The sequence below is a fragment of the Phocoena phocoena genome, chromosome 3 (assembly GCF_963924675.1).
Source record: "Phocoena phocoena chromosome 3, mPhoPho1.1, whole genome shotgun sequence".
In the NCBI taxonomy this organism is placed as follows: Eukaryota; Metazoa; Chordata; class Mammalia; order Artiodactyla; family Phocoenidae; genus Phocoena; species Phocoena phocoena.
This window is the reverse complement of record NC_089221.1, coordinates 160,791,856-161,066,811: the sequence shown is the minus strand read 5'-3', so window position 1 is coordinate 161,066,811 and position 274,956 is coordinate 160,791,856. Positions and strand designations below refer to the sequence as shown.

At 53.9% G+C, this 274,956-nt stretch overlaps 16 protein-coding genes and 1 pseudogene across 24 annotated transcripts; 9 read left to right on the top strand and 8 right to left on the bottom strand.

The window, feature by feature from the left end:
• Positions 1–2,972: 2,972 nt before the first annotated feature.
• Positions 2,973–4,761, top strand: BST2 (bone marrow stromal cell antigen 2). The gene is made up of 4 exons (XM_065873784.1): positions 2,973–3,266; positions 4,001–4,055; positions 4,334–4,394; positions 4,662–4,761. The coding sequence occupies exons 1-4, from the start codon at positions 3,000–3,002 to the stop codon at positions 4,759–4,761; spliced, it is 483 nt and encodes a 160-aa protein (XP_065729856.1). The 5' UTR covers positions 2,973–2,999.
• Positions 4,762–8,680: 3,919 nt separating this feature from the next.
• CCDC194 (coiled-coil domain containing 194) lies at positions 8,681–12,048 on the top strand. The gene is made up of 4 exons (XM_065875085.1): positions 8,681–9,004; positions 10,777–10,873; positions 11,263–11,395; positions 11,898–12,048. Exons 1-4 carry the CDS (start codon positions 8,681–8,683, stop codon positions 12,046–12,048), a joined length of 705 nt encoding a protein of 234 aa, XP_065731157.1.
• Positions 12,049–19,553: 7,505 nt separating this feature from the next.
• On the top strand, positions 19,554–30,200 carry PLVAP (plasmalemma vesicle associated protein). Its single transcript, XM_065873783.1, has 6 exons — positions 19,554–19,922; positions 25,781–25,877; positions 25,996–26,708; positions 28,674–28,731; positions 28,867–28,948; positions 30,047–30,200. Exons 1-6 carry the CDS (start codon positions 19,554–19,556, stop codon positions 30,198–30,200), a joined length of 1,473 nt encoding a protein of 490 aa, XP_065729855.1.
• Positions 30,201–38,342: 8,142 nt separating this feature from the next.
• On the bottom strand, positions 38,343–41,953 carry GTPBP3 (GTP binding protein 3, mitochondrial). Of its 3 annotated transcripts, none has more exons than XM_065874070.1 (9): positions 41,867–41,953; positions 41,271–41,524; positions 41,075–41,161; positions 40,782–40,984; positions 40,538–40,610; positions 40,299–40,442; positions 39,722–39,887; positions 39,211–39,489; positions 38,343–39,037 (listed from the first exon to the last, which is right to left on the bottom strand). In XM_065874070.1, the coding sequence occupies exons 1-9, from the start codon at positions 41,917–41,919 to the stop codon at positions 38,812–38,814; spliced, it is 1,485 nt and encodes a 494-aa protein (XP_065730142.1). In that variant the 5' UTR covers positions 41,920–41,953; the 3' UTR covers positions 38,343–38,811. The 3 variants fall into 3 exon arrangements, with proteins under 3 accessions (XP_065730142.1, XP_065730143.1, XP_065730144.1); XM_065874071.1 differs by having other exon boundaries at positions 38,812–39,037; positions 41,271–41,518; positions 41,867–41,919; XM_065874072.1 differs by having other exon boundaries at positions 38,812–39,037; positions 39,211–39,426; positions 41,271–41,518; positions 41,867–41,919.
• Positions 41,954–43,704: 1,751 nt separating this feature from the next.
• ANO8 (anoctamin 8) lies at positions 43,705–53,328 on the top strand. Its single transcript, XM_065875314.1, has 18 exons — positions 43,705–43,810; positions 44,579–44,689; positions 44,816–44,948; positions 45,131–45,269; positions 45,350–45,446; positions 46,446–46,562; positions 46,646–46,773; positions 46,871–47,032; positions 47,367–47,519; positions 47,634–47,760; positions 47,887–47,942; positions 48,046–48,120; positions 48,853–49,665; positions 49,912–50,103; positions 50,205–50,336; positions 50,418–50,528; positions 51,415–52,090; positions 52,925–53,328. The coding sequence occupies exons 1-18, from the start codon at positions 43,705–43,707 to the stop codon at positions 53,326–53,328; spliced, it is 3,732 nt and encodes a 1,243-aa protein (XP_065731386.1).
• Positions 53,329–55,595: 2,267 nt separating this feature from the next.
• DDA1 (DET1 and DDB1 associated 1) lies at positions 55,596–63,271 on the bottom strand. Its single transcript, XM_065875124.1, has 5 exons — positions 63,166–63,271; positions 58,488–58,568; positions 58,211–58,262; positions 57,278–57,339; positions 55,596–56,292 (listed from the first exon to the last, which is right to left on the bottom strand). The coding sequence occupies exons 1-5, from the start codon at positions 63,166–63,168 to the stop codon at positions 56,182–56,184; spliced, it is 309 nt and encodes a 102-aa protein (XP_065731196.1). The 5' UTR covers positions 63,169–63,271; the 3' UTR covers positions 55,596–56,181.
• Positions 63,272–64,898: 1,627 nt separating this feature from the next.
• Positions 64,899–65,407, bottom strand: MRPL34 (mitochondrial ribosomal protein L34). The gene is made up of 2 exons (XM_065875471.1): positions 65,334–65,407; positions 64,899–65,112 (listed from the first exon to the last, which is right to left on the bottom strand). Exons 1-2 carry the CDS (start codon positions 65,405–65,407, stop codon positions 64,899–64,901), a joined length of 288 nt encoding a protein of 95 aa, XP_065731543.1.
• Positions 65,408–67,234: 1,827 nt separating this feature from the next.
• On the top strand, positions 67,235–73,858 carry ABHD8 (abhydrolase domain containing 8). Its single transcript, XM_065873988.1, has 5 exons — positions 67,235–67,429; positions 68,620–69,367; positions 71,148–71,318; positions 71,453–71,669; positions 73,154–73,858. Exons 2-5 carry the CDS (start codon positions 68,628–68,630, stop codon positions 73,322–73,324), a joined length of 1,299 nt encoding a protein of 432 aa, XP_065730060.1. The 5' UTR covers positions 67,235–67,429; positions 68,620–68,627; the 3' UTR covers positions 73,325–73,858.
• Positions 73,859–76,464: 2,606 nt separating this feature from the next.
• ANKLE1 (ankyrin repeat and LEM domain containing 1) lies at positions 76,465–79,989 on the bottom strand. Its single transcript, XM_065873782.1, has 9 exons — positions 79,928–79,989; positions 79,698–79,850; positions 79,140–79,245; positions 78,875–79,026; positions 77,895–78,598; positions 77,586–77,763; positions 77,140–77,299; positions 76,902–77,031; positions 76,465–76,637 (listed from the first exon to the last, which is right to left on the bottom strand). Exons 1-9 carry the CDS (start codon positions 79,987–79,989, stop codon positions 76,465–76,467), a joined length of 1,818 nt encoding a protein of 605 aa, XP_065729854.1.
• A 1,207-nt stretch (positions 79,990–81,196) lies between these two features.
• On the bottom strand, positions 81,197–89,319 carry BABAM1 (BRISC and BRCA1 A complex member 1). 3 transcript variants are annotated; one of them, XM_065874237.1, is made up of 9 exons: positions 89,221–89,319; positions 87,981–88,319; positions 86,681–86,739; positions 85,966–86,086; positions 85,806–85,884; positions 85,050–85,074; positions 82,957–83,086; positions 82,675–82,761; positions 81,197–81,700 (listed from the first exon to the last, which is right to left on the bottom strand). In XM_065874237.1, the coding sequence occupies exons 2-9, from the start codon at positions 88,266–88,268 to the stop codon at positions 81,497–81,499; spliced, it is 993 nt and encodes a 330-aa protein (XP_065730309.1). In that variant the 5' UTR covers positions 88,269–88,319; positions 89,221–89,319; the 3' UTR covers positions 81,197–81,496. The 3 variants fall into 3 exon arrangements, with proteins under 3 accessions (XP_065730309.1, XP_065730310.1, XP_065730312.1); XM_065874238.1 differs by having other exon boundaries at positions 87,981–88,281; positions 89,221–89,297; XM_065874240.1 differs by lacking the exons at positions 85,050–85,074; positions 85,806–85,884; positions 85,966–86,086; positions 89,221–89,319 and having other exon boundaries at positions 81,497–81,700; positions 87,981–88,268.
• A 3,148-nt stretch (positions 89,320–92,467) lies between these two features.
• Positions 92,468–100,047, top strand: USHBP1 (USH1 protein network component harmonin binding protein 1). The gene is made up of 12 exons (XM_065875026.1): positions 92,468–92,524; positions 92,619–92,767; positions 92,998–93,436; positions 95,637–95,762; positions 95,938–96,074; positions 96,246–96,386; positions 96,663–96,830; positions 97,452–97,701; positions 98,252–98,473; positions 99,160–99,266; positions 99,479–99,601; positions 99,858–100,047. The coding sequence occupies exons 1-12, from the start codon at positions 92,468–92,470 to the stop codon at positions 100,045–100,047; spliced, it is 2,109 nt and encodes a 702-aa protein (XP_065731098.1).
• A 4,163-nt stretch (positions 100,048–104,210) lies between these two features.
• NR2F6 (nuclear receptor subfamily 2 group F member 6) lies at positions 104,211–114,250 on the top strand. Of its 2 annotated transcripts, XM_065874225.1 has the most exons (5): positions 104,348–104,384; positions 104,475–104,634; positions 108,507–108,601; positions 111,604–112,188; positions 113,527–113,801. In XM_065874225.1, the coding sequence occupies exons 1-5, from the start codon at positions 104,348–104,350 to the stop codon at positions 113,799–113,801; spliced, it is 1,152 nt and encodes a 383-aa protein (XP_065730297.1). The 2 variants fall into 2 exon arrangements, with proteins under 2 accessions (XP_065730296.1, XP_065730297.1); XM_065874224.1 differs by having other exon boundaries at positions 104,211–104,634; positions 113,527–114,250.
• Positions 114,251–116,325: 2,075 nt separating this feature from the next.
• Positions 116,326–118,631, bottom strand: OCEL1 (occludin/ELL domain containing 1). Of its 4 annotated transcripts, none has more exons than XM_065874459.1 (6): positions 118,523–118,631; positions 117,981–118,157; positions 117,659–117,858; positions 117,280–117,445; positions 116,991–117,044; positions 116,326–116,880 (listed from the first exon to the last, which is right to left on the bottom strand). In XM_065874459.1, exons 2-6 carry the CDS (start codon positions 118,056–118,058, stop codon positions 116,704–116,706), a joined length of 675 nt encoding a protein of 224 aa, XP_065730531.1. In that variant the 5' UTR covers positions 118,059–118,157; positions 118,523–118,631; the 3' UTR covers positions 116,326–116,703. The 4 variants fall into 4 exon arrangements, with proteins under 4 accessions (XP_065730531.1, XP_065730532.1, XP_065730533.1 ...); XM_065874460.1 differs by having other exon boundaries at positions 116,326–116,746; positions 118,523–118,616; XM_065874461.1 differs by lacking the exon at positions 118,523–118,631 and having other exon boundaries at positions 116,326–116,746; positions 117,981–118,184.
• A 2,221-nt stretch (positions 118,632–120,852) lies between these two features.
• USE1 (unconventional SNARE in the ER 1) lies at positions 120,853–124,091 on the bottom strand. The gene is made up of 8 exons (XM_065874851.1): positions 123,949–124,091; positions 123,588–123,637; positions 123,366–123,444; positions 123,125–123,277; positions 122,369–122,381; positions 121,904–121,931; positions 121,301–121,475; positions 120,853–121,057 (listed from the first exon to the last, which is right to left on the bottom strand). Exons 1-8 carry the CDS (start codon positions 124,087–124,089, stop codon positions 120,875–120,877), a joined length of 822 nt encoding a protein of 273 aa, XP_065730923.1. The 5' UTR covers positions 124,090–124,091; the 3' UTR covers positions 120,853–120,874.
• Positions 124,092–126,612: 2,521 nt separating this feature from the next.
• On the bottom strand, positions 126,613–198,202 carry MYO9B (myosin IXB). The gene is made up of 40 exons (XM_065873332.1): positions 197,351–198,202; positions 171,750–171,844; positions 166,095–166,157; positions 165,517–165,616; positions 165,151–165,251; positions 163,089–163,218; positions 159,896–159,985; positions 158,425–158,541; positions 157,932–158,066; positions 155,733–155,854; positions 153,581–153,722; positions 152,684–152,888; positions 151,594–151,672; positions 149,032–149,145; positions 147,534–147,573; positions 146,324–146,446; positions 145,386–145,466; positions 143,490–143,600; positions 141,939–142,061; positions 140,778–140,927; positions 140,528–140,694; positions 138,969–139,850; positions 138,145–138,217; positions 137,875–137,996; positions 135,976–136,109; positions 135,504–135,694; positions 134,158–134,256; positions 133,875–134,048; positions 133,724–133,765; positions 133,403–133,514; positions 132,584–132,654; positions 131,861–132,053; positions 131,622–131,750; positions 131,317–131,422; positions 130,900–131,031; positions 129,013–129,136; positions 128,478–128,525; positions 127,981–128,127; positions 127,149–127,272; positions 126,613–127,028 (listed from the first exon to the last, which is right to left on the bottom strand). The coding sequence occupies exons 1-40, from the start codon at positions 198,200–198,202 to the stop codon at positions 126,613–126,615; spliced, it is 6,459 nt and encodes a 2,152-aa protein (XP_065729404.1).
• Positions 198,203–215,846: 17,644 nt separating this feature from the next.
• HAUS8 (HAUS augmin like complex subunit 8) lies at positions 215,847–237,288 on the top strand. Its single transcript, XM_065874861.1, has 11 exons — positions 215,847–215,909; positions 218,848–218,912; positions 222,581–222,636; positions 227,119–227,200; positions 229,305–229,397; positions 230,108–230,202; positions 230,798–230,863; positions 230,970–231,128; positions 232,411–232,552; positions 235,572–235,713; positions 236,856–237,288. The coding sequence occupies exons 1-11, from the start codon at positions 215,881–215,883 to the stop codon at positions 237,046–237,048; spliced, it is 1,122 nt and encodes a 373-aa protein (XP_065730933.1). The 5' UTR covers positions 215,847–215,880; the 3' UTR covers positions 237,049–237,288.
• A 22,474-nt stretch (positions 237,289–259,762) lies between these two features.
• LOC136120367 (SHC SH2 domain-binding protein 1-like) lies at positions 259,763–261,684 on the top strand (annotated as a pseudogene).
• The last annotated feature ends 13,272 nt before the right edge of the window (positions 261,685–274,956 follow it).

Sequence of the window (274,956 nt, the reverse complement as noted above, 5' to 3'; positions counted from 1 at the left end):
TGAAAAAGGCACTTCCCCTCCGTGGTTCTTCTCTCCAAAGCCCAGTCCAACCACGAGAAAAACACCAGACAAATCCCAACTGAGGGCCCTCCTACGGAACACCTGACTCCAAGCTGTCAAGTTCATCAAGACCAAGCAAGTCTGAAAAACTGTCTCAGCCCAGAGACATAAATGTCCCGTGAGGATCCTGGGGCAGAAAAGCGACATTAGCGACACACTGAGGAGATCTGAGTAATGCATGGACTTCAGTTAATAATAATGTTATCAATCAGAATTTGTCCATTAGTTGTAACAAAGGTACCATACAGCTGTAAGAGGGTCAAAGTAGGGAGAATGGGGTGTGGGGTCTATGGAATGTTTCTGTACTCTCTTCGCTATATTTCTGCAAACCAAAATAAAATGATTCTTTAAAAACTAGCGAAGCTAAAATCAGCAGAACGGTGGCATAACTATTTCCATTGGGAATTTTAGAGGGAAAACCCACAGACTTTCTGTTTGCAGCACTGGGATTAGAGTGAGGTGAATAAGGCACTTGCTTTGGTTGCAGAATGTAAGGGGGGGCACCCAAAAGTTCTATTATGATCACCCCCATTTTACAGCTATGGAAACTGGGGCTATGAGGAAATCTCTTGCCTAGGGTCCCATAGGGAGGCAGGGCTGCTCACACACTCTCTTGGCCTCTACCTGAAATCATGATCCCAAGCTGACCCTGAAGTCTTAAGGCCAGCACAGCGGGGCTCCAATAAGACAGCTTTGCCAAGGGTCGTGTCTTTGCACGTGGAGTCCTGGCCTGGAACGGAGGACCCTACTCATGGGACACACAAGCTCCCCCTGGGCCTCCTCAGCAAGATCATCACTGATCCCTTGTCAATCTGGCTGCTGAGTGGTTTTAATGGGGGTCTTCTAGGCAGAGAGATGTCCAACTGGGGACCTGGGCCCCTGGCCTTGGCCCCATGCACCATCTGACCCAGCTGACTGCAAACACGGCAAATGGCTGACGCAACAGAATCTGGGCTGTGGTCAGGCTGCGGCTGAAGAAGCCACAGGAAAAGCACGCAGCTGCCTTCCAGAGGTCACAGCCGGCAACTGGAAGCCTGTAATCAAGCCGATTTCCAACAGGAAGCTCTGGCTCCCCAGGCCACATGGAGGGGAGATCAGTGTGGCCTGAGTTTCCTTGAAGCTCGCTCCAGGGTCCAACCCCCTTCGGAGGCCTCTCCCCAGACGACCCCCGGGCCCTCTGGGTTCAGCGTGTTCCAGATGGACACGATCATCTTTCCTCAAAATGGGCTCCTCGGGCTTCCCTGGTGGCGCAGTGGTTGAGAGTCCGCCTGCCGATGCGGGGGACGCGGGTTCGTGCCCCGGTCCGCGAGGATCCCGCATGCCGCGGAGCGGCTGGGGCCGTGAGCCATGGCCGCTGGGCCTGCGCGTCCGGAGCCTGTGCTCCGCAGCGGGAGAGGCCGCGACAGTGAGAGGCCCGCGTACCGCAAAAAAAAAAAAAAAATGGGCTCCTCACTCCATGGCCGTGTTTCTGCATTACCCACCTCTCCTTCTGCCCTGAGCCACACAGCCGTCCACACATCCATTGAGTGCCTACTGGATGCCAAGGCATTTTACTCAAAACTCCTCACCGGCCCCTCCTGCTGAGGCTGCTCCTGTTATGGCCGCACTTTACAGATGAGGAAACTGAGGTTCTGTTAGCACAAGTCCGTGTGCCCTACGCACAGTGAGGTCAAACAAACCGAAGCGTCAGAGCTTGGAGCAGAGAAAGGTTTATCGCAGGGCCATGCAAGGAGGCGGGAGGCTCGTGAACGCGGGGTTCAGAAAAACCCTGAACTCCCCGAAGGGTTTCAGCAAAACATTTTTAAAGGCCGGGTATGTGGGCGGCGGCGGTGGGGGGAGGTGTTGGTCACAGGGTCTGTGATCAGCTCGTGCACAATTCTGATTGGCTGATGGTGAGGTAACAGGGTGGTGTCACAGGGGTTAGCATGGTCAATCCTTAGGCAACACTAGGCCTGGGGGCTACATGCTCATGGTCATCAAGTAGTTAACATCTTCCGTTTGGCGAGGGAGGCGTTTCACATCTGTAAAAACAACTCAGGAATGAAGGCCCCACGGGGTCCTGCTCGCTTACAGTTCAGAGGGTTTATGTGGAGTCCTGGGGTGGTAGGGGCAGACTGTGGAAGTAGGAGCCGGTTCCTGGGTGGAGCTAGAACAGGGACCTGGTTTGTTGGCTGGGGCAGCCTCTGGTGGCCAAATAGGGGGACTGCAGCCTTAGTCTCGTGGGTCCATCCAGATCGTCTCTCCGCTCCCGCAGGCTATGGTCCCTCCTCTGACACTCTCCATGGCACCCTACGGTCCCCTTGGCGGGGGGGAGGGGCAGGGATGCTAAGTGAACCCCTGCTAGGTCACCAGGGAGACCCCTGAATTCAAAACCCAGCCTCTTCTGTCAGACCCAGACCCTGTCCCCAGTCCACTGGTCACCTCTCAGCCTCAGTTTCCCCAGCTGGGGACTTGGGAACCAAAAATGCCCTCGGCCTCTTCAGGTCGTGGTACAGATGAACACAAAGGTGGCAGGCACTAAACACTCAGTAACTGCAGTTGTCACCCTCAGAAACATAAAGGAGAAGGGCAGGGACTTGAGATGGGGTGTCGCAGGTAGCCCCAGCTCCCCTCCCACAGGATCTCACTGGCCAGCAACCAACCCAGAAAGTCCCGAGGCCACAACTAGGCAGAAACAACCCACCTCTTTTTCTGAGAAAGGGAAAAAGGAAACCGAAACAGAAAGCCTGGGCTCTGCTCTGCCTTTAGATGCCCCCATTCAAGTAACTCCAAGTCAGAGGATCCTCCTGGAACTTGTCATTGGTAAGCACAGCTCCTATGCTAATAAGGGGGTGGCCCCAGCCCAGAAGAGGTTCCAGCGCCTTCCCCTAACTCCCGTCCAGACTCCCTACAGACAGATCTGGAGGGCACCTACTTTTTATCACTACAGCCCTGTGCCCATGGTTGACCACTTGAATGAGTCGGTGCTGCGTTGCTGCAAGCTGCCGCGGTGCCTGTGCTTCCTGCTGCTACTGGTGATTCTGATGGCTCTACTTGTAGCCTTGGTCATCTTCGCTGTCAGGGCCAACAGCAAGCACTGCACGGATGGCCTCCAAGCAGAGCAGGAGTGTCAGAACCTCACTCGGTACGTGCAGCACCAGCTAACCCAGGCCCAGGAAGTCTTACACAAGATGGAGGTCCAGGCCGCCACCTGCAACCAGACGGTGGTAAGCCACTTCACCCCCTAGAGAGGGCCCTGTACTTGCGGGGGGTTCTTACAGGGTCTGTGTGGAGATCAAGATAGACCTTAAAACTCCCCCCTGGATGTCCCCACCAGGGTTTGGAGACCTCTAAACTCTCTCCAGGGTGCTAGTGTGGGGTGGGGCCTTAAAACTCCCCACAGCACCCAAATCAGGGGCCTCAGTATCCCTGCTAGGATATGGGGGAATCTCCAGACTCCAGGGCACTGGTGTGTGGGAGCTAGAAACTCCCCTCGGGCCCCAGTCTTGATGGAGCAGAAGTCCCCCCTAGGGGTTGGGATCGGGACCTCACCAGGTCCCAAAGAAAGAGGCTCTTGATACTTCCACTGCATCCTGAGAGACTCTGGAATTTTCATCTGTGTCCTGATATGGGGGAACCTTGAAACTCTCAATCTTCTTGGGCAATAGCCCCGGGGGATCTGGAAACTTCTCCTAGAGTTTGGGCATGGGGAGCTTCCAAATTCTCTTGGGGAGGGCCTCAAAACTCCCATTTCTAGGATCACACCCTTATCGGTGGCCCTGGGAGGGTGGGAGTCATGGCCACTCTTCAAGGTGGGAGACTGAGGTGCAGGGGACGGTCGGAGTGGAAACTGAAGGGGGTTTGGACCCAAGCTCCTCTGATCCCAGGGCTTAAGGAGGGGTCCAGCGCCCAAGGACAGAAGTCCAGTTTCCCACACCCCACCCCCACCCCCGCGTCGCAGGTGACGCTGAGGGATTCTCTGAAGATGGAGCAGGCACAGGTGGCCGAGCTTCAGGGTGAGAAAAGCATAAGGCCAGCGTTCCACGGACGGCGCTCGGAGGGTGGGCCAGTTATTGAAAAGGACTAAGGAGGGAGGGTCCCAGGGTTGGGGTCGGGAGGGAGGGATGGGGTCAGATTCCACTTGGAGTAGGGGAGGGGGGAGCACGCCAGGTTTCCCAGCGTGGGTTGAATGAGGGCGGGGCTAGAGGCGGGGACATGTCCCGGGTTGGAGCCAGGTGAGTGGGCGTGGTCAGTGTGTTGACGCGCCCCTTGATCCTGTACCCGACCCCACCAGGAGAGGTCAAGATTTTGAAGCAGAAGCTGGAGGACACTTTGGCGGAGGTGCAGCGACTAAGGTCCGAGACGACCCCCCCCCCCACCGGCCACTCCCCTTTCACCCCACCCCGAAGACTCGCGACCCCCTTGGCTTCGAAAAACCCCGTTGCTCAGGGGGCAAAGTTTAAGTCCCAGCCTTGTCCCTTGTGTCACAGCCATGGGGTGGCCTCTGCCAGCTCTCCTCCCCAGTGACTTGGTGGGGGAGGAGTGGAGATTCTTAGGGGCGCAGCCTCCAGCTGCTGGAGTCGGCTTGGCAGCTGCCTGAGTTGTCCCGATCTCTACTCCAGAAGAGGGAGTGAGGCCTCTGCTGAGAACAACTCTTCTAGCTGCTCGAGCGTCCTGTTCGCTGTGGTCGTGGTCGTGGTCCTCGAGGCTCTGCTGATCTGAGGTCCCAGAAAGCCTGCCGGTAAGGAGGGGGAAGCCCCGAGGAAAAGAAAACTGGGAAAGGATGGGAGTCGGGGATGGGTCAGGGTCTGGGGAGGTGGCCTACCTGCGGGGCAGAGGGCTGGGCACCGAGGAGAAGAATCTTGGAGAGGGAGGGAGAGCCCAGTGAGCAGGGAGTGGGTGGGGTGGGGCGGTCCTGGAGCGGGGCAGGGCTTGGGGGGGGGCGGAGCCCGTGTTGTATCTGCCTCCGAGTCCCTGTTTTGATGTCTTTTAGGCCACAACCTGGACTGGTCCGGTTCCCTCTCTGCTTCCCCCTTTGAGGCTTCCTGACCTGGCCCGTTCTGAGGGGACCACATGGCAACACGGCTGTGGGGAGGAGAGGGGGGATGGGGTAGCCTAAGGGGTCCATGGGGCAGCTCTGGACGGATACCTTGGGCATGGAGAAGTAGCGGAGTTGGCCCAAGGCTGCCCTAGAGCTGAGGAGGGCATGGGGGTGGAAGGTGGGGCACCTGCTTCTTGCTGACACTTTTTCTAGAAAGTCACTTTCTTCTGGGGTCTTTGGGCTCCGAAAAAGTAAACACCCCTCTAGGGGGGGAAAACTTTACTCTCAAGTTTTTGGAGTGTTACTGTGTCACCCCCAAGCATCTGGGGGCTGCCCTGCGGGCCAGGGTGGACACCCATTGACATCCACATCCAGCTTTCCCTGCTCTAGAATGTTCTCAGGAATCCCTGCGGTTCTGGCAGTCACCACCCCACTGCCTCCCCAGCCCTCTTGTCCATTTGGATCGTCTTAAAGAACTCTACACCCTCATAAGCTCGCCTGCAGTGTTCTGCTCTCATCTCCTCACCGGGATCTTCTGATGGCAGCGGTCCCATGAGGAAACCGAGGCTGTGGTGAGGGACACTTTGCCCTGGTTCCCAATCCCTTCCCACAGAAAGTGCAGGGCTGGGATCAAACCTGGATCTGCAGACACACACAGGCCTGTGTCACAATACCCCCTCCTCCAGAGAGCCTCTCTGCTTCTCAAAATTGAAGGCCTCTGGGAGTCCCCTGGTGGCCTAGTGGTTAGGATTTTGAGCTTTCACTGCCGTGGCCCGGGTTCAATCCTTGGTTGGGGAACTGAGATCCCGCAAGATGCGTGGCATGGCTAAAAATAAAAATAAAAATAATAAAATTGGAAGGTGTTCAAAATTGAAGCCTACCATCTGATAAACCCTTCAACCCACTTTCTTGGATCCTCCCATGGCCCATAATTCCTTCCTCCTCTGTTATCTTCCTTCCTCCGAGTTCCCCTGGAATCCTGACTATTGTCCGGGCAACTTCTTGTGCGTGGCTGGGGGTGGGGGCAGGTCCCTTGCATCTGCCCAGAATTCCCAGAATTCTGCACTGCCTTCACCATGGTCCCGAGCCCAGATGGTCGGGCCCCCCCTCCATGGCTCCCGCTGCCCTCCCAGGGACCCCCAAACCCCATCCCTGCCACAGGCCCCCCTGACGCTCCCCCGACCCCACCCCCAGCCCCTAACCTCCTCTTGCTCCACCCCCTGTGACCATTTCTCTGCATTTTGATTTGTCAAGTTCCTTCCTGCCTCATGGCCTCAGCTAGTCTCTACCTCCTGCTCGGAGCACCAGCTCCCCACTCTGAAGTTCTAGAATGGGGTTTCTCGGCCTCCAAACTCTTGACATTTGGACTGGACCATTCTCTGCTGTGGGGCCTGCCCTGGGCACTGTAGCACGTTGAGCAGCATCCCTGGCTTCCACCCACTAGAGGCCCATAGCACCTTACCCCGAGGTTGTGACAACAAAAAAATGCCCCTAGACATAACCAAGTTTCCCCTGGGGGGCAGACTCAATTCCAGTGAGAACCTCGGCTCTAGAAGGTGAGGCTTGGGTGCCCGTCAGTTCTGTGAGTGTCCCCAGCTCACAGGGGGACTCGGCAGGCGCTCCCATGGAGTCCCTTTACAATGACTGAGTCATTTCACCACCACCCCCATCGGCAGCCCCATCTAACAGATGAGGAAACTGAGGTCCAGAGGAGTGACTGGACTCGCTCAGGGTTTCTTAGCTGCTCAGGCAATGGAAACCTCTGCTTCCAGCAGGTTCTCTTGATTGCCAGGAAGCAGACCTTTCTCACATGACCTCAGTCCTTTCCCATCCCCACTCAACATCCTTCCCCCCAGCTCCCAGCTTGGGCTACTGGAAAGTCCCAAAACAGCTCCGCCTCCCACACCCACCATATCTGGGCTGTGTTTCACTGATGGAGGGGGCAGGTTTGCCCCAATATTGTGGGTTTGACCTGCTCAATTTCTTCCCCTAAATTCCCACCCAATGGCTAGGGTATAAATGTCTCTCCTTCCTAAAAATGCCCCTCTCCCCTGGCTGGCTGTTGGGGGGATTCCAGCTTCAGCAGGAATCTGGCAGTGACCTGTGGCTGCTGTGTGTCCCTGGCCTGAGACTTAGCCTCTCTGGGCTTTGGTTTCTTAATGTGGAACGGGGGGCGGGGGGCGGGGGGCTGGGCCGGTCAGGGAAGGACACAGATTCCAGTTCATAGTGTTCACTCAGCTCACATTTCTGCACAACTACTGTGTGCCAGGCCCACGCGGCGGCAGTGTGAACAGGGCAGGTGCAGGCTTTGCTTTTTAGGGGCTCACCCAGCCTGATGGGGGAGGCAGCCAGGAATCACACACAGGTAAAATGACGGCAGAGCTGAGAGAGCTGATCAAAAGGGGCCTGAGGGCTTCCCTGGGGGCGCAGTGGTTGAGAGTCCGCCTGCCCATGCAGGGAACACGGGTTCGTGCCCCGGTCCGGGAGGATCCCATATGCTGCGGAGCAACTAAGCCCGTGAGCCATGGCCGCTGAGCCTGCGCGTCCGGAGCCTGTGCTCCGCAACTGGAGAGGCCACAACAGTGAGAGACCCGCGTACCGCAAAAAAAAAAAAAAAAAAAAAAAAAAAAAAAAAAAAAGGGGGCCTGAGTTAGTGGGGAAGGGGGAGGGTTCTGGAGGAGGAGACACACTGGTGGACAGGGGAGAGCTGGTAGGAACTGTTAACTGGGCAAAGAGGGAGGAGAGGGCTCTCAGGCAGCCCTGGGGTAGGAATGCGCTGGCCTGAAGAACGCTGAGGAGGGCAGGAGGCAGCTAAGAGCAGGAAGTGACATCAAAGACCTGCTAGGGGTCTTGCTGGGGAGGGATTAGAAAGGGGGGAGGGGTAAGACGGGGAGATAGAGGGGGAAGAGAAAAAGAGTGGGAGTAGGGTGGAGGAAGAGGTGGAAATGGAGGCGGGCCAAGAGGAAATAAGGGGAAAGAGGGCGGAGGGGGAGGAAGAGGATTTGACTCAGAGGGAAGTCTGGGGAACGGTGTGAACGCGCCTGGATCTGATTCACGTTGTAAGGTCTCCCCCTGGTGGCCTAGTGGAGAATGGGCAGGGAGATGGGACGGATCCACCCTTGCGTCTACCCTCTGGTCCTCACAGCCAGCCACAAAAAGTGTGGCAGCCTGAGCCAGGCCAACCTCAATTGCTCGAGTAGCCTCCCGTCTTCTAGGCTTGGTCATTCCATGAACAGAATGGGGACAATATACCCCCAGACCCTCGCCAAGCGCCCCCTGTGCAAATGGGTGCTTTGCGCAGATGTGCTCAAGTGATTCCCACAAAGCCCTACGGGGCAGGAGCTACTGTCATCTCCGCTTCACAGAGGGAGAAACTGAGGCTCAGAGGGTCACGTGGGATGCAGATGCCAGACTGGAATCCAGGACCCCCCAGTCCTGTCCTGGGCTCCACTAGCCTGGGCTGGCCCCTGGCGTGGGTCCAGCCCCTCCCAACAAACTCGAAGCCACCGCCAGGCAGGGCGGAACCGTGGGTGTCCCTGGCGCCCCAAGGTGCCAATTAAATGCTCGTGGCCGTCTGGGGCCAGAGCTGTGGACGGCGGCATGGCCGAGCCGGGGCCGGAGCCGGGGCGCGCCTGGCGAGTGTTCGCCCTGTGCGGGGCCGCGGTGTTCCTGGCAGCGGTGGCGGCTGGAGCAGCCCTGCTGGCCTGGAATCTGGCCGCCTCGGCCTCCCGGAGGCCTCGCTGCCCAGAGCCAGGGGCCAACACCACGGCGCCGCCTGGAGACCTGGAGCCCGAGGTCGAGGAACTTCGGCGCCGGCTGGCAGAGGCTGCCCAGCGCGAGGAGGCCCTGACCAGGCAGTTGAACCAGGCCGAGGGTGTCCGACAGGAGCTGGAGGAGGCCCTAAGGGCCTGTGAGGGCCGCCAGGTAGGTGGGCAGGGTGGGGGGCTGGGGAATCCAGAATATGGGGGGGAGAGGGTGCACACACATCCCTGGGGCTCCCCACCCCCGCCCTGTGCCTTGGTTTCCGCCATTCTTCAATTGAGGGAGGCAAATAAGAATACACACGTAATTCCTTCCAACTCCTACAATGCCAGTTCAGCCTTGAGTTTACCTTCTGACCAAGAAGGTGTCACTGTCCTCTGCTATTTGCCAAATCACTGGTGGAGGCTAGGGAAGCCTCAGACCCCTAAGCCCACCTGGGGTGGCCCTGTGCTAACCCTCCCCCTAGGTACCCACTCAACATCCCACCTCCCAGCCAGTGTACAGCAGCCCTATTTTGAGAGAGGGACATTCATGTCATCTGTAATTAGGAGGCTAAAGTTGGCCTCTTGGGGGAGGTACCAGCCAGGTCCTCCCTTTTCCTCCTGCCACCCCCTTCAAACTCTTCCTTAACCCTTCCCAGCCCTGGACCTCGCAGGAGAATCACCCTCAGAGTCCCAACCATTCACATTTATTGAGTAACTACTGTGTACCCCTGTGTCCCAGGCGCAGCAGAGGTTGGGCAGTGTATGAATTTTTGAAAATTCATGCCTTTTGAAAATTCATCCCTACACCTTTCCTGACTGCCTAAGGGAAAGGGCTGGGGTAGCCGAGGTTAAGAGCAGCCTGCACTGGGTTCAAATTCTGTCTCTGCCTCTCGATGGAGGATTCTCCAAGGAAGCCAGGCCAGTGGTTTTGCAGAATGTCTTGTTGCCAAAATCTCGGCCTCTGTACCCTGGTACCAAATAGAAATACGGAGACAGAGTTTTGGAGGAAATAGAGAGTAGCTTTATTTCTTTGCCAGGCAAAGAGGGAACACAGCAGGCTAGCACCTCAAAAAAACTGTGCCCCCCTCTCTGGGGTAATAGGGAGAAGTCTTATAGTCAGGGCTTGTAGTCTGGGGTAGGTGATAAGGATCAAGGAAGTGATGGACTTGCATTCTTCTTTCTTCTGGGAAATTGCAAAACGGCCACAGCAGACATCAGGCAGCTCCGTAACTGGGTCTGGTCATCTCCAAGATTATCGCTGGTGACCTCCTCTCTGAAATGAAGAAAGCTACAAGGGAGTGTTACAAGGGAGTGTGGGAGAAAAGAATGCCAGGTGCAGGATATAATTCACATAGAGTCAGAAAGTGATTCAGGAATTAGCTTTGTGTAGGACAATTCTAGTTGCATGCACTACAGATTAGTAACAGTTAAAGTGAAACTAGGATTGCTTAACTTTTATAGACCTGCTTTTGCTGTTTCTATAGCCATTCACTCATTCCTTTGTTTTCCCGGCTTGTTAGTAGATAAGAAAAACCCCATTTTCCACTTCTACTGTAACAGTCTCACAGAGGTGACAAAGTATACCCTTGAAACCCAATTGTCAATCACCAGATTGGCTTGTGCTGGTCTGAAACCCCAGTCCGCGAGTCTAGATATAGCTAGGATTGGAACCAGATCCTGTCGGCAGAGCTAAACCTTTTCTACATCTAGTTGGCCTGGAGTAGGGGCCGGATGACCTGGACAGAGAACTTCTTCCAGGCAGGCACCTGTCACCACTCGGTACCCCAGACTTCAGAGGCCACTTCTGTGTTTTACAACTACATGACCCCCAAAGGTCCAAATAAAGCTCAAGGAACACCAATGTAGTCTCAGTCTCCCCTAGAAAGGGCGGGGTCAATTCACTCCTTCTCCCCTCTCCCCTGCCCCCCTCACTTCCCCTCCACTCCGCAGAGTCGGCTTCAGACCCAACTGATGACACTGAAGACTGAGATGGACGAGGCCAAGGCTCAGGGGACCCAGATGGGGGCAGAGAACGGGGCGCTGACAGGTGTGTTGGGGTGCAAAGTGGTGGGCAGGGCTAGAGGTGGGAGGAGCCTAGAAGGTTCCCAGCTACGCAAATGACACGTACAGGTGCAAACGTAAAGCAGACGAACGCAAAAACTTGTGAAAGAAATGCGCATAATATGCAAAGGTCATGCGAATGTCAGAGAACAATGCAAATACAACGAAATATGCACACGCCGTGTAGAGACTCCCAAAAGTAATGTAAACCTATGAAAAGCTATGGAAATGACACGTAAAGGTCAGGCAAACAGCACACAAACTTAATTCAAATAAAACAAACCACGCAAATAGTAGGCAGACTATGAATTCGTAGCTGCTGTGCGAGGGGTAGGAGCCTGGTCTCCAGCCTGATCCTGCCCCCTGCACCCGCAGAAGCCCTGGCGCGCTGGGAGGCGGCGGCCACGGAGTCTGCGCAGCGGCTGGACGCGGTGCAGCGGCGCGCGAGCGCGGCGGAGGCCGAGAGTGAAGCCTGCGCAGTCCGGGAGGCGGCGCTGCGCGAGCACGTGTGAGTAAGAAGTGGGCGGGAAGGGTCCGGGGGAGGGCGAGCCCAAGCCCAAGCCCATGCCCATGTGGGCGGGGCCATGTGGAGAGTCAAGGCCCTCCTGAAGGTCAGGCGTTAGAACCTGGGGGGCGAACCTGGGGGGCGGGGGAGGCGCTCTTCGGGGACGGGAATCCCCCACGTTAGCGCTGGCACTCTGGAGGCATGGGTCCCTGGGGTCGGGCGCATACTGGGGGCTCGGGGGAGGGCGGGGAGTGCAAGTGGAGGATGCAAGAAAAATCGAGTACCGAGTGAGGGGCCGGGGGCCTGGAGGCGGAGCTTCTGGGGAAAAGGCTGGGAGTCCATGGGGAGGGGTCCTGGAAATGGCCAGGGGTGGAGAAGGGATGAGGGATCCTGGAGCATGGGATCTCTGGGGAGGGGGCGTTCCCAGGAAAGGCGGAAGAATGCTGGAGGGTCTCTGGGGAAGGGGGGTCCAGGTGCTGACGGGACCCTCCGTCCTTCCCGGCAGTTACGCCCTGGAAGCCCAGACGGGCCCCCAGCGCAGAGTGCCACACCCCCGGACCCGCTCCGGGTCCCGACCTCGGCCCAACCCCCGCTCGCGCTCTCGCCCGGGAACCTCCGGGGGTTGCAGGCGACCAGCGCGGCGCGCAAGGGGGTGAGTCAGACCCCAGCTGGATCAGGGCTCGAGGCCAGGAGGACAGACACTGGGGGCCCTGCTGGGACACTTACAGAGGTACCCACGCTAGATGAGATGCTCAGTCGACACCCATCAACGCTCAGCTTTCGACCGACAGCCGTCCTGAACGGAAACTGTGCAGAAAGAAGACCCGACCCTCTCTCTTTGACCATCTTGTGCTTATTTTGCAGATGGGGAAATTAAGGTCCATTTGGTCACAAGGTGAGATAGTGCAGAGCTGGGACTTAAGTCCCCTCTAAGGACAAGGACAATGTTGCCCTCATCGCACAGACGTGAGGACTTAGGGTCCAGCCCTGACCTGGGAGTGACCTGAAGGGGTTACTTCTCCTCTCTGGTCCTCAGTTTACCTTGCCTGTAAAATGAGTAATTGGAATGGTGAGAGCCAGCATATCCTTGACACCAAAAGCTGACAAAAGTGGCACAATAGGAAAACTACAGACCCCTCTCCCTATGAAGAGGGTACAAAACTCCCAAATGGAATTTTAGCAGAGAACCAAGTAACACGTTTTTAAGATACACCATAACAAAGTGACTTATGCCTGAGGTGCAGAGATGGTTCAATATTTGGAAGTCTGGTAATAAAAAATTCACCATACTAAATGGATCAAATGAGAAAAATTCTGGAAAGGTCATCAAAATAGCAACAATTGCATGTAGGTGAGATTATACGGTATTTGTCTTTCTCAGCCTGACTTATTTCAGTTAACATAATACCCTCTAGATCCATCCATGTCATTGAAATGGCAAGATTTCTTTTTTATGAGGCTATTATGAGTAATATTCCATTGTGTGTGTGTGTATATATATATAAAACATCTTCTTTATCCATTCATCTATCGATGGACACTTAGATTCTAATTTCCAGACCGTAATCAGATTTTTCCAACTGTTCTGATAATGTCCTTTGTAACAAAAGAGTATCCTGGCTTACACATTGTATTAATCTGGAACATTCCTCAATCCGTCTTTGCCTTTCATGACACTGGCTTTTTCTTTTTTTTTTTTTTTTGACACTGGCAGTTTTTAAAAAGCCCAAGCGAGTCATTTCGTGGTGTCTGAGTTTGGGTTTTTGTGATGTTTCCTCATGTTTAATTGGCATTTTGGGCAGGAATGCCTCAGAAACAGTCAACCCAATAATATTATCTGCTGTTGGTATGACTATATATAGAAAACCCAAGAGAATTAATGGAAACTTTCCTATATCTAAACAACTAGGTAGAAAATCCTTTCAAAGAAAAGAAAGATCCCTTTCAGATAATTTTTTGTATCCAGGAATAAACTACATTCCTTATTATGTAAGGATCTATTCTACATTAATTTTTCAAAAAATAACTCAGTAGAAAATGGGCAAAGCACATGGGCAGCCTGGTCATCGAAATATACAAAAAAGGGGCCCAATTTCACTGCTAGAGAAGAAATGCAAACTGAAAAAAATGTGATACTGTTTTCTACCCTTTAGTTTGTCAAAGACAAAAATAAAAACAAAAGTTTGTGAATACGTTGTGTTGGCACTGCTGTTGGGACTGCTCATTGGTACAACCACTTGGGAGGGCAGTTTTCCAGAATCTCTCAAAATTAAAAGTGCACATGTTGTTTGACCCATCAACTCCTCTTCAGGCAATTTTTCTGCAACCATATTTTTTTTTTTTTCTTTTTTTGTGGTACGCGGGCCTTCCACTGTCGTGGCCTCTCCCGTTGTGGAGCACAGGCTCCAGACACACAGGCCCAGTGGCCATGGCTCACGGGCCCAGCCGCTCCGTGGCATGTGGGACCCTCCCGGACCGGGGCACGAACCCGCGTCCCCCGCATCGGCAGGCGGACTCTCAACCACTGCGCCACCAGGGAAGCCCAACCATATTATTTTAATTAAAAAAAATTTTTAATCTACAACCATATTTAAATGTATACAAAATGATGGACTGAATGCAGTGGAGAATCCTGTGTTGGATCCTGAAACAGAAAAACACTTGGTGAGGAAATCAAAGTCTAGAGTTTAGTTAATAGTAATATACGAAGATTAATTTCTTAGTTTTGACAAAGAAATTGGAAGAAGCTGCATGAGGGCTATTCAGAGACTCTCTGTATTATCTCTGCAAAGTTTCTGTAAATCTAAACGTATTCCAAAATTAAAAGTTTACTTTTAAAAAGATGAGGGTGGGGGAGAGGAGAAATGAAGACATTATTTTTACCACATTCTTGGTAATTGCAAAAAATTGGAAACAACCTCAGTGTCCATCAGTTGGGGACTGTTTAAATGAGTGTCCGTCCATCCACACCATGGACTGCTATACAACTGGTTTGTGTGGGTTTTTTCATTTTCTGTTTTTGGCCAAGCTGCCCGACTTGCAGATCTTAGTTGCCTGACCAGGGATTGTACCTGCGCCCTCAGCAGTGAAAGTACAGAGTCCCAACCACTGGACAACCAGGGAATTCCCACTATAAAACTGTTAAAAAGGCCAAAGCTGATCTTCTCTGAGACGCATTAATGTAAAAAGCAGGAGAGCAGGGCTTCCCTGGTGGTGCAGTGGTTGGGGGTTCGCCTGCCGATACGGGGGACGCAGGTTCGTGCCCCGGTCCAGGAAGATCCCACATGCCGCGGAGTGGCTGGGCCCGTGAGCCATGGCCACTGGGCCTGCGTGTCTGGAGCCTGTGCTCCGCGTCGGGAGGGGCTACAACAGTGAGAGGCCCGCGTGCCGCAAAAAAAACCCAAACAAACAGGAGAGCAATAATTTGTGTACGTCTTTTAAAATTCGGGGCTGGGGGAAACTTTTATCCAAATATCTCTGAAGGAAACACTGGTCACAGCTGTGGCCTCTGGAAAAGGAATCAGGGATCTGGGGATCGGCGGGGCAAGCAGTCTCATGTTCCTCTGTATATCTTTCTGTAAAGTTTGCATTTTAAAAATCATGTGCATGTATTACCCTTAAAATAATTAAAATTTGTTTTGAAAAATTTCTGAAGAGGCTGCTGTAAGGAGGGGAACAGCACACTTGAAACTCTGATCCCCCCTCAGCCAGTCCTGCTTATTATCCCCCCACCCACCTTGGAGGTGGCTTGGTGGTGCCTGGTCAGGGCCTTTACTGGGAGAGGACCAACTTGGGGTGGGGGAAGGAATTGGAGGGCCCCCCCCCGCCCCCCCCGCAAAGGAGGAGGTGAGGCTGAGGGGAGGGATGAGAGTCTAACCGCTTTGTTCCGTTGCTGGCCACCAGGGGTCACCCCAGTCTGCAGACCTGGTTGCTGCTGGCTGAGGGCCCAGAACTTGAGAGGCAGGGAAGATGGGTCTGAGACACCCCCCTCCCCCTGCAACTCTGGCGTAAATCCAGAAGTGAGCAGGAAACAGCTTCTCCTTCTGGAGTCAGCTAGGGTTTGAGACTGGCCCTGCCTTGTCTGGGGCCCCAGGGACTTCAGACCCTCACTGTGGGGTCCAGGGCTGATGCACACAAAGGGCTGGGCTCAGGGCTGTAAATGGGACCTAAAATATTATCATTACTATTCACTTATTCTGCTAGCTTCACCTTGGCCATACCTGCCAGATCCCTGAAAATCAGCTCCGGGGAAATGTGGAGCCATGGGAGGTGTGTGAGCAGGAAGGGTACTGTCAGATCTGGTTCCCCCGCCAGAACGGAGAATCCCCCAGCTGCCTTGCCTTCCAGACCCCACCTGCCTCCCTCCCCACAGGGCCAGCCCCCAGCCTGCCCTTGCTCTGTTGTGCCTCCCTGTCTCCACCTGTCCAGTTACCACTCAAAGTCTCTGTCTGTCTCTCTGTCTCCAAGTCTTTACCTCTGTGTCTCCACCTTGTCCCCAGCACACTCTCCCAGGTCCCTGCCCTGGCCTCCCCTATTCATGGTCACCCTGGGGTCCCTCCGTGGCTACAGAAACAGGAGTGTATGGGAGGGGGGGTGGAAAGGGGAAGCCTGGCACAAGCTGGGTGGAGGGCACTGGGGACAGCAGCAGCCTGACCTTGTTGGCGCCCAGTCCCAGGTAAGAAAGTGGGTCACCTTTTTTCAGGAAGGAACACGGATGCCCAGAGAGGACAGGCTCTTCCCCCACCCCCCACAAAGGGCTCTCCTTGCCTCCTCTGTCAACTCCAAAAGCCCAAAACTTAATTTCCTTTGCATTTAACCAAAACCCAAACACGTTGGCATAAAAGTGGAGGGTTTTCTGAACTTTGCTGAAATTTTTCTTCGCCAGAAATATCGCTTCCTCCAGAACCTTCCTGAAGTTCTGTGAGAGTTTTTAAAAACCTCGTGTCTCCTTGAGAACTTCAGTGTCGGTCTTCAGAGTGACACAGAGCTGACTTCCTCAGGACAGTCTTCCCGTCTCTGCCCAAACAATCAAATGAAACCAAATGGATTGTTTTTAATTTAGAAAAAAATAATTAAAATCGAAGTCCCTCCAAAGGAATTCAGAGAGGTTCATGCACAAAATTTCCTGTGACTCTGACAAATGGCTTTCAGGGAAAAACCAAATGCTCACATCATTCGATGCATTTGACCTCATGTGAATTCGAAGACCAGTTGCTCACCTCCTCCCTCTGGAATTTTCTGGCCAGGAATTCAGGCAGAACGTGTTCAGAGAGTCTGTTTTTAGAAATTTTAGACTCTGCTGGCAGGAGTGTCAATGGAAACAACCTCTTTGGAGGACAAGTTGATGACAGCTGTCAAAAAGTAAAATGGGTCTTCCCTGGTGGCGCAGTGGTTGAGAGTCCGCCTGCCAATGCAGGGAACGCGGGTTCGTGCCCTGGTCCGGGAGGATCCCACATGCCTAGGAGCGGCTGGGCCCCTGAGCCATGGCCGCTGAGCCTGCGCGTCCGCAGCCTGTGCTCCGCAACGGGAGAGGCCACGGCGGTGAGAGGCCCACGTACCACAAAAAAAAAAAAAAAAAAAGTAAAATGTTATTGCTTTAGGACCCAGCAATTTCACTTGTGGAGATTTGATATCGTCTTATTTTGTTCACTGAAACAAAAAATTTAGAAACAGTCTAAGTGCCCATCGGTAATTATTATGGTAATGTATGTGCTGAAAACCTAAACAGCAGTCAAAAGGAATCAACAATCTCAAAGTCATAAAGTTGAGCAAAAAGAGGAAGTTTCATCATTACCTTTTCCATTTAAAAAAAAAATCTAGCTTTTAAAACAAATTATTGGAAAAAGAAACATTACAAATCAAAGTTGTGAGATCAAATTGCCAGAAAGAATGTTATTTTTGAGCTTGATACAAACGACATTAGTGTGTATATTGAAAACTCTTGTTCTTACACTGTGACAGTTGCTCAAAATTGTAGCACATCAGGTCTAGAGTGGCTTTTTGGTTTTCTAGGAGTTTATGGTTGCCTTTCTTTTCTCTTGACAACAGATATCATGTTCATACGTACATATATGCAACATCTTCAGTATACAGTGAAAGATAGCCAAGATCTTAAGCTCGTACCAAGACTGTCACACCTCCTGGCATTGGCCTAAGCACTGCCCCCTTGCCTGAGCTCTCAACTGGACCCTTGTCACCCAGGCTCTACCCCTGTCATGCCCCCTTTCCCCTGGTGATCCCACAGGCCCAGGGCAACAGCAGCTGGGACAGTGTCCCTCCCCTGTGTCTCAGTTTCCCAGCCTCACATCAGAGGCTGTGCGTGATGCAACCCCACCTTAAAAAACTACCACCATTTATTAAGGTTAACTGTGTGCCGGGCACTGTGACAAGTGTTTCACAACTGGCTTTGTTGCCTCCACTTTAGACAGGAGAAAACTGAGGCTCAAGGAGGAGAAGTCACTCGTCCCAGGTCTCACAGCGGTAGGTGGCCCAGCCAGAACTTAACTCCAGAGGCCTGCATTGAAACCATGTGTTCACTCTGCCTACATGACTCCCCATTAATGCAGATGGGAGATGTCCTCCTCCCACCCTGCTCCAGGGGACTCTGGGTGGGCCTGACCAACCCAGAGAAATAGCTGGTTGGGCACCACTTGCAGCCCCCAACCCTCCTCCCTCCCAGTAGTGGCTGGGAAGGGTCCGGAATCAGGAATCAATGGGTAGCTGCAAAGGCCAAAGGTCAGACAGGGGTTTCCTGCCCATCCCTGGGAACTTCCTCCATCCCGACCCAACTCCCACCTCCTTGATGAACACCACCCTGGAGGACCCCTCCCCGCTCAACTACCCCCCACTCCACTACCCTGGCTAATAGGGGGATGGGTCCCCATGCCACCGCCTTCAGCCTGCTGTGCCCCCCACAGACAGTGGACGGCAACTGTGTTATCGTCACCCACCCATGGTCCAGCCTCCTTTCCATCCCCTTGCCCCGTTCCCCTCGGATCCTGTCAGCCTTGACCCCATGGGGCTAGGGGCTGTGTCCCACTCTGTCTCCCCAAGACTGAGGACCCCTCACCGCCAGGCCTGGGGCTCTTGGTGGGGCCTCTGGCATCACCCAGCATAGGGGTTTTCCCTGGAGCTCCTGGATCTGGGGGGACATGTAGGAGGGCATACCCAGAATCCTTTGCTCCTTGGTCCCGAAACCCCTTCCTTGCCCACCTGGGGGTGACCCACAGTGAAGCTTGACCCCCTCTATCTGGCGCTTCCCCTTCACCATCTCACAGAGCCCCAAGATGAGGTTTCCAGCAGGAAATGGTAGTAATAATAGCAACGGCAAATCATTTCTCCCAGCCCCCTCCCCGGCCCTGGGACCTGGTACTGTGCCCACCTCATCTCACAGAGGGGAAAACTGAGACAGGAGAAGCCCCCTCACTCAAGCTCACCCTGGCCCCGGGTTCACTGCTGCCTGTGTTTACTAAGCGCTTACATGAGCCGAGCATTGGGTGGGATGACAGCTAGGGGAACCCGCGCCACCACCATCCACCCATCAGCCCTCTGTGAGGCCTTCCTGTGCCAATTACTGAGCACCTACTGTGTGCCTGGCCCTCAGCTAAGCGCTCCGCACAATTTAGCTCCTGTAATCATCACTGCCACGTAAGACGGGCACACATCTGTAGCCAGCCCTCCCTGATGGGGAAGTGAGTCCAGCTCTGTGAACAACCAGAGTGAGACACCCAGGCGGTGCTTTCTCCTCCCTTCGTCTCGGTATCCTCCTCCCCACGATGGGGATGTTGACATGAGGTCATAGGCAGGTGAGACCAGCTCTGGGCACAAAGCAAGGGCAGGTGGGGAAAATGAGGCTCAGCAAGGCCAAGGACGCCTGGTCACCTAGCCGGTGCCCCACCCAGTGTTAATCAGAGAGGCCCAGACGTGACATGGTGCCCTCCCCCCTTCCCTTCACAGCCCGGGTGGGAGTGTTGTGATAACCCACAGCCCCCGTTTCCTCCTGGCCAGGAAGGAGCCAGGCAGAGGAAGTATTAAGAGGAGTAATATAAACACTTCCCCCCTCCCCCCTGCCGTGGCAAGGTCTAGAAGGGGCAGAAGCCACCACCCAGAGCAGACCAGCCAGCAGAGCAGTGCCGGTGCACCGGGCAGAAGCTGGGAGGAGATGGGCTTGGCGATGGAGCACGGGGGACCCTATTCACGGGCAGGGGGCAGCCCGAGGGGCTGCTGGTACTATCTGCGCTATTTTTTCCTCTTTGTCTCGCTCATCCAATTCCTCATCATCCTGGGCCTTGTCCTCTTTATGGTCTACGGCAACGCGCACGTGAGTACCGAATCCAACCTGCAGGCCACCGAGCGCCGGGCTGACGGCCTCTACGGCCAGGTGGTGGGGCTCACAGCCTCCCAGGCCAACCTGTCCGAGAAGCTCAACCTCACCTCCCGTGCCAAGGATGCCATCATGCTGATGCTGCTAAACGCGCGCCGCGACCTGGACCGAATCAACGCCAGCTTCCGCCAGTGTCAGGCCGACCGGGTAAGTCCACAGGCCGGACACCCGTCCCGGGGAACCCCAGGCTGGTCACCTCACCTCTCTGAGTTTCACTTTCCTCGTTCATGAGACAGGGACAGTCACGGACCCTACGTTTTGTGTGCCGAGCCCACGTAGAGAAGCAATGCGTATTTTGTCTGTATATCTCATGCAATACTTGGGACACACTTCGACTAAAATATGATTTGTGGTCTATCTGGAGTTCAAGTTGAACTGGGAATCTGGTCTGTTGTCAGACCTAGGCCCATGGCTTAATGTGTATAAAGCGCCCAGAACGTACCAGCACATACTAGCTTCAAATAAGAGCTGGTTTAATAAACGCTCAGAGTGTTGGATTCTTAGCAATTAGTATGAATGGTTCAGGTTTGCCTGAGGTTGGGTGTCCGCTTAGGAAATATTATCTCTTCGTTGAGTCCCAGGAGGTAGGGAGAAGATTTCAAACCCTTTTGCAGAGGGGAAATGGAGGCCTAAGAAAAGAGGTGGCTTGTTGGGGGACGGAGGGTGGGGGCAGCAGGGAGCAGAAATGGGCAACCCTGGGTCTCGTGGAGACTGTCATCCCCCCCTCGTACCCCCAACTCCTGTCAAACGCACTCAGCAAGATCCCCCACGTTCTCACACATACACGATTCCTCTGAGGAGGTCCCGTTCCTGGGAACACTGAGGAGATGTTGCCTCCTCAGGCTTTGGCTGGAATGGGGTGAGAGAAGGGGTGGGCAGGGGAAGGGAAGGGTTGGGGAGAGGGGCAGGCTCTCTTTCTCCCACAGGAGGTGTCTGGGCTGTTTGGGGCAGGGGACCGTGGAAAGAAAAGGCCTTTACTGGGGCTTCAGACCACCCAGCCCCTGCCACTGGGCAGGAAGGATGTGCACAGCTCCCCTCAGAACTGCCCAGGCAAGGGTGAGGTCTCCCCATCTCATTCCCCCAGGACAGGGCCGGTCCCCCTTAGATTCTCAGAAAAAGGTGAGCCCCCCTCAGACCCCCAGATGAGGCAAGTTCCCCCTCAGACCACAGGGCTGGACCATGTACCCCCTCAAATGCTCCCCACCCCTGACAAGGGCAGCTCCCTCAGACTTCTCAGTTCCCGGGAATTGGACCTTTTGAATCTTTCAGGACACGCATGGTCTTCCGGTCCAGGAGCCATTAGGAATCCCAGGATCATAAAGTTTTATTCTTTTGTTTTTTGGATTTTGTTTTTCGTTTTTGGCCATGCTGCGCCAGGGTCTTAGTTCCCCCACCAGGGATGGAACCCATGCCCCATGCAGTGGAAGCGCAGGGTCTCAACCACTGGACCTCCAGGGAAATCCCTTTTTTGTTGTTGTTTTTGGTTTGGGTTTTTTTTGTTTTTACCATAAAGTTTTAGACATTCACACGCATCTCCAAATCCCGGACGGCCCCATCATAGAATATTAGAAATCTAAGAATCTGCCTCTTTACAACTTTAAATTTTGAAAATCGTAGCTTTCCCCCCGCACACAAGTTGACAAATTCCTCTGTCCTGGAACCCCTCAGGGTTTTCTCCAAGGACCCCCCCAGGAAGCGGGCACTGATGCTGGGGAGTAGCCCCACCCCTGCCACGGCAGCCCCACATGTCTGATGGTACCAAGTATGAATTTTGATCTTTCCCTGATCCTGGTGGTGCTATGAGATGGATTTTTTTCTTAAATTCTCTGGAAATGCAGTTGCATTTCTGGCTCTGAGACCCCGGGAGAGAAAGGGGAAATTAACTCAGTGTGTTTTTTTTAGGGTATGCCCCACTCTGCCTGGAAGCACCTCCACCCAGGACGCATGCGGGAGAGATTTTTTTTGTCATGGATTTTTCTTTATTCGGCATTCGTAATAATCTTTTTGATGGTCAAATTATCCTGAAATAGGCCATAGGAACACCCTCAATCTGGCTCCTGTGTCTTTTGATGGAACTCCATTAGTCTTTGAGAGCTTCCTTGCTTTATGTCCTAACGAATATTCCAGAAAACCCTTCAGATTGTTTATACTTGTTCACTAATCAATTAGTTCTCTCCCTCTGAGTCCAGGGGAAACATGGCTACAGGAAAGTGAGGGAGAGACTCCTGAATTACTTCATAAAGATGTACCTGAGCACTCCTTAACAAGAGAAGATACTTTTTCTTGTATTGTCGGATTGCACTAGATCTACGTAAATATTCTTCTCATCATCTTGACATCTGAGAACCTGTGCAGAAAAATACTTCTGTATTTTTGGGAGCTATTTCCTCCAACTGGAAGAAAACCTCTTTCGCACTTCATCTTTGGAGCCAACCCGTACCCTGAGATCTTCCCTTTCTGTAGTTAAGGCTTTTGAAAACAGACGTCACTGGAGCTTCCAGAGCTATTTCTGTCCTCCCCCATGCCCAGGTCATTAGGACAGGGCCAGCTTCCAAAGGAGTAAGGACAAAAAGTGACAGAAAGGCACACCCTCGTCACCCTTCAGACCTTTCCTTGTTATATTTCTGCAGAGCGTCTGTTCCAAAGTTTTAAAGACGTAAAAAACGTTATAAAGTTAAAATGTAATTCACATGCCATACAATTGGCCCATTTCAAGTGTACATAACGGGGACTTACCTGGCGGTCCAGTGGTTGTGACTCACACTTCCACTGCAGGGGACACTGCAGGGGACATGGGTTCGATCCCTGGTCCGGGAACTAAGACCCTGCATGCCGTGCGGTGCGGCCAAAAAGAATAGTAATAATTAAGTGTATATAATTTTTTTTTAAAAAGTGTAGATGAAAGAAAAAAGTGTACATAAGGATGATTTTTAGTCCATTCGCAGGGTTGGGCAACCATCAGCACAATTCAGTTTAGAACATTTTCATCACCCCCAAGAGAAACGCCACCAGCAGTCCCTTCCCATTCCCCCTCACCCAGCCTCTGACAAACACAAATCTGCTGTATGTTTCTATGGATTTACTTACTCTAGAGATTTCCTTTAAATGGAATCATGCACTATATGACCTTTTGTGTCTGGGTGTCATCCCCATTGTACAGCGTGTGTCAGTGCTTCCTTCCTTTTGATAGTCGAATAATATTCCACTGTATGGATGGATCACGTTTTATCCATTCATCTGTGGATGAAACACTTGGGCTGTTTCTACCTTTTCGCCACTGTGATTAGTGCTGCTGTGAATATTTGTGTGCGAGTTTTAGTGTGAACATACGCTTCCATTGCTCTTGGGTATATATACCTAGGAGTGGAATTTGCTGGGTCATAGTGTAATTCTATGTTTAACTTTTAGAAAAACTCGCCAGGCTGCTTTCCACTGTGGCTCCGCCATTTTTACATTCCCATCAGTACTGCCTGAGAATTCTGTTTCTCCCCATCCTTACCAACACTTGCCCATTCTTGTTTTCTGTTTTATTTATAGCCATCCTAATGGTTGTGAGGTGATATCTCATCATGGTTTTCATTTGCATTTCCTGATGACTGAAGACGACGAACATCTTTTTTTTTTTTTTTTTTGACGAACATCTTTTGATGTGCTGGTTGACCTTTTATATATCTTCTCTGGAGAAATGTCTATTCAGATGCTTTGCCTAGTTTTCAATTAGGTTGTTTTTTATTATTAATTTCTAAGAGTTTACTTTTATATATTCTGGTTACTATTCTCATCATCAGACACACGATTCGCAAATATTTTCCCATCTATGGGTTGTTTTTTTCCCTTTCGTTTTTTTTTTTTTTTTTTTTTTTTTTTTTTTGCAGTACGCGGGCCTCTCACTGCTGTGGCCTCTCCCGCTGCGGAGCACAGGCTCCGGACGCGCAGACTCAGCGGCCATGGCTCTCGGACCCAGCCGCTCCGCGGCACGTGGGATCCTCCCAGACCGGGGCACGAACCCGCGTCCCCTGCATCGGCAGGCGGACTCTCAACCACTGCGCCACCAGGGAAGCCCTTCCCTTTCTTAATGTTGTCCTTTCATGCACAAAAGTTTTTAATTTTAAGTCCAATTTATCTGCTTTTTCTTTTGTTGCTTGTGCTTTTGGTATCATATCTAAGAAACCATTGCCAAACCCAAAGTCATGCAGAGTTAACACCTGTTTTCTTCTAAGGAGTTTTATAGCTTAAGCCCTTACATTTAGGTCTCGGACCCATCTTGAGCTAATTTTTGTATATGGTGTGAGGTAGGGGTCCAAATTCATTCCTTAGTTTGTGGCTGTCCAGTTGTGCCAGCACCATTTGTTGAAGAGAATCTTCTTTCCCATGAAATGATCTTGGCAGCTGTATTAGTTTGCTAGGCCTGTCTTACAGTACCACAAATCAGGTGGCTTAAATAACAGAAACTTATTTTCGCACAAGCACAAGTTCAAGGTGTTGGCGGAATTATTTCCTTCCCAGGCCCATCAGGATCTGTCCCATGTCTCTCTCCTTGGCCTGTTGATGGCTGTCTTCTCCCTGTGTCTTCACTTCATGTTCCCTCTGTGCATGTCTGGGTGTCCAGATTTCCTCTTACAAGGACCCACCCTAATGACCTCATCTTAACTTAACTGCCTCTTTAAAGACCCTGTCTCCAAATACATTTACGTTCTGAGGTCCTGAGAATCAGGGCTTCAACATGGGAATTTGGGGTGGGGGGACACAATCCAGCCCATAACAGCGTTCTTGTCAAAAAAAAAAAAAAAAAATCTGTTTTTCGGGGAATTCCCTGGCGGTCCAGTGGTTGGAACTCAGCGCTTTCACTGCTGAGGGCACAGGTTCAATCCCTGGTTGGAGAATTAAGATTCCCCCAAGCCACACAGCACAGCCAAAATCCGTTATTAATTGGCTGTAAATGTTTTCAAGGTTCATTCAAGTTGTAGAATATATCAGTGCTTTGTTCCTTTTTAGTGCCAAATAGTATTAATCATAACTTTTTTTTTTATCTTGGTTGACTAAAATGCCTAGGGAAAGAGGTGAGTTTTTTTTTTTTTTTATTAATTTATTTATTTTGGCCGTGTTGGATCTTCATTGCTGCGCACGGGCTTTTCTCTAGTTGCGGCCAGCGGGGGCTACTCTTCGTTGCAGCGTGCGGACTTCTTATTGCGGTGGCTTCTCTTGTTGTGGAGCACGGGCTCTAGGCGCACGGGCTTCACTAGTTGTGGCACGTGGGCTCAGCAGTTGTGGCTCTCGGGCTCTAGAGCACAGGCTCAGTAGTTGTGGCGCACAGGCTTAGTTGCTCCACGGTATGTGGGATCTTCCCAGACCAGGAATCGAACCCATGTCCCCTGCATTGGCAGGCAGATTCTTAACCATTGCACCACCAGGGAGGTCCAGGTGGGGTTTCTTTTAACTTTTTTTTTTTATTAAATGAATGAAAGATCCTTTAAATTCTATAGCGCTTTACAGTTTTCAAAAGTTTCACACACATGATTTCATACAATCCCATAATACCCTTTTTTAAGTTTCCTACCCCTATATTCCCCCTCCCTTCTTTTCTCTCCCCACTGGTAACCACTAGTTTGTTCTTTATCTGTGAGTCTGCTTCTGTTTTGTTATATTCACTAGTTTGTTGTATTTTTTAGATTCCACATATAAGTGATATCATACAATATTTGTCTCTCTCTGTCTAACTTATTTCACTTAGCATAATGCCCTCCAGGTCCATCCATGTGGCTGCAAGTGGCAAAATGTCATTCTTTTTTATGGCTGAGTCCTATTCCATTGTCTATAATCATAACAACTTTTGAAGATCAGACCAGCATCCCCTGTAGAGAAGCCATGTCCTTGTGAACTATGCCAACACAGACCACCTGGGTGCTGGATCTGAGGCCCCAGCCCTGAGAATCTGGGCAGCGCCGGGGGCAGGGGGTCCCACAGGAGCCTGACACTGAGCTCTGTCCTGTGTCACATCCGGACAGGTGATCTACATGAACAACCAGCGATACATGGCTGCCATCATCTTGAGTGAGAAACAATGCCAAGAACAACTCAAAGAAAGTAACAAGAGCTGCGACGGTGAGTGGGTTAGGGTTAGGGTTATAATTATGGACAGTGGAGAGCAGGGTAGCTGACTCCCCACCCAGTCTCTTGGCAGCCCCCAACCTTCCTGACTCTTATGGTCCTGTACCCTTAGCTTTGGCCCTCACACTGAACCAGAAAGCCAAGACACTGGAGGTGGAGCTGGCAAAGGAGAAGGTGGTATGTACCAAAGACAAGGACGGTCTGGCGTTGGGCAAGCGAGTGTTGGAGGAACAGCTGGCCAAGTGCAGCAAAGCCCAGGATCAGCAGCAGCAGGAGCGACAGCTGGCCGAGGACCGTCTGCAAAAGGTGCAAGCCCTCTGCCTCCCGCTGGACAAGGACAAGTTTGAGATCGAGCTGCGCAACCTCTGGAGGGACTCCATCATCCCGCGCTCCCTTGACGCCCTGGGCTACAATGTGTTCCATCCCATTGGCTCGGAACTGGCCTCCATCCGGAGAACCTGCGATCACATGCCCACCCTCATGAGCTCCAAGGTGGAGGAGCTGGCCCGGAGCTTGCGGGCTGGCATCGAGCGTGTGACCCGTGAGAACTCGGACCTCCAGCGCCAGAAGCTGGAGACCGAACAGGGTCTGCGCGCCAGTCAGGAGGCCAAGGATAAGGTGGAGAAGGAGGCCCAGGCTCGGGAGGCCAAGCTCCAGGCTGAATGTGCCCGGCAGACCCAGCTGGCCCTGGAGGAGAAAGCAGCGCTGCGGAAGGAGCGTGACAACCTGGCCAAGGAGTTGGAGGAGAAGAAGCAGGAGGCTGAGCAGCTCAAGATGCAGCTGGCTGTCAGCAGCTCGACCCTGGACACCTGCATCAAGGCGAAGGTGGGCCAGAGGTCCCTGGCTTCAGATTGCGTTGGGGGTGGGTCTGGAGGTCAAGCTGATGGTGATGTTGAAGTTGGGTTTGAACTTTTTTTTTTTTTTTTTTTTTTTTCTCGGTGTTGAGGTTGGCTTCCCAGTCTAGGTTGGGTTACTTAGACTCACTTGAGAATTTCACTGGTTTCACCGATGTCAGGATTGAGGCAGAGCTCGGAATGGGGATCAGCATTGAGAAAAGGTGTCGGGTTAAGACTGGAGTTGGAGGTCGGGTGGCTGTCGGGTCCAGGGTGGAGTGAGGGGCAAATCTAGAATTGCGGTTGCTTTGGGGTTGGGGTTAGCTGAGACACTGAGGGTGGATTTAGGCTTGAGGCTGAGGTCAGACACGGGTGACTGTGAGTCTAATGCTTTAGGATTATGGTTATGTATTAACATAAGGATTTTATTGGCATCAGGTTTGGGGCGGAGTTTGGATTGGGAATGACATTAAGAAAGGGTTAAGGATTGGGGTTGAGTTTAGGAAGGCAGGTGGGCCTCAAAATTGGCTTAAGTTTAGGCTTAGGGACTCATCCAGTGTTGGTGTCAGGGTTGGGGTGGGCTTGAGTTGAGTTGAAGGATCGGGGGGCACCAGGTTAAGGACTGGAAGTGATACCGGGGTTAGGGTGAGGGTTAAGGCAGGTCTAGAGAAAGGCGTCACGTGGACTCTAAATTTGTGGTTTGAGTTGGGTCAAGGTGGGTTCTTGGTGACTCCTGTGTCTAGAGTTGATTTGGGTTAAGGTTAAGGTTAGGGTTCCATGTAAGATTTCATTAGTCTTAGAATTAGGTTGAGTTTGGAGTTTGGATTGTGAGGAAAGGTCAAAAGTTGGGTCAGGGGTCACGTGCAGGGTGGCTCTTGGATCAAGGGTTTGGTGAAGAGTGAATCTAGGGTTTCAGTGGGTTTGGGATTGCATTAAGTTGAGGCTGGAGTTGAAGCTCAGGCGGGTGTAGGTGGTTGGTGGGCCTAGAGACGATTGGAAGTTCGGGGCCAAGGGCGGATTCGGAACTTCACGGGCATTAAGATTGGAATTGGCATTGACCGTGGGCTAGGAGTTGAGAGCGGGCTGCATTTAGGGTGGCTGGTGTTAGGATATATTTGACGTGAAGGATTAGGTGAGCCTGGGCTTCAAGTGCAGGTCAAGACTGGGTCTAGAGTAGAAGCCGGGTGGACGTTGATCTTGGGCTGAGGCTGGGCTGGGGTTCTCACTCAGGTAGAGGCTGAGGTCTGAGGCTGAGCTGGGGTTGCGTGTGGTATTGGGAAGGTATTTATGGGTGGCTGTAGCGGAGTGCCGGGCTGGCGCTGAGGGAATGGGGGTAGGGGGGTAGATTTTTCATAGCGGCTGGGCCTAGGGGATGGGTTATGGTCAGAGTTAGATGTAAAGTTATGATCGGATCAGGTTTGTCACTGGGACTGGGTTAAGGTCAGGCTTTGATTCTAAGGGAGGTTCTGTTTTCAGGTTGGGATCTGATTTTAGGTGACCGAGCTCAGAACTGGTTTTGGATTTCAGGTTTGGAAAGATCCTCTCGGGGTCCTTCGAGGGGTGGCATTGAGGATCGAGGTCCAGTTGGTTTACAGAGTGGGTCAGCTTCAGTCTGGAGCGGGGCTGGGTCGGGTGGATGGACTCAAATAGGGTCTTGGATTGGAGTCAGGCTGGCACCAAGGCTGTAATGGAGACCGTGGCAGGACCCCTGCAGAGCGGGGTCTCCGGGGGGCTGCCAAGGGAAGCCAGTCCCTGCAGTCCCCAATCATTTGAAGGCAGGTGTCTACAGGTGATTATATATCCGTCATCACGTGTCCTTCTCCATGGGTATCTGTCTGTTTTCTCCGCCCTGGAAGGAACTCAGGTCTCCAAGGGTGTGGAGAGGCAGGAAACTCCCTGGGATTCGTGTTTGTGATCCCTGGCCTCCACTAACCTCCTTTCACCCTTCTTCCCACAGTCGCAGCCAATAGCAGTGCCAAGACCTGCAGGCCCCGCCCCCAATCCCCCGCCCATTGGTGAGTGACGGAGGGCAGAGCCAGGAAAGGGGGGCGGATTCCACCTTGGATCCTGGGTTGCCAGCCCATTCCCTGACCCTGGAGGGGGGGTTACTAAGGCATTAGGTCGGGGCTGACCCCTCCCTCTCTTGGCAGACCCAGCTGGGCTGGAGGAATTCAAAAGGAGGATCCTGGAGTCCCAGCGACCCCCTGCCAGCAGTGTCTTAGCATCAGCCAGGTAAGGTTCTGGATAGGCTGAGACAGTTCAGTCTCAGGCTTTAGATGAGGCTGGGTACAGGACTAGGGGCGGAGGGAGGCTCGTATCACACTTGTTGCTTCCTTAATCGAGCACTTGCTGTATACCAGGCCCTATGCTGGACCGAGGGGACACAGCAGTGACCAAGACACGCACAGTTCCATTCATGAAACTCCCGAGTAGTGGGCCAAAGAGACAATGAAGGAGGCAGGGTGAGAAGAGTGACCAAGAACGTACCACGACTGGAGGCTTACTGTGATCTTGGCACAGTCCTAAGCACTCTGCCCAATTAACTCATTTAATCCTCAGAATCCTAATCCGTGGGTGAGCTACTGTTATCCCCACTTTCTGGATGAAGCAAATGAGGCATAGAGAGGGTGTGCATCGTGCCCCAGGTAACACAGCCAGAGCTGGGACATGAACCTAGGCGATCAGACTCCAGACAGGAAAGGGAGGGCCTGGATGAGGAAGGGACCTTTGAGCTGGAGGCTAGACAAGAGCTGGCCTGGGGGAAGGCAAGAGGAACAGTGCTCCAGGTGGCAAGAACAGCCAGGGCAAAGGCCCTGTGGGCGGACTAGGGTGGCAGAAGTGAACAGAGCCCAGGAAGGGGAAGAGGGAGAGCAGTGTCCGAGAGTGACCCTAGGCCTCTTACTCCACCCTTCTGAGCCACACTTTCTACTTCTATAAAAATGAGGGTCTCTGGGCTTCCCTGGTGGCGCAGTGGTTGAGAGCCCGCCTGACGATGCAGGGGACGCGGGTTCATGCCCCGGTCCGGGAAGATCCCACATGCCGCGGAGCAGCTGGTCCCGTGAGCCATGGCCGCTGAGCCTGCGCGTCCAGAGCCTGTGCTCCGCAACGGGAGAGGCCACAACAGTGAGAGGCCCGCATACCGCAAAAAAAAAAAAAAAAAAAAAAGGGGGGTCTCTGAAATCAAAGGCATGCAAATGCTTTGCCAGCCAAGTGCTGTCCACACATGGCTGGAGGAGCAAGGAACCCAGGGCCTCAGTGGGGAGCATCAAAGGTGCCTGGCACATGTTCAGGTGATGGTTCCATGCCTTTGACCCCCTCACTGCCTCCCAGGGCCTGGTCATCTGTTGGACGACACCTTGTGCATCACGGGGAAGGTGACTCAGACCACAGCTCCAAGAACACCCTGTGCTCCCTCCAGGGTCGCTCTTACACCCCCCCCAACCCCCCACCCCCTACCCTGTTCAGGACCACACTGCTGACCTAGGATGGGCATCCCATTTGCAGTTTAGGACCTGAGGTTCGAGGAGGTATGTGGGATTTTTGTCAGACCCCTCTGATCCCAAAGCCTGTGCCATCAACAGTTTTGCCACCAGGCTATTGTGAAGCTAGGTCTATTTCAGCCCCAGGGTGCTAAACAAAGCCCTTGGGGCCAAAAAGATTTCCAAACGTCTGTCATTAACTCCCCACGGTCCTCCGCACCCAGCTCCATCTTCCCTATGCCTCTTCTTACATACTCCCTCTGACAGGGAGCTCACCCCCTTACGGAACTGGGTCCCCTCGCTCTGGATAGCTCTGCCTGGGAGAAATCCCTCAGCCTCGGGCAGCCTGCAGAGAGGGAAGCAAGGGGGTAGGGAGAAGACCCTGCTCTGAGCAAACAGTTTTCCTCTCTCCATCTTGGCCTGAAGCCATCATGGCAAGGAAGGAGGTTCTATTATTATCCCCACTTCTCAGAGGAGGGAACTGAGGCCCCAGGGAAGTGATCAGCCCGGGGTCATGCGTCAGCAAGTCAGGGCTGGAGCCAGGCTCCCAGTCCAAGCCTGTCCCGGTCCCAGCTGAGGATGGGGAAGCTCTTGACATTGTTTACCCCAAATGACGTACCGCCCCCCCCCCACCCACCGCCACGGAGGAAACAATGTGTACTTAAGCCTGGGCCCCTCCTGCTTCTCTCTGCAGTATCACAGGAAGGGCTTCTGGTCCATGGGCTCCCGCCTTGATTTGCCTTCCTCTGAGAGAGGGGCCGGGCAGGAGCAGGCTGGGGTCTTCTTCGGCTCCGGTTTTGAGCCCCAGCTCGGCCAGGCACTCAGTGGACAGCCAGTGAGGGACTGAATCGTAACGTCCCAATTTTATATGCCCCCAACAGGGGACCAGATCCGAGGCCTCGCGTCAAATCACCCACCCCATGATGGGGACTGTTGATTCCTTTTCCACTCATTCCTTCTGGGCCTCGAGAAAGTCTGCGCTGCTGCTAACTCACCCTCATGCCTCCCAGACCCTTGCAGTTCTCCCATATTCACAGAGGGAGGGCAGACCCAGGCTCCGGCGTCAGCTGCACTTGAGAACACGGTCTTGCTTTTTCACTGAACATTTTTAAGTGGTTTTCTATTAATGGCAAATGCACCAGCTTTCCTTCACTTGGTAAGACTGAGTATCCTTTGGAGATCACTTTATTTAAATGAAAAAAACACAACACGATGGAGGTGAAGACGAATATTAAGTGAATATTGGTGTAGCGGCTACGTGGCCGGAGATGGCACAAGTCACAATGTGGAAGGTTGAAGATGGGAGCTCAGCCCTGGCTCTGAGCCGAGCACACAGCGAGTGTCGATTCAAGTTCACTGCCATCGCTGTGACCGTTTGTTTTTTCATTCAACCCACCTTTCTTGAGCAGCTCCTGGGTGCTGAGGACACGGGGAGGAATAAGGCACAGAAATCCAAATCCTCACCCTCGTGCGGCTGACAGTCTAGTGGGGGAGGTGGATGACAAACCAGATGAGTGAGCCATGATAGGGACCCTTGGTGATGAGTGAAACAGAAAAGGGATGAGGGAGCTTGAGGAGGTTGGAATTTTCCACGGGGGTGGGGTGGGGGCGGGGCCAGGGCAGGCTTCACTGAGGAGGTGACATTTGAGCAGAGAGCTAAAGAAGATGAGGGAGGAGCCATGAGGGGATTCTCAGAAGGGTGCACCAGGCAGTGAGCACAGCCCGTGCAAAGGCCCTGAGGCAGGACCATCCATGCCCGGTGAGTTTGAGTGAGGCAGCTGGTGTGGCTGGAGCTGAGCGATCGAGGGGAGAGTGGGAGGAGGTGAGGTCAGGATAAATCAGGCAGGGCCTTGGGGCTGCAGTGAGGACTTTGGGAGCCCTGGGAAGGCTGTGAACAGCAGAGGATGTGACCCGACTCAGGTGTTCACAGGCTCATTCTGGTCGCTGTTGTGGAGGGTGAAGGTGGGAACCTGAGACAGGGGTGAAGGCGACTGTGCTGGTCCAGATGAGCGATGGGGTTTAGGAGCCCCAGTCTCTGAAAATGGCCAGGGATGACCCTCCCTTGCAGGCTGGTGAGCAGGAGTAGTTAAAGGATGTCTGTCGGGGCTGCCTTGGAGCCTGTGAATCCTGGTAGAGGACAGAGCCTGGAGCTGGGAAGGGGGGCACCAGAGCCAGCCAAGGAACGTGAGGTTGCGGGGGCCCCAGGGAAGAGCCAGGGAAGGAAGGGAGGGGGCCAGCGGAAGCAGGACTTGGCAGAGGCCCCCACCTCCCCCATCAGGAAACAGCCTCTGAGCCAACCTCTGACCCCTCGTGAGAACCTTTGGCAGGCCCAGGAGGGGGAGGGGCATCCCAGACAGCGGGATGGCTCCTGCAAAGGCAAGGGGGAGGGGCGGAAGTGAAGTGATGGCTCTGAGAATTTGGGGGGTACTTTGTCAGGTTTTGATTCCCCAGTGGGGAGGCCTGGTGGGGGCATAGTGGGTGGAGCCTTGAATGTCAGATACAGAAGATCTGGCTTTGTCCCAAGGGCGCTGGGGAGCCATGGGAGCATGTGAGTAGGGGCAGGCTCATTAGAAAAACCCTCCTGGGAATGAGTGAGGGGCCAGGTCTAGGGCAGTTCTGTGTAGACCAAAAGGGAAACTGAGGCCCTGCCTGGGGGCCGGGGGGCCGGGGACTTTGGGCAAACACCCAGGATCCCCAGGGCCTTAGGGAGCAAAGGGGAGAGAGTCAGACAGACTGCAACAGAGCCCTGGAGCACAGGAGGCGGCCCCTCTGAACCTCAGTCTATATAATGGATAGGCACACATCTCAGTCCCACCTGTCCCACAGAGGTTCAACAAGGCGAAATCTAAGGGCAGGTTGAAACCGGCAGGAGCCCTAGGGTTCTTGGGAACAAGAAGGGGCCCAGGGGAAGAGGCAGGCCCAGGCGAGGCTTGTCCTGCCGTCTGTCTGTCTGACTGACTATTGTATTCCCATCTCCTTCCTGCCCCAGTGGCTGAGGAGGCTCTAGGCCCCGAGGACCGAGGGGTGGCCCCGACTCACCGGTCTGGAGACTAGGTGCAGCGAGACGCCCACGGCGAGGGACACAGCCAGGGTGGAGTCAGATAACGCACGCACGACAAAGTGGGCGCCCTTGGCCTGCGCCCTCTGTTCATCCTCCGCCACACCGCACCCACACCCCCTAACACTCTCTCCGCACCACACAATCCCTCACCCCCTAGATGCCGGGACGACGTCACAGCTGCAGTGACATCAATCACACAGACATGGTGGTGACGTCACACAGAGACAAGGCAATGACATCACAGAGATACACGCAACATCACACACGCACTTCCTGCCCAGCCCTTGCCCAAAATCACATCCCTTTGTGCACGCGGGTCAAGGCACCCACAGCATCCCTCACTCATCTGGAGCATCTTAGCGCTCCAGGTCTGGGGGAGTGAGAACAGGAAGACATTCACCTTCGTCCTCCCCTGAGAGTTTCCAGGCCCCCGAGAGAGGGAGCATCTGGTCCAGGGGACCCCTCAGAGCCCACGAGGGTGCTGCCCCTTCACTCTCTCTCCCCTCCATATCCAGCCCTGCCTGTGGCCCATATAAATGTTAGTGGCACTAAATAAATGTTATCAAATCCCTTCAAAGACTCCAGAGTCATGATTTCTGCTTTGAAAAGGTACCACCAGGCTCTGAGTGAGAAAAAAACTAGGAATAAGATGAAAGCTGAAGAATCCCATCGCCAGCGTCCCCAGGTCAGAAGACCCTCCGACCCGGAGCAAACGTGAGTAGACACCAGCTTCCCCCAAGCGGTAGGCACCTCCATATGTGAAGAGAAATGGCAAAATCATAGTCAATAAGGGTTTCACGAAATGCCTACAAAACCCCACATTGTGACAGCATTGTCGTCAATTTAGTGTTTGTTTAAAATAGCAGATTTTTTTCCTATTTTTTTAAAAAGCATACATTTAGAAAGCAGTTTCTTAAATAAATACAAATAAAAAGCGGTTTCTGAAAAAGCAGATAATCTATTTGTAGCTTTTGTTTTGGCTAGGTTTGCAGAGATTCCCCCAGGTACAGACAACAATTACTGAGGTACCACAGCCTGCTTTGCAGGAACTCCTCCTCACCAAAATGATTCCAGAACAATATCACAAAAGTCCCAGGCATTTGTTTGGTTTGAGGTTTTTTGGTGGGAAGATGGGATGTTAGAAAGGGCACCAGTGTCCAATTAGGGAGCACTTCAACTCACTGATCACTAAATTAGCAGGAAGCCGGGGAAATTTTGCACGTTAGAGGAACACAGGGAAATCACAACATGCCCAACAGACTGGGGAAAAAAGTGTTAAAAAGCTATAATACCGACTGCTGGTGAAGATGTAGAGAAAAGGGCATTTTCCTACGGGACTGGTAAAAATGCACATCTCATCCTGGCCCTTCTGGAAATTAGTTTGATGATACTTAATAAAAACGAAGACAGGGAATTCCCTGGTAGTCCAGTGGGTAGGACTCTGCCCTTTCACTGACCAGAGCCCGGGTTCAATCCCTGGTCGGGCAACTAAGATCCCGCAAGCTGTGTGGCGTGGCCAAAAAAAGAAAAGTGAAGACATACAAATCCTTTGACTCAGCAACCCCATTCCTGGGACTTTATCCCTGAGAAGTGAAAACTCCAGGAAACAAAGCAAATGGCCATGGGTGGTAAATGGCCTAAAAATCGTCAAGGGCTTCCCTGGTGGCGCAGTGGTTGAGAGTCCGCCTGCCGATGCAGGGGACACGGGCCCGTGCCCCGGTCTGGGAAGATCCCACATGCTGCGGAGCGGCTGGGCCCGTGAGTCATGGCCGCTGGGCCTGCGCGTCCGGAGCCTGTGCTCCGCAACGGGAGAGGCCACAACAGTGAGAGGCCCGTGTACCGCCAAAAAAAAAAAAAAAAAAATTGTGGTCTAGAATCTCAGCTTGTCTGTCTCTCCACTTTGATTCCCTCCCAGCCCATCCCCTGGGACCTTGGACAGGGAGGGGATGAATCACGAGGAGCCGGGGCTGGCAACGCCACGCTTAGGGCAGGCTAGTCAGGAGGGACAAAGGAGCGATATTTCCTGGATACAGGAACCCGGGCGAGAGACGGGCCGCTGCAGGAAACACTCGGCTGGGGCCCCGCCAAGCAAGGGCAGGAGGGTCAGCCAGGCCTGGCCGCCCAGACGGGCCAGTCTGGAGGCCCCAAGGAAGCAGGGACGTCCCTGACCCTGAGCCTACTGCCTGAGCAGCCTGGAGTCCTGGGGAGGATGCCGACAGCAGCCAATCCCAAGCAACCGTGGGACACCTGAGTTTGGCTTCCGGACTCTGACATGCCTGCATTCAAATCTTGGCTCAGTCAGTCTCAGCCTCCATTTACTCACCTAGAAATAAGTGTAAAAATAACCATCCTAGGGACCTCCCTGGCTGTCCAGTGGTTAAGATTACGTGCTTCCACTGCAGCGGGCAAGGGTTCGATCTCTCGTCGGGGAACTAAGATCCCGCAAGCGGTGCGGTGCGTCCAGAATCATCATCAATATCCTTAGCTCTCTGGACCCATGGGCACAGGTCTCTGATTCTTGGTTGGTCTCTCCCGTTCAGAGCATCCCAATATCATCCTTCTAATCAGCCCCCACACCCGATCTATTCGTCACGGGATCTGACCATGGGCCTCTCCCGCTCACATACCTCCATGGCTCCTCATTACCCTGGGAACAAAGCCCAGTTCCTCAGCTCTCTTGTGCCCTCCCTCCTCACACACAATACCGCCTTTGCCTCCAGCTGTCCTGGACCTTTGACTCTTTGACTACTCAGTGACTTTTGTGTTGTGCCCTCGGACTAGAATGCCTTTTTCTTGCCCGCAAATTCTTCTTCCCCCAAGGCCCAGCCCTAGAGATCTCTCCTCCAGGCAGCCCCCCTAGATGCCCCAGGCATAGTTCTTGCTCCCTCTGGGTACCTCTTGGGCCCCATCCTTCCCTCTTCCCAGCCCTGATCCTGTAGTTCTGACTTCTCCACGCTGGTGTCCTCCCCATCTCCATCCCCCCCGGGGAGCCAGGTAGGGGCTGAGTACCAGTCAGGGAGTAATTGGCAGACCCTGTGGTCCAGCCGCTGGGTGAGGTTCTGACTCTTTGGGGATTTCCTGTGACCTCTATAAATAACCCCCATGGCTGCTTCCCACAAACCGCCTCTCCCTTCTTGGAAAAAAAAGGGACCGTAGCCAAGGAACTCAGTCCAGCTGTGTGCCAGGGCCCAGGCATCCTTCCCCAAAAGCATCTCCCCCACCCAGACCCCACTCACCCCTCCTGGGAGCCCTCCAGGCCCTGCCCACACAGAGGACATCTGGGCACCCACCTCTTCTAGACCCACATTGTTGCTTCTTCTTGTCTTTCTGCAAAATGGACATAATAGTAATATCCATGCACTAAACTCATGGAGTGACCCTTTCCCTCCAGAAGCCTTTCATGGTGGGGGTTGGGGGGCAGCAGCTGTCGAACAAGCAGACAAATCAACAGACTGTGACATACTGCAATGAAGTCATGAAGAAACGGGGTCGGAGGTCCCTTTAGCTGGGTGGTGGGTCCTGGACACCTCCCAGCCTCTGCTCATGTGTCCCCTGAAACCGGAGTTTGTATCTTCAACTACTGGAGGTGATTTTTTTCTGATTCTGGAAAAGATCCTGACCCTATTTGAGACTCCATGTCCACCTCTGGCAAAAGGGGAGTTAACCATTCATATGCCACCAGGTGGGTGTGGAAGCCTGGATCTCTGGGAACTTAGGGGCCCCGGAGCTTCCCTGGAGGACTGCCAGACACCTTCTTTGTTAGAGCAAAGCGCCCCCTGCTGGTTCATCACCGCCACGTCAGGTCACCCATAAGTCTTGGAATCAAAGGCCTCACTATCAGGATCTTCCTCTCCTCCTGGACCTCTTCTTCCCTCCTCTCTAGCCCTCATCACTCTACTTCCAGCCACACTAGCCACCTTGCTGTCCCTCGAACACACCGTGATGCTCCCACCTCAGGGCCTTTGCATGTGCCGTGCCCTCCGCCTGGGACGCTCTTGCTAGCCTCTCCCATCTGGTTTCCTTCTTCTCACCTTTCAGATGTCGGTGCAGATGCCACCTCTGCAGGGCAGCCTGCCCTTATGTCCACCCCTAACCAGGTCAGGTCTCCTCATTGTAAGTTTGCCCAGCAGCCATCAGGCCTCACCAAAAGGAGCTGTGTCTCTTCTTTAACAAGGGCAGGATTTATGTCTGCTTATTCCCCTCAATGATCCCATCCCCCTACACACGGCCTGTTGCCCAGAAGGCCTGCAGTGAACTCAAATTGAACTTGAACAGACCTATGTGCAAATCTCAAAGCTGGGGACCTCCAGCAACTAACTACTTCTCTGAACCTGTTTCCTCACCTATAAAACTGTAACAAAATACCCACTGCATTGTGCTGTTATGAAGATCCCATCAAATGATGTGTACAATTCTAACACATAGTAGGTGCTGGATAAATATTCACTGAGTGAGTGAATGAATCACTGAATGAATGACTAAGCACGAAAAGGAAGTAGGGATTTTGCAAGTCACTTTGAACATAAAAGAAGCAAAGTTTCGGGACTTCCCTGGCAGTCCGGTGGTTAAGACTCCGTGCTTCCAATGCAGAGGGCGCGGGTTCGATCCCTGGTCGGGGAACTAAGACCCCACCTGCCACGTGGCACAGCCAAAAAGAAAATAAATAAATACATAAATAAATAAATAAAAATTAAGGGCTTCCCTTGTGGTGCAGTGGTTAAGAATCCGCCTGCCAATGCAGGGGACACGGGTTCAAGCCCTACTCTGGGAAGAGCCCACATGCCGCGGAGCAACTAAGCCCATGCGCCACAACTACTGAAACCTGCGCGTCTAGAGCCCATGCTCCGCAACAAGAGAAGCCACCGCAATGAGAAGCCCGTGCACCACAACGAAGAGTAGCCCCTGCTTGCCGCAACTAGAGAAAGCCTGCGTGCAGCAACGAAGACCCAATGTAGCCAAAAATATAAATAAATAAACTTATAAAAGAATTAAATAAAATTAAAAAACAAAAAGCAAAGTTGCAAGATTAATACTACAAAAAGGAATGACAGCTTGCAGAGCAATAAACACCAATTTGTGTACAAAATACAAGATACAACATACTTTATAGGTGTAGTCCCAAGTATGCAAACATGCAGAGAAAGTTCTGGAAGTATACAAGCTAAGCTGTGACCCCAGCGAGGGGGTGTTTAAATGTTTCCGGATCACCTGAGTTTTTTACATTCCTTTGGTATATGCAAAATAAGTTAAAAACTATGAAACAAAGACCCCTGAGACCCTCTGACCTCCAGCCCAACGCTCCACTCCTAGTTCCCCATTATCAGGTGTCAAAAGAGACCTCCATTCAGCCCCACTCCTGGGCCTGAACCCCCAGCAAGTCCCTGCTAGGGAATCTGGACAGCTGTGGCTTGGTCACAACCAGCAACAGAAGCTTCACCGTTTAGGGTCAAGTTCTTCCCCTAGGGGCTGAGACTCACACTTGGCCTAAGCTGTTCCCAGATGCCTCAAGGCTTCTGGGTGTCCACCCAGCCTGGGTCTGAGCTTTGGCCGCCCCCTCACTTGCCCACACAGAAGTCTTGGAAGATGATATCCAGGATCTCCTCGGTGCCCCCTCCGCCGGTGATGCGGGTCAGGTGCCCTCGGGCAACCCGAAGTGCTTCGGCCGCCAGGGCTAAGTCTTTCGCCTGCTTGTAGTGGCCAAGGGCATCCAGGCAGCCCTGGAGGTGATGCTGGTGCCTCGCCCGTGTCAGAAGTGGTGGGCCTGTGGATGGGTCCCCACACCTGGAAGGGACAAAGGATGGGGTCTCTCTCAACATTCAAAGGGGTGAGGGATAATCACACCCATTTTTTAGATACAAAAACTGAGCTGGCAGGGTAGGTTCGTGCCCAAAGCCAGTGGCTCAGCCCCTGAACTTGGACAGAGGCAGGTTGCCCAGCGGGCAAGGGGGGCTCACAATGCAGCCAGCTCCTTCCTCAGCGCTTCCAGGAGGCCATCCAGCCCCTCACCAGTCAGGCAGGACAGCAACAGGTAAGGGGGCAGGTCAGCACTGGGATCTTGGCCCCCAGCTGGCAGCAGGTCCGACTTATTCAGCACCAGCAGGAGGCGCTGGCTGCGCCCATTTGGGCTCCCGGCTCCCGCAGGCATGACAACGGTGTCCAGGAAGTTGCAGCTGGACGGAGAGGCCAGGTCAGAAGCATCCAGCACGGCCAGGATGAGGTCAGCCTGCTCCAGCCTGGCGAAGCAGGAAAACGGAGCGTGGACCTCAGAGTTGAGCAATTAGGAGCACTGGGCAGGGGCAGGGGCAGAGGCCGAACTTAAAAAGCTGCCCTCCCTAGATAGCTGGGCCCCCACTTAATGGGGCTTAGTAGCCTTTCCTCATTAAGGAAGAATGAAAAATAAATGCAACCGGTTGAAACAGCAGAGGAAGGGCCCCGTTTCTCCCTCCCACCGCCCTGCCTGCCCACCTTTTTTGGGCGCGCCGCACGCCCTCCTGCTCCACAGGGCCCACGCCCTCCCGCAACCCCGCCGTGTCGCTCAGCAGCGCCGGGAACCCGGCCAGGTCCACGGGGGTCTCCAGCACATCTCGGGTGGTTCCGGGCTCCGGGGATACGATGGACACAGGCTTCCGGCCTGGGGGTGGGGTCAGAGGAAGGGGAAGGAATGGAGATAAGGGAGCCCCTCCCCCAAGACTCCACCCACCCCCACCCCCACCCCCACCCCCACCCCCACCCCCGGGCTGGACCTTTTTCACTGCCTTGGCCTCTCCCGTTGCAGAGCACAGGCTCCGGACGCGCAGGCTCAGCGGCCATGGCTCACGGGCCCAGCCGCTCCGCGGCATGTGGCATCCTCCCGGACCGGGGCACGAACCCGCGTCCCCTGCATCGGCCACTCTCAACCACTGCGCCACCAGGGAAGCCCCGCGCTGGACCTTTTCCTCGACCTCCCTGGCCCCTTCCCCATCCCTGAAAGCTCGGTAGCCACCCACCCCCACCCCGCCCGCTCCTAGCCCCCTGCCCTGGGCCCCGCCCCCTGACCACGCACTGAGCAGGTTCACTAGGCTGCTCTTGCCGGCGTTGGGAGGTCCCGCAACCACTACATGAGCCCCTGAGCGGAGCCTCTGTCCACGCCTGGCATCTCGAAGATGTGCGCCCAGTGCCACCTCCAGCTCCCGCACTTCACTGTCAGCTGTGGATGGAGGAAAGGAGAGGGAGTAAGGAGGCCTCGGGGGGCTGAGATGCCAAATGTCCCCACCTCCCACCCCTCCAGGCAGGCAGACCCACCTCGATCCAGGATGCCCTCTTCTAGATTGTCACCCTCACCAAAATCAATATAGGCCTCCACGTGGGCCAGAGCCTGAGGGAGGGAGGGGTGGATAGTGTGATCACACAGAAACCTACCCCTCAATATGCCCAGGTCCAGCCCGACATAAGGGGTCAGACTGGAGGCTTATAGACAGGAAGCGCTAATATAGGAGATGGTTAGGTAGGGTCTCTGAGGCAAGGTATGAGCGAATGGTGTACTTGCCTTAGTGAGGGTCTCGGCCCAGCCGCGGCAGAGATGGCTCAGCTCCCCATCTAGCTGCCTCAGGGCCTGTCGCCGCTGTGCCTCTGTTTCTGCATGGATCAGATCCGCCAGCCCCTCCACCTCGGTCAGGCTCAGCTTCCCGAGAGCGAACGCCCTCCTGGTGAACTCGCCTGCCTCCGCAGGCCGCAGCCCTGGCACACTGCCTACGGGAAGGTCCAGGGTCCTGAGCCCCCCTGGCCCCTACCTAGGCCCACCGACATAGCCATACCTCAAACCCAAGGCTGTAGACTCACCCAGGGCCTGCAGGACACCACTCACCACAGCCGGGCCTCCATGCACGTGGAACTCCGCACAATCCTCACCCGTGAAACTCTGGGGACCTAGTACGTTGAGGAGATAGGTGTCAGGAGGATACAGCCTGGGCAACGCCTGGAAGGAGGAAGCTGGGTCATCGGAGCTACATGCGGTTCTGGATCTGGAGCCCCTCACCCGGGAACCAAAGCACCAGCGCGCGGTCCAAAGGCTCCCCAGAGCGGGGGTCGCTGAGCAGGCGCAGGCAGGCTTTGCGGGCCGGGGGTAAGTCCCGGGGGGCCGTGAGGCTCCGGAGGGCCTGGCCGCTGGCGGGGCCGCTGGTTCGGATCACCGCGATGCCGCAGCGGCCTTGGCCGGAGCTCAGCGCGAAGACAGTGGCTCCGGAACCGGGGGCCGGGGCGCCACTGCCCTGGCGCGTGCACGGTCTGGGACTGGAGAGGAGGAGAGTCAGTCAGTGCATCTGAGAAGTTCTGCCGTCAGAGTGGCAGGTGGAGAGTGGGCTCGATGGTCGGGAGCTGACCCAAGTGGAAGTTCTGCGGCTGGGGGATGGACAGACTGGAGGGTCTGAGGCCGGAAGATGACTGGATTGCGATCTCTGAGAGCAGAAGTTGACCCAGATGTGGGCTCTGCGGCAGGGGGATGGACAGATTGGGGCCTGGAAGAAGGGGAAAGGTGGTTCTGCCGCAGGGAACTGCGCCCCCAGATCCCAGGGAGAGGGTTTGGGGCCCAAGTAGCGCCCTACGCTGTCACACCCCTTCCCCAGGTCGCCCCACCTGCGAGGCCCACGTGCCGCCCGGGCTACCAGGGTCCACAATCCCCGCCACATGGATTCGCAACCAGCGACACGCCTGCTCACCCAGCCCGGGAGTCTGCAAGTCCAGGCAGGAAGCCCCGCCCACCCCGCGGCACGACTGGTAAAGCTCTCAACGATTCTCGATTACCATTGGGCCCCTTAGAAGACGTACCGCCCACCCACTGAAGATCTTCGCTTCTACTGGCTGATGCCAGGGAAAGAGGCAGGGGGCTCGCACGCCGGGGTGCAGTGAAAGGGTGTTCCACCGGCAACATTAGACAGAATTTTTAGGATCCTAGAGCGGCCGGGATCCTAGACACCGGAAGTGAGAGGTGGAAGTAAGGACCTGGCTTGGCATAGAGCAGTGGGAATTATAGAGGCGAGTGTTTGAGCCGAAGCAAGAGCATCTCAGTGGCGGGAGTGATGAGTTCCAGGGGACCTACGCATTGGCTCTGGGAAAATCTTGTCAAAATTTCTGGGAAGACTTCTACTTGTTTTCTCGTAACTCTACAGTTTCTCGCCCCTCCCCATCTTTCCCTCCCGCCGTACCCTCGGCCTCGGATACCCTTCTTCATTTGACAAACTCTGCCTCAGTGCCTAGCTCCAAGGTCCCCCTCCGCCAGGAAACCTCCCAAGGACCCCCAGCACAGTCTTCTTTCCCTTCTGGGCTACTCTGGCCCAGGTCTGCTCCTGCAGAGTTGAGTGTCCGGTCTGTCTCTGGCTCCCCGGAAGCCAGAAAGGGGAGTCTCAAAGATTACTTTCAGGTTAACCCAGGACAGCGCCGGCTCGCGAAATAAAGCGCAGATGGTGGAATTCCAGGCACCAGATGGGCGGGGTCTCCGGGGGTGTTTTCTCGCGGCTAATTTTCTGGTTCTTGGACGGAGAGAGCGGGCAGCCCGCCTGTACTTCGGGAAGACGGGAACAGGACACAGTTCTAATGACCTCACGCCTCGCCCTGCTCAGTTTTTTCATTTGTAAAAGACGGGCGACAGTCTCCGAGTTGTTCCATCTGTCAAAAGTATACATCAAACGCCTACCGTGTGACCGCTAAGAATCAGTCTGGGTCCCTGCCCTCGCTGGCCTGTCAGTCTAACGGAGGAGGCTACACAGGATGGTCAGGGGGTCCGGGTGACAGGCAAAATACAGGGCACCCAGTTAAATGTAGATTTCAGATAAACAAGGAGTAACGTTTTAGTATAACTATGTTCCATGCAATATTTGGGATATACTAAAAATTTATTCATTTATCTGAAATTCACATTTAACTAGGAGGACTGTATTTTTATTTGCTAAACTTGATAACTCTACCGGGTCCTCCCTGAGGACGTTACATCCTGAAGGGTGCAGGGGTTAACTGGACAAAGAGGGCGTGAAGAGTGACCTAGGTAGCTAAACAGCATGTGCTAAGGTCATAAGACAGGACCTGCATCTCAGATTCCAAACCGATGGCGAAACTAAGGCTCCGAAGCGGAGAATCCAGGCCCGGGGCGGGCGGGGACCGGGAAGAGAACGCACATTCGGTGCGGGCGGGAACGAGCACCAGAGAGCGAGGTGGGCGGGCAAGAACGAAACCCAGAAAACAACACGGGCGGAGTCGAGAACCAGAGAAAGACGTGTCCGGGGCCGGGAAGGAGAATCGAGGTTCGGCGCGGGCGGGGACGAGAAGCAGCGCTCGGGCACGCGGGGACGGCGGCCGGCGCGGGCGGGCGCGGCCTTTGTCTCCTCCTCTGGCGCGCTCCGTGGCTGCACCCGCCCCATGAGCCCGCGGTCCCCCAGCGCCTGAGCCGCCCGCAGCCCCTGACCTGCCCTGCCCTCGCAATGGCCGAAACTGCCTCCGCCGCCGGGGGCATGTCCCTGGAGGGTGAGCGTGGCAAGAGGCCCCCGCCGGACGGCGAGCCTGCAGCCCCGGCGTCCGGAGTTCTGGGTATGTGTGCAGCGCCTGGATCTGACAGAGTGGCAGGTGCCTGGGGTGTTCGCGGCGGCTGTACGGGGAGGGGATTGGAGTCAGCGGTCCCGGTCTGGAGTCCAGTCGAGGGGCCCGCTCCTCCGGCACAGCGCCTGCGGCCGGGCGGGCGCGGCTGGGACGGTGCTGCGGGTGGGGGCTCCCAGCGCAGAGACACCGACACGCCCCTCCTAGAACCCCAGCCCGGGGCTGAGCCCAGTCACCCCTTGGGCTACCGGATCGCTGCCGAGCAGTGATGCGCTTGAGAGAGCCTCTCCACAGAGGCTACAGAATCGTACAGTCCTGGGTTCGAATCCCTGCTCGACTGTGTGACCTTGGGCGCGTGACTTAAATGCTCTGGGCCTCAGTTTCCTCGCCTGTGAAATGGGGGTAAGAACCGCGCCCAGCTATGAGGACGCACTGACATAATGTGGTGAGGCGCTCAGATCTGCTAGTGAGCGCCCCATCGATTGTGGTTTTGGAGGCGGAGCTGGGCCTCAAGAATGAGTAAGATTTGTAACAGAGGACCTGGGGGAAGGGCATTCCTGGAGAAGGGCCTGGCTCGTGCAAGGACGTGGAGGGAAGGAAACAACCCAAGGCCAGAGCTCGCAGGGCCTTGAATGCCAAGCTGAGAGCCGAGGAGCCCTGGCAAGTGTGTGATCGGGGGCAAGGGCTGGAGGGACCAAGACTGGAGGCCAGGGTTCTGATCCGGGAATGGCCTGACCCCAGCCTGCCCTGCCTGCTCCCCAGATAAGCTTTTTGGGAAGCGGCTCTTGCAGGTGGGTCGGTACCTGGTGTCCCACAAGGCATGGATGAAGACGGTGCCCACGGAGAACTGCGACGTGTTGATGACCTTCCCAGGTACCTGTGTCCATCCCCCCAGGGTCCAGAGTGAGCTCCCTTGAGCTGGGCTCCCCTGAGTAGGAGTCTGCAGGAGGCCTTAGACCACCCGTGGCAAGAGCTATCGGTCCCTGTGCCCCTTGGCAGACACGACCGATGACCACACGCTGCTATGGCTGCTGAACCACATCCGCGTGGGCATCCCCGAGCTCATCGTGCAAGTCCGCCACCATCGCCACACGCGTGCCTACGCCTTCTTCGTCACCGCCACGTATGAGAGGCGAGTCCCTGTCCCTGGTCTCTCGCTGACCCTGCTACTCAGCTCCCCGCCCTTCCATGGACCAACTGCGAGGTCCAGCCACCCCGCATTTGTCCCTGACGGCCACCAGGTACACCATCCCTAGTTCCAGGATGGTGAGCCAGTGTCTCCCCTTGATCCCACCTCCCCTGCCCTTCCTGCAGCCTACTCAGAGGGGCCGACGAGCTGGGTCTGCGCAAAGCAGTGAAGACTGAGTTTGGCGGGGGCACCCGCAGCTTCTCCTGCGAGGAGGACTTCATCTACGAGAATGTGGAGAGTGAGCTGCGCTTCTTCACCTCCCAGGTGCGGCCGGCTCTGGCCCCCAGCGCACATTCTTAGCCCGTGGGCGGCTGCTCCCTGTGCTCACGCCCTGTCCCCTGCAGGAGCGCCAGAGCATCATCCGCTTCTGGCTGCAGAACCTCCGTGCCAAGCAGGGAGAGGCACTGCACAATGTGCGCTTTCTGGAGGACCAGCCAATCAGTGAGTGAGGCGGTCCCAACCTTCCAATCATATGTGGGGAGTTGGCTGGGGCTCTTAGAGGACAGCTATCAAAGTAGGAGGGTTAGGAAGGTGAGGCCTAGATGCAACCAATCAGGGGCTACTGAAGAGTTGGGCGGGGCCTGGAGATCAATCAATGAGCTGAAGGGGCGTGGCCTCAGCAAAGGGGTGGGGCTTGTCCCCTCGGAGGCAGGTCCGGGAGAAATCCTTCTCTGGGTCTGGGATAAGGTAGGGGCAGGACCATGGACAGCACTCCGCGTACTGTGTGGGGCAGCCCCGGGCCTCAGTTTCCCCTCCAGGAAACGAGCCGCTGCAAGTTCACCTTCTAATGCCAGCTTTGCACCATTCCTCAGACATTTGGAGCAATGAGCTGAGGCCAAATAGCTCTATTTAAAAAAGTGCTTCAGGGCTTCCCTGGTGGCGCAGTGGTTGAGAGTCCACCTGCTGATGCAGGGCACACGGGTTCGTGCCCCGGTCCGGGAAGATCCCACATGCCGCGGAGCAGCTAGGCCCGTGAGCCATGGCCTCTGAGCCTGCGCGTCCGGAGCCTGTGCTCCGCAACGGGAGAGGCCACAACAGTGAGAGGCCCGCGTACCGCAAAAAAAAAAAAAAAAAAAAAAGTGGTTCAGGGAAATTCCCTGGTGGTCCAGTGGTTAGGACTCCACACTTCCACTGCAGGGAGCCCGGGTTCGATCCCTGGTCGGGGAACTAAGATCCCGCAAGCCGTGCGGTGTGGCCAAAAAAAAAAAAAAAGTGATTCCCCACTGGGCTCCCACCTTCTCAGGTTTCCTGCACCCTTCCCCTCCTTCCCCTGCACCTCCCAAATTTTGAGGAAGAACCGGATATTCCTTCCACCAAGAACTCCTCTCCTGGGAAGAGCCTCTGCGAGTTTAAGAGCAGGCAAAAAGCTATGACTTGGGTTTCAGCCGAGGGGGGCTGGCCAGGCCCAGCACAGGCAGAAGGGTTCTTGTCCCCCAACAGTCCCTGAACTGGCGGCCCGCGGGATCATCCAGCAGGTGTTCCCAGTCCACGAGCAGCGCATCCTGAACCGCCTCATGAAGTCATGGGTGCAGGCTGTGTGTGAAAACCAGCCTCTAGGTGTGGTCCGGCCAGGGGGAGGGGGTGGGGGTGGGGTCCCAGGAGACAGTCAGGGCTGACTGGGACACCCCTGTCCCTGGCAGATGAGATCTGCGACTACTTTGGCGTGAAGATTGCCATGTACTTCGCCTGGCTGGGTTTCTACACATCGGCGATGGTGTACCCGGCGGTCTTCGGCTCTGTCCTGTACACATTCACAGAGGCTGATCAGGTGCCGGGTGTGGACTGCACAGGGGCTGGGACACCCAAGACACCTTCCTCCCTGGACTGGGCCAGCCAACATTTCAGCCCTCCTCTGCCACCCCCAGACAAGCCGGGATGTATCCTGCGTGGTCTTTGCCCTCTTCAACGTGGTCTGGTCAACGCTCTTCTTGGAGGAGTGGAAACGGAGGGGAGCAGAGCTGGCCTACAAGTGGGGGACGCTGGACTCACCCGGGGAAGCTGTGGAGGAGCCACGGCCCCAGTTCAGGGTCAGTCAGGGGGGATCTGAGTTCAGGGACTTTGAGAACGGGGTTTAAAAAAAAAGAAAAAACACACTGGGCGAGGAGCATTGCAAGAACAAAGGGAGGGGTGAAAGTAGGGCTGCAGCGTCCGAGATGGTATGCCAAGTGGGGGACTCTCCATGCCCAAAGGGAGAGGGGTGGGAAATTGGCTTTGAGGGGCTGGGAAGGGTGCATTAGGCGGGGGTGGTACCGCAGTAGCAGAGCATGACAAAGAGACACTGAGGTCGAAGGGTCGGGAAGGGTGCAGGGCAGAGGCAGCCCCTCTGATCTCACGTTGGGCCGGGCCCCCACCCTCTGCCAGGGCGTGCGGCGCATCAGCCCCGTGACTCGGGCCGAGGAGTTCTACTACCCGCCCTGGAAGCGGCTGCTTTTCCAGCTGCTTGTGAGTCTCCCCTTGTGCCTCACCTGCCTGGCCTGTGTGTTCCTGCTCATGCTCGGCTGCTTCCAGCTGCAGGTGACCTCCAGCCCCTAGCCCTGGCCTTGGCCCCGACCTGGCGGCCACCTGTCCAGGTGTGCTGTGAGCTGAGCCCAGCTGCCGGGGTGACCTGTGAACGCCCTGCCCCTGCAGGAGCTGGTGCTGAGTGTGAAGGGGCTGCCCCGTCTCGCCCGCTTCCTGCCCAAAGTCGTGCTGGCCCTGCTGGTCAGTGCAAGCGCCGAGGGCTACAAGAAGCTGGCCGTCTGGCTCAACGACATGGGTATGCCCTGCGAGGGGAGGTCCCACTGCCCACCCCCCCAGGAGGAAGGGCCCCGCCGCCCTGCGGGGTGTGCCTGCCGCCCATGACGGTCTGGGCCACCCCCTCACTCGCCTCCTTGGCCCCCAGAGAACTACCGGCTGGAGAGCGCCTATGAGAAGCACCTCATCATCAAGGTTGTCCTGGTGAGTGGTAGCCAGCAGGCAGGCAGGGGTTCTGCAGGGGATACACGGGAGCTCCTGGGGACAGAGGTGGCAGGGTGACCACCCGCCTGCCTGCTTCCCACAGTTCCAATTCGTCAACTCATACCTGAGCCTCTTCTACATTGGCTTCTACCTCAAGGACATGGAGCGCCTGAAAGAGGTAAGACCCCGGCCTGAAGCAGTGCCCCCCATGGCAGCCAGTGGGGGGGCCAGACCTGGCCCAACGGGTCCATGGGCTCTCCAGCCCCTCCCCCCCTCCTCCATCCTTCTCTCCTCTCTGTCCGTCTGTGTGTCCTCTCTCTACCTGTCGCCCCCCCCATCTGTATGTCCACCTGTCCATCGGTCCCTCCACAGCTCCTGATCGTCCTGTCCCTGTCCCAGAGCCTCGAGCGGCAGCTTTGGGCGGTGCTGGTCCCGCTCGCGGCCCTGCGGTTCTGCCTTCTCCTCCTCTCCCTCCGGGGCCTCCTGCTCATGGCCCGGGCCAAAGTACTGGCAGGTGGCGAGCCCTCGGGGCCTCGCCAGGGTGGGCAATGTGGCTATGCTGGGGGCCTCACACCAAGCCGAGGGTGCATGCTCTGAGGGGATGGGCTTCCGCTGACAGGGTGCAGGCGGCAGGAGCCCCCGGAGGCCCTGGCCACCAGCTGAGTGAGCTCCTGGGCGGTGCTGCAAGCAGGGAAGCCATGGCCTCCCCAGGAGATTGGCTAGGAGCGATGTGACCTGCCCAGCTGCGATTTGGGGTTGCCTCCGTGTCCAGGGACATCCAAATTGGGTTCAGGGTGTGTCTGGAAGCGTGTTTCGGGAGGGCGGGTGCCCAGTCCCCGCAGCCTGTCCCGGTGCCCAGAGCCCCGCCCGCCCCCCACGTGGCCTCTCTCCACCCCCTTCCTGCCCCCAGATGCTGGCCACTCTGCTGATCACCCGCCAGTTCCTCCAGAACGTTCGAGAGGTCTTGCAGCCGCACCTGTACCGGCGGCTGGGCCGTGGCGAGATTGGCCTGCGGGCTGCCTGGGAGCTGGCCCGTGCCCTGCTTGGCCTACTGAGCCTCCGGCGCCCTGCACGCCACCTCGAAGCCCAGGCTGAAGAGGGTGTCGGTGGCAGCAGCGGTGGGGGGGGCCGCAGGTGTCTCAGTGGGGCCTGCGGGGCACCTGAAGAGGAGGAGGAGGCCACCATGGAGCGTCGGCCAGCGGGGGAAGGTGGGGAGGTGGGGGACGGGCCTCGGGGGGGCAGGGAGGAGGAGGAGGACGAGGAGGAGGAGGAGGACGAAGAGGAGGAGGACGAGGAGGAGGAAGGCGAGGAGGGCGGCCTCCTGGACTGCGGGCTTCGGCTGAAGAAGGTCAGCTTTGCTGAGCGGGGGGCTGGGCGGCGGCGGCTGGGCCCAAGCCCGGAGGCCCTCCTGGAGGAGGGGAGCCCCACCATGGTGGAGAAGGGGCTGGAAGCTGGCGTGTTCACGCTGGCCGAGGAGGACGATGAGGCCGAGGGGGCTCCCAGCAGCCCTGAACGGGAGCCCCCGGCTGTCCTGCTCCGCCGGGCCAGAGGTGAGGGCCGCGACCAGGGCCCCGATGGGGGCCCAGACCCAGAGCCGGGCTTGGGTGACTCAGCCCGGAAGCAGCGGCGGCAGAACCGGTCATCTTGGATCGACCCACCCGAGGAGGAACACTCGGCCCAGCTCACCCAGGCTGAGCTCGAGAGCTGTATGAAGAAATACGAGGTGAGGAGGGCGCCTGAGGGCAGGGGCCGGGCCCTCGAGGGGCGCAGTGCAGTGAGGTGGAGGGCCTGGGGGTGATGGGAGGGAATAACGAGACCCTTCATGTGGCCAGGAACCTGCCCGAGGGGGAGCTCTGGGTCCATGCAGAATAATCTGGGGGGTGGGCTTGAGGAGAGGAAGGTGGTCCGAGGGAGGAGGTGTCCTGGGCGGAGGGAGAGCCCTAGGCCCCACCCAGGTGCCCGCCCACAGGACACGTTCCAGGACTACCAGGAGATGTTTGTGCAGTTTGGCTACGTCGTGCTCTTCTCGTCTGCCTTCCCCCTGGCTGCCCTCTGCGCCCTCATCAACAACCTCATCGAGATCCGCAGTGACGCCCTCAAGCTGTGCACGGGGCTGCAGCGGCCCTTTGGGCAGCGGGTGGAGAGCATTGGCCAGTGGCAGGTCGGGGGAGGGCTGAGGGCCCCGAGCCGGGGTGCACCAAGGAGGAGCGGGTGCTGGGGAGGGTGGCTGCGCACCCCCTGAGCCCGCCTGTCCCCCTGCAGAAGGTGATGGAGGTCATGGGCGTCCTGGCAATCGTAGTCAACTGCTATCTCATTGGCCAGTGTGGGCAGCTGCAGCGCCTCTTCCCCTGGCTCAGCCCCGAGGCGGCCATCGTGTCCGTGGTGGTGCTTGAGGTGGGGCTGGCGGCCGGGTTGGGGGAGCCAGGCGGCGAGTGGGTGTCCCCGTGCCTGCAGCCTCCTCCTCTGTCACCTCAGCACTTCGCTCTGCTTCTCAAGTACCTCATCCACGTGGCCATCCCCGACATCCCGGGCTGGGTGGCTGAGGAGATGGCCAAGCTGGAGTACCAGCGCCGGGAGGCCTTCAAGGTATGTGGGCTGGGGTGAGTGCGCTTTACGTCTCTGCTCCGTGGGGCTTCTCCACCTAGCCTGGCTGGCCGTCCAGTCCTTAGCAGGAGGGTGGCTGTTCAGAGCCTGGTGTAATAATTAGCGTTCCAAAGGGGCCCGGTCCCCTCTGGGATCCTGGTGGCATCCAGCACCAGGTTGGCACTCACGAACTGTCATCCACCAGCTTGCCCAGCATTGCCCTGTTGGGGGCCAGAGACACAGCTGACGCTTCCTAGAAACCCAAGCCTCTGCCGCATTCCTCAGAAAGCTGCAGAGAAGGCCAGGGAGCTCACTGGCGCCAACCGATGGAGCTCTCCATGATGATGGAAACGTTCTATATCCGTGCTGCCGATGTAGCCCCTTACTACAGATGACCAACGAGCACTTGAAACGGGGCTGGTGCCACTGAGAAACAGACTTTTTCTTTGCAGTTATTTAAATTGACAAAGCCGTGTGTGGCTACCGGCCACTGGATGGGGCAGTCACAGCTCTGTGTCTCACCAGTTCTCCAGAAAGCAGGGAACCACTGAGGCCCAATATTTGTTTACACTCTCCCAATTCCTAAGACGGCGTCTGGCAGGGGATCAGGGACAGAGGCGGTGGCCAGTAAATGTTCGTTCTCTTCTCAGGCCTCAGAAAGCACCGGCATGGGTCCAGGGATGCAGTTGGTGCCCCATGTGTTTAGATCTCTCCCCACTTCTGCAGAGAGCCCCAGGGTGGGTCCAGGGATGCAGCTGGTACCCAAGAAGCATTCGGATCTCTCCCAACTTCCGCAGGAGAGCGCCGGCATGGGCCCGGGCCTGGTTTGGTGCCTGCTCGCCCGCCTGCTCTTCCCAGTGTCCCCATAATGGCCCCGTTCTGCCCGCAGAGACATGAGCGCCAGGCCCAGCACCGCTACCAGCAGCAGCAGCGGCGGAGGCGAGAGGAGGAGGAACGCCAGCGCCACGCAGAACATCATGCCCGCAGGGAGCGCGACGCCAGTGGCCGGGAGGAAGCTCGGGCTGAGGGCTCCGGGTTGGACCCTGCTGCCCCAGAGAAGGCCTCGGCCAAGGCCAAGGGCAGTGGGGCGGCAGGAGGCCATGGGCCGGAGCGGCCCAAGCGCCCGGGGTCCCTGCTGGCACCTAACAACGTCATGAAGCTGAAGCAGATCATCCCACTGCAGGGCAAGTTCCTGTCGTCCGGGGCTGCATCCTCGCTGGCCGGCGCGGGGGCCAACCTCACTGCCCGGCCGCCCCCTGCCCCGTCTCCCACAGGCAGTGACACCCGCCTGCCGGCTTTCCTCAGCTTCAAATTCCTCAAGTCACCCGAGACCCGGCGGGACCCAGAGCGTAGCCACTCGCCACCCAAGGCCTTCCACGCCAACAAGCTCTTCCCCTTCGGCGGGGCCCGGGCTGAGGCCGGGTCCAACGGGGCGGGCCGGCAGGCCCGGCAGGACGGGACCCCCAGCGGTGGCAGTGGTGGTAGCCGAGCCCAGCGGAGTGGGCCGGCAGACGAGGCCGCAGCTGAGGAGCCGGACACACCCCGGCCCGAAGAGGAAGGCTCAGGTCACAAGCTTTAACTCGGGGGTGGGGACTCTGGGCTGGGCTTTGGGGATAGGGGTGGGGTGTCCAGGCCTGGGGAGAGGGGCTGAAGGGCACAGAGGAGGCCCAGTCTCCCGGTACCGGTTGAGGACCTGGGTATGTGGTACATGGAGCCTCTTGGTCAAAGCCTACCCAGTCTTTCCGGGACCCCAGAGAGCCTGGAGCCCTGTGCCTGACCCTCCTCACCCCTGGGGAGGGATGCCAAAGCCCCTCGTCCCAGTGCCCCTCGCACGGCCTGCCATGCTCCAGTGCCAGGAGAGATGAGGGAGGCCCCTTCACCACCTGGTCCTGCCTCTCCTGCCCCCATGAGACCCTACACCCAGCTCACTCTGGGGGCACTGGACCCCCAGGCCTCTATGCAAGTCCCCACCCTGCAGCCCAGCTGTTCGAGGTGGCCTTTCTGGGAGGTGGAGCTCAGGCTGCCCACCCAGGGAGTTCAGGGCTGCAGCCACACGTGTGCCGAGCAGAGCCACAGGCCTCACTGCCGCCCCTCCCACCCCGTCCCAGCCCGGAGTCCAGCAGCCCATCCCAGGGAGCCCAAGAGGTGGCAGCTGTAGCACCAGGGATATAGGTCAGAAGTCAGAGGGACTTCCTCAGACCGTCCTCTCTCCGTGACGGGGAGGGGCCCAGTGCCCAGAGGCGGGGGATGCACCCGAAGAAGCCCACCCCTTGTCACTGATCAGAAGCAATAAGGCCCTCCATGTGCCTGAAAGCCCGGAGGGAGCGCGGGCAGGGTCCCCAGCGGGGTCCAGCGGCGGGGCCGGCATCTCCCCGGAACGGCCCCTCTCGCCTCCGCAGGGACAGCGCCGGCCCCGGTGGGCGCCCCGGCCCTCCGCACCCGCCGCAGCCGGAGCCCTGCGCCGCCGCCGCCGCCGCCGCCGCCAACACCGCTGCCCCGGCCCCCGACGCCACCCGCCGGCTGCTGGCAGTGGGACGGGCCGTGGGGCTGCGGGGGCGAGGGCGCCGCCCCCCGCCAGGCCCCTGCCGCCGCCGCCGCCGAGTGTCCGCCCTGCGCCCTCGCCGGGCCCCTGCCCGCCCCGGCAGCTGGCGTCCTGCCGGGGGACGCCAGCTTCTACAGCCTCCCGCCGCCGCCGCTGCCTCCCACCTCCGAGCCCCCGGAGCCCCCGGCACCGTCGCCCAGCCCCAGCTCCAGTCCCAGTCCCAGTCCCCAGGCCGTGTGCTGGCCCAGCGGCTGGCATTAGCTCCGCCCGCCCTGCCTTCCTGTTTTCATATGCAATATCAATCACGGACGGGGCGGCAGCCGCCACCCAGAAAACGCTGCTGTCGGTGTATCCCAGTATTGGCTGCCCCCTCCTGGGTCAGGGCTGGGGGCCTGGGGCCCCTCTATCTGCCGTTTTCCTTTCGACCAGGATGGGGGGAAAGGAAAGGAAACCCCCCAAAAACAACAAAAAACACACACAGAATAGGCGATTATTTATTTGTTTTTAATTTATTTTGTCATATTTTTGTAAAACGGCAGAAATGCAATAAAAAGTATATTTCAACAGTGCCGAAGGGCGGAGCTGTGGAAAAGGGACGTAAGGGGCCCGATGACGAGGTTGGGGCCAGCTCTTTGGGGGCCTGGCAGGCCTAGGGTGGGTCGTCGTCCCCCCCCCCCCGTCTATGACCCTTAGGGAACTCCTCCAAAGAACTGGGTCTCCAGGCCATGGCTGGAAAACTCCAAAAATCCAGGCCCAGGGGCCCCTGGGAGGAGCTGCAGAGCCTCAGGCCCCATCTTCGGCTCCTAGACTAAGAAAGAAATCTCAAAGTACTGATAGGACTCAGCAGTGTGGGCCCTGGGCCTGGGTCCGAGTCAGCCTCAGTCGTGCAGGGCTACCCTTTCTGGCACACCCGCCTCCCAGGCTGCCATCTGAGGAGTCAAGGGCTGCGGGGAGAACTTGGGTGTGGAAGTCGGAAGGCACCTGGTGCCTGAGTCTCGATGTTGAGGGGATGGCATGTTGGGGTGTGGCTTCCGGGAAGGGCCGGGATGCCCCACTGTGGGACGGCTGTCAGACCCTATTCGCTGGGACTCTTCACTGTGATCAGGGATGGACATGGCCCCTCCCACCCTCAGGTGTGTCCACATACAAAGGCTCAGGGCCCAACGGGCCCCACCCCAGGCAGCGCTGGGGGAGCCAGTGTGAGGAAGGGGCACTTGCGGGGGGCCCATGAAAGAGAAATCAGGGTTCACTGGAGGCAGGAGAGCAGCCTGTGCAAAGGCACAGAGGTGTGGGAAGGCAGGGTTTGGTGTTTGGGGGAACAGAGTGAGTCAGAGCAAAGGCAAGAGGGGTGGGTGGAGGCTGGCTGAGGGGCCTGTGCTGGGGAGACTACAGGGAGGCCGCGGGACCCCTGCCCACACCGTGGACAGCACTGGCAGGAGACAGAACCCAGCCCCTCAAAGGGGAACCTGGGGCCAGGGAGGTGTGGGCAAGCCTCGGGGAAGGACAGGCTGAAGCCTGCGCCTGCCCTGCCCCACGGCCTTTGAAGCTGAAGTCCTGCCATCTACTCTGCCACCAACAAACGGCGACACCACGCGCCTGCCCAGGGTCAGGCCAACCCCTGGGACTGGGATTCCAAGCTGGTCTGAGAACCCCCAGGGACTTAGCCCTCCCCAGCACGACCACAGTCAAGCTTGCATTTCCTAAGCACCTGCCTTACGACCACAGGAACTGAACACCGCTGCACACGCGCCCAGAGCTGGGCCCCACAGCTGGGCAGCTAATCCAGGAGCCTTCCACCCAGCAGACACAGGGCAGCTCAGGCCGGAGCAGTCTGCCTCAGGCTGGGCCCTCCACGGTGACAACCTGGGGCAAGCGCCCCCTGCAGCCCCTGTGTCCCTCACGCACGCTGCAGCCCAACCCTTCACCGCCCCCAACACCCCAGCCATCAGCTCCAGCACTCTGGCTCCCACTCAGGGCTGGCGGGGGAAGCAGCGGCATTCCCCTGGCCCTGTGCCCAGTGGTCAGGAACTCAAACCTTCTGCCTGGAGCCCAAACGCCCCCCTACGTCCCCGGGCTCAGCCCCAAGCCCAGTCCAGCTGGCTCCCGGGAGTAGCCGTGGAACCTGCCGACTGAGGGCACTGGGGCTGGGTGTCCCGCGGCGCTCCACGTGCCTCCTCTCTGAGGGCGTGAGGCCAGGCCACCTGGGCTGTCTCCACAGAGGCTGGTGGGCGTGCCGCCCTGCTCGCCAGTGTCACGGGCGTGGGGCCCACCACAGCTCCATCCTTGGCAGCACGGACCGTCTCTCTGGGGTGTCCCAGTCCTCGAGGACACCTTGACGGCCGGGGTAGAGGGGCGGGTGCAGGCAGGTCTTGGCTCTGATCGAGATGGCCGCAGCAGGCCCACGAGAGGATCCAGCTGGTCCTGGGGCCCCACCGCCTGGGGCCCTTCCGGCTCCTCTTGGTGATGATGCGACGACTCTCAGCGGCTCCATCCTCGGGGGCTGAGGCACGCCGAGCAAAGACGCGAGGTCGGGTAGGAAAGATCCTTTTATTGGGGTGGACATGGAGCACGCACTAGTCCATGATAAAATGACTTAAGAGAAAGATCCGGAAGGGCTGACTTCTCCCCCTTACGCATGCTCAGAGCAAGGTCTGGGCACAGAATAGGTCCCGGTGGAACTCGAGACAAGGCAAGTCTTTAAGGCCCGAACCAGCCGGTGGGAGCCGGGAGAAGGGCCCCCACCCCTGCCGGCCGGCTGCAGCAGGGGCCTGGCTCTAGACCCTCTCAGACACGCTCCAGTTTTCCAGAGGAGAACTGGGGGGCGAGAGGAGGGGGAATTGGAGGGGGGGAGGTGAGTAACAATTGTTGTTTTTAAAAGCATCTACCAACATCACACTACTGGGTCTGACGTCCCCTTTAACCATCGCTTGGTACATTTTACAGCATAAATAAAAACTCAAGGAAAATAAATACATCGGCTCCTATGAGGTTGGAAGTGGTGTGGACGGTGGGGCGTGGGTGGGCCGGCGGAGGGGTTGGGGGGCAGGGCGCTTACACAAGGCGGGAAGGCGAGGAGCAGACAAGACAGGAGGCGCCTGTGGGGGAGTGTGAGTCTTAAGTGTCCTCGTGCATGTCCGGGCTGTCGGTCCGTGCGACCTTGCGGGGGGGCGCCGAGCTCTCACCCTCGAGGTCCACTTGCTCCTGGTCTCTCTTCTTGGCGGCATTCTGGGGGGCAGGGGAAGCGGAGGGGTTGTGAGTCTTCATGCTGGGGGAGCTCCTGAAATCTGAGGCTGGCCCTGCGGCCCCAGCACATCACAGAGCCGGGTAGTCGACCTAGGGCCCGTGGCTAGCCCCTTCTGCCCCCTGGACCTGCCCCACCAAGCCATGGTCCCCCGGGGACACCAGCCTGTGACAAGCACTTCAAGGAATCACCACAACTCTCAATGACCCCCACACAGCATTTCTCAGACACTCAGAGAAGCCATCCACCCTGCCGGAGGGCAAAGGGCACTCATGAGCCACCCGGGGAAGCCCCCAAATTGCCACAGAAGAGGAAAGCATGCTGATTTGGGAAAACCTCCTTTCCTCACTGGTGGGAATCAAGGCTTGTGGGGCGGGGGTGGCCAGGAGCTGGGGTTTTCTGAGCAGTCACTTCATCATGGGGTCCCCCTCCAACCTGGCCCAGAGCAGGTCACTGTCCAATGTTCACCATTATGGGGAAAAAACAATCTGACCACACGGCAAAACTACACGTGCAGATTTTCAAGAAAGAAAAAGAAAAAATATCCTGTCAGAAAGGTGGCCTCTTATGGGAAGGACGGGGGTGACGACTTTTCACAGCAGCTACACATCCTAGTAGGGCCTGGATTTTTAATCGTGTGTACTTTTCATCATCGAACAAAGACTCCAAGTAACAACAATGAAGTCTATCTGCCACCAGGGCCGTGCTCCCCACAAATTGTGGGGAGATGGGCTTCAGTACAGCTCACCTGCCTGTCTCTGAGCACTAGAGCCCTGTGGCCTCTGCACAGCCATTCCTCTAGAGCATTCTTCCTTCTCCTGAATCACCTAGCAAACCCCTATTCAGCCCTCAAGGCCCCACTCGAACACCCAGTCTCCCAGCCACCGGTGTCCTTCCGCTTCTCAGAGCCTCCTGCTGGGCACTGTGTTCCTTCCCCGAGTCCCAGCACTCGAACCCCACGTGCCTTACCTTTTTGTCCCATTGCTGATGTAAGTAGCGCAAAAGAATGTTTGTTTTTTCTGTCACAATAACTGAGAAGGAAAGATAGATAAAGTTGCAGGAAGAAGCTGTGGGGAGCCGGCTGCAGGCGGCCCAGCCCCCATCCCAGCCTGCACTGACCTCCCACGACGAGCTTACCCCTTCCTGGCCTCTGGGCTGTCCCTGCCCTGGGTGGCCTTTGTGTGACTCAAGTCACCACCCCCAACCCTGGAGGAGATTTCAGGAAGCCAAGCATTCTCCCTCCTGAGCACAGGCCACTACCATGAGCCCAAGCTGGCTGCCCTGACAGGGTCCCTGCTTCCCAGAGAGAGGCCGAGTCCTAAGCTGAGCTCGGATTCCACCCTCGGGCGGGGGAATGAGCCCCGGCATGCCAGGTCACGTGGGTGTTTCCCCAGACAGACCAGGAGCACAGATCCACATGCTGTGCCCCGGTGACCACAGAACGCACCCAGCAGAGTCCAGGATTTTTTCATGGTTGAAAGAAAACACCGTGACTACAATAAATAACCTTGAGATCCCCCTGCTCTGAAGGCTCCAGGGCTTTCCCTGCAGGTCCCTCTGCCTAGCCACCCCCTCCCCAAGCTGCCCACCCCAGCCTGGGCTGGGTCCCCCATCCTTTGGTATGAGTCTCAAGACCTGTGACAGGGAGCCAGCAGGGGAGGCCTGACTTGATGCAGGGGTGGGGGTGAGGGCCAGCGAGCGGCAGACGAGGGCCAGCTCGGGACCCTGCAGGGCTGGACGTGGATGCCGGCGTGGACATCAGGAGGGTCCCGGGGAAAGCCAGGCTTCCCGCTGCTCCCAAGGGCTGGGAGCTGCCCAGCTTCCCACAGGTCACCTCCTGCACTACCCTCCGGCCCTTCCCCTCGGCAGCCGGGATGAGACAGAACAACAAAGGCCACTTACTCTGTTCGGACGGGTACTCCCGAGTGGGCAGGTAGACTGAGGGACGTCGGTTCTGTGGGAGGGTTGGGAAGGCGTGGGTTAGGAGAGTAGACAGGTCTGGGGTCCCCTCACCCCTCGACTCAGCACCCGCCCTCCAATGCAGATCAAAAGACGTGCGAGGATTTCAAGTGGGGCTGGGTTTGAAGCTCGGCCCCTCTTTCTGGCAAGACCCCGACCTGGGGGCTGCACACCACCCCCGGCCCTTTCCCCGAGGGCAGCTCATGGCCCACGTACTCACCGAGGCTTTGCACACAGAGTCGGCATGAAATCGACTAAAATTGCTTTTGTTGTAGACAGGCAGTCCTTTCAAAAAATCTGCCTAGAAGACAGGGAAGATGGTAAGTGAGAAATCAGGCAGCAGGCTGGGCCACCCCCGGAGCACCTGTGACCGGGTGGGCTACCTACCGGGTGACTTCCGGTTTCCTTCTTTCTGTTCTGTCATTCAAGTTTTCTAGAACTCACCCTTGAGCTGGCCACCTGATGTGTCCACTCTTATGACCAGAACAAAGTAACCAACCCCAGAGTAAGGGTATGATCTCCCACAGGGTCCTCACAATAAACCTGTCACCAGGCCAAGGAGCAGGGAAACTGAGGCTCAAACAGGACAGGACACTTGCATCAAGTCAGGAGCAAGCAGCGGGGTGGGGAGCTGGACCCAGGCCCATCCGACTGCAGACCTGTCCTCTGTGCTAGCTGAATACTGAACTCGTGGTCTCACCTCCATTTATGCACCTTTGATAGAGCCTGGGATGGAGACTTGTCCACCCTAAGAAACCCTGAGGGTCCATGTGACAATACATGGGGGTGGGGGAGCAGGAGGCTGGGTGAAGGGGAAACGGCAGCTGGGACACAGGGGCTGCTGGGACACAGGACCCGAAGCCTGGGGTCAACCGAGCTTCCGAATCCTGAGAAAACTCAGAAACCCAAGTTTCAGTGTCAGTGCAGCTTTTTTCTTTTTTGTTTTTGGCTGCATCATGTGGCATGTGGGATCTTAGTTCCCCAACCACGGATCGAACCCATGGCCCCTGCAGTGGAAGTGCAGGGTCTTAACCACTGGCCCGCCAGGGAAGTTCCAGTGCCAGCCTTTTAAAACTGGCTGAGCTTTGCAGCAAACACTGTGTGGACCAGGGCTGGCTCGAGGGCTGCTCCTGGGGTCCCCACATCCAAAGGCTGCCCTGTAAGGGGAGAATGCCTCCCACTGGGGGGAGGGCCAGAAGCCTAAAGGAAGCAGGCTGGCTCCTCCCTGCCCCCGGTGCCTGGGGCAGGGGTTCAGGCACCAGAGGTTTCAGGCCCCCAAGGTGCCAGGGAGCCAGCGACAGATTTATTCACAGCTCTCTTGGAAAGTCCTTTTTCTCTGACGCTCTGGCACCAACTGGGCAAGGAAGGGAGAAAGCTCTGGAAGGGGAAGACCCTGACTCTGGGTGGAGGGCAGGTCTCTGCCACAAGATGGGGGTGAATAAAGGCCAAGGGGAGCTGTGTCTGCCTCAGGAAACTGAGGCACAAGAGCCCCGGAGAGGGATGAAGGCTGAGAACTTGGGGCAGGGAGTGACTTCCCAGCAGAGCAGGAGGGCAACGCTGTCGTCAGGCCTGGAGAGGGAGAGCTGGGGAGGACCAGGGGTTTCCCAAGCTGGAGTCACCCCATCATACAGACGAGGAAACTGAGGCAAAAAGGTCATGTAACACTCATCTGAGGTCCCCCAGCCCCAACGAGAAAACAAGGAAGCCGACTGAACCCAGGTTTGCCTAACCTCAGAGGCCAAGCTCCTGTTCTGTGATGCCAGTGCCTCTGCTTCCCGCCTGAGAGCCGAGGGCTCAGAGCCTACAGGCTACGTGAACCCTCCCTCGGTGCTCAATCGCCACGCCTGACCCAGGCGCTGCGCTCTCGGGGAAGCTGCTGTTCAGGGGATCCCCCACCACCCTCTGGTGCCGGCGGAAACAGGCGTCCTCACCCCTGTGGGGCCCAACCCCTCCTCTGCTGGGCCCCAGCAAGAGCCTAGCGGGATGGGTGAGCCAGGGGAGCTGGAACGTGGATGGGCCTCCTGCTCCCACTCAGGAGGTGGCCCTCCCATCTGGGTGACCTACGGCCCCAGAGCCAGCTCAGAGTGCCTCAAACCTGCCTCCCCTGTCCCAGGACCCCTGCCTCAGCTCAGCCCCAGACTATGGGGTCAGCTTCATCCATCCGGCAAGGTGTTCTCAGGACCCAACTGTGTGGCGGGCCCTACACCAGGCACCAGGGCACTGTGGAGAGCCACAGCAGACCTACTTCTGGCCCCAGGGAACAGCCAGTGCATGGGGACACGGGTGTGGATCAAAGCCATGCAGTGAATGTAGAGTGGCCATGAGGACAGGGCACCACGAGGTGCCATGTGAGGCCCATGAGAGCAAGGGGAGGGGGTAGGGAAGGCTGGCTGGTCTAGGGGATGGGGAGGACTGCCAAGATGCAGTGATGCAGGCCTGAGACCTACAGGAGAGGAGGGCTCCCTGCCCCAGCTCAAACCCCTCCGCAGCCCTGGCTCGGCTTGGCCCACGCCAGCCTCCTGCCACACACCTCCTCAGCCCGTGCCACCCTCCAGGAATGCCCCTCTGCTCTCCACGTGGGAAACACCCACCAAACTCTCCAGTCAGCTCAGAACGCCCCCTCCCCCTTCCCTCTCCCCACACCCCGGAAGCCTCTACCAGGGATCCTCTGCCAGAGCCACGCTCATACCCCAACAAGGTCATCTGTTTACACATCCAGTTCCCTCACTGGACTGCCACTTCCCTGAGGCAGAGGGCAACCCTGCCTCAGGGTCCCTGACAGGGCTAACATGGGGCCGGGCAGCAGAGTGGTGAGAGGTTCCGAAGCCCCAGGCCTGCACTGATCCTGGATGGGCCCCTCCCTGGCTGTGTGACCTGGGGCAGGTGACCTCCCAGTCTGGCCGACCCAGTTGTGAGCACGGTTTACAAGAGGGACCCCTCCCAGGGTTATTCTGGGTTTCAGAAAGACAACACAGGGAGAGAGCTTTGCCCAGAGCACCCCTGAGGGCAGCTGTTAGTATCAATGCCTGTGTGCTGAATAAATGAATGCAGACAAGGCATGGCCAGTACTTCCTGTCAGCTAAGCAAGAAAACCAAGCCTCAGACTTGAGGGAGAAATCCTCCCCTCAGCCAGACAAATCCTAGCTACAGCTGGGCCGAGAAGCTGTCCATTGCCTCAGCAAACACTTGCTGAATATCTGTGTGCCAGTCCCTGTGTGGGCAGCCTGCCAGTGACCCAACCAAAGCAAGATGAGGAAAAGAAATGGGGTGCAGAGAGAGGAGGCATGGGGGCCTCCTGCAATCAGGAAGGGACCCTCTGAGCAGATGTTATTCACAGGAGGAAGAGCAATCCAGACAGGAGTAACAGGTGCAAAGACCCTGGGGTAGCAGGGACTGAATGTGAAGATGTGAAAACAAGGCCACTGTGGCTGGAGCTCACAGCGGGGAGGGGTGAAGAGGGTGGAGATGAGGTCACAGAGCTGGGCAGAGACCTTGGAGGCTGAGGGGGGGGAGGTGGGTTTCATTGGGGTTACAACAGGAAGCCCCCGCCCCCACTGTTTTGTAAGCTAGATAGTGGTATTATCTGATTGACATCTTTAAAAGCTCCCTCTGGTTCTGGGTGAATTACAGACTGCCAGTGGGGCAGGATGGAGGCAAGACCAGGGAGGAGGCTGGAGCAGGTGTTCAGGCAGGAGGTGGCAGTGCCGGGACCAGGTGGGGAGCTGTGGACAGATTCAGAATTCGTTCTGGAGGCAGAGCCAACAGAACCCTCTTAGGAACTGGGAGTGGGCAATGAGGTCGCAGCGAGGAGTCAAGGACAACACCCAGGCTTGGGGACCCACGTGCTAGGAACCCACTTACCACTTTCCCATATCCTTCCTGACAAGAAGTCTTTTACCTATTCCCCACCACATCCCAAGGACTATGGCCTGTGGGCTGGGACCCTGAGTCCAGGAACAACGGGGTTTGACTTGCCCTGACAAAAGCTTCCATCGCCTCTGTCAGCCCTGGGGATGCCAAAGAGTGGAGGGAATGAAGGGGGCTTCAGCCCAACTGTGAGGCTGTGTCCCACTTCACAGGTGGAGAGCCCAAACCCCAAAGAACCACCAGACCCAAATCCCAGGATGAGTGAGCGGCCCAAGGGGGATTTTAACCTCCCAAAAAGTTGGCATTATCCCCACTTCAAGATGAGGAGACAGCTGGGAGGGAATGTCACCATCCCCGAGTCACCCAGCTCATCTGTTGAGCGTTCACTGTCCCAAGCCCTTTAAGACGTCAGTTCCCCAAATTATCACAACCCTATTAAGTCTGGACTATTGCTACCCTCATTTAACAGGGATAGGGCCTGATAACTGGAGAGATGAAGTCGCCCCCTCTTAGAGCTGGTCGGGACCGGAATGTTGGAGGTGGGGTCAGGGCTCTGGGGGACCAAGGCAGTTCGCGATGTCGCACTTCCTTTGGCGATAAAGCCCCGCATGTCACGATGTCAAGCCCCCTCCCCGCCCCGACGCTCAGGTCGGCCTCCCAAACCTTCCCGATCAGGAAAGGCCCAGGCCTGGCGCCCGGAGGACGAGGCCTCATTTGGGGGTCTCGGGGGACCCCATCCCCACACCCCCAGGCGATTTCCGGGGGAGCCGCGACCCGGAAATGAATGAGTTGTCAGGGCCTGGAAACCTAGATAGGGTCAGGGGTCGGAGATGGAGCCAGGACGGGGTCAGCAAGAAGCTTACAGCAGGGTCCGGGGGGGTCGAAGGTGACAGGTCAGAGAGAGGGGCGGGGCCGGGCCCCAGGGGGCCGGCCAGGGCGGTGAGGGGCCTCGGGGGTTACTGGAGGTGGGTGGGCCCGCGGCGCCATTTTGTCGAGCGGAGGGGGAGTACGGCCCTGGCGGCCACCCTCACCATCTTCTGTTTCCTCCGTCGCCGCCTCAGCCACCGCCTCAGCCGCCGCCACCGCCACCACAGCCGCCTCCTTAGCAGCCGCCGCACAGTAACTTCTAGCCACGGCACAGCCCACACTGCTGGTGCGGCCGCCCTTCAGTCGTTGGTCCACCCTCTGGCCCTGCCTCCAAGTTATGCGGTCTTTGCGCACTCCCATTGGCCAGATCCGGCAAAGTCACGCGGCCATTGGTCGCCACGCCGCCTCCCTTCGTTGTCAAGTTCAGTTGAGAGAGCAAAACCCCGCCCGGGACTTGCAAGCGAAGAGCAGCGAAATCCGGAAGTGGGCGGAGGCCGCGCCCCCAAAGCCTCTTGGGATTTGTAGTCTGCAACACCCGGAGGTCCCACCGGTCTCTCTAGCATTTGCTACGCTTTTTCATATGGTGGTTCATGAGGTTCTTACAGCAGCCCCCGGAAGGATAGGGACCCACCGTTACACTCCCAGCCTCCTCCCTGGGGTCCCAACCTTAGGTTTTGGCTTATCTAAACTGCTCCCACACTAGCCGCTTGCTATCTTTAAGCTGACAGAGCATCTTTGAAGCACTTCCCTTGGCTCCCCAGTATCCCAAGGATACAGTCCCGCCTCCTCGGTCCCAAATTCTGGGCCCCTGCGGCCTCCTTCGTCCACCTTTTATCCTGACCCGTCCAATCCCTCCTCCCTTTGGGCTCTCCCAGACCCTGCCACCTTCTCTAAGAAGCCTTCCTCGACTGCGTTCTTCCCAAGGCAAAGTCCAGTGCCTCCTCTGGGCTCCACAGTCCTCACAATCATCCTCCCAGCCCTGAGTCCACTGTGTCCAAACTGCCTGGGTACGAATCAGGCCACCGCCCCCCCACCACGACCACCATCAGCCTGACAGCCTGGAGAGAACAAGAACTTATTAAGGAAGTACTCAGTAAGTTACTAAGTGGAAGCTACTAAGTATTATTACACCAACATCACAGCAAAGGAGAAATAAGCATCTAATTTTAAGGACGGATCCTCTTTATTTTTTTGGCCGCGCAGCATGCAGGATCCTAATTCCCCAACCAGGGATGGAACCCGCGCCCCCTGCAGTGGAAACCTGGAGTCATAACCACTGTACTGCCAGGGACGTCCCATTTTATTGGAACCAAATGAACCTCAGAGGGCTAAGATCTTGCTCAAGGTCACAGAGCCCATCCCCAAGGGGCAGGTGGAAGATTCAAACCCCTCCCACCTCTCCACAAGCCTTCCTAGAACTGTGAGAATTGACATTTTATAAGACAAGTGAAAATTTGAACATTTATTAGATTTTTAATGACATGAATGGTTGACCTTTTTTTTTAGCTTTGAAAAGCTTTCTGACTATGTATTAAAGGGCCATTATCTTAGAGAAGTGAGTTCTGAAATATTTACAGAAGAAATAACCTGCTGCCCGAGATTTGCACCTCAGGAGAGGGCAGGATAGGTTGTGGGTAGAGCTGTGTACTGGGTTACAAGGGCGTTCACTGTACCATTCTGTGGACTGATGCACATGTTCGAAATTCTTCCTAATTCAAAAGCGTAAAAAGGCATTTGGCAAGGTCTGACTTCCCACTCCCTCTTCCAGTCCAATCCCACAATTCTTCCCCTGGGCCAATCCCGAAATCTGAGAATTCATGTCCGTCAGAGTCCCAGTCGTCAGCGAGGAAAAATGCTTTAATGGCGGGGGGGCGTCCAGCCGGCAGAGTCGCGCTGCTCAGTGGCTCAACGATTTTCGACCCTTGTGCATGCGGCGAAGAATGACCTGGACGCCGCTTGGCTTGCTCAAGCGCCGGATCCAACCATGCTTGTTCTTGCGCTTGATGTTGCTCGGCTGATACTCGTTCCCGCGCGCCTTGCCCCGGGTCTGCTGCACGGCGGGGAGTCCCCAGGCGTCGGGGAGCCCCAGCCAGGCCCGGGGCTGGAGCCACCTGCCGGGGAAGGTTAGAGGGGGCGCTGTGTGACTTCTGCGTGGCGCCCAACCTCTCCGAGCTTGGGCTTCCCGATCAATGCCAGAGGGAGCCTGGCAGCATAAAGGCGCTCGAGGAGTTCTCAAGGCATTGGAAGGTCATGTGGTTGGTAAACAGCTGGGGCCAGTCCCCGACGCCGCCCTTACTCCCAGATTTGGGAAGGGGTCCCCCTGAGGACTCACCTGCCACCCAAAAGCGCTGCTGACCTACTGACTGGCCCCAACAGGGGCCCCACCGATCTGGTCGAGAAAGCCATGTCCGCCGCCGGCACGCCGTCCGGTGGCAGCTATTTCAAAGCCCATAGGCTCCGCAGCTGCGGGGACGAGGACTTCTGGGAAATGTAGTTTCTTCTAGGCGGAGCCCTCATTGCCGCGGGAGTTGTAGTTCTACGTAGGCGCACCGCATCTTAGGCGTGAGCGTCAGGGCCCACAGGAGAGTGTAGTTCTTCTTGTGGACCAGCAGGTGACAGGCGAACGGCGCCTCCTCCGCATGCGCGTGCGTACAAGACATTATGTCCCTGGGTCTGCTGGGAGTTGTAGTTCCTTCTCCTGTAGCTCTACAGAGGGTACCCTGGGGTGACGGTGGCGCAGCTGGTGGCAGCCTCAGGAAACGGCTGGTTGAATTTCCCACCCCCAGCGGGAGCCAGGCAGACGGCACACGGCTGGCAGCTTTCCCTTAGCCCCAGCCAAGTCTCCGCCCCTTGGCGGGGAGCCCAGAAGTCTGAGTTGGTGTTGGCTGGATGTCCTTGGGGTGGTCATTCAGTTTCTCAATCTGCAGAACTCAACGGTTGCAGGCTTGCCCTTGGCGGTGCCCTCGTTCAGGCCCTATTTTTCTAATACTCATATCTGAGCCCTTTCCCTTCTTACACACCCTCTACGGCTCCCCATTGCCCCAGGGAAAATATCTGGCAGGCATTTGAAGCCCGCTCTCGCCATACACACACACCCTAAATTTCAGCTACAACCTCCTCTGCCTGGTGCTCCCCTAGTCATCTCTTTAAAATCCTCCTCAGTACTCTCCTTTCCCCCAGTCCTATCCCTCCCTCTGGCCCAACACTGCCCCCACACAGCTCTCCCCAGACTCTCCCTGAAGCCCAGGGCGCCCTCAAGGGCCAGGCTTGCAGCTGAGTCCCTGCAGGCACCCCAGTATCTCCCAGCCTGGGGAGGGGGAGGGGAGTTTTTTCTGCATTAATAAACTGTAGTCTCCCAGGAGCACCTGAGTGGGCAAGAGTGGGTGGCTGGACCTAACCCAGCTCTGCCAGCAAATTCCAGGGGATAGGAGTGGGGAAGGGATGATTAACCCCTTGTCCTCTGAAGCCCATCCTACCTGCACCATCATTTAGCAAACCACTACAATACTACAACAGTACAATAATAATGCCAATAATGTATGGAGCACTTTCCCTGCTGAGCAAACTCATGAGGGAATTAATTCCATAGAGAAATAAATGGAGTCTCAGGGAAAGGACTTGCCCAAGGTCACATATCAGCAAAGGGTAGAGGCTGGATTTGAACTGTGGGCTTTCTGGCTCCGGCTGGGACCAGGGTCACCAGTTAAATTGGCCTATTTGTGAAACTCCAATTCCTTAATTACCCATAGCTCCAAGATATCTGTTTAATGGTTTAACGAATAACAATTTGCAGAACTTGGAATCACACAGCCGTGGTTCCAAGTCCCATCTCTGCCCCCCAGCTTGCCTTGTGACCTTGTGCCATTTATGAGCCTCAGTTTCCCCACCTGAAATTGCAAAGATCTGGGAGACTGTAGAACGGAAAGGTCAGCACAGAGAGAGGGGCATGGGGGCTCCGTTTGGAGGGGACAGGGCAGTTCGGAGGCAGAGGCTAGCCGAGGAGATCCTCTTTGCCCGGAAGACCTCAGGATGCGACCCCTTCTTGGCGGTTAACCAGGCCCAATCCCTCCCTCCACCTCCGTAAACCTTGAGGGAGGCGGGGTCGTTGCCCCAAGAGCCCGCCCTCATCCCGGAGTTGCTGCCTCTGATTGGCAGTCTAACTAGGCCAGGTCATTATGCAGCTGCTATTGGCCAAGGCTCCAGTCAGTCGGTGCACGGTCCCGCCCCCCCCGGGGGAGACACTTAAAGGGCCGTCTCGCTAGGCGGTAGCGGGATATCCCCGCACTGACCGCCTTGGGCCCGCGCCCGCCCGCGTAAACGCGCCCGGCCCGACCCCGCGCCACCATGTAAACGGCGCCTGCAGGCGGACGCCGGCTTCTCCGCCCGGGACCCCTTTGCCCTGCCCCGGGCCCCAGGGCCCTCGATGAGGTGAGCAGGGACCGGGCCGTGGGAAGGGGACACTGAGGCCCCTGGGTCTTTCACTTTGGATGGGGGGTGTCCACAAAGCCCTTAGGAAGCCACGGAGCCCCAGTGGCCTCGACCCCGCCGCAGGGTTGACGGGCACCCAGGAGGCGGCAGCCTGGCTCTGTGGAGGGGGTCTGGCGTGGCGCATCTGCGCCCCCTTTGGCAATCCCGGGTTGGAACCCCGCCGGAGGTGGGGGGCGCGGCCTGCTCCCCCTTCCTCAGCAAGTACGGGCCACTGCAGGACGGGTGTTCGGCGTTCATTATCCCCGCGGAGCCCAGGATGGGGACGGGGAGGGGTTGGTCCCATCACCAGGGCCTAAACAATGGGTATCCCCCTCGAGTTATGTAACTGCCTGCAGTTGCCATGGACACGGAGTGAGGGCCGTGGCCCACGGAGCGGGATGGAGGCCTGGAGGCCCCCAGCCAGGGCTTTACCTTCTCCATCCTCATCTCCACCACTGGGGGCTGTGTGCCAGATTCCCCAGAACCCAAGGTACTGAGCAGTGGGGACAGAGCACCTTCTTCCCAGAGTGTCTGAGCCTCAGCTTGTAGGTCTGTGAAACAGACCCATTGCACTCATGGTCTTGGGGAGTTGGGCAAGGGCTTCTGGAGCTCAGTCCTGAAACCCCTCTCCCAGGGTGTCACCTTTCAGAAGCCAGGTTTAGAGGCCTGGGATGGGGGCTCTTTGGGATCTGCACATTTTTAGATGCCTTTGGAGCCCTCAGGGTATGCTGGTTTAGTGAAAGTGAATTAAGGAAACAGTGCATGAATGAATGAATGGACGAATGAATGAGTGGGTTTAGGAAGGCATTACTGCTATAAACCTGAGCTGGAGGGTCCTCAAGGATGGGCCACATTTGCCACAACGTCCCCTCCTCCGGGAAGCCACCCCCAATGAATGCCTCTTGGTGTCAGCCACGACCTTCTCTCTAGGATAGACTAGGCTGGCCCAGAAGGGTGGCCGAACGCCACACAGGCACTGACCAGACAAAACATCTCAGTGCGTGGCTGGTTCTGGCCACCCCCAAACTGGAGCCTAGATGGGGCCTCGCAGTGCAACTCACCTGACCCAGGTGTGGGGAATGGGTGCTATGGGAGTGGAAGGCTCCCTGTTTAGATGGCCTCTGACCTGGCTGTCACGACCCCACTCACAGGACACACCATGTTGACCGGGGTGACCGATGGGATCTTTTGCTGCCTGCTGGGCGCGCCACCCAATGCTGTGGGGCCCCTGGAGAGTGTGGAGTCCAGTGATGGCTACACCTTTGTGGAGGTCAAGCCTGGCCGCGTGCTGCGGGTGAAGCATGCTGGACCCGCTCCGCTCCCCACCCCACCTCCACCACTGTCAGACGCCGCCCAGGGGGACCAATCTGGCTTGGTCCACTGCCAGCGCAGAATCACCGTGTACCGCAATGGGCGGTTACTGGTGGAGAACCTGGGCCGGGCACCACGAGCTGACCTCCTGCACGGGCAGAACGGCTCTGGGGAGCCACCAGCCGCCCTCGAGGTAGAGCTGGCTGACCCAGCGGGCAGCGATACCCGCTCGGGCCCAGGCAGTGCTGGGAGTGGCAGTGGCGGACGACGGCGGCGAGCCCGACGCCCCAAGCGGACCATCCACATTGACTGTGAGAAGCGCATCACCAGCTGCAAGGGCGCCCAGGCCGATGTGGTGCTCTTTTTCATCCACGGTGTCGGCGGTTCCCTGGCCATCTGGAAGGAACAGCTGGACTTCTTTGTGCGCCTGGGCTACGAGGTGGTGGCGCCCGACCTGGCCGGCCACGGGGCCAGCTCAGCGCCCCAGGTGGCCGCCGCCTACACCTTCTATGCACTGGCAGAGGACATGCGTGCCATCTTCAAGCGCTATGCCAAGAAGCGAAACGTGCTCATTGGGCATTCTTACGGGTGAGCCAACACTGGGGTGGGGATGAAGGTGAAGGGTGGAGACTGGCAGGAACTGGACACCTACTCACAAAATACTGATTTCCCTTCTTGAAAAATCCTGCTAACATCTGCAACAAAACAGGGATTCCTGCCACCAATGCTATTGTTTCACATTGTTTTAAAGCAGTATCTCAATCCCTGAACTATTGACATTTTGAGTCAGGTAATTCTTTTCTGTGAGGGGCTTTCTTGTGCACTGTAGGATGTTTAGCAGCGTCTCTGACCTCTACCGATTAGATGCCACTAGCACAATGGTCTAGTGATGATCATGACAATCAAAAATGCCTTCAGATAGTGCCAGAGTTCCTCTGGTAGGCAGAATCACCCCTAGCTGAGAACCACTGTCTTCAACTAAGTTCAAAAATTGGTTGCTCTGGAGACCCCAAGGGCTCCAAGGAAAGACTAATTGGAATCCCATAATTTTTGTTTACAAGGGCACAGGTTGCTATAATTCATTCTTCCTTAAAGGGGTGACAGATATACCACCTAGCATTTAGATGAGAGCCCACGCCATGGAAGGCTCTGGACCTGGGTGCCTGATCACTGCCAAGTGGTACCATTCTGTCCTTTACCCAGGAGGAAAGGCAGGATCTGATCAGCCAGCCAGGTTGAGAACCACTGTTTTAGCAGTTGTAGCCCATGCAACTAGACAAGAAAAGGAAATATTACATAAGTTTCCAAAAGAAAGGAAGCCAGACTGGGAAATAGCATAGCTCCTATTTGCTTATATGAAAACATACCTCAAAGTGGATGCTTATGCTAAATGATTCCTCCAATTAAATGAGCACCCACCTGTGGAAATTCCTGTGACCCCATAACAATGCTGTGAGGTCAGCACAGTTACTGTGTCACAAATGTGGAGATGGTAGCTCAGAGAGGTTAAGCAATTTGCCCAAGGGCACACAGTGAGTCACCGGGACAGTCAAGCCCACCTGACTCCTGCTTGTATCCTGTCCCTCTTTTCAGCAAGCGTTGGCAAACTTTTTCTTAAAGAGCCAAATAGTAAATATTTTAGGTTTGCAGGCCATAATGGTTGATCTCTGTTGAAACTTCACATGGCTACTGTTGTAGAAAGAAAGCAGACATAATTGTAAACAAATGGGCATGGTTTTATTCTAATAAATCTTTATTTATAAAATATTTTACACATTTACAAGATTGTAAACTTAAGTTTACAAAAACAAGCAGCTAGCCCACAGGCCATAGTTTGCAAAACAAACTCTGCTTTAGGGGGAATGAGGAGAGGTACCTGCACCCTTCCACCTTGCATAAGGCAGGCAGATGTGCCAGACCCAGGGGCCAATGAGAGAAGATCCTTAAAGGGAAGGGATACGCTGGAAACAGGGACGTTCTCTGAGAAGGCAAAGGGTTGGTTTAATCAAATAGCTTTCCTAACACTTGGCAATAAGTAATTCTTACTCCTTTGGGGGTTATGATGACTTTGAGGATCTGATAAAAGTTATGTATTTGGATCCTTTCTCCAAAAGAAAAAAAATCCACCCTCAACACACACACACACACACACACACACACACACACACACACACGAGTCTCTCAATTTCAGGGCATTCGAGATGCCCCACCCATCCCTCACCCCCATTTGGTGCCCATGGACCCCAGGGGAAGAATCTTGGCCTTCAAGTATATGCCTCTGGGTGAGGGGAGGGCATTAACCCCTTCACTGCTTGTATCCTGCTGACCACTGCCCTTCAACCCTCCCCACCATCCATCCATGGGGCAGTGTCTCCTTCTGCACGTTCCTGGCTCATGAGTACCCAGATCTGGTGCACAAGATGATCATGATCAACGGCGGGGGCCCTACGGCACTGGAGCCCAGCTTCTGCTCCATCTTCAACATGCCCACGTGCGTCCTGCACTGCCTGTCACCCTGTCTGGCTTGGAGCTTCCTCAAGTGAGTGACCTGGCCCTGCCCTGGCATCTCCCCAGGGTGGATGGGAGGGGAAGCTATATGGCTGGGGCTGGCATGGGGGCACCCCTGGTGGCTGAGCTGTCATGAGGGCTCCAACAGTGCCTCCCCACCCCCAGGGCTGGCTTCGCCCGCCAAGGGGCCAAAGAGAAGCAGCTGCTGAAGGAGGGCAATGCGTTCAATGTGTCTTCCTTTGTGCTTCGGGCCATGATGAGTGGCCAGTACTGGCCCGAGGGCGACGAGGTCTACCATGCCGAGCTCACCGTGCCCGTCCTGCTCGTCCATGGCATGCACGACAAGTTTGTGCCGGTGGAGGAAGACCAGCGCATGGCTGAGGTATGGTACTTCGGCCACCACACCCTTCAGATCCCCCTTGCACAGTCCAGGGGGACTCTGCCTTGTGTTCCAGCCCCAGGGACGTCAGAGCTTAGATGGAGAGTCAAAGGTGGAATCCAGAAAGTGGGGCTGCCTTGAACAGGTGGTAGGTTTATGTGCTGTCCCCACTGCACATTAAAAGGCAGTCTTCGTGGGGCTACCCTGGCGGTCCAGTGGTTAGGACTCCGTGCTTCCACTGCAGGGGGCACGGGTTTGATCCATGGTGAGCGAACTAGGATCCCACATGCCAGGCAGCATGGCAAAAAAAAAAAAAAAAAAAAAAGGCACTCTTCACAGTTGGGATTTGTGATGGGCTACATAATTCTTCAAGGGCAAGCTGGTTTCTTTAGATCAGATTCCCCAGAAAGGGTCTTGAGATCCTTAGGGCTAAGAATAGCTCTGGGCCAGTGGTTCCTAACCAGGGATGATTCTGCCCCACAGGGGACACTTGGAAATGTCTGCAGGCTTTTCTGGTTGTCATAACTGTAGGGGAGGGAGGTGCTCTGGCATCTGGTGGGTGGAGGCCAAGGATGTTGCCCAGTAACCTACAATGAGCAGGACATCCCCACCGCAGAAAATGATCCAGCGCCAAGTGTCTGTCATGTGGAGGTTGAGAAACCCTACCTTAGCATGAGAGACTCTCCATCTGTCAGTGATTTCTCACCGAGGTGACTTTGCCCCCAAGAGACATTTGGCAATGTCTGGAGAGATTTTTTTTTTTTTTTTAATGTTTTTTATTTTTGGCTGCGTTGGGTCTTCGTTGCGGTGCGCAGGCTTCTCATTGTGGTGGCTTCTCGTTGCGGAGCATAGGCTCTAGGCAGGTGGGCTTCAGTAGTTGTGGCTCCAGGGCTCTACACCGCAAGCTCAGTAGTTGCGGCTCGCGGGCTCTAGAGCACAGGCTCAGTAGTTGGGGCGCACTGGCTTAGTTGCTCTATGGCATGTGGGATCTTCCCGGATCAGGGCTCGAGCCTGTATCCCCTGCATTGGCACGCAGATGCGTAACCACTGCGCCACCAGGGAAGTCCCCGGAGAGATTTTAAATTGTCGTACTGTGGCGGGGGAGTGGGATGCTATCACTGGCATCTAGTGGATCGAAGCCAGGGATGCTGCTCAACATCCTACAGTGCATGGAACAGTCCCCATCCCAGAGAATGATCCCACCCCAAATGGCGTTAGTGCACGGGTTGAGAAATCCTGCTCTGGACATATTGTAGGCACTTAATAAACGGGGAATGAATGAATATCCAGTTGGGCTCCAGCAGGGTGACAGGCCATCTTCCAGATCCCCCTTGGGTGGAAGTGGAGGAATATAGGGTAGATTGCAAGAAGGACTTCCTGATGTTGGAGGCCATGCATAGAAGGGGGGGCGGGGGGAGTCCCAGGGCAGCCTGGCCCCGAGCTCCGTCGGCCTGTCTCTGCCTGCTCTGAGCCCGCGTCCTCCGCAGATCCTGCTCCTGGCCTTCCTGAAGCTCATCGATGAAGGCAGCCACATGGTGATGCTGGAGTGTCCGGAAACGGTCAACACGCTGCTCCACGAATTCCTGCTCTGGGAGCCCGAGCCCTCGCCCAAGGCCCTGCCCGAGCCCCTGCCCACGCCCCCAGAGGAAAAGAAGTAGCCGCTGAGCTGGCAGGGTAGCGCTTAGTGAGCCGAGGAGCCTGAGGAGGGGCCCGGAGCCGGAGTTGGGTCTGCCGCCCGCGCGGACCACCTGGGCGGGCCGTTCGCTCCAGTGGGCGGGGTCAGGTCAGAGAGACGCCCCCCAGGCCGGCTGGGCAGGACGTGGCGTTCGTGGGAGCCAGGTGGACACACCGCTCTCTGCTAGTCCTGCGGGACCCATCGGTTTTTCGGGGCCATAGCCGGGACCCCCGCGGAGGATGACCTTGTACAGAAGCCCCCTACCCCGAAACGCCAGGGCCGAGGCAGGCCACCACCCCGCTCTCTGTCTTCCGTGTTCGCCGTGCTTGATCCTGGGACCCACGAGCCCCGCAGGGAGGTCCCTTCGAGACCCCGCCCCAATGCCCGAGACCCCTTACCACCCCCCATTCCTCGGCGCTGGGAGCTATTGTGGCCCAAGGAGGGAGGGTTTGGGAGGGGCTGGCACCACCGAACCCGCACATCTCAACTTGTAACTCAATAAAAAGTGACAATCTGAGCCTCCAGGCGTGTGTTGGGTGACCGAAGCGCGGGGCCGCCCTGAGCCTCAGTTTCCCCAAGTGCAGACAGAACTGAGTCGAGTGCCCCCCCCCTCAGGGGTGCAGACTGAACTGAATCGAATGCCTCCCCCTCAGGGCTGGCCCACAGAGACTTGAGGATGTCGGCCGTTCAGGCTTGTTTCCCGAGTTCCCCTCCCTCCTCAAAATGCAGGGGCTACTTGGGCAGTATTTCCGGAGCAGAAGGTGGATAGGGGGTGAGCTGCCCGTCCCTGGAGGGGAGGAGGAGAACCAACTGAGGTCGATGCTGAAGTTGAGGTGAGGATCCGAGGACGGTTGCATCTGATTCCAGTAGCCATAATTGTGTCAGCTGTATGCAAAGCCCTGTGCTGAGTGCCTGACACCCATAGGTTCATTGAATCCCCTTCACTCCACACCACACAGCAAGTTAGTACCTCTTACTGTCCCATTTTATCTTATAACTTGGTTTTGAGTGGCTTTTGTCACGATGATTTTTATTTCGAATCTTTTTTTTTTTGAATCCAGATTTCTCTGGATTTCCCTGCTCCATGGCTGTGCTCTTGGTCCTCTATATTTTATTCTAATGTATGTATATCTAGGTTTACCCGTGGTTTGTGTGGCCAGTGGGAGATTTGTCCCCTCAGTTGCTGCACCTTTGGTCCTTTCCCCACTGGTTTGTGAACCCACCTTTAATTTAAAGGGGTTCTTACAGGGGCACTGCTGTTGGTTGACAAATTCTGGAGATATGTTTGATTATCACAACTGGAGGGGGAGGTGCACCTGGAATCTTGTGGGTGGAGTACAGGAATGCTGCCTGACACCCTACAGTACACAGGACGGCCCCCGGCCCCCACTGCAAGGAGTAACTTGGTCTCAAAAGTCAGTAGGGCCAAGGTTGGGATACCCTGTGTTTTAGACAAATCCCTCCTCTTCTGGGCCTCTTTTTGTGGCGGGGTGGAGGGATGTCTCTGGATTCTTTCTGTTTGTGTATTCTTGAGAGATGGCATGCTGTTCGGTTTTTTTTTTTAATAAATTTATTTATTTATTTTTGGCTGCGTTGGGTCTTCGTTGCCGCACGTGAGCTTTCTCTAGTTGCGGCGAGCGGGGGCTGCTCTTCGTTGCGGTGTGCAGGTTCCTCACTGCAGTGGCTTCTCTTGTTGCGGAGCACGGGCTCTTAGGCACGCGGGCTTCGGTAGTTGTGGCTCATGGACTCTAGAGCGCAGGCTCAGTAGCTGTGGCGCACGGGCTTAGTTGCTCTGCGGCGTGTGGGATCTTCCCGGACCAGGGCTTGAACCCGTGGCCCCTGCATTGGCAGGCGAATTCTTAACCACCGTGCCACCAGGGAAGTCCCAGCATGCTGTTTTAATTGCTATCACTTTATCAAGCACCTACTTGGTGTCTGGGAGAATTACTTGTCTTACACATGAGGAAAGGGAAGCTCGGAGTGAGGCTTCTTCAGCTCAGTTAAAAATGGTAGAGCCCAGGCCCACTCCAGAGGCAGGAACCCTAATTACCCTAGCAGCCAGAGTAGCCAGGGGCTCAGCAGTGGAGGCCAGGAGGCAGGTGGAACCTTAGCCCGCCCCCTGCAGGACCTGGTTCTCTGAGCAACGATGACAGGCAGGTGAACCCAATGAGGCAGCGGATCTCACCAAGTCCCTAAACCCACTGGACTGCTTTGAAGAAGCAAGTTCTGGAAAATGTAAGTGATCCTGCCACCACCTCACCAGGATAGAGGCTTGGCACTTACTGAAGCTCTTTGCATAAAGAGCAAAGAGGTTAGTGATGGGGTTAGTGATCCCATTTTACAGTGGAAGAAACAGGTTCAGAGAAGCAACACCAGGAGGCTCCAGTCACAGTGATGCCAAGGAGAGCTGGTGTCTCACATCCACACCGCGATGACCTCCTCAGTTCTGCCCACCCCTCAATACACAAGTCGGTACCTCGAGAACATCCCGACACCCCCCGCCTTCCCCCAGAGACTTTCCGCCTGCAGGGCTGCCTCTGGCTCAGTAGGGCTCTGAGCCAAACACTTTACCCCATGACGGTTTAATCTGATTTCCTCAGTGACCCCCTGAGGTAGAACCTCGCACTTTCCCCATTGTGTACAACTGAGGACAGTGAGGCTCAGACAGAGAAATTGCTGGTCCGAGGTCCCACAGCTGGGAAGCAGCGAAACCTAACTCTTGAGCTGGGCAGATTCCCTTCATGTGGCTGAGGAAGCCCCCAGCCCAGCCTACATTGTAGGTCCCCTGTGTCAGGGAGATAAAAATGGACTCTGTTTGCCCAAACAGGACCAAACTACCAAAGCATTGGCATATTTCAAAGCACCAGAGTGTTCCAAAGAACCTTCTGGTCTACTTGTTCTCCTCCCACATCCCCTTATTGTCCACCCATGACAGGGAGCTCACTACCTCTCCAGCAGTTCCATCTGTAATAAAGTCCACCCTCAGCCCGAGGGAGAGATTGTCCTGCTGCTCCCCCACCAGCCTTCTGGAGCTGGAGACGGGGGGCTGCTCTCAGCGCGGGGCAGCTGGAACATTCAAACACCCTGATCTCGACCTAGGCTGGATGGCCAATTCCCCAGTGCTCAGCCACGGGCTTGGATGTCCTGGGGCCATAGCTCTCGCTCACCCTCAGCCAGGAAGACAAGGAGGGCACGGTGCAGCAGATGCACCCCCAAGCGGCGGCGCCGGGTGGGTGGCCAGCCGGCCACCACTCCATAGCAGTGTCCTTGCTTCTGGTTGGTCAGCGTCTGGATCCCTGGGGAGATTAGGAGTAAGGTCACAAAAGCAGACTCCAGGAACCCCAGGCAGAAGTATGTGCCAGTAAACCCACTGGGTATTGCCCTCAAGCAGGGATAAACCAATGGAGCAAAATCTGTGCATGCGCAGGTACATAATTGGTGCTCAATAATTGCTCATTGAATGAATGAACAGCCCTGAGGGGCAAGGGGTGAGGGAATCGGTAGATCAAGTGCCCTTCATGTGACCACCCCCCCACCGACCCCACAAGCCAGGCACCTACCTAGAGCATCCACAAGACATGCTTCTCGAGTGTAAGCCTCCACAGCAACCACATGCTGGAAGCAATGCAGGGAGACAACACCGCGACCGCTGGCCCAAATGTCTAAGATCTGGCGCACCTTGGGGCAGGCCTGGGGGGAGCCAGGGCAGGGTCAGAGGCCTGCCCCCCAACTCCCTCTTTCCTCTACCTGCCCGCAACTGTGCCACCCCTGCCATGAACCTGGTCCTTATCCTCACACCTGTTTTCCTGGCCACCCTCGGTGGCTGAGGGCCTTCCAGAGGTGAGCATTCGGCCGGGTCCGTGTTCCCTTGCCCACGTAGAAGATGGCATGGACAAAAATCCGAAGGCATTCAGCCAGGGTCAGTGAGAAGGCTCGGGCTGGAAGGTTCTGAGTCTTCCTAGATGAAGTAGGTGGCTCAGAGAAGGAAAAGTGACGGGAGTCGCCCCAGAGGCAGTCTTTAAAGACAGAGCAACCCACGTCCAGTGACCCGTTTTATAAAAGGCAGGGTGGGTGGCTGTTCGCCAAGGACACTCAGCAGCTTGAATTGGATCCAACTGCCTTTATATAGATAAAGAAGCTGATGACCAGAGAGGGCCAGTTCCCTTCCTAAGGACACACAGCAGATAAGAACCAATCTCAGAATTTTCCAGTTCCCACTTCTGGGTCATTCCTGTTCCAAGTACCTGGGGTCCAGCAGCAGATATGTGAAGCTGGACTTCATGACCCCCTCCCGCCACCGTCTGGTGGGTTCTGGTCGCTCAAACTGCTTGGCAAGTGCATCCTCATCTGCCTGGGCATCTGGGATACGGCCGGTCCGCAGGGCTTTGGCCAACTCTGGGCTGTGCCCTGAGAATTCTAGGACTGGGAGGGGAAACTGAGTCAAGAGAGACAAAGGAAAGGATGGTTCCCAGAGATGAAGGGAGAAGTAGGTTGCACTGAGAGCCACGGGTCTCCGAGGACTCCTGGAGGCTCCTTGGACTCTGGATACTAACCACGAGCAGCCTGGGCTTCTTCTAGTGGTTGGAGGTAGTATGGCCGGGTGAAGGACGTGATGGGACCGCGGCTCTTGCCAAGTGCCCGGAGCCCTTGCAGCAGCTCCAGGTCAGACGTGGTGGGGTCCGGTGGGCACTGGCAAGAGGTGATGGGGTCCCTGCCACCTGTGGCGCTCGCCTCATCCTCTGTCAGCCAGAGGGCAGTCACATCACTGTCGAGGGACAACTGGTCATCTTTTGGGATGTGGAAGTCAGAGGGTCCAGGCAGTGGTTCCCAAGGGGCACTATGGGCTGGGCTCCTCTCTGGGAAGAACTTGGGGGAGGGGGAGGCATCTGGCAAGGTCAGAGTCAGGGCCTGCAGACGGGCATTTAGTTCTGCCTCCCTGTCCTCCACGAGGGCTCGATGTTCCTGCTGTGGGGTACTCGAAGATCTTGGCACCCTCTGGGAGGGTCGGACACCAGCCCAGGGGGACATGTGGGCGGTTGGGTCCTCAGCTCCAGAGGCCTCAACCGCGGTGACAAAGGAGGCAACTGAGCTGCAGTCCCAGCATCCCAGGGGGGACTCCAAGCTGCCATCTGTGCCAGCAATCTCAGGGTGGGCAAGGAGGCTGGGGGGTCCAGGGCCAGCCTCCAGGCTCACGTCCTTGTCATCACCTCTGCCCAGTGTTGTGGAGTCCAGTGTCACACTGGGAGGTCCAGAGGGGCTGATACTCAGCCCCTTTCCCCAAGGGCCTGGGCCTGGAGCAGGGGATAAGAGTGGGAGTCAGAGAGGAGGGGAGGAGGAAGTGAGAGACAAAGATGGAAGTCAGATCAGACAGAAAGAGGCGGCTGCAATCGCAAAGAGGAAGGACAGAGTCCGAGGCAGAGAGACGGACCAGAGACCTTAGTCGTGAAACAGAAACAGTGGGAGAGCGTGGATGTCACACACAGAGACCCGCAAAGCTAGATCAGAGGCTAAGCACCCCCAGCTGCACAGGCACCACTCACTGCCAGGCTTTGGCTCGGGCTCTGGCTCCTGGGGGTCTGCCCGGGTCCGTGTTGGGGTCCTGGTACGAGCCTCCAGCTCCCGAAGGACACGCACACAGTTCTGGTGCCCCTGCTGCTCGGCCAGGTCCACAGGCCGGAGTCCGTCCTACGTGGGCGCGGTCAGCAGGGGGCGCCCTCTTCCCTCCCTCGCTTCCTCCCTTCCTTCCTCTTTCCCTCCCTCCGGGTTTGCCCTGCTACAAACAGCGCTGGGACCCCCACCTGGTCGCGCAGCGCGGGGTCCGCTCCCTGGCTCAGCAGCAGCTCCAGGCCGCGGCGACAGCCCCAGGCAGCGGCCACGTGCAGCGGCGTCAGCGCCTCGGCCGATCTGGGGCAGGAGAGGAGGAGGGGTCGGTGGAGGAGAGAACTCGATCTCCGCCCCCATCCTCCCACCCCCCGCCCGGGGCCTTGGCTCTCGGCACCCCCATTTCCGCCCTTCAGCCTGAGACACCACACTTGGAACCTAGATCCTGCGCCCTCGGGCCAGGACCCAAACCTCTGCTCTCTGACTCTAGAGCGCCTACCACCAGATCCGAACCTTTGATCCCCATTTGGCCTCAGCGCAACCTCATACCCCACCCTCGGTCTGGTACCCTGCCTCTGCCCTTGGTACCCTGCCTCAAGATCCTTCCCCAGATTCCCCAAGCTCCGCCCCCGGGCATTGAGTCCGCATCCTCGAACCGTGGGACGCCCTCTCCAGGACTCCCAGGTCTTTCCCTCGGACTCGGGAGACCCCTCTCCTTCGCGGAAAAGCTGCCCGGAGCCCAGACCCTGCCTCACCGAGTGTTGGGGTCCCCGCCTCGGCGCAGCAGGGCCTCGAGGCAACACAGACTCCGTGGGTGCTGGGCTCTGGCCGCCAGGTGCATGGCCGCCGCGCCATCCTCAAGCACCAGGTTGGGGTCAGCACCACGGCGCAGCAGCTCCTCCACTGCCCTAAGGACAGAGGGTCAGAGTGGACCGCGACACTCGCCCCCTACCCCTGGCCCACCCACCCCGTGCCCTGCCCTCACCGCAACTCCTCCTTCCGCAGCGCCGCCTGCAGCCGCCGCGCCAGGACTGTCGCCGAGCCCATGCCCCAGCGGTCCCCCAGACCAGCTGCCCGACCTGCCGATTTCCAACTTCCCGCGTCGCCCTTGTGCGCACGCGCCGCTCCGCCCCTCAGCCAGGGTCCCCGCCCCTCGGCGCAGTGCAGGGTCCCCAGCCAGGCTGACCCGCGACGTATTGTCCACATCTAGGTTCAGGAGCTCTAATGCTGGCCCGAGCCTGCGACACCAGGTAGTGCCCAGGCAGGGCTAGGGGCAGCCGATAAGGTCCCGGTAGGGTGGAGGTCGTCGTGTGTGTCGTTATCTCTCAAAACCGCGTAAACACTAACACAGCCTGCTGGAGGGGGTGGAGCTACGCTCCCGGGACCCGATGGTGCCAAGGCATTAGGTCTTACAGAACCATCTGCCGAGGCGGCCTCCATTAGCGCACGCAGCCCTGATAGTACGTTAGGCTTCAATTAATATCTCCCTCCCGCAGTGGCTCTGTGTTGCCCATTTTCAGTTCTGCGGAGTCGGGAGTCCATTACTTTGGAGCCCTGGGCCTCTTAGGGCTCTAGTTTCCCCACATGCAAAATGGGAGAATAATCCTTTCCAGGCTGGTGTGAAGTTGAACGAGGGGCCTGGCACACAGGTGCCTAATAAATCCTCATGGGAAGGAAAAGCTGTTTCTCGATAAAGCTATTTTTGTTTGATAAGGAACTGAGAAAACCCAGCTGGTGAGCTTTTTTTTTTTTTCACAATTGCTCATCATCCAGTAAGATAGTTGAGTGATGCACCTGTTATATCTGTCTCCCTTCCTCTGGGGAGCACCCACACTATTTCCTGATGGAACTACAAAGCTTCCTTCCCAGAGAAGCTTGATGGAGTCCTGGCCAATCAGAGTGTACCACAGCTCTGGCCCATGACTGGCCCAATGCAAGGTTACATGACCTAGGCAAGGCCAGTCGTAAGGGGTGCTGGGAGAGCCCTCACTTCACCTGGGTTGGGATTTGGGGAGCAGTCACAGCCATCTCACCCCTTTCCACGGGTTGGGAGGAAAGCAGGGCACACTGAACACCAACCACGCAGGGTATTTCAGCCCTCCCCAATGGCAATGTCAGAGCACCTGGATACAGCAAAGCCTGAAGCTACACCATGGCTTCTTATCCACAAGAACCAAGCCATTCTCCTTTCTGCTCAGTGGGCGGGTTTTCTGTCACTTGCAACGAAAAAGATTCCAATTAACACAAGTTGATCGTTGTGGACCTGGGTTAGGGATTCTCAGATTTTTATTTTGATGGCAAAAATCACACAGGGCACAACAAGAATCACAACTGAAAAACTGGGAGTGGGATATGGGCTGGGAAAGAAACACAGGGAATGGGTGTCCAGAGTCCCTGGGATGCTTCCTGGAATCCTAGGTTCCCTTCAGGGCTCCCCAGGTGCCTTGGATACCTCCTAGACCTCCCTCTGGGGGTCCCACAGAGCCCAGTGTGAGAACCAGCATTCTGGGCCGAATGTCTCATCGTATTAGAAGGTTGGATGTACAGGGACAGTTCAGACAGTGGCCTCAGCCTCGGCGGCTTCATCGTCCTCCTCCAGCAGGCTGTAGGAGGCGTGGCTTTGGCAGGGCCGCTGCAGCGGGTGAGCCAGAAGCTTGGCCATACAATTGTGCAGCTCAAGGGCTGGCCCAGCCAGCGCCACCTCGTACTTATAGCTGGTACCCTTGGTATCCAGGCTTCCCATGAAGGCAAACATGTCCTATGGGGCCAAGGAAGGGCTGTTCAGGCAGAGGTTCCCCTGACAGGCCCTCCCTGTCCTGGAGGGCCTCCCAGGAGGGGGCCTCAGGAATGGGTTCCGAAGGGTAAAGAGGAGTTTTCGAGAAAACGTTCCCACATTCAGCAAACATTTCCTGCCACCCACTCAGTGCTAGGGACCCCAAGAGGTCTCAGTGCTGGAGCCCCTAGTCTGGAGAGGCACAGTCGGATACAATGACCTCAGCCCCCATGCTGATCTACCTTGAGGAGCAGGGAAGTTTTCTCCGAGTAGGGACTTCCCGTTTGGGTACTGAAGTATAAGTAGGAGCTGGGCTCAACCCCCTCTGCTCACAGTTGGGTAAAGTGATGCTCAGGGAGTTAAGTGGCCGACTCGAGATGCCACAACTAGTTCAGGGCTGGGATGTAAAGGACCAGCAGAGCCTGGCAAGGCAGGGAGGGAAGCGTGCTCCAGGCAGAGGACACAGAGAAAGCGAAGGCAGGAAGAGAGAGAAGCAGGGGATGCTGGGGATGAAGTGGACAGGACCCTACATACTCATGGGCCACTGTCCCAACAGCCCCATTAGTTCACTGAAGACATGTGGGAAATGGAAGTTGAATGACCATGATCCAGCAGGACCAGGAACGCTAAAGAGAAGACTAATGGCAGAGCCGTGCGTGGGTGGGCAGGGATGGGTGACTTCCCTCCTCCTGATGCCAGGAGAGCACAGGTGCCTCTGAGCCTATTGCCAGGTGCCACTCTGTCAGAGACATACTGTGTGACCCTGGCCTAGTTGCTGGCCCTCTCTGAGCCTGTTTTCCCTCAGCACAGATCATGAACTAGGGGGCTGGCATTAGATGCCCTGAAGTCCCTTAGTGATTCAAAGCCCCCCTTTCCCTCAAGGCCAGGGCAGGTGGGTTCGGAGCCATCCCATCTGCACCTACATCCGCCTGCCACCCACACCCACAGCAGCCTCTCACCTTCCAACTCATCTCCTCCTCCTTCTCGTCGGCGCCGTTGTGGATGTAAACAACATCAAAGAAGAAATACGGGCACTGGAACATTTTCTGCAGGGGAAGAAACCTAGCCTTTGGGACTTTGGTCACCCTATGCCCCCATGATCACAATTTCCCAGCTACTGCCCAAGACTCTGGGAACCTGACTCTAGGCACCCCAGCTCCTGTGGTCAGGAAGTCCCTCCTAGTGTCTAACCACCATCCTGCTGGCTGTAGGCATCCCTCCCTCTCCCAGGCCTCCCTCACCTTCATGGGCTCCGTCAGGGAGAACTGGGGCTGGCAGGGTGGACGACTATAGACCAGGATGGTTCGGACCACGTACGGCGGTGGAATCGTCTGCACATTCTCTGTGACTGGCAGCTCGGTCTTCTGTTGGCTGCGCCGCAGGGATGGGGGACAGGTCAGAGCACACCCTGGTAGCACACCCCTATTGTCACCCTCAGAGAGCCCAGCTCCTCACCGTATATGTGAGGCCCCACCTGACCCCTCCCAAGTTCACTGTTGCCTCTGAGCCTTCCCACATGCTGTTCCCTCTGCCCCAGCGCCTCCCCATCTTCGCCTTTCTGCCTGACCTCTCCTGCTCCATCAGAGGTTTCGCTGACCCCAAAGCTAGGGCCTGCTCAGGCCACCCTCAGCACCCTGAGCGTCCCCCATCACTGTGCTGAGCTGGACCTGCCCTACCAGGCCAGGAGACTCTGAAGCAGGGACCAGATCTTATATGCAAAGTCACTGCCCGGTTGCCCACTCAGCCACAGACGGTTCTCACATTGAGGCACAGGGCACTAGGCAGACAGAGGGCTAATGTCCTTAATATGTAAAAAGCAAATCTGATCGCCAACAAGAAAAAAGCCGACATCCCCCTAGAAAAATAGGGAAAGGGAACAAATAGACAAATTTACTGGAAGAATACTGAATGGTTTAAAAATGAATGAAAAGAAAAGCACAGCAAAATAAGATGCGGCCTCTTCCCACCTATCAGATGGGCAGGACTTTCAGGTGTGCGAGCAACCCCGGTGCTGGGGGAGGTAAACAGGGTTAATTTCCTGAGAAAGCGCTTTGGCAAAGTCTAGCAAAATTAAAAACACACACCACCTTGTTCCAGCCTGTTCTCCATTAGGAATTTACCCCATAGATTCACTTCCAAAATCTGCTGAGATGGGCAAAACCACCTCCTTGGCTACCATCAAGGGGCTGGCAAAAACAGGGCTTAGAATACTTGGGCCCACAAGCTAAGAACCTTTTTCATTTTTAAACGGTTGGGAAGAAAGAAAACCAAAAGAATATTTTGTGACAATCAGAAATGTGAAATTCAAATCAGTGCCTGCAAATAAAGTTTTATTGGCACACGGACACGCCCACTTGCGTACCTGTGGCCTGTGGCTGCTTTCTAATTAAAATGGGCAGAGTCTGGTTGCCAAGACAGAAACGATGTGGCCAACAAAGTCAAAAATATTTACTATCTGGTCCTTTAAAGAAAAAGTTGGCTGCCTCCAGGTTAAAAGAAAGTAGTGGGTCTTCCCTGGTGGCGCGGTGGTTGGGAGTCCGCCTGCTGATGCGGGGGACGCGGGTTCATGCCCCGGTCCAGGAGGATCCCACGTGCCGCGGAGCAGCTGCGCCCGTGAGCCATGGCCACTGAGCTTGTGCGTCTGGAGCCTGTGCTCCGCAGCGTGAGAGGCCATGGCGGTGAGAGGCCTGCGTACCGCAAAAAAAAAAAAAAGAAAGTAGTGGAGGGACTTCCTTGGTGGTCCCGTGGTTAAGAATCCGCCTACCAATGCAGGGGACACGGGTTTGATCCCTGGTCTGGGAAGATCCCACATGCCGCGGAGCAACTAAGCCCGTGCACCACAACTACTGAGCCTGCGCGCTACAACTACTGAGCCCATGCATTGCAACTACTGAAGCCCATGTGCTCTAGGGCCCACAAGCTGCAACTACTGAAGCCCATGCGCCTACAGCTCATGCTCTGCAGCAAGAGAGGCCATCGCAATGAGAAGCCTGTGCACTGCAACAAAGAGTAGCCCCCGCTCGCCGCAACTAGAGAAAGCCTGCGCCCAGCTACAAAGACCCAGCGCAGCAGTCAGTCAATCAATCAATCAATAAGAAAGTAGTGGAGAACCACTGGGCTGTCAGAGAATAACACAAAGGGCGAGATTTGAGAAGGAACCTCTTTTGCAAAAATGCTTCCAGACAGGTAAGTGAGCAATTGTTCCAGTGAGAAAGGGTGAGAAAGGAAGGCTTTAGGCCTCCCTAACGGACTATTTCTGGGCTGTTTGGAGCTTTTACCCAGAAAGGGTTCTTCTCTTCAAAGGTGAACAATAATTTCCCCATGGGGGACTTACATGAGGCTGAAGAGACCTTCCAAATCTGGTGGGAATGCTAAGGAGAGCAGAGCAGCGCATGGGTGGGCAGGGGTGGGTGGCTTCCCTCCTGATGCCGGGAGAGCACAGGTGCCTCTGAGCCGGTTGCCAGGACACACGCTGTGTGACCCTGTCCCAGTCGCTTGCCCTCTCTGAGCCTGTTTTCCCTCAGCACAGATCATAAACTAGGGGGCTGGCACCAGATGCCCTGAAGGCCCTTACTGATTCAAAGCCCCCTTTCCCTCAGGGCTAGGGCCATTCTCCTCATGGAGAGAGCCATGGGTGTCCCTGTCCCCCTCCCCTCATTACTGTTTTCTTTGTAACTCACAGGGATCATATTATATTTAAGTTCTGGGCTGCAGTGAGCCTTTAATGTTCAAGTTAATATAAAATGTGCTATGCCCAGGTTGGAGGGGCTGTAGCAATGATTGTGACTTTTCAGTCACATACGGCCATTTGCTGAGTACCGACTGTGTACTTGGCCCTTCATGAAGTGTTCCCCAGGTGGATGCATTTTTGACATCCCGAGTCCAAATCAGCTGTTTTTGCTTCTGTATTCTGACTTTATCTTCACAGCGACCCTGTGGGGCAGGAGGTTTTGTGGCTCTCATTTTACAGATGAAGAAACTGAGGCTCAGAGACGTGGCTGGCCCAAGCCTGATGTGGAAGAGCTGGGATCTAGACCTGAGCCAGGCCGAGCCAGGCCGCTCCCCGGGGCTCCCTGTGTGGAAAGGATACTGAAGGTGGAGCAGGAGGCCGTCTCCAGGTCGTAGAGGCAGCTGCAGAGTTCTCGGGGATCAGAGGTCAGGCCGGACAGCTGCAGGGAAGCATGGGACTCAGCGAGGTGCTCCCTCAGCTCCAGGGGACCCCAGGGCACCCAGCCCTGCCCCAGCCTCACCCAGGCAGTGTCATCGTTCACCACCACCAGCGCGAACTCGTGGCTCTTGTCAATCTTGTGTTTTGTCCGCACGAACATCTCGATCATTTTCTGGGAGACGTTGAGGGCATTGGTTTTGGAGCTGGGGAGGGCCAGAGGGTGACCGGGTAGTTAAGGCCCAGGTCATGCGGCAGTGGGGGCAGCAGAGCCCAGCCGCGAACCCAGCCTAGCTGACCCCCCCTCCAGCTCTTGCCCTCTCCGATGGGTCCCTCTGGCCAGCCTGGGTCTCACATCTGATCTGTGGGAGGCACCCCACTTTTGCTCAGCCGCGGGTCATCACGAGTGCCAGGGAGGGCAAGGCAGGCTCGTCCTCAGGCCCCATCCAGGCCCTGCCACCTGACCCCAATGAGACTTAGCTGCCCAGGGGCAAGGGTTTTGGAGTCCGCCAGGCATTGGTCTGAATCTGGCTCTGCCCATTTGCTGGGAGGCCTCAGGCAAGTCATTTTGCTTCTTGGAGTTTCCGAGTCATGGCCGTGACCTGGGTGGCGTGTGATCGCTCTCAAGTGCTTAGAACACAGCCCCAATGGGCCGCAGCTGTATCATTACCAGTTATCATTGCTACTCTCCAATAGCGCCAGGCCCCGGGGGTGAGTCTGAGAGAGACAGCGCTGTGTTTTTTGGGCTGGGCCCTTCCTAGCCATAGCTGCAAGCTCAAGCCCCCAAATATTCCTCTCACCTATTTAATGACTCTAGCTTTGGCAGCGACATTTCCTCCGACAGGTCCAGGCAGATGATCTGCAGTGAAGTTGAAGGGTGGTGAGAGCTGTGACTAGCAGCACCGGGCGACTGAACATTAATGCAGGCCCCCACGCCACTCTGCTGGCCCTCTCCAAGCAGCCCCATTGGAAAAGGCCATATGATGACTCCCAATTCCCAGCTAAGCCATCCACTTTAGAAGGAGGCAGCTGAGGGAAAAGAGCACTGAACTAGGAGTCCAGGTTGATGAGTGAACAAACAAACCAGAGAACATTCAACACAGAAACAAGAAAACAAGGGAATAGTAGGATGAATTGTGGCTCTCTAAAAGATAGATCCACCCGGGACTTCCCTGGTGGCGCGGTGGTTTAGGAATCCGCCTGCTAATGTAGGGGACACGGGTTCGAGCCCTGGTCTGGGAGGATCCCACATGCCACGGAGCAACTAAGCCCATGCGCCACAACTACTGAGCCTGCGTGCCACAACTACTGAAGCCCGCAGGCCTAGAGCCTGTGCTCCAGAACAAGAGAAGCCTCCGCAATGAGGAGTCTGCGCGCCACGACGAAGAGAAGCCCCCGCTCGCTGCAACTAGAGAAAGTTCGCACGCAGCTATAGACCCAATGCGGCCAAAAATAAATAAATAAATTTAAAAGATATATCCACCTGGAACCTCAGAATGTGAATTTATTTGGAATTAGGGTCTTTGCTGATGCAATTAAGGTAAAGATCTTGAGATAAGTTCATTCTGATCTAAGAACAAGTGTGCTTATAAAAGAAAAGACTGGGGACTTCCCTGGCGGTCCAGTGGTTAAGACTCTGCGCTTCCACTGCAGGGGGCACGGGTTCGATCCCTGGTCAGGGAACTAAGATCCCGCATGCCGCTCGGCCAAAACAAGACAAACAAAAAAAGAAAGAATAAAAGAAAAGAGAAGACTGGGAGACACAAAGGGGAAGGCTATGTGAAGACAGAGACAGAGATTGCAGTGATGCAGCCACAAGCCAAGGAACGACTGGAGCCACCAGAGGCTGGAAGAGTCAAGGAAGCCTCCTCCCCTAGAGCCTGCAGAGGGAATGTGACACGTTCATTTCAGACTTCTGGCATCTGGAACTGTGAGAAAATGAATTTCTGTTGTTTTAAGCCACCGAGTTTGTGGTAACTTGCTGTGGCAGCCCTAGGAGACGAGAACAAAGGGACTGTTTTCCAGAGTGGATCCTAAAAGACTATGTGTAACCCAAGGTTCCCTAACACCCCGAAGCCACTGGTCAAGCCCCTCACTTACCACTTTCTCTGGACAGTTGACCCTTGGCGTCCGCACCTGGACCTCTGGGGCTGGTGGAGGCACCTGCCACGACTTGGGACCGGCTCCGGGAGGGTTGGCGGTCCCGTCGTCAGCACTGGCCGCCTCACCCTCGCCCTCGCTGCGGCTGCCCACATTGGCCTGGGCCCCCAGCGCCCGGTCCTCCGCCCCCTCAGGGTTGGAGCGAGTGCGGGGTCTGGGCTCAGCTGACTGCTCCTCTTCCTCCTCCTCCTCCTCTTCAGCGGGACTGCTGGGCTCCGCCACCTCCATGGCTCCTGAGTGGCTGGATGGAGTAGGTATGGGGGAAGCCAGGATCCTTCCCTTAGGGGTTTTAAAAGCATTTGGTTATTGGGCAGGAGAACAGGGCATGAGTCGCTTACTAAAAGTAACTCCTCTCAGGGCCTCAGTTTCCTCATCTCTAGGATGGGTGCCTTTAACACTTATCAGCCCAGCATCCACTCTGACTCGAGACAACAGTCTCCCTTTTTTTTTCGGTAGGGCTAACCCCTCCCCTCCCCATTTTGGCTAGTGAGCCACTGTGAATGGCTCAGAGGTAGGGACAGGACCCAACACACGCCAGTGAGGGGCAGCTCTGAGACTTCCAATAGTGCTGTTAGAGAAAAGGAACTCGTCAGAGTTGCAAAGATGGGAAGTTACAAGTCGAGAGCTGCTAGGAGCCTCTTTTGCCTCCAAGAAGGAAAACAGAGCTTGCCTGTAATGATGCTCACCCAAAAAACGACAGATACACTTCTGAGCACCTGAATCCAGCTATGCCTAAATTCCCTTTCTTGCTTAAACCAGATTGAGTTGGGTTTTTTGTTACCTGAAACTGAAGAGGTCTTGGTGAATAAAAGAATAATAACTTCTAGGGTTCCCTCCTCCGCAGCGGAGCGCTGGCTGCCTAGGGGGTGTCTGCACACGGAAGGGGAGCAGATCTGGTATTACAATTCCCTTGAGGAAAAACAGGACGCTAGTGGAACAGTCTGCCCATCTGGGCAATGGGTGCGGGCTGCCGGGGATGGTCTCTGAGCCTTGCAGTCCCCACAACCTCTAAGGAAAACACAGCTTAGCTGCAGCAAGAGGGATGGAGGCTAGACTGCAGGAGAAACCAGAGCTGAAGGCGGAAACCTCAGGGCAAGTGAGGGGCTGAATTTGTGGAGCTAGGGAAGTTGGGCCTCTAGGGACGGATCCCGCACGCTTTCACCACCCAACTCCTGCTCACCGTAGCGTGAGCCTCCCTCCGACTCAGCTGCCGACTCGCTAGGAAACCGCCATCTTTGCCAGCCGGAAATGGTACGGCGCGGCCGCCACGCCTCCTGGGAAATGTAGTTCAGCAGGCAGCAGGCCTAGAGGAGAGATGTATGGGACGAGGCTGGAGAGCCTTGGAAGCTGATAGGCTGATACTGTTCTAGGAGGTGGGGTTTGGATTGTGATAGACTGGAGAGGAGCTGAGGGGGGCGGGATCTGGAATGTGATTGGCTAAAGTCAGATAAGGCGGAGCTTTTATGTTTCTGGCGGATTCGGACTGCGCGGGTCAGCGTTTCTACCGTAACAAGGCAGAGTGGAGCTGGGTTTTCAATGGGACAGTCTGAGAAAGATGGAGAAGTCCTAGTTTGCAGTGGGATTAAACGTAGCGGGACTGAGTTGGGTGGGATTTAGAAGAGGTGGGGCTGATTGGTGATTAATAGAGTTGACTGAACCTCAGTGAGGGGTTTTTGCGGCAGAGGTGGGCGAGGTCCAGAGCCCAAGGGCCCTCCCAATTATTTAATTCTGCTCCTTATTTCACAAATATTTGCAAAAAATAAAAAATGCTAAGCCAGAACTATTTCAAACCACCCTTCCTTCTTCATGCACAGTTCTCCCTTCAGCTCCATAACCACTTAAAAACTGAGCCTCAGTTTCTTTATTTGTTAAAGTCTGCTAAGCCTGTCCACATCAGCCAGGCTCTGGTTCAGTGACAGCCCAGAGGGGCTGTGGAAAATGAGCCTTGAAGGATGGAGAATTTGCTAGAAAAACAAGAGGAGGAAGGTCATTCCAGGCAGAAGAAACCGCCTGGGCAAAAGTCTGGAGGCTTTGAAGAGCCTTGGAGTGGTGGAACCTCTCACAGGTTAATATGGCCAGAGCAGAAGCTAAGAATGAGAATTTCAATGCCCCGGGTACCCCGAAGTCAGAGAATTGCAACTTCTCTCGCTACTACCTTTGGGGACACAGAAACAGGAAGATTCAGCCTCATAGCTTCTGTCAGTGGGACCAGGAAGATTCAGGCTATCCCAGGCTCTGCACAATTTACACAGAAGTGCAGAAGCAAGGAAGGTGTGTTTCAGGCAGAGGTTAAGGCATGGCCAAAGGCACCAGGGTGTGAGAGAACTGAGAAACTTCAGCTGTTCACAGTGGAGGTTATAGCGGCTAGAGTGTGGAGTACACATTGGTGCCAGCCGCAGGCATAATTTTTTTAAAGACCTTGAATGCCAGGCTGAAGAGCTTGAAATGTTTCCCAAGGGCAATGGGGAGCTATGGAGGGTGTATGAGCCAGGTAGGTGAACAGTGAGATCTCTGCGGCCTTGGTGGGGAAGGGTGTGGAGGGATGGCTGGGGAGCCCAGGGAGGGAGCTGGGCTGGTATCCAGGTTGGGGAGGAGAGGCTTGGGCTGTGACTATGGATGGAGATGAGGAGGAGGCCCTTTAGAGGTGGATGCAGGAAAAATGAGCAGGATGTAGGGACCATCTGGGCTCTGAGGAATCCAGCATTTATGGAGAAGAAACAGTAGCTGGCAGAGGAAACAGAGATGGGATGGTCAGAGGTAGTAGGGAACAAGGAGGGTGCCTTATGATTCAGTTCCCGATGGTGCCTGGCCATGTGCAAATTGCTTGTTAAAATTTCTATAACACTGGAACATATGTATACACACGCACACACACACGCACACACAATATGGAATATTACTGAGCCATAAAAAAGAATGAAATAATGCCATTTGCAGCAACATAAATGGACCTAGAGGTTATCATACTAAGTGAAGTGAGTAGACAAAGACAAATACCGTATGACATCACCTATATGTAGAATCTAAAACAAATGATACAAATGAACTTATTTACAAAACAGAAATAGACTCACAGACATAAAAATCAAACTTATGGTTACTGGGAATTCCCTGGCAGTCCAGTGGTTAGGGCTCTGCACCCTCACCGCTGAAGGCCCAGGTGAGGGCCTGGGTTCAATCCCTGGTCGGGGAACTAAGATCCCACAAGCTGTGTGGCACGGCCAAAAAACAAAGGAGGGGGGACAAAAAAAGAAAAGAAAAAAACTTATGGTTACCAAAGGGGAAGGGAGGAGGGAGGGATAAATTAGGAGTTTGGGATTAATAGGTACATACTACTATATATAAAATAGAGTAAAAAAAAACAAGGACCTATGTATGGCACAGGGAACTATATTCAATATCCTGCAATAACCTATAATGGAAAGAACCTAAAAAAGAATAAAAAAAGAATGAAAAGAATAAAATCACTTTGCTTTACACCTTAAACTACTACAACATTGTAAATCAACTATACTTCAATAAAAAGTTGTTTGTTTTGAAAAAAAAACAAACTCCCATGACACTGTCGGCAGATATAGAAATTGAGGCTCAGAGGGGATCATCACTTGCTCAGGGGTACCAATCCCAGGTCTGTCTGTGACTTGAAGTGGAATGAGAACTCTGACCCTGACACTGAAGGTATAGGCAGAGGAAAGAAGTTCACAGGGGAGCCAGATGGAGAGCCTCAGCCCAGGGGAGCATTCTAGCTTCCAAGAAATAAAATCCAAGGGTCAGAGATGGAGGAACCACGGGCTTGGAAGCAGAGGCGAGGAGGGACTGACATAGTGGGAGCTGGACATATGTCCTCCTGCTGGGGCTGGAGGAAGCCGCTGTCCTTGAAGAGGAAACTACACAATAACAAGTCACATGGCCGGGGAGTGGGCTTCCTGTTTCCTGGCTCCTCCCAGGCTGGCCTTGGCCAGGCCAAGCCTGAGTAGGCAGTGGCCAGAGTGACCCCAAGAGTGTCCAGGGACTTGGTTTTCTGACCAAGGTGCCCCCAGAAGAACAGGGAATTAGAGCGGGCTGAGGGGACCAAACCCCGGGATTGGAATCTCTGGTTCAGGAGAGCCCTGGGGAGGAGAGAGGACTGTTGAAGTCCTCGTCCCAAGCCCATATAGGGGAGAAAGGGGAGCAAAGAGGTAGTGAAAAATAAAGGAGGCAGAAAAGAAAGAAGAGGTGAGGGCAAATTTGAGAGGTTGTGAGCTGACCGTCAAGGGAGGCATTCAAATCAACATTGATAACTCAAGATCCTTTCAGAGAAGTGAAATCAATGCCTATATCACAGAACAGGAAATTGAGGCTATCATTTGCTTTGAGCTGAGATCAGGTGGTGGTTTTAGGGGGTGAGGAAGGAGGAGGATTCAGGGGACCCTGATTTCTGGATGACAATGAGTGCCAGGGCCACACGGCCCCGAAGCCGGCGAGGGAGGCACGCCGCTCTGCCTGTAAGTGTCCCCCCTCCCTGCCACACCCAACTCTGCGAGACCCCAGGACCCAGACCTGCCTGGCTTAGAGCTCAGCTCTGGGGATCATTTGCAGGGTGAGCTGGACCCTGTAGCAGAGAGTTCAGAAGAGGCTGAGGCAGCCAGTGGGAGCTCCGAGCCGGGCCCTGTGCCATCTCAGGATAGCTGCAAGCCAGAGCCTCTGGGCCCTGAGGCGGAGGCCAAAGGGCAGGGCCTGGAGAGCAGGTAAGGCCCACTTGGTCTGTGTCCCCCACTATAGGCCTGGCACATCTTTCCCAGCCATAGATCTGTTTATGTCCCTCCCCTACTCACAAACATGCCATGGCTCCCATTGCCCTCAGTCTGACTTTCGAGGCCCTGCGTGATGCAGTCCCAGCCTTGTTACAAAGCCTCTTTGTGTTAGCTACCCCAGATGACCCCATTTCCAGATCTTTCCATCTCTCACCTCTTCACAGGACTGACAAAGAAGTTGATGGGGAATCTAGCAGGGGACGTGCTGCAGCCCCCGAGGGGCCCTATGAGCCTGCCCAGGAAGCCCACCAGGCCCCAGAGGCAGCCCCACGGGACAGGGAGAATGTCCTCTCTGGACCCAGAGCCCCTGACGTGTTTCAGACTCTCCAGCAAGCTCTGAGCTCTCTGGAAGCGGCTGTTGCTGCCTGGCGCCACCAGCCCCCAAGATGTCCTGGGCCGTTGGAGGCAAAGGACAGAAGCGAGGGGGGACCAAAGCCCTGCTTGGAGCAGGAGCAGGCTGGGAGCTGCCAGCGGGATGCAGCCCGATTGACTGAAAGGAATGCCTGGTTGCGTTTGGCCCTGGGCAGCCGTGAGGACGAGCTGATCCGCACACAGAACTCCCTGAAGGCCTTCCAGGTTGAAAAGGAGATGCTGCAGAGGGAGGTGAGTGGGGCAGGCCTGCCTCCCAGGGCTCCCTGGTGGGAGGGAGGCAGCAGGCCTGTTGTAGGACACATTCAATCACTTGTTCATTTGTAAAGCTTTTGTGGGGGCTTGGCTGCTGAACCCCAAAGAGACAAAGGTCCCTTGCAACCTTAGTTAAGGTGATCAGAGAGGCCCAGTGAGGAGGCGGCAACACTTGAATGAAGACCACAGGGAGGCAAGGGAGGAACCATGCAAGGAGCTGGGGAAGAGCATTCTAGGCAAAGGGAACAGCATATGCAAAGGCCCTGAGGTTGGAGTGTGATTACTGTGTTCAACGAACAGTGAGGAGGCCAGTGTGGGGCTGAGCAGGAGGAGACAAGGGTACGGACGTGGTGGGAGCAGATCCCGGAGTGCCTTGCGGGCTGCAGGGAGGATTTGAGCTTTTGCTCTGAGTGAGGTGGGAGCCACAGAGGGTTCCGAGCAAGCAAGCGTGGAGACCTGATGCAGGCATTCACAGGCGCCTTCTCGCCACCGTGGGAGGAACAGCTAGTGGAGGGAGAGGCTGGAATCTTGGAGATCCAGGAGGAAGCACTGGTCCAGACATGTAAGGGATGGAAGCTGTGGAGGTGGTGAGAAGTGGACAGATTCTGGGTGATGCTGAAGGTGGAGCTGGCAGGTGGGGTGTGAAAGCTGGAGAGGGGTTGAGGACGAGCCCTGGGTTGGGAGCCTAGGAGACTGGAAGTGAGCCATAGGGAGCCTGCGGGAGGGGTAGGTTTGGTGGGAGGGAGACCAGAGCTGTTTGGGCCTTGATCAGCTCAAAATGCCATGAGCCACCCACACGGGGCATTAAAGGGACAGTTCTGTGTCCAAGTCCAGAGCCCAGGGGATGTCAGGGTAGGAGGGACACAGGAGGTGAGACTTGGGGCTGCGGGAGCCCACCATGAGGAGTGGGGCTCATTTCCCTACAGAGTGGAGCACATTTACCAGCTGGGGAAGAGGAGTCTTTTTTAAAAAAATTTACCCAGTCTTTTTTTTTTTTTGCGGTATGCGGGCCTCTCACTGTTGTGGCCTCTCCCGTAGCGGAGCACAAGCTCCGGACGCGCAGGCTCAGCGGCCATGGCTCACGGGCCCAGCCGCTCCGCGGCATGCGGGATCTTCCCGGACTGGTGCACAAACCCGTGTCCCCTGCATCAGGGCAGGCGGACTCTTAACCACTGTGCCACCAGGGAAGCCCTTTACCCACTCTTGCCTCTGGCAACCACCAACCTGTTCTCTGTATCTGTGAGTTCAATTTTTTAAATTTTTGATTGATTGATGGATCAACTGATTGATTTATGCCGGGCCGCACGGCTTGTGGGATCTCAGTTCCCCGATCAGATTGAACCCCGGGTGACTGCAGTAAAAGCACTGAGTCCTAACCACTGGACTGCCAGGGAATTCCCTTGTTTTACTTTAGACTCCACATATAAGTGAGGTCATACAGTATTTGTCTTTATCTGGCTGATTTATTTCACTTAGCATAGTGCCTTCAAGGTCCTTCTATGTTGTCACAAATGGCAAGGTTTCTTTTTTTACGGATGAATAATGTTTCATTGTATAAATGTATATACCACATCTTCTTATCCATCTCATCCATCAGCGGACACTTAGGTTGCTTCCATGTCTTGGCTCTTGTAAATAATGCTGCAATAAACATGAGGGTACAGATGTCTTTTCGAGTTAGTGTTTTGGTTTCTTTTGGATAAATACCCAGAAGTGGAATTGCTGGATCATGTGGTCATTCTATTTTTACTCTTTTGAGGAAATGCCATGCTTTTTTTCCATAGCGGCTGCACCTATTTACATTCTCACCAATGGTGCATGAGGGTTCCCTTTTCTCCACATCCTCGCCAGCACTTGTTATCTCTTGTCTTTTTGATGCTTGCCATTCTAACTGATGTAAGGTGGTATCTCATTGTGGTTTTGATTTGCAGTTCCCTAAGGATCAGTGATGTTGAGCGTCTTTTTATGTACCTGTCGGCCATCTGTATGTCTAAGGAAAGAGAAGTCTTGAATGGCTGAGTGACTTGTGCAAGGTTATACAGGGAGGGGTTTGGCAGGATGAGTGTCTGGGGGTCCTACCTTCCACCTGGGGCTCTTGCCACTGCTCCAGGAACAGGTCTTAGGGAAGGATGGTGGGTGCTTTGAGCACCCAGGCCTGACATCCCCCATTCCCCCACAGGTCCAGGAGCTGCAGGATTCCCTGCTGAGGCTGAAGCCCTTCCCACCTCCCTCCTGTGACCAGGCAGGCGGCTCGGGTAGTGGTTCCAGCAGCTCTGGGGCTGATGGGGAGACCTGGGGCACTCAGGTGAGTGTGGGAAGCTGAAAATCATGCATGATCTTAAGATCTTTAGGATTCAGGGCCATGAGACCCAAATCCTGGTCATGTGATCCAATAACTTCTGGGGTTGGAAAAGACCTAAACCCGTGATGCTGGGCTCTCAGTGACAATCTGGGTGAATCAAGTCACCTCCTTCTGGCAGGATCCCTTCTCCCTGGCTCACCCCCTGCTCCGGCGCCTCCAGAGTGATTCCAGCACCCAGATGCTTGGGTCTCTCCCCATCCAGCTCCTTGCCCCCGAGATGCACATCATGGAAGCCCAGATGGAGCATCTCCAGGGGTAAGAGCCACAAATGCTGAGCTCACAAGGGCACTGGTGCCTCCCAGCTGGGTTATAAAGCCAGGAGTCTGGAGCTGGATTTGGGGTGGGGTGGGGAAAGGTGGAAATCAACTGGGTTCTAACTGCCCTTCAAGGCCTCTCACTTTGCCTCTTCCCCACCTCTGGAGGCAGGAACATTGAGAAGCTCAAATGCTTCAACCGTCTGCTGTCAGCTGTGCTCCAGGAGTACAAGGGCCGGTGTGAGGGCCTCAGCATGCGGCTGGGCCAGCGGGAGGCTGAGGCCACTGCATTGCGTCTAGCCTTGCAGTATAGGTCAGTGCACCCTGCCCATGATATCACTGACTGGGAGGGAAATGGGTGTCCTCAGAGGATAGCCCCAATCCCCAGAGAGAGACAGAGTCCTCACAGGAAAGTACTTTCCCTCACCACAGAAGTTAACTTAAGGCAATTTTAGTCCAAGTGCTGAAGGAGTTTACAAACTCCCAGGAGTGGGGGTGGGAGGAGTAGTGAGGGGTCCAGGAGCAAGTGAGGATGTCACCTACACAGCAAGATGGGTGTCCTGGAGCGCTCAGAACTGGTGTCCCACAGTGAACACTGTGAGGAGGCATATGGGGCCTTGCTCACTCTTCGGAAGGCAGACTCAGGAGCAGAAACCTTCATGGATGACTTGGAGGCGGCTGAGAAGGAAGCTCAGAGGCTTCTGGTGCAAGAGGAGGCTGCCATGGATGGAAGGATACTGCAGGATCCACGTCCAAGGTACCCCTGGGAACCCTGGGGACTGGGTGGGCCAATGAGTGGGGCTCTGATTGGAGAAAATGGGGCTCCCAGAACTGGCCACATGTTGGGGGTTGGTATGGCTCCTATGGTTGGTATGAGGCCTGCTGGAGTTGGCTGGTTGCTACACAACAACGTTGGCACAGTGATGACAGCCATTGGGGTTGGTATAGGACCCACCAGAGTTGGCATGAAGATGGATGATGGTGCCCACTGATTAGAAAGGGCATGACGGAGCTTAATGGGGTTGGCTTGATGTTGGTACCCACTGGCGTTGGCATGATGCTGCCTGACAGGGTTGGCAAGTTGAGTGATGGTCCCCATTGGGTTGGTGTGATGGCATCCACCATGATAACATGAGTGACTGTGCCCATCGGCATGATGGTGTTCATCCATCATTCATCATTGACGGCTGATGTTGCCCATTGGGGTTTACATTATGGTACCTACCATGTCGGTTTGACCATGCCCAGCATAGATGGCATAGGAAGGACCCATGATGGTCAGTAAGATGGAAGCTGATGAAGCCCACCAGGGTTGGCACGAAGTTAGCACAACCATGTCCAGCAGTGTTGACATAGGCCCCTCTTCTGTTTCCTGTAGCCCCGAGGGCAGCAGTGTGGATAGGCCCACACCACAGGAGGTGGCTATACAGCTCCAGGGCTACATCCAGCGTCTTCAGGAATGCCGTGCTCTGGTGAAGATTCCCCCAGAACCTGGTCCCACCTTGGCACCCATGTCCGCTGTGCCCCGTGCAGAAGCCATGGTGCAGGCCATTCTGGGGACCCAGCCTGGCCCAGCCCTGCCCCGGCTGGAGAAGATGCAGATCCAGGAGGACCTGGTGGCCACACGGGTACACATGGGCTGTGGCCACTGTGTCAGTCTTTCCCGGTGGGACCAAACTCTTTGCTGAGTCTGAGAGAGATGTGATTCAGGGACCAATTAGCAAGGGAGAGTTTTGCTGGGCTGGGGACAAGCTTCCTGGAGGGAGGAGTGTTGGAGCTGGGGTTTTGAGGGATGATTAGGAATTCGTCCTCTGGAATTCAGTTTCTCACAAGGCTTCCAATCTGGCTTTCCAAAATGCCCCTCCTATGGAAAAGAGATAGGGGCAGGGGACATAACCTGGGGGTTATAACCTGGCATGAAAGCTGAGGTTCTGAATTTGGAGAGACTCAGACACTTCCACTGAACTGCTACTTGACCTCGTCTAATCTACTTGCTCTCTCTGAACTGCCATTTCTACAGCTGTAGTTTTTATGGATGATATTTCCCATCTTGCAAGATCATGGCGAGGGCTGGGGTTCTTGCCTGACCTGCTCTCAGTGGGCGCCTCCTAGAGCCTCATTTTCCCCAACAATTGACCCTAGAGGTGCAAACCCTCTACCCTCTTCTTGGTCTCTTAGGAGACCCTAGCAGACCTGATGCTTCGGCTACAGCTGGTGCGGCGGGAGAAGCGGGCTCTGGAGCTGCGGGAGGCTGCCCTCCGAGCCCAGGGCCCAGCCCACGTGCTCCTGTTGGAGCAGCTGCGCTGGGAGCGCGCAAAGCTCTGGACTGGTGGGGCCAACAGCAGTGGTGGAGACAGCAGTGGAGGCGGGAGCAGTGGAGATGAAGAGGAGTGGTCCCAGGTGAGTGGCCCTGCCTGGACCTGATAGGGATAGCAGTATATTACTGGCTATGTGGTCCTGGTTAATCATAGCCCCCTTTGAGCCTGTTTCCATTTCTACACACAAAAAAAGGAGCTGCACGTTTCTTTCTTTGAGGGTATTTAGCCCAATAAGCCCCAAGGGATTTAGTGTCTTCCAGTCACACCTGTGCCTCCTTCCCACCCCCAGGCCGATTCATTTTCCCCCTTCAGCTTCCTTCCTGAGGCTTTCCTTTTTGCCCGTTACTGTCTAATCATGTCTGTCCTCTGCTTAAAGCCTTAGCAGCTTCTGGAACCCTCCTTTGAATCATCTCTCCTACCTCCAAGGCTTTGTAAGTGCTGTGCCCCTGCCAGGAACACCAGTCACTTTCTAATTAAGTCCTCAACCTTCTACAGGTCTGAGCTCAAACATCACCTCCTCCAGGAAGTCCTCGTGGACTGCCTGAAAATGAGATATTATTTATTCCCCTGTACCTTATTGAGGTACCTTTATTGGGTACTGTACCCTTATTGGGTACTGTACCCTTATTGGGGTATCTCACCAGAGTGGGGGCTCTGTGAGAGCAGGGGCTGTAGCCACCACAATCTGGGCAACTTCGATGTCCAACTTGGGCTGAGCACACACTCAGCCTAGGCCTGTGTCACTACCCTCCCTGCTGCGTCCCACAGGGCCCTCCGGCTGTCCCTGGTGGCAGCAGGGCTGTTGATGGAGGCCAAGTGAGCAAAGTGCAGAACCCAGAAGAGCTAGCCCAGGAACTGTCAGCATCACTCACCCGGTGTGTGCCTGGGTCCTGTGCTGGGGGATATGTGGCCTGGGTAGGGGAAATATGTGAGAGGCCGTGGGGGTGTTGCATACCGTGCAGGGCTGGGTATACACCTGCATACAGTTGTGTTCACATGGAAACATCTTGGGCAGGTGGGTGGGAGGAGGGAAGGAAGACAAGATTGGCTATGGCTGTGAGCCCCCCTCTCTCCATCCCTGTACCAGGGCTCTGGGCCTGCGGGAGCAGCTGCAGTCCTTGCGGGAAGAGCTGGAAGAGGTGGCTCAGAAGGGGCGAGCCAGACGTGCTCAGAGTACTGAGCTGAACAGTGATTTATGCAAAGCTCACAGGTAGGTCCCCCTATGTGACCTCAGAAGCATCCCTGGCTCTCCCTGGGCCTCAGCTTCCCCCCTGTAAGGTGGATGGCAGCTTCAATCCATTCCACACCTCCTCTGGTGCCTGATGTGTGTCAGCCCCTGCTGAGTGATTCTGGGACCCCAGGAAGACCCAATCTCAAAGAGCTCCCGTCTGGGGCTGGGAGTACATAGCCCCTGTCTTGGGTGGAATGGGGGGCTGTTTCCTGGCTCATCCTCCTACTCCCTCCAGTGCCCTGGTCATGGCCTTCCGTGGTGCCCACCGGAAGCAGGAAGAGCAACGGCGGAAGCTGGAGCAGCAGGTGGCACTAATGGAAGCCCGACAGGCAGAGGAGCTGGCAGTGCTGGAAGCCACTGCAAGGGCCCTGGGGAGGCCCAGACCACCCTGCCTGCCTCCCCGGCCAGGGGGGACCTTTCTGTAAGCCCTGCTCTGGTTGTGTCTGGACGTGCCAGATAGTTACGGCAGGTCATGTCATAAACTGTTCTAGGTGATGTTATGTCATGTGGCATGACTTTGCATGTTGAGGCGTGTTTGGTGTGATGGGGGCTGATACCTGGGTGTCTGGGGCTTGATAGTGGCCAGGCATTTGAGATAAACTTGGTTATCTTTGGCCTGACACCATGTGGCATGTGAAGAGACATGTCAGCAGGGTCATGCCAGAAGCAGCTTGGGCTGTGGGGACAGGATCCCCAGGGCTGGCTGGGGGGATTCAGGGTTCAGTGAGGTTACATAGCCAGAGCTGAAATTCCAACCCTTATCTGTCTCCAGAAGCCCAGGGAGGAGTCCACTGGGGCAGGACACACCTTCCCCTGCGCACCTCCTTCCCAGGGAAATGCTGGGTTTGGCCTGGCAGATGTTCCCAAGAGGAAGATACCCATAACCCAGAAGGAAGGCTGAAGTCTGAACACTTCAGGGTGTGGAACATTAGCTGGAAGAGCATTGCTCCCTGAGTGAAAGTAGAGGGAGGAGGAATCAGAGGTGGCTTTGGAATTTGCATTCAAAGAATGTGGAGCTAAGGTAAAGGGCCTCCGGGTGGTGAGCAAAGCAAAGGGAAGAAAAGCTGCAAGCAGTCACTCAGGGGGTTGGTACAGCTGTTGATGAGGAACTCAGAGAGGTGCTAATGGTGGGCAAAGAGGCACACTGCCCTCCAGGGCCTGGATGGCCCTCGGCCAGGCTGAGAAGTTGAGTCTTTCACCTGCCAGAGATGGGAGCTGTGGGAGGTGTTAGTAGCAGGCAACTGATTAGCATGTTATTTGCGTAGGCCACACCCCTTGCCCTTCCACCCGGGTCTGGCAGGGTTGGGAAAGGGGGGCTGGGCTCGACCCTGCAGCTCCGGATTAGTGGCCAGCTGTCCCGTCTTGGGCGGTAGCTGAAACTCAAGACGGGGATTAGAAAGATTTTCATTCTCAGCCCGGTGGTGGTGGGGGCGGGGCGCGGGGTTCCAGGCAGCACCTGTGCGGGTGCGTGCGCGGCGTTACCGGCTCTCCCTGGGAGGGCAAGGCTGGCCTGAGGTCGGCGCTGGTAAGCCGCCAGGACTCAACCTGGTCCTCCGGATCCACAGACTCCTCGGGCAAGCGCTGGGGCTGGTGACCTTCGAACCCCTGGTACTCTCTCTGGACCAAAGCGGGCTTTGCAGAAAGCAGGCAAACTCAGGCAGGCAAGGTCGCCAGTGGCCGAACAGAGGAGCCGACTTTACCCCCCTCTTGTCCCTCTCCCTCCCTAAGAGTCTAAGTGACCTTAGCCCCGAGTCCCACCAGGTTGCCCGTGGAGGGGGGGGCCCGAGAGGAGACAAGGTCACCTGTTGGAGGATGGGGAAGGAGTTCGCGCTGGAGGTGGAGGCAGGAGCTGAGGTCGCCATTGGGGGGCGGGGGCAGGTTCCCAGGCCGCCCGGAGCTGGGTCTTGCGGTTCCCACGGGTGCCCCCGCGGCAGATGGGCCCAGGCCTCTTTGTCCCCGGTCCGCGGCCGCTGCAAGGTCAAATGTCACCGCGGGGCCGCGGGCAGGGGTCAGGGGGGCGGGGCAGGACTTCGACCCTCCCCCGGAGAGCCCAGGGTGTCGGGGCGGTGGAGCTACTGGGAGGGGGCGGGGCGGCCGCCGAAGGGTCGGACCAATCCGAGGTTCTGGGATCTGCTGCAGACCTCGCTGTCTCCAACCGGTCCCCAGACCGCCACTTAGGAGCCCCCTTCCTCCAGACTTGTGGCCTTCAAACCCCAGTTCCTTGCCTCCTCCCTTCTCCAGCCCCTCTCTGACTCCTTTCCTTGAGGCTCCTCGCCCTTACAAGTCTCCATCTCTCATCTCTTCTCTGAGACACCCACCTCCATGTCTCCCCCCACCCCATCAAGGATCCTAGAAAGTCCAGAGCAGGTACCTAGGACTCCCGTCCTCACCTCAAAACCCATCCAGCATCCCCATGTTCCCTGGCACCCCCAGAACCAAAGGGTCCTCTCTAACCATCCAGGCCCACCTCCCCTAGAGTGGCTTACAGGGCAGAGAACTCCACTCTAGTCAGACCCATGGAAAGTCCTTGCTCGTGTCTAACTCTAGTCCTTGCTTTCTGTACTTGTTAAAACCTCCCCCACCTCACACCCAGCCACACCCTCCCCAGAAGGCCCAGAGGCCCAGGGCTGGGCATCTATTGCCTGGCTTCTCCAGAACCTTGGTATCGTCTTAAATGCTGCATAATCTCCAAGCATCTCCTGCCCTAGTCACGGAGGGTACCCCCTCAGATGTCATCTGGAGAGGGTAATGGCTTTTCCCAAGGACGCTTCCTGAGAGACGAGGGTGTAGGAGCTGGTGGGGGCAGAGGGCACTGCTCTCCTGCCTACAGCCTCAGAGGCCCTGCCACGTGCCCTGGTGTCCAGCTCAGCCCAGGACAGGGCAGGAGATAAGGCCGGGTGCCCGGACCTGCAGGACTCCAAGGTGAAAAGTCACTGCAGGAAGGGCTTTTCCAGCCGGTTAAATGTTAACAGGCCCAGAAACAGAGGCCCAGGTTTCTTTGCTCAGGGCGGCTGGGGTGGCATACAAAGAGTGCTTAATATATGCAATATATGCTGGCTGCCCCAGCTCGGGGTCTTGGTGTGTGTGTGTGTGTGTGTGTGTGTGTGTGTGTGTGTGACGTGGAGGCAGAACGGCAACTGGGAGGCTCTGGGGAGCCTGGAAGAGACATCTGTAGTCCAGCCGGCCCCCGGCCAAGCCCTTTCTGTGAAGCACAGAAAGAAAAGGAAATTAAAGGGGAAAGGGGCAGGCCCCGCAGGGGTGGTGGGAATTCCTGTCCCCTCCAGCCTCGCTGGGCGGGTGGGCGCACTGCCCACAGAGGCCTGAAATTCTGGCGAAGGCCCCCCCCCACCCCACCCCCGCCCCCGACCTCGCGCCCCCGCCGGCCGCAGACCACAACATCCCTTCCCCCCGGAGATTCCGAGCACCAGGTGTTAGCCCAAGCAGAGAAAGGGTGGGGTGGGGGTCGGACGCGGAGACTTTCTGGAAGAGGAAGCAAACACAATCCATCATGCAACTGTGCAAAGAAATGCCCCAGGGTGTGTGTGTGTGTGTGTGTGTGTATTGCGCAGGGGCGTGCCCCCCGGGTGCAACCGGCCCCCCATTATTGCTTCTGCCGGGAATGCAGGGGGGTGGTGCCGAGGGGCGCCTCGAGGGCGGCTGAGCTACACAACGTCCAAGGCCGGAGGTGGAGGGGAGGGCCTTAGAGAGACATCTTGGCGAGGCTGCGGAAGGGCAGAGGGCAGCACTGGCCCAGGCTCCCGCCGCGGCCCGGCGGGGGTTAAGGCTGGAGCCGGGCGAGGGCGGGGGTGGGAGTGGAGTGGGAGAGGGAGGGAGAGGGAGGAGGGTCTGGCCGTGCGGCCCCGCGCTCCGCCCTCGCCCCTCCCGCCGGCCTGGGCGCCGGGCGCCGCGCACGGCCACCCATGTCCTTATAAGGGCGGCCGTCGCCGGGGCAACGAGCGCCCGCCCCCAGCCCGCGGCGCGCGCCCCTGCCCCCGCCCCCACCCCCCGCCCGCCCCGCGAATGGAACGTTGTGTGTCAAACCGGCCGCAGCGCGAGGCCGGCGCGCGGGGTCGGCGGCGGCGAGAGCGAGGCTCGGGCCCAGGCACAGGCCCAGGCCGGGCGGGCGCGGCCGCAGCGGGGGCGGCAGCTCGGGAAGCGCCTGCCCGCGGCCCTGCAGGCCCCGAGCGGCCACCGGGGGACCTGGGGGACTCAGGGGGCGCGGTGACCGGCCCCGGCGCGCGCCCGCCGCCCCTCCCCCCCGCCGCGGGCGGCCGAGCAACTTGCGGCCAAACTTTCCCCCCGGCCTCCCGCACTCGGATGGCAGCCCGCTAAGTTGGCCGCAGCCCTCGGCCGAGCGGCGGCCAGGCCAGAGGGCTCCCCCTGCGCAGCCTGGGCCGGGCCATGGCCCGAGCTCCCCCGCCGGGGCCCCAGGGCGGCGGGGCGCGAGTCCCCGGGGCCCCCGGCCAGCACCTCTAGCGCGCCCCCCCGGCCCCGGGCCTGGCCCCGCGCTCGCGTGGGAAAGTTGGCCTGGAACCGGCCCGACCAGTTCCTCCCGGGCGCGCGGACCGGCCGCAGGAAGTTGCTACAAAACTTTTTTGGGGGGTGCAGCCGGGTGCCCCCCGCGCGCCGGGGCCGGATGCGCGCTGGGTAGGGTCCCCCGGGTCGAGAGGGGTGCCCCGAGGGAAGAGCGCGGAGGGGGCGCCCCGGCCCTGCTGCCCTGGGGCTATGGCCATGGTGACCGGCGGCTGGGGCGGCCCCGGTGGCGGCGGCGGCGACACGAACGGCGTGGATAAGGCGGGCGGCTACCCGCGCGCGGCGGAGGAAGACTCGGCCTCACCCCCCGGCGCCGCCAGCGACGCTGAGCAAGGCGACGAGGAGCGGCCGGGGCTGCAGGTGGACTGCGTGGTGTGCGGGGACAAGTCGAGCGGCAAGCACTACGGCGTCTTCACCTGCGAGGGCTGCAAGAGCTTCTTCAAGCGGAGCATCCGCCGCAACCTAAGCTACACCTGCCGGTGAGCCCCCTATCAGCGCACCGCCGCCGGGCACCCGGCCCCGCTGTGGGCCGGGCCTCTGACCTGCTCGGTCACCTTGGGCCTGGCGCTGACCTTCCCTGGGTCTCCACTTCCCGTCTGAGATAGGGGCACAGATCCTTTTCCCCCTCTCCATTACATTCTTGGGATTGTGTATACTGACGGCGCTGTATCGATGCAGGTCCCCCCTTCAGGTGGTCCCTTGCGGCATCCGCCCTAGTTACTTGCTCCCCCTTCCTCCCTTCCTTTTCTCCGGACAGGGGTCAGCTCCGCGCGGGGAGGGGTTGTGGTGCTGTCAGGGGTGGGTCCCTGACCCCAGGGCATCTCTTCTCTTGGGAATCTCGGCGCGTGGGGTACCCCGCGGGAATCAAACGTGGAACTTGGACTGTGGGGCTCACAGTGTCCAGGGGCCATTGTCTGCGGCCGCGCGGATCGATACGGCGCGCCCTTGGGGTCAAATATCACTTCCAAAGTCGCTCTGACCACCGAGGCTGCGGCGGGAGCGAAACTGGGGTGGCACTGGGCAGCCTTCTTCGCGTGGGGGCCCCTGCTGTGGGGTTGGGCCTGCTCACCGGGGGAACCCCCGCCCCCCCCTCACCCCAGCCCTGGCTCACCCCGGGCTTTGGGTCACCGGAAACTCCTGCTCGAGGTCCGGGTGGGTGGTGGGATTTGACCGCATCTTGGCTGCTCGCCCCCCCACCCCACCCCACCCCCAGCCAGGAGTTGGTGCAGAGCTGGGCTCCTGGAAAATCCCTGAAACTTTGGTCCGCTCTGAGACAGGGTGGGCATGAATGTTTCCAAGAAGAAGCCCTGGACCGTCCTAGGTTGGAGTCCCCACTGACAGGGTGTGGCCGTGCTAGCTTCTCTCCTTAGTTCTGGGGCTTTAGGTCTGGGGGGAGAAGCCGCTGGCATTGAGTGTCCAGGCCAGGGCTCCCTTTCCCACCACTCTTTGGTGAGCCTCCTTTTGCTCCACTGACAAGCCCCTACTCTGCATCCTCCAGGAACATGCTTGGGCTCTGTAGAGCCAGTTTGGAGAGTCCCATTTTCCAGATGGGCAAAACCGAGGCCCAGAACGCTCTTGGTGCCTGCCCTGGGTCACCCAGGGAGAGACCCTGCTCCAGTTGGGGCTTAGCAAGGGGAACTGTGGGGTTGGGAAGAGAGGGGCAGCTGAGTCTGGGTCAGGGTGTCCCCAGCGAGAGCTGCTGGTGGAGGGCTTGTTGGCAAGGCCACTGGGCGGAGCCCCGGGCACCTGAAGCAGGAATTTGGCCCCGGGTCCAGCCTGTCTGGGGTGGCTGTGTGTGGGGGGGAGCTGGCTTAACTCTCTCCTCCAGTGCTAACTGGGCCACCAGACTTTGGCCTCATTTTTGCTGCTGGAATAGCTGTCTGCTCTCTGGCCAGGTCTTTAGGGAGGGCAGAGGAGGGGCTCAGGTAGTTTTGGAGTCCCAGAGGCTTCCCTGAGAGTGGGAGCAGGGAGCACCAAGGTCGGGGAGAGGGGCCATGGTTTGGGGCTGGCAGGTTCTTCGGAAGGTCTCTGCCGTCTGACCTGGTGAAGTCACTGCTTCTCTCTGAGCCTCAGGTTGATTCAGCAAAGTCCCCTCAGGGCCTGGCCTGGGTGATTTGATGCCGGCCCCCTAGAAAAGACCCTGGCTCCAAGCCCAGCCCTCTCCCAGTTTGGGGGAGACACAGGTGTCCCCAGCCTGTGCGGTGTGGGTTGGGCCAGAGGGAGGGATGGTCTGGAGTCCCAGGAGGGAACAAGGGGCTCTGCCTAAGGGTCAGAGAGGAAGGCCACCGGAGGTGGGCCTTGAAACATGAGGGGTTTAGCAGATAGAAGCAAAGGGCGCTCCTGCAGAGAGTGTAGCTACAGCGAACACTCAGTGGCAGGTTTGGGGGAGCAGTGATGTAAGATGAGACCACCCAGGCATAGGAGAAGTTAGAGGTGAGTGGGTCTGAAATGCTGGACTGAGGTCAGTGGGGAGCCATGAAGGGTGTGTGAGCAAGAGAGGGCTATGATCCAATTGGACTGGAAGCCAGAGCCCAGGGAGGAGGCTGAATTGGACTGTGGGGTTCGGCGAAGCATGTGCTCTTTAGGTGGGATAACAGGTAGAACTTACTGTTTCCTCATCTGGAGGGACAGAAGCTCTGTCCTGACTCTGCAGCTGGGGAAGTTGAGGCAGAAGGCTCAGGGCCTCCCCTGAGGTCTGAGGGCCCTGAGCCAGGCTCCTGCCTGCCTGCCTGCCCCAGGCCTGGCTGTTTCCACGCGGCTGCCCAGGACCCTCCCACTGCATGCCTGCTGGGCTTTGTTCTGGTTCTGCCTGAGCTCCCTTTGCCCTAGTAAGGCCTCTTCCTGGGAGCTCAGGCTGGTGGGACACAGAGGCCTGGGCTCAGAGGCTGGCGCTGCAGGACACAGAGGCCTTGCAGAGCCTCAGCTCTCCTAAATCTGCCATTGGGACTCGCAGCTGGGGCTTGGGTCTTGACGCCCTCCCCCCACGCCCCCAATTTCTCCAGAATGAGTGCATCCCATATAGAATTGGCCTCTGGCCTCCCATTTTCAGATGAGGAAACCAAGGCTCAGTGGAGAAGTCACAGCCCAAAGATCAGGGCTGGGTGTCTGCAGTTGGGATGTGTTTTGATTTTTAACTTCATTAAGTGTTTGTTTTACTTTGTGACTGTCTCTAGGTACCCTCTTGGTGCCCAGCTGGGACTCCAGGGTGTCTGCCCCAAGCCTGGGCCTCAAAAGGCCGTGAGCCCAGGGTGGAGAGAGATAGGGAGGGAGCACAGGGGCAGGGGCCAGGGGGAAAAGGTGCTGGGGACATTTGAAGAACAAAGGCCTGAACCTTCCTGCTAGGGACTGACCCTGGATGGGAACTCATTGCCTCACAGGGTGGGGCCACCTGTCCCATCCCTGAAAGAGGCAACAACAATCCCTGAGGGCCACCCAGAGGAAGCTTCTTGGACTCAGTTAGGAATTGGACATTCTTTCCAGAGAAGGGGTTTGGGATCTTAAAGGGGTACAGGAGTTCATTTGTTCATTCACTCATTCGTTCGTTTGTTCATCGTTTGTTTGTGGTGGCCTTGTGTAGGGCAGTAATGCTGGGGCTCCACAGTCCTGTGACCCCCTAGAGGACTGGCCTGGCTCCTAGTCTCTTAGTCAACTCACAAAGCCTTGCTCCCTGACCATGTTCCTTCTCTGCTCTCACATTGCCCTCGGGACAAAGAACCTGACCCTTGGCCTGACAGTGACCAAGTAAAGTGAAACTGTTTAGGCCTTCATATTTTGGCATTTCCAACCTTTTGCCCTTTTTGCCCACTCTGCCTGGAACTGCCTCTGTTTCCCTGGGGAACTTCTGATCATCCTTCAAAACCCAGTTCCAGGGCTTCCCTGGTGGCGCAGTGGTTGAGAGTCTGCCTGCCGATGCAGGGGACACGGGTTCGCGCCCCGGTCCGGGAAGATCCCACATGCCGCGGAGCGGCTGGGCCCGTGAGCCACGGCCGCTGAGCCTGCGCGTCCGGAGCCTGTGCTCCGCGACGGGAGAGGGCACAACAGTGAGAGGCCCGCGTATTGCAAAAAACAAAAAAAAAAACAACAAAAAACCAAAAACCCAGTTCCAACATATCCACTCTGGTGTGCTCATGTGTTTTGCCAGAGACTGCTCTTCATCTGTGGCACTCACCCGATTGCCCTTTCCTCTTTGCAGGCCTAGCCTCTGTGCCACTTTGGGGCCACTTGCCCAGCCGAGGTTGGTGGGGGGCTGGTGGTTCTCAGGGGCAGCCTTCAAAGGCGTCTCACAAGGTGGCTGCAGGGGCAGGGTGTGGGTGTCATGGTAACCCCCATGGTGACCTCTGCATGCCCACAGGTCCAACCGTGACTGTCAGATTGACCAGCATCACCGGAACCAGTGCCAGTACTGCCGCCTCAAGAAGTGTTTCCGGGTGGGCATGAGGAAGGAGGGTGAGTACCTGCTGGGGTGGTGCAGGCAGGGGATGAACAAACGGCCTGCCCTTTGCTCCTTCTTTTGGGGTCTGGGAGCTATGGAGGGCGGGGTCTGGTGCCTGCTAACCTCGTTACCACCAATGATCCTGAGATCCCGTGGGCCTGGGTTTGGCCCTGGGCTGGAGGAATCCAATTATCCGTGGCTGTCTGGTGGCTGCTGCAGAACTGGGATGCAAGGGACTCCCTGACTCCGGCCCATTTTAGAATTGTTCTTCCCCCACCCTCCCCAGTTCCTCCCCAGGCCCCGCCCCGGCCTCAGAGGCAGGTTCCCTGCCCTGATACCCTGGTGACCCCCCTGCCCTCTAGCCAGGCTACCGCTTTCTGAACAAGGATGTATTTTTTTATTTGATTTGCTTTCCCTCCACCCTCCACCCTCCACCCTCCACCCCCTGCCTTGTGTTTGCCCAAGGCAGGAACTCACCTGACTAAGGCAAAGGGCAGCTTACCTTTCCGCCTGACCGGGGCACTGGGAGCCAGAGGGAGGCCCAGCCTCTTGTCCTTGCCCTGGGGACTTGGGTGGATACATGTGGGGCAGCTGGGTCTAGAACGCCACCAAGCACTCTTAGAATTCAAGTGGAACTCAGAGACTTGTACATGGATGTCTGGGCTTGGGAGCAGAATCTGGCCCATTTCAGTGATGGCCCCTGTGCTGGGCTTCATGTCTCTGCCTGGACTCTCATGAGCCGGGCCAGCAGTTCTTCCCTGCATCTAACCTGAGTCTCTCCTGCTCTAAAGATGGTTTCTCCTCTGCTGGGCCTCTGTGGGAGAAGCTGGGACAGCTGCTCAGACTCTTTCTCTTAAGACCGTCTCATCACTCCCTTTGGTCATTTTAAGTGTGGGGGTGACTGTCTCCCCCCCCCCCCCCCCCCGCCAACCTGGGTTTTACCTCCACTTGTTGATCTGACCTAAACTCCTGATATACATCTTATCAGGGCTTCAGATCTGCAAAGTCTTGGGGTGGAAATAATAATCTCAGGTCATGCCCCAAGCACAGCCCTATCTCAGGGCCTTTGCACAGGTTGTTCCCTCTGCCTGGAACGCTTGCCCAGTCACCTGCATGGCTTCCTCCCTTGCCTCCTTTAAGATTTGCTCAAACAACACCTCCTCAGAGAAGCCCTCCTGATTACCCTTTGCCACCCCCTCTTTATTTCAGGCCATCTATCTTGCTTTATAATTTACTTGCTCCTATATCAGGATGTTCTCCTCAAGGTCAGAGACTTTTGTCTGTCTTGGTTTTTGACATATCCCCAGTGCCTAGACCAGCCTCGAAACCCATAAGGTGCTTAATAAATGTTTCTTGGCTTGAGTTACTATCCATTTAGCTCTTACTAAGTGCCAAATGCTATTCTAGATACATTCTCATGTAAATTCAGTGATTGGTCTCATCATCATCACCATTTTTATTATCAACTGCATTTTTTATAAATGGGAAGACAGCACAGAGAGCAATAGAACTGTGGTTGGGATTTGAACCCACAGTCGTGGCTGAATGAGGAGGAAGAGCTGCGGAAAGGGGTTCTCAGGAAGCAGGAACAGCAGGTGCAAAAGGCCCTAAGGTGGAAACGTGGCTGGATGGTGGAAGAATGGTGGGGGTGGGGTTTAGAACCAAGTGGGCCCGTGATTGACTGGGATTCACTCTCTCGGGCCTCATCTGGCTACACCCATTTGACAGATGATTCTGAGACTTCAAAGTCACATGGAGCAAGGCTTGAATCCAAGCCCCTGTTTCCCTGATCAGCTCTGCTAGCCCCTGGCTCCCACTTGCATCCCCCTCCCCATCTGCTTCATGGTGGGTTGACCAGAAGTTCATGGAGGTGGTGAGACAGGGCATTCCACCTCATTAAAACTCATTAATTAGTCTCTGCCTGGCACCCAGCCCAGTCAGCCCCTCCGCCCCTCCCTCTGTGGCACAGGCCAGGCTGGCATGCAGCCACCTCTCCCCTCTTTGCACCTCAGCTTCCCTCTTCTCACCAACCTGATCACTGGGGGCACTGGCCAAGGCCAGCAATTGGTCCTCCCCGCTCATAGGCAAGGTTACTGATGGAATCACATGTTTACTGAGCACTTGCTACTGGCCAGGACTCCACTCTTAGCACTGAGGTCACTGCAGAGACCCAGAGAGATGAGACCTGCTCTAGGGGGCCATGACCTGGAGGGTGGGGCTGGGAGGTAGGGAAATATCCCACCTCCATAGGAGAGATCAGTGCTCAGCCCATACTGGTCACTTGTTTTAGGGGTAGGCTGGCCATGTGCCCCAAGTCCTAGGAAGGAAGGTGATTGCTCCCTGGACCCATTCTCAGGTCTTGGACCCCTATGATTGACAGATGAGGACATGATTGACAGGTTTAGTCTCCCTGGCTGTGGAGGAGAGCTCACACAGTCCAGTAGGAGGGGGCCAGGTGCGAATTAAATTAGCCCTCACCCAGTGGTCCCATTCCCACCTGGGAAGGTTCCCCCTGTCCCAGGGTCATGGCCCTTCTCTGAAGGAAGTAGGAGTTGGATGGTGGCTGGACATGGACTCAGGCTGAGGGCACAGGGCAGAGCAGGGTGGGGCATGCAAGACCTTGGCCTCTGTCATCCCAACAAGCTTTGTGCCCATGAGGTGGGGATTGGGGGTCGAGGGAAGGGCTGAGCTGGGGGGCTTGGAGGGGAGGGGGCTGAGTGACCCTTTGATAACTTTATCTCCTCCCCTTATTCCTCCCTACTTGGCCCCCGCCCACTCTCTCCGGGTACCCACCTTCCCCCTCCTTCCTTCCCTCCCCACTCCCTTTTCCTCACACCCCACTCACCCCTCTCTGGTTTCCCGTGTTCCTCAATCCCCTTCCTATCCCATTTTCGTCACTCCCTCTCTCCCATCTCCTGATTCCACCCCTCCCTTCTCCCCTCCTCCCTCATTTCCTGCTGGGCTGGCTGTCTCCCCTCCTCCCCAACCCCCCCCATCTCCATCTCCCCCCTCGCAGCGGTGCAGCGCGGCCGCATTCCGCACTCGCTGCCTGGCGCCGTGGCAGCCTCGTCGGGCAGCCCCCCGGGCTCTGCGCTGGCGGCGGCCGGCGGAGACCTCTTCCCGGGGCAGCCGGTGTCGGAGCTGATCGCGCAGCTGCTGCGCGCCGAGCCCTACCCTGCGGCGGCTGGGCGCTTCGGCGCGGGCGCAGCGGGCGCGTTCGGCGCAGGGGGCGGCGCAGCGGGCGCGGTGCTGGGCATCGACAACGTGTGCGAGCTGGCTGCGCGGCTGCTCTTCAGCACCGTGGAGTGGGCGCGCCACGCGCCCTTCTTCCCTGAGCTGCCGGTGGCTGACCAGGTGGCGCTCCTGCGCCTCAGCTGGAGCGAGCTCTTCGTGCTGAACGCGGCGCAGGCGGCGCTACCCCTGCACACGGCGCCGCTGCTGGCCGCCGCCGGCCTGCACGCCGCACCCATGGCCGCCGAGCGCGCCGTGGCCTTCATGGACCAGGTGCGCGCCTTCCAGGAGCAGGTGGACAAGCTGGGCCGCCTGCAGGTCGACTCGGCGGAGTACGGCTGCCTCAAGGCCATCGCGCTCTTCACGCCTGGTGAGATGACCTGAAATGGGGGGCTCTGAGGCCGTGGGAGGGGTGGGAGGGAGGGGTGCGACCTAGATCCTGACCCTGGCCCCGGCCGCCTTAGCCCTCCACTCCCTGATCCACAGCTAGCCAGACTTGTGTCCCTGAAAGCGCCTTGAGCGTTGATGGGGGACAGTGGAGGAGGTGATGCGGGCGGTGTGACACCCTGATGGCCCCACCCCCGATCCCAGGTCTCCCTAAGAACTTCGATCCCTGTCCGGACCCGTGACTCACGGCCCCGTGACTCACGGCCCCACAGCCTCTCTCCCTGATTCCCAGGCTCCCTGAGACCCCCCAATCCTTCACCCCCTCATCATCATCGTGCTCAGTGGGCACTGACAACAGAATGACAAGTGGGGGGGCGCGGGAGGAGAGGTCCCCCCACCTGGTTCTGGCCCTCATTCCCTGATCTCTGTTGTCCTCCCCAAACCCTCTGACCCTCATCTGCCAAATCAGGGTTCTCTTCTTGTTACCACTTATGGAGAGCTGCCAGGCAGGGGTGCCTTGACACCTGGTTCTGGGTTCCCCTGGGCTCTCCACTCCCAGATTCCTGGGCCCCTAGACCTCTGACCCAGGGCTCCCAACCTGCCCCCTGACCCGCCTCCAGGGGCCACCCCTCGCTGAGCTGGAGAGGGTAGGGGGTGTGGCTTGGAGCCCCTCCCACCGAGGGGCGGGACTCCGAGCGGAGCCGTGTGCTTCCTTACGTGTCTTTGGTAACCGTCCAGCAGCCAAAGCCCTGCTTTATTTCAGGGAGTGGCGCAGCTGGCTCTGCACTCTGGAAGGAGGCCCCACTAGGTGTCTCCTTGGGGCCAGGGATGCGGGAACCAGACACAGGCTACTCTGGGAGGTGGCTTTCATCCAATAAATATGGCTTGGCCCCTCCTTATTTCCCCAGGAGACTTTCTCTGCCCCCATTCACGGGGCTGTCATCTTCACTCACATCGCAGGCCCCCCTGGGGTGTCTGAATACCCCCTCTAGGCTTTGCTTTCCTCCCCAAGTCCCCTCCCCAGCCTCTTCTTCCCCTTGAGCTTGGTTAGAACTTGTCTCCCTGCTAAATGCTTTAGTCAGGGCCCCTCCACCCTTGAGACATCACTGCCTGCACCCCTGTGTCATCGTCCTTGGATGAAGCCACCTTAATATTTCTCGAGGACCAACACTGCCATTTGTGCCCTAGGCCCCCATCTCCCACCTCCTGAGTGCCCTCGTTCTGTATCAACAGCCCTGAGTGGTGCCCCCGCTCCCCCGTCAGCCCTGGGGTCCTGTGTCTTCCCGCCACCTCCTCTTCTGACCTTTCCCTTGTCTCCCAGATGCCTGTGGCCTCTCGGACCCAGCGCACGTGGAGAGCCTGCAGGAGAAGGCCCAGGTGGCCCTCACCGAGTATGTGCGGGCCCAGTACCCTTCGCAGCCTCAGCGCTTTGGGCGTCTGCTGCTGCGGCTGCCTGCCCTGCGTGCCGTCCCCGCCTCCCTCATCTCCCAGCTGTTCTTCATGCGCCTGGTGGGCAAGACACCCATCGAGACGCTGATCCGAGACATGCTGCTGTCGGGAAGTACCTTCAACTGGCCCTACGGCTCGGGCCAGTGACTGGACAGGGCCGGGTCTGCAGACCTCCAGGGACACATATGCTCAAGCCTCCAGGGGGGGCCCCCAGGCAGAGGACCCCGGCTTCCCTCCTCAGACTCCTGTTTTTTAAAGACTGTGAAATGTTTGTGTTTTTTGTTTTCTAAGTGATCATGAAACCAAAAAAGACTGTCTAGGCTCCAGCCAAGTCTTCCCCAGAAGCCCTGGTCAAGATGAGGGGCGAGACTGAGGGTCCAATCCCAGGACAGCTGTGTCCCTTGGTGCCCCAAGCATGAACTCATGGTGCAGTGGCTTCTCTGGTGTGATGGACAAAGTCCTGGCATCTGGACTGGAGGGGCAGCTGCACCCGGGCAGGGGTAGCGTGTACCAGGCGGATCCTCTGGACACGTAATCCACGTTGGACACTACATGATGGATGAATCAAGGCCAATAATAAAGAAGTTGCCTACCTGCACAGCCTCTGTCATCTTTGTGAGGGGAGGGTGGCACGGAGGGCGCCCTACCATGGCTACCCACTCCCAGCCATCTGGAACACCCACAACCTAACAACAGCCCTACTTTCTGTTTCTGTTGGACAGTTTTGTGGGGGGTCTGCAGCTGGGGGCAGGAAGGGGGGCCCGAGGTCAGCCAGTGAGTCTGTAAGAGTTGAGCTTAGCAGATGGCTCAGGTTTGAATTCAGATTCTGGCTTAGGAGGGTGAGCCTCATAGATTAACATAAGCCTTAGACCAAACGCTTGTTTCTTTTCTTTTCTTGGCCGTGCCACACGGCTTGCGGGATCTTAGTTCCCTGACCAGGTATTGAACCCCGGACCCACGGCAGTGAAAGTGCCGAGTTCTAACCACTGGACTGCCAGGGAATTCCCTTTATTATTTTCTTTGGTCGGCCCTTAATCATCTGGGCCCCAGTATCCTCGGGAGAAACATCTGGGGCTAGTTTTGTCACATGATCTCAGCCCAGACAGAACCCTCCATTTCCCTGGCCACAGCGACTGCTTTAGGGAGGGCACGTGGCCCAGAGCTGGCCAATGAGATTCAATGGCAGGGTTGGGAATTCGGAGGATATCATTAAAGCAAAGCAGAGCCAAAAGAGAAAGACCAATTTCCCTGCATCAAGCCATACCTGAAACCCTCGGGTGTTTAAGTTCCATGAGCCCAGACTTCCCCTTTTGTGCCTGAGCCAGTTTGAATTTGGTTTCTTCTCACATGTAACTAAAAAAACCTCCCGTTTTGAAAATTGGCACTTGGAAGGTGAGGACCTCTAAGGACAGACTTTGAAATGTGGACTTGAGTTGATGTGCAGTGATGCAGCACCAGGGAGCTTGCCACCCTGTCCTCGGAAGTTTGTGGCTCAGCTCTGTGGTGGGAAAGGCACCTATGGAATGTATTGCCAGGACTGTGGCTCTAGGGGATGGCTAGAAAGGGCCCAGATCGTGGTGGTGGGGGGCACCTGTTGATCCTGACAGGTCTTGTCAGGCAAAGACAAGCCCTTTATCAAGCCCTTTATCAAAGATGCCCCTTTGAAAACAGCAAAGAGCTCAGGTCTCACCCTGCAGGCTAGGCCAGTGCTCAGCCCTAAGGCAGTCCCAGTCCCCCAAAATGCTCTCCACTGGCACCCCAGGCTCCCCCATGTCTGTCTCGGAGGAGGTCTGGGAAGATGGAGAGGAAAGAACGAGGGTCTCTTGGGTATGCTCTGTTCCTGGAAGGGGACTGAGGTGGGAATGGGATGGAGAGGCTACTGGGCTCTCCCATTGGTGGCTGGGCTGGTTTCTAATCGGCAGGTGTTTTCTGAGCTGTACTGTGCATAAGTGAATGTCTGTCCATTCCAGTTGGCCTGGACAGCAATGCCCCATTTCTCAGATTCACAGAACATCTGTGGACTGACCAAGACCACGGTATCTGTCCTGCTTCCAGTCGGCCAGAGACTTGGATGCCTGTCCAGGCCTGTCTGCTGAGCTCCTACTTCTCCTACAAAACCCTACCCATATATGGCCTCTTCGGCAGGAAGACATCTTGAGCCTCCCTGGTTGTTAGGACTCTGCTGTCCGGGTCCAGCCCTCTGTCATTGCTCTGTCACACCAGGCTCTCTTCCCTGAGGACATGGGTTTCTTGAGGATCAGTCCTGGGACTGAGGCCTCTCTGTGACCCAGTGGCTGGCACTGCCTTCCCTGCCCACAGTCTTCCTGACTGTCCCTTTTCCCTGTGACTCCCCTGGGAGGCCAAGACTCAAAGTAGCTGCTGGGCCACCATCACAGGGCCCCACACAGAGCCTGTGTCCCATCCACTCTACCCAGGGCCTGGCATGCAGTGGACATCAGGGGACCCTCCTGGCCAAGGAGGTGATGCTAGATGTCAGCCCCTCTGCTTCCCACTTGAAGGCTCTTAGAGGAGAGGGAGCGCCCCCAGACAGACTAGGGTTCACAGCTCACTCAGAGACCCTGGACAAGTCCTTTTCTCAGAACCTTAATTTTTTCCCTCGAAAATGGAAGAACAATTTTTTGGTGACAACGAGTGAAATCAGGAGTTTCAAGCAGCTGTACACAGTCGGTATTTAATAAGTGTTTATTCCACTGGGATGAAGAGCAGGACCTCTTCCAGGGGATGGGCTGAGATCTGGGATCTCCATGGGGGTCCTGGAGGAGGTCCTGAGAAGCCTTCCTGGAGGAGGGACCATCAGATCTCAGCCTCAAGGGCGAAGGCATCTGAAATCAGGGACGGCTACCCCAGGCGGGGCAATAGCAAGAGCTAAGGCCAGGAGGTAGGAAGAGAAGCAAGGGCAGGGTGGCACCCCGACTCCAGTGTTTCCCTCTGCCTGTTTGCCAGGACACTCAGAAGTACACAGAGCCCTCGCTGTCTCCCTGGTCATCGAATTTCTGGATCTGAGTCTTGAGGTGCCTTAGTTTGCCCTTCAGGTAGTGGCAGCGAGCCTGCTTGTCCAGGAAGCTGGGGTCCTGAGCAGGGCAAGATCCAGGTAAGTCCTTGTGGCAGTCTGGCCTATGGCTCTCAAGCTGCTTGACCTTTTGCATTTTCCTCTCTGAGCCTCAGTTTTCTTTCCTTGAAACTGGGCAGGCACAAGTGTCCCAGCCTCCTGGGAGTGTGTGTGTGTGTGTGTGTGTGTGTGTGTGTGTGTGTGTGTGTGTGTATGTGTAGGGGGGTGCAAAGGACAGGCTGTATGATTCAAGAGGCATGACTCACCAACTGCTTCTTCTCAAATTCCCTCCAGACACGGGCAGCAACATGGGCCTCCTTCTGCCAAAGGAGAAGGAAGGGGGTGCTCAGGGAGCACAGGACCCAAGGAGGGATGGGGAAACTGAGGCCCAGACAGACAAAGTGGACCTTGTCAAGGGCTGATCTTGGCCTATGTGCTGTGGTGCCTGCCCAGCCTGGAGGAGGAAGAGGCCCAGAGATCTGAACCCAGTGGGTTTCCGGAGGCCTGGGCTACCTGGAAGGGTTGTAGGATGGGGGTTTCCACCTGGGTGCTAACCTGGCTTCGGGGTGGGGGCAGTGAGTTCAGCAGGGCCTCCAGCTGCTGGAGCTTTGCCTGTGCAGAGCCCACCTCCTGCTGAAGCTCCAAGAACTCTGGGTACTGGTCCTGGAACACTGCAGCATAGCGGCTCCGATCCTTCTCGTTGCTCACTGGTGGATACTTACTACCAGGTTGACAGGGGGTCAGAGTATGAGTGTAAAGAATTCCTCCCTTTTCCCCAATCAGTGTAATTTTTCTTTGTCCATGTTGGGTTCCTAGCCCCAAATGCCCTTTTTCTCTGTTTACTATTTGGTAAACTCTTATTCACTTGTCAAAGCCCCAGCCTCAGTGCTCCTTCCATGTTCCCTGAAGTCAGGAACCACAGGGGGGCACTCACAGCTCATAGTCAGGCACGGGGTGGGGCCTAGGCACATGTTCCCCGGGGACGGCTCTAACAGGCTTCTTGGAGCCCAGGAGGGTCCGGGAGGGCAGCTCATCCTCAAATACAATCTTCTTGGGCCTTGTCCCGTGTGCTCCGGGCTGAGGCTGGCACAGAGGGCGGGGCGCGCTGGGTTCGAGGCCTCCAGGCACCAGTCGCTGCAGATGCCGCAGGAATCACGGTTTGGAGTTAACGAGGGTCAGCCGGGATCCATTATACAGGGGGGAATGTATCCTTTGCCTAGGCTCAGCCTGGGGACATTCCTCCCGTTCAGACTCACCGGGGGACCAGGGCCAGGAGGGCGGGTTTGCAAGTTCCCCCGGGAGCCGCGGGTCTGCGGGGCCTCCCGGGTGGGCATCGGCTTCGGGGTGGTGCCGCTCGGGCGTCCCCGCACCGGTGGGCGGGCCCTGCGGGGGGAGTCGTGGCCCGCGCGTGGCGGGGGTGGTCGGCGGGCGGACTGTGGACACAGGAGGAGGATGCGATTGGAGGAGGGTAAGGTGGGAGGACTCACGGGGAAGCTGCTCACGGAGCGGCCAATTCTCCACCAACTGCGCGTTCTCCAGCTCCGCCCTTATTTGCATAGACGCACGCCATTGGCCTTCAGAGATCCCCCCCCCCCGACCCCGCCCCCAGTGCGTAACCCGAAAGAGCGCTATGAACCGTTACGTCACCACGCAGCCCAGGATTGGCTCGCGTTAACCCCTGCGCGGCCGCAACCTAGGCCGCAGGCGTATGTGGAGCCCGTGGACACCGCCCCCGAGAAGACCCCCGGCATCTCCGGCCCTGCAGCAGGCCGCAAGAACCACTCCCTCCCGGGGTCACCTGTCCCAGCGTATGGGGCTCCGAGTCTGGGTCCGCTCCCGAAGAGAGGCGCTCGAGTCCGTGTAGTGCATTAACTAAAGGCTGGACTCAACTGGCTGGGTCGCTCCGCAGGTCGGGGGCGGGGCCTGGCGGTATAGGGCGGGGCTGGCGGCAAGGGGGCGGGGTTTGGCAAACCTGAAAGTGGAACCGCACCCTTGCCCAGAGTCCAACAGAGACCACCGCTACCTGTGTTTGGGGCTGGTGACCCACCCTTTCCGACCTTCAGTCTGAAAAACTGGTGGTTTTGGAGAACTTGTATTTATCTATTTACTCTTTGGTTATATGTATTTTTTCCAGCGGTTATATTTTAAAAATATTTCTTTAAATAATTATTGGAGGCATGTTTAGAAAATTCAGATAGAAAACAGGCGTAGGGCAAAGTGAATTTCTCACCCACCCTTGTCTCCAGAGGCAGCAGTTAATTGTGTCTCCTTCCAGAGAGATTCTAATTCAATGACACATTTTCCTCACTACAGACAATACTGTAGAAAAAAGATTCAAGTGCACATTTCTTTGGCCGATTGTGTAGGATTATGTGGAACTCCTAGAAGTGGAATTGCCCAGAATTGCCCTGGCAAAAGGGACCTGTGTATTTTAATTTGGAAAAATACTGTCAAGTTTTTCCTCAGTGAGGTTGTGCCATTGATGCTCTAATCTGCTGGTTTTCCCACAACCTTTGCAAACTCATTGGTATCACAGTTTCCTGTAAGTGTACTTTCAAAGTTTTAAATCTTGCCTAATCTAATATGGTGTGTGAAAAAATTCAGAAACCATTTGTATTTCTTTTCCTATTTCCTGCAAGTCTTTTTTTTTCTTTCTTTTTGATTTTTAGGAGTTTTCTGTATATCAAGGATGTTAATTTAACTAGATAGTGTATCTTTTACTATTATAAATGGTATCTTCCAATATATTTTGCAGCTATTTTTTTTGCATATAGTAGACTAATTTAAATATTCATTAAGTCCCTTGCTAGTTTACTAAATTCTCTTATTGAAATAGCTTTTTGTTAGTTTGCTTGGATATTTTATATAGACAGTTGCATTATCTACAAATAATTTTACCTCTTTTCTCATTTTAAAATTTCATTTTTCTTGTCTAGTTTCATCGACTAGCATCTCCAGACAATATTAAATCAAGGGAGGGGGTGGGTGGACCGTGGGCACCCCCCCATCCCCACCTCACTTTCTTCACTTTGATGGCAAAACTTCGAATATTTGCCCGTTAAACTCAACACTGCCTTTGGCTTGAGGTTTTTCAGTTCAGTGAGGAAAACATCCATCTATTCCTTATTTTTAATTAAGAGACTTTGAGTAATGGATGCTGTGAACAGTACAAAGTACCATTTCACCCTATGATTTTTGTTTCCTGGTGCATTAATGTGGCCACTAATGCTTCCTAATAATGAACCATCCCTGAGTCACAAGCATGAGCCTCCTTCTTATGATCTATTTTTCAAAAGTTGCCACTAGAGCTTTCAGAAAAGCTTTAAAAACTGCCACTAGAGTTTTTAAAAGCTCTTCCTGGTGGTTTTGGGGGTGGGGTGGGGGTGGGGTCCACATGGGCAACTCCCTGCATGTCATGCTCCCATGGTTTGGGACAGACACCTCCTGTCCACTCTTCCTTCCCAAGCTCCCTCAGTCACCCCCCTGACAGACTTTGCCCATGACATCTGGAGTGGGGGTAAGCAGAGCGGAGGACCCACAGTTCCCCTGGACTCGTGCTCAATAATCCCTTCCAGGGTCCCAACTCCAATGCCCACCCAGTTCTTGTCTGAAGTGATCAGACTATGACCTGGGCAGGGCAGGGTCTCCACTGATTCTCATGTGTTTGCTGAATGACTGTGTGAAGCATCTGCAATGCCCTAAGATCTTAGGCTGTGGCAGTGGGTGGGCTAAGCCTTGTCTCTGAATTATCACTTTCAATCCCAAGGAAGGCCCAGCACTGACACCCCTCCTCCAAGCTGGCCTCCACGCATGGCCCCACTCCTCCCCCACCCTCCAGACCTTGCTCTGACCCCACAGGTATGTGTTTGACTCTGGCTCTATCAGATTGGGAGCTCGTGGGGCCTCTAGGGGCCCTGCCTTGTCCAGTGTGAGGTAGGTACCAGGGGGGACGGGAGGTAGGTTTGCTGAGTCACTATCCTCCTCCCCCGCCCCCCCCCCCCAGCCTGACATCCTTCCTCCCCTGTTCATGTGCTCTCTGTGGCTCTCAGGGGCACCAAGGGCCTTCCCATCACGTTGCCCACCCCAAAGGTTCCCCTGGACAGGGGTGGAGGGCAGAGAGAGGACAGGTGAGGCGGGCCAGGCCAGGTCTTTATTTGAGTTTGGGCATGATACGGATGAAGAGGATCATGCTGATGAAGATGAAGCAGACGATGATAAGCATGGCCCAGAGGAGCCAGTTGACTGACTTCTGTGTGTGCTGCTCCAGCCGCTCAGATTCTGTCTTCAGCTTCTCCAGGTTCTGGTCGGCCATCTTGAGTGAGTGCGACAGGGTCTGAGGGTGAGGTGGGGAGAATGTCAACAGGACTGGGTCCAAGTGTGGCCTCCTCCTACTGTACTGGAGCAAATCTACACCTCTTGGCCCTTGCTAGTGCTGTTTCCTCTGCTGGGAATGCTATTTTTGCCTTCTGCCAAACTCCTATTCATCCATTCAAGCCCCAGCCATAGAGACCTTCTGCTGGGAAGTCTTCTCTGATGCCCCAGGGCAGAAGCTTTAGAGTTCCCAGAGTCCTCATACCTGGCTGTCCTTCTTGAGGACACTCTGGGCAGCCAGTGTGTGCGTCTTGAGGCTCCGTGCCAGGCCTAGCATCTCCTCCGCCAGCTTCTCCTGGAGGTTCTGGTGTCGCTGCAGGACGAGGTCTAGCTCCGCTGCTGACTGCTTCTCATCCCCTGGCCTGGGCCCTGAGACCCCACTGACCCCACAGATGGATAGACAGGTGGGTAGGAGTGGGTGTGGGGGGAGGAGGGAAGAAACTAACATGTTCTCAAGGAACCCAGAGGTTGTGGTTCCAGCCACTGCCCTGCTTGGGGCTGTTTCCCCTTTTTTGCCTTGGTTTCTGGGAAGAGCATCCTCAGAAGTGGCCTTTGATTGGTTTATTTTTTTAATTTTAATTTAATTTTAATTTAAATTTTTGGCCATGCTGCACATCTTGTGGGATCTTAGTTCCCTGACCAGGGATTGAACCTGGGCCCTTGGCAGTGAGAGCATGGAGTCCTAACCGCTGGACTGCTGGGGAACTCCCTGATTGGTGGTTTAGATGCTTCGTGGTGACGCTTTAGTGGCCCAAGGTCTGTCCAACCACCCTGCCCCCAATGCTGCCCAAGCGCTGAAGATACTCACATTCTCTTCCTCACATCCAGTTCAGGCTCTGGAAGCAAAACAGGCCAAGCAGGAAGAAGGAGAGAATTGGTTTGTTGTTTTCCAGCTTCCTGACCACTGCCTGGGATGTGTCTGCTACTCATAATGCCGTTTCTCATCTTGTCTGCTCCCCAGTGGGCGGGCTCCTGATCAGGCTTCAGAGTATTCCCTTCTAGGAGGTTTTCCTCATTCGGGCTCCCCCAGGTCCCAAGTCCTTCCCTCTAGCCAGCCTTGGCCCCTTGGGCTGGGAGTGTCCAACTTTGTTTCCTCTGGGGGCCCCTCCTCTGTCCTAGCACCGCTTCCAAGCATAACCCGGTAATGCCCCTGGAAACACTCTCCCTGGGCTGTGGAAGACCCTGTGGGAGCCAGGTTAGGCGTGAGGTGTGGGGCAGCAAGGACACATGTCTGTCCCAGGCCTTGAGTCCTGTTCTGCTCAGGATGACTCACCTTCACTAGAGTCCTGTGGGAAAAAAGGAGAGGCACGAAGTCACCCACCTTGCCATGCCCCCAGACCTGTTCTCTCTGCTCCCAGAAACTCCCCACCCTCAGTCAGGACCCTGGACAAGTCCTGTGCCCTCTGAGCCTCCGTTTTCTCATCTTTTTTTTTTTTTTTGCGGTACGCGGGCCTCATCACTGTTGTGGCCTCTCCCGTTGCGGAGCACCGGCTCCGGACGCGCAGGCTCAGCGGCCATGGCTCACGGGCCCAGCCGCTCTGCGGCATGCGGGATATCTTCCCGGACCGGGGCACGAACCCGCGTCCCCTGCATCGGCAGGCGGACTCTCAACCACTGCGCCACGAGGGAAGCCCAGTTTTCTCATCTTTAAACTGAAAACAATAGCTCATATTTTGCAGGGTTTAGCTGATCCACATAAAGTGCTCATAGAGGCATTTGTCATCCTATTTTACAGATGAAAAAACTCATCTGTGTGTGGCGAGGCAGGGGCCAAACCTTACTCTGGCCAACTCTGGGGCTTAAGCAGAGATGTGCCATTTTTTTGCCTTGTACCAACACTCTTATTCATCTAGCAAAGCCCTGGCTGCAGTGCCTCTCTGTTGGGAAACTTTCTCTGATGGTCCAGGGCAGAGTCTGTTGGGCCCCCTAGGATCCCTGCACCTGACAGTATTTGTTGTTCTGGCCACCCCCAGGCACTGAACTCCTGTCCCCAACCAAAGCTTCCCAGGGACCACGGGGGGAGCCCTACCGTTCCTAGTAGCTCACTCCGCATCTCACTGGTGTACCGTGCCCGTGACTGTAGGTGTACTGTCTTCGTGGCAGGTACCCGTTCCCTGGCTGTAGTTGGTACTCGGCCAGGGGCCAGGAACTGGTTGGCTAGTGCCTTCTCTGAGGAGGAGGTCTGCAGAAGAGGGCAGAGGGGTCACCAGAGGGGCAGGTCCCAGATGAGCATGATGAAGGCTGAGGAGACAGAGGTGCCCCTTACTCACTAGCTTCTCTGCCTGCAGCATCCCCTTCAGAAAATCTACCTTGCGAGAATATTCATTGATCACCTCGGAGGCCGGTTTGCTGGAAGGGGAAAAGAGGAAACAGAAAACCTGCCCACTGTCCCCAGTTCAGGGAAGGGTCTTAGCAGGGAGGGACTGGAGACCAGGGATTCCGGACTCTACTCCCTGCCCCGGATTTGAACACTTGTGGCCGCCTGCACTCACCTCGCCTGTGCCTTCAGGGCCTGCAGCATGTCCTCGAGGGCTCCCACGTACTGGAGACGAAAAGTGGGGTGTCAGCCCAGTGCCCCCCACCACCGTCGGGCTCAAAGGGATTAGAGCCACCAAGGGGCGGGGCCAGGTCGGGGGCGGGGCTGGGACGGGAGGAGCCAAGTATCAAGGAGGCGGGACCAGCTGAGCCCCAGGGAGGAGGCGGGGGAGCAGCGCAAACGGACGTGGCGGAGCCAACCGGAAGGAGCGTGGCCTCACTGGCTGGCGGGGTGGGGGAGTCGGGCCCGGTGGCCTCCGGCTGCGGGGACCACCCTCCGGGATTCGGGCTCTACGCGGACACACGGGCTTCCCTCACCTTTTCTAGACGCCACTCGTCCGGGTCCCGCTTCTCTGCTGCCATCGCCTCACAGCGGCACAACAGCCGCACCAGGTTCAGCTCCAGCCTCGACGCTGCCATCACCACCCAGCGGTTACCCGCCTCTTCCGCCGGCGCCATCTTAAGAGATGGCGGAAGTGTCTTTCGTTGGCCTCCTTCCGGGCGGAAGTTCCCGGTTTGCTCTCTCATTCTTATTTGGGGCTCTCTCGTTCTTGTTTGGGCGTTTGCTCTTTCAGTCTTGTCTTGTTTCAATTAGAGGCGCCATCCAGTCCGTATTTACTCAGGACTCAATCGCTTGCTTATCCTCGCGAGCATCTTAACCCTTCCGGAAGGGCTGAAAGGGTCGAGTCCTTCGTTTCAGGCCCACGTGCAACGCGTGACATGCTCATTACTTACCCCCTGCTCAAAATTCCTCCCCCGCTCCCCACTCCTTCCTGAGTTCTTCCCACACTGAGCTCTTCCGCATCCAGGTAGCCTCGGGGAGATTCTCCTGGGGGAGAGGCTCTGACCTGGGATTTAGGAATCCGAGACTTACGGGCTATGATTTCCAAACTTTTGCAGCTGTGATATCCCGTCCCAGCCCTGACGCTGACTCCACCTCCCACCGTGGCCTTCTACGAATTTCTTAAGTTTTTCTGGACCTGTCTCCTCCCTTGGGAAACTGGCAGTGTGGCAGTGACATGGGCTAAACCTGAGAGTGAGAGGTCACCCCCAATGCCCAGACCCCCATGGACGGAACCCCCCCCACTGCGTCCCCAGGAAGCCAAGGCCCCTTGTTCGAGTCCTCCCTCCTGGAGTGGACAGGGTGAGGATGGGGGCTTCACAGGGACTGAAGCCTGGCATGCAGCCCTTAACCATCTCCCCATCCTTCAGGTCACCTGTGTCCAGGTCACACCGGTGGGCCTGGTGCCCTGTAACGTACCATGGATGAGACCAAACTCAGGGTGTTGATAAAGGGGGGCTCTACAGGCAGACAGGGCAGGGTCTGAATCCCAGCGCTGCCCCACCCCAGCTGTGTGGCCTTGGACTAGCCCACCAACTCTTCCTTGCATGTGCCATTGAAACTCCGGTTTGTCATGGTCTCCATCTCCCCCGCCCCAGAGGACCCACCTGCCAGCCAGTTCCCACAACTGCCCATCTGGTTGTAACCTGGGAGCTCTTCTGTGGTGGTTGGGGGTGGTGGTGGTGGTAGTGTTGCTTCTGGTTGTAGTGGGTCCACCAGGACTGACTCCCCACGCCCCACCCACGGCGGATGGCCCCATCAGTTGACATTTAAGCCCCAGCTGGGGAGAGGCTAGGTGTGGCAGGAGGCAGCTCCCAGGACAGCAGGCTCTCCTCACTGAATGTAGCTCTGCCAGGAGCTGCCTGCTTTCCCAGCTTTCTGGATCAATAAAAAGAACTTCCAGCAAAGCCCACATCCCTTGTGTGAAAAGTATGTGTGAAATTCCAGCAAACAAAGAGCAAAGTCGGTTGGAGGAACAAGGCAGCTCTTTCCAGGCAAGGGGCCCAATCCCTGCCCTGTACCCCTCTTGGCTGAGGCTGCAGGGCTGACCCCCACCTGCCAACCCCTGCTTTTTCAGCCTGGAGCTGGCCTGAATAGGAACTGCATGCAGACACTTCTCAGGCACTTTTTTTTTTTTAATTTCACATGGCCTGTGGGTGCCTCTTGTTCCAGGTCTGGGGCCATGTGTCCAGGTGTCTGGAGAGTGGGCTGAGCCTAAGAGGGGAGCCCCGCTCCGGAGATGCCAGATGTCCAGGCTGCCACTGTAGACTTGTAGGGACATACAACTCCAGGCCTTGCCCTCCCCACCCATGAGTGGTCCTGAGTTGTGGGCTCCTGTTCTGCCACATGGGGCGGGCAGTGCCAAGGGTGGCCTCCTCCAGCCTCCTGTGTCCAGGGCACAGTGGACCAAGGAGTGATGGCCACCTTCGAGTCTCCCTGGGATGTGAGGTCTGTAGTGCCTGGAGTGGAGGCTGCCTACCACCTCGTGTCCTGGCTCCAGCCAACAGTCTTGATCACTACGGAAGGCTCACTGTTCCCTCGAATGCACGTCGGCCAGGTGGCCACTGCCGGGCCAGAATACGAGTCCAAGACAGACTTGGGGCAGTCAGGGGCCACAAGTGTCCAAACCCCTTGTGCAGGGTCCTAGCCCTCAGACTGTCCCCCGAGCTGTCCCTCAGTGTGGGTCTGAGCCTCCAAAGCTTCGCGGCTGTGTGGCCTTTACTCTGAAGACTCACGTCCAGGTTATAAGGGAGATGCAGGGCGTTAATATAAAAGTTTGTACATACACATATAAAAAAACAATTTGGTCTTCTGTTAAGGCTGTTACAGTTTAAAGTTATGTAAACCACGCCCAAAGAAACAGTGACCAGAAAAACGTACAAAAGGGGAGCTGGGAGATGCCAGGCTGCCCGCCATGATTCAGTGCTCTGGGCGGGCAACTCTGTGCGATGTAGGGGCTCAGCAAGGGCAGCCGGGCCTCAGCCGGCCTCTCCCTGCCTGCACTCACTTGGAGTCGGTGCCCACCTCATATCACTCTTGGAGCTTTTCATTCCGGATCCTTCTCAGACCACTGAATGCTGGCTCTGGAGCTCTGGCACCGGGCCGTCCTTGGATATGCGGACTCTGACAGCTGTGGGCCCTCAGCCGTTGGCCTGGCCCGAGGCAGGGGGCAGGCAGTAGGTTGGGGGGTCCGAGTACCTCCGCTTGGTCCCAGGTGGCCCGTCGTCCTTGTCCAGGGGCTCCCGAGGGCCCTGAGTGGGCAGGTGAGTGCCGGGTGTGATATACACAGAGTGTACCTGGTCTGGGCGGCGAGCAGGTGGCTCTCGGCGCCTCACCAGGGTGGCAGCTTCCTGGGCACCTGGTGCCCGGCCAGGGAGATAGGAGGGCAGGCCGGGTGGGAGCTTGATGTTGGCCGTGGGCATGATGGGGGTCCGCCGGGGGGTCTTCACTCTAACCGTCATGAAGGACGACGGCCTTCGTCGAGGAGGGGCGGCCGCCTCGGGGAGGGGGCTCGGGGTGGGTGCGCTGGGGCAGGGGAGAGCAGGCGCGAGGGGCCCTTTTGAGAGACAGATGGCAGGGTTACTGCAGCTTCAGGGCCGGCAGACGGACCCTCGCCCGGGGGCCTGCTGGGTGTGGACATGGGAAGGAAAAAAGCAGACGCTACCTTAATACTGACCTTCCGAGGCCCCCCGCCCAGCCCGCTCTTCCAACAGGCTCTCGGTGCTAGCTGATGTCTCTGAGTCCAGGTTCTCTTCATCGGAGCCCCGAGGGTCCAGCTCTGGCAGCCGGTACGTGATGTCCTCCCTGGGGATGAGAGGGTCACAGTGTCCAAGGCTGTTCCATGGTGGAAGACTGCCCCCACGGAAAAGTGCCAGGCCAGTAGGGGACAGAGTAGGTCATCCTGGTCCTGGAGGGGACTCCCTGCTCCCAGCACCCGAAACCCAACCCCAAAAGCACACCTGGCCCAAAATGCCCCTGACTCAGTGAAGGTCATGTGAGGAAGGTGTCAGGCTGCTGAGGGAAGCCAGGCATCTGGCCTAGTACTCAGCTAGTGAGGGGCTCCTGCCTCAGGACCTTTGCACACGTTGTTCCCTCTGCCTGGAGTGCCCTACCCTATTCCTAAGACTAGGATGCCCAGGGGGCCTGGATTACACCTGTTCTCCTGGCATAATTTTTAAACAGCATCTCCATTCATACTTCCATCTTGACCGGACAACAAACTGGTGGATCGCCCTAGCTAAGGCCAACTTTAAGACAAAGTTCAGGCATCACCCGTCTGTTTCCCTTCTCTCCCTATGGGCCACTGTGATTCCCTGTGGTCAAGCCAGGGGTTTAACGAGCTTAGGCTGTGTTTTAGGACAGCAGCACCCCGTGAGGTGGGCACTGGACCGCGGGACTGAGCCTAGCCCATTAGCTTCCTAACAGCCAGATTCCCTATAGTGGGGGGGTGGGGCAGTGGATGGGGGCTGGACAGGGCGGCCGAGTGTGGCAAGGGTTCGGAGAGACACTTGCTTCTCCTCCTTGATGGACTGGATCCGCTCAATTAGGATCTCTTTCTCACGATCCTCTTCACCGCCGGCCACTTCCTCCTCTGGCAGCACCCCCAGCTCCTCCAGGCCACCGCTGCTGCTCATCCGGGTCTTGGGGTTCTTGATCTGCAAAGAGAAGCGGCAGGTCTGGCCAGCCCCTCTGGGTGGGTGGGGGTCAGTGCTTGTGGATGGAGAGAGGGTGGTGCAAGCAGCTCCGGGGGAGGTTAGTTCTGACACGGATGGCTAGGCTTAGAGAGGCTTCTCTGGGGATCATGCAGGGACCGAGTGGCCGGCACGTGGCTCATTAGTCATCTTCAGCACAGGCAATCAACAGGCAATGGGTTTCCCCCAGCATGCACTTCCAGAAGGTTAGGACACGCTTGGTCTATCCTACGAGGACCCTAGGGGTTGAGAGGAACCCCAGCATGCACCGCACCGGGAGACATGCGAGGAGGACCCACCGTACGTGTACATACCAGGACCCCCTCATAAGGAGACGAAAACCCCAGTTTGAGAGGCCAGGGCTGGGGGAGAGATGAAGAGTGGGTGACCACACAGGGCCATGACCAGGGCACAGGCAGGCGCTAGTCATGAGCATAAGGCCATGTCTGACTGTCGGGACAAGGACAGGATCCTCCCACAGGAGCCCGGGACGGGCCCCTTATCCCTCTACCCCCCACTGTGAGGCCACTTCTGCTGTGGCAACGTTCCCCTGTGGGCAGGGCCCAGGTCAGCCTGGGACATGGCTGGAGGATGACCAGGACCACCACTGCTGAGAGCGGCAGCTGGCCTTGAGGCTGAGCTAGGATGGTGGTCTTTTGGCCTAGGTGAGGAATCAGCCCCTAAACATGCTGCCACGAGGCCCCAGGTCAGGCTGCCGGTGGCCCAGGGTGTGCTGGGAGAGTGTGCTCGACGGATAAGTGAGACCCCGCCCAATGTCCAAACCCCGCCCACCGGTCCCCACTCCCACAAGGCCCCGCCCCCACCGAAGCCCCACCCTGCGTTGCTCACAGCGTTTTGTCGCAGAAGAGAGAGCCTCCGGAAGGCGATGCTCTCAGCAGCCTCCAGCTGGGTGATCTCCTCCATCTTCACTTTGTACTTCCTCATCTGTTCTTTGATCAGCATCTCCACGCACCTGTGGAGAAGGCGACTCAGCTACCGCCTTGGGGGGTACGGTCAACATGGGGGCCTGCATCTAGGGAGATGCTGGCCCGAGACTGGGGCATGGTGGCTGAGACAGAGACCCAGAGACCAGGCAGGGCCACGGACATGGCTGTGGCTCCCATCGTGGCCCCAGTTCACTCACTGTGTGACCTCGTGTAGCTCACCCCACCTCTCTGAGCCTGAATCCTTGTCTTAATAAGCCTCCTTGTTTGAAGGAGGAAGTACAGTACCATGGAGGTTGGGTGATTTGTCCCAGGGGCTGCAGGCAGCTGGCCCCAAGGGCTCTAAAACTGCACTGTGACCCAAGGCACATGTGCTCAGTGGTCAGGGCCAGCCTCAGTGGTCAGTACCGAGGCAGGGAGGGTGTGGTGGGACCGGATGGACTCAGCCTGGATGAAGAGGCAGTCATGACTCAGGTTTCCCATTGTCATGACCACATAAGAAAAAAAAAGAACCCAAGGAACATGCTGGAAGCAAATCTGTCAACAGCATACTGCTGCCCAGGTAATGTCAGGGCCACAATGGACTCTCCTCCACTCTGCCTACCAGCAGCTAGCTGTTCACTGATCTCTTGAGTGTGGCCCGGGGTGTGGGGTGTGCACTGTCAGGCGTAGCCCTCAGGCCTTCCTGTGTTTTGCCTCCTGAAACCGCCTTGGGTGACAGGTTCTTATTTTTACAACTCGAAGTCTAAACACTGTCCTTTTAGTGATGGATGTCTGCTGACCTCCTTCTGAGTTTCTTTTTTTTTCTCTTAATTAATTTTTATATTTTGGGTGTGCTGCGAGGCATGCGGGATCTTAATTTCCCAACCAGGGATCGAACCCGTGCCCCCTGCAGTGGACGCACGGAGTCCTAACCACTGGACCACCAGGGAAGTCCCTTTCTGAGTTCTTTTGAGGCACTTCCTGTTTTTCGTGTTTTCTAAAAAAAATTTATTTATTTGGCTGCATCGGGTCTCAGTTGCGGCATGTGGGATCTTAGTTGTGGCATGCATGTGGGATCTAGTTCCCTGACCAGGGATCGAACCTGGGCCCCCTGCATTGGGAGCACGGAGTCCTAACCGCTGGACCACCAGGGAATTCCCTTGAGGCACTTTCTGAGAACTTTCAGAGATCGTTTGCGGGGAAGAAGGAACCTTGAGACAACTGCTTCTGTTTGCTGCAGGCTCTCACTGCTCCCAGAGGCTGGGAATGTGGGGCTTCACCATCTGCCCCGCATCCTGGACAGAGGACGAGGGATTTCTCCCCTTTTTTGGCTTTTCACCCTCAAGAGAACTCAGAAATGATGCTCTTGCTGTTTGAGGAGATGCTGCCAGGTCTCCACCTGGGTCTGGGCATGTGTGAGCCCTACGATGCCACCAAGAGGCCAGGCTGCTTCTTGTCCCTTGTCTGTCAGAAGAGCCCTGCTCGCCGCTCACAGCAGCCAGCGCACATGCAGACTTCATTAGAAGTTCGGTTTTAGTACAAAAGTCATGTGTGTTCATTAGAAAAGAAAGAAGGGTGGGGAGACCAAACGAAGTTTACCCAGGACCCCAGTGCTCGGGACACCTCCCGGGGCCGTTGTGATCGGGCTATGTTCTTCTAGACTTTCCTCTGCAGGCACATTTACACACTACCGAGGCCAGGCCAGTCCCAGGATTCTGGAGAGGGCTCTCCTCTTTCGTTTGTGGGATCCCTGGCTCGGCTGCCCTGAGTGCATGTTGCGGGGTGGCGGCCAGCCGGTCCTGGTACTCACGTGGTGATTTTGAGGACATCCTTCATGCTGGTCAGCGGGTCCGAGTTGTCGGGGCAGCGCAGGAGGCAGGGCGCAAAGATGATGGCCAGAGCACTGGGTGACATTCGGTTCACGTCCTCAAGCAGGGCCACCCTGTGGAGCGAGCGGCAGTTAGGGGGTGGCCACAGGGAGCCCCAAGACCAGAGTCCAGATCCCGGGAAAGTGCTGCTGCAACCGGGATGTGAGAAACGCTCGCTCCTGCAGGGTGGAGAGGCGCCACGAAGAAGCCGGGGGCCCCCTTCTGGCCCCCCCAGTATGGGCTCACATCCTGGTGTGGAGCCACCAGAGAACGCCAGCCCGGGGAACGCCGTGGGGGGGGGGGCTCTTGCTGGGACCCCACCCCCCTGAGAGCGGGGCAATAGGAGGGCAGGCACTTGCTTGACCAGGTGGAAGATGAGCCTCTCCAAGGAGTTGTGGTTGGCTTCTGGCAGGTGCTCCAGGACGGCGTAGATGGCGGCCAGCTGCTCCTGCTTCTCTGGCAGCTCTAGGAGGGTCCTGGGGGTCAGCTCCCTGCGGCCCTCACCCGACAGGCCCCAGGGCGCCGGGGAGCCTCCTACCGTCTGGGGCCCGGTTTCTCAGCTGGGGGCACAGGGGTCCGTCCTCCCTGACCGGCCACAGCACGTGCTCGAGGCTCTGAGCCCCGACCTCGACCACCTGCCGGCTCTCGCCACAGTGGGACTCACCGACAGCGCGGAGGAAGTCGCCGTACTGGGCGAAGGTCATGAGGGGCTCAGGCAGCTCCCGCAGCCACTGCTTGAGCACCCCGGTGATGGCGTGGATGGGAAAGTTCTCCAGTTTGACTGCCGTGGGGTCTGCGGGGAGGGCGCGGCGGCCGGTGAGCTCGGGGAAGGCAGGAGGGCTGAGCCTGGAGCCCCACGCGGTGCCCTCCTGCCCTTGACACCTACCTGTCCGCAGCACCCACCTGTCTGCAGCGCCTGCCGGAGCTCCCTCGTGCGGTTGGCGGCACCCGACTTGCGGTAGAGGCCCTCGGTGTACAAGCCGTGCATCTCCACGTGTTCCAGAAGCTTCTCCAGCACGATGGGCACTGAGACCTTGTCGCTGGTCAGGCTGTCCACGCACACGCCAAAGTGGCCCGGCTCAGTGCCTGGCTCGATCTGCGACGACGGGGATGGGGGTGAGGGTCAGGCCTGGGCTGGTTGTCCTCCCTGTCACCGCCCCCCCCCGCAAGCCCGGCTTCCTCTGTGGCCACCGCCCCCGCTGCTCCTCATCCTCTCTTGCACGGCTGCCAGAGGTGCTGGGCTGTGGAGGTCCCCGGATGGCTGCTGGCAGGGGGTCCCTGTGTGAAGTGCCACAGTCCCCTCCACCCAGCTGATCCTGGCTTGTGCCAGCCCGTAGGACCCCGCCTCCCTCGTGCAGGGTAGGGGTTTCCTTCCACCTGGAGGGGGGAAGAGCAGGGCCAAGGCCTGGGGTGCACACACAAGCCTGGCCCCAGCTTTGGGGGGCCCTCTGGGGGCTCTGACAGGACCGGAGTGCGCTCTGCTTCGGGACCAGCCCCTCCCACCAGCTCCGTGCTCCCACCTGACACCCGGCCTTGGCCTTGCACCTAGCACACCCTTCTCCTCCACAGCTCTCAGAACGGCCTCCCCCAGGTGTTCTGGAAAGTTCCCGGGCCCAGCGGGCTCACCTTCCCACTTGTGTAAGAGCAGTAGGTCTGAATCTTGTGCACACACTTCTTGTGGCAGGTCATCTTGCACACTAGGAGGTCATGGTGGGGGAGAGGGAGAGGGCGGTCACTGATGGCGCATCGGGGACCCATGGGTCCCGTGGCCGCCTGTCCCCGTGTCTCAGGACAGTGACAACTGCCTGGGTATTTACGATGGACACGGAGTGGCGGGCTGCTCCTCACACAGGGGCCAAGGGGAGAGGTTACCCTGGCCCGAAAAGAAAGCCAACCCTGACTGGTCCTGGTGGGAAAACTGCAGTGCTAGAGGACTCCTGACCCAGCCTGGGCCCCTGGGGGCTGACTGGCTCCCCACCCGGCCTTGGCCACCTCCTGGCTGCCTGACTGGGGGCCGGCTGGCTCCCCCTGGGCTGCACCTGGCTCTCAGGGTCCCTGTGGGGACTGACTGGCCTCGTCTGGCACATGAGGGAGGGGCTGGCACTTCCGGCAGCGAGAGCAGCATGAACAAAGACCCGGAGATACAGCCCAGGGTGACTCGCCCAGGTAGGCGTGCAGAGGGGAGGCTGCGGAGTTGGTGGGGGGGCCTGGGGGTCAGTTGAGGACTGGCCTCTGTCCCAGCGTGACAGCGGGGCGTTTGAGTGGGTGAGATGCGGCCTTACTGCCCCTGTGGTGAGGGGCAGTGCTCTGGGAGGATCAACCCTGTAGCTGGGGTGAAGGCCCGGGTGCCCCGTGAGGGGTTGGGGACATGGTGGGGGGTCAAGGGTGGTGCGGTGGGAGTCGGGGGGCCTGAGGGGGGGTGGTCAGTGGGCGAGGGGCACTCACCGCTGCAGAGCAGGGCCTTGTCCATGAGCCAGATGTAGGAGAGGCACTGCTCGCAGGACTGGGGGATGCTCACTTGGTAGCTGGCGAACACGTGCCCGTTGTGCTGCTGGACCTGCAGCAGTGGGGGAGGTGAGGCCGAGTGGGAAGGTGGACCTCCAACGGGGTGGCCACGGGGCCGCACAGTGGGGACGCTGCCTGCGGCATCTCAGGACCGGGGGCCCTTAAGGCCGGGTAGGAAAACACACACCCGCCCGCGTGCACACGTGCACACACAGACATGCGCACACCCGTGTGCGTGCACGCGAGAACACACATACTCACAGCACGTTCCTGCTTCCGCTTCTTCTTCTGAGCTTTGCTCTGCTGTGAGGGAGCACAAAGGCCAGCTCTGTGTGGGGTCCCCTGGGGACACCCCCACCCCAGCGACGTCCTGGCGCCGGGACCCTCCCTCGCCTGGAGCGGTAGCACCCACCTTGGGAGGCTCGAAGTCGTTCTTGGTGTGCCCGCGGGTGAACTCGTCCAGCAGCGACTGGAAGAGATTGAGGACCAGGTTGGTGTCCTTCTCGCCGCGCTCGGCCGCCAGGTTGCTCACGACGATCTGGTAGTTCTCCATCAGGTCCTTGTAGCCGACGTGGATCTTCCCGTTCTGTGGCAATGCAGGGTGTGACCCTCTGTGAGACCGACAGACGGGGGTGCCCGGGGGAGGGCATGGGGTTTGCCGCGGGGGCCCTCCCTGGGGCTGGGGCTCCACGTACAGGGACGGAATACATGGTCTTGAGGTTGCTTCGGAACTTCTCGGTGGCTTCGATGAACAAGCTCTCGATGGGAGTCTTCTGGGAACGCAGGTCATTTATCTGGAGAGGAAGGGAGAGGTGTGCTGACCCCACGTTACCTCAGGCCGGGCATCTGGGCGGCCATAGCTCTGCCCTGTCCCAAGTCCTTCCCTGGCTCCCCTGGGCTCGCAGGGAAACATCCCGGCCCTCTTGCCAACCCTGATGTGTCGGGGATCACTCACTGTGGGTGTTGAGCAGCACCCCTGGCCTCCCCCACCAGATGCTGGTAGCTTGTGAGGACCAAAAACATCTACTGACGTTGCCATGTGTGCCCTGGGGGCAGACTCACCCCTGGTTGAGAAACACTGGTTTAACTGGGGCCCTTCCTGCCGCCCCACCCCGGCACACAGTGCCCGGCTGTGCTCCAGGACGGGGGCTGCCTCAAATGGCCTGGTCATTTCACCATGCCTCCACCCCTTAACTGTCCCTGTCAGCCCGCTGTCTCCCTCTGAAGCTCTCAAACACCACACTGTTTGCTGTGGGACTGCCTGCAGCTGGGGCCATGAATACCCTGAGTGCAGGCTGTGATTTCCTCACCTCTGTCTCACACGCTAAGTGCTCAGTCGTTGCCTGGAACTGAATGCATTTTGTAAAAGTGTGTTCTAAGTAAAATAATTTGTTCGCGGTCAGCTGCAGCTGAGCGGCGGGACAAGGAAAGGTTGCAGGACCTACAGGAGCAGCCTGGCAGGACTCGGGTGTGTCAGGTGCCTTGCCTGGAAGATTATTCTGGAGGCTAATGCTTCCTTTTTCTCATGTGTGTGAGAAAGTGGGCCACCGCCCCCAAGGGGCGCTCTGAGACAGCAAACGACGTGTCTTTCAACAGCGGATCTCAAACTTCCTGGGCAGGAACTGCAGGACAGAATGCCTCTGCTGGGCGCCCAACCCATGTGTGCACATGCACGTGTGCTCTAGATGATGCCGGCAGGGGCGGGGGTCCCAGAATCAGGTGATGCAGGCGTGACTCGCTTCCACACGTTCTGTGCGGCCCCCATAATAAGACAGACATTTTGTAGCAAAACGTAAGCATCCCCACCGAGCAGGATGAATGTAGGCTACAAGCGACCTCTCGGGAACCCCTGCCAGGTTTTACAGAAAAGCAGCTGATGCCAAACTTAGGAACAAGCGTGTGGTTTCCAGAACTTTCTGTGTGTTGGAACCGTGGACCTGGACTTTCCATTCCCGCCTGATAAAGGCTTTGGTGTGACGGTTTGCAAAACTGCCAGGTGGAGACGGCTCTCTGGGGAGGCCCGGGGCCCCGGCTGGCCCACCTTGTTGAGCAGGAACTCGTCCAGGTACTTGAGCTCGTTGGCGTTGGTGATCTTGCGGAACACCGACTCTCGCCACTTCTCTGACACCGTGATTTTGCCAATCTTGAGGTTCCGGTTCTTCTTCCCTTTGCCTCCTGGCTCCTTGGCGTGCTTCTCGCCGGTGGCGTGGCGGTGCTGGTGGCTGGAGGGGGCTGGGGAGGGGGACGGGAGGCAGGAGAGGCTGGTAAGGGCAGCGGGTTCCTGGGGAGGACTCAGGTTGGCCTCTGGGGCATGGTCACAAGTGCAGAGAACCAGGGCCCTGTGCTGTCACACACTGAGGTCCGCAGCCAGAGAGCGCCTCTGGGGATGGGGACCAGTCCCAAAACCCTGCAACCAGGGCTTGGCCCACAGCTGACTCAAGGCCCCATCTGGGGACGGTCCTCAGGGGCCCCAGTGGCTCTGCTGTCCGTCCCTGAGGCTGCGGGAGACCAACCTTCTAGATTCTTCTTCATGGCGGCGGCTTCCAGTACGACTTGCCCGGGTACTGTGTTCTCTGTCTCCTCTGTGCCCTCCAGGCTGTATTTCTTATCCTTGTTCTTATGCAGGAAAAGTCTCTTAAACGTGGATCTGTAGGACAAAGTAAGGGATTCCGCTTAAGCCTCAGGAAATGAAGGCAGATGTGAGGCCAAAGCAAGGGTCCACTTACTGTCATGAGAAATAGCCCTTGTCTTGGTTATCATTGGAAGGGGATGCCACTAAAAATACGGTTGATCTGTGTGAACTGACAGGGGAGTCCGGCAAAAGAGCGAGATGCTGAGCAGATGTCACAGCGTGACCCCATTTGCATATTAAAAAAAATTACCCCCCCCCCCGTCCCCTCCCCCAAGATTTTTTTATAGGCACAAGGTTAGGGGAAAAAAACCCTCAAAGAATAAATAGCAAATCATGTACTATGGACACTGGGCATGTGATGGGGTGAATGGTGGCTCCACCCAAAAGGTATGTCCATGTGCTAACCCTCGGGGCCTATAAGCATGATCTTATCTGGGAAAATGGTCTTTGCAGATGTGACTAAATGCTATGGACTGAATATGTGTCCCCCCATATATGTATGCTGAAGCCTAACTCTCAGTGTGATGGTATGGGGGGGGTGGGGCCTTTGGGATTAGGTCATGAGGGTGGAGCCATCATGAATGGGATTAATGCTCTTATAAGAGACCCCAGAGAGCTCCTTCACCACTTCCGCCATGTGAGGACACAGCAAGAAGGTGTCTATCAATCAGATACCAAATCTGCTGGCACCTTGATCTTGGACTGCCAGCCTCCAGGTCAGTCTGTGGTGTTTTGTTACAGCAGCCTGAATGGACTAGGACACTAAATGAAGGATCTCAAGATTCTGAGTCATCCTGGATTACCCAGATGCGCTCTAAAGCCGATGACAAGTGTCTTTATAAGAGACAGAAAAAGAGAAGACACCGGGGAGAGATGAATGTCATGTGAAGACACAGGCTGAGATTGGAGGCGGGGGTGATGCAGCCACAAGCCAAGGAATGCCTGGAGCCCCCAGAAGCTGGAAGAGGCAAGGAAGGATCCTCCCCGAGATCCTCTGGAGGGAGACACGGCCCTGCCCACACCTTGATTTCACACTTCCGGCCTCCAGAACCACAAGAGAGTAAACTCCTATTGTTTGAAGACACCCTGTTTGTGGTACTTTGTTTTGGTGGTGGGGTCTCCTGAAAGTAGGGGGCTCTCTCCTCCCACTGCAGCCCGCTCCTCACCGTCCTCATGCTCCCGTCCTGAGTTTGGGTCAAAGCTCCCCTGTCCCAGGGCCCAACCTCTCTGCTCTGTGAACCACCTAGAGCACTGTGGCAGAGGCTTTCTGGGGACAGAGCCTTGGCCCAGTTTTTGCTATCTAAGGACCAAGGAGGGGTTCCCGGATGTGGGGATGGAGAAGCTGGGAGCTGGTTCTCATTCCATAAACAGCCAAATGGACACTGTCTGTCTGTGGCCTCGGAGGAGGTGACCCACACTGGCTCTAGGTTTCAGTGGGAATCATTTCACCCCAATGTGGCCACAACCCGAGCTCCGCATGGGTTTCTCCTCACGGAACTGCTAAGCGAACGTCTCCCCAAAAGAGCTTCATATAAGTGCAATCGGCTTATGGGAATTTCCCGGTGGTTCAGTGGTTAGGACTCTGTGCTTTCACTGCCAGGGCCCAGGTTCAATCCTGGTCAGGGAACTAAGATCCTTCAAGCCGTGTGGCCAAAAAAAAAAAAAAAAGTGAGAAAAGTGTGATCAGTTTAGGAGATCAGACTGCTCCGGGACTGGAGGACCTGGACACCCTGGGTGTCCTCTGGTGGCCTGAGCCCACACCCCAAAACCCCACACTTACTTAGAATCGACGGAGCCTGGGGACAACCCAGCATCTGTCCCCAAGGATGCGTCACCCGACTTCTTCTTCTGGATGGTCAGCTTCTTCGTGCTGGGCTCCCCGTCCATGGTTTCTGCAGAAGGCTGTAGGGGAGGGGGGCTGGGTAAGCAAAGGCAGGCGCCCTCTCCAGAGGGAAGGCGTGGGTCCCGGTGCCACCATGCGTTCTATCCACCGTTCCCTTCTGGTGGTGCTTGGACCCTCAGGGGTGACAGCTGCCGCCTAAAGCTTTACCTGAGTCTTGGTCTGGGACGGGGACGAGAGGAGCTTGGAGACGTCGCTCGTGGATAAGGAAATGCGCCTCTCCCTGCGAGATCACAGAAATGTGGCTTTTACTGACAAGGGTGAGTAGGAGACATTTGGGGTTGCCATGACTGAGAGGGAGAGGGTAGTGCTACTGGCATCTGGTGGGCGGAAACCAGGGATGCTGTTCTACCCCCCACCGTGCCCAGGACGGCCCCCCCACAGAGATCGAGACGGCCCCAGGGGTCCACTGTGCCAAGTCTGAGAAAGCCTGTCCTAGCAAAAGGCCTGCATCTTCCCCCATCTCTTTATTCCTTTGGACAGGGAGCCCTCTGGCTCTGGGACAGGGAGCCCTCAGCCCTCTGGGACAAGAGGCTGGTGATTCGGAGTCACCGATATTTAGCCAACTGGGGTCCAAGTGTGTCGAGAGCTGCTCTTTCAGCCTCTGGGTGCGTGTAATCACTCCCACTGTTGATGAGGAAACTGAGGTCCAGGCAGGCTGGGGAGGCGGGGGGGAACCTCAACCCAAGGGACCACTTTCCACGAGGCTGGAGGTTTTCTGTGTGAACGGGGCTCATTTGGACAGGGGCTTCAGGGTCCCCGGAAGGTGCCTCGTCTTCCCTGAGCCTTTCCCCACCCCCTGGGCCCTTCTTCCTTGGGGCTCCCACCCACCTGGTGTCAGCTCTCAGGCACAGAGCCTCACGCGTTTCTGGGATGCATGGTGCTGCCCCGGTCCTGCTCCAGGCTTTGGCTATGTATCCCCCGACCCTGCCCGCCCACCCCAGCCCTTGGAGAAAGGAGGGTACGGGGCTTACTTTGTGGGCGTGAGGGAGACCCCCTCGGCCCGGTGCCGCTCGCTGAGGTCCAGGGACTGGCTCAGCACGGTGCTGGGGCCAGCGGTCATCAGCTTCTTGCCCCGCCACAGCTCCACGGCGCTGGCCAGCCGCTCGGCGTCTGCGTCCCTGTACCGCTGAATCTGGGTGGAGCCTCCTGGGCTCTCGGGCCTGTCCTGGGCCCTCGGGCCAACCCCCAGCTTGCTCTTGTCCTTGGGAGTCTCCGGGGTGGCACTGGGGGCCGGCACGCCGACCCTGCTGTCCAGGGCCAGGCTGGTGGGTCGTTCCACGTGGCCGGGCCTGGGGCTCCCGCCCTGGGCTTCAGCTGAGACCAGGCTGCCCGGCGTGGGCTGCGGGGGCTCCTTGAGCTGCTTTTCAGGAAGAGCCATCCCTGTGTCCGTCCTCGTGTCCCGAGGGCTTTCATCTTCTCTGTCCTCCTTTCTGTCTTCTGCGAGGCTCTCTTGTGGCTCTAGGACGGCCCTTCTGGAAGGTTCTCTGAGGGCGTGCTCTTCCTTACAGGACTCGATGTGCTTGTTCTGGAGCTTCACGTGCTCCAGCCCCCTCTGCCGGCGTGACTCGCGCTTCTCCCGGCTGCTGGGCACTTTCTCGTGACTTTCGGCTGCGTTTTTCTGGGCTGGGGGCACCTTCTCCGGTTGGGAGCTCTCCACGGGGGACCCGTCACTGGGCCACACCTTGGGCTCCAGCTCCAAATGCTCGCCGTCCTTGGATGGTTCTGGGCCCTGTGAGGGTTCCTGCGCAGCTGCCCAGCCCGGCCCGGTCTCTGCGGTTTCCTGTTTGGCGGCTCGCTGGGCTTCCCTCTCCTTCTCTGCAGCCTTCTGCTTCTCTGCCACCATCTGGCTGAAGCTGGTGGGGGGAAAGTGAAGGGGGTGCTTTCAGGAACAAATCCACCCAGGGCGTTGGGGACCCCTTTTCTACCTGCAGGAGCAGGGGTGGGGGGGCCAGGTGGCACGTGGCGAGACCCTGGCCCTCAGAGATGCTTCTGGAAAGGGAGAACCTCCTCAGTCAGGGAAGGGGGAGACACGGAATGGCCTCTTGTTGTCATGGCCACCTCTGGTTCAGGGGAACCTTTATCAGGTCTGTTGTGGGAGGGATCTGTTCAGAACCCTCTGAATTCCTTTGGGGTCCCTGTCCTGGTGGATTCCCAGGCCTCGTGTGGAGCGGGGGTGAGGGGAGCCCCCTGATGGCTGGTCCTGGTGGCCTGAACCCTCCAGCTCTGAATCCAGGTGCTCTGCCAACCTGCCTGGGGTGGGCAGGTGCAGTGGTGGTGCGGGGGTCCCTGGCAGAGACTGAGTACTGCCAGTGGTGACCTGGGGTTTTGCCAGTAGGTGCCACCTACCAGCCCTGGAGCGTCCCTCTAGGGTCCTGTGTGCCCAGATGGCTAGATGCCTGCCAGCCCCTCCTCAGCCTCCCTGTGTCCAGACAGCTCCACTGGCCAGACGGTGTCTCAGGCAGCCCTTCGGTGAGTGGAATGTTCCGGGCTGGGGGGGGGGGAGCGGGGGGCTTGGTCCCATCCTGCTCACCTCCTGCGCTGCAGGTGCCCCCGGCAGAGGCTCTGCAGGCGGATGATGGCCTGTCTCTGGAGTTGGTAGGCTGCCCGCTGCCGGTAGCCCCTCCACGCGGCCTGGAGGTACACTGCTGCCTGTGTCCTCTCCAGTGCCCGGCGGACGCGGTAGGACCGCCAGCAGGCCTGAGAGTGGAGGGGGCATTCAGGGGCTGGGAGGGCGAGACCCCGGCCACCCCCGCCCCCGGCCCCACGGGCCCCCTCAGGACCTGGATGGTGACGGCCGCCCGCCTCATCTGTAGGAAGTGCCTGCGCTCCAGCACCATCCGGAACCAGCTCTGCAGGAGCAGGATCTTCCGCACGACCTCCCGGTGCAGTGTCTCCTGCAGGGCCTGCCGCTCCGTCTCCTTCAGGAAAACCTAGCGGGGAGTGGGCACAGGCGGGGTCAACGTGGCCTCCAGAACCCCTGTACTCGACAGGTCTGCTCAGCCCACCCCGGGATTACGTGAGACCAAGCTGGTGTGCTGACTGACCTGACCTGACCAAGGGGAGTTTTTTTGTTTTTTTTTTTTAAATATTGAGATAGAATTCCCAGAACATAAAATTAACCATTTAAGGTGAACAATTCAGTGGCATTCAGTACAGTCACAGTGTTGTGTAGCCATCACCTGGATCTCGCTCTGAAACATTTCCATCACCCCAAACGGAGACTCCCTGCCCATTAGCAGTCATTTCCTAACCCCCCTCCCCCAGCCCCTGGCAACCACTAATCTGCTTTCTGTCTCTATGGATTTACATGTTCTGGACATTTCATATTAATGAGATCACACAATCTGTGGCCTTTTGTGTCTGACTTCTTTCACTCGGCATGACGTTTTCAAGGTTCATCCACGTAAGCGTGTATCAGGGCTGAATAATACTCCACTAAGTGAATGGCCCACGTTTTGTTTATCTATCATCTGTTGATGGATACATGAATTATTTCTACCTTTTGGCAAGTGACTAGTGCCGCTATGAACATACATGTACAAGGATTTGTTTGCACATCTATTTTCAGTTCTTTTGGGTTGACACCTAGGAGCGGAATTGCTGGGCCACATGGTAATTCTATAGGATTAACTCGCTGGGGCACTGTGAGGAGACTTGTCACATCTGGTAGAGCCCTGTTGGGGAGCTGCCAGACATTACAAAGGTTACTGACTGGTTCCTGAACATCCTGTGCTATGGTGTGATGGTCTGATGCCTGAGCCCCACACCTTAGGTCTGCCCCTCTGCCTTCCAGGAAGAAATAACGTGCTGGGCCCCAAGAAACGCACTTCCTCAGCAGAGCCCCTTATTTTTCAGTGAGTGGCTTGGGCCATGGGAGGACCCTGTGTGTAGCAGAAGGTGGGGTACAGTTTGCAGCCACCCTGAGGGGTGCAAACACTGACCTTGGTCTTGCCGATTTGGTAGCTCCTCTTATCTATGTCCATCTTCTCCAGTAGGGCAGAGATAACCTCCCTGCAGGGCTGGGCATTCTTGGGCAACAGTACCTGGAACTGCTCCGTGAAATCCTGGGTGATTTTGGCCGAGAAAGGAAAATCTGCGTTAGTGTTTCTGCCACCCGACAAGAAGACGGGGCTCCAGCAATTCCCTGGTCAAGTCGAGTTTCTGAAGGCAAAACTTGGTTTGATGTGAACAGTACTGACAAAGCTAAAATCTTGGACTTTCTGAAACAGTCTAAAGCTTAAGAAAGACTGTCGCAGACATAGAGCACCGATCTTTCAGTCAGTCAGTGAGTGACCACTGAGGACCTGCTGGGTGCTGGCGTTGTTGGGGGGCAGCCAGGAGATGGACCTGCTCTTGGGGGGCCCACAGTCTGGCTCATTAGAAGATTGAACCATAGCTGGAGGCATGTCCCCACACTGCCCTCGCTTTTCTGGCCTCATTGCACGGCATGTGGGATCTTAGTTCCCCAACCAGGGATAGAATCTGTGCCTCCTGCAGTGGAAGCGCAGCATCCTAACCACTGCACCACCAGGGAAGTCCCAAGGTATGCCCTTTTTAAGTAAACAATTATGCCAAATTTTTAAGAGTGAAGCCATTAATGAGACACACCAGCATTTTCTCCCTTTTCGGTAATTTGCCTTTCCTATTTATGTAGGATCAGAAAGATGATATTTCCATTCTGTGGATGAAAAAGGGAGGCATGCCACAATGAAGCCATGTCCCTGAGGCCATACGGGTAAAGCCTGAACGGGGACCAGGTGCTGCCACCTCTGGTTTCAGGCCCAGTGCTCACTCGAGCACCACACAGCTGCTGCCAGCTCCCAGCATGAGCCAGGGGTTCTCAACCTGGGCCATGTTGACCCCTGGGGACATTCAGTGATACATGGAGACATCTTGGGTTGTCAGAACTCAGGGAAATGGTGTTCCTGGCATCTTGCGGGTAGAGGCCAGGGATGCTGCTCAACACCCAATGGTGCACAGGGCGGCCCTCACCACAGAGAATGACCCAGCCCCAAGTGTCAGTGGTGACGTGGTTGAGAAACTGCTGTAATTTGGTCTTCACCAATTTGAGGTTACTGGTGATCTTCTGTGTTTCTAGAAAGCCCAGGGAGTCATCTCTGAAGTCATCACCTCCTTGGGCCTCAGTTTCCATATTGGGAAAATAGGAAGCAGGGCCCCCTTGCTGCTGGTTGACAGAATAAAAGAGCTGGGTATAAAAGTGTGTATTACAGAAGATGCTCAATAAAGGGCCGAGCTGCACAGGGATCTGCTTGTACAGTTCCCTCTTCCCCACTTGGTTTAACACACCTCTTGCGAGGAACTATGTCCCCGACCATGAGAAAAGAATGATCTGGTACAAATGCCAACAGTGCCAGCCAGCGTGAAGAAACCCTAATGGAAAGTAACCTGCCAGGCTCATGCTCCATAGAAGCGCTCTTTCTGGAGGTGGCTAGTAGCCCAGGCAGCCATGCATGTGCATGAGAGCATCCTACCTGGAACGTGTACTTGGCGCTGTAGCCCGACCTCCGGATCCGCACGGTCTCCAGCATGCCTGTGTAGCGCAGCTGCTGCAGCACCAGCTCATCATCGAAACACAGCTCTTTCTGAAACAGGATTGAGCAATCAGGGCAGATGCCTGTAGGTGGCTGGGGACGGGATCCCTGGGAAGAGGTGTCTGGAGTCCCACGTGACTGCCAGCCCTCGGGACTCCAGATAAGGATGCAGTCAGGGCACACCTGTGGGCTGGGGCTGATCTGGGAATGTCCTCAACCTGGCAGGCGTGGGCACCTGGAGGATCTGTTTTTTTTTCTTCCTTGCTCCAGACGTTTTTTTGGGAATAAAGACATGGGGCCACTCAGCAGTGATGCCTAAGGCATTCATCTCTTCTAGAAAACTTGGCCATCTGATCTGCTCTATTCCCTGCTGTCCGGGAGACAGATGCCACTTCTCACTGCCTCACTCAAGATAATTTGCTGCAAAGAGTTATTTCCTAAAGGCCCCTTTCCAAACCTGTTAAACTCATTCTCTGTGCCACGTATCAGGGTGAGTAGTGGGGATTTGGCAGACAGAACACACTGCTGGGCCCCCCGTGGGAGGTGTCACAGGAGAGGGGACCCTGGGCTGAGTCCTGAGGGCCGAGTAGAGGACAGGCGGGGGGGCGGGCAGGGAGCAGCGGGGTGAAGGCCCGAAGGAGGAAGGGGAAGCCGAGGGGTGGACAGGGATGCAGGGAGACGCTTGCTGCTGGAGGGGTGGGGGTGAGGGGGAGGAGGGGGTGAAATGAAGCTGGATCAGTGAGCTTCCAGCCCAGAGCTCAGGGGCCTGGACTCCATGCTGGTGGGGGTTATTTTAAGTGGATAGAGGGGAGGGAATGGCACGAGGGGAGGGATGTCATGATTGGGTTGGGGGGGTGTTTTCTGGTATGTGGTGGGCTCTTGGAGACAAGGGATTCTACTCAATACACTAAAATGATAGCACAGCGCCCCCTAGAGCAAAGAATGATCTGCAGGCACGGCCCATGTCCAAAGCAGGTGCGAGTGTTTCCCGAGTTGCCCAAAGCTGAGGCAAAATCCAAATGGGTGAAGACAGGCCTCATTCTGCCGCTGGTGGAAGGTGGGGAAGGGGGACAGAAATCTCTGAGATGCCACTGGGGGACCAGGAATGGGACGGGAGGGGAGACAGAGTGAGTCCAGGTCCTCGCCTGGGGACGGAAAGCCGTGGCACCTGGCAGGGCCGAGCTGGGCTCTGGACGTTAGCAGAGCGTCCCAGGAGCAGGGGAGAGGCAGGGAAACAGGAGTGGAGACAGAGAGCATGCGTGAACAGAGTCGCCAGGAGGCACTTGCTCAGAGATCGGTTTGTGCCCGGGAGGGAGCCCAGGTCCCAAATGGCCTCCAGCAAAGTCCCTGAGGGGATGGAGTGGCTGGTGGGCCCCCGGGGAGAAGGAAGCCTGGCTGCAAGGGCTGAGCCCGCCACTGTTGGCCCCCACTGGTGCTCTGTCTTTCCAGAAAGTTCAGGATGAGCGGCAGGCTCTGTTGCCTGACTTCAGCCTCTCTCTTCTAGCACATTCTCTGCACTGATTGCCTTTGGGATACATCTGAAGAGCACCCCCGACCTGTCCCTCTTCGGACAGACCGCCATGTTCCAGAGGACGTCTCTATTCTTGGCTGGTCACCAGGTTGCCCCTGCTGCCTCCTGCTGACCCCCTCTACCCCCAGCCGGCTACAGCACACATTTACAGTTCCCGAAACCTGTGTGGACACTTGCTTCCTTGAGGACTCTCCCGACCAACCCTCCCCGCTCCCAGCACCGCCCCCCCCAACAGGAACACCCCTTGCCGAGCCACCAGACCTCGGCTTGGCTTTCACCGCCCCTGAGACGTGGGAGCCCCTCACCTTCTCGGCGTTGGAGCGGATGCAGCGGATGAAGAAGGGCTCTGCCTTCCCCAGCGCCTCCAGGAGCTTATTAAGGGATGTCTGGGGAGAGAGGGGGAAGGTGCTGAGCTGGGAACCCCAAGGACACACTCCTCGGTGGGAGGGGAGCCAGGTCACCTGCCTGTATCGGCGGCGGGGCATCTGTGCTAATGTGGGACATGGGAGGTTGCAGCGTGACATTCCGACCAGAGGCTGTGCTACCCCGGGGAGCCCCCAAGGGAGCTGAGGGGTCCCCATGGCTGAGAGCCACCATCTTCCCAGGGCCCTCCTGCTTCTGTCTCAGTGCGGGGAAGGTGGTGGAACCAGATAGACTCTTTCTTGGATTTAAAACACGGGTCAGCCTCAGAAGGGACCATGGATGCAGTGGCTTTAGTCTCTGGCCTGCTGCTTCCAAAAAGGATTTGTGGTAGTTCCTACATGGGGTAATTAAAAAAAAAAACAAAAAAAAGGGCCAGCGGCCATTGGACCCCACTGAAAAAAAGAAAGAAAGTGTCCCTGAGCTTCCTGGCAACCAGGTAAAAAAAGGGAAACATGACCTAAGGACACAGTTTGGTGGTCACGTCAACACACATGCTGACTCGTGACTCTTTTAACTTGGTGCTTCTCAACCAAGGGTGATTCTGTTACCACAGGGGAATTTGGCAAGATCTGGAGACTTTCTGGTTGTCGTGACTGGACGGCGCTACTGGTATCTGATGGGTGGAGGCTAGCGATGCTGCTAGCCCTCATAGGACGGCCCCCACCACGGAGGATGACCCAACCCCAAACGTCAAGCTGTGACGAGGTCAGGAACCCCCGGGCTAACAGTAGGCTGCCTGTGTCGGGTTTGTTTTGGCCCAGCCACGTGAGTGTCAGGCTGAGTTCAGCGCCGCCTCCTGCCCCCTCGGGCCGCCACCTACCTGGAACTGGGCGCTGATGCTGGGCGGTTTCTTCTTCTTGTGTAGGTGCAGCAGGGACTTGGTGGTGCGGTCGTGCAGGGTCATACTGATGATGAGTTTCAGGGATTTGGAGTCCAGCAGGTTCTAGGATAGAAACACAGGGTCCGGCCTGCCCTCCCAAAGCCCCAGCGGGCACTGGGAGACCTCTCGGACGTCCCCGGAGCCACAACAATGCCCCTCCCAGGTGGCAGCTCTGAGGCTCAGTCTTGGGGTTGTGCTGTCACAGACAGGGTGGGGGCAGGTGGGCCTGGTGGCGGTGACAGGGGGACTGAACCTGGGCTGTGTCCTGTGGATGGCGCTGCCTCCGGGCGGGCCGGTTACAGCCTCTTGTGGCCCGAGTGCCCAGAAGCCAAGAGCTACAGAGTGCTGGCTTCCTTCCTCGCAGCTCAAGGAATGCCAAGCACCCCGTGTTTCCACGTGCGCTCATCCGGCCAGCCCTCCCTCATGGGCCAACCCTTACTGTCACTGACGAGGGGGACTAGCGCTGTCCCACCTGTTGGCCAGACTGAGGGGTTGCTTTATACTCTCCGTCTGCACGCTGTACGTAGAGACTAGACAGAGCGTCTGGGTGCACTTGACCCAAGGCCGGCTGCTGGGGTCTTGGCTGCCAGCGGTGCACAGCTGCCCCCTTCCTGACAGGACCACCCTGGCTGAAGGGCCTCCTCTCCCTGGACGCCCACGAGGTGCTGCAGCCATCCCGCCCTCTGGAGGTGGCTCGCAGCTAAAGACCCCTGATGTGGGGATATGACAGAAGGGTCCCATCGCCTCTCGGCGAGATAAGCTCTGTGGTAAACACTCCTGGGCTCCCCGGGGGATCAGGCTGAGCCCACCTCCTGGTTCAGTCTTGACCCTGCCCAGACTGCTTCCCCCTCCCTCCCCCACTTCGGGTTTCTCCTGGGAGCTCCCCCTTAAACGCCACTTGTGCAGAGATCCCCATCACAGGCCCTGCCTCTAGGAAACCCAAACAAAGACACCTCTGTATCATTTCAACAGGAGACACTGTTTTCTAGAGGGGAAGGGGGAGATGATAGGAAAGGGAAGGAATCAAAGAAGCTTGAGAAGTTAAAAGTCACCTCCCACCGCCCCCCCCCCCCCCCCCGGCCCCAGTTTTCCAGAAAAACTTGAACCAGGCGCTTGCAAGGCAGTGTCAGACGGTGTCGCACGTGTTTACCTTTGGAATGATCTGCTTTTGTTTGATACCTTTACTTTTCCTGTCAAAATATTAAAAATGGTTTTGTGAACAGAAGGAACACGATGTCTGGATCTGGGTTAGTTCAGCAAGCCACACCTTGCGGGTTAGATGGAGTGAGAACAGAGAGAGGAAGAGAGTCCAGAGGCACAAGTGCAACGAGGCCGCCGCCTCGCCGGGGACCTGGTGGGCTCCCCTGCACATGTGTGGGGGACTGCCCCTCCTGTGACTGTGCACACCGGCCTCACTGGGCCAGCGGCTGCCCCTGGGGTGGCAGGAGCACCTGGTCTGGGGGCCACTTGATCTGGGAGCAGAAGGGGCGGCTGGTCATCTACAGGGCAGAGCACAGGGCTGGCTATGGGGGAGCTGGGATCTCACAGGACGATGGTGGGATGCCCCAAATGGGGCTTCGGGACTTCCCAGCTCTATTTGCTACACTTTGGCAAACATCAAGCCGGTCCGCAGAGACCCTTCCGCCCCGGCCCCGGCAGCAGGGCAGGGGTCTATCTCGCAAAGAACTGAGATGGGGCCTGGGTAGGGGAGTCTTTGGACTCGAACTGGCAGAAGGTTAAAAATGAAAGCTGATCTTTTGGCCAAGGGAGGGGGGATGACCCCTACACTCTTATACACTTTATGGAATCTTGCAGAGGAGAGAAAGATTTTTTAAAAAATTGCAGCTTGGCCTGTTTTTAAGACCCACTGAGGAAATGGTTCCCCACAGATTTGCAAGATGCTCGGCTGTGAGGTTCTCTGTGTGTCAGGTTTCATGTTAATCCCGGTGGGGTGGAATAAGGCATAATAAAAATGACTTTGCAAACAGGCTCCACGGCAGGCACAAGCTTTGCTCTCTGCTGGCCTGAGCCCCGAGCGGTTGCGTGTGCCCATTGGTTGAGGCTGCTGCCCACCTGGTATGTGGGTACGAAAATCATCACCCCTGCTTTGCAGACACAGGCCAAATGCTCACAGCACTCAGGTCATGCAGTGAGTTAGTGGGAGGTCCAAACCTAGTCTGTGTGGTTTCTGGCCCTTTGTATCACGTCACGCCCTCCAAAGCAGGGTCACGGGATGCGCGGAGGCCCGCAAAATTGTACACCCTGCTTCTGACGGCTTCTTTATAAGCTCACGGTGGCAAAGGTGGGGGTGGGGCGAGGGGAAGCAAGACTTGCTCTGCACATTTGGGGGCAGAAAATCAGATGCTTCGTGGGGGAGCATTCCTGTGAAGCTGTGCTGGGCACTGGGGAGCTGGCAAGGATTTGGGTCACAGTGCAGACACCAGGGAGGGAGTATCACGAGGACCACTTAGCGACGGCTGGTGTGAGAACAGAACCACAAGACAGCGGAGCGTTTAGGGCGGCTGATTCAGTGTTACAGGAAGCCCACGTGGGCCGGGGGGGGGGGGGGGGGGGCGGTCCAGAGCGGGGAGGCGGTCGTTGCACTTGTGGGGGAGCGGGGGGTGCCCACAGCCTCAGGGGGGACTCACAGGATGAAGGTGCGGGGTTTCTGGAGCCGACTGAGGGACTGGAGAAGCCTACGGGGGTCGTCACCCTGCCAGGGCAATCCTTTGATGGTCTTGATGATTTGGTCATGCAAATCGCTGGGTGGGGGGGAGGGGTGCAGTGATAGAGAGAAGACCAAGTTAGAGCAGCGGGCCCGCCACCTCAGGGTCCCTGGCACGGTCGGGACCGTCCTCAGGCCACTGGAGCCAAAACATGCAGCTGGGGGAAGCCTGAACACTGCCGCCACTCCCTCCTGCACCAAGAAGAGGGCTTCAGCCGGGAGCAGCAGCCCACCCCAAGGAGGCTCCGCCCTCCCGGGAGGCAGGGGGCTGGGGCCACTTCCGGCTGAACAGAGTTTGCAACATGGCATCTCGGATCGCTGGAAAAGGCCTCACGTCTAAGAGCCTTTTGGAGTCTGTAAAAAGTATCAAGGGGCTACTGAAAACAGAAGACCGGGGAGGTCTCTGTGGGAAGCAGCAGATTGGTTTCTCCTGATGGTTCTGTGGGCTGCCTCCTTGTGGGCTTCAAGAAATGCCTTGCGAAGAACAAATTGGAATTCACACACGGATTATCAACCTGGGGCGATGCCGCCCCCTGCCCCCCATCCCCCATGCTTGGCTGTCCTGACTGGGGGAGGGGGCGCTATCGGCATCTGGAGGGTGGAGGCCAGGGATGCCTCTCAATTCCTTGCAGTGCACAGGACGGCCCTACCACAGGGCGACCCAGCAGAGTGCCAAGGGTGAGAAACCCTAGTTGAAGATCCTTACCCCCCAAATTCAACCTTATTATCTTTGTTTTGTTCAGTTGCCGTGGGTTCAGGGCTGAGCATACATTTTAGGTGTGAGGATGAGAATGGCTTAGAGACAAAAATTGAATGCTCGCGAAAAATGTCTAGATGACAAATGTTTTGGATAGAACTTCTAGAAATGAGGTGGCGATGGCTGCAGGATGAGCTGGGACCTTCTCTCTTTTGTAAAAATTCCTTGTTCCAGTTATTTTAAATACATGTTTAAGCTCTGAGCAGTTGGCCTGGGAAGACCCCGATCGGCAGCCCCTTGTCTGTGTTCCATGCACCATGCCCAGGGCCAGAATGGCCACACTTACCTCTGCTCCCTCACCCTCCAGGGAGGCACAGAGCAAAGACAACAGAGGGGTCACGTTTCACCTCCACACCCTGAGCGGTCAGTGCAGCGGCCAGAGCTCCTGATGACAACGAGGCCCTCGGCTCCAGCCCACACCCCCCTGACGTGGCCAAAGCTGGCGAGAGCGCCCCTCGGCTCGCCGATCCCCCTCTTGCTCTGGATACTGCACTGAGCACCTCGGGTGACGGCTCCTCTGGGCGTGCCTCCCTGGTCTTGGGTTCGAAGGCCCTTGCTTCTACTTACTTCTTGCTTTCATAGAAAGCAATGATGTCCTCAAAAGCGTTAATATCGAACTCCTCAGAGCCGTCAAATGAGAAATCTAGCATTGAGCAGCTGAAAGGGAGAATCTGTATAAACTAAATGCGCTCTTGGGGCAGGATTCGCAGCCCGGGGGCCAGGCCCTGGGGAGACCAAGTGGGTCAGGGGCCACTTTCAAATACTGGGACGTGGTTTTTTTTTTTTTTTTCTCTTGCCTCCTTTTGGGTGAAAAAGCTGATTTAAAAATGCACCTTTTTAAAAGCAGGAAAATGACACGCTGCTTTCAGACAAACGACATGGGGTCACTTACCTAGGTGCTAGCTCTACCTCCACACATATGCGTTTGTGAATCTCCTGAGGGAGTTTTTATTATAAAGTGTTCAAAAATAAAACGACTTTTTCATGTTTTGAAGTTTAGTGACTCGCTCCTGGGGAATTTGTTGAGTCTTGAGAAAGAGATTGGGGACTCAGCTGCCCCAGGGCCTTTGCACATGCTGCCCCCATGGCTAGCACACCCTGCCTGCCTTGTCTGGCCCAAGTGGTCCCTTCTCAATGTAGCCTGCCTCTCTCAGGCTGCCAGAAGGGTCCCTCCCCTGGCTTTGTCATGGCCTCAGACGTCTGTCCAGTGTAGCCTTTTTTAATCCTGGAAGCACAAGCCTGCTCACTTTTACACTCAGTAGCAACTGGGGTACGTGGAGGACCCTTGGCCATTGCTAGGTGGCCACGAGACACCCTTATAGGCAATGGTGCATCTGTGTTTCTGACTGAGAGTGAAGGAACTTAGCTGATCGGCTTTCGGGACACCCCAGGCAGGCTAAGGGCGGAAGTGCTCTTAAATCAAGCTTGTTGCTCTGTGAGACCAGCAGCCCTTTGGCCCCACCCGCCAACGGTCATGACCAGCCATGAAAAGCTCCTTTGTAAACTGAGCTGCCCACGTCCCCCTAACGCAGATGATGCACGAGGCCTGCCTCGCAGAAATGCGGCCACCAGATGCCGTTACTTCTGGGTCTTTCTGGTTCAAGCGGCTGCTGTGTTCCTTATTCTGGTCAACCCCGACCTGGGTTCAGAGTGTCGGGTTTCTGGTGCCATTTTAAACAATGCCGCTGACTACTGGCTTCACTTGGGATAAATCAAGGTCTCGCTCACCGGTACAGTTTTTCCGATGGGGTGCTGGCTCCTCTCTGCAGCTCTCCCAGGTGACCTCGGGCACCAGAGCTGCCCAGACCTGCTGGGGACACAGAGCAGATGAAGTTTGGGGGGTGGGGGTCGCTTGTAGCTGAAGGGCTTTGTAACTTTTCCATGGAGGCTGTGATCCTGACTTGAGCCCGTTTAAAAAAAAAAAAAAGAAAAGGGCCTGACACTCAAATTTGGGCAGAACGGGGAACCGTGAAATGTTCCATTCCCCACAAAACAGCATCATCTATTTCCTACTGCTCATAAAGGCTTTAACCTTTTGGTCCTCCTTTAATCGACACCCTTCCTAAAATGCCGTGGTCGGTATCTCGAGCTGATTGACCCTGGGGGAGCCACTCAGCTCTTCTGGGCCTCAGGTTATCCTCACAGAAAAGTGGTGACACACCTTCCTGCCTTGTGCGGATGAGGTTAACTTATACACCCCGCTACAGACTTTCAGACTGGGACGATAAAAGACCTTGGGAGCTAATTTACAACAGCCAAGGCATGAAAGCAACCTAAATGTCCATCAACTGAATGGATAAAGAAGATGTGGTATATTTACACAATGGAATATTACTCAGCCATAAAAAAGAATGAAACAATGCCATTTGCAGAACATGGATGGACCTAGAAATTATCATACTAAATGAAGTGAGTCAGACAGAGAAAGACAAATTTTATATGCTATCACTTATATGTCGCATCTGAAAAATAGTACAAATGAACTTATTTACTAAACAGACTCATAGACATAGAAAACAAACCTATGGTTACCAAAGGAAAAGGGTGGCGGGAGGGATAAATTAGGAGTTTGGGATTAGCAGATACAAACTATTATATATAAAATAAACAACAAAGTCCTACTGTATAGCACTGGGAACTATATTCAATATCTTGCAATAAACTATAATGGAAAAGAAAAAAAAAAAAAAGAGTTTGGGGAGCCAGATAGAAGTGCTGGTTGTACAACCTTGGGAATGTGCTAAATGAAATGAAAATTTACACTTTGCAATGGACTATGAGTGTCCTCTTCTCAACAGTGACCTGGGGACCCTCCTACCTGCAGCCTTTTCAGCCCTCTCAGCCCGCAGGCGCCCGGCCTCCCGGAGCACGGCCATGGCCTGGATGGCAGCCCGGAGCACCGCCCAGCGGAACACGGCCACGGGGTCCATGCCGATGAGCTCCCGAACATAGGAGCTGTCGCTGCCCCGCAGGAGGGCCACTATGTCCGGCCGCATGTAGTCCATATTCTTCTCCCGGAAGTCCTGGTGGGGGGAGGCAGGAGGGATGATGGAGGCAGGTGGTCCCTTGCCAGTGCTGGCCGAGGCCCTGGGGGCCAGCATGGGAAGGACTAGTGGGCAGTGCATCTCAACAACAGAGACGTGGCTCCTGCCGTGGAGCCCTCGACAGTAGAGCCAGGGGTTTGACGCCAGGTCCGAGAGCCCTGGAACTTCGCCCAGCAAAAGCAATAAAGAGGAGGAACAGGGCTTCCCTGGTGGTGCAGGGGTTAAGAATCCGCCTGCCAATGCAGGGGACACGGGTTCGAGCCCTGGTCCAGGAAAACTCCACATGCCGCGGAGCTACTAAGCCCGTGCGCCACAACTACTGAGCCTGCGCTCTAGAGCCCACGAGCCACAACTACTGAAGCCTGTGCACCTAGAGCCCATGCTCCGCAACAAGAGAAGCCACTGCAATGAGAAGCCCCAATAGCAACGAACAGTAGCCCTCACTCGCCTCAACTAGAGAAAGCCTGTGCACAGCAATGAAGACCCAATGCAGCCAAAAATAAAATAAATAAATAAATGAATAAAAAAAAAGTTTAAAAAGAAAAAAAAAAAAAGAGGAGGGACAGAGCAAGTGCCAGAAGGAAGGGGCCTCCAGGGTACCCACGCCGTCCCCTTCCCGCCTCCCAGGCAGAGCGTGACTTGACTGATGACGGCAGCGGATGGCTGCGTACCTTGATCTGATATTTCACTTTCCCTGCGAAGTGCTGAATGATGAACGCCGGCTCCATGACGGGGGTGCCGAGGAAGTACCTGTTGTCCTCATGCTGCTGTTTGAACTTGGCCAGCAGGGTCTGGCTCGTGGCGTGGGGAAAGCTGGGAAGAGGATGCAAGACCTTTTAACTGCAGGAACCGCGGCCGGTCACCCACTCTGCGTTGCAGGTCGCGGGCCCTCCGTGGATGAGGTGGGCGGGTGTTTGGGCTCCTGCAGGCTGAGCACGGGGCCGAGGGCCGGGAACCTGCCACCTGGCTTGAAGAGGCCGCGAGCAAAGTGATGCACTTGGGGCTGTGGAGCAAACTTGGATCAGGCAGAGCAGACCGGCGCTCACGCGAACGTGCGGTCCGGGCAAGACTGGGACCTGGGCCTGCCGTGGGCAGCTCCTGGAATAATCCCAGGGCGGGGTGACGTCTGGTCTCAGGTCCATCTGCCCCTGGGTGCTGTGTCTTGGAGTGGGTCTTGCCTGTGTTCCTCTGTTAGGGGGAGGGCCCGGCAGAATGGGATAAAGCAGGGAGGGGGGCTGGGGGCAGGATAAGGGAGCCGTTGTACCTGGCTATTTTGGCCTCCCAGGAAGGAAATGCCACAGCCAGCTTTGGCATTCCCAGCCTCTGCCCAGCCTCACCGCAAAACATGGGCAGAAAGACGTGCCTCCAAATCCCCGATGCCTGGCTCTGTGGCTTAACAGGGGGCAGGGGAGGAGATTCTCTGTAGCTACAAGGCACATCATTGCCAGGGCCAGGGTGTGGAGCGTGAGAGATCCATTCACTCAGTTGTGGAAATAAATAACATTTTAACACACTATTTTAGAAAATTCAATTCAAGCCTTCTCCGCCCCTGCCCCCATTCCCCCAACTCCATGATGAACTAAAATAGCAAGACTTTTTTTTTTTTTTAAAATAGCAAGATTTTCAACAAAGACAAATCCGACTCTGCTCAGCCCCGCCCTGTCTTGCACACTTCCCCCAGATTCGGCTCTGGGAGTTTCCTGGGAGTGATGATTTAGCTCTTCCTAGCACCCTGCCTCTTCCCTTGTCTGAACATTCTCTCCACAGATCCTGGCCTAGGATGGATGTGTCCTGTCCTGGATGGGACTTGGTCTGAGACAGGAGGTATGCCTGATTCACACCAGCCCTGAGGGGACTTCAGCAGCAAACAAGGGGCCTGATAAAGTGGTTGATAAAAAGACTGTCCACATCCGGACCCCCAGAACCTGTGAATGTGACCTTAGATGTAATCAAGTTAAGATGAGGGCATCAGGGGGAAATTCCCTGGCAGTCCAGTGGTTAGGTCTCGGAGCTTTCACTACCGAGGGCCCGGGGTTCAACCCCTGGTCGGGGAACTAAGATCCCACAAGCTGCGTGGTGGTATGGCCAAAAAAAAAAAGGGAGGTCATTAGGGTTGGCACTAATCTAGTAGGACTGGAGTCCTTATAAGAGAGGATGAGACAGAAAGAGAGAAGATGATGTGACTACAGAGGCAGAGATTGATTGGAGTGATACAGCCACAAGCCAAGAACACCTGGACCCCCAGAAGCTGGAAGATGCAAAGAAGCATCCTCCCCTAGAGCCTTTGGAGGGAGGGTGGCCCTTCCCACACTTTGATTTCAGCCCACCAATACTGATTTTGGACTTCTAGTCTCCAGAACTGTGAGAGAATACATTTCGTTGGTTTAGTCTGTCTGCGATTTCAGGAGCTCTGGCTGGGTGACCAAGCATGAAGCACCTTAAAAATACCTTCTCCAGCCTTCATTGTGTCCTGTGGACGAGGGGCGGCAGACTTGGTGGAGAGTCTCGCATCTGGGCCCGATTCCACGCCCTGCCCTTTGCAAGGACGCACCAAGCCCATGCCCAGTTTCTAGATTCAGGTCCCCCAATACTTTCCCGAGGACTCCCAGGAGGGTGTGTTTCCAAGTTCACAGCTATCTCGAGTGTTAATATTTCTGTGGTGGATGGTACTGTATTTTGCAAACGTGAGGTCAGGATTTGTGGCCGCGTGAGTCTGAGCAACTTGGAAGTTCTTGGGATGGTATGGATTTGGGGTGAGGCTCTGGGGCTGCAGAGCCGGAATGGTGCCCGGGTCTGCGGACGCACTGGGCCGTGGACACTCACTTGCTCTCTTCATCCAGGAGATAGAAGAGGCCGGTGGGCTTCTTGCTGATCAGATGTATGCAGCCAACGTTGTCCGTGTAGTCGATGTTGTGCCACGAGATCCCTTCGCTCTGGTACTCCTCCTGCAGGGTTCGAGGGGTATCCGGTAAGTTCATCATTTCATGGACATGTTAATATTTACGTAGCACACGTCATATAAAAAACATATTTTATTTACGCATGCTTGTACATATTTAAATATAAATGTGCAAATAACATAGAATGCACATTAATGTACCAATAGGAATATAACAAGAAAACTATAAAATTATTCAATAAATGAACAGTTAGCCACAGGAATGCACATTGCCAAACATCTACAGTAGGTCCCCTACGTACGAACCTTCAAGTTGCGAACTCGCAAAGATGCAAACGTGCATTTGCATGTCCCATCACTTAAGTTAGTTCACGTGTCTGGCGTACATTGTCACATGCGTGCATCCTCTACAAGTGGTTGTGCAGCTTGCCCTCCGTCTCCTGTTGCTGAGGATCCTTCAGCTCTACCACCTCCCACCTCCTCTCCCTCCTCCAGTCAGTAACCCTTCTTTCCTGTTCACTCGATGCCAGCCCCTGTATGCCAGCTGTTGTACTGGACTAGTGTACTTTTCAAGGTACTGTGCTGTAAGATTAAAAATGTTTTCTTTATTTTTTGTGTTTGTTTTTTTTTTTAAATGAATTTATTTATTTTTGGCTGCATTGGGTCTTTGTTGCTGTGCACGGGCTTTCTCTAGTTGCAATGAGCGGGGGCTACTCTTCTGTGCGGTGTGCAGGCTTCTCACTGTGGTGGCTTCTCTTGTTGCGGAGCACGGGCTCTAGGCGCGCGGGCTTCAGTAGTTGTGGCACGTGGGCTCAGTAGTTGTGGCTCGTGGGCTCCAGAGCGCAGGCTCGGTAGTCGTGGCGCACAGGCTTAGTTGCTCTGCGGCATGTGGGATCTTCCCAGACCAGGGCTTGAACCCGTGTTCCCTGCATTGGCACGTGGATTCTTAACCACTGCGCCACCAGGGAAGGCCCTGTTTGTTTGTTTTTTATGTATTATTTGTGTGAAAAGTATTATAAACCTATTACAGTACAGTACTATATAGCCAATGGTGTTAGTTGTATACCTAGGCTAACTTTGTTGGACTTAACGAACAAATTGTACTTACAAACGCGCCCTTGGAATGGAACTCATTCATAATGTAGGGGATTTACCGTATCACAGCAAAGTGCTGAAAATCACACGTAACCCCCCCCCCGCAGGGGTCAGCAAGCTTTCTTTGTAAAGGGCCAGATGGTAAATATGTTAGGCTTTACAAGTTAGATGGTGTCCACACGATGACTCAGCTTTGCTGTTGTAGCGTGAAAGCAGCCACAGATGCTATGTCAACAAATGAGTGTGGCCACGTGCCAATAACTTTGGGCGGCCCCTGCTCTGGAACTGCAATGTCCGACAGTCATATAATGTGAGAGACCCATGTCATTTCGAACTTCTAACAGCCAAGTTTAAAAACGTGAAAAGAAACAGGTGAAGTTAACTTTAACAATATACTTAATTTAACCCAACATACCCAAGGTGTATGATGTATGTCAACACGTAATTGACATAAAAAATTACCAACAAGGCATGTTACATTCCCTTTTTGCCCCCAAGCTATGTCTTTGCAATCCGCTATGTATTTTGCATTTCCTGCACAACGCAATTCGGACCAGCCATATTTCAAGTGAGAAATGTGACTTTCAGCCAAAAGACGTAAGAGTAAAATTAGCTAAGCATCTCTATAAACCCATCAGTTTTCTTTCCCCATCAGAATCAATCATGGGAAGGATGATACTTGGGTAAAGACGGCTGGTTATTTCTCAGGGTGAAGACGCGTTGAGACAGGATATCTTTATTGTTGACTGAAGCAAATCCTTACAAGGCAACTCAGTTTCTCTCCCACCAAAAGGACTTTCATGTCTGAGCAGAGAGAAGGTACAAAACTGAGCTGTGGCCCCAAATATCCCTGCCGTTTGCGTCATCCTGGGCTGAGTGGGAATGTTCCCAGACTCTCCCTCTTTTTTTTTGCGGAGAAAAATTCTGGGGCGGGTTTGATGACAAACCAGGTCCCAAGGGAGATCCCGGCTCTGGCTCATTCTTTTCCTCCTTGGGTGGGATGGGCGGATATGATGATATTTCCTTACCTGCTCCAGTTTGAAAATGTGCTGGTTGAAGTAATACTGGAGCTGCTCGTTGGCGTAGTTGATGCAGAACTGTTCAAAACTGTTCCTCTCGAAGTCTTCAAACCCGAAGATGTCGAGGACCCCAATGGACAAGCACTTGGGGAGACAGAGAGAATGGTTATTACTGGTGGGCCTTCCTTCAGGAGCAACCTGTCTGCTGGTGAGGGCCTTAGAACCCGTAATATTAAACAAGGAGCCCCGTGGTTTTTTGATTTTTGGTTTTTGTTTTGTTTTGGGGCCACGCTGCATGTCATGCAGGATATTAGTTCCTGGACCAGGGATTGAACTGGTACCCCCTGCAGTGGAAGCCCGGAGTCCTGTGTTTTCATTCTGTGCTGGGCCCTGAGAATCGCATCCCGTTGGTTCCCTGGCCCTGCCCTGGGAAGAACTGGCCTGTGCCCGACCGACTGCAGCTGATGTCATGGGTTGCCTGCCGAGGGTGTGTGGTCCTCACCGAGACGGACTCTTCCATGTCCTTCTTGTTGAGGAGGGCGTGGTTGATCCGCAGCACGATCCAATCGAACAGGGCGCTGTATAGTGACTTGGCCATGGAGTCGCGGGCGGTAATGGCCTGTGGGTACAGAGGGGGTGTCACACCTTGGCGGGTCAGGCCCTGAGGTCTGTATGCACAGGTGGGGAGACTGAAGTGGTGACCTGAAACACCCAACTCATCTGACAAGCCCCTTTCTCACTTTGCACGCTGTCCCGTCAGCTTGGATGCCCTGGCCCACCCAAGCATGAAGCGTAAAGCCCTGACCTGGCAGCCTGCGGTTTGGCCTAGTCTTTCTCATGGGCCGGCTGGCCTCAGAGCACCCTGGGGACTGCGGCGGTGGGAACGCAGGCTCAGGGAGGGCACCATGGGAGAACGAACCAGGAGGCTGGGCTGGGTTCAAAGCCAGGTCCCTTGCGGTTCTGGGAGCACCATGGGCCCCACCACTGGGTGCCTAAAAGCAGCGATGGTCTTTACCACTTTTTAAGAAGGCTTCTTGGGGTCTAATTTACAAACAAGGAATTCCTTCTTTGTATGTTCTCAGATCTAAGTTGTGACAAGACTCACTTGGCCTGCTATCAAGATCTAGAACGAGTCCCTCTGGTTTTGTGGAAATGGAGCCGTGTAGGACGCAGCCCTGTACCTGGTCTTTTTCTGCTCAGCTTGGCGCCTCTGGGGAGCAGCCGTGCTGCAGGCTCAGGTGACCTGCGGCACCTTTCACGTACCACGGCTGGGTGCCTTTGCCCACAGGGGCTCCGGCTGTCTGCAGTACCCACTTCAGATGCCTGAGCAGCTTCCACCACCAGCTAAAAATCCACCCCCCACCGTGGCTAGGTACTTTCCTGCTGCTCCCCGAGCTATAAGTCTAGAGGTGTAAAAACACAAGAAAAACACATCACAGAGAAAACATGGAGGCTGGCGCAAAGGCCAGGGAGAGGTGCCTTATCAAGATTTAGGGACCCACACAATGGTTGTAAAGGTCATGCTCAAGCCCTGGGGTTGGCAAGTTTTTCGGGCAAGGGCCGGTGAGTCAATAGAATCAGCTTTGCAGGCCAGCTCTGCAGGAGAGCAGCATGTGAATGATGGGTGTGGCTGTATGAAGATAAAGCTTTATTGACAGAAGCAGGCAGTGGGCTGAGTTTGGCCTGTGGGCCGCAGGTGGCTATCCTCTGCTGGTGAGAACCGGCGTGCCCGCTGAGCAGCTGGACATAGACACCACACACGTGGCCCCGGCTCTGGCCTTACGAGCTGTATAGGCTGCTTTGTGCCACACCTGAGCTCACATGAAAACCAGAGTGTCGCCAGGGTTCTCTGCTGTCACTTTAGGGGCAGGAAAAACACTACCCATGCCAGCTGTCCCTGGAGACTCCCCTTCTGCCCTGTGTATTCATATTTTCGGGCCTGGCACCTCACAGAAGCCCAGGGCAGCACTCACCTCGCTGAGACTATAGGGAAGGATGAGTTTGTCGTTGGAGGTCACTGTTTTTCTTTTGGTCAGAACTTCCACTAAGATTTCTCGCTTCACCTGTTTCAGGGTCAAGGGGTGGGGGGAAGGGATAAATTAGAAGCTTGGGATTAACAGATACACACTACTATTTTTATATAAAATCGATAAACAACAAGGTCCTACTGTATAGCACAGTGAACTATATTCAATATCTTGTAATAACCTATAATGGAAAAGAATCTAAATATATATTCATATGCACACACAAACACACATGTATATATGAATCACTTTGCTATACACCAGAAACTAACACAGCATTGTAAACCAACTATGCTTCAATTAAAATAATTAATTAATTTTTTTTAAAAAAAAAAGAGAGAGAGAGAGAGAGAAGGGGAGGAAAGTTGGAGAGCTCATGGACTGGATCCTTGTGTCACTGAGGCAAGGCGTGGGGAGGGAGGGAGAAGGACACCCAGCAGCTGGGCCGGGAAGTGGGCCCAAAGCCCACCCTCAGGGCTGCCAATCCACAGTGTGTGCTACGCCTGGTGTGTCTCAAAATTATCACCACCCACAGGCTTGCTCGATGGCCCTGACAGTGTGGTCACACAGGCCTGGGTGTCACAGCGGGCCTCGGGCCCAGGTGCTGCCTGGTGACCTGTGTTAAAGCTGTCGCTGTTGGAGTGGGCTCCTGGCCTGGGTGCAGGGGCTGGGCAAGGGGCCCGGCTCTCCCCGACTGCCGAGTCCCATCCATGAGAAGTCAAGTGTTGGGGTAGCAGAGCAGCCCCGGTCTCCCAGCAGACGTGCTCACTCATCCTCATGAGCACAACAGGAGCTGGGGCTCCCTGACGCAGGGGCACTTTAAGAGCCACAGATGGAATGCATGCTTAGAAAACAGCCTCAGCACCACAGGTATTTGGGGCTGGGTCATTCTTTGCTGTAGGGGGACTGCCTTGTGCATTCCATTACGTCAAACAGCATCCCTGGCCTCCATCCACCAGAAGACAGCAGTACCCCCCAAACGACACCAGACACTGCCCAGCGCTCCTGGGGTTGAGGACAAGCGGACGAGGGGATGGTCCAATCACAAGATGACCCTGCTGATCAAAAGATGATATTAAAAAAAAATTATAGTTGATTTACAATATTATGTTAGTTTCAGGTATACAGCAAAGTGATTCAGTTTTCTATACATATATAAACGATAATTTTGAAGAGCCTTTCAAGTGAGGGGTTGAGGTGGGAGAGCCCCAGAGGGAGTCCTTCTGAAATGAGGAAGGGTCAAAAAGATACCTGTACGCCAATGTTCACAGCAGCACTATTTACAGTAGTCGAGACATGGAAGCAATCCAAGTGTCCGTCAACAGATGAATGGATAAAGAAGATGTGGCACATATACACAATTGAATATTACTCAGCCATAAAAAAGAATGCAATAATGCCATTTGCAGCAACATGGATGGACTTAGAGATTATCATTCTAAGTGAAGTAAGTCAGACAGAGAAAGATAAATATCATATGATACCGTTTATATGTGGAATCTAAAAGGAAAGGATACAGGCACTTCCCTGGTGGTCCAGTGGTAAAGAATCTGCCTTCCAATGCAGGAGACGCGGGTTCGATCCCTGGTCAGGGAGCTAAGATCCCACATGCCATGGGGCAACTAAGCCTGTGAGCCACAACTACTGAGCCCGCACGCCACAACTAGAGAGAGAAAACCCACATGCCACACTAGAGAGAAGCCCATGTGCCACAAGGAAGAACCTGCATGCAGCAATGAAGATCCCAAGTGCCACAACTAAAAACCAATGCAACCAAAAATAAAAAAATTTTTTAAATAATTTAAAAAATGATACAAACTTATTTACAAGAGAGAAACAGAATCAGACATAGAAAACAAACTTATGGTTACCAAAGAGGAAAGGGTGGGGCAAGGGATAAATCAGGTGTTTGGGATTAAAGTATACACACTATGGGGCTTCCCTGGTGGTGCAGTGGTTAAGAATTCGCCCGCTAATGCAGGGGACACAGGTTCGAGGCCTGGTCTGGGAAAAGCCCACATGCTGCAGAGCAACTAAGCCCGTGCACCACAACTACTGAGCCTGCGCTCTAGAGCCCACAAGCCACAACTAAAGCCCACGTGCCTAGAGCCCGTGCTCCGCAACAAGAGAAGCCACCGCAATGAGAAGCCCGTGCACCGCAATGAAGAGTAGCCCCTGCTCGCCGCAACCAGAGAAAAGCCCGTGTGCAGCAACGAAGACCCAACGCAGCCAAAAAAAAAAAAAAAAAAAAAAATTTATATAAAAAAATAAAGTATACACACTACTATATATAAAATAGATAACCAACTGTATAGCATATAGCAAGGGGAACTATACTCAATATCTTTTAATAACCTATAATGGAAAAAAATCTCTCACTTATATATGGAATTTTAAAAAACGAAAAGCAACCCTCAAGCTCACAGATACAGAGAACAGAATGGTGGCTGCCAGAGATGGAGGATGGGCAAAATGTGTGAAGGTGGTCAAAAGGCACAAACTTCCGGTTATAAAATAAGTCATGGGGAGGTAGTGTACAGCATGGCGACTGTGACTGACATTACCGTATTGCATAATTGAAAGTTGCTAAGAGAGTAGACCTTAGAAGTTCTCATCACAAGAGAAAAGAAAACCCTGTAGCCACCTAGGGTGACAAATGTAACTAGACTTACTGCGGTGATCATTTTGCAACATATACAGATACCGAATCATTATGTTGTATACCTGAAACTAAAATAATGTCGTATGGTTTTTTTTGTTTTTTTTTTGCGGTACGCGGGCCTCTCACTGTTGCGGCCTCTCCCGTTGCGGAGCACAGGCTCCAGACGCGCAGGCTCAGCGGCCATGGCTCACGGGCCCAGCCTCTCCGTGGCATGTGGGATCTTCCCGGACTGGGGCACGAACCCGTGTCCCCTGCATTGGCAGGCGGACTCTCAACCACTGCGCCACCAGGGAAGCCTAATGTCGTATGTTAATTATACCTCAATTAAAAAAAAAAAAGAAAAAGAAATGAGGAAGGGACACAGAAGAGATGGTGGGGGGAGGAAGCAGGCAGACAGGCCCCAGTTTACAAAAGCGCAGTCAGTGAAGGAAGTTCTGGGCCTCGGTGACCGCTGTGGCTGAGGACAGGGGCCAGTACCTTCAGGAGCTGTGACAGCGTGTCCAGCGCCGCAGGAGGCCCAACCTCCAAGCCTTCGTCTCGGCCCGTGGCTTTCTTCTTGTAAGTGACGTTGCCCAGGTACAGGATGGCCGAGAGGATGGAAAAGATCCTGGGGGAGAAAAGGAACCTAGGTCGGGGCACCTTCCCCAGTTGTGAGACAGCAATAGTTTCCAGTGAACTCGGCCCAAGTTTCCAGTGAACGAGGCTGAATTTGTAAAACCAGCAATTCCAGTCAGAACACACGAAATTCGAAAGATGTCTAATCCTCCACTGGGGACTCTTTGTGGAATAGGACTTGGGAGGCACATATCTCTATTTTTCTTTTTTTGGTGGTAGTGGTGTTGGGTGGGAGCTTAAAATTTTTCTTTTTATGGAGGCATAACATGCATACAAAAAAAAAAAAAAAGAAAACACACAATTCCCCAAGTATAGAGTTTTGATGAAGTGTCACAAAATGTACAGATACCTGTAAATGGCACTCAGACCAAGGAACAGAACATTTCAGGCCCTGGAACCAGCCCCAGGTTCCAGAGGGAACCACTGTCCTGACATCTAATACCATCTGTGAACCTGACTTCAGTGAAATCACGTGTACTTGCATCTGGCCTCTTACTGAAAAGGTGTGAGATGGGGGAGCCAGGCGTGTTACTGTGTATAGCACCATCCCTTCTTAATGCTGCCGACCAGCACTTCTCAGCCTCCGCAGCGCCGGCACCTGGCTTCTACCTACCCGGCCCCCCTCCCACCCCTGCAGTGTGACACTCCAAAATGTCTCCAGGCAAGGCCAAGTGTCCCCTGGGGGCGGAATTGGGGCCCCAGTGAGAACCACTGCTGTGTGTGGGGTTGTCCAGGTAGTCAACAAACTGGGGTCTCATTTTTGTACAGCCCCTTAGCTAAGAACGGTTCTTAAGGGAATTCCTGGTGGTCTGCACTTTCACTGCCGAGGGCGCGGGTTCAATCCCTGGTCAGGGAACTAAGATCCCGCTGGGTGGGGTGGTGGGGAGGAACGGTTCTTCAATTTTTAAAGGGTTGTTAAGAAAGAAAACAGAATGCAAAGAAGAACATGCCACAGAGACCACGTGGCCCACGAAGCTGAGAATATTTACTATCTGTCCCTCTCCAGAAAGTTTGCTGGCCCCTGCAGGGATATATCACAATGTGTTTATTTATTTAACCTCTGGTTGGTGGGCATTTGGGAGGGTTTCCAGGTTTGGGGGCTGTTATAAACAAGGCTGCTGTGTGCCTTCATGTGCGTGTCTCTGGGTGAGCAAATGTATGCATTTGGTTGTGTTCACACATCCGCGGTAGGAACTGCCGAATGGTTGTCCACAGCAGTTGGCCCCGTTCGTGTCCCCCTAGCACCATGCTCGACAGAGATGTTCCCTCTGGGTATCCTGGTCACCCGGGCAGGTGTGGAGAACACCCTGTGTGGTTTTGAAGAATTAAAACAATTTTTAATTGTGGTCAAACACACATCATATAAAATTTGCTTTCTTGACTGTTTTCGAGTGTATGGCTCCATACTGTGAAGTATACCCACACTGTTGGGCAAAAGCCCTGTGGTGTTTTGTTTTTTGGGTAGATATACCTGAGTAAATTTTATTTTATTGGATTTCTTTCTTCATCTACTGAGATAGTGTAGTTTTCTGCTCATTAACAGAATCTGTTAATTAGTCTGCTAATGTGGGGCTTAAAATTTTTAAATGATGGAGGAATTCCCTGGTGGTCCAGTGGTTAGAACTCCATGCTTTCACTGCTGAGGGCCCGGATTTGATCCCTGCTTGGGGAACTAAGATCCCACAAGCCAAGTGATGCAGCCAAAAAAAAAAAAAAAAAAAGATTTTAAAATGATGAATGACCTTTGAAAAGCCCTGTGGTTTTAATTGGCATCTCCCAATGGCTGATGACGAGCATCCCCTGTCACTGTGCTACTCTTCTTAGTGAGGCTCCTACGAGGGGGTGGGTCACATCTCAGAGTGACTGGTAAGCCCCAGGGGTGCCTGTGTGGGAGATGGCAGGGCGGCTGGGCCCGCCCACTTACTGCTTCTTGGTGGCAGGGAGGAAGCCCACCATCTCCATGGCCTGCTTGAGTCTTTCAAAGTCATGCTTGAGGTCCTCCCCATCTTCAATCTTCAAGTTATGCTGAAAAACAAAGTTGGCAGTGCTCTGGGTACTTCTGGGCTGGTGAGGGTGGCGTGCGAGGATGATTTTGGCTGGAACTGATGGGGTATGGCCCAGGACGTGGGGAATGAATGGGGTCCTTTATGCCACCTCCCTCTGGGCCTCCTTGGAGTCGGTTTGGGGGCTAGAGAGGGCCAAGGCGGACGGCATCTGACCTCCCAGCAGTGCGTAAAGAGCCCATGGGGAACAGAGGCTGCATTTGTGGTTGGGTCTCGGGGCTGTTTACCTGGTTGAGGTAGAAATAATCTTCAGGTTGCTTGAGCTGAAATTCCTGACGCTCTTCCTCGCTGACGCCAAGTAACAAATAATAAAACACATGGTAGTTCCTGTAGGTCAAAATTAGGAGAAAAAAGTTGTTTTTGGAGGCCGAGTGACAGCTACTCTTCAAACCACTATTAATACTGCTTTGGAGACCAGGCCAGGGAGGAAACAGCAGCTTGACTATGTACAAATTTGAGACAATAAGTCGATTCTTATAATGTCTTAAGAAAAAAACAAACAAACAAAAAAACAAACCCAAAAATCAAACCAGGAGCTTCTCCAGCGAGTAGATTCCTCAGGTGGTGGGCATATGTCTTGCTCACTGGTGGATCAGAGATGCTTCTAACCTAACCACATTCTGGCAGACATCTGAGCACCTACTCCAGTAAAAGCCCCGGGGAGGCACAAGAAGGTGGCAAAGCTCACGCTCCCAGGAGATCCGCCATGGCCTCCTGTAGATTTCCCCCATCTCAGGACATCTGCTTCTTTCCTTCATAGGGAAGAAGGTGGATGTGATGGATCACCAAGGAAATATCCCCCTACCTCTCATCCTTCTCTTGAGAGACCAGGCGAGACTTTTCAAGCAGGTACTTTTCGACAACAGCTCTGTCATCAAGAGGAAAAAGAAGGACAAGTGTTACATGTTAATACTGTTTCCTTGAAGAACAAGAGTGATTTGTTACCATGGAAAAGCCAGTTGCAGATTAACATCCCTGGACCCACGGTAAACACAGGGACCTAAAGGTAATCACCTTGAGTGTGGTAAACAAGCAACCTAAATGTTGAAAATCTTACTCTAAAGGTAAATACAATCATCATAAATGTGCCTCGCCCTACGACTACCATCTATAAAAATAAGGAACCTGGGCTGGCTACTTCTGCCCTCCAGACCAGATTTGGGATGACAGCTGTATGGAAGCCCAACCTGGCATCACGCAGGACGCCCCACAGGTGGCAGGAATTGAAACGATTGGACCCATGTGCCCACGAATAACACTGGAAGGTTGAACCCTGCTCCCACCATCTCCCCAGCCATGAAGTATTTCTCTAATTGAAAATCGAAATACAAGATAATGGATTCACTTTTCCATTCTTTTTGAAACAACTTTATTGATGACTGATACACGATAAACTGTACATACTCAAAGCACGCAACGGGATGAGTTTTGACTGGGTCCTTTCACGTAATTTTCAAAAATAGCTTTATTAGGCATAATTGATGCACAACAGACTTACAGTGTGTGACTGGATGAGTTGTGACACATGCAAATCCCTGTGAGTCCACCACCATGACCGAGATAGTGAACACATCCATCACCCTGAGAAGTCTCTGTGGGACCTTTGTCATTTCTCCTGCCACCCATCCCCAAGCAGCCACTGACCATCCCCTAAAGGTTAGTTTGGATTTTCTAGAATTTAAAAATAGGGGATTTCCCTGGTGGTCCAGTGGTTAGGACTCCATGCTCCTAATGCAGGGGGCCCAGGTCCAATACCTGGTCAGGGAACTAAGATCCCACATACCGCAACTAAGCCCTCGCACCACAACTACTGAGCCCATGCACTGCAACTAGAGAAGCCCGCATGCGCAACAAAGAACCGGCACAGCCAAAATAAATAAATAAATAAATAAATAGACTCATTTAGTATGTACAGTACAGCTGACCCTTGAATAACACAGGTTTGAACTGTGGGTCCGCTTATACGTGGATTTTTTCCATAGTAAATGCTACAGTCCTACGTGATCTGAGGTTGGTTCAATCCATGGATGTGGAACCAGATACGCAGGAACCATGGATTTGGAGGAACCTCAGAAACAGAGGACCAACTCTAAGGAATCTTTGGATTTTCGACTAACCCCTGCATTGTTCAAGGGTTAACCGAATATTGTATCTGCTTACTTTCACTCAACCCAATGATTCTGAGATTCAGCCACATTGTAGCGTGTATCAGAACTTCATTCTTTTTTATGGCTGAATAATAGTCTGCATGTACAGACACACCACATTTTGCTTATCTGTTTATCAGCTGATGGCCATCTGAAGGACCTGGGTCCATGAGGCTATGTGGGCTCTGGGGCAGGAATAAGGCATGTCTGCGGCCACATCCTCAATGCTAACAGAGACATCAAACATTCCTTGGAGATCTACTACGAGGTTCTAGGCACTGTTTTGCAGGGATTCAATGACCTGGATTTAAATGTCCCCAGGTATGGGCACTGTGGCTCCCACCGATGGACTGGATGAGGTGCTAAAATTGGGAGAGGCCACACGTTGCTTGGGACCCCACAGTAGGGAGGTGGCCTGGCAGGGACCTGAGCCTGGCAGTGGCCCTGCCTCTCATGGGATCCACTATCACCACGTGTGTGAGCTGTACAGGTCTGCAGGTCATCCTCATCTGAACCCATCTTGTTACACTGAAGAGGAAGCTGGTGCCCGAGGGGTGGCAGGGTCGGGCCCCTGGTCCAGGACCTGCCGGATGCTGCCAGCCTCTCTCACAGGACGGCAGTCTTCTGTCTGCAGCCTTGCACAGACACATGCACACATACAACCTGCATGGGTGGGTTTCCAAGGGCTCAGACTGTGCTGTCTCTTCTTTCAAACCCGTATTTTCTTCCATTCCTTCCACTGGCCAGTAACTTGTAGTTCTCAGCAGTTTGTTTTCCTGGGGGAGGAGGCTGCGTCTGCTCCTAGACTCACATTTTCATCTCAGTCTGTAGCCGATTCCCTGTACTGTGTCGGCATATGGGGGAGGACAGCGACCTCTCAGGGGCACCGAGCTGTCATTTGACTGGCCATCACCTCTTCCCTTTGCTGATCATTCTGGGAGCCTAGGCCCCTACGGGGGTCTTGAGGGAGCCAGGGATCCCGCTGGCACTGAGCCCTTGAGCCCACAGGAAGACGAGGCCTTGCAAATTGGGGAACTGGGGGAAGACTTGGACTGCCCCTGACCCTTGGCCGCAGCGGGAAGTGGCATCGAGAAGTGTCACCTGCCCAAAAGCAGAACCGGGTCTGGGCCTGCTCCTCGTGAGCTGGCAGCAGCTGCTCCCTGGACAGGAAGTGTACCTCCCTCCTCGGAGTGTGGGCAGGCCACAGTCAAGGGCCGAGGCAGGACTTCCTTTCCTGAATCTGAGGCCATAGATAGGACTCTGAAGCTGGCCTATGAGATCCAGCCACCCAGGGCCACAGGAGCTGAGCCTGACAGGAGCTGAGGTGGGACAGGCTGGCCACTCAGCTGAGGGCCAGCCCTGCTGGTGTGCTGGATCGAATGGTGGCCCCAGAAGACATATCTACCTGGAACATGTGACTGTGACTGTGAAAAAAGGTCTTTGCAGGTGTAATTCAGTGAAGGATCTGGAGATCAGATCTTCCTCCATGGTCCAGATGGGCCCTAAATCCAAGGACAAGTGTCCCAAAAGACAGAAGAGAAGATCACAGAGAGACTCAGGGGAGAAGACCACGTGAAGACAGAGGCAGAGATTGGGGTGATGCGGCCACAAGCCAAGGATGCCTGGAGCCCCCAGAAGCTGGAAGAGGCCAGGAGGGATCCACCCCTAGAGTCTCTGGAGGGAGCGTGGCCCTGCCCACACCTTGATCTTGGACTTCTGACCTCCAGAACTGTAAGAGAATAAACTATTGTTTTGAGCCAATCGGTTTGTGGTACTTTGTTTCAGCAGCCACAGGACGTGAAATTGAGAACGCAGGAAGGAGCGATCTGGGAGAAGGCGGGGAGCGGTGCCCACTGGCAGCCAAGGCTCTGGCTGCTGGCCTGCAGAGCCAGCCTGGGACCCAGGAGAACATGTGCAGCCTCTTGGTGTCTCTGCTCCCAAGGAGACACTGGAACTAAAGAAACTGTTTCTGTGTCCTCTACCCAGTAAGATACGCTGGGCTTTTTCTGCTGGTCAGAGGCTCTGCAATGTGGCAGATACAACTGTGCAAAATATGGACCCATGGGAGAAAAGCAGATTTAAAATAAGGAGTGAGGGGGAACTCCCTGGCGGTCCAGTGGTCAGGACTCAGCGCTTTCACTGCCAGGGCCCGGGTTCAATCCCTGGTCAGGGAACTAAGATCCAGCAAGCCACGCAGCACAGCACAGAGTAGATTAGAGTAGACTAGAATAGAATAAAATAAAGTAAAATGAGTGAGGGTCTTTGTGGAGAAAGGGCTGAAACCTGCAGGGCAGGTGGGGACAGGTGGGTGGCTCCGCCCATGCAGATGCCAAGCTGGGCCCAGCAGTAGTCGGGAAGGGACCACTGGACAGCCCATGGGGGGTCTGAGGCCCACTTCCAAGTGTCCCTGAGGGCTAAGGGGCCAGAGCAGATGCTGCGTTTATTGAGGGTCTCTCTCCTGCACTACTGCCCATCAGGGCCTGGGCAGTGGGAAAAAGGAAAGAAGCCAGAGGCTGAAGGATTTGGGAAAATAACATTTCTGTCCTCGTCTTGAACAGGCACCACCAACTGAAATGATCGTCAGTTAGGTTTAGATGGACAGAAGAACCTGGATACTTTGAAGTCCTGGAGGACGTCTCCCTTCCTGAAACACCGGCGCCTTCTCACGGCCTCCAGGGGCCTGTTGCTCGGGTCTCCCCACGTCTAACATTTAAGGCTTCTTATCCTGAGGCTCAGAACATCACCTGGAGCCTTCGCAAATCCCACTGCCACTGCAGACCCTCACATCAGAATGTGGAGGGGGTGGGTTCCTTCGAGCCACCAGGCAATGGACTGTGCCGAAAAGCCTTTTTTTTTCCCCACTGTGAAATAGTTTTATTGGCTCATAAGACCTTTGCCTGTTAGAAAAATATCCCAAACCCTATGCAGTATTAAATCACAATTATATTTTTTTTTTTTTTTTTTTTTTTTTTTTTTTTTTTTTTGTAGTACGCGGGCCTCTCACTGTTGTGGCCTCTCCCATTGCAGAGCACAGGCTCCGGACGCACAGGCTCAGCGGCCATGGCTCACGGGCCCAGCTGCTCCGCGATATGTGGGATCTTCCCGGACTGGGGCACGAACCTGTGTCCCCTGCATCGGCAGGCGGACTCTCAACCACTGCGCCACCAGGGAAGCCCCACAATTATATTTTTTTAACTACTTGAAACTACCCAGAATATAATTTTTTTAAAGAAAAATAAATCCTATAGTATTCAATTCTGAAATGACATTATGACAAAATAGATAATTCCTTGTAACATTAACTCATTGCATAAAGGTGCCAGATATTTTCATTAGTATAACCATTGCACAGAGTGCAAATGGACACAATTTCTTTCTTTTTTTTGGGGAACACAATTTCAACATTACACATTTAGCTGAATTTAACTGTGCCCTCACCTAAGGAACTCACATTTCTGGCACAAAATGTAGACCTGTTTAAACTTCCACCAGGCAGTCAACTTCACAATCCAGTTACCACCTATGGACTCATCCACCTATTCATCCATGTGTCCATCCAAATCCATCAATCTACCCACCAGCCTCTCATGAATCTACCCATCCACCAGTGAGTCCATCCATCCATCCATGAATCTATTCATCCATCCACCCATCCATGAATCTACCCATCCATCCATCCATCCATCCATGAATCTACCCACCCATCCATCCATCAATCTATCCATTTTTCCACCCATCCATCCATCCACCCACCCACCCATGAATCCACCCATCAATCTACATACCCTCCCTCTCACCCACCCACCACCTTTGAGTACTTTCCTGGACAACTGCCTCACTTTGCTACCCAGCATCACATCTCCTTCTAGCTAAAGGGGCATGTTTGGCAAATGCCAGAGTCCACATCAACTCTCCCTGTGGCATCCTTAGACCCACTGAATTAGAAACATCAAGACCAGGGCACCTGTGGCGTGCCCTTGCCTGTTCTTGGCAAACTCTATCATGCTAGGACCTCTAGCTCATTATGCTTACTCCGTGGGTGCCTGGGCCCACGGGGCTGCCCTGGGGAAGGTAGGGTTGGTTACGAAGGTGCGGCCCCTCCCCCACCCACACTCCCACCTCGACCCACCGCTCAGACTTTCACATCAACGACTGAAAGTCACACTTGCTTCCCTGTACGATTCACAAATGCCTGCCGGCCCACGATTTCAGCACCCAGCTCTCTGCTGGCTCAGTCCTGGCACCCCGCCGCAGGGAAGCTCAGGACCTCAGACCGAGGGCTGAGTGCACAGCCTGGGTGGCTACAGACTCACCCTCTCACGATGCCGCTCTCCAGGTAGTTGACCTGGATAAATTTCCCAAATCGGCTGGAATTGTTGTTGTGAGCCGTTTTAGCATTCCCGAAAGCCTGGGAGGAAAACAAAAGGAGGTTTTCAGGTTGTGAGGATGAAGTTTCTACAGGCCTCGGCCTGGAGCCTGGGGGCTCCCTGGAAGTCACGCAGAGACTCCAGGAGAGACCTGGAGAACAGAAAGGTAGGTAGCCCCAGCGCATCCCACAGGCTTACTCTTTTTTTTTTTTATGCGTTACGCGGGCCTCTCACTGTTGTGGCCTCTCCCGTTGCGGAGGACAGGCTCCGGACGCGCAGGCTCAGCGGCCATGGCTCACGGGCCCAGCCGCTCCGCGGCATGTGGGATCTTCCCAGACCGGGGCACGAACCCGTGTCCCCTGCATCGGCAGGCGGACTCTCAACCACTGCGCCACCAGGGAAGCCCAGGCTTACTCTTTATCTCTGTGTTTGGGGGTGTGGGAGGGGTTCAAGTTTTAAGTCCTGGACATTAGAAATGCCAATCGTCAGAATTCTTTTTCAGTAATAACTGTTCACGTAGCAAACTCCGGCCTGTGGGCCAAATCCAGTCAACTGCATGTTTTTGTATTGCCTGTCAGCCAAGAGTGCATTTTACATTTGTAAATGGTTTCAAAAAAAACACCCCCCAAAACCCAAAAAACCCCAAGATGAGTAATATTCCCTGCCATGTAAAAATCCTATTCCCACGTCAGCATCCATAAATGAAGTGTGTTGGCACACAGTCAGGACCGTTCATTTACTGGTTGTCCACGACTGCTTTTCTGCCGCGATGGCAGGGTAGCTGTGACCGAGACCATCTGGCCTGCAAAGCCAAAAATATTTATTATCCAGAATATTTACTTCCAGAAGGAGTTTGCTAGGCCCTGGGTTGATATGGGCTCCAGGCTGGACACCTGCAGTGTGAGGGAGCTGACGTGGGGACAGGTCCCAGGCTGGAGGGGTCCTGCAATTCCATGGGATGACAAGCTGGTTCACTGCAAATTTTTTTTTAAAAAATTGGGGTAAAACTAGCATAACATAAAACTAAGTTTTTAAAAGTGAACACTTCAGTGACATTGAGTACATTCACTGTGTTGTGCAACCATCCCCTCTATCTAGTTCCGGAACATTTCCGTCACCCCCAGAGGAGACCCGTCCCCATGAGCTGTCACTCCCCAACTCCCTCCCTCAGCCCCCGGTAACCACGAATCTGCTTTCCGTCTCTGGATTTGCCCGTTCTGGACATTTCACCTAAGTGAGGGCATACACTAGGTGACCTTTTGCATCCGGCTTCTTTCCCTCAGCCTGATGTTTTCGGGGTTCAACCACACTGTGGTAAGAATCAGGGCTTCATTCCCAGTATATAGAGGAAAGGCTGCATAGTGCTCAGAGCCTGTGGCTTGGTCAAGTCCCCGTGGGGTCTCCCACGTGACCACCACCCAGATTACAACAGGGAACACCCTCTGTCCCCCACGAAGGTTCCTGGGGTACCCCCTTTCCACATGGTACCCAGACAGGGAGAACAGCCAGGGAGAGGGTGTGGTGGAGCCTTGGGGCGCACTCAGGGCAGAAAAGGTATCTGGGGAGAGGGGTTCCCTGTTTTGGGGGAGTGAGAGGCCAGTATAAGAGGTGGTGGTGAGGCCGGGCAGAGGAAGGGAAGAGGCAGAGATGGCATGGCGGGGGGTGACACCCCGAAGTTACACGCGAAAAGGGAAGCTTGGCAGAAACGAAAAAGGTGTCAGGCTCACACTGTTCCCGTTTGAGGAGGCTGAGCTGGGCAGAGGAGGTTGGAGGGAGGAAGACGGCAGCTGGAAGGAGGTGGGAAGGCCACTGCCAAGGTCTGGATGTGTGTGTGGGGGGCGGGGGACAAGGGCAGGGTGCAGAGAGGTGGCCAGGCTCTCAGGGGAGCCAGGAACAGGGAGACACCTAGAGGAGCCGGGATTTTCTTGAAATCCTCATTCTGCAGGGGGGATGGATGCAGGTCCCTCATTGATCAGAGCTTCTGGTGCGACCGCCTGAAGGCAGAAGCCCCATAAAAAAGCATCTGCTGGAAGGCCTGGGGTTCTTCCTCGGAAAATGGTTCCATTCAGCAGAGCTTGCGATCAGGGCTGAGGCCCCCCGGTTGGGCCCATGCGCCTGTCACGCTCTTGGCTGATCAGGTCACAGGATGAGTGACTTCCTGCCCGGCTGCCCCTGGGGCTCCAGACCCCAGAAACGGGTCTCGCTGTAAAACCTGAACCAACTGCCAAGTTGCCAAGCAGGGGAGTGACAGAGGAGGAGGTGGCCCCAGAGAGGCAACCCGGCCCTGACTGCAAAGGGGGTACCTTCAGGGTGGGGTTGTGGGAGCCCTTTGAGGGGGGGTCTCCACCTGGCCTGGTGGAGCAGAACCGAGCTTGAGAAGGTGCTTTCTGGAGTCAGACAGCAGCCACAGAGACCACACCCCCTCCTCTTCTTCACAGCATCCTGATGTGTGTGACCGAGCTATAGGCCAGCTGCTGGGGGCCAGGCCACGGTCTGCCCTGTTCTCCTGACCTCAGCACTGCTGACACTTGGCGGGGGGGGATCCTTCTCTGGGGTGGGGCCGTTGTTCTGTGCACTGTAGGGTGTTGAGCAGCATCCCTGGTCTCCACCCACCAGATGCCGGTAGGTAGCATCTGGGACAACGCAGAACATCCCCAGAGAGAGCTGAATTGCCCAAGTTGAGAATCACTGCTGTGTACAGATGGAGGTAAAAGGGGTTTGCAGGGTCGGGTTGTCTGGGGCTCCCTCCTGTCATGAGGGTCCCCACACGCACTCCAGGCGTTGATGGGCTCCCTGGCGAAGAAAACTGTCTTTCCAGGTTTAACCTCCTGTTCCCTCTGAGTTCAGCTTTTAAAGGGGTAAAGCCCATGGGGTAAAGCCACAGCTCTGAGAAAAGCAGACAGCAGATCTGTCTCCTCCTTTCCTTCCAGACCCTGCAGGGTGGTGTCTGAGCTGAGGACAGACCTGCTTTGTGGTCAAATGAGCTCCCACGAGCGAGCATGCCAAGTCCTGCATGTCCTAACTTCAAACAGATGGCAGAGGGGTGCCCGACACCGAGTGGGCTCCCTCCAGGGGCAAGTCCTAAGTCCCTGCAGTGCCTGTGTTCAGGGCCTCCGCAGAGACAGCCCAGAAAGGCACACTTGCATCCGGAAGAGCCATAGTGGTCCCTTCTGAACTCGGGACAAGTCTCTGTGGCGATTTCTAAGGAAACAACCAGGCCTGGCGTCCTGGGGATAAGAGGGAATGTCTTCGGGATGTGAGGGCCCACCATCTCTCTGGTTCTGCGATTACCAGCGCAGGGCCTAGTGACCTCATGCGTCTGGTATGCGGTCTCAACACACTGTGACTTTTCAAAGCTGATCTAAAAATATCCGGTTGGTGCTATTATACGTCCCTTAGAGGAGGAGGAAACGCTGGCCTGGCACCCGAAGCCAGGGGAGCTATTGTGTAGCTGTTCCCGGGGCCGTGCACTGCCTCCAAGCACAAGGGTGGCTGGTGTGCCCAGTGGATCATGTGGGGTTGGGGATGGATGGAAGGGATGAAGCGGGACCTGGGTGCCAGCAGTGATGCGATATGATCTGGCACTGGCGCAGGCGTGGCCACACGCTCACGCTGTCTTCCCATCACGTCAGACGATCCACGGCTCTGGCAAAACGCTATTCGAGAAAGGCCTCTACTTTCTTTGAAATGCTTTTTTTCCCTTTTATAATATAAAAGACATGTTTCTCACATAAGCTGTACACTTGGAAAAAAAAGATAGAACCATGCTAAAAGTTTACCTAACGAAAGGAAAAAACCATAAAGAGATGACCCATTAATTCAACCCCACCCCCAAGCATGGTTTCTAGGTAAAATGAACGAAGCAGCTGTACCCTGACCTTCTCAGATCCCCCTCCAGGTGGCCCCCCCCGCACCCTGACAAGGATGTCAAGAGCCAGGGGATGTCTGGCTGTCTTCTAACTGCCTCTGTCTTTGAGGTTCTCCTTTGGGGAGACTGAAAAAGCTTTTTTAAATCAAAGACATCCAGGGTTGGGGACTTCCCTGGTGGTCCAGTGGTTAAGAATCCCCCTTCCAATGCAGGCGACACCGGTTCAATCCCTGGTCGGGGAACTAAGATCCCACGTGCCGCGGGGCAACTAAGCCTGCGCGCCAGAACGAGAGAGAAGCCCGTGCACCTCAATGAAGCGAAGAGACTGTCTGTGCACCACAACGAAAGATTCTGTGCGCTGCAACTAAGACCCAACAGACCCCCCCCCCCGAAAAAAAAAAGATATCCAGGGTTGAGCAGCCTACATAGCCAGAAATTTCCAGACGGCACATTTTCTATCTAAACAGGATGGCTCTTCTCTCTGTTGGAATGCGCAGTAAGTATTTTAGGAAGAACGGCGATATAACATCAAAGAATGACCTGTGGTGTACACCAGCCCCACGCCAGGAGTGCTGCGGGCTTGTGACTCTTTCCTTTGCTCGAATTCCTCTAAGGGACAGACCTGCCTTCCTCATTTCCGATGAGGAAACTGAGGCACAGAGAGGTCAACTGACCTCCCCGAAGTCTGCCCCAACCCCCAACCCACACCATGCCCGTAGCCGCTCAGTCCCTGGTCCAGGCTGGTTCTCAGAGCTGGGAGCCAGGTGAGCAGGCCTGAGACTTTTCGGGGTGTCTGCCTGCCCCAGCAGCCCGGCAGGTGGATTCCCGAGCCTTGAGTTCACACCTGGTCTCTTGTGCATCCCACATGAAAACCGGACAAGCCTTGAGACGGACTGCATTAGGCAAACAGTGTTTTGCTTTCCGATTTCAAAACTGAAAAGCCCCATTGAATGAGCTCACCAAGGCAAACGTGCTTGCTATCTCCTGTGTTGACAGTTGACCCCAGAGAAGGGGTTTCCCTGGAGATAAGTCCCTCAGCCTCACCCTGCATGGTGGTGGTCCTTCCAGCCAGGCGGAGGTGGCCTGAACTGGGATAACTCCTTTGCCCTCAGATACACCTGCAGCCGTCCTCACTTGCTGAGGTGGTTTCGTCTTGGTTGTGGGGCTGGCCTTCTGTTTTTCTGATCTAGCCGCAGGGACCTCCCTTCCCAAGTGTGTGGTGCTTCATTCATTCACTTGACAACAATGTATTGGTTGGCTGCCGTTGTGTCTGGCACCGTTCTAGCTTCAGAGAGCCCCCTCCCTGGTGGTGCTCCGACAGGGACGCCCCCTCCACGTCTACCTTGGCCATGGCTCAGATGTCACCACCTCCCGACACCCTGGAGGCTGCCCACTGCCTCTCATGACCTTGACACTGCCCCTCCCCCTGCGATGCCACATCTGGGTGGAGCCTCTGTTCCCCAACCCGGGACCACAAGCCATGCCATACAGGACTTCCGAATCTCTTGCGTCCAGCCAAGGCCAGAGAGGAGTGACCACTGTTGCCAGGAGGGGCTGTGAATGGTAAGAGAACACTAGCAAATATTAGGCCACTGTGAAGCCTAAAAATGGGGCTGAAAGGGAGACTGTCTCCCGCTCACTGGCCTGCAGGAGCCCTCTTGTTCCAGCCCTGGGTGTGGGTGCAGAAAGGCAACACCCGAGGGTGACTGGGAACCAGCCCTGGCACGGCAGCCCCACCGCTGGAACTCATGCTATTTTATTTTCCCAAGTGCTCTCCAAGTTCCAGGCGTACCTTTCTACGTGAAACGGCGCTCAGCCCATGCCCAGATCGTGTCCATTTGGGGACACAGGCGACTGCCGGACCCGCAGGAGAGCTGGGAGGCGTCCCATGGCCCGAGGCGCCCTGGAGATCTGCTCTGCTGTGTCTGCTGAGCAAACATCCCCAGGGGCATCCAGTCAGGCTGGGGCTCTCCTGTGTGGAAATGCCAGGAAAATAACCCCCAGGTGTGTGTGGGTGGAGGGCTACTTCCTGGTGAGAAGACCAGGAGAACAGCTCTGCATCGGCAGGGGATTCGGACAAATTAGTTCACTGCTCTTGAGTTTCAAGTTCCTCTCCTGTAAAACGAAGGGGTAAACCCCTGTCTTCTCAGGTTGTTTGAGGACGAAACGGGACCATCTGTGTGAACCAGGGGCGGGCCAACTTGTTCCATGAAGGGCCAGCTAATAAATATTTGGGGCTCTGCTGCAACATCTCGACTCTGCTGTGGGAGCGTGAAGCAGCCACAGACGACCCGTACATGAATGGACGTGGCCATGGGGAGGACACCTACGTGATGCCCAGGATGGGGGGAATGCGGGGTGGGTGGCAGGCTTAGACATTGACCTCTACCGGGGTCAGCAAATTACGGCCAGCCACTTGTTTCTGTGTGGTCTGTGAGCTAAGAATGGTTGTCACATTTTTAAACGCTTGAAAAAAAAAATCAAAAGAATATGTCACAACACATGAAAGTGATATGAGATTCAACGTGCAGCCACCATGAATAAAGTTCTGTTGGCGCACAGCCATGTCTGTTTACGAACGGCCTGTGTCTGCTTTTGGACTATGGCAGAGCTGAGTCGTGGTGGTGAAGACTGGTTCAGCAGAGCTGACAATACTGACCCTTGGGTCCTTTACAGGGTAGGTGTGCCAGCCACTGTTCTAGAGGCTCTCGGTTAAACGTCCCCTTCTCCCAAAGGGGGCCAGGGCAGTGCTGGGGCCGGGAGAAGACTTCAACACTCAGACATGCAAGGTGAGCATGACAGGGTGTGAGTGTTGCCTGGGCTGACTGGTCTCCCCCCAAAGCACTGTAGGGACACAGAGAAGCAGGACCAGGAAGCATGGAGGACAAAATGGGCCAGTGGAGTCACAGGCTTAGAGGGGCTGTGTGGAGAGACAGAAAAGCTCCCTGGGGGCTGGGAGTGGAGGGGGTGGGAGGTGGGGAAGGGAGAAGCACGGCTGATGTGATTTCCACAGAGATGCTGTGCAGAGAACAGATGGAGGGAGGTGGATTCAGGGAGGGTGAGGACAAGGATGATGGTGGGAAGCGGGTGGCGATGATGGTGGTGAGAGGCGGTGGCTGTGGGGAGGAAGATGGGACCCCCGACCCCCTGCCAACCCACGTAGGTGATAGCTGCAGGCTCTGTGGGCCTGTGGATGCCGGGCAGGAAGTGGAGGAATCACCCCCAACCTCATGGCTCCCCAAATCACAGATGAGGAAGTGGAAACTTTCCAGGACCTGGCTGACATCCAGCCTTAGCCTGGGTTCTGTTCTCTTCCTGTTGCCCACGGGGCTTGGGACACCTGGCAGGCTGGATGGACAGACAGACGGGCGGATGGAGGCACGTAGAGAGAGCTGAGTGCTGACAGTACATAAGACTCACCCCATCTCCGTGCCCCCAGTTTGTAACAGGCTCTGTTACTCTTATCCGGAAGGGCACTGACTATCAGCCACAGATGGACAGAAATGCTGAAAACAAGGGCTCCTGGGGCCAGAACAAGGCCCTTTGAAACGGACAGATTCCTACCAGGGGCTGAAGTTTCATGGTAAACTGTGTCGTGGAGTGAGTGGCAGGGAGGTGGGGTGATCAAATCTTAGAAAAAAAAAGAAAAAAGAAATCCAGTATGAAACAAGTTATTGTATCTCATACTTCACTGAATTTTGGTTTAGGTTATAAATGAAACCACGTGTAGATCACAGAAAGAATAAAGAACAAATTAAGCTTTGATGGGGGAGGGTCTTGCTTGGTTCTTACTGTACCAAAAATATTTGAGGGATTCATCAAGATCCCTGAGGGCTCATCTTATCCATTTGATACCCAAGTCATTCTCTTTGGGGTTTACTTGGTTCTTTTTCTCAGGTTTTAGAGTTGGGAAATTAATTCACTTACTTTCATTTGCTCATATTTATGGATATAATGTGTTTACGGCTATGAATTGTCCTCTCATTACTGCTTTAAACACATCTCATGGATTCTGATAATACACAGTTTTGGTCACTGATTTCCAGAAAATCCACAATTTTGGTTTTTAACTTCCCCTCATCCAAGACTTAACAGAAGGCTAGTTTTTCTTTAAAAAAATTTTTTTCCATATGGAAGGGCTTTAAAAAAATTAATTTCTAGTTTTATTGCATTGTTAAGAGCACTGACTAATATTTCCCATTTTGGAAATTCTAGATGCTTCCTCTGTGACCTGATACAGGGATGAGTTTTGTGAACATTCCACGAATACTTAAGACTTATTCTCATATTGGAGTGAAGGGTTTGCAACACGGCCACAAGATCTGCCTAAATGTGTGGTTTGGGCATCTTACATCCCTGTTTATTTGCTGTCCACTCAACGAGCCTTATGTTATGTGTTTGTAACTATTTCTCCCAGTATTTTTTATAATTTCTGCTTTGTAAAAGCAGCTGCTGTGTTTTATGATGCATAGATGTTGACAACTATTATACCTTGAGGGTACATTGAGGATTTTGGCATTATGATGAATCTTCATCATGCGACGTTCAGAGGCCTGAGCTCTACCTTTTACACGTCACAATTGCAGCTGTGTTCTATCCTGTCTGATACAGATGTGCCTGTCCCTTTACTTTTAGCTTCCTGAACTACTTTGGTTTAGTTGTGTCTTGTTCATAAAGCATGGAGTTGAACTTTGCTTTGTGAGTCAAGCTGAAAATTCTCTCCGTTTAGGCAGAATGAACCTGTTTAGATTTAGCAACACGATGGACTCGTCCCCTTCTGAAATTCAGGCTTCGATCACTCGCTCTCTCCCCCATCTGCTGCTTGTGAGTGTGGCTGAGTAACTATAAGTCAGAGCAATTATCCAGGTCACTTTTGATGACTTCCTGAAATCACGCACCTTTTGCAAGATTTTTCAACCTCACTTTGCAACTGATTTGGTTTGCATTTGTGTGGTGGGATGCATCTGGGAGAGAGGACCCACTAGGCCTGGCGGACTGGAAGGAGCCATACTTAGGCTGAGCCAAGTGGGGAGTGTGAGTGGAGGGCTTGTTCCGTAAGTGGCGGCTCATTATGGAAGGTTTCATTTTAGGATGTTTGTTTCCCTGCACAAATCCCAAACTGCATGCATGGTGCTGATGACGAGAACAGCAAGGACTTCTGATACTTTCCATGCAGCAAAACTAAGCATTGGCATACGTGAGGAAAGTTGAGCTTCCAGGGGTGGGCTGGAGGGACAGTCTGTGGTCTCCAGAGCTCCCTCCACCCTCCCTACAGGTGCTGTAGCCTCTCTCCAAACTCTTGGGGAGAGGGATGCCCCTTGGGGCCCCAGGCTCCCCTTGGGCCCACCCTCCATACCTGGGGTGAGCAAACCTGTCATCCTGGGGCTCCCCTGATTACAACAGTGGGGAAGGAGAGTCAGAATTGTCAAGATTCCCCCGCCCCCCACCATGAGTCACCACTACCTTGCTGCTCTGGTAGGTTACAGTGAGAGAGAGAAAAGGTTGAGAATCCAAGTATGAGCTGTGGGGATTTGTTAAAGATACAGACTTGGGAGCTTCCCTGGTGGTGCAGTGGTTGAGAGTCCGCCTGCCAATGCAGGGGACGCGGGTTCGTGCTCCGGTCTGGGAAGATCCCACAGGCCGCGGAGCGCCTGGGCCCGTGAGCCATGGCCACTGAGCCTGCGCATCCGGAGCCTGTGCTCCGCAACGGGAGAGGCCGCAGCAGTGAGAGGCCCCCCATACCGCAGAAACAACAACAACAACAAAAACATAAAAAAGATACAGACTTGGGCCTCAACCCAGACTTGCAGAATTTCTGGAAAGGCTAAGGAGTCAAAATTCCTAAACCAGAGCCTGAGGCTATTCTGATTCCTGGAAGGGTGAGAACTAATGCCCTAGGGTTTATTATGAGAATGAAGTATCTCTAGGGAGAAATAAAGCAAGAGGATGTCTACTTACACCCCTCCCTCTTTCTTGAACACCTGGAGTAGGGGTCTTGATAGTCTACAGTGGGACAGAGCGAACAGCTTCATGCTCAGTGTACTTAGTTTAATTAGATGGCTTTCCTCACGCTTAGCCCCAAGAGACGGGAAACTTTCATATTCCAGGGTTTCACCGAGATCAGCCACTCCCCACCAGTACCCCAACCCCAGATGGGTCCAATTCACATCCTGACTGCCACTCGGTAGCCTTGTTCAGCCAGGCACTGTAAGGTGGAGGGGAGAGGGAGAAGAAATCAGGCCCCCGTGATGATGAAGGAACAGGCGCAGGAAGAAAAATCATTGCCCAGAGCCACCTCTCAGCTGTGATTCCTCATAGCCCCGAGAAGCAAGGGATTATCTAGGAAACTGGGCTCAGTGGCTTGGCCCCAGTCCTGACAAGAGGTTGTGCTTTGATGCAGGCTCAGCTGGGAAGCCAGTACCGTGGACACCACCCTGGCTGCTGGACACTGTCACCGGTACACACCAGCGGGGCCACCAGCTGGAGCCCGGGCAGTGGCAGGAAATATTTCAGAGGAAGAGACAACAGGATATGGTATTAGCGAGTATACAGGCGATAGAGGAAAGCACCAAAGACCAGTGGTGATGGCTCAGCCGACTGAAATGGAGAAGTAGGAGAGGGCAGAGGTGCGTGGGGTCAAAGTTCAGTTTGCCAGGACCTCACCTGAGATTTGCATCTCATGGATGTGGTGGGATTTTGTCTAAGTGTGTGTGTGTGTGTGTGTGTGTGTGTGTGTGTGTGTGTGTGTTGGCGGGGGGGGGGGGTCCACAGACTATGCCCCACAGGCCAAATCTGGCTTGATACCTTTCTTTTCTTTAATAACTTTTAAATTTTAGCACAGTTTTACATTTACAAGAAACTTCTAAGAATATTACAGAGAACTCCCAAGTACCCCACACTCAGTTTCCCCTACTGTTAATATTATGGTGGCACATTTGTCACAACGAACAAATATTGACTGATATATTATTATTAAACTAAGTTAGCATTTCATTCGGATGTCCTCATTTCCCTGCCTAATGTCCCTTTTCTGTCCCACGATCCCACGTTACATTTGGTCCTCACATCTCCTTGACGGCTCCACGCCAGGTTTCTCGGACTCGTTTTTTGAGATCTTGACAGTTCTAAGGAGGACAGGTTGAGTATATTGTAAGATGTCCTTCAATCTGGGTATATTTGATGCTTCTCTCCCACTGTCTGTTTTTGCAAATAAAGTTTTACTGGCAAACGACCCTACCCGTTTGTTTACGTATTGCTTTTGCTCTACGATACAGAGTGAGTAGCTGTGAGCTAAGTAGTGACAGAGACTGCATGGCACTAAAATCTGGAAATGCTAATTAACGTGGCCTTTTACAGAAACAGTTTGCAGATCCCTGGTATAAACTACCATGTCAGGGCTTAAGCTTAAACTGCTTGATCCAGGATACACTCCATGGGAGCAGCCACTGCAAACCCGCTCTGGCCAATTTTATTGTCACTCAACCTTGGGGGAGGGTTTTGCCAATTAGCATAATGAATGTTCCACTTCGAATATTCATGGATGGAACTGGTAATGTTCAAGACAAGTGGCTGGATGAAACATTCTGGAGGCACCTCCCACATTTGCTTGAGAAATTCCACCTAAGAGGGCCTGTTCCGTAGGGACGGGGCTCAGGTCTGACTTCAAGCCAGTCCCATATCCTGCTGCTGGATCAGGGGCTGGGGTGAGGCCCTGGGAGATGGAGCTCAGGTACCCCTGGGGCCACCCCAGAGGCCAGAGCTGATAGGATCGGCTCTAGAATGGCTGGGCTCCTGTCTGCCCACTGCAAGATAGAGGGGAAGGAATCCGAGGGGTGGATGTCGTGGGACCTGACGGGGAACGTTCCAGATATGTACAGCCCGCTCTGCATTTCTGTTTGAATTGTGCTAAAATTCATATAACATAAAATTCACCATTTTAACGTATGATTCAGTGGCATTTGACATGTTCGCTATGTCGTGCAACTGTCGCCTCTATCAATTTCCAGAACATTTCATCACCCCAAAAGGAAACGCTGTCCCCGAGAGCAGCCACTCCCCATCCCCCTTCCTCCAGCCCCTGGCAACCACTAATCTGCTTTCTGTCTCCTTGGATTTGCCTGTTCCGGACACTTCATGTAGATGGGATCATAAATATGTGGCCTTTTGTGTCTGGCTTCTTTCACTCAGTGTAACATTTTCGAGGTTCATCCACGTTGTAGCATGTGTCAGTGTTTCATTCTTCTTCATGGCTGAGTGATCTCCATTGTATCCACTCTTTGAAAAGGGACAGTAGGAGCAATGGCCAGGCCTGCCTTGGTGGGTTACTCCATCTTCCTTGGGTCTGGGGAAGCCACGGCTGGTGCTGACCTGAGTCCAGGAGGATCACTGGGTCCAAAGGCCCTTTGATGTCCCCAGTGCTCTGGCGTAAAGTGCTTCCAGTCACCTGTTTTTCAGGTGGATGCGATCCTCCCTCCGACCTTCCATCACAGGCCTGCCCCAGCCTTCGTTTCTCTTGTGGGGGGCCTCTCCTTGGCACCTCCCATCTTCTTTATGGGGCAGCTCTGGAACGGGTGCAGAAGGCTGCCCATGCACATGAGGGCTGGATCCCCATGAGGTGTCCCCCCAACCTCAGCATTGCCAGGGCCTCATCCCAGGGCGCACTCACTCCCTGCTCTGTTATATCTGAAATCTGGGGCTGCTAAGCTAGACTAGCTCCTGCAGGAAACAAATGGGCCCTGAACACCAAAGGGCCCCTCAGAGCCTCAGGGCGTGGGGCAGGGAGCCACACTGTGCTGGTTCTGTGCTAGGACTCTGCTGGCCTCGTGACCTTCTGGAGCTCTCCTCTGCCTCTCCCAGGAGGCTTCGGGGTGGCCTTTAGATGATGACACAGGCGGGTGCAGCATGTGTAAAGGCCCTGGGGCAGGAGAGATCAGCAGGCAGAGCAGAGAGGTCAACTTGCTGTAGGTCACACAGCACATGCACTGCTGAGTCGGGCTTCCTGGCAGAGGTGGCTCTTGGCCCAGAGGACCTGGAGGTGGTAAATTCCAAGGGGAGGGACACAGTCACATGCTGAGGGGAAAGAACTGGTCCAGGCACTTTGGCAGAACTGGAGAAGTTCCCTCTGGGGCTTCAGGTCCTTGTAATCTTCTCTCTCCCCCTCCCCACAGTCTCACCAATATTCACACCTCCAATAAGCAGCTCTGTCCCTGCAGTGGCTCCTGGATCCACGCAGCTCCCTGCAGACTCTGTCCAGAGCCCCAGGCCTGATTTTCAACTGTACATCCTAAAGGCCCCTAAACTAGAGTGGGTTTCTCAGCCTCAGGACTACTGGCACTTGGGGACGCACCATCCTCTGCAGAGGGGCTGTTCTGTGCACCGTAGGATGTGGAACAGCATCCTTGGCCAACCAAAAAAACATCTCCAGACGTTTCCAAATGTCCCTTGATGGCAGAATCACCCCTGGCTAAGAACCGAGCGTAATTCAAAAAGATACACGCACCCCTACGTCCATAGCAGCACTATTCACAATAGCCAAAACCTGGAAACAACCTAAATGTCCATTGACAGATGAGTGGATAAAGAAGATGTAGTATGTATATACAAGGGAATACTACTCAGCCATGAAAAAGAAGAAAATAATGCCATTTGCAGCAACACGGATGCAACTAGAGATTATCATACTAAGTGTAGTAAGTCAGAAAGAGAAAGAGAAATACCATATGACATCACTTATATGTGGAATCTAAAATATAGCACAAATGAACCTGTCTACAAAACAGAAACAGACTCACAGACATAAAGAACAGACTTGTGGTTGCCAAGGGGGAGGGGGGTGGGGGAGGGAAAGGCTGGGAGTTTGGGATCAGCAGATGTAAACTATTATATACAGGATGAATAAACAACAAGGTCCTACTGTAGAGCACAGGGAACTATATTCAATATCCTGTGATAAACCATAATGGAAAAGAATATGAAAAAAAAGAACGTCTGTATGTGTATAACTGAGTCACCCTGCTGCACAGCAGAGATTGGCACAGCATTATAAATCAACTACACTTCAATTAAAAAAATTTTTTTTTTAAATTGGCTGCCCTGGAGATCCCTGGCCCCTCAGGAAGGGCTAAGTGGAAGTGTGTAAATACTCACAGGTTGCTGTGACTTACTCTCTATTAAAGGGGTGAGGATACCATCTAGCGTATCCTGATAGCTCACATCATGGAAGGCTTTGGGTCCGGGCACCTGACCATTGCCAGCGGGTGGCCATTTCCCCCTCCACCCAGGAGGAGCCGGTCTACAGCCATGAGCTGGGGTCGCAGGGCTGGTCAGTGGCTGGGTGATTGACCGAGAGCCTTGGGCTTGACCCCTTGGCCTTTCCAAAAGACAGATCGCTTCTGGGCCTCAGGTAACTGAGGTCTTGCTGGGCATGGCCTCAGGAACTGGCTGTGGCCAGCAGCGGCTGAATGACACAGAAGGAAACTTCCAGAGGGAAACTCCCCAGTGATGCTGGGGACAGGGCCCTGAAGCCACTCCATCCTGGATAATCGCTAGGAAACAAATAGGCTGCCAGGCCCTGTGGTCACTCGACGCCCGGCTGCATCCCTGCCCCAAACAGCGAGGCAGATGTACCTGATAGATGATGGCCGGACATCCCCACCCACCACCCAGCCCTGGTGTAGCAAAGTGCCCAGAATATTCTGAAAGGGCGGTGGCCATGGCAGGGATGTCCTGGGCCCGGAGCTATGCTTTGCCTTTTAATCAACTCTTTTTGCAAATTCCAAGGAAGCCCTTCTGGTTGCTTAAAATACACCCATAATTTCACTTTTCTCTTAGATGCAATGTTCCCAAAAATATAACTTCCACTTTGGTCTAAAATAGGCTTAGATTACTACAATGCGTCAGGCTCTGCCCTTTTAGGCAGCAGGCCAGAAAGGCAGCCTCGCGGGTCTGCAGGGCATGGGAGGGGCAGAGAATGCTGGTGGGCCACGGCTTCCAGGTGGCCGTCCCCTCCCTAACGCTTCCAGGGTCCCCTTGATCAAAGGCCTAGGCACTCACGGCTGTAGGGCACCCCGATCCTCTCCACACCCCCAAAGACAACCTCTTACCCTTCTGTACCTCCATCCTGCTCTGGTGTGGCCCTACTTCTCAGCTGTGCAGTCTCTGGGCTATCTGTCACTCTGCCCCCGTTCCCTCCTTCCGGTCCACGTGGCGCCTTGTAGCAGCTCCCACCATTTTCCACATCTTGTAACATCCTTGTGGTGAGCTGGGAACACCCATGCCTGCTAATACGTACTAAGCACCAGGGCTGGCAACATAGCCACCCCAACCCCAGGCTACGAGAAGCCTGCCCTAATGTTCATCTCTCTGGCTGAATTATCCCTCTGCCGTGAGCTCCAGCACATCCTCCTGGGCACACATCTGGCACCCCAGACGGTAGCTTCCTCCAGGGGTGCTGTGGCCCTGAGTGTGCACCTCTGGCCTGGCCCCATCAGCCCCGGCGAGTTCATGCTGCCTCTCCTGGCAGCTTGTGGAGGGAGGGTCCAGGGGTTGGGGTGGGGAGGGTGGGTCCAGGAGGCATTGGGGTCTTGCTTGGTGTCCTCGTCCTACTGTGCCCCGGCAGACCGTGTTGCCCTGCAGGCAGGATGCAGGTGGTCTTAGGGCCCAGGGTGCGGCTGGAAACCCTTCGAGGGCCCCTCCTGGATATGCGAGATTGGGAGGGGCCCACACACAGGTCCCACTACCCCCAGCCAGAGCTCACACACCCTGGCTGCACAAGTGCTCCCAGCTGCCTGTGGAACACAGAGCGCTCGAGCAGGAGAGGGAGAGCTGAAAGGTGAACGTATGAGATGAACTTCTGGGACACCTATATCCAAGTCCTTCTTTTCTGACCCCTCAAGACCGCTTTCAGACTCCCCTATAGATAGATGTATATTTATGAATATATGAACACACATGTGGCACAGACAAACACAGAAAATTTGAGCTGGTGACAGGAGCCATCTGGAACGAAGGTGGGAACCTGGTTTCCTTGTTTGGGAAGGGAGAGCAGAGCAGGAGACATAAGTGTGCACAGAGAAAGTAACTGGAATGTTCTAGCACGTTCCATGTGCACAAAGTACAAGGGGTCGGCAAACCTTTCCTGTAATGGGCCAGGGGTTCAATATTTTTTGCTCTGGGGGCCATACAGTGTCTCTGTCACAACTGCCCCACTCTGCCTTGAGAGCCACCACAGACAATATGTAAATGAGCAGGTGTGGCTGAGTATTAATAAAACTTTATGCGTAGAAACAAGCAGATTTAACCTGTGGGCTGTAGTGGGCCAATCCCTGGTACACGCAAAAAGAAATTATACTTCAAACAGGGGAAAAGATACTAAAAAAACGAACCGTTATCTGAACAAAGCAAAGCAAAGCACCAAGGTGCAACCAAAAGCTTTAACAAAATAATGTCACAATTTTACCAAAGTGGGGTGGATAACCATGCATGTTCCCCGGCAGCAAAAACCATGATGGCAGCCCTGGTTTGTTTCCTGTTGGGGAGACACTTAAAGAAGAGCTGAACCACAGTCAGCACCTGGCGTGAGGTTCAGAAAGTCACCCCGCAGGAGGACGGGGTGGAGGGGATGACAAAATTCCAGTGCATAGGGACCAGCACGAACTGCACCCAAAATCCACTAAAGCTCTTTCATGACGTTCGCCTGCAAGAAAACCCGCGGGAGTGTGTGACTTCTCAGCTCTGGGTGTTACCACGTGAGTGACTGCTTTTTTTTTTTTTTTTGTATTGATGAGCAGCTTTTCGAATAACACTTGAAGACTTCGCCCCAAGTGTGCTTGGAAGACCAAACTTGGATGGAAAACCTGACCCTTGCACCCGAGCATACTTTGTTGTTGGTGAGAAAGACGTGAGGTTTCTGGTGGTGGGTGGGCAGTGGCCGTTCTCCTGGCCGTGGCTGGCCACAGGGCAGGAAGAAGCACCAGCCACCCGCTCCTGGAAACGAAGCAGATCGCCAGCCAGAAACTGCATCCCCACCCGCCACCCACCCCTTGTTAAGCTGGTGAGACAGAACTGAGCACAGATGGGTTGACGTGTAAGTACAACAGCACGATGTTAACCCCCAAATTTGAACCTATTTGGGTACAGGACATCTGTAACTCTGAAATCATTCTTTGCCTGCAGTCGGCCTAAAAATTCTTCTCAACTGGGGTGATTCTGCCCCTCAGGGGACACTTGGTGATGCCTGGGGACATTTATAATTGTTCTGACTGCGAGAGGGGGTGCTACTGGCATCTGGTGGGTGGAGGCCAGGGACACTGCTTAGCACCCCACCCCAGAGAAGGATCTGGCCCCAGGTGTCAGCAGCGTGGAAGCACAGCCTTGGCCCCTCTGTGTTTCTGTCTGCAAGGCCTGAAGCTGACCCCACACGAGGCCTCATTCACCCTGTCATCCTCTGTGGGATCGGCCCTCCTGCTGTCCCCCTCCTACCCCGGATTCCAGCCTCAGGTCTTGCCTGCCCTTGGGCTGCTCTGCCAAACCAGGGCCCCCCAACGACTTCCCCAAACATCCTGGGGAAGCCACTTGGGGCACAGAAGCAGCCAGAAATTCGATTCCTCCCTCCCTGCAGCTGCCCTGGTGGGACAACCCTCCAAGGCTCTCAGTGATCAGCCTTCAGGCCCCACGGCATCCTCTCCTCCATCCTCACCTGTCTCCCTCTAACGCTCATTCTCCCGGGAGCCCACCCTGGCCTGGCTCTCACTCCCCTCCTACCCCTGCATAGATTGTTGACTCTGATGTTTAGAGTGCCGACCTTCCAGCCACCCGGCCTCGAGAACAGCCCAGGTCCAGCTGAGCCTTGACCGCTGGCTGGGGGTTGGGGTATGTGTGGCTGGCACATCTCTCCCTGGAGCACCCCACGCTGCTGCCTCAGACTCTCCCAAGCCTAATCCCGCTGCCTCCCCACCCAGCTGCCTGCTGACGCCCGACTTTCCCATCAACAGACCAGAGAAACACCCCAAAACGCAAAGCAGACACAGTCTGGGCCTCTGGGGCCCTAGGACCCTGGAGACAGACAGACAAGCCCCAGATAAAGGCTCCCAGCCCAGATACCCCTCTTGCTGTAAATGCCCCGGCCCACTTTGCGGGTTCGGCGTGGGGGTAGGGGTGCGACATCAGTAACTTGCCTCCTTCTGACCTGATCCAGAGCCTCCTCCCTGCCGGGGCCCATGCCCCCAAAATGGCCCCCAGAGGCCTGTCCGTGGCCCCATGCCCTTTTCTCAACATTCACTCCTCCCGGCAAACTTACCTCCTCCTGTAGCTAATGAGCAAGGCTGGGAGGTGCCCCAGCTCGCCGCTTGCTCCTGCGTGACTGGACAACCTCTAAGGCCTGACAAGGCTGGGCTCAAGGGGGTCTTTGTGCTGCCGGCGCATCCCTTGGATGAAGCACCCCAGACCGCAGTCCTCGCAAGCGTCCGGGGAGCAGATCCCGACAGCGCTGCGCAGCCAGCTCTGAGCCCGCCTCCTTCTCCCCCCTGGACTCTGTCTGCTCTGATTTGATATCTCGGCTCCGGGAGCCCGCTCTGCTTTCCGAGGCTTCGGGTGGCTTGCGCCACACATTCACTTCTCACTGCTCCCGGATGCCAGCCCCCTCCTGGCCACCAGCCTCTTCCCAGGTGTGACAGCCCCATGTAGATGGATGACACAGATGGACGGACCTAGGTGTGTCTGCCCGCCCCCGGCCAGCCCTCGGCACGCCCGGGAGGCCCCGCACACCCGGAGCAGGCTGCTGGCCAGGGCTCCGCTCTCCTCCCCGGCTCAGCTCGAGAGTCTCCAGTGGGATCACCTCCACTTCCGCCCCACACCCTCCACCCTCCCGTTGTTGACGGAGGGGGACACTGATGAGGGGGACGCTGGCCTGGCTGGGGCAGGGAGGGGGTCAGGACTGAGGAGAAAACAACCGCAGAGTCAGCGATACAAAGGATTGAAATCCTGAGAAAACTGGTGAGAGGTAAAAAAAAAAAATGTGGTCTTATCCATACAGTGGACTATTAGCCAGAAGGAGGAATGAAGCATTGACACACGCTACAGTGTGCATAAACCTGGAAAAAAACCAAGCTGAGTGCCAGGAGCCAGACACAAAAGGCCACAGCTTGTGTGATCCCATGAAATGTCCAGAACAGGCAAACCCACAGAGGCAGAAAGAAGACCAGTGGTTGTCAGGGGCAGGGGGAGGGGCGACGGGGAACGACTGCTAATGGGGTCTCCTTTTGAGGGTGATGGAAACGTTCTGGAACTAGACAGAGGTGAAGGTTGCACAACACTGTGGATCTGCTAAAAAATACTGAATTGTTCATTCGAAATGGGTGAATTATACCTCAACAAAGCTCTTAAACAGAAAACCTAACTGCAGAGGCACACCCCTGGTTCTGGAACCTTGTGTCACACCAGTTGAGTGGCTTTGCCCGTGTGTCCCCAGTGATGGGCAGAGACTGGCCCATCCTCATCCTGTGGGAGGGAAAGACATGTTCTGGGCAGAGGTCCCTGTGGGTAAAGGTCAAGGTGAATGATGGCATGTTGGTTCAGGGTGACCTGCTCGGGTAGGCTGGCCAGTGCTGACAGAGGGTAGTGGGAACAGACCCAGTGGCCTGAGGGGTGGGCGGAGACTGGGCGAGCCTGGGGTCATGTGACACTGGGTCTGTGGGGCCCTCAGTGGGGACTGGTGTTCAGGACCAAGGCCGGCACACATCCCAGTCCCAGGACAGGCTCCTTCAGGGCCCCCGAGGTGGGTCAGGGGCAGCAGAGAGCTCCAGGACACCCTCGGTCCCACGCCTTGCTGTCCTGGTCACCAGCCTCCTGTGGGTATGCCAGGCAGCTTGGGGTGCCACCATCTCCCAGCCTTCTCTCTCTGCGTGGGCCAGGCCACAGTAGCTACATGGAGGTCCCGAAACCTCGGCCTCTGGGCGCTTGGGAAAATGGCCCAGCCAGCAAGGATCCTCGTTTCATTTCTGCTTTCGAAATTAAAACCCTGTGCGCGTTGGCAAATGTCAGTGGCGTGTGTTACAGTTCAGGAAGGACAAAGAGGACACTGGCCTAAGCATCCTCCACCCTCAGCCCTGATGCCGAGGCAGAGGGGCACGTCCTGGGTGGGCTTTGAGGCCAGCCCGGTGGCTGATGCCGGGGCAGCTGCATCACAATGTCGCCAGGTTCTCAGAGGGCGCCCGGCGTGGGTAACGGACCCCAGACTGCACTGCCCTGGTGAGCCTGCCTTCTGCACCTTCAGTATTTCTGACCTAAGGCAACACTCCTGCACAAACGTCGCGTTTCTGGGGGCGGTTCAGGGGGCAGGCTGCAGGCTGCAGGGTGGCCGAGTGACATCGTGTGAAACAGTGACAGTAACAGTTAACTGCAGTGGGCGGGCAGATCAGCTGATTGGAACCGGCTTTCCACAGTGCCGCCTTCCTGTTTTCTGGTCAGAATTGCACAGCAAGTTTGCAACCCCTGCCTGGGGGGGCGCCCGGCGACACCCAAACCTCAAGACAACTCAACTTCTCCTTTCAGGGAGCTGAGAAAAAGTCCCGATAGGCTTCCTGCGGCCCCAGCCGAGCTGAGAGAGGAAATCTTTCACGAAGGTGCAGAGGGGTACCGTGAACTTAGGCTCAGGCTGGGTTCTAACGGTGGTCTGGCTGTGGCTGCCTGCAGTGTCGCCTGGGGTACCCACACTGTACCGGGTCGACTTGTGTCCCTCAAAAAGATATGTCCAAGTCCTGATCTCTGGAACCTGTGAGTGGGACCTTCTTTGGAAATAGGGTCTTTGCAGATGGAATTAAAGTAAGGATCTTGAGGTGAGATCATCTAGGCCCTAAATCCAATGACGGTGTTCTTGTAAGAGAAAGGAGATTCGAGATACAGAGGCAGACGGGGAGAAGGCCATATGGACACAGAGACAGAGCCTGGAGTGATGAGGCCACAAGCCAAGGAGTGCCAAAGGGTTGCTGGCAGCCACCAGAGACCAGGAGAGAGACACGGGATGGATTCTCCGTCGGAGCCTCCAGAAGGAGCCAGCCCTGCCTACACCTTGATTTCAGACTTCCGGCCCCCAGAACTGTGAGGGAATAAATTCCTGCTGTTTTAAGCCCTCCACCTCCACCCTCTCCCATTGATAGTACTCTGTGACGGCAGCCCCAGGACATTTGCACACCAGCACACCTCTCTGGGGCTCTGTTCTCTCGTCTTTAAAATGAGCAGAGCTGTTGTGAGTCCTCAGAGAGATGATGGATGAAGACTGTGGCACCCAAAGCCTGACACACAGTGGGCCCAAAGGCACGGTAGCTAATTATTCCTGTTGTTAGAAAGTAACTCTCAAGTTAGCTCAGAATGCTTGGGACTTACTTACGGACAATTTCTAAGCCATCAACACTTGAAAGAAACGGTGACTGGGTCTTGTGGGATTACAAGCTGTGACTAAGGCAGCTGTTCTCACCCAGGGGAGATTCTACTCCCAGGGGACACTTGGTGATGTCTGGGGACATTTTTCGGTTGTTGCCACTGGGGGGAGGGGATGCTACTGGCATCGGGTGGGTGGAGGCCAGGGGTGCTGCTCAACACCCCACAGCGTACATGATGGCCCCCAGCCCAGAGACTGACCCGGCCCCAGACGTCAGTGGTGCTCTGGCTGCAAAGCCTGGCTCTAAACTAAAACAACCTTCTCCCTTTTCCAAATGGTCGCCTCAGGAAGCACATTTATGGCTGTGACGTGGATCTGGCTCAAGCCTGTTTTGGAAGCTGGCATGGGCACCGCCCTCCAGCAGCTCCTAACCCCTGGGGAAATTTGGCCTTGCCGGCTCACACTGCTGAGGCTCGAGGGAGGCAGCCGGGCAAGGTCAGAGGCATCTGACTCACGGGGTACAGACACCCGCCACGGAGGTGACTAACGGCCCTCGTAGAATGTGCCAGAATCCTTCGGGGCAACGGCAGGGGAGGAGCATGGAGGCCAGCAGGAGGACGGATGGGCCCCCAGGATCACCAGTGGCGGCCCTTGGGGAAGAAGACCCAAGACACGTCCAGCTGTCACTCGGCGGGGGACTGCTGCGGGCTGACTTGTGTCCCCCCCGCAAAAGGCTCGTCTATATTGACCTGACGCTGGAACCTGTGAACGTGGCCTGATGTGGAAATGGGTCTTTGCTGACGTAATTAGTTAGGATGAGGTCATCCTGGATTGGGGCGGCCACTAAAACCAATGATGACTGGTGTCTTTACAGGAAGAGAAGGCAATATGATGACAGAGGCTGCGATTGGAGCAACACAAGCCAAGGAGCGCCCGCCTGGAGCCCCCGGAAGTGGGAAGAGGCAAGAAAGCATCTGCCCCTAGAGCCTTCGGAGGGAGTGTGGCCCGGCCCACACCTAGACTTCAGACTTCAGGCCTCCAGAACTGTGAGAGAGAGTAAATTCCTCTCTTTGACGCCACCCAGTCTGTGGTACTTTGTTAGGGCAGCGCCAGGAACCTCATCCCGGTGCCCTGGATGGTCCTCAGCTAGAAAAGGAAGCTGCACCGCGGGGCCAAACCTGCCTCCTCGCTGTGTTGCACTGAAACCTTGGGGCTCGGCATCTTCATCAAACCTTGTCACACCCACCCGCATGCCTGGTTCTGTGAGGGTTGAAGGGCCCACTTGGCAAAATTCCCCACTCGGTAAATGCTGGGTCCGTCCTGTTGTTCCCGTCCCCGATTTCTAAAGTCACTCAGTGCCTGCATTGTTTTATCCCGTCATAGAGCACCTGTTATGGGCCCCGGCCATTGCTGGGAGGACAGTGGGGCCATTGGTGGTTTCACGGCAGCTGAGTTCCAGAGCTGGGATGGAGCCAGATTGAACCTGGGACACCCTCCGTAGCTCCCATATCACACAGTGCCCACCCCGTGATCCTGCAAGGCCCTGAATGATCTGCTGTCACCTCCAAGTCCCCATCGCCTCCTGCTCTGCCCCTTGCTCACCCCACTCTGGCTCCTTCCCGTGACCCCAGGGCCCCTGACTTTCTTCAACACGCCAGGCACGGTCCAGCCTCCCGGCTTTGTGCACTGGCCGTGTCCCCCCCCAGACGCCGCATTGCTCACCCCACCCGCTTCCGGGCCCGGTTCGGCATCACCCTCTTGCCTCCTGCCCCCTTACCCCTTCTTCTGCGAGCCCGCCCACTGTTCTTATCAGCTCTTAGCTCACATGCGAGGCTGCTGTTTCTCTTGCTGCCTGCCTCTTTGTCACCAGGCGGCAGCTCCCTGTGGGCAGGCCTCTGTGCCGATTTTGGCCACGGCATAGCCCAGGGCCAAGAACGGTGCCTGCAGGTGGAATATTTGCAGAATGAATGGATGATTAGAGGAGGGAACGCATGCAGGGTACACAGCGCTGAAGAGAAAAGCGTCCGTCCTGCGGCCGGATCACTAGGTAGTCTTTGAAATGCTTGCGCAAAAAATGACAATGAATCTTTACATTACATGTATAGGAGAAGACAGATATAGGCCATGCGTGCTGGCACGGGGCCAGGCTGTACAGCCCCAGCTAATTTCTTGCTCATGATCTCAGAGATCGTCAGAGAGGAAGAGGAACTGAAGTGTATTCAGCCGGTACAGCCCAGATGAGATTTCAGTGAATTTCAGTAAGAAGCTGGAGGTCATTGCTTCAGGGAGGGTGGGACCCCTGAACCTACCCCTGCTCCCACCCCACCCCGAGCCTACTCCTCGGACAGAGGGTCTGGGGTCCTGCGGATGGACAGACTGCAGCACATCCAGCGGGTGTTACTCAGCAACATGAAGATATGAGGTCTCGAGCCGAGAAAAGATGCAGAGGAACCTTAGTACTAGTATTTAGTACTAAGTGAGAGAAGCCGGTCTGAAAAGACTACAGATGGTATGATTGCAGCCATCCAGCATGCTGGAAAAGGCAAAACTATGGAAACAGTAAAAGGATCAGTGGTTTCCAGGAGCTGGAGGGAGGGAAGGGGATGAACAGGCAGAACACAGGGGATTTTCAGGGCAGTGGAACCATTCTGTGTGATACTCAGGGTGGATACGTGACATTGTGCATTTGTCCAAACCCGTAGCAGGTGCAACACTGAGTGAATCCTAATGTACACTGTGGACTTTAGTTAATAATGATGTGTCAATACTGGCTCACCGATTTTTTTTTTTTTTTTTTAAAACCTGTTTCTTTTCAAGAGATAACATGCCTTTTTTTTTTTTTTTTTTATTTGCAGTACGTGAGCCTCTCACTATTGTGGCCTCTCCCGTCGCGGAGCACAGGCTCCAGACGTGCAGGCTCAGTGGCCATGGCTCACGGGCCCAGCCGCTCCGCGGCACGTGGGATCTTCCCGGACCGGGGCACGAACCCGCATCCCCTGCATCGGCAGGCGGACTCTCAACCACTGCGCCACCAGGGGAGCCCTCACCAATTGTTAACAAATACAACATGTTAATGACAGGGGGAAGGGCAGAAGTGTCAGGAGAATACGGGAACTCTCTGTACTGTCTGTTCAGTATTTCTGTAAACCTAAAACTGCTCAAAGAAATAGAGTGATTTATGTCATTATATTTAATAAAATTTAACTATTTAAGTTACATACTTAAAATCATTTAATCACTGCAAAATCTTATTAAAAGCAGAAAGAAAGCAAGCAGAGTCTTAGACCCCCAAACCCAGAGGCGCACACCCCGGGCCCTTACGTGGCTCCGGCACTCACCAGGTGACGACCGTTAAGTTATGTTCTGAGACGTGGATGCATCTTGTCCTAAGACCCTGAGAGTGAGTGATCACTGCGATCACTTCCACTGCCCCCATGTCCAGAAGGCTCACCCACAGTGACACATCCGTGACTCCTGTGGGGTCTGGCCAATGGGAACACTGGAGAGGGCGCAGGAAGCTGGGGCATTTCCTCCCCCGCTGACTCTTAGGCACTGCCAAGCAGCCCCTCCTCTAGCCCGTCCCCAGCCCCCAGGTCTGAACTCACCTTGCTGGCCTCCTTCTACCCCACGGTCCTACTCCCTGCCAGAAACACCCCACCGTGAACTATTCAGTTTGGACACGCCATCCTTCTCTTTCTGGGACCCGGAGTGCAGACTGCCGCCCCTCCAGACATTGGGAGTACGTTAAGAGGACATCAAGGCATTGATCAGGCCTTGTTATTTTCTCTATTCTGATGCTTTGACACCTGGGGCCTGGCTGACCCTGGAGGGACTGCCCCCGCCAGGGCTGGCCGAGTCCTAGAGAAAGCAAAGGACTCTCCTACAAACACGCCTTCCAAATACAAACCAACCATTTCAGAGCCTACACCCGCCCCCCACCATTATCACGTTCTCACACTCAGGGCTACTCTCTCCCTGCCCTGATTACCCCAGGGCCAAGTACCAGACAACCAGGGCAGCCTTTATGCTCCCAAACTCTGAAATTGTTCAGACTAGGCACCCTAAGCCTGCTTACCCTGCCTCACCGGACCCTTCCCGTGAAAACCACGACAGACTCCTGCCTACACCCTCCCCTGGCTCCTGCTGCCTCCTGCTGAGCCCTGGTGCCTCCCTGTGTGGCCCTGCATGGAACGCCAAGCCTCCTGTTTCTGGAAAACGTGAGTATAACTGCTTCCTCCATGGCCGTCATCTGAACGATAACCAAACCCAGGTGTTAAGGCCCCTCCGCCGAGCAGTCCCGCTCACCTCCAGCACCGGACCAGCACCGAGGATGGTCCTCTCGACGCCGCTGGCGTAGCCCTTCTGGCTCAGGGCGGTGAGGCAGTGGATCAGGAAGTTGGTGCTCTGCGTCTTGCCGGAGCCGCTCTCGCCTGAGATGACGATGCACTGGTTGACGTGCTTCCGGAGCATGGCGTAGTAGGCGACGTCGGCCAGCGCGAACACGTGTGGCTCCAGCTTGCCCAGCTGCTGGTTCTCGTACATCTTCACGTACTTGGGGTTGTAGATGGGGAGGAACTTGAAGGGGTTGACGGCCACGAGGATGCTCCCGGCGTACGTGTAGATCTTCTGCTGCAGGAAGCGGTGTTTGAGGTTCTTCAGGAGGTTCTCCTCGGTCAGTTCGGGGAGGTTGCACAGGTCATCAAAGTCCGCCTGCGGCCGGGGCAGGAGGCCACGCTCCACCAGGCGCCGGGCGGCCGTGGCCTGGGACACGAGCTGCATGTGCACGTACTTGATGGTCCCGTCTGCGTTGCGCTCCTGCAGCAGGAAGTAGTAGCCGTCCTCCTGGGGGTGCTCGTCCTGCGCCCGCCGTGGCCACAGCAGCACGCGGTGCACAGGCGAGTCGTTGGCATCCAGCACCCACTCCTCCCCGCCCGTCTCCTTGACCTCCACCAGCACGTAGCGCTTGCTGCCGTCCAGCTGCAGGCTGGTGATGGCGTCCTGGATGACGTCGGATGTGGTGCTGTCCTTGGTGGCTGTCACGCGGCACGAGGCCTGGCACGGGGTCTGGCTCTCGCTGGTGGCCAGCTGCGGGTAGATGTGCAGGTGGTAGGCCGCCTGCCCCCGGTGGCCGGAGCTGCCCGCCTCTTTCACACTCATCCTGCCGGCGGCCTGGCCTCAGCATGCCTCCCGGGCTCGGGGCGCGCGTCCTGGAGCTGGAAGGGAAGGGGGTGGCAAAATCAGAAGGGCGAAGGTGGGGGTGGGGGGACACTGACATTCACCTCTGGACAGACAGCCTCAGACCCATGGCCTGAATCCGTGGGCTCTCTTGAAAAGCCAGAAGGACCGAAGAGCCTTATCTGTCCTCAAACGTGACACTCACCTAAGGTCTGTGGCTCCTGCAGAGCGACATCGCCAGGCCCCTCCTGCCAAGATCAAACCCTTCCCCTGGAGTTTGCTCCATCCCAGGCCCCGTCCCTCCCCAGCAGCCTCTCAATCCTCAAGTCCAATGGCCACAACCATCTCAGAGCTCAGCCCTTCCTGGACTCTCCTCTCTTGACAGAACCTCCCCTGGCAGATCCCTAAGTGGATGAAGACGCGGCCCCATGGGCCTTGGTTATGTCCCCAAAACACATGAGGAAGGTTGCGAGAGGAAGGTTGGGATGAGCAAGACTGAACCTGCCCCGAAACTCAGGGACCTTGAAACCCCCGGGTACCTGAAACCCCACTGAGGAGGATGAACTCAGGGAGGGCCCCCAAAAACTCGCTCGAGAGAACTGCTCAGAGTGCATTTGCTTCCAGAACCCACAACCCCATTCCAATCATGACAAGAACATCAGCCCCAAATTGGGGGCATCCTGTGGGACGCCCGGCAGTCCTCCCCAAGACTGTGAAGGTCATGAGCAACAAGGAAAGACCAAGGAGTCATCCCAGGCGGAGGAAACTGGGGAGACATGATGACTCAATGTAACAGGGTTCCCTGGACAAAATGCATTTGCTCCTAAAGACATTTCGAGAAAGAGAGAAAAGGCAGCCAGTCCTGGCAACAGCTCATTTTGTGTCTTGGAGCAAAAGGCAGAAAGGCAGTGTGGGTCACGTGGGGGCCCACTGTGTGCCACCCAAGCGTGACTGAAGATAAAAAGATGAACGAGACCTTGGCTCAAAGCCCAGCGGGAGAAGCTAATATGCAAAAAATGTGAGAGAATATCAACCGTGAGCGTGAGAAGTTACTGTTCCCAAGAGCCAGAGAAGGCTTTAGGGGAACGGTAACATCTAAGAGGGGTTCTGAGGGATGAAGAGGAGTTCACAACGAAGCTCTGCCCATTCATGTACATACTGTCCACAGCTGCCTTCGTTGTATCAGCGTAAGTGAATAGTCACGACACAGATTAGTAACCTTAAGACCTGGAAAGTTGAACGTACTTATTTTCCAGTCTTTTATAGAAACAGTATGCAGACCTCTGCCCTGGACAGAAGCATGACTCAGAGGCTGAGATGATCTGGGTTCTGGGAAACTGAGTCCCACAGCAGTGTTAGGAGGGTGGGGGATGGGTGAGGCTGAACAAAACCAGACATTATGAAGCTGCTACAAACAGGTAGGTAGGTGGTGGCAACAGGTAGGAAGGTTGGGGGAGATGGGAGTATTTAATTTTCTAAACTTTCCTCCAAATTATTAAGTAACTTTGGTATATTTCCTTCCAGTTTAATAGATGTTACATGTTTTAATAAAACCTGAATTGCTCTCAATGTGGTATGTTGGTACAGATGAACATTTCTCCGTGCCATGAAATACGCTTTGAAACATGATTTCTGAGTCCTTGGACGCACATCTTCGTGTCCAAGTCTGAGCATTTCCTTGGGATCAGTTCACTCATGTAGAATTAGCAGATAAATGGATGTGAACGTTGATAAGTGTCTTTTTTCAAAAAGCCACAGTATCCTGCAGAAAAATTCTGTGGGGCTCATCTACTCTGGAAACACTCCGGCAGTTTCTTTAAGTTAATTATATGCCTAGCATGTGACCCACTCCTAGGAGCCACTCCTAGGACTTAAGAGAAATGAAGCAGATGTTCATACAGAGATTGTACATGAATGGTCTTTTTTTCTATAATTAATTAATTTATGGCTGTGTTGGGTCTTTGTTGCTGCACGCGGGCTTTCTCTAGTTGCAGTGAGAGGGGGCTACTCTTTGTTGCGGTGCACGGGCTTCTCATTGCGGTGGCTTCTCTTGTTGCGGAGCATGGGCTCTAGGCGCGCGGGCTTCAGTAGTTGTGGCTCACGGGCTCTAGAGCGCAGGCTCAGTAGTTACGGTGCACAGGCTCAGTTGCTCTGCGGCACCTGGGATCCTCCTGGACCAGTGCTTGAACCCGTGTCCCCTGCATTGGCAGGCGGATTCTTAACCACTGCACCACCAGGGAAGTCCCTACATGAATGTTCTTAATGGCATTGTTTCTAAAAGTCCCAGACTAGAAACAACCTGAACGTACACAAACCGGTGAATGGACGAATAAACCGCCATACAATGGAACATGACTCAGCTGTGAGAAGGGACACAACACAAATGTCACAACAGCATGGAACAACATGGAACAATCTCAGAATCTGTGTGCTGAGTGAAAGACAGAAGACGAAAAAGAGTAACTATAGACCCAGCAATTCCACTCCTAGGTATGGACCCAAAAGACTTAAAGACAGGGATTCAAACAGATACTTGGACACACACATTCACAGCAACCCTATTCACAATAGCCAAAAGGTGGAAACAACCCAAATTTCCATCAGCTGATGAATGGATGAACAGAATGTGGCCTATCTACAGAATGGAATGTTACTGATTCATGCTACAATGTGGATGAACTCTGAAAACATTATGCTGAATGAAAGAAGACAGAGACCAAAGGCCACATGTTGTATGAGCCCATTTATATGAAACGTCCAGGACGGGCAAATCCATAGAAATAGAAAGTAGACCAGTGGTTCCCAGGGTCTGGGAAGTGAAGAGGCGGGGGAATGGGGAGAGACTCCTGATGGACACAGGGTTTCCTTTTGGGGTGATGGAAAAGTTCTGGAGCTAGATAGAGGTGATGCTTGCAAAACATTACAAATATGCTAAATACCATTGAATTGTTCACTTTAAGTGGGTAATTTAATGTTATACAAATTTCATCTCAATACAAATTTCAAGAGTACATATTATATGATTCCACATACAGGTGACCCTTGAACAACATGGGTTTGAATTCCGTGGGTTCACTTATATGCAGATTTTTTTCACTAAATACGTACTTTAGTACTACATAATCTGTGGTTGGTTGAACCCCAGGATGGAGAGCCACAGATATGGAGAGCCAACTGCACAGTCATACATGGATTTTTTTTAATATTTATTTATTTGGCTGTGACTGGTCTTAGCTGCTGCACACAGGATCTTTTTTTTTTTTTTTTTTTTTTCCGATTGCGGCTTGTGGGATCTTTCTTAGTTGCAGCATGCGGGCTCTTAGTTGGCACGCAGGATCTAGTTCCCTGACCAGGAATCGATCCCGGGCCCCCTGCAATGGGAGCATGGAGTCTTAACTGCTGGACCACCAGGGAAGTCCTTATACATGGATTTTTGACTGCGTGTGTATATGAAGGTCAGCGTCCTCAACCCCTGTGTTGTTCAAGGGTCAACTGTACGTAAATTTCTAAAAAGTGTAAATTAATTAGAGACAGAAAACTGATTGTTGGCCGCTTGGAGGAGGGGGACAGGGTGGGAGGACAAAGGGGTCAGGGAGATTTTTTGGGTGATGGATGTGCTCACTATCTTGATCGTGGTCGTGGACTCCTGGGTGCTTGCATGCGTCACAACTCATCTAATCACACACTTCAAATAAGTGCCATTTACAGTGCATTGATTACACCCAATAAAGCTGTTTAAAACAAAGCATGTGGATTATGAAAGAACCGAATTCCCCAGGAGTGCAACTTTTTTTTTTTGCGGTACGCAGGCCGCTCACTGTTGTGGCCTCTCCCGCTGTGGAGCACAGGCTCCGGATGCGCAGGCTCAGCGGCCATGGCTCACGGGCCCAGCCGCTCCGCGGCATGTGGGATCCTCCCGGACCGGGGCACGAACCCGTGTCCCCTGCATCGGCAGGCAGACTCTCAACCACTGCACCTCCAGGGAAGCCCAGGAGTGCAACTTTTAAAAACCTCTTGCTTTCTTTTCAAAATGCCCAATCCTCGAGCCCAGCCACCGAGTTCCTCAGATGCCACTGTGAGGAAACGGCTGGGAATCTATGAACTTGTCTGTGTTCAGAGGTGCCAGGTGGTGCTGCCCACCTGACCGTCCCCCGGAAACTATGAGAGCTAACTGCAGGATGTTCCTGGGCAGCCCCACAAGGCTGTGGAGGGTGGGTAGTTTATGCGCTTCCAAGCCTGGTGAGAGAGGCAGGAGCCCAAACTGTAGCTCTGCACCTTAATCAGGGCCACATGAACGCACGTGTGAGCTTGTGAACATACATGTACGAATGTGAGCACACGTGCAGACACAGACATGCGTGATTGAATGCACACTCTCACACGACTGTGCTCACACATGCATGTACACAAACATGGACACACATGCACGAACAGAATTTCATTTGAACACACCCACACTCACATGCGTGCACACACACACACACACGCACAGACCCAGGGCTTCAGGCAGAGCCTGAACCTCTGTGACACGCATTCATGGAGACACGGCTCACAAGCGCCACAACTTCTGGGGGCACGTTCCAGCTCAAGGACCAGGGGCTTTGGATGGTCTCGCGCCCAAGCTGCCCGGATGCAGGCGGCAGAAAGGTCGCAGGGATGCGCCTGCTTTCTCCTCCCAGCGGACACCGAGCTGGGCTGAGCGAGAAGCCATCAGGGCCCAACCACGTGATCTTGCTCGCGGGAGCCTCTGTCACCTGCCCTGACAAGGGTCTGGTTGACGCTGGGACAGGCTGAAGGCTGTATGGCCCGCTGAGCTCTGTGCTGCCCCACATCCTCCAGGGCTCGCTGATCATGAGGCAGCCTCGGAGCCCACGGGAGACTTTTACAGCTCTGGGCCCCTTGGTGGGAGGAGCAGGGGACTCCATACTCTTGAGACTGGGGGCCACGGGGGCAGTCACAGGTCCAGCCAATGCATACCCCACCCCCAGGCCAGGAGGAGGTACTAATAGATAAGCCTTGCTCAAGGGGTCTGCTGACCGCTGGAGCTGCACGGAACGGGCCGGCCAAAGAGAAGGGGTGGGGCAGGGTGGACACCAGCTGGGGCCCCTCACAGGAGTCCCCGCAGGGCCCACCTGACCCACCCTGCAGCAGCTGCCCCTCCAGCCATCATAGCCCACGTAGGCCCACCACATCTGCATCCTGGGAAACTCCACCCCTGCACCTGCCCGTGGGGCCCTCCCCACGCCCAGCCAGTCTCACCTGGTCCTGCTCCTCAGGGAGCCTGCACTCTCTTCTCAGAGCGGCTCCCTTTTCCCCCTTCCCGGGGCGGGTGGGGGGGGGGACCCTCCCACTGAAATAGCTCATGGGCCTGAACACCGAAGACACTAGTAAATCCTTCTCCAGCTCAGGGTCGAGTTCCCTCCTGGCTTCCACGCAGCCTGGAGCCGGTCCTTCCTGCTCGCAGCCGTCCCTCGGTCCACTATGCCCCCATGCAGTAGAAACCACTGCTCCCCTCTCCAGAGACGCCACCCAGCTCCTGCCAATCATGCCTTTCCTGGTCCTGCTCACTTGCTCTGCAGCCGTGGGGATCAGGTGTCACCTGGACCTGCCCCTGGAGCCCATCCACTCTGTTGCACTCCCCCATCAGGGGCTAAGCTCGTGCCCAGGGACGCCCACCCCACCTCCAGCCCCAAACACCCAGGGGGTTTGCTCCCTGCTCCTCCCACTGACCACATCCTGTCTGCTGTCCCCAGAACAGCCTTCTCTTCTCACCAGGAGGTCAGGAGGGCCCCTGAAGGACCCGTCTCCATCCTCTGGACCATTGCAGGGCAGCGCCTGGAAGCACTGGTCTAGGTGTGAGTGTCCCAACGCAGGGCCCCTCGGGGACGCCCTCTGGCCAGCGCTCAGCCCCTGGCCATCAAGGCCCATATAGCACAGCCCCCCGCGGGTAGACTGGCTGCTGCAGGGAGCAGTTCTTGGACGTACCCTGGCTGTTCCCCACCCAGCCAGGCCCAGGCTTGCAGGCCCCCTCCAGTCACGGAGAAGCTGCCCAAAGCCCCCAACCCACAGGGGGAAGTCTGCTTCCCCCAGCCCGGGCTGCATCCCCATGAGACACTGACCAGGCCGTCACCACGGGCCTGGCACCCTGCCCTCCCCTTCCCTCCCCTGCATCTCAGACGGGGGCCGGCCCCACACTGCTGCCTCCTTCCAGTGCCATCCGTGTCCCCCGTCCTCATCCTCAGGTTGGAATGCCCCTCGGACCCCTCCGCCAGATCCCAGGCAGCTCTGTTCCCAATGCGGATGTACCCTCTTAGACCCAGAGACTCCTCATTCTACACGTGGCGCCACTTGAACCTAAACACTGGGCTGATCTGATCCGCTCTACATCCTCACTATGAAGGCCCCCTGACCCCTTCTGCCAAAGTGACTTCCGGAGAGGCCCACCCAAGTGAGAGGTCTGCCCGGAGCAGCCTGAGAAGTGCTGCCTCAAAGCATCCTCACTGGCACCGAGGATCAATATTTTTCTCAACCCATGGCCATCAGTGGGCACAAAAGAGCATTTTGTCACTTATAATCCTCTGCCAGGCTGGGTTTTTTGAGAATTCACTGTATTCAGTAACGATTTTTCTGTTTCTGGAAGCTGTTCATATCAGTTGCCCTTTTTTTCCCACTGAACCATGCCTACCTAGCTCATTGGTTTGGAGGCGCTCTTTGTATAGGAACGGTATTAACTCTTTGCGACGTCTGATGAATCTAATTCATACAGATTTACTTTTGCGTACGGTGTTTTTTGATACAAATGCTACATTTTCCAGGCAGTCAGATCTGTGGGTCATTTCTTTCATGATGTCTATCGCACATTCCCCTCCCAGAGCTGGGGAGCATGGAACTACACTCTGTATTCCTCTCCCTCCCTGGACTTACTCTTTACATTTCAGTCTTTATCCATCTGGAAATTATACTGGAGGGTGTAAGAGTTTCCTAGGGCTGCTGTGACAGAGTACTATAAACCAGGTGGCTTAAAACAAGAGAAATGTACTGTCTTGCATTTCTGGATGAGTCCAAAATCAAGGTGTGGGCAGGGCTGGCTCCTTCTGGAGGCTCTGAGGATGAAACTATCCCATGACTCTCCTGGCTTCCGGTGACCCTTGGCCATTAGGAGTAGGTGCATTACTCCGATTTCCTGGCCCAACGTCACATGGAGGCCTTCTCTGTCTCTATGTCCTCCTCTCGTCTTATAAAGACACCAGTTATTGGATTCAAGATGAAGCCACCTTGAGATCTTAACATCCGCAGATGCCTTATTTCTAATCAAGGTCACATTCTGAGGTTCCGGGTGGAATGAATTTTGGGGGACACCAGTCAACCCGGTACAGTGTGGGAAGTGCAAGGAGAATCCAGATGGTCTCCAAAGAGTGAAGCAATTGTTTTAATGCTTTTTCTTAAAGAATCTGTCTCTCCCCAGACCAGGGAGGCTCCTTTGTTAAAGATCACACGTTATGTTACACACGCGGGTCTGCCTCTGGGCTGTTGCTACCTGCGTGGTGCCATACTGTGATTACCACAGCTTCCGGGGATGTCCTTAAACACTGACATCTCTCTTGGAGGAGCTCAGATGTTTTCTCTGGCTTCTAAGCACGTCTTCCTCACGGAGTCTTAACAGAGCCTGAGACCTGGGAGCCAGTCACGTTGTGGCTTAAGGTCCTTTCTACAAGTGGATGTGAAACCTGCACCCCAAGAATCCCCAGACTGTGTCTGGAATGAAAGGAAGCAGGTCTGGGACTGAGGAACTGGGGGCCCTGGGTCCCCAGGGGGCACAGCTCGGCGAAGTGGCAATTGCACGCCGCGGCCGTGTGTTGGGGGCAGCAGGTCCTGAAAAGCCGTGTGTCTGTCTTTGAGCCAAACCGCCTCTTCAAATGCCCCGAAGTTAAAATGCCTGTTCTGCCTTCTGACTAATGCTCACGGAAGCACACGCAATGTGAACAGGAAGCAAAACCCGTCCCTAAACTGATAGGATCCATCTACCTGGAACTCATCGGAGAACTATGCCCTCATCACAAAATGGAAACCAATCTGTCAGACTATAAAATTCCTGTATGAAAGAGCCAAAAAGGTGGAAGGGAAATGCCCATCAAAGGATGAGTGGATATGGGACTTCCCTGCTGGTCCAGTGGCTAAGACCCCGAGCTCCCAATGCAGGGGGCCTGGGTTCGATCCCTGGTCAGGGAGCTAGATCCCACATGCGTGCTGCAACTAAGAGTTCGCATGGTGCAACCAAGAGATCCCACATGCCGCCAAGAAGATCCTGCACGTGGCAACAAAGATCCCGAGTGCCGCCACTAAGACCCGCAACAGCCAGAAAAAAAAAGGATGAGTGGATAAACAAAATATGGTCCACCCACCCAGTGGAATATTACTCATCCATAAAAAGGAATGAAGTGCTGACACACCCTACAACGTGGATGAACTTCCAAAACATCATGCTGAGTGAAAGAAGCCAGATACCAAGTATGATCCCATTGACGTGAAACGTACAGAATAAGCAAATCCACAGAGACAGAAGGCAGATGAGTGGCTGCCAGGGGCTGGGGGAGGGGAACGGGAGAGACTGCTGATGGGGACAGGGTTTCCTTTTGGGGTGATGGAAACGTTCTGGAACTAGATAGAGGTGGTGGCTGCACGTCACCGTGAATCTCAGTGTTACTAATGGCCAATCTTCTGCGCACGATAAAATGAATTCCCGCTGAGAAACCTGAACGTTGAAAAACTAAAAAGGCTTTTGCAAACGCCATACTGGTGTCCTTTCAGCGCTTGGAGGGGATGTGAGCCTCAGTTCAGGGCCTTTCTCTCATGCTCTCAGAGAAAGGAGGCACAGGGAAGAGGGGGAGGCCACCAAAAATTCGGCCCTCGGGATGAGTGGACAAATGTGAATGAGCCGCTCCCCAGGCCCGGCCAAGGTCTGATGCGTGGAAAAGTGAGGTTCTGCCGATCAGCTTGGCGAATGATTTGGAATTGGCTGGAAAATAAGGAGGACGGGGGCCTCCAAAAAGTGTAGCATAGCTGCTTCGTTTATATAAGGCCATAATTTGAAGCCGCATGTTTATTGGATGAAATCACCCTCAAGTTAAAAGGAGAAGGCCGGCGTTACAGCAGAGTCAGTTAGGAAACACCGTTTAGAAGTCAGCGCGTTCCCACTTTTCCACACGTGTTTCCTTGAGCCTGTTGGGATTTCTTTAGGAAATGATCACATGAAGTTATTGGAAAGATGGACATGCTGAGAAATAGCTACAAAAGAAGTATGTTTCTCAGTCTTGGCAGCTCAGAGCTGGAGAACAGTTTAGGGTTTAGGTTGGGTGAGGGGGGGGGGATGTGGCCACAGGCCACGGAACGTCCGGAGCCCCCAGAAGCTGGAAGGGGCAAGGAAGGGTCTCCCCCCGGAGTCTCTGGAGAGTCACGGCCCTGCTCATGCCTTGGTTTTGGACTTCTGGCCTCCAGAGCTGCAAGGGAATCAATTTCTATTGTTTAAGCCACTGAGTTTGTGGTACCAATTTACGGCAGCCCCGGGACACGAATCCAGAGGTCTGGTACAGAAGATACTGGATGCTCTGATTGAGGCCATGGTCAGGAACGGCCACCACCTCTCTTTTCCCTTACTTAAATATCCCTGGAGAAGCCCATCCCAAACACCTTCTCATGACTGTCCCTTACTTCCCTAATTCGTCCCCCTAAGGCCTTCCAGTCTGGCCCAACCGGTCTGAGTCCTAGAGAAGGCTCTTCCTCCAGGCAAGTGCTGGGGCAGCCTGGTCCATTCACCTGTCCCTGAGGCTGATCCCTCTCCTTGGGGTCTGCGGCTATGTCCCCAACGAGGCTGTCTTCTTTCAAAGTCTGTCCAGTCAACAAATGTTTCTCCACTGCCCACACCCCACCCCGGGCCAGGCCAGGCTGGCAGCAAAATAGAGTAAGAATGTGGCAGTGTCTGGCCTTCAGGGAACTGGACAAATCAACCCACCAGAGAAGAGGCATTTCCAACAGCAATAGTGCTTTGGACAGGAAAAATGCAGTGTGTCATGCAGCAGCTTTCAACGGGGTGGGAATTGCGGCAGGCAATTCTGCCCTACCCCATGGGACAGTTGGCAATGGCTGGAGACATATTTGGTTGTCATCACTGGGGGGGGGAGGGGAGGTACTTCTGGCATCTGGTGGGTGGAGGCCAGGGATGCCACTCAACACCCTACAATGTGCAGGACAGGCCCCCACAGCAGAGAATGATCTGGCCCCGGACATCAGCAGCGCTGTCCTGGGGACAGAAACTGACCGGAGCAGGGTGGTCACTTCGGATTAACCAGGAGGCAAGGAGGCGCTCAGAGGAGATAGTTGCCGAGGCCTGCGCAGTGAGACAGGATGGATGGGCTGAGCTTGGCGATGGCGGCTCAGGCGAGGGCGGTGAGCGCCATGGGCAGGGGCAGCTGGGGCTGGCCTCAGAACAAGGGGACCAGTGTGGCCGGCAGGAGGGGGAAGGGCCGAGGTCAGGAAGGTCAGATCCCACAGGGCCTTGTGAACATGGGAAGGAGTCCGGATTTTCATGCAAGTCTGATGGGGAACCCTGGCTAGTTGGAGACAGGGAGGACCGAGACATGAGTGACATCAGGAAGGGATTAGCCAAGCCTAGTGTGGCAGGCAGACCGGGGTGGGGGCAGGTATCCAGCGGCTCCTGCAGGTGTGGGCTGGGGGGACTGATGGTGATTCGGGTCTGGCCTGTGGGACACAGGTAGGTTCCGGTTACAAGGGGAAGGCAGAGCCGCAAGGCCCTGTGGGGGGCTGGCTCCGGGTCCTTCCCTGTTGACCAGTAGGCTCATAAAGACATGGAAAGTAGCCTGGGAAGTGGGTCTGGGCGGGCAGAGGAGAACCCTTTGGGACCCTCCTCTCCAATGACACGGTCCACCTGTCATCATGCCCTGGTGGAAAGCCACCTTGAGAACCTTATACGGGCAGAGCTGCGGTGACAACACACAAAAGCCCTGCCTGAGACCAGATCGAGCGGCTCCCAGAGAACAAGGGAACGCCGCTTGGCTTTTAAAGGCAGTTCAGATCCCCGGGTAGGGCTCTGGAGGCTGCTGTGCCAGCCCGGTCACCGGGGGCTGGGTGGGACTCTTCTCCTAGGGGACACCTGGCAACGTATGGAGACAGTTTTGGTTGTGACAACTTGGGGGGCGGGTGCTACTGGCATCTGGTGGGTGGAGGCCAGGGACGCTACTCAACACCCTACAATGCACAGGACAGTCTCCACCACAGAGCATGATCCAGCCCCAGACGTCACCAATGCCAAGGCTGAGAAAGCATGCTTTCAATAAATAAGAAAAATGTTTGCACACTTCAGGGTCTCCCCAGGGCCTCACAGGCACACAAGATGCTAGCATGATTCCAAGCCCACGTTCACCTGACTACACAATATTTAGAAGGAGGGACCAAGAGAGGGAGCTGGCCTTGTGGGGTGACTGCCCCAGCTGTTGGGGCCTAGGGCCACCTGTCCCCGTTCTGGTCACTTTCTCCACTCCAGATACCCTGTTCCTTAGCTTCCCCACCTTCATCCTCTCCTCTCCCTGCTAAACCAGGGGGCAGACTCCCTCGAGACCACCAGGAGGAAAGGGACCAGCCCCCTGAGGGTCTAAGGGCCAGCCTACGCTCTTACACTTTCTTTGTGTCACGCGTTCTGATAAACAGCATCTCTGCGTGACAGCCAAGGACTCTTGGTGATCTTCCCAAGCAGTGGCCTTGGACCCTGGCATGCTTGCCAGGAAATGAAAGCCCCAGGATCTGAGAAGCAAAATCTCAAAGTCTCCTCTGGGCTCACCAGGTTCCGTCCACCCTCGAATGGGACGGAGAGGCTCTGAGAGATGAGTAGGAAGATCGTGGCAAAGCCCCAGGCGGTCCTGATGCTGACCCTGTCCTGTTTGCAAGGAAGCAGCAGCAGTAGCAGCGGCCTTGCAGGCAGATGACCACGCCAGGGCTCTTGGGCTTTCCTCTCCCTCCATCAGCCAGCTCAAGCCAGGCCCAGGCTCCTGTTCCAAGCTCGCTGGTGCCGGGTACTTCACGGCCCTCACCGGGCTGATAAACTGACTTCCGTGGACATGACTGCTGGCCGGACATCTGTGCTCTGAGCAGAGAGATGAGGGCTATTCCCGCTCCCTGAGAGCCAAATCTGCACCTGGTTTGTTAACGCTTTTTTGCGAAATGACTTTCAGATTTTCCAGAAACTTCTTTTGTCTCATCACCTGTGGCAGCAGCCGGTCCCAAAGTCACTTTGTTCCATGAATGGGTTGTTTTTGGACTCCCCTCTTGACCCTGGCAATACTGAGGACACGGACCCCCGTACACCCCAATTATAAATCTTGGCCGGCCCCTGGGTGGGCACACACTGTCTCCCAGGCCTGGCTCTAAACACACCCCTTGTAAAGTCCCATGAGGTCTGCTCCTCCCGAGTCCTATTCTTGCCTCTCTATTGTCACCTCAAGAATAAGGACCTGTGCAAGATCTGGAAAATTCCCTAACAGGGCACTTCCGAAGTTGACATGGCCAACCTGCCTATCTACCCTAAAATGTTTATTTAAATGAATGAGACAAAACTAAACGAACTTTTTCTCTCTAAGTACCATTATTTATTGATAATTCCCTCACTAAATAAAAATGAAATCTGTCTCTTATGCAGTGTTACAGCCTGAATTGTGTGCCCACCCCCAACCCCACCAATTCATTATGTTGAAGTCCTACTTCCCAGGACCTGAGAATGTGACTGTGTTTGGAGACAGGGCCTTTAAAGAGGTGATTCATTCAAAAGGAGGTCATTAGGGTGGGCCCTGATCCAAAGGGACAATCGGACACGGACTCACACAGAAGTAAGGTGAAGACTCACACAGACGTGAAGACTCAGGGAGAAGACAGCCGTTGACAAGCCAAGGAGGGAGGCCTGAACGCATCCTTCCCCCGTGGCCTTTGGAAGGCACCAACCCTGCCCACACCCTGATTTGGACTTCTGGCCCCCAGATCCATGAGACAATACATTTCTGTTGCTTAAGCCACCTAGCCTGTGGTACTTTGCGACGGCAGTCCCAGGAAATTGCACACGCGGCAGTGACAGTCATGAAATGCTTGGAGCTGGCTTCCCTCTCGCACACACAACCCTAAGAAACGGGGCAGAACTGGGATGTAAACGAATGAGTCAGGCCAGGACAGCTTATTCATTGCTCCGACTAAGCCACAGGCTGAACCCTTGAATCACTACTTTATTTATCATCGGGGCCTGGGCTCAGACTCTCAGCGAGGAAATGAGTAGAACCCAAACTCATCGGCTGAGTTTTTGAGACATGCCTAATCTCCAAGGCCCTTTCTGGGCCAACATGAAAAAAAGCAAAGAGGTGAAGTGATGGGCTCTGCACCTCGGCCGGCAGTGCGCTGGCTTGTCGGGGGCCCGGCGGTGCTCAGACAGAGCCCTTTGTTCTGTCCCTCCGTCTCCGGGACGAGGGCAGAGAGAAGGGCCTGTCTTGCTCGGCGGGGAGGCCGAGCAGGGGCTGCCTGGCACAGTTGGTTGGGGATGCTGGGTGCACAAAGGGCTGGTGGATGGGGACTGGGGGGAGGGCAGCCTCCAGAAGGGGTCAGACGGCCCCAGAATGTGCGGTTTCCTCCCCTGGAGTTAAAGCAGCAATGTCATGGTCGGGGAACAAGCAGAGGAGGACACGTGAACAGCAAAACTTAGTCTGTGCTTGAGGACAGACTGGCGTCTGGAGCCAAGAGGGCAAATGCGAGAAGATAACATGGCTTCAAGAGCCACAGTGATCTGGGGCTACCTCCAAAGTAGCTCTTTGAGAGGAGAATCTGATACCTCTAATCTCGGAAGAAAAGCAACAGTTTGTTCCGAGACAAGGACCGTTCCTGCAGAAATCCAGGTCAGTGGGAAGACAAAGAAGAGACAGACAATGGCATCTGCTGTGCCAGCGAGGGATGACGGCCCCAGCTCACCTCCTCTTCCTCCTCTGCTGAACATTCTCGGGGCACGTTCTCTAACTCCCCCTCAGTCCATTCCCAGTGGTGTCTCCTTTTTATCAGGACCCCAGATTAAGAACCGAGCAGATGGCAGAATTCAATTGCTGGCCTCTTTTCCCCACGCCTGCCCTTGGTAGCAATTTGCTGGGAGCCCAACAAACACCAAAGACCCACTGAGGCAATGGTGGGCCTGGAGCGGGAACCAGATTTTACTACAGAGCAGTGCTCCTGTCCCCCAGGGGACACACAGCCATGTCTGGGGACATTTTTGGTTGTCACAACTTGGGGTGGGTGTGTACTATTGGCATCTCGTGTATGAAGGCCAGGGATGCTGCTCGACATCCTATAATGCACGGGGTAGCCCCACAGCAAAGAATGACCCGGCCCCAGATGTCAATGGTGCTGCAGTTGAGAAACTGCTCTAGCAATTTGTTCTTCGCCAAAGTGAGGTTACTAACGATCCTCCGTACTTCTAGAAAGCACAGGGAGCCATGTCTGAAGTCGTCACCTGCCTGAGCCTAGTTTCTATATCGAGAAAATAGGAACTGCAATCCCCTTGCTGCTGGTTGGCAGAATAAAAGAGTTGGGTATAAAAGCATCTATCACAGAAGATGCTCAATAAAGAGCTGCACATGGACGTGCTTATGTGGTTCCCTCTTCCCCACTTGGTTTAACACCTCTGTATCCTTCAAGGCTTGGCTTAGGGCCAGCCACCTCTCCTGAGGAAACTTGCTGGAATCCCCCATGCCCTGAAGCTTGTGCTGGTCGTTCCTGGTTCTGTCCCCACAACTTCTAGTGCCACTTCTGTTGCTGCACTGACCAACTACTCTGAACTCCATTATTCCTGCTGGGGAGGGCGGCCCACTAGAATGTCCCTCCCCCAGGGCACAAGGGCTCATCTCTGCCCCTGGGACCCAGCCCACAGCACCTTGCATGATCAGCCCTTGCTTCACTGAATTCTGGGTCCACCCAAAATACACAACTTCAGGGAGACAAGGAAAGGGAAGCTTTACGTTAACAAGCCTCTGTTGGGGATAGAAGATGGATCCTACAGTGAAACAGAATGCGGAGATTCCGAAGTCCCCACCTGCTTCACCAAGTCACAGGCCTGGACCTGAGGGAGGGTCTCACCCAGGGATTTCCAGCCAGAAGGATACAGCTGAAACCCTGGGAACAGGTATGATGTGCAAAAGCACATTTGGCACTCCAATTTCCCACGTGGAAGATAAGGAAGCAGTAAGATAATCATATTCAGATATAAACTGTAGGACGGAAAGCCCAACAAAAGTGGGATCACCACGGTGGGGATTCACCTGTTGGGGGCTGCATAAAACTAGACAGGGCTGTGTGCTGGAGACACCAAGGCTGGGTTTCAAAGTTGCAGAACACTGATTAGGCCAATCCATTCATTTTGCAAGTAAAGAAACGGACAAAGAGACTTGACGGAGGTTAGGACCCCCAACACAAGACCCTCCAAGAGAGCCTGCTTGGCCACGCTCCTGGAGGAAGGAGACAACAGCAGGGCTGTGGAACCAGAAGATTCTGATCCAGTTCATGGGGGGGGGGAGAGGGGGAGGGGGAGTGTCCCAGCCAGGGCAGGCCCATACGCAGAACCTGCATGAGGCATGACTGTGGGCTCTAATCATGTGTTCTGGGGCAAGCGCAGCTGAGAGTCTTGCTTACAGAAGCTTCCATAAGGGCCAGAACATTCTGGAAGTGAACGGGGTGGTTATCTTTCTGTGGCCCTCTTTACATTCAAGCTATCCAGGCTCGTGTCCTGAACGCACTATAAACCCAGGCTCCTTGGCCCTTCTAGCAGGTCCCAGACAAGGATCCCCAGGGTCGGGAAAGAAGAGAAATTAATGCTGATCAAAATGGTTTAGAGCAAGGCCCTCCCCAGAGCCAGGCCCATCAGACAACTTTCCAGCTGCCCATGTCACCTCCCACTGCTCCTGGATGCCTTAAGCGTTTGGAGACTCCAAGACCAGAACATACCTCAGGAAGGTAGGAGCTGGGACCCTCCAGCTGTAAGGCACAATGTCCCCACCAGCTCCCACCTCAGACAAAGAGGTGTGGGAGAAGCTTTCCCTTAAAGACTCCTGGCCTACAAGGCGCCTGCCTGCGGCTACCGTGCCTCTCCCAGGCTGAGCTCACAGCCACCGGGGGACAGATTTCCTGTATGTCTTTTTACCCATTTAAGTCCAAGGATGCAACTCGGAGGAGGTGGTGACAGCCTAGCACATGCGGCTGTGTGCGCACCCACCCCCGCCCCCTCTGAAACCCAGTTCCGGCCCCATAGCTGGGGTGGGGGGGGCCCAAGAGCTCCTTCCTTGCTCCCTAGAACCCCCAGGCTCTAGCCAGTCTGCTCTTAGGAGGACAGTGTTGGGTTTTCAAGTCCTGAATACCGCCCAGAAGGCACTGAAACTAGCCTGGGTCACCCGGCAGTTGGGGGTGAAGTCAGGGATAAGATGGTAAGACGGGCCCCAAATCTTCATGGTCTGCACCCCAATGTCTGAACGGGGCCATTCTAGTCCTTTCCTTTCCTCCCCTCCTCCCCAGGCTCTCCCTGGACCAGACCTCACTTCTTGCCATGGCTTCCATCCCCCTTCTGCCTCCCCTCCCATCCCCCATTTCCCCTCTTACCAATTCGGCCGGCCACCGCACCAGTGGGTTCAGAGTCCCTCACATTTTCTGAGCACCCACTGAGTCCCAGGCGCTGCCCTCCCTCAGGCACCATTCCTCTACCTCTTCACCGTAGGCAGACGCCCCCAGGCCGTCCTGCACCGTTCCCCCCCAATCGCACCCCGGCTGTTCCCCCACCGGCCTTGCTCCTCTCAACCCTCAGCCTGGGCCTCTCAATCCCGCCTCCTTGCTTCTCCCCCTCCCAGCCCCGTTTCCTGCGACCCCCCAACTACCACTTAAGCCACGTCCTCTTTAGAGAAGCTGCTCAAAGCCACAAGATCTGCCTCCACACCCGCCCAAAAACTCCCTCACCAGGCCCATCACATCAACTTTCTCCTTCATCGTCCCGTTCCCACTCCGTCTCCTGCAAACTCTCCACGACCCCCAAGCTCGTTCCCGCCTCCTCGACCCCTGCTTTCGCGCCCCCCCCCGCAACTAACCCTTATCCCCGTCCCTCTACAAGGCAGCCCGCCGATGCGAGCTTCGAGATCAAACACTCGACCCGCGGCCGCCCGGCACTCACCTGGGCCTTGGCCGCCGCGCGCCGCCGGTCCCGGCCCGGGTCCCCGCCCGGCAGCCAGCCCGCTGCTCTTCGGGCGCTCCGCCCCACCGCGCCCGCCGCTCCCCCGCGCGCTCCTGCTTCCGGGTTCCGGAGGGGCGGGTCCGGGGGCGTGACGCCAGGGCGCCAAGGGGGCGGAGAAACACGAATCCCCGCCCATCACTTCCGACCCGGCCCCGTCACCGCCCCCTGCCGCTGCTGGGCGAAACCAAGTGTGAGGGGAGGACAGAGAGACGCGCGAGCAGGAGGCGCCCTCTCTGCCCACAGCCACGCTCTACACGGCCCGAGGCCACCCCTCTTGTAGCTTCGCAATATGGCCTGGTCGGGGCGGGGGCGGGGGGGTTCGACTTGAAGAGCCGGCCTTTGAGTTGAAGGCGGGAAAATGGCGGATACCTCGGGGCGTGGTGCTGGGTGAGTCGAGGCACCGTGGGTCTGGATTTATGGGTGCCAACTGGAGGGCCCTGGTCGAGGGCTGGGGACAGGGGGGCAGCAGAGTTGGGGAGGGAGGGTCCTTGGGGTGAGTCCGGATCTGACTCCTCCAAGAGCCACCGAGGATGCGCAAGTTCTGGGAGGTGGGATGCGGCCTTGCGCATGCTCGGGAGCTTGGGCTCAGGACCTTAGGGCGAGTTCGGGTCCCTGGTCAGCCGTTTCGATCCGGGGCGATGTCAGGCGAGTGGCTTAACTTCTCTGTGCCTCGCTTTCCTCCGTCGCGAAACCGGACTGTTGACGCCGCCGTTCAGTTTTGTAGGCCTAGTGTGAGGCTTAAGAGCGTTTAGAATAGTGTCTGGCCCCTAAGTGTGATCCGTCGCTATTACGATTACCGCTTTGTAGTGGATAACTGCTGGACCACTGAAGTATCTCCTTTCATTCTCCCACACGCTTTTTTCTATTCTCCCCATTTACAAAGGAGATGATGGAGGCTTAGGGAGGGAAGGTCATTTGCCCAAGGGAGACTTCGAACAATGACCTGGTGCCGGGCGTGATTCCTGGGCTTTGTTCTTTCTGCCGATGTTTATTGTGCCTGTGCGAATTAAAATTTAGTGGGCCATCTGAAATCACTTGTTTACTCCACAGCCCCTTGACCTGTGAGATTGACGTTAGCCTCTCCGAGGTTCAGGGGAAGTACTTGAGGCTGGAATATATGTAGTGACACCCCTCCCCCACCCCGTGTCCCTGCAGGTTTGGCCTTAGTCCATTTGGTTTGGCTCCAGAGCCCTGGCTCAGACCCCAGAGGGAATCCTTGCTCTGTCTGTTTCCAGCTCTGAGACTCCCCAGGGGTGCTCTGTATAAACCTTGGGTCCTTGTCTGGAAAACAAAGATAAAAGCAGGCTAACAGTCAGGTATTTGTAGGGTGGGGAGGATTCCATGAGGGAGTAGAGCAGCTGGCACTCAGCCAGCATTTGTTAAGTTGCCTCTCCCCACTGTGGCTTGGAGGTGCCCCCCAGCATGGCCTGGGTCTCACGTTGGAGTCCCCAGAGCCCACTACACAGAAGATGGCTGCAGTGAGCTGAGCAAGGGGACCACCACTGCTGTCTCCAGTGGAGCCCATCTTGTGACGACAGCAGGATTTACAGCACCCAGACCCCTGCCTGGCATCCCGCTCGCCCAGACTGGACACCTGGAGGCATCCCCGACTCTCCCATACCCACCGGCTGACTAGTCAGTGATTCCTACTTCATGGGACCCTCTTCTCTATCATGTCAGGCTTCATTCTTTTTTTAAATTGAGGCAAAATGCACATCACGTCAAATGAACCGTTGTAAGGCGAGCAATTCGATGGCATTAAGACATTCACAACGTTGTGCAATCACCACCTCTACCTAGTTCTAGAACATTTTCATCAGCCCAGAAGGAAACCCTGTGTCCATTTGCAGTCCCCCCCATCCTTCATGCTCCTCATTCTGCTCCTGGTAACCACCAGTCTGCTTTCTGTCTCTGTGGATTTGCCTGTTCTGGACATTTCATATCCATGGAATCATACACCACGTGGCCTTAGTGCCTGGCTTGTTTGACTCAGGATTACATTTTTGAGATTAATTCGTTTCAGCATTATCAGTACTTCATTCCTTTTTAGGACTTAATAATATTCAGGGTCATTATTTCTTTTTTATTTATTTTTGGCTGCATTGGGTCTTCGTGGCTGCGCGCAGGCTTTCTCTCGTTGAGGTGAGCAGGGGCTACTCTTCATTGCATTGCCGTGAGCAGGCTTCTCACTGCAGTGGCTTCTCTTGTTGCGGAGCACGGACTGTAGGCGCGCGGGCTTCAGTAGTTGTGGCTCACGGGCTCTAGAGCGCAGGCTTAGTTATTGTGGTGCACGGGCTTCATTGCCCCGCGACATGTGGGATCTTCCTGGACCAGGGCTCGAACCCGTCCATGTCCCTTGCATTGGCAGGCAGATTCCCAACCACTGCACTACCAGGGAAGCCCCAGGGTTCGTTATTTCTTGACAGGAGTTTTGCAGCAGACGTCCGTCCCATGCTCCCGATCACACTTTCACCATGCCAGGGGTCCCCCAACCTTGACAGTGTTGACATCTGGGGTGCGATCATCTCTGTGATGGGGGCCGTCCTGTGCCTTGTAGGGTGTTGAGCAGCATCCCTGGTCTCTACCCACTGAGCCAATAGCAGCCCCCTCTGTTGTGACAATCACAGGTGTCTTCACACATCGCCAAATGTCTCCTAAGGGTCAGAATTGCCCTCAAGTGAGCACCCCTGGGTTATTTGTCTGACAAATATTTATCAAGTGCCTCCTGTCTGCCAGGCTGTGAGGGACTGAATGTTTGTATCATCCCGCACCCCCTCCTCAAATTCAGTCTTCTCCAGCTAAGCCATAGGGCTGATCAGTTCCAACTTCCGCATCATTCTGCTCTGCGCCTGTGCCCTTGGTCTTGGTGATCCCTGTCTGGGAATATCCTTCCTCATGTGCCTGAGCAAATGGTTCTTTGTCACTCACCCCCAATCCCCACCCCTTACCTGTCTGGAGTGCTCGCTCTTCACGCTTTGCCTGATGGGAAAATGCTGGTCATCCCTCTCAGGGAAGGAGCTTTGTCTGCGTTCACCTCGTATCCTCAGTGGTATACAGCTGACACACAAACGCCCAACGAATTAATGAGATCGAGACCTTTGAAGTTCGGCAAAAATGCTCGCTCTCCTCACGTAGGTGTTGTCCCCAGGTGACGGGGCTGGGGCTCTGTTTTCCTCCTGCCATGGAGGTGGCCCCACCTCGCAGAGATGGGCATGGGTGGTGGGTGCTGGGACTGGGCTGTCCCGAGGAAGCCCAGGTTCCTGGCTGGCTTCCCTGAGCTTTCTATCCAACCTGCATTAACAAGACCCCCGTTTTCCTCTTTTAGGAAGCCTTCTGCAGGGGGTCCCAGTACTCCTAGCGGTGCTAAGACGAGAGGAAGAAGAATACAAGGTGAGTAAATTGGAATCTACCTTTTGAAATGGAACCCACTGGAATAAAAAGTGATTTTTTCTTTCCCCCCCCAGTAAGTGCTTTTGGAGAAGATAAAAACAGACCAGAGCAGGGGAGCTGGGGCTTTACCTCCTTCTAGTCACACCTTTGGGGACCCCAACTCTGGTTACCCAGCCCTGCAGCCAGGGGTGTGGCAGGACCTGGTGGGGGTCATCTAGGGCAGTGGGCCCTTCCGGCCATGGGGGTCACGGGTTGTACCCAGGGCTCATCACTTGGAAGTGTGGGTGAGGAGAGTGTGAGCTGAATTCGTTAGGAAACATCAAAGTCTGTTTCTTCTCAGTAAGCGCGTCAGACCCTTGGGGGTGCCCACACATCCGATGTCTACCTGTGCGTCCGGGGTCACTGTCAACAGCCCCCCTTGACTCTTGGCAGTGCCCAGTTTGGGGCTGTAGACCCAAGGATCTCCCACGTTGGATCTCAAGCCTCTGTTAATGATGAAGTATTCTTTTATGCCTGTGCACTAGTGCAGGTCTCAGAACTTGGAGCAGAATTCCAGTTCCAAATGACTGGAGGTTTATGTTATAGCATCACAGCATCACTGGATGATCTGGTCTGTAACATCTGTTATGTTTACACAGGGTCTAGTTCTTGGATGCAAATTATATCCTTCATTGTAACATTGCTTCTGTGGAAAATCCACCACTGTTGAAAACAAACAGGTGCCTTCTAGTTTTCCAGAAACTTGAAACTGCTTTTCAACTGTGCAAGGAACCCAGAGCCTCCTTCCTACCCTTTGCTGATGGTATTAGAAAGACCCAATGCAGGATGGTCTCCCCACTCTTGGAACTGGGGGTGTCCTTCGCCCCAATCCTTCACTGGACATCCAGTGGCAGACCCTAGGTGGGGCTCGATTCTCTCCCCTGGACCCCGCCTGGTCCTGGCCTCAACCCTCAGGTGCCTCCTGCCTGAATGTCTGAGCCACTTGCCCTGCAGGCACGGCTCATCCCTGCCTGGGGCACGCCCGGGGCAACCAACACCTCCGTGTCCAGCTCCAGACAGCCTGTTAACTGTGGTTGTACCTCTTTTCCACTCAAGCTTGCGGCTGCAACCCCCATCTAAAGAAAGATGCAAATCCGGGCATGAAGGTAATATGGTTGAAATCCCAGTCTTGGGACTGAACTGTCAAGGCAGGTGACACTGACCACATCACTCTCTCTAGTAAAAAGGGAGACCCCTGAGCTCTGGGGGTACCTAGGAAAAGTGCAGACTCGTGCATTTGACACATTGCTGAGCACCTCCTCCCTACGAGGTGGTGGAACGTGGCAGCAAGCAAGACAGACAAGAATCCCTCCCCTCGGGGGGCTTGCCACCCCGGACACAGGCGGTGAGTCAGGAGACGTAAGGAGACACAGCGTATTGGACAGTGACAGTTGCTGAGGATAAAACAGCAGGATGGGGGTAGCTTCTGGCCTAAGGGAGGGGCTGGGCCGAGCAGAGTCGTGAAGGCGGCAGGGGTGGCATGTGCCCGCTGGTTGGAGGAACAGGTGACACGGGACCTGCAAGGTGTCTGGAGGCACTCACCCTTCACCAGCTAATGGACCCGGAAGACAGCCTGCTGCAGCTGCCAGAGAGCCAGTCAGCCTGGAGGACAGAGTGTCTCAAGAGGGAGGGTGCAGGGCTTCCCTGGGGGCAGTGGTTGAGAATCCACCTGCCAATGCAGTCGACACGGATTCAAGCCCTGGTCCAGGAAGAGCCCACATGCCACAGAGCAACTAAGCCTGTGCGCCACAACTACTGAGCCTGCGCTCTAGAGCCCGCGACCCACAACTACTGAGCCCGTGTGCCTAGAGCCTGTGCTCCACAACAGGAGAAGCCACTGCAATGAGAAGCCCGCGCACCGCAGCGAGGAGTGGCCCCCGCGCGCCGCAACTAGAGAAAGCCCGCATGCAGCGACGAAGACCCAGTGCAGCCAAAAATAAATAAATAAAATAAATTTAAAAAAAAAAAAAAAAAAGGAGGGTACAAGTGAGCACTGTGTGCAGCGCTGCCGCTGGCTCAGAACGAGGGCTGAGAAGGGGCGGGTGGGCATCAGAGCAGGGAGATCTCCGTGGTCTGGATGAAAGGAGTTTCTTTGGTGCCGTGGTGACTGTGAGAGCCAGGCTGGGGTGCGGGGGGATTCAAGGGAAGGAGAGAGGAGAAGAAGAGGATCCGCCATGGCAAAGGGGAGCAGAGAAGTGGGGGAGGGGAGGGGAGGGGGGGATGAACAGTGTGACCATTGGAGAGAGGAAGTGGGGTGATACAGGGTGGGGCAGGGGGAGAGGGGTTGCCAGGGCAGTTTCCTAACGGAGTGAGGGCTGGGCTCTAGCACCCAGAGTTGGGGGGTTGGTTTTACCCCAAAGCACAGAGGTCGCTCCACATGGGGGGTCCCAGGATATGGCCCTGAGGTTGGGAGGCAGCTAGATCCCCAGGTGGGAGGATCTCCTGGGGCTGCTTTTGTCTTCCCAATGAAGTAGGAAACAGGTTACCAGCTGACCAGAGGGATGGCCCGGTGTAGGAAGTGGGCAGGAGGGTCTGGGAGAGGGGGTGGGGGATCAGAACAGAGGACTGTGGATGATCACAGGGACTGCAGCGAGAGCCCCTGGAGGTTGGGAGGACACATGTGTCTCCTTCACACACCTTCAGCGCCCCAGGATCAGGATGGAAGGGCACCTGGGGCTGCGCTGTCACCAAGGGATACAGCCGTGTCCGAGAAGAGCGTCAGTGCCTAGTGTGTCTCAGGAGAGTGGTCCTGAGCTAGGTGAGGGGGGTGGGGGATGTGAAAGGCCGTGCCATGAGTGGGTCATAGATGGGCTTGTGGGGGAAGGGCAGTTGGGGTCATGACCACAGGGAGTGAGTTGGGGAGGGAAGAGGAGGAGAGCAGGTGGCCATCTTTGGAAGATCTTTCTTCCTTTCCCTGCCCTGCCCCTGAGTCCACTTTCTGGTTTGAACTTTGGCACATATTCCTGATCTTCCTTGATCATAGCTCCTGTGGGTCTCTGTGTCTCCGCTTCTAGCCCGGGTGCTTGTATACAGCAGGTATCCTATAAATGTTCTTGCATACAGTAGGTGTTCCATATATGTTCTTTTAAAAAAGCTTTTAAAAGAGAATTTATTATTTACTTATTTTAATTTATTTTTGGCTGTGCTGGGTCTTTGTTGCTGTGCGTGGGCTTTCTCTAGTTGTGGCGAGCAGGGGCTACTCTTCGTTGCAGTGCATGGGCTTCTCATTGCGGTGGCTTCTCTTGTTGTGGAACACGGGCTCTAGGTGTGCGGGCTTCAGTAGTTGTGGCACGAGGGCTCAGTAGTTGTGGCTCGTGGGCTCTAGAGCACAGGCTCAGTAGTTGTGGCGCATGGGCTTAGTTGCTCCGCGGCATGTGGGATCTTCCCAGACGAGGGCTCGAACCTGTGTCCCCTGCATTGGTAGGCGGATTCTTAACCGCTGCACCACCAAGGAACTCCCTCCATATATGTTCTTGCATACAGTAGGTGTCCCATACATGCTTGAGGCTGAGCGGGGAGGGCTGATAGCACCCGGCCCTCGGGGTGCGGGGCGGGCATCCTAGGTGCATGGTGGGTCCTCACAGTCCATGTCATAGTTTTATTATAAACCAACAGTGTGTCCCCCACAGGTGGAAGAGTGGTTGAGTCCCGGTACTTGCAGTATGAGAAGAAAACCACCAAAAAGGTAACATACAATGTACGTTTGAAACAGTTCTGAACAGAGTTCTGACGAACTTGGAATTCTGAGACAAGTCAGGCACAGCCTGGTCCTGAAAGAAGCATTTTGGGAACTTGGTCCAGTTGCCTTTGGGGCTGTCATGCCCTTCGTGCCAAGGCAGGGATCTCTGTCTTGGGTGGCTGATCACTTTGAGAATCTCTTTTGCAAAGCCATGATCTCTGGTGAATCATAAAATTATTCCTGTCTCTCAACCCGGTAATTCCTTTCTGGATTCTGTCCTGAAACAGTTCTGTCTAATGCCTGGCACGTGGTTACCCAGCCTTGGTTGGTATTGTAAAAAATACCCGTAGGGTTTTAGAGAAAGGGTTTAAGGGGAAAAAAGACATGGCTGAATCACCCAGTGTTACAGGAAGAGTTCAGTGAACTAGCCACACCACAAAAACCATGAAACCATTGAAAATGATGGCCTGAAACACTTAACAACTTGGGAACCTGTTTTGTGTGATGTTTAATGAAAATAATCATTAGATTACCCAATGACATATTTTGTTTCAGTGTGTATGCACGGGTAGTGTGGTGAAGGTTGTGTTATTCCATTTTCCAAATCTTTGTTTATGATAAAGTTTAGTTAAATATTAATTTCTGCTGCCTTTCTTTTACTCTGGTAGGGTGAATGGCAGGTTAATGTGGCTTAAGATTTGGCTTGAAGAAAAAGGATACCTTTATGCAAACTGATATGCTTCTTGGAGTGATTTATTTTTTAATGGACTTAATTTTTTTAGAGCAGTTTTAGGTTCAAAGCAAAATTGAGTGGAAAGTACAGAGATTTCTCATACACACCCCTGTCCGCCCCCTCACATGCGTAGCTTCGCTGTTGTCAACATCCCGCAGCAGAGTGGGGCATATTTACAATCGATGAACCTACATTGACACATCCTTACCCAGAGTCTGTGGTTTACAGTATTGAAATGATTTTCAACAGAGAATACTAGTGCACACTTCATAATGTTAACGTTGCCTGGCAAACTTGGTTACAGTACCCCCATGTGTTTGCATGTTCTAGTATTTTAGATCTTTAAGAGCTTCTCCGTTTTCTTTTTTTTTTTCATCTTTTAAATTAAGGTGTAATTTACATAGAGGAAGTGTCACTCTTCAGCCTACAGTTCTCTGAGTTTTGAAAAACACATCCAGTCACAGACCCACCACAGTCAAGATAGAGAACACTCTGTCACCACCGCCCCCCCCCCCCACAAAGTCCCCTTGTGCTCCCATGGAACCAGCCCCTCCCCACCCCAGGCAACCATGATGTGTTTTCTGTCCCTGTAGCTTTGCCTTTGCAGTAGGCTCACTTAAAGGTGCCACCCAGGATGCAGACTCTTGCAGTCTGGTTGTTTTCATATAAAGGTCCCTCCCTCCCTGTCGTTGCCTTTTACAGTTAGTGCTAGTTCCTTCTGATGGCTGAAGAATATTCCACTGTACGGATGGACCACAGTGTGCACAGCCACTCCCTGGCAAAGGACATCTGGTTTGTTTCCCGATTTTGGCAATTATGAATAAAGCCACCTTAAACATTCCTGTGCAGAATTCTGTGTGGATGTGTTTTCATTTCTCCCAGGAGGGGAATTGTAGGGTAAATGTCTGTTTGACTTTGTTAGTGACTGCCCAGCTGGTATCCAAAGTGGCTGCCACTTTTTACATTCCTATGAGCCACAGAGGAGAGTCAGTACTTTAGGACTGAAACCATTCTAGTGGGTATGAAGTGGTATCTCATTGTGGCTTTAAACTGAATTTCCATAACAACTAATGATATTGAGCATCTTTTCATGTGCTTATTGGCCAGTCCTATGTCTTTGGTGATGTGTCCTTTCAAATCTTTTGCACATTAAAAAAAAATGAGGTTGTTTGTTTTCTCATTATTGAGTTTTGAGGGCTCTTTCAATATCTCAGATACCAACTCTTTATGGTGATTTGCAAATATTTTCTCCCAGTGTGTGGCTTGGCTTTCCATTCTCTTAAGTGTCTGGTGAGGAGCAGAAGTTCTCGATTTTGATGAGGTCCAATTTATCGATTTCTGCTTTTATGAAATGTGCTTTTGGTTTCTTCTCTAAGAAATCTTTGCCTTACCCAAGACCATAAAGATTTTCTTCCATGTTCTCTTCTATATGAGTTTAGGTCTGTGGTCCATTTTGAATTAATTTTTGTATCTGGTGTGATGATGGAATTAAAGTTCGTTTTTAAGTGTATGGATGTCCTCTTGTTCCAACACCATTTGTTGAAATGACTTTCCTTTCCCTGTTGTATTGTCTCATCACCTCTGTTGGAAAGCAATTGACTATATATGTATGCATCATTTCTGGACTCTATTCTTTTCCATTGTTCTACATGTCTATCTTTAGTCCATTTCCATACTGCCCAGGTTACTTTAGCTTTGTATTATAGTAAGTCTTAAAATTGGGTTGTGTGAATTTTCCCACTCTGTTCTTTTCCAAAACTGACTCTTCTAGTTCCTTTGCCTTTCCATATGAATTTTAGCCTTAGCTTGCCATTTCCTACCAAAACTTCGGGGATTTTAATTGTATTGAATCTATGCATTAGCTCAGGGAGAATAACATCCTAAAAACACCCAAGTCTTTCAATCCATGAACATGGTATACCTCTCCCTTTATTTGGTCTTAGATTTTTTTCATCAGTGTTTTTGTAATTTCCAGCATACAGACCTTCCCCATGTTTGCTTAGGTTTACACCTACGTATTTGGTGTGTTTTTCGTGCTATTATGCAAGGTACTATCTTGTCTTTTCTTTCTTTCTTTCTTGAAGAAATTTTATTTGTTTGTTTAGAAATAATTCACATATAACATTATATTAGTTTTAATTTTATTTATTTATTTTTTATTTTTGGCTGCATTGGGTTTTCGTTGCTGTGTGCAGGCTTTCTCTAGTTGTGGGGAGTGTGGGCTACACTCCGATGTCGTGCTTGAGCTTCTCATTGCGGTGGCTTCTCTTGTTACCGAGCACTGGCTCTAGGCACTCGGGCTTCAGTAGTTGTGGCTCACGGGCTCTAGAGCACAGGCTCAGTAGTTGTGGCGCATGGGCTTAGTTGCTCTGCGGCATGCGGGATCTTCCCAGACCAGGGATCAAACCCATGTCCCCTGCATTGGCAGGTGGATTCTTAACCACTATACCACCAGGGAAGTCCCAATACTAGTTTTAGAGGTACAACATAATGATTCAATCTTTGCAAATATTGCAAAATGATCATCACAGTAAGTCTAGTTAACATCCGTCACCGCACAGAGTTACAAAATTTTTTTCTTTGCTCAGAACTTTTACATGGTACTGTCTTTTTTTTTTTTTTTTTAATATTTATTTATTTAGGCTGCTCCAGGTCCTAGTTGTGGCATGCAGGATCTTCGTGTGGCACGTGGGATCTTTAGTTGTGGCATGTGGACTTTTAGTTGCGGTGTGCAGATTTCTTACTTGTGGCATGCAGACTCCTTAGGTGCGGCATGCGAACTCTTAGTTGTGGCATGTGAACTCTTAGTTGAGGCACGTGTGTGGGATCTAGTTCCCCGACCAGGGATCGAACCTGGGTCCCGTGCATTGGGAGCTCAGAGTCTTATCCACTGGACTACCAGGGAAGTCCCATGGTGCTGTCTTTTAATTTCAATTTCCAAAGTTGTTCATTGCTAGAAATATCTTTTTATATTGACCCTGTATCCTGCAACCTTGCTAAACATGTTAGTTTTAGTAGTGTTTTTTAGTATGTTTTGAGATTTTCTATGTGAAGAGTCATGTCTGCAAGAAGAGAGTTTTATTTCTTCTTTTGTAACCTGTTTGCCTTTTATTTCTTATTCCTAGACTTCCAATGGGAGGTTGAATAGGAGTGGTGTCTGTACATCAAAATATTTTCACTCTTTATAGGGTCTTTTTTTTGCTTTTTTCAATTTTATTTTTTGGCCGCGCCACGTGGCTTGTGGTGGGATCATAGTTTGCTGACTGGGGATTGAACCTGGGCCTTGGCAGTGAAAGTGCCGAGTCCTAACTACTGGACCACTAGGGAATTCCCTCTTTTTGCTTTTATATTGTTATAATGGCTTGCTAGTTCCATGCACTGCTTGCTTTTTTAATAAGTTTTGAAGATTAATACCTGTCCAAAAGCTTTGTTTTTTCTGACAACCGAAGTAATATGTTCTCTTTCCTAAACTGGCCAGTACTAAAAATTATGCAGAAAATCAGTCATCTGTAATCTGCCACGTCAGAGATCATCACCAGCAAACATTTTGGTGGTTTCCTATGTTCTACGCATGTGAGGGTATCCTTCCGACAAAATTAGTTCATCCCGTATGTATGCACTTAAATGTCAGGACTCCTTGAATCTATCCCTTGTCTCAAGGTAAGAGCAGATGCAGACCTTGCAAACTGCAGAGGGGCCCCTTCTCGTGGAAGGAAAGTGTCTTGTCCCCTGAATGTCATATATTCCCCTAACAGCCTCCTGCAGCAGATGCATTAAAGGCCAGTGGGAAGATGCCTGAAGGTGGAAGAAAACCCAACCCACTCCAGAAGAGCAAAGGTACGTAAAGATGGAAGGAGGGTGAAACAGCACTGAGGCTTAGGAAGTGATGAACGTGGTGGTGAGTTTTGTTTTTAAGTATGCAAGTTTAAGACGCCCTTTCCTTTCTGGAAAGTATGAGGAAAAGGAGCTTGGCAGAGAGTTTCAGCATAAAGACAGATTTGGGGCATATGAAGATCTGAAGGGGGTTGGCAGGGAATGGGGGGGAGTCATTTCCTTTCTGTATGACCCCAGAGAAGAGCCACATTGCCATCATGGTGCTCCCTTGGGGCACCAGTTCCTTGATCATGTGACTGTTTCCCCACCAGAGCTCTGAGAGCAGGACTTTCAGAGCGGGTATGAGACCTCACTTTCCTGCCTCTCACTATCTTGGGTGGGTCTTCCTCATAATGGTCTCCCCATACCCCTTCTACTAGAAGCTTTCACCAAAGTGATATGAAAAACTTTCAGTTTTTCTGGTTGTAGACATGATATGCGTTTGTTATTAAACAAAATTGGAGAATGTAGCCCAGAAGGGCGGAAACTCACTTATGATCTACCACTCAGACCACCTCTGTTGGTATATTTGCTCTTCAGTCCTAGTCAGTGTGCTCATTCTAGAAGTCTGGGAAGGCTCCTCTCCAGAGTAGTACTTCACCCAACTCCTCCGCTGCCTGCTTCACCAGCAGTGGTGGGCAGCTCTTCTTTTGCATAAGAGTGAGTCACAGAAAGCAAAATTGTTTCTCGGCCTGCAAACCCTCATTCAGAATGGTGACAGCTTTGCGTCCCATAGTGGAATACTAAGTATGTTCTTTTACAGGTTAGATTTCCTGCTTTATTGTTCAGATCAAGGGTCAGCAAAACTTTTCTGAGCCAGTGGTTAATATTTTAGGCTTCGCAGGCCAGGGGATCTCTGTCATAGAAACTTAACTCTGCCTTATCGCAGCGTGAAAACAGCCACAGACAGTGTGTACGCAAATGGGCGTGTCTGTGTCCCAGTTATTTACAAACACAGGAAGTGGGCCGGATCTGGCCTGCATGCTAGAGCTCGCTGATCTTGGCTTGGATGTTTGTCAGAAATTGTGCTGTTCCTTGACCCAGGCACGATTGAGAAGCAAGCACATGGAGCTGGAGCCGGCCTTCTAGTCTTTTCTCATGCAGTTGGGTTGAAGGCCATGTGTGAAGCTGGGAAAGCTGGCATGGCCAGAGGGGTCAAAAACTGGGCCTGCCACATTTAAAAATCAGGGTTCTCAGGACTTCCCTGGTGGCGCAGTGATTGAGAATCCGCCTGCCGATGCAGGGGACGCGGGTTCGTGCCCTGGTCCGGGAGGATCCCACATGCCGCGGAGCGGCTGGGCCCGTGAGCCATGGCCGCTGGGCCTGCGCGTCCAGAGCCCACAGGCGGGAGAGGCCCGCGTACTGCAAAAAAAAAAAAAAAGAGCAGAGGGCAGAACAAGTATATCATGTGTTATTAGATTCTTATACCCTGAACACAGAATCTTTTATTTTTTTATTTTTTATTTGAAGTATAGTTGATTTACAGTGTTGTGTTAGTTTCAGGTATACAACAGAGTGGTTCAGTTATACATACATATATATATATTTTACACACACACACACACACACACACACACATATATTTTTCAGATTCTTTTCCCTTATGGGTTATTACAAAACATTGAGTAGAGTTCCCTATGCTATACAGTAGGTCCTTGTTTATCTGTTTTATACATAGTGGTGTGTATATGTTAATCCCAAACTCCTAATTTTTCCCCCCCTTCCCCTTTGGTAACCATAAATTTGTTTTCTATGTCTCTGGGTCTGTTTCTGTTTTGTAAATAAGTTCATTCGTACACAGCATCTTGTACTTAAACTAAGCAGAAAGTCTTATTTGTATCTTTCAGTTATAAAGACTGCATCTCTTTTCTAGTTCTACTTTAAAATATATTCAAGTTGATGGGTGGGAATTTCCAAAGGTTTTTCAGCCTTCTCTACTGCTCCCTCGTAAGAAACTGAGTTTTTGGAAGCAGGTGATATTGTACAGAAAAGTTAGCTGCTCCCAGCCTTAAGTATAGAGTATCTTGCTGACTGTGCTGACTTCTGGGGATTCTCATTGGGCCCACAGACAGCAGTGGAACTGGCAAAGGTGACCTGCAGTCTACCTTGCTGGAAGGGCATGGCACTGCCCCACCTGACCTGGATCTCTCGGCCATTAATGGTAAGTCATTGGCTGTACCTGTCCTTTCCCCAGCTGGGGGTTGCAATGCATGTCTGAGGGCTCCCAAAATATGCTCTTCTCACCTTAAAAACACTTTTTTTAAAAAATTGAAGCATAGTTGATTTACAATGTTGTATTAGTTTCAGGTGTACAGCAGATTGATTCAGTTATACATATATATATCTATTCTTTTTCAGATTCTTTTCCCTTATAGGTTATTACAAAATATTGAGTATAGTTCCCTGTGCTATACAGTAGGTCCTTGTTGGTTATCTATTTTATATACAGTAGTGTGTATATGTTAACCCCAACCTCCTAATTTATCCCCGCCTCCCCTTTGGTAACCATAAGTGTTTGTTTTCAATGTCTGTAGGTCTGTTTCTGTTTTGTATAAGTTCATTTGTATCATTTTTTTTTAAGATTCCACATATAAGTGATATCATGATATTTGTCTTTCTCTGTCTCGCTTATTTCACTTAGTATGATAATCTCTAGGTCCATCCATGTTGCTGCAAATGGCATTATTTCATTCTTTTATATGGCTGAGTAATATTCTGTTGTGTATATATACCACATCATCTTTATCTGTTCATCTGTTGATGGACATTTAGGTTGCTTCCGTGTCTTGGGTATTGTAAATAATGCTGCTGTGAACACTGGGGTGCATGTATCTTTTCAAATTATGGATAAAACGCTTTTCTTGATCTTAGACAAAAGTGTGGTCCGAAAGACTCCACAGTTAGAAAAAACAATGTCAAAGAAAGCCGAGTCATCATCATTTTCTGCCTTGAGGAAAAAGAGCCCAGTAAGTCTCTGAAATGAGAGGGAAGCCACTATAGCAGGTTGGCTAAATCTGCCCTGTGCCACGTGCCCCTCGAAACCTGGGGAATCCAAGAATAAACAAGCCAGCTGTGCCTTTTAGAACAAAAACCTTACCCATCCTTAGAGGATTTGCAGTTTCAGTTTCCCCAGCTACATGTACAGGAGGGGATACAAATGCAGGATCATGTGAAAAATGAGATTGAGGCCTTGTTTGCCAGTGCCACGCTAGTGAAGGCACTAGGCCAGGCCCTGTTCACAGCAGGGAGGGCGGCCAGGCTGTGGTCTCACCCAGGTGGGAACCCCAAGTCCTGGTTCTGGCAAGGCAACAAGTTGGTGGGTGCCCTTCAGCTCACGCTTGACAGACCAGCTTGCAGGAAGGGACCAAACCACCTTCCTTTTCACAGAGGACTCGAAAGACTAAATGAGCAAATAGAAACGAGTCGATACACAGTCTAGAATTGTTGAATTACTGATTGAAAAAAAGTACAGACAGGTTAGGATTCTGCCCCTCCCCGGGAAGAGAGCTGGCTTTATACCAGTTCACGGGGAACCAGCAGTGTCTTTTTCTTCTCCTGAAGGATCTCTCCGAAGCGATGGAAATGATGGAATCCCAAACACTACTCCTGACTCTGCTGACCTTGAAGGTGAGGACGGAGCCTCCTGCACGCGTGTCGTGGGTGGAAGGGCGGCCACTGTCAGCCGCGGAGGTGAGGTCGCCTCTGGCCTGAGCTTTTGTTTTGCATTTCCCAGATGGAAAGTGGTCTTGCTGCATTCGAAGAAAAGGCAGAAAAGAATTTATTAATAATGTGCAAAGAGAAGGAGAAGCTCCAGAATAAAGCTCACGAGCTGAAGCGCCAATTTCTCCTCTGTCAGAGGAAGCGGGAGCTGGCAGACGTCCTGGATGCGCAGGTCAGGGGTGACTGCAGCCTCCAAGAGGCGCATCCTGGCAGCATTGTCCCACGGGGGTGGTGGTGGGGTGGTTGGAGGGAGCCTTTATTGTGAGCGTCGCTCCTCGCCTGGCTCTGACTCTGTGCCCGGCTTTTGACACCACTGGGTGTTGCTACGTGACGGTTTATCAGAGGACAAGGCGGTAATGTCAGAACCAACCAGCAAGAGGGCTCTGTCCCTTCAATACATATGGGCATGTATTCTGGTGACTTGTATCCTAAGACTTGTGCCCAGTGACACAGATGTACTCCAGACCTGCCCATTTGGGCTAGGGTACTGGTGGGAGACTTGGGCTTGGTGCTGTGTGGTCAGTGCTGGGACGGGAGTGTCCATGCTAGGGAAGGTCACAACGAATCATGGGAACCTAGAAAGGGCCGATCAGGGAATGGGGCTCCTCACCCAGTAAGTATGTATCCTGGGGCCGCCATAACAAAGGACCACAGAGTGCGCGGCGGCTTAAACAATTGACATGTATTTCCTCTCAGTTCTGGAGGCTGTAAGTCTGAGATCAAGGTGTCTGCAGGGTTGATTCCTTCCGAGGGCCACGAGAGAAGGCTGTGTCCCAGCTTCTCTCCTTGGCTTGTCGATGGCATGTTCTCCCTGTGTCTCGTCACCTGGCTCTCTCCCTCTGAGTGTCTGTCTCCACATTTCCCCCTTTTGTAAGGACACCTGTCATACTGATCAAGGCCCAGCTTAATGACCCCACCTTAACTGAATTACCTCTGTAAAGTCTCCAAATGAGGTCACATTCTGAGGTGCTGGGGGTTGGGATGTCAACAGAGGAATTTGTGGGGACACAATTCAGCCCGTAACACCCAGCATGTACACATGAGTGTGCCCAGCAGCCCGGCCCCAAGCTGAGAACAGGGTCCCTATCCTCGTGGAACTCATAATAGAAGGGAAAGGAAAGACAGTCAAACAAATGAATCCTTACAACCCCCAGACGGCAGGTACAAGGGAAAAGGGGGCTGCCGGGCATGGCCTTGGTCGGGGGCAGGCATGTCAGCTCAGTGCTCTGGAAGGCAGACACGTGTTCCTGGGGAGGAGACCTAGGCCACCTTGCTACTGGCCGGGCCATCTTCGGGGCACCTGGGAGTGAGGGGAGAGCCCACTGAACCCTTGGAAGTTTCTCTGGGAGACCTGGCAGAATAGTGCTGTGTCTTACCTCACAGGTGCCGTCTGGTAAACTGGCGAGGTGAGTGCAGGGCCTCGTCCCACAGGCTCCTTCCCCTTCTGCCTGCAGATCGAGATGCTGAGCCCCTGTGAGGCCATGGCCAGCTGCTTTAAGGAACGATACAAGACATTTGCGACGGCCCTGGACACGACGAGGCATGAACTGCCCGTGAGATCAGTCCACCTGGACGGAGACGGGCAGTGCTTCTTAGGTAGGAAACGGGGCAACTGCCCGGCAAGGGGTGGGACGAACCTCCCAGTGCATGCTGGCATCTCCTGTGTCCTGGGCACCTTTATCCGTTCGTGTCAGGTCATAGGCCTCCTCTCAGGTAGACGGCGTGTACCCCATCAAATGGCAGAAGACGCAGGGGGCCAGCAAGGCTGCGGTTTGTGTGGGGTCATGCCCTGAGTAAGGACTGTGTTGGGATTTGAACCTAGTCTGTAGGACCCCTGCAGTGATTTCCCGTCCTGCTGAAAGGCGTCCTGGGGAGCCTGCAGTCTCTACAAAGGTGCTTTGGTGGCTGGGGAACAACAGGGCCGCCGACCCCAACCCTGTCCTGCCTTCTAAGCAGAGCTGAGAGGGTCCCTTTCCTGTATAGCGTTCCCACCTAATACTTCACTTGAAGAAGGCGGCAAGTGTGAAGAGTGCCATCCTCTATCCTAAAATTCTCTTTAGAACAAGTATCTTCCCCAAACAGGTTTTCAGCTGCCCTACAGTTTGGTCCTCCCTCCCTCTCCCTCCCTCCCTCCCTCCCTCTCCCTCCCTCCCCCTCCCTCCCTCCTTCCCCCTCCCTCCCTCCCTCCCTCTCCCTCCCTCCCTCCCTCCCTCTCCCTCCCTCCCTCCCTCTCCCTCCCCCTCCCTCCCTCCCTCCCTCTCCCTCCCTCTCCCTCCCTTCCTCCCTCCCTCCCCCTCCCTCCCTCCCTGTCTCCCTCTCCCCCCTCTCTCCCTCCCTGTCTCCCATACCCCACCCTCCCTTCCTCCCTTTCTTTCTCTGAAGTATAGTTGATTTATCAATACAATGTTGTGGTAGTTTCTGCTATACAGCAAAGTGACTTAGTTATACACATAGACATTCTTTTTTTCGTATTCTTTTCCATTATGGTTTATCACAAGATATTGAATATAGTTCCCTGTGCTATATAGTGGGTCCTTGTTGTTTATCCATCCTATAGATACTAGTTTGCATCTGCTAACCCCAGCCTCCCACTCCGTGCCCCCCGCTGCTCCTTGGCAACCCCAGGTCTGTTCTCTGTGTCTGTGAGTCTGTTTCTGTTTCGTAGATAAGTTCATTTATGTCATATTTTAGATTCCACATATAAGTGATGTCATATGATACTTGTCTTTTTCCGGCTTACCGCACTTACTATGATAATCCCTAGGTCCATCTGTGTTGCTGCAAATGGCATTATTTCATTCTTTCTTATGGCTGAGTAGTATTCCATTGTATATAGGTACCACATCTTCTTTATCCATTCATCTGTCCATGGACATTTAGGTTGCTTCCATGTCTTGGCTATTGTAAATAGTGCTGCTATGAAGATAAGGGTGCATGTATCTTTTTGAATTATAGTTTTGTCCAGATATATGCCCAGGATTGGGATTGCTGGGTCATATGACATAGAGTTTGGTTATTTCTAAGCAAGGTTCTCATGAGCCACCTGGACGTGTTTAGCTTGATTTTACTGATGTAAAATCAAGCCTTTTCCAATGTGAAATTGTATATGTATGAAACGGGACCTTGAAAAATGAGCCATGTTGAACCATCATCTGTGTCCGGGTTTCTAGTTTTATAATTATGGCAACCAACTGCACGTCTATATCTCTTGGTCTCCATCTCTGATAAATGCCCTAGATAGTTGCCAGGAGTTGGGATTGGGGACTGTTTGAGTTTCCTAGGGCTTCTGTAACAAAATACCACAAACCAGGTGGCCTAAAACAACAGAAATTTATTCCCTCCCAGTTTAGGGGACTAGAAGTCCGAAATCAAGGTGTCATTGGGGTTGGCTTCTTCTGGAGGCTCTAGGGGAGAATGCATCCCCTGGCTTTTAGTGTTCTGGCAATCTTGGCTCATGGAGCATTCCTTCAGACTCTGCCTCTGTCCTTTTTTTTTTTTTTAAGCTTTAAAAAAAATATTTATTTACTTATTTTTGGCCGCGTCGGGTCTTAGTTGTGGCACGCGGGAACTTTTCGTAGCAGCGCGTGGGCTCTTCATTGCGACGTGCAGGCTCCAGAGTGTGTGGGCTCTGTAGTTGTAGCTCTCTAGTCGTGGCTCGTGTGCTCCGTAGCTGTGGCGTGCGGGCTTAGTTGCCCCGCGGTACGTGGGATCCAGGGATCGAATCTGCGTCCCCTTCATTGGAAGGAGCGTTCTTAACCACTGGACCACCAGGGAAGTCACCAAGCTTTATTTTATTTTGGTGCTTTTGTTTTTATAAATTTTTATTGCAGTGTAGTTGATCTACAGTGCCGAGCTGCTGCCTCGGTCTTCACATGGCCTTGTTTCTGAGCGCCTCTGTGTCTAAACTGCCCTTTTCTTAGAAGGACACCAGTTATTGGATTAGGCCCCTCCCTAATGACCTCATTCTAACTCCGTCACATCTACAAAAACCTCATTTGCAGTTAGGTCACGTTCACAGGTACTTGAGATTTGGGCCTGAACATGTCTTTTTGGGAGGACACAGTTCAGTCCCCTGGCAAAGAACATATGTGTTTGTAAGAACACTTATAAGGTTCCTCAAGTGTTATAATTTACAGCTGGGACATGTGCTGGACTCGGAGAGATGCTAGCTTTGTTAGAGCAGGGGGCACCCAGCGCTGTTGCAGGCGGCTCTCTGCTGGGGGGGCGTTGGGGGCAGACGTGCTGGGAACCGGGAGTGGGAACCATGGGTTTGTTCTCAAGTTACTCCTAGACCAGATCTTCTCTGTCCTTTGGATCTGCTTCTGTTGAGGACACCAGTGCACCATTCCAGGTATGTTCCGATGACTGCCTAGATGGCAGACACACATGGCCCGCCATCTCAGAGCCCCGTGATCTCAGGCAAAGGGGCACAGAGGCAGTACCAGCGCACGAATATCTTCCTTCACGACCCTTTCTGCCTTCGAGCTCATCACGATTCCTGCATAACATGAGAGCATTCCAGCAAAAGGAGAAAAATACAGTCAGCCAGCCAGCTCGTGCATCCATTGCTTGGGGCACCTTGAAACCATGGCTGACAACGCCTTTTCCCCTCCAGACAAGTTGCAGGGGGAATTGACGACCACATGCCATCTGCTGGGAGAACTTGGCATCAGCAGCTCAGAAGAAAACGCGAAGGCCTTGGACCTGCTGAGGGAACTCAAGGAAATGACCCAAAAGAAGGATCTGGAGCTCCAAAGGTATTACAGAAAATATTTTTTAAAAAAGATAGTACCCCTCTCCCCGCATCTCCTCGTTGGGCAGAGATGGGCTGTTGGCGGCTGCCTTGTGGAAGGTGTGCTGTGTTCTGGAGGGTGGGCAGCTCTGGTGTTTGCAGGGGCTGAGGGTACGAGGGTCCAGCGAGGCAGGGAGAGGGGAATGGGCAAGATGCCTTCAACCCAACCAAAACTCCTGTGCTCGTTCTTGAGCAGCCAAAATAGAAAGGGGCGATCACTTCCTTGGGGTAACACAGCAGTTCAGGGGCCCTCAGATAGTTTTTTGACGCTCTGTGTGGCTCGTGAGGTCTTAGTTCCCCAGCCAGGGATCAAACCCAGGCCACGGCAGTGAAAGCACAGAGTTCTAACCACTGGACTGCCAGGGAATTCCCAGGAACTTCTTATTGATGTGTAAGTACATATAGAAAAGCCACAGATTGTAACGGTACAGCTCAGTGGCTTTCACTACCGGGCACCCTTGTGTAACCAGTGCCCAGGTCCACTCAGCCCATGTCCAGCCCCCGAAAGCCACCCGGTCCCCTTCTCTCCTCCAGGACATTTCTAACCATGAGGCTTTCTTCCACCTCTTCTAAAAAAGAATCTAGTCTTCTTCTCCCTTACGATGCCAGATGTACTTCCCGAGGTGCCTGAGAGGTTTGAAGGTACTCATGACAAACGCCACCTGCTGTGGCATCTCCCTCATCACTCTGTGTCCTGGGACTGAATCAGACACGCCAAAGTGTTCTAGACGGCCGGGGTCACGGGAGGCAGCGGGGAAGCACGCTCGTTCTGTGCTGATCTCCCCACTGCCGTTTATCTTGTGTGGTTGCTGGGGGAGCTCCCCGTTCATGGCTCTGCCTCCTGCTCTTAGGATGGTTCCTGTCAAGTGTTGATACTCCCTAAATAGTTGTCGAGTAAACAACTCTTTTCTTTCACACCTGCCCGGTCCTGCTCTCAGGGCTTCCCTGTTTGAGTTCTGTTCAGAAAAAACTTATTCACTGCCGCTTTCCCAGGAGCCCGAGGAGGGTCACCCTGAACCTCCCCCCGCCCCCGCCCCTGACATGGCAGCTGCGAAGGTGCTCGGGCACAGAGGGTGAAGAGCTTTCGTCATCGTCTTGTTTCCACAGGAGCTTTACCCAGGTTCTGGAACTCTCTGCCGAGGCGAGTAAAGAGGCAGCCTTAATCAACCAGGAGGCCTGGGAAAAGGCCCAGGGCCCCAAGGCCACCAGCCAGTGGTATTTCAATCCTGAGGAGGCCACTGGTGGGGAAACGCAGGGAGAGCTAAGGAGCCTGCTCCTTTCGGGCCACGCCGAGCCGTGAATCCACATGCAGGCTGTGTCCCTAACCGGCGTGGGGACCTTCCTGCACACCATGGGGAAGGAAGCACGTCCTGTGCCCCTTGTTTGGGGTGGGGAGAGGGGGTGGACCTGCAGTGACCCACATATGATGTTCTGGAAACTTGAGCACTTTATACACTTAGCCTAGCCATATAGTTATTGTTTTGTATGATAATCCCGTTTGATAATTTAACAAATAAAACTGTTTTGCAGTTGAGCCTTGCTTTCTCTGTAAGGGGCAGTGGAAGGTGCGTGTTGTCCCAAACTTATTCCAAAGAGCTGGTCCTGAGCCTCAGAACCTCACAGACATCATGAATCCAGTTGACCCTTGCACACTGTGGGTTTGAATTGCCGGTCCACTTATACATGGATTTTTTTCAGTAGTAAATACTGTAGCACGACACGATCCGTGGTTGGTTGAATCCATGATGTATAACCGCAGCTACGGAGGGCAGACTATAAGTTCTCCGCAGAACAGCCCCTAACCCCCTGTTGTTCAAGGGTAAACTGTATTTCACTTTCAAGATGATTTCATGTCCTTCAGTCACAGGGCAGTTCTGTTCAATAACCCACAGCAAGTTCAGAGCTGGCCCTCAAATGGAAATTCCCCATCCAGTCCAAAGTCCCAGTGGCCATCCTTGGGGGACGCCTACGCGGTTTTGCCGTAGCTGCGATCTACACTCCACTCGGGACTATGGCACAGAGGATCGGTCCAGCCCACGCTTGGGCTTCTGTCTACACCATGTGGGCCCTGGCAGTCTTCCTGGTTCCCGTGGAGCATGCCTCCGTTGACATCTACCAGTTCCCATCTACAAGCAACTGTCTGACACGACACCCCATCCCACTATCAGTAGTTTCTTGGTTCGTCCGCCCGCACGTCATGTGGATTACCTTCCCGGTGACCAGAGGCCTAAGAGGCACTCTGTTGTCCCCACATAACTTTTCCCTTCGTGGGCTGGTGGCCAAAGCTCAGATCTATAGAAATCTGACCTTGCTCTGGCAGGAAGGTGTGACCCAACATTCTCTGAGTTACTGCTCATAACAATAGCCAGAGGTTAGACTTCACCATTTTTCTTGTTTATTTGCATTTCCCTAAGCACCAGTGGAGTTGGATCCAGCTCTACATTTCAACGGTAAATTTTATCTTTAACTGATGGCAGCTAAGCTGATGTTCACCTAAGAATCCAAGGTTCCTCAACCCCCCCCGACTTTCATCCTTTCTCTTCCCAACCCCCATGTTTCCATGAACCAGGGCCATTCGAACAAATCCTACCTTCTTTGACCTCAGTTGTATGGTGGTTTCTGAGTTAGTGTTTAATGGGGACAGAGTCTCAGTTTTGCAAGATGAAAAGTCTGAAAAAGTCTCAGTTTTGCAAGACGGTGCTGATGGTTGTACACCCATGTGAATATTCTTAACACCAGTGACCTGTATGCTTAGAAATGATTACTACGGTAAATTTTCTGTATTTCTTACCACAATAAAAAAATGTAAACAATGGGGGGAGAGTAATTATTCATAATCCAGGAAGACAGGAGAGAAAACAATAGCAGAAGAAACTCTTCAATACATGTGTATGGTGAAGAACTAACCTTGCCTAAGAGAAATTGGGCCTTTGCTGTCAGCTCTTAGGAGGTGACTTCTAGGCCCCTGGAATGTTCTGCTGGATAGGAGTATCTGTGTGCATGAGGACTTTGGGCCATGGGGGGCTTGAGTACTGCCTTTGGAAGAGACTGGAGACTGAAAGTCAGCCATGCAGCTGTACATGACCATGCCCCAACAAAAACTCTGAGTACTGAGGCTTGGGTGAGATTCCCTAGTTAACAATTGGTGTGTGTTGTCACACAGTGTGGCTGGGAGGGGGAATTGCCGTCTGTGAGTCTCCAGGGAGAGAGCAACTGGAAGCCCCATGTTTGGACCCCTCCTGGACCCTGCCCCATGCATCTCTTTCTTGGGTTGGTTTTAGTTGTATCTTACCACTGTAATAAACTGTAACCGTGAGTATAACAGCTTCCAATGAGTTCTGTGAGTCCTTCTAGTGAATTATTGATTAACTATTGATTAACCAATAATTAACTATCAGTTAATTATTAACCGATAGCTATTGGTTAACCAATAATTATTAACTAACCAATAATTAACTATTGGTTAATTATTAATTAACCATCTCAAAACCACCTGAGATGGTTTTGGGAACCCTCTAGTTTGCAATAGGTGTCAGAAGCATGGGCAGTGGTCCTGCTTCTGTGGAAATGTGACGGTTCCTCAAAACGTTAAACGTAGAATTACCATGTGATTCAGCCATTTCACTCCTAGGTATGGACCTTAAAAAAATTGAACCCAGAGACTCAAATAGATACTTGAGTACCAATGCTTATAGCAGCACTATTCACAATTGCCAAAAGGTGGAAACAACCCAAATGTCCATCGGTGGGTGAATGGAAGTACAGAATGTAGTAGATCTATGCAATGGAATATTACACAGTCATAAGAAAGAGTGAAACTGATTCATGCTGCAACATGGATAAACCTGGGAAACATGCTGAACGAAGAAGCCAGACATAAAAGGCCAAGTGTTTTATGATTTCATTTACGTGAAATGTCCAGAATAGGCAAATCCATGGAGACAAAAAGCAGATCAGTGGTTGCCAGCGGCTGGGGGAAGAGAGGAATGGGAGTGACTGCTAATTGGTGTGGGGTTTCCTGTAGGGTGATGAAATATTCTGGAACTAGATAGAGGTATTGGTTGCACAACTCTGAATATATTAAAAACCACTTGTAGTGGGTCAAATTGTGGCCCCCAGAATATACATCCATCTGGAACCTCAGAATGAGATTGGATTTGGAAGAAGGATTTTTGCAGATGTAATTAACACAAGGATCTCAAGGTGAGGCCATCTTGGATTGGCAGTGGGCCCTAAGTCCAATAACAGGTGACCTTATAAGAAAAGAGCAGGGAAAACAGATATAAGACACAGAGAAAAGAAGGCCATGTGATGACAGAGGCAAAGATTGGAGCCATGTAGCTACAAGCTGAGGAAGGCCAAGGATTGCCAGCAGCCACCAGAAGCTAGGAGAGAGGCATGGGAAGGATTCTCCCTTAGAGCCACCAGAAGGAACCATCCTTGCCCACACCTTGATTTTAGTTTTCTGGCCACCAGAATGGTTAGAATAAATTTCCATAGTTTTAAGCCTCCAAGTTTGTGTTAATTTGTTATGACAGACCCAGGAAAAAATACACCACTGAATGGTACACTTTAATATGGTAAGCACACACATGCACACATACACAACCCTCCTTCTGCAGCCTTCCTCATCTCCACCAATAACAGTCCAAACTTCTAGCACTTAGGCCAAACCCTCCTGTTGCCCTATATTCAGGATATAAGTGTCTGATAATCTGCCATATGCTTGTTTTTCCCTCTGCCCTTTTTTCTTCTTTCTCCAGCAGCTTTTAGACTATTCATCTTCCCTGTAGTTCCCTTCATCTTTTGGCCTCTATTAACAATTGTGAAATTATGCCACCCACCGTCTAAAATGGGCAGTGGTATACCACATGCTTCAATTAAGCAAGGGCTCCAGAGGGCTGCAGAACGAACAGATGGTATGTAAAATACACTCTGTCATGTTAGGAACTAAACTTAAAACTATTTAAGAAAAAACTATTCATTGTGAAGATGAATCACATGGAAAGATTGCCATGATTTTTTAAATGAAAACTGGTCAAAATAATGTGTAGGGTGTGGAACAATTTGTGTTAAAATTTCTAAAAATCTGGAAAGATAAACAAAAATGTGTTGAGAGAAGCTGTGTCCAGGGTGGGGGTACTGGGGACCCTGAGGTTAGAGGGATGCTTGCTTGTGATTCTTGTTGCATTTTGTGTTCCTTTGGTCAAGTATCTTCTCATCTGCCTGTATCACATTTCCACAAGAAATTCATACATGGAATTCAAGCAAACAGGCTTTCTAAATTGCCATGCTTACGTTCAAGTTATGGTGTCTCAACCTCAGCACTGTTGATGTTTGGAGCCAGATCATTTTTTTGCAGCAGAAGCCATCCTGCACATTTTATTTTATTTTATTTATTTTATTTATTTGGTTGCGCCAGGTCTTAGTTGTGGCACGTGGGCTCCTTAGTTGCCGCATGCAAACTCTTAGTTGCAGCATGCATGTGGGATCTAGTTCCCTAACCAGGGATCGAACCTGGGCCCCCTGCATTGGGAGTGCGGAGTCTCAACCCCTGCCCCACCAGGAAAGTCCCCATCCTGCACATTGAGGGATGTTGAGCATCATCCCTGGCCTTCATTCACCAGATGCCAGTAGCATTCCCCCAACCAAAAACGTCTGGACATTGCGACATTGCGACATTGTGACCCCAAGGGTTGGAATTGCTCTGTGTGGTAACCCCTGTGATGGGGCAGGCCCATTCCCTGTGCCTGCCCCAACCCCCACCCCATCAGCCACACCATCTTCATTCATTGACCTCATTCATTCATTGCAGAAGAAAAGATGAGAATGCAGCTCTGTGTGACTGCTTCTCGACCATGACTGGGCTGAGAATTAACACAAAGTCTGGCAAAAATCTCGACAAGGGTTGGCAAACTACAGACTTCAAGCCAAATCTGAACTTCCTCCCGTGCCTGCACATAAAGTTTTATTGAAACATAGCCACACCCATTTGTGTACATATGGCCTGTGGCTGCTTTCACTCTATAATGGCAGAGTTGCGTCTTTGTGACAGAGACCATCTGGCCTGCAAAGCCTAAAGTACTTTCCATCTGACCTAGTAAAAGTTTGCTGACCCCAATCGAAACAGTAAAGTAGGAAATCTAAGTTGTAAAAGAACATAGTTAGCTTTTTCCTGTGGGACTCAAAAGTTGTCACCATTTTTGAATGAGTGTTTGTGGGCCAAGAGTTTTGCTTTTTGTGAATTGCTCCCATGCAAAAGAAGAGCTGTCCACTATTGCCGGAGAGGCAGGCATGCAAGGAGTTGGACAAAGTGCTGCGCTGGCGAGGGACCTTCCAAGACTTCTTATAGAATGAGCACACTGACTAGAATTGAACACCAAATATGCTGACAGTGATGGTCTGAGTGACAGATCATGAGTGAGCTTCTGCCCTCCTGGTTTACGTTTTCCATTTTTTTGGTAATGATCACATGTCAGGTCTACAATCAGAAAAACTGTGGTTTCATATCAATTTGGTGACTGCTTCCAGGAGGAGGGGTTGGGAAGGCTATCATAGCAGATGGGAGATAAGAAGACACAACTCAAGGCAGTACTCAAATCCTCTCTGAAAATCCTGCTGTCAGAGCACTGCGGGGGAAACCATCACAAAACAAAAATAATGCAAAAAAGCAGTGCCACCATGGTGACACAGCTCTTCTCTGGGGGCACACAGGGAAGGAAGTGACCATATCTGTGGGGGAGTTATAAGCTCTCCCCACTTCCCCACATCCTCCCTAACCCCGCAATACCCCCCAAATCTGCCATCACACCATAACTCTGCCAGCTCCTTCTTCTGACCCTTCCAATAAGGAGCGAGGGATTTTTAACTTCATATACCTGAAACAAAATTTGCCACCATGCTCATCACTACCTGAAAATCAGAGCTGTTTCACACTCTCCTTCTGCCATTAAATACATTTGCAATTCCCCTCCTAGTTATATACCCCAAAGAATTGAAAACAGATTATCTTAGTCCGTTTGGGCTGCTGTAACTAAATACCATAGACTGGGCAACTTACAAACAACAGAAACTATATTTCTTGCAGTTCTGGAAATCCAAGCTCAAGGCACCAGCAGATTCACTGTCTGGTGAGGGCTGCTTCCTGGTTCATAGGCAGCATCTTCTTGCTGTGTCCTCACATGGTGAAAGGGACAAGGGAGATTTCTGGGGTCTTTTTTATGAGGGCAATAATCCCATTCATGAGGGCTCCACCCTCATGACCTAATCATCTCCCAAAGGCCATGTTAGACGCTGCCTTTCACACTGAACAAGTCAGCGTATGTTTCAGAACACTAGGGGTTAAAGGAAAGATTTTCAAACTTGCAGAGAAGAAGAAACAGAAAGTCATGATGTCTGAATTCTCAATAGCAACATGGGCAGCTGGAAGAGAGCGGAGTTAGGTCTTGTCTGGGTAACACTCAGGTTTTTCAAAACTAAAATATATCATGGGGGCTCCACATACAGGTGGTAGAACTGTCAAAAAACAAGACAATTGCCACACACAAATTTATGGTTACTTTCAAAAAGGAAGTTACAGGACTGAGCCTGTGTGCTGCAACTACTGAAGGCCGCGCGCTGGAGCCCGCACTCTGCAACAAGAGAAGCCACCGCAATAAGAAACCCATGCACCGCAACGAAGAGTAGCCCCCGCCTGCCACAACTAGAGAAAGCACACACACAGTAACAAAGACCCAATGCAGCCAAAAAAAAAAGGAAGTTACAAACAGGGAGCAGTAACCCTTTAACTTGGGGGTGAGAATATAACAGTGGGTCTATTATTACTTTTTGACCTCTACTGACAAGGTTTTTTTTTTTTTTTACATACTTATTGATATAATCCACAAACCACATAATTCACTCATTTAAAGTATATAATTAAAGGATTTTTAGTATATCCACAGACTTGTACACCATTACCATAATCAATTTTAAAGTATTTTCAACACCTCAGAAAGAATCACCATACTCTAGCATTCAGCCCCTTTCCCCACCCTTCCACACACACAACCCCAGGCCTAAACAAGCACTAGTCTACCTTCAGTAGGTGTGGCTCTGCCTATTATGGACATTTCATATGAATGGACTCATATACTATGTGATCTTTTGTATCTGGCTTCTTTCACTCACCGTGATGCTTTGAGGTTCATCCACATTGCAGTGTGAATCAGAACTTCATTCCTTTTTATAGCTGTATAATATTCAATTGTATGTATGTACCACATTTTGCTTTTCCATTTGTCTGTTGATGATATGTGGGTTGTTTCCACTTTTTGACTGTTGCAGTAAAGTTGAAGTGACTATTCAAGGATAAATTTTGTGTGGACATATGTTTCCATCTCATTTGGGTGTATATACTTAAATGTGGAATTGCTAGGTCATATGGGAACTCTACGGTGAACTTTTTCAGGAATTGCCAAACTGTTTTCCAAAGTTGCTACACAATTTGCGTTTCACCAGCAATTAAGAGATTTCCAATTTTTAATTCATCCTCATCAAAATTTGTTATCTGACTTTTGATTGTAACCATTCTAGTGCATTCCAGGTGGTATCTCATTTTGGGTTTGATTTGTATTTCCTTAATGATTGGTGATGTTGGGCACATTTTCAAGTGCATATTGACCACTTGTATATCTTCTCTGGAGAAATGTTGTCTTAGTTTGTGCTGCTATAACAAATTTACCATAAACTGAATGGCTTAAGCAATGAACTTATTTCTCACAGTTCTGGAGGCTGATGGAGTCTGAGATCATGGTTGGGTTCTTGGTGACAGCCCTCTTTCTGATTTATAGATGGCCATCTTCTAGCTGTATCCTCACATGGCAGAAAAGAAAGAGAGATCATTTCCTCTTTCGTATCTCTTCTTATAAGGGCACTAATCCTATTCGTGGGGACTCCACCCTCATGACATAATCATTCCCAAAGTCCCAACCTCCTAATACCATCACACTGGGGATTTAAATTTCAGACTATGAATTTAGGGGGAACACAAATATTCAGTCCATAGCAAATATCTATTCAGATCCTTCGTCCATTTTTTAAAAGATTCCATCTCTAAATGAGATCATACAGTACTTGTCTTTCTCTATCTGACTTATTTCATTTAGCATTCTGCCCTCAAGTTCCACCCATATTGTCACAAATGGCAACATTTCCTTCTTTTTATGGCTGAATGATATTCCATTACAAATATACATATCTCACATTGTCTTTATCCATGGGCACTTATGTTGCTTCCATCTTGGCTATTGTAAATAATACTGCAGTGAACATGGGGGTGCAGATATCTTGTTGAGTTAGTGATTTTGTTTCCTTCGGATAAGTACCCCGAAGTGGAACTGCTGGACCACATGTTGGAACCTCTAGTCCACACAGAATGGACTGAATTAGACAGAGGAGATGAGACCAGAAGGAAGAGGCCACAGAGATGCAGTCCTGAGGTCAATTGTGCCTCCAATTGTCTTTGAGGTGCCCACTCTGGCCAGGCGCCCAGGCTGGGAGGTGAGATAGGGCACCCACTCTCTGCAACGTCCTCAGCTGGGTGGCAGTTCTGTCGAGGGGACAGAACTCAGGTCAGCTGAGAAGTAAACTGGGGGCCAAAAATGGACAGCGCCCCTGCTCGTGGGTGCGGGTGGGGGAGCAAAGCACCCCTGAGGGGTCACTTCCAGGCCAGGTCTTCAAGGAGGAGATGAGGAAGGGGGGCTTGCAGGAATCAGAACACTGTGCAGAGGGGTCTTACACAGCCTTTCTGCCTGACTTCAATGCCCTTCCATCTTCCCTTCTGGTCCTGGTGCTGAGGTTCTCCAGACGGACTCTAGGGGGCAGCAAGTGTCTGGCTTTCCAGCATCCACCTTTATCAGCCCTCTGGCCAGTTCCGTCCTGCCCAGGCCATCACCCATCATCAATTCAGATGAAATTGCTCATGTCTTTTCACACTTTAAGAAAATAAAGCCTCGACGTTCACAGGTTGTATTCGTGTTTCAGTATTTCTTATATCTTAGAGGAATTCTTTTGACAGGTTCATTGCAGAAAATTGAGATCATCAAGAGGAGAGTCGCAAATCATCCAGAATTGTCACCAGGGAGAGATAAGCACAACTCACATTCTGAAGCATATAATTCCACTCGAAGTTCAGACAAAAATGAAGTGGAAATGTACACTGGTAACTTGCCATCTGCCATAGCATGGGCATCTTTTTGTATCAAGTGTCCTTGAATGTCATCACTCTTTATGGCTTTGTTTCACGTTTTGGTGCTGCACCCGCATCGTCAGGGTGGGGTATGAGCCCCAACTCTCTCCTGGAACCTCTCAGCTCTGTACCCTGGATGGTTGCCTGGCCTTGTGTAGCCTGTCTGACTATGTCACATGGAGCACTCGAGTGGTGGTGAACTGTGGTGGAGGTTTTTTTTTTTTGGCTGCGCTGTGGGGCAGGCTGGATCTTAGTTCCCCAACCGGGGATCGAACCCACGCCCCCTGCAGTGAAATCACGGAGTCTTAACCACTGGACAGCCAGGGGATTCACGTGATGGAGATTTCAATACTGGGCTGTTGGTCTTTAAAGAAAATTCTGCATCAGGAGAAGGTTGGGTCTGTTTTGGGTACTACCTGGGCGGGAGATAAAAAGAAGGAGATTTGCCCAAAGATCTGGTGAGGCTCAGGCAGACACCTGGTCTTCACAGAGAATGCACTTGGGGGCCGTAGTAGGGAGAATGTTGGTCCCCCCAGGAGTTACATCTGAATCCTGAACCCTGGAACCTGTGACTGTGAATTTATTAGGAAAAGGATCTTTGTAGATGTAATTAAGTGAAGGATCTTGAGATGAGATCATCTGGTTTATCTGGGTGGGCCCTCAGTCTGGTGACAAGTGTCCTTATAAGACAAAGGCAGAGGGAGATTTGAGACAGAGAAAAAAGAAAGCTGTGTGAAGACAGAGATTGAAGTGACGCAGCCATAAGCTAAGGAATGCTGGGAGCTCCCAGAAGCTGGAAGAAGCAAGAAGGCCCCTCCCCTGAAGCCTTAGGAGGGTGCATGGCCCTGCTGACAGCTTTTTTTCTTTTATTAGCTTGAAAAAAATTTTATAGTTAATTTACAATGTTGTGTTAGTTTTTGGTGTACAGGAAAGTGATTCAGTCATATGTATGTATATATATATATATATATATATAAAGAATATATATATATTCTTTTTCATATTCTTTTCCATTATCGATTATTACAAGATATTGAATATAGTTCCCTATGCTATACAGTAGGACCTTGTTGTTTATCTGTTTTATATATAGTAGTTTGTATCTGCTAGTCCCAAACTCCTAATTTATCCCTCCCCACCCACCTTCCTCTTTGGTAACCATATGTTGCCGACACCTTCATTTCAGACTTCTGGGCTTCAGAGCTGCAAGAGAATACATTTCTGTGGTTTTAAGCCACCAAGTCTGTGGCTGTTTGTTGCAATAGCCCTAGGAAACTAATGCAGGGTTCAATCAGATACACGAAGGGGCTTCCGTAGGAAAAAGAGGGTGCCTCGGCTTTGGTGCCAGGGACCACCTCTGTCTCCTGGGCTGACCCTCACTGCACAGATTGGGGCGTGGTCCTCTGGCCTAAGATTGTTTAGTGAGTCTGGACAAGAAGCGGCTTTCAAACGCCTCCCTAGGCTGCCTCGATTCAAGGCAGAAGCTCTGGCCGCCATGTGTATGCGCTGGAGTGAACGAGGACAGGCGAGGAGGAATCCACCCGGATGAGTGAGAAAGCCTTGAATTAACTGGTGAGAGCTGGTTGGGCCGTTATCAGAAAAAGGCAGAACAATCTGGATCTGGACTATCTCACTGACATCTCACTGAACTCGAGTTCAGACACTCCTTTCCAAGGACCTGCCATAGCCAGGGGCTGGGATGGGTTCACACAGGCGAACTGCAGACTCCACTTGACCTTGAGGAATGACAGTGAACATGGGTGGGGGTGAGAGGCTGTGGAACCAGAGGCTGCACTTGAATCCCGCCCCACGGTGCGCCAGGTGACCGCGGGATAGACGGAGCTATCTCCCTGGACCGCACATCCGTCCCCTGCAAACAGGGACGGTGAAGGCCACTTCCGAGGAAGCTGGCTTCTATGCACAAGAAGGTTTGTTTTTTGTTTTCTTTGCCTTGAATGAATGCAGTGTGATAGACTCTACACATAACATAATATTTATCATTTTTACCTGTGCATTTGTAAGTGCACAATTAGTAATAAAATGCATTCACCATGTTGTGTAACCATCACCACTATCTATACCCAGAAGCTTTTCGTCAGCCCCGTCATAAACTCTTTGCTCATTAACACTAAATTCCCCTTCCCCCTCGCACCCCCAAGCCCCCAGGTCCTGGTAGTCTCAATTCTACTTTCCATCTCTAAGGATTTGCCTATTCCAGGGACCTCATATAAGTGGAGTCATGCAATATTTGTCCTTCTCTGTCAAGCTTACTGAAACGTGGCTTTTAAATGATCAAATTAACTATAAAGGGTAGTGTTGCTTGATCCCATGGCCTGGCAGCCTCGCCGAACAGGGAGACCCCACTGACCACGAGACCCGGGTTCCTTCCCTTCCTCCTCTGGATGTGGCCGGAGCCCACGCCTGTTTCCATGAGGCAGCCCCTGGACCAGACTTCCTCTCCTGCTGAGAAGCCCTTTCATCCCGGCTCCATCCACAGCCCACATTCCTGCCTTTTTGGCTAATTGGAACTGATTGGGTTCCGGGGAGTTCCGGAAGCCCCCCTCAGCGGTTGCAGAGACCTCTGATATCCTGAGGATTAGCTCAGTGAACCGCTGACCCTAAGCAATTAGGAGCGTTTGCTGACACAGTGAGCACCTCTGCTGTGGACGCAGAACTCAGGCCAGGACGCCCTTGTTGTGGACCCAGGTGGGACCTGGCTTGTGCTTGGCGAATCCTGGCGTCCTGCTAATCCCTATCACAGGGGGCTCAGGCGGGCGTTCATCCTTCCTCTTCCTTTGTGGTTCTCTATCCTTCTCCCTGTGCTGAGTCAGAATGTTCTGGTTCATACCGTGGGAGAGATTCATTTTCCTCTCACTTTTTTTTTTTTTTTTGGCTACACCATGGGACTTGCAGGATTTAGTTCCCTAACCAGAGATTGAACCCGGGCCACCACAGTGAAAGCTCTGAGTCCTGACCACTGGACCGCCAGAGAATTCCCTCCTCTCACTTTTAACATTTTAGCAAAATAAGACTCTTTGAGAATGCTGTTTTGTCCCTCCAGTAATTGCCCTATAGCCATCACGGATGCCCTTCTGATAAGCATGTGATGGGCATGGTACTCCGGGTAGCAGCTTATTCACAGTGGAAGCCTGTTCTGTCTCCTGACTCCAGCGGGTTGGCTCACCTGGCCGGAGGCTACTGGGAGGTAGAGAAGAGAGGTGAGCTTTTCTCCAGGATCCGCGGCTGCAGGATGAGAGTCCACCTGGCAGGCCTGGCACGCATAGTCCTCAGCCATCCCAGACAGACAGACAGGCAGACACCTATCATCTCTTGGTGCCCTGTGAAGAGGACACGGCCTCTGTTACCAGTTGAATCATGTCCCCTAAAAAAGACATGTTGGAATCCTAACTCCCAGTACTTCACAATGTGACCTTATTTGGAAATAGGGTCTTGTAGACTTAAGCAAGTTAAGATGACATCATTAGGGCGAGCCCTAATCTAACACGACTGGTGTCCTTATAAGAAGGGGAAATTTGGACACAGAGACAAGCATAGAGGGGAAGACAGTGTGAAGATATGGAAGGAGGAAGCCGTGTGAAGACGGAGGCAGAGATTGGAGTGATGTGGCCACAAGCCAAGGATACCTAGAGCCCCCAGAAGCTGGAAGAAACAAGAACTTCCTCCCCTAGGGCCTTCAGAGGGAGCATGACTCTGCCAACACCTTGATTTCAGACTTCAGGCCTCCAGAACTATAAGAGAAGAAATTCCTTTTGTTTAATGCCAACCAGTTTGAGGTACTTTGCTATGGCAGCCTCAGGACATTCATCCAGCTGGTAAAAGCGCACCTGAAGTAGCTGAACTTTCAGGTCTCCCTGTGCAGCCCCCTCCCATCTGGGGTGCAACACTGACTCTCGATGGCACCCCCAGTCCAGGGCCTGCCCCAGGGGACTCCAGATATGTCTGTTCCTCCCACTTCCCACGCTGAGATCTGCCCATTTGTTTCATCAGGGCATTTTAACACATGGCCTCATCACAACGTGAACTCTAACACCAGAAACAGTTATGAAGAGACCCTGGCTATTTTGTCCATTTTCACTTAGAAATCCTGGGGTTTTTTCCTCACTAAAAGGTATGCCCAAATTAAATGTGTTCCCTTTATACATTTTCTATTGGTTCCAGGCTCTTACAAAGTATGTGAGATAAAAAGAGAGAATCTCTCCCTAGTTTCTCTGCAATAGTTTGGCGTGGACCTTTCCTGATATGTGTATGTATCTTTATGAACACTCATGCATGCATACACACACACACACACACACACACACACACACACACACACACGTGCGCATGCGTGCACCCAAAACTGTCACTCATTCAACCAAAAGGTATTCATATGTAGAAAATTGATCCAAAGATCCCTGCTCTGGTGGGGTTTACCCTCTAGTGAAGGGAGAAAGCCAAGACACGATAAACACAATAAATAAGTTATATAGTATATCAGAAAGGAATAAACACAGGCATACCTTGGAGATACTGTGGGTTTGGTTCCAGACCACTGCAATAAAGCAAATATCACAATAAAGCCAGTCACAGAAATTTTTTGGTCTTCCAGTGCATATAAAATTATGTTTACACTATACTGTAGTCTATTAAGAGTGTAATAGCATGATGCCTAAAAAACAATGTACATACCTTAGTTTAAAAATATTTTATTGCTAAAAAATGCCCACCATCATCTGAGCCTTCAGTGAGTCATAGTAGTAAAGTCAAAGATCACTGATCACAGATCCTCATAACAAATATAATAATGATAAAAAAGTTTGATGGACTTCCCTGGTGGCGCAGTGGTTAAGAATCCGCCTGCCAACGCAGGGGACACAGGTTCGATCCCTGGTCCGGGAAGATCCCACATGCTGTGGAGCAGCTAAGCCCGTGTGCCACAACTACTGAGCCTGCACTCTAGAGCCCACGAGCCACAACTACTGAGCCCACGTGCTGCAACTACTGAAGCTCGAGCGCCTAGAACCCATGCTCCACAGCAAGAGAAGCCAGCTCAATGAGAAGCCCACGCACCATAATGAAGAGTAGCCCCCGCTCGCCGCAACTAGAGAAAGCCCACGTGCATCACAAAGACCCAACACAGCCAAAAAATATTTTAAAAAAGAAAAGAAAAAGTTTGAAATATTTCGAGAATTCCCAAAATGTGACAGAGACACAAAGTGAGCAAATGCTGTTGGAAAAATGGCGCCGATAGACTTGCTTGATGCAGAGTTGCTGCAAACCTTCGATTTGTGAAAAACACAGTATCTTTGAAGCACAATGAAATGAGGTATTCCTGCATAGTTGTCCCTCAGTATCCATGGGGTATTGGTTCCGGGACCCCCCTGCAGATACCAATAGCTGCAGATGCTCAAGTTCCTTATATAGAATTGTGTAGTATAGTGAGCCCTCTGTACTGGTGGGCTCCACATCCTCAGATACAGAGAACTAACTATATTATGAAAAAGTAAAAAAACAAAAACAACAACAACTGAGAAGGCTAGGAGGGTGAGGAGATCAAGGTGTCAGAACAGCAATCGTACCTCTTACTGAGGAGGTGGTGAGGAGTTTTGCCATGGGAGTATCCAGGTGAAGTATATTACAGGCAGAGGGAACAGCCAGTGCAAAGGCCCTGGGGCAAGAGTGCTCTGGCCAGACCAGGAGCCTACAGGGGGTTTGGAGCAGAAAAGTGAGGGCTATGCCATTTGTTTGCATTGTTTGGCATGGTATCACCCAGAGTTGGCAAACTACGGCCCCCAGGCCAAATCCAGCCTGCAGCCTGTTTTTATAAATAAAGTTTTATTGGCACAAGGCCATGCTCATTCATTTACATATCGTCTGTGGCTGCTTTCATTCTCCAGTGGCAGAGTTGAGTTGTTGTGAATTTCCTGTATTAAACCCCTTTCTGTTAAAAGATCTCAAGTGGCTTCTGTTTCCCACCTTGTTCCCTGACTGACACACTACGTTATGACACATAATAAATTGTGATACGTCAGTAGAACTAGACACAAGTTCAGCCACCCTCAAGGATGAATGTGGTAGGCTGAATAATGTCCTCCCCCGACCCAAAGATATTTGTGTCCTTATCCTCAAAACCTGTAAATATCATGGTTATGACAAAAAGGACTTTGCAGATGTGATTATGTTAAAGATCTTGAGACGATAGTGAGATTATTCTGCATTTGCAGGCGTGTCCTAAATGTAGTCACAAGCAAGTGTCTTTATGAGAGGGAAGCAGAGCAGAAGGCAGTCTCACACAGAAATAGGAGATGTGGCAACAGAAGCAAGAGGTGGGTGCCATCCAGGAAAGGGTCACTCGACAAGGAACTCAGGCAGCCTTAGATGCCTGGAAAGTCAAGGGCAAAGATTCTCCCCTTGAGGGACTTCCCTGGTGGTCCAGTGGCTGACTCCGCGCTCCCAATGCTGGGGGCCAGTGTTCGATCCCTGGTCAGGGAACTAGATTCCACGTGCCGCAACTGAAGACCCCAACTATAAAAAAAAAAAACAAAAAAAACCCTGCATGCCGCAACGAAGATCCCACACACAGCAACGAAGATCCCACGTGCCGCAACTAAGACCTGGTGCAGCCAAATAAATATTTTTAAAAAAGGTTCTCCCCTTGAGCTTCCAGAAGGAACTAGCCCTGCTGACACCTCGACTTAGCTTGATGACACTGGTTTCAGACTGCTGGCCTCCAGAGCGGTAAGAGAATAAGTGTATGTTGTTTTAAGCCACCAGGCTGGTGGTAATTGGTTACAGCAGCTGTAGGAATACAGACTGTTTTGTAGATTGTTCTTTCATTGAACAATATGTCATATATCTTTCTGTGTCAGCATACGTAGCTCTCCTTTGTTCTTTTTATCAACTCCCTGATATCTCATTGTGTGGAGGTAACCTTATTTACTTAGCCATTCTCCCTTCTGATGGACATTTAAGCTGTCTCCAAGGTTTTACAAAGTTGCCCATCCGACTTCTGGAAGTTTTATCACAGCATGGTATGTGAGCCTTCATTAACTGCATTTGGTCTCTTTTCTTTGATTGATTAAAAATGACGCATGTGTGTTCCTGATGAAAAGCGCCCTTGAGATTATCTGCCCCGCATCCCACACTCCGCTCCCTCCACGACCCTGGCCTGGGACCAGTTCCCAAACAGCTCACTCAGCAGATGTCTGATGATTTCAGAAAGCGAAAGTGTCGAGGGTCATGTCCGTCAACTCTCTGCAGAGCCCTCTAGGGCCATGCCCGAGACGTTGCCCATCAAAGCCAAGTTCAGAGCCTTGACCACACCATGACCACAAGGGTTTCCATCTTTATTATCCCTTCCATCACTTCCACAGTGGGCTGGCTCAACTTACAAACCAAACAAAGATTTTCCTGCTGGCACCACACTTGCCCCGTGGAGAGCTAGAAGCTCCTGGCCTTCGGGGCCAGAGCTGACCTGGCCACGGGCCAGCGATTTGTGCAGTCACACGGCGGTGTCTGCATCAGCCTCCCTGAGCTGTCTTGAGAGGCCCGGGAACACGAGGCCGTTGGGATCAACATCTACAGATTTGGTGTCAGGGACAAACAGGGAGGGGGGCAGATCTGCGGAGCTGCAAGGCGGGCCCAGGCAATGGCTGAGCCAAAGCAATTTGCAATTATTCTGAAATTATGAAGCAGAACAAGACATGTCTTGAAGAATCCTGAAGATATTTTATGCAAAATGACTTGTGAAATTACATGATGACCCTCGAACAGACAAACATTTACGAGCTATACTTTCTAACTGCCTGTGATCTAATCACTACCTGTAATCTAGTCACACAGGGGAAAAATGATTTGGGGTGCATCCCACTCTTCGTGAGCTCTTTCCTGTAACCCTTTTTAACCCCCGTCCCATGCAATGTCTTTGCATCTTCTGTCTCCCTGCGTCTCCTTTGACAGCTGGAGACCCAAAGACCCTATTTCCAATCAAGATCGCATTCACAAGTTCCAGGGCAAGAAGTAGGACTAAGGATATAATTTTTTTTGCCAGGGGATACCTTTCAACTCACTTACAGGGGTCAAGCTCTTTTTCTCCTTCAATTCTAACAGCACTTACTTTTTTACTGACAAAGTTTTCCTAACAGCAAATTAATCTCAATCCTATGAAACAAATGATTTGTGGATTAACGGTAAATAAGAGATTTTTCTCTTCGAGACTTGAATCTTAATGGAAATAGTGTAGATTTAAGTTGGGAACTCAGTTCTATTGGGTTGGCCAAAAAGTTTGTTCAGGGTTTCCCATGACGTCAAAACCCAAACGGACTTTTTGGCCAGCCCAACACTATTCTGGTATAGTAAATGATCAGCAGATGACAAACTACGATACGGAATGCAGAATTTAGTCCATGCACTAATACCAGCAGAGGATTCTAAAATTTGTTTTTAAGATGCTCACGGATTTGCTCAATACATCTGACTGAAAAACAGCTCCTTGTTGATCATTTTTTTTTCAATGAGAACATTTAAGTTGGGGTCAAGTTCTCTGCCTGGTGCCTAGTCTCCAGGCTGCCATCCCAGGGAACACTTGTAGGTGCAGGGGGCTGCAGGGCTCCACCCGCCAAGGAAGGAATGGGCCATGCAAAGGCTGCTGGGAACAGCCTTCCATACTGAGTGCCCAGAGCAGGGTGCAGGAGGGAAGCACCTGGCTGGGGAACGTGGGCGAGGGAGAGAGGAGGGCGGTGAGATTCTGGGACAGCCACCGTCTCCCGGATGCAGCCTCCTCAGGTGAGGACTGCAGACAACAGTCATCCGTACTCGAGGTGGTTGTGAGAAAAAGGCAAAAAGAAAAATGACGTGATTTATACCCAGTACGTGGTGTATGATGAACCACAATCATGAAGGCCAACTATTATTATTATTGATGCTATTATTGTTGTTGACGGTCTCTTTCACATCAGGGACTTTGTGGGGCCCTTTCCAGTCCTCAGCAGAACCACGGTTGGTTTTCTCCACCAACTTTGATAAGCTGTGAAGGGTGCCTCAGGAAGGAACCTGGGAAACATCATGCTGAGTGAGAGAAGCCAGGCCCCAAAGTCCACACGTTGTATGATCCGCTTTACATGAAATCTTCAAAGCAGGCAAATGTAGAGAGACGGCAGATTAGTGGTTGCCAGGAGCTGCAGGGGGATTAGAGAGTGACTGCTAATGGGGACGGGGGTCTCCCTTTTGGGGTGATGGAAATGTCCTAGAATAGGTTATGGTGATGGTTGTACAACTCTGTAAAATACTAAAAACTGTTGAATTGTACCGTTTAGATGGGTTAACTTTCTTATTTTTTAAAAATTTTATTTATTTATTTTTATTCAAGTTGAGTTGATTTAGAAGGTTGTGTTAGTTTCAGGTGTACAGCAAAGTGATTCAGTTATACATACATATATATCTATTTTTTTTCTTTTTTTCAGATTCTTTTCCCTTACAGGTTATTACAAAATACTGAGTATAGTTCTCTGTGCTCTACAGTAGGTCCTTGTTGGTTATTTTATATACAGTGTGCATATGTTAATCCCAAACTCCTAATTTATCCCTCCCCCCATTTCCCCTTTGGTACCCATAAGTTTGTTTCCTATGTCTGTGGATCTATTTCTGTTTTGTATATGAGTTCATTTGTATCATTTTTTTTTAGATTCCACATATAAGCGATATCATATATTTGTCTTTCTCTGTCTTGCTTATTTCACTTAGTATGATAATCTCTAGATCCATCCATGTTGCTGCAAATGGCATTATCTCATTCTTTTTCATGACTGAGTAATATTCCACTGTATAAATATACCACATCTTCTTTATCCGTTCATCTGTCGATGGACATTTAAGTTGCTTCCATGTCTTGGCTATTGTAAATAGTGCTGCAGTGAACACTGGGGTGCATGTAACTTTTCGAATTATGGTTTTCCCCGGATATATGCCAGGAGTGGGATTGCATGATCATACGGTAGCTCTATTTTTGTTTTTTTAAGGAACCACCATACTGTTCTCCATGGTGGCTGCACCAATTTACATTCCCACCAACAGTGTAGGGGGGTTCCTTTTTCTCCACACCCTCTCCAGCATATATTATCTGTAGACTTTTTGATGATGGCCACTCTGACCTATGTGAGGTGATACCTCATTGTAGTTTTGATTTGCATTTCTCTAATAATTAGCACATCTTTTCATGTGCCTACTGGCCACCTGTATGTCTTCTTTGGGGAAAATTCTATTTAAATTTTCTGCCCATTTTTAAAAAATTTTATTTTCATTTATTTATTTCTTTTATTTTTAGCTGCGTTGAGTCTTCGTTGCTGCACGTGGGCTTTCTCTAGTTGTGGCGAGTGGGGGCTATTCTTTGTTGTGGTGCACGGGCTCCTCATTGCAGTGGATTCTCTTGTTGTGGAGCATGGGCTCTAGGTGCACGGGCTTCAGTAGTTGTGGCACGTGGGCTCAGTAGCTGTGCCTCGCGGGCTCTAGAGCGCAGGCTCAGTAGTTGTGGTGCACTGGCTTAGTTGATCCACGGCATGTGGGATCTTCCCAGACCAGGGCTCGAACCCGTGTCCCCTGCATTGGCAGGCGGATTCTTAACCACTGTGCCACCAGGAAAGTCCTTTCTGCTCTTTTTTTTTTTTTTTTTTTTTTTTTTTTTGCGGTACGCGGGCCTCTCACCGTTGTGGCCTCTCCCGTCGCGGAGCACAGGCTCCGGACGTGCAGGCTCAGCGGCCACGGCTCACGGGCCCAGCCGCTCCGCGGCACGCGGGATCCTCCCGGACCGGGGCACGAACCCGCGTCCCCTGCATCAGCAGGCGGACTCTCAACCACTGCGCCACCAGGGAAGCCCTCTGCTCATTTTTTGATTGGGTTGTTTGTTTTTTTGATATTGAGCTGTATGAGCTGTTTGTATGTTTTGGAGATTAATTTCTTGTTTGGTTGCATCATTTGCAAATATTTTTTCCCATTCTCTAGATTGTCTTTTTGTCTTTTTTATTTTTTTTTTTTGGTCTTGTTTATAGTTTCCTTTGCCGTGCAAATCTTTTAAGTTTAATTAGGTCCCATTTGCTTATTTTTATTTCCATTACTCTAGGAGAAAGATCCAGAGACATATTGCCGTGATTTATGTCAAAGAGGGTTCTGCCTATGTTTTCTTCTAGGAGTTTTATAGTATCAGGTCTTACATTTAGGTCTTTAATCCACTTTGAGTTTATTTTTGTGTGTGGTGTTAGATACTGTTCTCATTTTATTCTTTACATGTAGCTATCCAGTTGGGTGAACTTTCTAGGAAGTGAATTATATCTCCATATAGAGGTAGGAGAGGGGTGAGGCCTGTCCCCAGAGCTGAAGCCCATAGGAGATGTGGCCGGTGAGGAGGGATGAGCTGGGGGAGGTAGGCATGAGCCCTTCTGGCTCACAGGGCAGCAGGAGGCCGAGTGCGAGGGGGGTGGTGGGCGGGGGTGGGGCATGGGCTTGGGGAGCCAGGATGATGAGGGAGCCTCGGAAGGTTTGCATGAAGGAGCTGTGAACTGTCCTCTCCTGCAAAGCAGCTGCCTTGTGAGCTGGTCTGTCTTGCTCCCGGGCTGCCTGGTCCCTGTGTCACACCTGGGAGGCCACCCACGTGCGCTGTGGGAAGAGTTGTCCTCTACGGACCGTGGGCTTGGGGCTGGCTTTATATCCCAGGTTTCGGTCCCCACTGATGCCCTGGGATGTGAGCCTTGCTGTCAGAGGTTCTGGAACTCACCTGTTAGAACTGATCTTCCTAAATATTGTGAGTTGCTGAGGGCTGGGCCAGCCTGGTCCATCTTTTAGCAGGTGGTTCACTGGCCTTGTGGGTGGTTTCCATAGTACTCGATGAGGGAAGGGGAGAAGGGGAAGAAGTAGTCACCTCACCTGGGAGCTATCTACACCTGCCCACCACACCTGGGGGATTATCTACCCCTGTCCACCTCACCTGGGGGGCTGTCTACACTTGCCCACATCACCTGGGAGCTGTCTACACCTACCTACCTCATCCGGGGCGGGGGGGGGTTCTGTCCCTGGCCCCCTGCAAGTGGGTCAGCGGTACTGTTGGCCCAGTGGACATCTCAGGCCCTGCCCGCTATTGACCCAGTCTCCTGCAGAGTTAGGTGGGTCCACCCACAGAGCAGAGGGTGCTTGGAGCTGCTGGTGGCCTAGCGGCTCTTCAGTTCTCTCCTGGCCCAGGGCGTGTCCAGAACATTCCTGGCACTGAGCTGGCATCTTCCCCAGGACAGAAACAGCCTGACTGGCAGAGCCAGAGCGTTCACTGTGGCACTTTTATTTCCAGTCTGTTTGCCCAGAAGGCAGAATCAGCCAGGATGCCCATGTGGGCCTGAATTGTCTGGCCCTCGGTTTTCTCCTCCATCAGATCTCAGGACTGGCGTGCCATCCGAGGCAGGTTCCCACTCTCTCACCTGTCGGGAGACTCCAAGAATGAATGATCGAGGCCAGGTTGAAGCCCAAGGGACAGACAAAGGTGCTGACCCCCCACACACGGGTGCCTGGAGGTGTCTGACTCCGAGAAGGGCCTCAGTTGGCACTCTCAGCTCCTCCCAGGACAGATGCAATGCCCCGCATGGCACTCTGCCTGAAGGTTTATGGCCCTGGGTGATGTAGATGGGTGTAGACAGCCCTCAGGTCAGGTGGGTGGGTGCAGACAGCCCCCAGGTCAGGTGGGTGGGTGCAGACAGCACATGTTATGGGGACTCACTCTGAGGCACAGCCACCCAGCTGACGGAGCACCCCAGGAGGGGCTTCACAATGATGAAGCACTGGACAGGACCTGAAAGCTGAGAAGGAGCCTCAGGGGTACAGAGGGTGCATCACTGAGTGTTCCCCCAAGGGTGGCCTGCAGGGGATGCCTGGGGTCTGTCCCAGCGACAACGTGGCTGTTTGGGGGTCCCAAGGGAGACAAGCTGACCAGCGGTCTGGGGTCTGATGATCACGGAGGGTGTGTCTTTTGCCCTGAAGGAGAAAACCCAGCAAACTGGGGTTTCAGGGAAGTGATTCTGGGGACATCCTATCAGACGTTTCTGTCGTCAAGTGTGGAATAGCAAGGCTGGTGCACGTGCTTAGAAGTGCAGGCAAGGCACCTGCAGGCCTTCAGGGCCACGCTGACACTGCCCCGGGGCCCATATCTGACCTGAGAACTGACGGGCTGGACGTGGCTGGCCCGGGGACCGCCTGCCCATCACTGCCCTCGCTGGGCTTGTGTGCACTCCCAGCCCCGAGGAGATGGGATGGGCCCCATGGGGCCAAGAGAGGAGCCTGGCTTGATCTCTGGGTACCCCCATTCCAAGATGGTCCACAGCAACCAGACTTAACCCTCCCCACTTCCCCATGCTCTTTGGAACAGCCACAAACTCCTTCCTGTCGACAGGGCGCTATGTGACATCGCTGTGCTCAGAGGGGCATCTGGGGACTGCTGGCTTCTCCCAGACCCAGGCAGGGCAGAGTCCGAGAGTACGTTTCAGACCCATTTGTCCCACTCGGCAGAGTTCTCAGATGTCTCCCCCTCCTTGAAAGTCTTGGTCCTGTGTCCCATTCTCCTGCATCTCCACTTTTTTTTAAAAAAAATGTAGGGGAATATGGCCACCATTTTGTAGTAAGTGTAAACAGAGTGTGACCTTTAAAGATTTATTAGAGAAGCAGCTGTGTCATCACATTACCGGGCTGGGCGGCCGCCCGCGGAAACTTGAAACGGATGATGGGTTGCTGGCAGGTGGTGGGGCTGGGGTCGGAGGCTATGGCGCCGGACCCCGAGAGCACCGGCTGGGCTGTGGAAGAGGAGCCGGGGCCCCTCGAGAAAGGTTTGTTCGAAGATGAAGATTCATGCAGTGATTGTAGCAATCATGATAAACCAGGTACTAGTTTACCAAGTTTTGCGCCAGAAAGTCAACTTGTGTTCTATGAGTGATTCAGCGCTTATCAAGATTTACATTTTAGCTGACTGCAAGGCCTCTTGAGGTAAAAGAATTCACAGCTGAGTTCTTAGAGAAGGTCCTCGAATCATCTGGATGGCGGGCAGTCTGGCACACAAATGTGTTCGAGGTGCTGGTTGCAGTCACAGATGTGGACTTTGCAGCCTTGAAGGCGGTGGGGAGGCTTGCTGACCTGGACCCGTACCTCTGTGAATCTCAAGTGAGCACTTTTACTTTGGAGTGTATGAAAGAGCTCCTTGATCTGAAGGAACACTGGTTGCAGGAGCTGTGGCTGGTGTTTGATGGTTCTGGAGTATTTGACCGGACAGCACTTGCAGTTGAGCATATCAGGTTTTTCTATCAGAACATCTGGAGGAGTCTGGCTGAAGAAGAGGATGAGTTTGATTATTTTGTTAGATGTGCTGCACCTCGACTGAGATTGCATGATGACATTCTTGAAGACCAAGTTCCTTCAGGACTTATTGTTGACTATCGGAATCTGTCGACTCAGTGTGAGGAGAGTTACAAGAGATTTTTAAATCTGAGAAGCTGTTTGTCAAATTGTAACTCTGATTCTGAGCGTGCCGGAAGGGTTAAAATTCTATTCAGAGATCGAACAGTTGAAACGAAAGCTAAAACTCATAGAGAATCCTTTGTTGAGATACGTGTTTGGTTATCAGAAGAATTCTAATATACAAGCAAAGGGCATCCGTCCAAATGGCCAGAAGGTCACCCATGTGGTCTCCTCCACCACGACGACTGGTCTGCTGTAGTCCCTGCTCAGGGATAAGCTTTGTCCAGAGTCTTGTACGGAAGAAATAGAAATTCAGTTCCATAGGGATCCATTGTCTGCTATAAATGCCTGCTATGAGGGCGACACTGTTATTGTTTGTCCTGGCCATTACGTGGTACATGGTACATTCTCCGTGGCTGACTCCATTGAGTTGGAAGGGTATGGTCTACCAGATGACATTGTGATAGAAAAGGGAGGCAAAGGAGACATTTTTTGTGGATTGTACGGGTGTGGATATTAAAATCTCAAGCATAAAATTTGTTCGGCAAGATGCCGTGGAAGGAATCTTAATTATTCACCGTGGCAAGACTACATTGGAAAACTGTGTACTGCAGTGTGAAACTACAGGAGTCACAGTATGAACGTCAGCAGAATTTTTAATGAAGAACTCAGATTTATAGGGTGCCAAGGGTGCAGGTATAGAAATATATCCCGGGAGTAAGTGTACCCTGAGTGACAATCGGATCCATCACTGCAAAGAAGGGATCCTCATCAAGGACTTCTTAGATGAGCATTATGACATTCCCAAAATATCCGTGGTGAATAATGTCATACATAATAAGGAAGGTTATGGTGTTGTCTTGGTGAAACCTACAATTTTCTCTGACCTGCAAGAAAATGCCCAAGATGAAACTGAAGAAAATAAAGTTCAGACAAGTGAAGAGACGGATGTAGCTGAAAGAGTGGATCTAGAAGAGCTGATTCAATGTGCAACTGGTAAAATGGAGCTTTATGTGAGAGTGACCTTTCTGAGCAAGTTGAAAGCGATCGCGAAATGGTAAATGAACTAGTTGCTGCCTCCACACAAAGGCCACACGAAGAAGAAAAGGTTGAGTGAACTGGGGATCACGCAAGCTGATGACAACTTAATGTCACAGGAGATGTTTGTTTCAATTGTGGGGAACCAGTTCAAGTGGAATGGGGAAAGGGAGTTTCGGCACATTTCTGTTCTGACCACTGTGACGTAAATAGATAGCAAAAGATTGGATTTTGCACATGCTGGCCCCAAGAATCACTGCTGCTATCATACTTTGCTTCATGTCTGTATTTTGTATCTGATAAATTCGACTGGGTTTGAGGGAAACATAGATTTATTTCTGTCTGTAGGTGTTGCACATGAAACACTCTTTATGAGGAAGGTCATAAAAACATAAAATAGAAAATATTTGGAGATTTCTTATCAAGAAAGTCTTGCTTTTTCAAACACATAGTTCTCATATTAAGTCTACTAGTAACTTTCTAGTATAAATACACCTTAGCACTTCAAAGAGGAGGAAGAAAGGCAGGGAATGCAAGATGAGTGCACAAAAACACAATAGGACTCAATGTGCAGTATTCTATTTTTTTTTTTTTTTTGCGGTACGCGGGCCTCTCACTGTTGTGGCCTCTCCCATTGTGGAGCACAGGCTCTGGACGCACAGGCTCAGCGGCCATGGCTCACGGGCCCAGCCGCTCCGCGGCACGCGGGATCCTCCTGGACCGGGGCACGAACCCATGTCCCCTGTGTCGGCAGGCAGACCCCCAACCACTGCGCCACCAGGGAAGCCCTAGAGTTGTCTTTTTAATCCCAATTATAGTGAGTCTGATATCCATGCTTTATTTGCATAATACTTGTCTTAAAAGCTTTTATGACTGGGAGGTTATCTGCCTTATCAGGCTTATTACTGAGAATCTGAGTGGGAATGCCTTTTTATGTTGAATTATGTAATCATCAAAACAGTAATAGCATAGCAAGTTTGAAACAGAAATGAAACGTGTTATTCAGAACCAGTGCATACATAGAGCATTTTCACTATTGCTGAATATGAATGATTATAAGAAAGTGCTTTTCTTTCACCATAACAGTGTTCTGATCAGATTTCTTACATAGTCAAAATGATTACCTATACAACTTGCATCAGCTCTGTGTTCTTGATATCATATTGTAAAATACGGCTTTTAAAAGTCTTTATATTTTTACGGGCTTCCCTGGTGGCGCAGTGGTTGAGGATCCGCCTGCCGAGGCAGGGGACACGGGTTCGTGCCCCGGTCCGGGAAGATCCCACATGCCGCGGAGCGGCTGGGCCCGTGAGCCATGGCCGCTGAGCCTGCGCGTCCGGAGCCTGTGCTCCGTAACGGGAGAGGCCACGACAGTGAGAGGTCCGGGTACCAAAAAAAAAAAAAAAAAGTCTTTATATTTTTAAAAAGTATATGTGACATTAAAATTCCTACTGATTAAAATTGTAATGATGAAATCAAAAACATTTATTAAAAAATTAAACAAAAACCTAAACAAAAAATGAAACAGCAACAAATAAAATTATGTGCACTCTAAATTACGTGCACAGTACTTTTTAACGTAGATTCAGTTAAATCTATACACAAACTAGTGGTTCAGTATGTATTGACATATTTTTTTTTTTTTTTTTTTTTTTTTGCGGTACGCGGGCCTCTCACTGTTGTGGCCTACTGCCGTTGTGGAGCACAGGCTCCGGACGTGCAGGCTCAGCGGCCACGGCTCACGGGCCCAGCCGCTCCGCGGCATGTGGGATCTTCCCGGACCGAGGCACGAACCCATGTCCCCTGCATCAGCAGGCGGACTCTCAACCACTGCGCCACCAGGGAAGCCCGACATATGTTTTTATAAACAGATTGATTGAGGTGTAGCTGACATACAATAAACTACACATATGTATTCAACTGGCTAAGTTTTGACACATGTACCCACCTGTGAAACCACCACAGCGATCGAGAGAGTGGACACAGCCGTCACCCCCCCAAAAGTCCCTCAGGACCTAAAAGAAAACTGTTTGCTGTCTTCTACCCGCAGAACTTCTGACACCGAACGTGTGGGTTTTCCACACCAAGGAATTCTGACACTAACCCCCTGGAGTTAGCGCAAACCCCACACGTGGAGCGCCCTTTACTTCTGGTCAGGTGAATTGCTCAGTCCCACAAGACTGGCCCCATTTCCAATGCCGGTCGCAAGGCTAGGCCTCCAGGGTTTCTGAAAGACCAGTTATACATCATGGGTTCCAAAGACCCCCTTCTTGGGTTCAACAATTTGCTAGAATGGCTCACAGAACTCAGGAAAACACTTTACAATTACTTTTTTGTTGTTATTGTTTTTTTTTTGTTTTTTTAAATAAAGGACACGACTCAGGAACAGCCAGATGGAGGAGATGCACGGGACAAGCTATGTGGGAAGGAGCACGGAACTTCCATGCCCTCTCTGGACAGTGTCACCCTCCCAGCACCTCCAACGTGTTCACCAACTCAGAAGCTCTCTGACCCCACCCTTTTGGGTTTCTATGGAGGCTTCACAACATAGGCACAACTGATTAAGTCATTGGTTATTAGTGATTCAGTATCAACCTCCAGCCCCTCTGCTCTCCCCGGAGGTCGGGGGGTAGAACTGACAGGTCCAACCCTCTAATTGTGTGGTTCGTTTCCCGGGCAACCAGCCCTCATCCTTGGGTGCTTTCTGGAAGTCACCTTAGTACCAGAAGCTCAGGTGTGGTTGAAAGTGGCTTGTTATGAACAGCAAAAGACACTCCTATTTCAGAAACTGGGGACGGAAACCAAGTATTTTAACAAAAGATACTCCTGTTGCCCTTATCACTTAGGGGTTTTAGGAGCTCTGTGCCAGGAGCTGGGGATGAAGAACAGATATAGATTTCTTGTTACATCACAATAACAAGACAATAACAGGACACTTCTTAATCCCTCCCACCTGCCCCTCCCCTTCTTTCTCAAGCATCCACTTTGGGTTACTCTAGATTAGTATGCACTTTCTAGAATTTTCTATAAGTGGAACTGTACAGTAAGTACTCTTTGTCTTCTTTCAATTAGCATCATTATTTTGAGATCTGTCCATATTGTTGCACGTGTCAGTATTTCTTTCCTTTTCATTGCTTCATGGATTGTGTTCCATGGGATGGACATGATTCCTTTCTATCAAGTGCTTTTTATATGCCAGGCACTGTCCCAGTAGTTGAATCTCCAAACTGAGTTTTTTTAAAAAAATTTTTTTAATTAATTAATTATTTTTGGCTGCATTGTGTCTTCATTGCTGCATATGGGCTTTCTCTAGTTGTGGCGAGCGAGGGGGTACTCTTCATTGTGGTGCGCGGGCTTCTCATTGTGGTGGCTTCTCTTGTTGTGGAGCATGGGCTCTAGGCGCGTGGGCTTCAGTAATTGTGGCGCACGGGCTTAGTTGCTCCGCGGCATGTGGGATCCTCCCGGACCGGGGCTCGAACCCGTGTCCCCTGCATTGGCAGGTGGATTCTTAACCACTGCGCCACCAGGGAAGTCCCTCCAAATTGAGTTTTAATCCCCAAACTGGTCTGCAAGGAAGTGTTGTGTTCTCCCCTTGACAGCCGAGGCAATTAGAAGGCTTGACTTCTTACAGGTCACACAGCTGGTAAATCCAAGAGTCAGAATTTGAACTTACATCTGGCTCCAAAATTCACTTGCTCCACTGGATGGCTGCCCTATACAGGGGTCTGTTATCAATAAACAATCTATTATAAGAATAGAAAAGAGTTTTATCTGAGCCAAACTAAGGACTAGCCCGGAAGCCATCTTCCCAACTTACTCTGAGAAGCTGCTCCGGAGCAGCAGCGTTTTCAGCACAGTTTTCTATCTTGTCAGAACAACGAACATTAAACAAGTCAGGGTTACATTTCTTCAGTGGTTCAAAAAAAAAGAACAGACCAGCACGTACCCAGCGAGTTAGCATGACCTTGCACCTGGGAAGGGAGTCTTATCATCAAAGGAGGACCAGCATTGGCATACCAGGAAGAGGGGCATTTAATCTTTTTTTTTTTTTTTTTTTTTTTGCGGTACGCAGACCTCTCACTGTTGTGGCCTCTCCCGTTGCGGAGCACAGGCTCTGGACGCGCAGGCTCAGAGGCCATGGCTCACGGGCCCAGCCGCTCCGTGGCACGTGGGATCCTCCAGGACCAAGGCACGAACCCGCGTCCCCTGCATCGGCAGGCGGACTCTCAACCACTGCGTCACCAGGGAAGCCCCTTAATCTTTATTTTTAACGTGGACACTCTTTACTTCTGGTCAATGTCCCCTTTTCTTAAATAATTAAAGCAGATGTACGATGTATGTATGATAGGCCACAAACAGGCTATTTTAGTTAGCGTAAAATTCAGGTTAACTCTTGTATAAGCCAGAATGACTTCCCTATATTTCAATAGGTGAAATTTCTTTTATCAGGTCCCTCTGAGACCCTGGCCACCCTGGGTTCCTCAGCAGCAAGATGGATTTTTTCCTTTACTTTTCTTCTCTTTTCTTTTTCTTTTATGGCGGTGAGATTCACGTACCAGAAGAGCAACCATTTTAAAGGGAACAACTCAGTGGCATTTAGTATATTCAAAATGTTGTGCAACTCTCACCTCTGTCTAGTTCTAGAACATTTTTTCACCCCCCAAAGAAACCCCATCTCCATTAGCAGTTACTTCCCTTGAATCCTGAAAGCAGCCAGTAGTCAAATTTCCAATATGACCTCCCCACATCTGTCCCTGTTGCAGAGGTCAATGTGCGCCCACCTGCCCCCCTCCCCTCACCCCCCTCAGCTGCCCTACAGTGCACGTAGGAAAAGGTGACCAAGCTCTGTGAGTAGAGGTCCCTCACCCCCTGCCCCATGCATGACCAGAGGTAGAGAGGAAATCCCAGCTCCTGCCCTGGGGTTTCCACTTCTGAGTGGTCCCCTGTGTCTGCGGAGCCGTGCTGGCCTGAAGCCAGCTCTCCTGCTTGGCACAGGCCAGAACCGTCCCCTGTGGCCTGTCCAGGTTCATATGATGCTGAATCTCAGCATATTTTCCCCCTGAGCCAAGCAGAAGCTGTCACTCCTGCAACAGCACCACGGAGAAAAACCTTGGCATCCCAGGGACAGGGGCGGAGGCCTGAGGCAGGGAAGCCGTTCTCAGCACAGGGACCCGGAGCCAGGATGGACTTCTAGCTCCAAATTTCCAAAGCAAATTAACCAGCTCCCTCTCGGGCTTCAGGTTGCTGCCCAAGAGGCACGTAGGGCCTGCCCGTGGCCAGCAGTGCCAGACCCTCCCTGCCAGCCGTGCTCCCGCCAAAGAGCCATGCGTGGGGCTTCTTTCTCTTGAATCACAGCTTTAGTGAGATACAATTCACATCCCATACAATTCACCCATTTTAAAGGGTCCAGTTTAATGGTTTTTAGTATATCCCCAGAGCTGGGCAACTACCACCACAGTCCATTTTAGAACATTTCCATCACCCCAGAAAGAGACCCCATCCCCATGAGCACTCCCTATCCCCTGCTGAAGCATACCCCCCGCCCCGCCAAACCACTAATCTGCCTTCTGTCCCTGGATATTTCACATAAATGGAATCATACACTATCTGTCCATTTGTGTCTGGCTCCTTTCTTTCAGCACGATGTTTTTAGATTTCACCCATATAGTAGCATGTGTCAGTGCTTCATTCCTTTTTACGGCTGAGTAATACTCCATTGTATGAATGGACCACATTTTGTTTACCCTTTCATCCACTGATGGACATTTGGGCTGTTTCCACCTTTTGGCAGTCTAGTGCTGTGATTGTGTGTGTACCTGTTTGAGTCCCTGTTTTCAGATCTCTCAGGTATATACCTATGAGCAGAATTGCTGGATCATATGCTAATTCCATATTTACCTTATTGAGGAATTGCCAGACTGTTTTCCATAGCTACCACACGATTTTAAATTCCTGCCAGCAGTGCACAAGGGTTCCAATTTCCCCACATCCTCATGGACACTTGTTAGTTTCTATTGCTTTGATAGTAGCCATCCTGATGGGTGGGAGGTGGTATCTCCTTGTGGTTCTTGTTTTCATTTCCCTGATGACTAGGGATTTTGAGCAACTTCTCACGTGCTTATTGGCCATTTGTGTATCATCTTTGGCGAAATGTCTATTCAAGTACTTTGCCCATTTTTAAATTAGGTGGCTTGTCCTTTTTTGTTGTTGTTGTTGAGTTATAAGAGTTCTTCATATATTCTGGATATGAATCCCTTATCGGCTATATGGCCTGCAAATATTTTGTCCTGGGGCTGAGGGGTCTCTGGGGACTGATGGCTCAGGAGGGGGTGGGGCAGGGGATCCTGGCTCAGGTTGGATTCTGGAATGTAACACGACTGATGGGCAGTGGACCAGGTCCGACCACCTCTTTCCCCACGTCCATTGCTGTCGAGCTGATCTTTGATGGTGGGCAGGAGAGGGTGATGGCTCCAGCACAGGCGAGAGGGAGAAAGACCAGGAGAGTGACTTTGACTTTCTTTCTTCCTTTTCTTCTTCCCTCTCTCCCCTTCCCTCTCTTTTAAAATAATTTTAAAAGAATATGCTATTCTGTAGGATTATGTAATTGTGGATATATGACCTCTTGCGTTTGTGAAAACCCATGGAATGTACAACACCCTAATGTAAACTGTGGCCTTAATTGTAATGTATCAATATTCATTCATCGATTGTAACAAATACACCATCCCAGTGCAAAATGTTAATAATAGGGGAAACTGTTGCAAGGGGAACTCTGTACTTTACAGTTTACCTTTCTGTAAACTCAAAGCTGCTCAAAAAAAAAAAAATCTATTAATTAAAAAAATAATAAATGCAATACAGCAGCGATTACATTGCAATGATTGCAAATATATGTGAAAAATGAAAGAGAGAAAAATTAATATATTTGATAAATGTTATTAAATTAAAAATACTTTTAATAAAGAAAAATAAAAATGTAAATGATTTTTAAAAATTTCAATAACTTAAAATAATTAAATAAAAATGTAAATCATTTTCATAATTTCTTCTGAAATAATTTCAGACTTGCAGAAACCTGGCAAGAACCATCCAAAGAACCCCCTTTCACTTGGATTCCCCGAAGGTGGAATTTTATCATGTTTGCCCCCTGCTCCTTGTTCTCTACATCTCCACTCATCATAGCGATTTTTCTTTCTGAATCATCCCGGAGCAACTGGCAGACATGCTGCCCTATCACCCTGATGCTATCCCCCAAACAAGGACACTCTCCTACAAAACCTGCTTGCCACTGCATGAATCCGACACCACCACTAGGGCGGCACCACTGGGCAGTCTCCAGCCTCCATTTGGACTCCAGCTGCCCCTTTAGCCTAGAGCATTTCTCAATCTTTCCCTGGCCTTCACTGCTCTGATGGTTTTAAATAGAGATTTAATAGAGATGGAAGAGAGATGAGTAGTTGCTTAGGCCTGGTGGGAGGATGGAGGGCTGGTGTGATAGCTAAAGAGTATGAGGTTGCTTTTTGAAGTGATGAAAATGTTCTGCAATACTTTTTAAAAAAAATTTATTTAATTTTTTATTTGGCTGTGTTGGGTCTTAGTTGTGGCAGGTGGGATCTTTGTTGTGGCACGCGGGCTTCTCTCTAGTTGTGATGCATGGGCTCTAGAGCATGCCAGCTTAGTTGCCCTGCAGCGTGTGGGATCTTAGTTCCCTGACCAGGGATTGAACCCATGTCTCCTGCATTGGAAGGTGGATTCTTAACCACTGGACCACCAGGGCAGCCCCCTACTTTTCTTTTTTTTTTTCTTTTTTTAAAATTGAAGTATAGTTGATTTACATTGCTGTGTCAATCATTTTTTATACAATACTTTAAAAAAATTTTATTTTCTTAATTGAAGTATAGTTGATTTACAATGTTGAGCCAATCGAAAATGTTCTGTAATTGATTGTGATGACGGTCGTACATACATGTGTATATACTAAAAACACCCTTGAATTGGACCCTTTCGTATGGTGTGTGAATTATATCTCAATAAAGCTGTCGGGAAAAAAGAATACAGACTTTTCATTCTGTAGATGACCCTCAATCTGGAGCTATCAGTATATCCTTATGCCCAGGGTCAGGCCCTACATTCCTGGCAGAACTACAGAATCAGTGATGTACTCTTCTCAGGACACCACATCAGGAGACCCCCCCTGCCATCTGATCCCTCCACTGGGTGTTATCTTGTGTGTAGTAAAGAATTGAACCTGATTCAAAGAGAGTCTGGCCTTTGCCGTTGACTCTTTGGAGGTACCTTCTAAACTTCTGGCATGTCCTGCCTAAGAAGAGTGTCTTTGTTTACCTGGAACCTTGGGCCACACCAAATAGTCTAATTTATGATGGGGACCTCAGGCCATATGGTCTCAGCTTGGCCTCCAGAGGGTCTGGAGACTAAAGGTCAGCCACACGGACAGTTGACCTTGGACCCCTCAATAAAAACTCTGGACACTGAGTCTTGGATGAGCCTCCCTGGTTGGCAGTACACCATGTGGGTTGTCACACATCATTGCCAGGAAAATAACTCTTTCCTGACTGCACTGTGTGGGGAGGGGGGCACTTCTGGAAACCCATGCCTGGATTTCTCCTAGACTTTTCTCTTGGCTGTTTTTAACTTATATCCTTTCACTGTCATAAACTTTATCTGTGAGTATAACAATTTTCAGTGGGTTCTGTGAATCCTTCTAGAAAATTATGGAACCTGAGGGTGGTCTTAGGACTCCTAAACTTGCAGTTGGTGTCAGAAGTGAAGGTGGTCTTGGGACTTTCCTGGTGGCACAGTGCTTAAGACTCCACACTCCCAATGCAGGGGGCCTGGGTTTGAGCCCTGGTCTGGGAACTAGATCCCACATGCATGCTGCAACTAAGAGTTCACGTGCCACAGCTAAGGAGCTGGCAAGCTGCAACTAAGGAGCTCACCCGCTGCAACTAAAGAGCCCACATGCCGCAACTAAGACTGGACACAACCAAATAAATAAATAAATAAATAAATTAAAAAAAAAGAAGTGAGGGTGGTCTTGTGTCCCCTAATTTCACGCCTTGACAACAAGGGTCTCCACCATGAGGCTCTGTTTTTCCTTTTGTCACTGGTAGGTAGCTTGCGAGCAGATCCTTTGTGTCTACACCAATCACCTGTTCTTTCCACCACTTCTATCATCAACCTTAGTGTCTATTATGATCCTGCCTGAACCAGCTACCTTCCTGGTGGTTGACAAAGGGCATTTCTGTATTCCCATCACCTGTCTCAGTTTATTAGTTGATAATCTATCCTGTTGACTCTCCTGGTGGCTGACAGCTGATAAAAATGGGCTGTGAATCATTACTTGACAGAACCCATAGTGTGATGGCATCTTTCCAAACATGGCTTTCTTAGGGGGTGGGTATTGTGTGCAAAAACCAAGGATTTGGTTTGCAAAGCGAGAAGCTCGGGATCCTCTAAACCAGTGTGGTTCTCCACCGGGGGTGGTTTTACTGGCATCTACTGGGTCTGCTCAGCATCTCATAAAGCACAGGCAACCCCCCATGGCAAAGAATGATCTGGCCCCAAATGTCAGCAGTGCCAAGGCAGAGAAACCCTGGAATAACGCTGGGGGGAAGGGCCCATCAGGCAGTGGACACAGCCTGGGCAAAGGCCAGGAGGTGGGACCAGGCCTGGTGTGTGGGAGGGAGGTTGGAGGGGCAGGAGCTGACCTCGATCTTGGCCTTGGTCCTGGTTGGGGGGGCTTCATCACATCCCTGTTAAGGCAAGGCCCACTTAAGCCTGTCCTGCCCTACTTTTGCCAACTTGCTCCTCTGTGCTTCCCCTCACGGAGCCCCAGGCTGCTCGTCTGTGAAATGGGGGAACTTACAGAGCACACTGGGTCAAGGGGGTTAAAATGCTTACGATACATAATGCGATAATGTGAGGACCTTTGGAAGCAGGCAGTGAGAGGACAGAGAAATGGTCCTAGATACACTTGCCAGGGTGCCACGGGCATACACAGAACAGACAAAATCCATCCCCAGTTCGGATGGACTCTAGAACCTAACAGGGGAGCCCAAGGCAGCCCAGGGCAGCCCAGGGAACCGAGATGGGGAGGGAGGAAGCCTTCTCAGGCCACAAGGTTCAGTGGGACCCTGTTCTCTGCAGGAATCCTCATTGAATCCCGGCGCCCTCTTGGGTTGCAGCTCATGACTGACCCACAACCTTAGCTATCAGTTGTGGGAGCCCAGTATGAGATGCTGCTGGCAGCACAAGAGGCCCACATTCTCCAGATTCCGGATTTTGGAAGGAGACCCAGGAAGTGGAGGCATGGGAAAGGAGCCCAGAACCAGCTCTAGTTTCCTGGGTGCCGCTCCTGGGCCAGGCCCAGAGTCGAACACTCTGCACGCACCCATCGCCTTGTTTAGTCCTAGCGGCATGTAGGAGGGTGGGGTTATGACTATCCCTATGTGATGGACAAGGAAAACGAAGTCCAGATTGCTTGGCACTGCCCCAGATGTGAAGCTGGGTTGGGACCCCTAAGCCTGGCTCCAAGCCCCCACCCACAGCCAGCCCTTCACTTGCTGTGGTCTGTACTCTGAGGCTATCAGAATGACACAGTGGGGCAAACCTAACTTAGGCCAAGGAAGTGACAAATTGGACTTAGGTACAGACTTCAACTTATACAGATATTACTCCCTTCCTGGGAAGGGCCTAAGAAATCACTTAAGATTATTTGCTGAAAGGTCCCTGTGCTAGCATGAATAGGATCCCCCTAAAATTCGTGTCCACCCAGAATCTCAGAATATGATCCTATTTGGAGCACAAGTCCAAATGGGTTTGGGTCTTTGCAAACGTAATCAGTTATTACAATGAGATCAGGGACTTCCCTGGTGGCGCAGTGGTTAAGAATCCGCCTGCCAATGCAGGGGACACGGGTTCAAGGCCTGGTCCTGGAAGATCTCACATGCCACAGAGCAACTAAGCCTGTGTGCCATAGCTCCTGAGCCTGCGCTCTAGAGCCCACGAGGCACAACTGCTGAGCCCGCACGCCACAGCTACTGAAGCCCATGCTCCTGGAGCCTATGCTCCGCAACAAAGGCCACCGCAATGAGAAGCCCATGCACCGTAATCAAGAGTGGCCCCTGCTCGCCACAACTAGAGAAAGCCCGGGCGCAGCAACAAAGACCCAACACAGCCAAAAACAAATAAATTTAATTTAAAAATAATAATAACATTAAAAAAATTAAAAAATAATAAAAAGAGGCCATATTGGATTAGGGCGGGCCCCCAATCCAATAGGACCGGTGTCCTTATAAGAAGAGGGAAGTTTGGACACACACACACACACACACACACACACACACACACACACACGAGGAGAGAAAGCCACGTGATGCTGGAGGCAGAGATTGTGAGATGAACTGGGGACCTGGGACCCTTCACTGCGTGCGTGTGCCTGGACAAAGTTCTCCTGGAGCAAAAGAATACAAAGAAACTATAAGGGACTAAAAAATAACTGCATGCACGTGCAGTAGAGGCAATTATAAATAATAAGATACCAAAAGGCCACAGACCAACTGCCAGTTCTGACGTGCCAGGAGCAAAAGCAGGGTACTACCCATGATCCCTGCACAGAGTACCACCAAGGGAGCGGACAGACTACCTAAACTACACCTCCTGCCCAGCCCACTGATCTGCCCGCCCCCCCTCACCCCATGTAAGGAAGCCCCTTAACCCCCAGCTCAGGGAGTGAGCAAAGGTACCTGTTTCTTGTTCCCGCTCCCTCTAAAGCCTTGCCTGAATTTCTCTTTTTTTTTTGCGGTACGCGGGCCTCTCACTGCTGTGGCCTCTTCCACTGTGGAGCACAGGTTCCGGAAGCACAGGCTCAGCGGCCATGGCTCACGGGCCCAGCCACTCCGCGGCACGTGGGATCCTCCCAGACCGGGGCACGAACCCGTGTCCCCTGCATCGGCAGGCGGACTCTCAACCACTGCGCCACCAGGGAAGCCCTTGCCTGAATTTCTCATCTGGCCTTTTATCACTTTCTATTGATTAAAGAGTCCAAGGACCCTAGTCAGTAACCATGGGAGCAATGTATCAATTAGCCAAGGTAAGCCAAAGACTTCCAGAGACCACTGAAAGCTGGGAGAGAGGCATGGAATAGATTCGCCCTCACAGTCTGCAGAAGGAACCGACCCTGCCAAACCTTGATTTTGGATTTCAGGCTCCCAGAACGATGAGGGAAGAAATTCTGTTGTTTTAAGTCACTCAGTCTGTGGCCCTACATTACAGCAGCTACAGGACACTAACAGACCCCAGAAATGGTTGTTGCATCTGCAAACAGCATTCACTCTGCCGTGGACTGCAACCGCAGATAACAACTGGAAAGCCCTCTGCCCAAGTGCGTCTGCCCTCTACCCGGCTGCGAAATTCCTTGGACATTTTCATGGTGCAAAAGAGCAGGACGCACCATGAACAGAAGCAGCATCACATGGAGCTGGCTTTAGGGAATCTGCGTGGCAGAGCTCACGTCATTAGCTTTTCCCTTGACCTCTGCTGAGCCCTGGGCTGGGCACCTCCAGGTGAGGTGTGTGAAATGCACCTTCTCATTACTGATCTTTATTAATTCAACTGCAAGTGGAATTGAGCTGTTTGGGGCTTCCGTGAGATGCTGGAAATACAGAGCCAGAGAGGGAGGGAGCAAAAGGAAGCAAAGACCTGCCAGTGTGGGCATTCCCAAAGCACATTGTTTGCTTGTTCAGAAATATATATGCAAACAACTATATTTGCATGTGTTTCCATATGCCATTTTTTGCTCTACTGAGATATCATTGACATGTCATCAAATTTACCTGTTTTCAGTATACAAATCAATGATTCCTCATAAATTTACAAGATTTTACAACATCATGACAATCTAGTTTTAGAATATTTCCGTCACCCCCAAAATATCCCTTGTGTCATTTTACCATTAATCTTTGTTCACAGCCAACCAACACCTCTATCTAGTTCCAGAATATTTTCATCACCCCATAAAGAAACCCCATACCCATTAGCAGTCACTCTCCACTCTTCATCCACCTCGATCTATTCCTGGCAACCACCAATCTGCTGTCTGTTTTGCACATTTCATCCAAACTGAATCATGCACTATGTGGTCTTTTGGGTCTAGCTTCTTTTTTTTTTTTTTTTTTTTTGCGGTACACGGGCCTCTCACTGTTGTGGCCTCTCCCGTTGCGGAGCACAGGCCCCGGACGCGCAGGCTCAGCGGCCATGGCTCACGGGCCCAGCCGCTCCGCGGCATGTGGGATCTTCCCGGACCGGGGCACGAACCCGTGTCCCCTGCATCGGCAGGTGGACGCTCAACCACTGCGCCACCAGGGAAGCCCGGTCTAGCTTCTTTTACTGAGCATAATGGATAATGGTTTCAAGGTTCGTCACATTGTAGCCATGTCAGTGCTTCAT

Bases quoted from the DNA above. Each gene is read 5' to 3' on its own strand.
- GTPBP3 (XM_065874070.1), bottom strand. From the start codon at position 41,919: ATGTGGCGGGGATTGTGGACCCTGGTAGCCCGGGCGGCACGTGGGCCT. The intron at 40,985-41,074 runs GTGAGTCTACAG...ACCTTCCCGTAG, and splicing joins TGGTGTCCTGCAGGCCCTGG to GCAGTGTGCCAGGGCTGCGG. The intron at 40,611-40,781 runs GCAAGTACACCA...TCCCTCCCTCAG, and splicing joins GGGCCGAGACCCTCACTAAG to GCTCTGGCCCACGTGGAGGC.
- BST2 (XM_065873784.1), top strand. From the start codon at position 3,000: ATGGTTGACCACTTGAATGAGTCGGTGCTGCGTTGCTGCAAGCTGCCG. The intron at 4,056-4,333 runs GTGAGAAAAGCA...CGACCCCACCAG, and splicing joins ACAGGTGGCCGAGCTTCAGG to GAGAGGTCAAGATTTTGAAG. The intron at 4,395-4,661 runs GTCCGAGACGAC...TCTCTACTCCAG, and splicing joins GCGGAGGTGCAGCGACTAAG to AAGAGGGAGTGAGGCCTCTG.
- USHBP1 (XM_065875026.1), top strand. From the start codon at position 92,468: ATGAGTGCCAGGGCCACACGGCCCCGAAGCCGGCGAGGGAGGCACGCC. The intron at 92,768-92,997 runs GTAAGGCCCACT...ACCTCTTCACAG, and splicing joins GGGCAGGGCCTGGAGAGCAG to GACTGACAAAGAAGTTGATG. The intron at 99,267-99,478 runs GTGTGTGCCTGG...TCCCTGTACCAG, and splicing joins CTGTCAGCATCACTCACCCG to GGCTCTGGGCCTGCGGGAGC.
- ABHD8 (XM_065873988.1), top strand. From the start codon at position 68,628: ATGTTGACCGGGGTGACCGATGGGATCTTTTGCTGCCTGCTGGGCGCG. The intron at 71,319-71,452 runs GTGAGTGACCTG...CCCCACCCCCAG, and splicing joins CTGGCTTGGAGCTTCCTCAA to GGCTGGCTTCGCCCGCCAAG. The intron at 71,670-73,153 runs GTATGGTACTTC...CGTCCTCCGCAG, and splicing joins AAGACCAGCGCATGGCTGAG to ATCCTGCTCCTGGCCTTCCT.
- CCDC194 (XM_065875085.1), top strand. From the start codon at position 8,681: ATGGCCGAGCCGGGGCCGGAGCCGGGGCGCGCCTGGCGAGTGTTCGCC. The intron at 9,005-10,776 runs GTAGGTGGGCAG...TCCACTCCGCAG, and splicing joins GGGCCTGTGAGGGCCGCCAG to AGTCGGCTTCAGACCCAACT. The intron at 11,396-11,897 runs GTGAGTAAGAAG...CCTTCCCGGCAG, and splicing joins GCGGCGCTGCGCGAGCACGT to TTACGCCCTGGAAGCCCAGA.
- MRPL34 (XM_065875471.1), bottom strand. From the start codon at position 65,407: ATGGCTTTCTCGACCAGATCGGTGGGGCCCCTGTTGGGGCCAGTCAGT. The intron at 65,113-65,333 runs GTGAGTCCTCAG...CTTCCCCGGCAG, and splicing joins GCAGCGCTTTTGGGTGGCAG to GTGGCTCCAGCCCCGGGCCT.
- MYO9B (XM_065873332.1), bottom strand. From the start codon at position 198,202: ATGAGTGTGAAAGAGGCGGGCAGCTCCGGCCACCGGGGGCAGGCGGCC. The intron at 159,986-163,088 runs GTACTGGCCCCT...ACCCTGAAACAG, and splicing joins CGCTGTCACAGCTCCTGAAG to GTGAAGCGAGAAATCTTAGT. The intron at 153,723-155,732 runs GTGAGTGTCCAC...TCCTCTTCCCAG, and splicing joins CTCCTGGATGAAGAGAGCAA to CTTTCCCCACGCCACGAGCC.
- USE1 (XM_065874851.1), bottom strand. From the start codon at position 124,089: ATGGCGCCGGCGGAAGAGGCGGGTAACCGCTGGGTGGTGATGGCAGCG. The intron at 123,445-123,587 runs GTGAGTGCAGGC...TTCCCCTTCCAG, and splicing joins GCCCTGAAGGCACAGGCGAG to CAAACCGGCCTCCGAGGTGA. The intron at 121,058-121,300 runs GTATGAGGACTC...CCTCACCCTCAG, and splicing joins TCCTCAAGAAGGACAGCCAG to ACCCTGTCGCACTCACTCAA.
- OCEL1 (XM_065874459.1), bottom strand. From the start codon at position 118,058: ATGCCCACCCGGGAGGCCCCGCAGACCCGCGGCTCCCGGGGGAACTTG. The intron at 117,859-117,980 runs GTGAGTCTGAAC...CGGCATCTGCAG, and splicing joins CTCCTGGCCCTGGTCCCCCG to CGACTGGTGCCTGGAGGCCT. The intron at 117,446-117,658 runs GTGAGTGCCCCC...TCAACCTGGTAG, and splicing joins CCCGTGCCTGACTATGAGCT to TAAGTATCCACCAGTGAGCA.
- HAUS8 (XM_065874861.1), top strand. From the start codon at position 215,881: ATGGCGGATACCTCGGGGCGTGGTGCTGG. The intron at 222,637-227,118 runs GTAACATACAAT...TTCCCCTAACAG, and splicing joins AGAAGAAAACCACCAAAAAG to CCTCCTGCAGCAGATGCATT. The intron at 232,553-235,571 runs GTAGGAAACGGG...TTTCCCCTCCAG, and splicing joins AGACGGGCAGTGCTTCTTAG to ACAAGTTGCAGGGGGAATTG.
- BABAM1 (XM_065874237.1), bottom strand. From the start codon at position 88,268: ATGGAGGTGGCGGAGCCCAGCAGTCCCGCTGAAGAGGAGGAGGAGGAG. The intron at 83,087-85,049 runs GTAAGTCCCCCA...CCTGCGGCGCAG, and splicing joins GAAGGTCTCTTCAGCCTCAT to CCAACAGAAGACCGAGCTGC. The intron at 82,762-82,956 runs GTGAGGGAGGCC...CTTCCCCTGCAG, and splicing joins CCCTGACGGAGCCCATGAAG to AAAATGTTCCAGTGCCCGTA.
- ANO8 (XM_065875314.1), top strand. From the start codon at position 43,705: ATGGCCGAAACTGCCTCCGCCGCCGGGGGCATGTCCCTGGAGGGTGAG. The intron at 49,666-49,911 runs GTGAGGAGGGCG...GCCCGCCCACAG, and splicing joins GCTGTATGAAGAAATACGAG to GACACGTTCCAGGACTACCA. The intron at 50,529-51,414 runs GTATGTGGGCTG...TTCTGCCCGCAG, and splicing joins AGCGCCGGGAGGCCTTCAAG to AGACATGAGCGCCAGGCCCA.
- NR2F6 (XM_065874224.1), top strand. From the start codon at position 104,348: ATGGCCATGGTGACCGGCGGCTGGGGCGGCCCCGGTGGCGGCGGCGGC. The intron at 108,602-111,603 runs GTGAGTACCTGC...CCCCCCTCGCAG, and splicing joins GGTGGGCATGAGGAAGGAGG to CGGTGCAGCGCGGCCGCATT. The intron at 112,189-113,526 runs GTGAGATGACCT...CTTGTCTCCCAG, and splicing joins CATCGCGCTCTTCACGCCTG to ATGCCTGTGGCCTCTCGGAC.
- DDA1 (XM_065875124.1), bottom strand. The intron at 58,263-58,487 runs GTGAGTACGTGG...ACCCTCCCACAG, and splicing joins ACTCTGTGTGCAAAGCCTCG to AACCGACGTCCCTCAGTCTA. The intron at 56,293-57,277 runs GTAAGGCACGTG...CCTGCCCCCCAG, and splicing joins ATCAGCAATGGGACAAAAAG to AATGCCGCCAAGAAGAGAGA.
- PLVAP (XM_065873783.1), top strand. From the start codon at position 19,554: ATGGGCTTGGCGATGGAGCACGGGGGACCCTATTCACGGGCAGGGGGC. The intron at 25,878-25,995 runs GTGAGTGGGTTA...CTGTACCCTTAG, and splicing joins AAGTAACAAGAGCTGCGACG to CTTTGGCCCTCACACTGAAC. The intron at 28,732-28,866 runs GTGAGTGACGGA...CTCTCTTGGCAG, and splicing joins CCCCAATCCCCCGCCCATTG to ACCCAGCTGGGCTGGAGGAA.
- ANKLE1 (XM_065873782.1), bottom strand. From the start codon at position 79,989: ATGGGCTCGGCGACAGTCCTGGCGCGGCGGCTGCAGGCGGCGCTGCGG. The intron at 79,027-79,139 runs GTGGGGGTCCCA...GCGCCCACGTAG, and splicing joins ACCCCGCGCTGCGCGACCAG to GACGGACTCCGGCCTGTGGA. The intron at 78,599-78,874 runs GTGCCTGTGCAG...GCTGAGTATCAG, and splicing joins CCAAAGCCTGGCAGTGAGTG to CCCCTCTGGACCTCCCAGTG.